We start from the raw sequence: 288,358 nt of genomic DNA, 5'->3' as shown, positions 1-288,358 counted from the left end.
ATGACACCAAAAGCACACACCATATAAGAAAAAAGTGATAAATTGAGCTGCATCAAAATGAAAAGCTTTTGTGTTTCAAAAGACACCCTTAAGAAGATGAAAAGAGAAGACATGTACTGGGAGAAAATATTTGCCAATCATATATTTGGTAAGGGATCTGTATCCAGAGTACGTAAAGAACTCTTACAACTCAATAATTAGAAGACAAAAACCCCAGTTTAAAAACAGACAAAATTGACTAGACATCACCAAAGAAAATATACAAATGGCTAATAAGCGCAGGAAAAATGTCAACATCATTAGTCATTAGGGAAATGCAAATCAAAACCACAATGAGATAGCATTATACACCCACTAGAATGGCTATAATCAAAAAGACAATGACAAGTTTGGCAAGCATGTGACACACTGGAACCCTCATACATTGCTGGTGGGCATGTAAAATGGGGCAGCCATCTTGAAAAACAGCGTGGCAGTTTCTTCAAGAGCTAAACATAAACTTACCATACACCCCAGCAATCTCATTCTTAGGTACCTATTCAAGAGACATGAAAACATTTGTCCACACAAAGACGTGTACATGAATGCTCGTAGCAGCATCATTCGTAAGAGCCCCCAAACTCAAAACAATCCAAATGTCCATCAATCGGTGAATGGATGAACCAAGTGTATATCCTTACGATGGGACTGTATTCAGCAATGGAAAGGAAGGAACTACTCAGACACCTCGGATGAACCTCAAAAACACCACACAAAGTGACAGAAGCCGGAAGCAAAAGACTACACATTTTACAATTTCATTTACATGAAATGTCCCAAAAAGGCAGATTTATAGAAACAGAAAGCAGATGGGTGGTTATCATGGGCTGGGGGTGGGAACAGGGACTGACCAAAGATGGTGGAATTACCAGGGTGATGAAATGGTTCTAAAACTGGATTAAGGTGATGATTGTAAAACTCTCTATATTTACTAAACAACATTGAATTGTAGACTTAAATAAGCAAGTTTTATGGTATTTAAAGCTGTAAAAAAAAAAAAAAAAGTCAATGTCCTGGCAGAGGGTTGGACTGGATAAAACTCACCTTCAACCCACCCCCTTGTCAACTTGATTCCTCAGTTTCTACAAGACCGACATACCAGACTGTGCAGGCAAATGCCCAATTTCTTTACTGAAAAGTTAGGGTAAGGGCAGTTTCAGAAGGAGAATTACAAGGCTCAAGGAGAAAGGTTAAGGTTTAAAGATTTTGAAACTTCCTTCAATCTCGCAAGAGATCACAGCCACGTCTTCTGAGCGCCCCCTGCTCCCAAGCGCTGTTCCTCCCTGCGCCCTCCCTGCATCCTTAAGCAGCTGCCAGACCTCATCCTCAGGGGGTTATTCCAGCTCTGGGTGGGACCAGGTCTCTGGGCTCATGGGTGAGGCTCATGCACCTTCCAACTCTGGTGCCTTTAATCTCCCATGAGAGCTGGGGCTTGCAACTTTCTTTACCAGTTGACCATTGTAGGAACACCAGTTCCCAGAGGGGATTTCTCCTGGAGACAGGCAGAGATACCACATGTATCCAGTCCTTCTGTCTGAGGCACCAACTGGCTCCCAGAGTCTTTGGATCACTCCCCCAACCTCCACACAGACTGAGAAGATGTTTATTTCTTTCCCACTCTTCCTGGGGACCTGCGGGTCTCACCACCTTGATTACAACCAGCCAGCATACACCAGCAGGAGGCTGCCAGAAGAGCATGCATCCGGGGCTGGAGTCCAAGGGTGCTTGATGGAGGAGGCCAGAGGATAAGGCTAGACAGGGGAGATTGTCATGTGGGGTGCATTTCCCCAGAACACAGGATTTAACTTCCTTACCAGAACACCACGTGATGGTACAAACTTGCTACTTCGGATGGTTCCAGAAGTGTGGGGAAAAACCAATGCCCACACTGAAGTTGAAATGCCAGGATTGCCACAGCAGTCAGTACAAGAAAGGATTGAAAGGCTCAGAGACGTCTGTTGGATTGGATGCGGTGTGTAAGGTCAGAAGACACACAGGTGATTAGGTTACATACGAAGCCCTGGAAGATAAGTCATTTATCAAGGCCATGAGCTAGTGAGAGGAGCGCCAGCAATCATTATGACATTCCTTGGGCATCCCCCCTCTGTAGGCCAGGGCTGATGTTAGAAGATGAATTTACAGCACTTGTTTCCCTGATAGCAATGGCGACGCAAGCCATCAGAAGCCAGGGTGATGCAGCTGTGATAAACAACAGGGTGAGAGTGGCAGCCAAGGGGCTCAGAAGGGGTGGGCGTGCAAGCTGAAACAGATGCATCGTCATGACAGCCCCACTCAGCGGCGGCCTCAAATATCAGTGATGAGGGAAAACCCTCCCAACGGGCAGGGTTCGAGTGGTGCCTCTGGTCATTCACTTTTGCGACCTAAAGTTAGGATATATAGTCTCAGGTCAATGGCAAAGACCTTGGCAGGCTGTTGAGGGACTTGTAAAGAGGCAGATTGGAAGATCTGGGACGAGGAAGTCTGCAAAAGAAACACGTAGGTGAGTAGACGGGAGTGGACACAAGAGGTGAAGCTCTTTTTATCATATGGCCCACCACCAAAGAAGCACTAAACAACCCAATGGCTTGGCCAGCTGACATCAGCAAGACTCCTCATCAGCTCCCTCAGTGCCGACATGAGGGACACATGAGCCGAGGGGATGTGGGGGCCACGCACGGTCCCAAAAGCATGGGTTTCCACTCAGCAAGGCTGATCTAGCTACTGCCACCACTGCCCAGGCCTGGGAAGGGCAAGGTGACTAGGAGTCTAACCCCTCAGGGACGAGGGTCCTACAGCCAGATAAGTCCTTGAGACCAACAAAGGGGCTGGCTGGAGGGGCAGGGAATCTAAAGTCGACAGTAGAGGAAGGAGATGCGATTATGCGTGTGAGTTAGTGGCCCTGAGATGAGCTGTAGGGTCAGGTTCAGTAGCTCCACTAACCTTTCTCTTCCAAGTTTCCAGCAGGAAGAGAGTGCCCCCTGGATCCTAGAGGAGCAGCTCCCAGAACATGTATGAAGACATAGATCCAGAGGTGCCAGGGGTGGACAGAGGTGAGCACCGTGATGAGGAACTGAGGAACCCATATTCCTCAACAAGGGGGCTTTTGTCCCGACGGCTGGGAGCCCTGTTGGCAGTCAACCTGCAGCTCTCGCTGTGGGGAGTCCCCGAAGCCAAGGTCACATGCTCTCCCGCGTGCCCCGCATGCCATGACCGCTCCCTGCAGGAGTCCAAAAGGCTAGCTGTCTCAGCCCAGCTCAGGTTGACAACAAAGGCCACTCTAGTTCCAAAGCTCACCGTGGAGCCCACCCAGGCAGTCCTCGCACCCACACCTTGGCTCCTCCCTCTGCCCAGTCCTGCTTCCATCCCCTTCCATAGGTTTCTATTCTTTTGTATATAAAGGTATTTCAATGCAGTCGTTAATCACATGCCCAAACATTGTTTTATAACTACATATAATAATATAATTCTCCTTCCACTTCAAAACCCACATTTCCATCCAAAGGTCACAGCTCTACCCATCTCCATGCCCACACCAACCAGTTTCCCCGGCAAAACTTTCTAGGTCGAGACTTCCCTGGTGGTGCAGTGGTTAAGAATCCGCCTGCCAGTGCAAGGAACACGGGTTCAAGCCCTGGTCCGGGAAGATCCCACATGCTGAGGAGCAATGAAGCGTGTGCGCCACAACTACTGAGCCTGTGCTCTAGAGCCCGCAAGCCACAACTACTGAGCCTGCGTGCTACAATTACTGAAGACTACGCCCCTTCTCCGCAACAAGAGAAGCCACCACAATGAGAAGCCCACGCACCGCAACGAAGAGTAGCCCCTGCTCGCCGCAACTAGAGAAAGCCCGCGCACAGCAACAAAGACCCAACGCAGCCAAAAATAAATTTTAAAAATAAAAATAAATAAATTTATTTTTTTAAAAATCCTTTCTATGTCTTGGCAATTTACAACAAGATGGCTGCCATTTTTGTGAGCAATGCTTTGTACCAGGCATTTCTCACGCATCCTCTCATTTGATCCTTAGCACAGCTATGAGGTCATTCCTATGTCTTTTCCATTTCTGATGAGGGAACCGGAGCTCAGAAGGTTCAGTTGCTCACTCAAAGTCACATCTCTAGTGAGCAGTGGGACCAGTCTGATTCCCGAGCCACTGCATGCCCACACCACGTTTCCAGTTACCACACAAAAGGAGAAGACTTGCTCGGTGCTCCCAGAGGACAGGAGGAGGACCAATGGGTGGACATTTTGCAGGGAGGCATATCTCAGGTAAGGAAAATGAGGAACGCTAGCAAGGGAATATTCAAAAGAGAGTTGGGATTTTTTGAGAAGTAGTGAGAGCCCTATCTCTGGGGATATCCAGGCTTCTACCAGGACTAAGAGAAATGTTCATTTGGGCAATCAGAAAGGCCCCAGCCAACTCTCAGAAGAATGGATTCTCTGATTCCATAAATGACACGAATCTCCTAGCACGGAGCTGACTTGAAGTTACCAACTGACAGTGATTTGAGGATCAGCGGGGTCTTGACCAGCACAGAAGTCCTTCAACTGCAGTGAGGCCTGCCTTGGCTTGTGGAACACTGCCCACTGCCGGGGGTGACTCTCACTGCCCCAAAAGCAGGACGCTCAACTGAATGACGGCTGGAGGTCCCTCCACAGTCCCGGTGCCCTTGACTGCATCCTACCAGGTGTTTAATGGATGCTCTAGATGTGTGTGGTGATGAATGCCAATCAGCCTCAGAGGGCAAAACTTATGGAGATGCAGATGGAGATATACCAACTACAGCTCCTACTGTCTCGTGATCTCTTCCCATTCCTAAAACGTGTGTCTTGAAGCCTTGTGTGTGCGTTACCTGCACATGCAACAGCCTCAGATTCTGAGCATGACTCCTTCCTCTGATATCCTCCTTGGTAACCCCTTGGCTTTGGGATTCCCAGACTGGAGAGTAGCATTCTTCCTCTGATGCAGTGACCTCTCTATCAGCACCCACCCCAGCCAGAAAACCTGGACGTTGGAGAAATTCAGAGTAGTTCCTCATCGAGAAAAGTGCAATCCTCAACTCAGTTCACCTATCCTTCAGTCACCGCTTTAGATCCAAGTGAAGCTGAAGGAATATCAGCTCTCCAACAACAAATGGGATTCTTTGAGGTTTAATATTCTTACTTAGAACTCATTCATTCATTTAACAGATATGTATTGAGCCAGAACCTATAATAGGCTTGTGTTAGTCCATTCAGGCTGCTATAACAAAATACCAGAGACTGGGGGTTTAGAAACAACAAAGAATTATTTCTCCCAGGTCTGGATGCAGGAAGTCCAGGATCATGGCACCAGCATGGTCAGGTTTTGCTGAAGAGACCCACTTCCTGGTTCATAGCCAGTGCCTTCTCCCTGTATTCTCACACAGGGGAAGGGACTAGTGATCTCTCTGGGGCTTCTTTTATAAGGGCACTAATCCCATGATGGGGCTCCACCCTCATGAACTAAGCACCTTCCAAAAGCCCCACCTCCCAATACCATACCATCCAGGGTTAGAATTTCAACAAGTGAATTTGGGAGGGACAAAAACATTCAGATCAGAGCAAGGCTCTAAGACAGGCAAGTGTTTTCTGTTAAAGACCAGATAGTAAATATTTTAGGCTCTGCAGGCTAGCCGGTCTCTGTCACAACTACTTGACTCTGGTGGTATAGTGCAAAAGCGGCCACAGACAATGTGGAAACAGACTGGCATGGCTACAGCCCAATAAAACTTTATTTACAAAAACACACAGCAGTCCAGCTTGGCCCACAGGCCTTAGTTTGCCAACCCCTGCTCTAAGAGTACAAAGAAGAATAGATGTGTCTACGTGTATGTAGGAGGAGGTGGGGTTTCTTCAAGTCTTCTGAAATTTTGTGAAACTAGAAAAACAAACCTTGATCTCAACTCACTTTGACATGCCACAGCAAACCAAGGCAAGCACTGAAGGACTTCTGACCTCCAGCTCTTGACAGCACTAAAGAGCCCTGGGACAGGAGACCTGGGTTTGCATCTCACCAGTGCACACACCACTTCCAGGATCCTTGGTTTCCTCTTCAATAAATTGAGAATATTGATGCTTATATGAATCAAGGGATTAGATGAGGATCAGATGAGATAATAAATGGGAAAGTGCTCCAAAAATTATAAAAAGCTATGGAAATAGAAGGTATTTTCAATATTATCTCCCAACCTGATGCAAAGGTTGAGATTTGGTCCCAGTCCTGCCACTGATTAGCTGTGATTCTCTGGGAAGGTCACCTCTCCTCTCTCCACCTTGGTTTCCTCATCACTGAGATGCTCAAAGGGTATGACTGAAGTGTTTTGTTGAAAATGTGTATTTTTATCTTGTCTTAATGTCATTATTAAATAATAATCATTATTATCATCATTTTATACCATTATCATCATCTTTGTTTTTATCTGGGAGCTCGCTAGATATTTTTGTTGCCATGGCATATACTTGGCTGCCAAAGCCACTTTCCCCCTTTCACTTTGAAATAGGCCCTTGTTATTGCTCCAGCCCAGAACGAGGACCCTCCCCTAGGCTCCCAATAGGTCATTTGCTCACCTCTGTCATAGCTCTCAAAACTATGTGCAGTAATTGTCTGTCTGTCTCTCTGTCTGTGTATCTCTTCGCTAGACTGTGAGCAACTTGCTAAGAGGCAGGGAACCATGTCTAATTTATCTCGTATCCCAGCACCTGCCACGGTGTCCTGTGCATGGTAAGTTCTGCTGGGTTCATCTTACAAGAATCTTTGGATCTGCCCGGCCATGATTTTTGGCTCAATGTTGCTGCTGACCCTCCAAGAAGATGGCCTGCCACCAACTGCATGCGTGAGGGCCACAGAGAGGAAATGCCCACCTTCCTTGCCAGTTTCATGGCAGGACCATGTTGCCAAGGTGTGTCTACCTAGCCCCTGTGTGGCCTAAGCCAGTTCTCCAGATCGCCCTCAAGAGCAAGCCAACAGTGCCTCACCTCCCCCTCCTGCAGCATCCCCTCCCCTCCTGCTCTTGAGCATCTCTGTTCCTGCAGATGCACCTGGAGGCACCCTCAGGGCCCACAGGTCTGCAGGCTTCAGGTTCACGCTGTGACGGCCGCTGCTGCCCTCATGACATAGACCTTCCCCAGCGGCTGCTGGAGGAGCCGGGCAGTGCTTCCCGTAAGAGCAGAAGGTGTATCATCCAGGAGGCAAAATATCACCATTGGGGAAACACAGTCAGCGATCAGGTCTTCTCCTTCCCCAGGACAATCATGCAAGGTTGCCGTAGTTCACAGGCCTCGAGAAGTCATCCTGCAAAGACAAGCCATCAGCTGTACGTGGTTGAAGCTCAGTGCCTCCGTCCACTCGGGTGGCTATAATAGGGCACCACAGACCAGTGGCTTATAAGCAACAGAAATTTCTTTCTTATAGCACTTGACTCTGTTGACCACCCCCTCCACCCCCACGTCCTTGTCTCCAGGACGTGCTCCCTCCCAATTCCCCTGGCCAACCCTCCTCTACCTCTTCTCTAGATGCACTTCCTGTGCCCCAGCTCAGAACAGGTGTTCACCAGAACCCCACCTTCAGCCCACTGCCCCTCTTGCTCTTCCCAGTCACCTGAAGGGGTGTGCCGTCTCGTTCCCACAGTGACACCCCCCATCCTTTGCTGATGACTCTCAAATCTATGCCTGTCCTCCAAGTGTCAATCTGTATCCAGCTGTCTGCCGAGTGTCCCAAAAGTCCCTCAGCATCACCACGTCTAGAAAACATGCTGCTGCCCTTTCCCCTCTCTATCCCAGTTGGTGGTACTTCCACTGCTCAGCCCAAACCCAAGACCTGGGAGTCACCTGGAAGTCCCTCCCCCACTTCCAAACACTCAGCCGTCCTACCGACTCTTCTCCCCACAAAATTCTTAAACCTGCCCGCTTTGTTCTACACGATGACTCGCTGCCCTTGGGTGGAACCTGTCGTCTCTGACCTGAATCCTTGCTGCAGGTTCCTCACTGGTATCTCCTAGATCTGTAGCTCTAAGGGGCAGAGACGAACGGCTCCACACTGCAGCCACAGGGAACTTCCCGGAACTTGAATCATTTTGTCCCTTCCCTAAAACTCTTCAGGGATGCCTCTTCACCCTTTGTGACCTGTCCCTTGTCAACCCAATCATCTTCCGCTCCTATCAGCCCAGACTCAGACTAGTTAGCACCAAGCATCTTCTATTTTCCTGCACACACACCCCACACAGTTTGACCTCCAGCTCTTTGCCTGTGCTGGTCCTCCTTCCTCTTATGGCTTTTCTACTATCCTTCACCTAACTCTGCCATCTTCCAAAACTCAGACATCATCTCCTCTAGAAAGTCTTCCCCAAGCACCTGTTGGCTATGTCCTACACCGCCTTGACCTTGAGACCCTGGGCAAGTGGGGGAGACACCCATCTCACAGGACCGACGAGTAACACCAGGGTACTTGTCACAGAGCTGGCCTGAAGTCAACCTCCACAGCCGGAATCCTCCCCTGCCCTGTCCCAGCCCTCATGGCCTTGGGCTGCTTCCTTGTCAAACCAGGAGCCCCCATTGTCCAGTGCCTGAGCCTGTGCAGTACCTGACACAGAGGACAGGCTGAGAAAACGTCTGCTGAACTGAGGGAAGAGTTGAGGAATGGAAGAAAAGGCAGGAAGCACCCATCGGCTGACGGGGGCCTGTGGGGTAACCGTCCATGTGCTGGGCCCCGCCTGCTCTGTCACCAGTTACCTGGTGGCCTTGGTCAGATGATACCAACTCTCTTAAGGTTCTCTTGTCTTTAAAACGGGGGTATTAATAATACGGCCACCTCCACGGGTAGGTTGTACCCAGTGGGGCGCCAGGGCCCAGGGTCAATCAGCATGAACCTGGGGCAGGTGGGCTACGGACCACCCTGTCCGGCCCCTGGCCCACTTCCTCCCGATGCTATGGGAGCCCGGGGGCACACACGTGCTGCACACTTGTTTCCTTGGAAAGCAGGCATCGTTTTGTCCAGGCTGTTGCCCGTGGGTCCTTGTGGACAACCTGCCAAGCTGGGGGAGGCAAGTTGGAGGGAGCTGGTATGGGGTCCTCGCCACCCACCTGCCTGCACCAGGGGTGTATGGCCCACACCCACCCAGCTGCCTCCCCTCTCTGCTCCCTTCCATTCCTCTTTCCTTTCCTCTTTCCCCTTCTGTCTCCTCTCCCTCCTCTTGTTCCTCACCTCCTCTTCCCTCCACCCCTTTCTGCTTCCTCTCCTCTCTGACATGTCTCTTGGTCTCTCCTCTGTCTCGTTTCTGTTTTTCTTCTCTCTCTCTTTCTCTCTTGTTTCTTTTCTCTACTTTCTCTCTCCTCTGTGGCCGTCTCTTATTCATCAGACACCCGCCTTTCTTTTTTTTTTTTAATTTATTTACTTATTTATTTATTTATTGCTGTGTTTCTGTGCGAGGGCTTTCTCTAGTTGCAGCAAGCGGGGGCCACTCTTCATCGCGGTGCGCGGGCCTCTCACTATCGCGGCCTCTCTTGCTGCGGAGCACAGGCTCCGGACGCGCAGGCTCAGTGGCCATGGCTCACGGGCTTGGTTCCTCCGTGGCATGTGGGATCTTCCCAGACCAGGGCCCGAACCTGCGTCCCCTGCATTGGCACGTGGACTCTCAACCACTGCGCCACCATGGAAGCCCCACCCACCTTTCTTGACTCTCTGTCCTGTGCAAAGAATTTTTCCCCTGCTGCCTCCAGGCAACGTTGATGGAGAAGAATGAATTTTTCATTTGCTTTCCCATTATTCTGCTCCTTTACCTAAGAAAGTGGAACTCAGGTCCCTCTGTTTGTGACTAGAGATATGAGACACCTTGATCTCTGAGTTTTGTTTTGTCATTTCCCATAAAAGCAAACCCCACTCAGAAAGTCAGGCGCCAGGCCCAAGGCATCAGAGTGGCAAGCCTGTCAGCACGTCAGGTGGACTCTGCCCTGTTGGTGGTCAAGGATATTGGGGGGCCCCCTTTGGCTTCAGTCCCTAGCAGGAGGGTAGGAACCTGTTAGAAAGCTTTCTCCAAGTTTCCAAGGATGTAGGTGCTGGAAGTTATGTTTCTAGCCAAGGGCACCAGCTGTGCACATGCGTGCTCGTGCGCGTGCGCGCGCGCAAACACACACACACACACACACACACACACTGAAGGGAGATCTGTGCAGGATTCACCTGCCTCCCTGAAAAATTTATTGAATATTTACTTGATCAGGGTCTTGAGTCATTGGAACCAGGGAAAACAGACTTTGCCCAATGAGGTTTCCTTCCTCGTTCTAGTTTCAAAAGAGAAACTGAGTCAGGATCGGCTCACTTGGATTTGTTTTCTGTTTACTGTGAAGATGTCATGTCCTTCCCTGCTTCTCACTTCCCATAAGGCGACCGGGTTCAGTGAGACTGGATCAACCGTCCAAGGGTCAGATGGGAGCACCACGGGGATACTCAGTGCCACCCTGAAAAAAAACGATGATTGTCCTCATCACACCCCAACTCCATTTCATCCTCCAGGTCTCAGCTGCAGTGGCCTCTCCAGTAAGAAGCTGTGCTTACCACTCTATGCAAACAATGCAGTTTTCCCTATTAGTCTCTAGCACAGTCTCTGATTTGTTTCTTTCTTACACCTGCATCGACTGGACTTGTTTTGCTTGTGTATTATTTGTTGATGGCCAGTCTCCCCCCATACAACACAAGCTCCATTAGGGCATAGAACTTGCTGCTGGCTCAGCGCCTGGCACATGGTAGGTGGCCAGTTAGTATCTGTCGAATGAATGAATGGATGGATGGATGAATGAATGAATGGGATCATCTTATCCATGCTCCTGATGTCATCAGTGATGACACTGAGGCCCCAGGGGAAAAAACAGTTTGCCCAAGACTGCCCAGCCAGTGGGGCTCCAATCACTCCCAGCGCCCTCCCCCGACCCCAGGTCTCCCTTTCTAGGTTGGTCTCCCCTTAACCAAGGTCCTTCCACAGGAACTTCATACCCACCCACCTGCCATCCGCTTAAGGCAGGCCCATATTTCCTTTGGAGTAATAATTAAAATAACATATTCACCAGCTGGTTTTTTTTCCCCTAGATTTAATCTGCTCAGGCTCTGATTTGCATATTAAAAGCACTAATTAGCCCCTCCGAGTGCTTGAGCACGGAGAGTGCGGGAACTGGTCACATCGTCCCTGAAGACTCATCCCCGGTGCTCTGGGCTGGGATTCGGATGGCGGCCGAGCCCTGGGCAGGGAGGAGCCTTTGTGTCCCCGCGTTTGGGGACTGGAGTGCTGCCCGGTTTCATCCTGTGGCTCTTCTTCCCTTTGAAGTGTCGTGTTTGATCTTTGATCTAGTCTGTGAGTCTCTGCTGTAGCACCTTTGGAATGTGCATTTGAGCCGCTCCTGGCCGCACCAGGTGAGGCTCAGGGCCCCCCGAAGGTGGGCGGCCTTGGAGCAGTGGTCCCCCAAGGTGAGCCCCAAGTCCATCACGGCGGGCTGTCCTCCTTCCTAGTGAGGATAAGAAGGGGCAATTCCAGCGCGCCGGGCCCTTTAAATTGTTCCTTTATTGGAACGATACAAAGGAATAGCTCACTGCTGTTGTTATTATTTCCTTAAAAATAAAATCGGGGCGATGTGTGTGAGGGGAGCACGAGGGGGGCCGTCCATAAAAGCTGTCAGCCCATGAAGTGGGATTCTGAGTGTACCTCCAGCAGACTGCAGGCCCAGAGGTAGCGTTCAGTGGCCCCCCAAAGACGGCTCCGAGTTTGCCCCGCTCCCCCTGGGCTGAGATGTTAGATGAGGACCTGCCTGCTCCGCGCATGGCTCAGGGAAGGAAACCGAGGCCTCAGGAGCCGACAGAGGCCAGCCAGGAACCTGGCTGGGGAGCCGGTCCCTGAATTTCAGAAATTCCACCTGGCACGCCACATGCTGCACCCCCAGACCCTGGGTTTTCACAGCAAACAGCCCCTCCCAGGAAGGCCCGGGAGCCTGCGCGGGCTGGGCCGCAGCAGAGAGAGCCAGATGGCGGCTGTGTGAGCACCAGGGGGCAGGCCAAAAACCGTAAAAGGGAAGAACTCGTTGGCAAGAGAGTTTCTTTCATTCCCTCCCCCAGCTCGGCTCGGGGTGGGCTCCAGCTCTGAGGGATTCAGGGGAGAGTGGGCGGCCGGGCCCAGCCCTGATCAGAGCACAAGGCCGGCCAGCAGGAGGCAGGCCCAGAGCCAGGCCGACCTCCCAGGCTGCCTCAAGGCCCCTGTCTGTGGGTCTTCCCCTCCCCTCCCCTCCCCTCCCAGAGCCAGAACACCGGCACCTCTTCCGGGCCATCTTGAGACGCAGAGCCCTTCCCGGTCCATTCCTGTACTTGCTGCAGATTTGCTGGTTGGGCATCTCGCCTGCACCAGACAGCAGGATGGATGGAAGATTGAGAAGGCGTCTGGGAGGGTGAGACATGTGGCCTTGACTCTCTCTGCAGCCAGATCTGTTGCCCGGAGGAAGCAGCCTCACTAGAGACACTGGCTTGGCTTTGAAAGGAAAGCGTCGGAAGCTCGGGGAGGAAGCTTCAAAGTCAAGTGTGTATCTTACAGTCAACAAAGACCCTGGGGAAGGGAAAGGGAGGAGACAGCGTTCGCAGTGCTCTGTGGACAGAAGACTATCCCTTAAGAATCCCTCTTGACTTTGGTGGGAGGAATCACCAGAAACTTAAGGAAACGTGGAGTCAACTGAAAAGTTTTGTATCTTTCAGTCCAGACAAGAATCATGGGGACGAGAAAGGGCCAGCAAACCACGGCAGCCTGAGGTTTATGGGGCAGAAAAACGGGGGAGCTGGAGTGCTCCGAGCCAGCCGGGCCTGCATGGAAGCCACAGAGGGCTGGACCTGGGGGAGACGGGGCCAGGGTCGGATGGCCTGAAAGAGAGGTGACCGTGCTGGGCCACTGGGGCCACCAAGGTGGTGGAGAAGTTCCCCGAGGTCTCAGGATGGAAGGCTGCAGGGAGGAGTAGGGGGTGTAAAGGGAAGGGGAAAGGATGCCCAGCAGGTGAAAGAATTTGGGGTTCTCTTTGGGCCTCATAGAGCACAGGCTTGGCTCGGGAAAGTGTCAGATATTTCCAGCCTTCAATAACGAGGTCCACGGGGCAGTGGGAGGAACTGTCACCCTTGCAGGCGGGAGCACAGGTCCATCTAGAATGCCAAGTAGAAGGCAGAGTGGAGGAGGGGCTTTGCAGGACCCCCGCAGGGACTGGAGAGCTGGTCCCGCAGACCACACACCCCACAGGGACAACAGGCAGGGGGTGGTGATGGAGGGGCCGGCGACTTGATTTAGCTCGGCGTGTGGTCCACGGGCATCCTGTTCCCAAGGAGAAGTGGCAACCCCTCCCTCCGTCCAGGATCCCTGTGTCAGGAAAACAGAAGGCACAGGAGAAAGTGCCCATCAGAAAAGGTGATGGAGTGGGTGAAGACTAACATTGAATGAAGAGGACATTCAATGTCGGTCCAAGTCTGGAAACTCCGGGACCACAACTTAGAAAGTCCTAAATTCCACCATGTGTTCTGGGGGCTATTTTCCAGGAATGGTGGGTTTTCCCTCAGGGAATAGAATCTTTCCAATGGGGGAGCAGGGAACCCAAGTCAACTGGTTGCTGAGAAATTGCCCCCAGTTGCATTTCAGGCCCACAGACGGGCAATCCCGGCAACTGGCATAGAAGCTGATGGCAGGGCGCTTGCTCACGTCTGTGTTCTCTGAACATGGTTATCTCCTCCCAGGTACACCAGCTGGAAAAAGCTGCTCTCTGTGACCAAAGATCTAGACTGCCACCCAAAAGGGGGTCACTATGGGGCTCTGAGGGCACTGTTTTGACTTGAGGAACATGGTCAGCAGGGGCCATCAGAGGTGGTCAGCTGCTTCTGCTGCGGGCTCCTCTGGGCTCTCAGATCTGGTTGTTAATTAATCAGTGCACAGCTGGGGGGTGTCCTGAAGAGGCGTGAAGGAACTGTACAGAGGTGGAGTGTCAGGTATTGCCTTCCCCTTGGACTTGCAGTTGGAGAAAGCTGAGTTGAGGAAGGAGATTCACCCCTCATTTGACCCTGAGGATGTACATGGGGTGATGGCGGGGTTTCATCAGTTGGGATAGAAACAAGGGGACCCAGGCTCAAACAGATGCCCAGACGAGCACATTTTAGCAAGAACTGGTTAAACATGAAGACAGTGTGGACAGGAGAGAGACGTTTTATGTGTATCATGATTTTAATTTCTCCAAAATGATCTTAAAAAACAAGAGACTGGTAAACTTGTCTAACTTTTAAACAGAAGAGAGCTTTTTTGTTTTGTTTTGTTTTGTTTTTGCGGTACGCGGGCCTCTCACTGTTGTGGCCTCTCCGTTGCGGAGCACAGGCTCCAGACACGCAGGCTCAGCGGCCATGGCTCACGGGCCCAGCCGCTCCTTGGCATGTGGGATCTTCCCAGACCAGGGCACAAACCCGTGTCCCCTGCATCGGCAGGCGGACTCTCAACCACTGTGCCACCAGGGGAGCCCACAGAAGAGAGTTTTAAATACACACTGCTATGTGTAAAATAGGTAACCAACAAGGTCCTCCTGTATAGCACAGGGAACTATATTCAATATTATGTAATAACCTCTAAGGGAAAAGAATCGGAAAAAGAATATATATATATATATATATATATATATATATATATATATATATATATATAACTGAGTCGCTGTGCTGCACACTTCAAACTTATATGATAATGTAAATCAACTATACTTCAATTAAAATTGTTTTAAATAAATAAATTAAAATTAAACATTTTAAAGAGGGTTTTAAGTGCCACATTTGCACGTTGGGCTGCTATGTTGGTGTTCCGTGCTGTGAATTGTGTTTTGTTTGGACCCTCCTATTGGAGCAGTGATGACATCATTGCCTGCTGTAGGTGATGTGACCATGTCTGGTGGGGTTGTCTGGAGATGACACTGGACAGAGCTGAGGTGGGAAACAGACTTGGGGGGTGGTCTGAGCTGGTGTCTCGCGTGGCCATGGATCAATGTGTGATGGACACAGCCGGGTGTGTTCCAGGAGCTTCTGGGGCAGTTCATGAAAGTCCCTGAGAGGCTGAATTTCACATCTAACTTGGATCCAGGAGGGTTTTAAGGGGCTACAGGAAAGTTAGAAATTGACCTTCCAAGATGCGTCTTCTCTGAGATTCCCCTAATTTCTCCCCCACGAGGTGCCTAGTCACACTCCTGGCTGACCACGTGCCCAGCTCATGCAGGGAGCATTGGTCCTTCCGAGGGAGTGCTACCAGGCATCATTAGCTCATTCTCAGAAGGGCTAAAGAACTCCCTGGAGAAGAAAGGCTTAGAAATACGTGGAACAGAGCCACACTCATGAAAACCCTCCCCCATCAGGCCTCTCCTCACCTCAGTGGGTTGGAAGGAATGATGGGCTATAAAAACTGCTCTGCCTTTTTCATTCTCTTCCCTGTTGGATGGCTGGTCCGTGGAGAGGCTGTCAGGCTGACAGCTGTTCTCACTAAGAAGGGACCTTGGCCCTAAGGGGAAGCTGGGATAGTAAAGAGCAGAGGAATCAAGTTGCTGGTGGCTTGTGGGGGGGCAAGCAGGTGACTTGCTCAGGGTCACACGAGTTGATGCAGCCCGCCTTCCATCAAGAGGTAGTCTGTTGGTCAAAGCAAGTCACGAGGCCAACCAAGATACAAGAGGTGGGGGGACTGCAAACTAGCGTGGCTGTGTTTTCGCACCCACCACATACACACTCCACAGCACAGCAATTCCATTTCTCAGTGTACACCCTCAAGAGACTCTTATGCAAACTGATAGGTACGAGAATGTTCACTACAGCATCGTTTGTTATGGCTAAATTGAAAATGAAAACGCTAATCATTGGGAGAATCTAGAGAAGAGAAAATGGCATGTTCATGCATTGGAAAACTATACAGCAATTTATAAGATGAACTAAGTCTCTATTTACAACGGGATGAATCAAAGAGTATGTGGATTGGGAAAGAAACAACTTGTAGAATTGAATGTATAGTATCATACGATTTTAAGGAAATATTTTAAATACAAAAGTAATACCATATAATATTTACATACAATGCATACGTTTATGTAGATATAGCATGAAATTGAAGGGATATGCATTAATTAGATGAGATTTGGTGGCTATGAGGAGTAGAATGGGTGTGGAGGCAGGACTGTGACTGGACCAGTGATGATGCTGCCTCTCTAACTGAGGAGAAGAATGAGTGGGTAGATAGGTCTAATTTATACACTTGGCATCCAACCCTGAGCAATTTCAGACTAAAACTATACTCTTGGCAAGAGGGAGCCATGAAGGAGGAAGATAAAGGGGGAAGCGGGCTAAGAGGGATTTGTAGAAAGTTGAAGAAATGGTAGCATCATGCATTGAGGTCATGCATTCCCGCCTTGCATGGGAACACGCCTGCACACAGAATATGAACACTGAGCTCTTTGCTTTATCTTTCAATTGTTATCCTTTTCTGTTCATTCTTGCAATGTACACTCTTTGTCAGAAAGGCCACAGGCCATTGCTATGGTCTAGATAGAGTTGGTGTTGGTCATCCGTTATGGGCTAAGCAGCTAATACTGTTACCCACGTGGGTGGCTGTAGTTCAGTGGATCAGCATTTGTTCATTGACTCCTCCAGTGAACATTTATTGAGTCCCTTTTATGAGTCTGGTGCTATACAAGGCACTAGGGACACACCAGTGACCCAACCACCATGGCTCCTGCCACCACAGATCTTACAATGGAACAGTCTCACTCAGTGAGAAGTTGCTCTTGACGTTCCGATCCTCCCCTGAATTACCCACTCTGCTGTGGTCTTCTGGTTTCTTCCACCTTCCCCTCCTGAACAGAGTAAATACCCCCAGGCCCTGGGCTCCCCACTGCCAGCCGTCCTCACCTCCCCCAAGGCGGGCTCTGGAGCGCTCAGTGCTTCGGTCCTGGCTCCAGACACAGCTGTGATCGGTGGTCCTAAGTGGCAGCGCATTGGTAACCAGGGGCGCCCTGCAGCCCCACCCACAGTGCACACAGCCAGGTCTCCAGGGACCACTTACACCACACCCAAGGCTGCTGTTCAGGCCTCCCCCATCCCCGCTCCCCATCTGAACACTGCTCATTTGTCCTGAGGCACCATCACTCACACCTGCCCTTCTCGCAGCTCTCTGGCTACACCTCCTCAGATCCTGTGCAGACTCCTCTTCCCAGGTCTCAACTGCTTCCTTCCCCCATCACTGACTTCCCATCTCAGTTCTCAGCCACTCCCTGGGTGTCCTTGCCCACGCTCCTCCACGGTCACGGGTAATGGCCCATGTAATTCCAATCCAGGTACCTCCTGGAGGTCCAGACCCATGGAGAGGATGGGAATTTTCCACCTGGATGTCCCACAGGCACCCCTGCAGCCTCTGCATGCCCACAGGTGAACTCCTCTCTCCCAAACGCCTGCTCCTCCCTTGCCTGTGTGCCCACCATCCACCACCCAAAACGGAAAAGGGGAGTCATCCTGGACTCCCTCCTTCTGGCGCCTCACGTGGAAAGAGTGGCCAGATCTTGTTCATTCGACTTCTTAAACATCTGCTCATACGTCACCTCCTCTCCACCTCTTCTTTGAAGCTCAAGACTTCTCATCTCTTATCTGGACCACTGAGGTTTTATCCATGTGGTTTCCTGGGCCCAGGTGCCCACACTGTAGCTGATGGCCTGGTTGTACTTCTCCCGACAAGCGCGGACCATTCCACCGACATCGACTCGGTCTAACGCATCTGCCCTGTGCTGGGTGCTGGGGAACTGTTATGAACAAACACGATCCTTCTTTCAAGAAGCTCAATACCTCATGGTAACAGCAGGGAAAGAGTGAATTACCATACACATTACAAACTATGGGAGATAGCAAATGACACAGTGGGAGCACCCAGGGCCCCTTGACGGGGTCTTGCGGACCTTGTGAGACGTTTTGGAGGGACTGACGGCTGAGATGAGTGAGGTCCTTCTCATTGTCACAGGCTGAAGTCCAAACTCTCCAGTAGGTCTGTAAGACCCTTTGTGAGCTGGTCCCTGGCTCCCACAGCCTCATTCTCACCTCCTCCCACACGCACACACACGCGCGCACACAGACACACGTCAAGCATGCCCAACCACCACGCGGCAGCGGGTGGGGTCCGTCTCCCTGTCATCTGGCCCCGGTACAACATCTCGCATCAAGGATCGTGTCAATCTGTGAGCTTGCAAATCGGCACTTAGCTCGCGTGCCAAAGTCCACAGTCCTACGTTTCGGTGGCAGAAAGACATTGCTGAAAATAATTGTGCCTGGCAGCGCTGGGCCGGTTCCAGAAGGCGGCCGGTGCACCAGCGCACTCGGAATCTTTGGTTGCTCTACACAACAGCCAGCTGCCTCCATACCCTGCCCAATTAATCTGGAATGAGCTGGACTGTGAAGACGTGCCCTCACAGCAAACTGCTCCTGAAAGAAGGACCCCAAGGCCGTCTCCTGGCCCCGCCCCTCTCCCGCCTCTCCCCCTGCCATTGCTCACCCGAGGGCTCTGCTGCTGCCAGCCCCCCACAGGTAGATGGGACCAGGTTGTGGCAGGAAGCGACAGCCGCACTGGCGAGCTGGCAGCAGAGACCCCTGCACTACCAGCCATTAGCCACTGACTCCATTCCCGCTGGCTCCAGCAGGCGATGATTACAAATTCCTGCTCGCTGCCCCTCCCGGGAAGGAGCCCATGCACCGAGCCCTTTCCTGGAAGTGACTCTGGCCCATTTCATGTGGTTGAAACTCCGAAGGCATTTCTGAGGCCTGGCATCTGCCGGCAGGGACCTGTTTCCCCATCTTGGCGCTCCCCGAAGAACCAGAAAGATGAGGCCAAAAAGGGAAAAAAAACACACCTGAGTACCTGTCGGGTGCTGCCCCTATAGTTCCCTCCAGGCAACCTTCTGAGAAGGGCTCTGTCCCTCTTCACTCCTGTTAACATGCAAAACGGAAGCTCAGAGAGGGTGAGGGCAGTGTGGGAGGCAGCCCAGCTGGTGGGTGAGCTCAGGCGAGGGCTCCTGACTCCATCATCGCTCTGCCCACCCCCTTTTCCCATGGGCGGGGCAGGGCCATGCAGACCAGACATCCCTGTCCAACTAGGTCTACAGCGATGGCAGTGTTCAGAGGCCCATTCCTCCTTCCTCTCCTTCCCCCTTTTCTTGGCCCCATTCCTCCCGAGATCTCAAGGGTCCCCTTCCACGTCATCCCAGTTCCTGCCTCCCTCTCCCCCTCCATTTCTGGCTATTCGTGGAGCTCAGAGAACTCCTGACTCCAGAAAGGGCACCCAGGGTGGTGGCGGGAAACATCCCAGAGCTTGCAACGGAGTCATCCTTAAGAAATAAGTGACCCACGAGACCATTCACGTTGTGCTCCTCCCGGGAACTCGGAAACTTCCGTGAGCTCTCAGCCCGGCGAGCTGCCTTGAGGTGGGCTTTGGGGGGCAGGTTGTTCTTTTTCTTCTTTCTTTTTCCTTTTCCCTCCACCCTCTCCACACAGAGTAAGCCGCCAAGTGCCTGCACCCGGCGTCGCCTCCTCTACGCCCACCGGATGCTTTAAGTTGCAACCTCGGTCCCCAGTTCTTCCTTCCAGCACCTTCTCCCCTCGCTATGTCACCCCATCCTGCTCCCAGCCCATGCACCCACCCCTGCCTCCATCACTTCCGAGAGACAGAACCTGTCTTCTGGGTCCCACCTTGACCAAGAGAGATACCCAATTTTCTCCTCCCACCAGCACCCAAAGTTGTGTTATTTTCCGGACCGTGCGTGGACCGGGAACAGGAGATGTGCAGGAAAGGAGGCAGAGGAAGAAGGGAATGGGATACTGGCTCGTCCAGCATCAAGACATGCTGCAAGACAACCAGCATCAAAGTCAAGCACGGCTTCAAGTAGGGATTGAGTCTATCAGCTGGGCTTCTGGCGGCCTCGTCAGCCATCCAAGACCCGCAGGGGCTGGCCCATTTCAGGCCGCTCTGGCACGAGGTCTCTCCACTCACGCAGAAAGTCACTCCAACAATTAAGCTCGGGTCCCTTTGTTCCCTCCCCTTCCTCTCTCTCTCTCTCCCTCTCTCTCTCTGCTTCCCGCGAACGCCACGTCCCACTGTGCGGGGTACCGCAGGCACCCTCCCCATCAGGCCGTTTCGCAGTGGTACTGCAGAGCCGTGGAGAGGAGCTAATTGGATTTGTTGTCACCTCCCGAAGCTGCCAGGAGCTCACGTCTGCTCTGGTTACAGATGAAGACATCACGGTGACAGGCTCAGAGACAGCTCAGCTGGTATCCCAAGGCCACTAATAGAGCCATGTTGATTTAATGTCCGAGTGGAGAGGTGCAGACAAGCTGTTCAAGTTTTCCCTTCCAAACAAAGCAGGGATATACCATCCGTCATCTGTGGATCAGTAAATAAGCAACCATGTGCCTCCAGGAGCTCTTAACCATCGCCACAAAAGAATGACAAACTATTTTAAACGGGGAGACGGGACTTTGAAACCAAGCATCCCTCTGGTTTATGCTGCCCTCAGGGAGCCCGGCTGATTCCACCAAACATAAATTTTACTTAACTATGTGATTATGAATGAATCCTATTAGCCTTAAAATCGCCCGCTCGGTAAAGGCATGCCCCGGTGTGTGTGGTCTCTGGTGTGTGTGGGGGCAGGTGGAGAGGCACCGGTGAAGATGAGACCTATTTGCTTTCAGTGAAGTCATCTGTCTGTTCAATAGAGTGAGCACCTACTATGTGCCGGGCACTGGGTTGGGTGGGGGAATGGGATACAGTACCCGCACTGGGAGGGGTAGATGGACACATTGACAGGCACCCGCAGCCCAGAGCAATAGGTATGTGGAGACAATAAAAGCAGGGCGGCAAGGAGAGGACTGAAGGGGAAACGCCGCTCCCTTTGAGTGTCTGGAATGAGCTCCCAGGAGGAGAGGCATTGAAGCCCAAGGTCCACTTTCAGAGGAGGTGGGGGGCAGGGAGATTCACCGCAACTCTCTTCATTCTGGGCAGCTGGGGTCTATAACAGAGTTACCTGGGGTGACCATTCCCCTCTGTTGTCAGGCTGGTCCAGTGGACCAGGGATGGGCAGTCATTTTCTCCAGCCCTCTGGTCATCCATGGTCCCCTTGGGCCTGCAGATGGATGGGGCCCACAGAGTGAGGAAGGAGGGGTGATGTGACACCTGAGGTCTGAGAATTGTGGGAGGGGGGTTCTGTGAGGGGTCAGTTCTTGGAGCTCAGACAGTCCACCCAGCACATCAGCCCCGATCATGGGCTGGGGCCGGTCCCCTGCCTTCCCATAGCTTCTGAGCACCCACATGACACCCCTCAAAGGAGTTCTCCCAGACGGGGCACATGCCAGGCTACTGACCACCCATGGACCATTCTCAGTTATGCGGCCCAAGCAGGAGGGTCTTGAAAATGTAAGTCAGAGTGAACGATGGCCAGTTGGACATCACCCTCGGGCCCAGGCATCCGAATGTCCAGCCCCTAGCCACTCTCCCTGTCCCTGTCCCACGCTCTCTAGGCCTTCACTTCAGGGGCCCACCTGCCACTCCCTTCTTCAGCCCTGATCCCTAATGGCCCAGCAGAGACAGGGTTAGAAGGGGGTCCCACAACTCAACAGAAGGGAGCCCTCAGGGCCACTCCAAACTGGAGAACCATCTAAAGCCCATCATGGGAAGGGATCCACCCCAAACCAAGGAAGAAAACCCTTGCAGAGGACCTTTATGTAATCGTAGACCATGGAGTACAGCGCCCCCATCTTGACAAAGACCTCCCACTCCCTCAGCTGAATCGTCCCCCACTCCCAACCATCCCGAAGTTATAGAAAAGTGGACAGAAATCCACACACCCCCAGCCTGCAGCTTGAAAGGAAACTGATCTGAAGGATTCTGGGAAAGGAGACAGGGCATCACCCACGCACCCCCAGGTATTTCCCCAAGTGCATTTGAATGCAGCCCACGAGGCCTGGGCAGAGCTGCCCCAGTGGAGGAAATCTGACAATATTAACATGGCACCCATGCAGCAATCCTCAGGGGAAAGTGATCGAAAAGGAGAGAAAGACAGAAAAACAAAGATCCTGGCCTACAAGGAAACATAATTCTGGAAAGAGAAGGAGGTTCCTCATTATTGAACAGCTAATGAGCATGATAACTCAATAAAACAAAAGAAGAAAGAAGTACGGTGGAAGCATCAGTGGCAGGGAGTGGATTCATTTAAATATAGAACTAAAATTCAACAGCTGTGGTTTTAGAAGAGACTTAGTATCATGAAATAGCAGAACTAGGGACTAGGGATGGAGGAGGTGTGGTGGTCAGTCTCAGAGCTGAGAGGCCAGTGGATGGTGGCTGAAATGGAAGCATAGAGGGCCTGGCCATTAGGCAAAAGGAGTGAAAGATGTGCATTTATTCTGGTTTCAGGAACCTCACCTAAATGATGGTAAGAGAACAAAACAGCTAAAAATACGTAAGAACAAAGAAAGCAGGGCTGACTACCCAGCCGATGAGAGAGGTCAACAAAATTTTGGAAGATGGACGGTTGATGGGTCAGTGGTAAGTGACTTAACACACTAGAGAACTAAAATTTAATTGATTTCAAGGGGTGGGGAGGAGGGTGGGCAACAAGAAGTAAGCAAGGTCCCTCAAAGAAGCCCAGCCAGACCCAGGAGCCAGAAGGACCAAGGACGAACTGAAGACTGGAGGCTAAGATGGGTCTAAAGACAGAGGACGGGTGGAAAGTCAGAGCGAGGACAGCAAGCCCACCAGCTGTCCCAGTCACCTGGGCCTGAGGGCTTTCCCGGATGTAGGGCTTATGATGTTAAAACCAAGATGGTCCCAGGCAAACCAGCTATCCTTCCCCACACCCATCCTGTGCACCTTTGAAATTGCCCCTCCTACCACCAGGAGAAGACTGGAATAAAGTTTACTTTGTGGTAAAAATGAACAAGGATGTGGTTCAACAACCTCAGGCACAGTGAACACCCTACTGGAAATAGGGGGTTAAGAGAAAGCTTGCCTGGAGAATATGATGGGACACGTGGCGCCCTGTCCTCACTCGGTTCAGTCCCTGCCTGTCCTCCACGCACAGCCCCAGCCCCAGCAGGAGACTTGGAGATTCCCCTTTGAGGACAGCGTCCAAGAGGGAAAATCTACAGATCCTGACAGTTGGGAACCTGCCAAAAAAATGACCAGATCGTCATCCAGTCATCCTCTATGAGAAACGTCAGCGCACAGGCCCCGCCCCTGCACCCAGAGCTTCCACTCAGCTTTTTAGTGCCTCACTCTTAACTACGGATGGACAGCCAAGGATCACCACGCATGATCACCGGAACTGGAGAAAAGCCTTTGATACAAAAGTTAGAAAAAGAAAAAAAGTTATAAGGAAACAGCAACAGAAATCATAAAAAATACCACATCTGATAAATAAGACTGGATGCTAACAAAACAACAAAAGGAACAACCAGAGGGGAAGAAAAGGACCTAAGCAATTAAAAACATGGCTGAAAAGCAGAAATTAACACACCATTGTAAAGCAATTATACCCCAATAAAGATGTTAAAAAAATTTTAATTAAATAATAATAAAAATTTTTAAAAAAGAAAATCAACTATACTTTAAAATGAAATAAAAATTAAATTAACAAAATAAATAAATAAAATAAATAAAAACATGGCTGAAGAAATTTTAACTTCGATAGACAGTTCAGAGGGCAAAGTTGAGGAAACCTCAAAAACAGAAGCAAGACAGGGAATAATATTCAATATCCCAGGATAAAGCATAATGGAAAAGAATATGGAAAAGAATGTATATGTATAACTGAGTCACTTTGCTGTAAGCAGAAATTAATCACAACATTGTGAATCAACTATCCTTCAATAAAATAAAATAAACATAAGCAAGAAAAGCAAAGAGATGCAGTCACAGCACAAATTCAACATGCCAGAGTGGTAACAGTAGCTATCTGTTACTCTCTTCTTTGTCATTTTGTGTGTTTTCCAAATTTCCCACAATAGACACTTATCAGTTTTATAGTCAGAAAATAATATATATATAAAAAGACATAGTCAAAATCCTGTGACCATACAATAGGCAGCATGTCGGGGGCTTGGGGCAGGGGTGCTGGGCTGGGCTGGGGAGGGAGGCTCCCCTCATTCTTCACGGGCACCCAGATCCCTGGGCAGCAGGGGAGGAGTTCCAGAACCCTCCCAGCCGGGCGCCCAGTGGCTCAGGGCCTGGCAGGACTGGGCCTGCAGGAGGCTGGGGAGGGGGGCGGCCAGTTGGACAGGCACGGAAAGGGGAGAAAGAGCTTGGATTTAGATGAGATGGGTCATTTTGCTTCACGTCCACAAAGGACCAAACAAGAGGAGTGCCAGAGAAACACCTGGGAGCAGCCAAAGTGGGGAGAAGTAGGTAGCGGTCCCTCGGTGTAAACGAGGAGGATGGTGGCATCTCTCCCCTTCGCTCACCAAGACCTCAGCCCGTGCTTTCACTCAGCAGAGCTGAAGCAAACAGCTTCTCTGTGCCGGGCCCTTGCTAACACCAGACACACACTCATGGACAAGGCTGGGCCCCCAAAGCAGACACGTGGGCCAGAACTCGTTCTAAGGCCCCTGGTGCCCTGACTCCACAGGGACAGCGGCGGGGGGTGGGGGGGTCCACGGTGGGAGAGGAGGGGGCTCCAGGTCCTCGAATAATCCCTTTAGGTGAGAAAGTGTTTTGGAAAAGAGCACAGAGGTAGAGGACAGCAATGACGGTGGCGATTGCGCGTCATGGTGCCTGTGAGGAAGACAGTGCAGTGACCTTCCCCCGCACCCACACCGATCACACATCATCGCCTCCACGCTCCCCAGGGGGAAACTGAGGCTCAGAGAATCAGGCAAGTTGCCCTGGGCCGCCCAGCCGCACAATGCAGACTCCGCCCCCCACCCCACCCTGGGCAGCCTCATTCCACCTGCCAGGCTCCACGCCTCCCCGACGTGTTGCCCAGAGAACCTTACAAGTTACTGACAGAGGCAACATGGTGGGGACTGCAGAGGTCAGTCTAGAGACACGTGCCCCTCTCGGCCTCTGCTCTGCACATCCCCCTCCAAGAAAGGCCGTGGACACGACATTTCAGGCTGGCCCTGGAAGGGCACGAGGCAGTTGGGTCATTGCCTCCAATGTGGCTTCTGATGTAGGACTGAGCGAGGGGCAGGGGAGGAGAAAGAGGGATCTCATTTTTAGTTCAGAGGAGGCTTTGCCCAGCACAGGGACGGGTATGTGGGCCACCTTCTGGGGGTCCTCCCGGGATCATTGGCACCTGTGGAGGCACTGACCCCACCATTGCTGGTTTCAAGGCCTCAGTAAGGGAATAGAAACATCCATCCATCCATCCACCCTGCACAGGGGTATCGACCACCTCTCAGAGTCACCTGTGCCAGGTGTGAGGACAGAGGTGGACACCACGGCACTGGCCCCCGCCCCACGGAGATGACCTACGAGGGGGACAGGGCCTGAAGTGAATCGTTGCTCTTGTGATAAGGGCTTTAAAGGACAAACACAAAAGAATTCTGGTCTGCGGGTGTCAGGGAAGGATGCCCAGAGGAAGTGATGATGACAGTGCAACTCACAGAATAGGCAGTGTAAGAACAGCCAGCAGGGGTGGGCAAAGAGGGGAGACTGTTCCAGGCGGAGGGAAGGGGACATGCTAAGGTCCTGGGGTGGAGAGAGGAGCTGGGGAAGAAGGAAAGGAGCTGAGCAGACATGTGGATGCGGCCGAGAGGGAAGGAGCAGGAGACCATCCGCATCCCCACGCACCAGCCCTGGCAGCTCTGCACAGCTTTGGGCTTTTAACAGACCGGGGTTTGGAGTCAGGAGCTGGGTTCACCAAGGGATGCTGCTAAGTCCATTTTCATCTCTCTGGGTCTTGATGTCCTTGTGTGTTGAACGGACAAGTGCACAATAGCTCTTTGTACCCTGCAGATGAGTCTCTGAACCCAGGAGATGAGCTGTCATCCCTGGCAGAGGAAACCCAACCTCCCTCCTGCGGGGAGGAGATGGGCCTGCAGCAGGGAGGGAGCACCGGAAGGTGCCAGAGGACTGCGGAGGGGCCCAAGCACAGCTCGGGTCCTGGCTCTGCCTCTACTGGTTCATTTCTCTCAGCCTCGGGCCCCTCATCTGGAAAATGGGGGCAATGACACCTACCCGCAGGGTGTCATTAGAACTGGTTCTGAAGAAGAAGAAGTATTGGCCACAGTGTCTAGCACTGCTTCCGCCAGGCCTGCAGCGCGATGAAGGTGTGAGGAGCAGTGGGGAAGTGCACGCTTTAGATCCTCGGGGGGAGGAGTGGCCGCAGATGTGAGGGCTGGGCAGCGCCATCTCCCCGGCGGCCCACGGGTCCCCAGCAGCCGGAGGACCACTGCTCCTCGTGTTTTCCACCAGGAAAATGGCTACAACGACAGCACATCCCAGAACCACATCCTAGTCTATCCCTGAAAAGACAATCTCTGAGTGAGAAAGTTTGCGAGACCGAGTGACCCTTGCTCTGACCCCTGAGTCTCAGCCCTGGCCCTTGGGGATCTCTGAGGCTGCCTCCCCCTGCCCACCACAGGGGACACGGGGAGACCCAGCGCCTTCCAGAGCTTCCCCGATCACACCTGAATCTGGCCGTAACTTCCTCCAAAGCTTAGCTAACCACTGAGGGAGGACAGCAGGGAACAAACACAGAAGCCGAGAGGCAGGAATCGGGTCCACCTGACACAGTGCAGGGTCCTGACCCCGGGAGAGCCAGCTACCCTGCCCCCTGCCCCCCAGGAGCCTCGCCTGGGTGGTATTCCAGAGTCCTAGCTGACCTCACACCCAGGCTGCAAAGCTCCGTGTCCCCCGGAGCTGACAGCCTGTGGGAGGTGGGAGCCACCACAGGGGGCCTCACTATCACAGGGCAGTGCTGTGACAGCCGGGCACAGAGAGCTGCTGGGGAGCAGACAGCACTTGGCCCAGCCCGGAGGGTCGAGGCTCCCTGGAGGAGGGCATGCTGAGCAGAGTCTTTGGAAATGGGTGAGCACGAACGATAAAGAAGAAGCTTTGGAGCAGCCTTATGGAAACAGAGCAGCCCGGACCTCAGAGGCTGCTTAAAGCAGAGCTGTCTGTTCATCTGACAAATATTTGTCATGTTGCTACTACGTGCCAAGCACCAGTTTAAATGTTGGGGAATGCATGTCCATAGGCAGATGAATGGGTAAAGAAGATGTGGTATATGTATATATACAGTGGAATATTACTCAGCCATAAAAAGGAATGAAATAATGCCATTTGCAGCAACATGGAGGGACCTAGAGATTATCATACTAAGTGAAGTAAGTCGGGCAGAGAAAGACAAATATCATAGGATATCGCTTATATGTGGAATCTAAAAAAATGGTACAGGGCTTCCCTGGTGGCGCAGTGGTTGAGAGTCTGCCTGCCGATGCAGGGGACACGGGTTTGTGCCCTGGTCCGGGAAGATCCCACATGCCACGGAGCGGCTGGGCCCGTGAGCCATGGCCGCTGAGCCTGCGCGTCCGGAGCCTGTGCTGCACAACGGGAGAGGCCACAATGGTGAGAGGCCCGCATAGTGCAAAAATAAATAAATAAATAAATGGTACAAATGAACTTATTTGCGAAAGAGAAATAGACTCACAGACATAGAAAACAAACTTATGGTTACCAAAGGTGAAGGGGGGGTGATAAATTAGGAGTTTGGGATTAACAGACACACACTACTATATATAAAATAGGTAACCAACAAGGACCTACTATATAGCACAAGGAACTATACTCAATATTTTGTAATAACCTATAAGGGAAAAGAATCTGAAAAGGAATATATATATTTATATATATATATAATATATATATATATAGCTGAATCATTTTACTGTACACTTGAAACTAGCACAACATTGCAAATCAACTACACTTCAATTAAAAAAAGTTGGGGAGACATGGTATGTTAGGGTTCTCCAGAGAAGCCGAAGCAATAGGAGTTAGAAAGATATAGCTATAGATATAGGTATAGATATATAAGATATAAGGAATTGGCTCATGTGATTATGAAGGCTAACAAGTCCCATGATCTGTCATCTGCAGCAGGAGACCCAGGAAAGCCAGTGGTGTAATTCCTAGAACTGGGGGGTGGATGGTATAAGTCCCAATTGAGGGTAGGAGAAGACAGATGTCCCAGCTTCTCAGGCAGAGAGAGTGAACTCCCCCTCCCTGCATGGTATCTATGTAGTAGATACAAGCACTATGGAGAACAATATGGAGTTCTTTAGTCAAAAGTCTAAAAATAGAACTACCATGTATGACCCAGCAATCCCACTCCTGGGCATATACCCAGAGAAAACCATAATTCAAAAAGATACATGCACCCCAATGTTCACTGCAGCACTATTTACAAGAGCCAGGACATGGAAACAACCTAAACGTCCATCAACAGAGGAATGGATAAAGAAGATGTGGTACATATGTACAATGGAATATTACTCAGCCATAAAAAGGAACAAAATTGTGCCATTTGCAGAGACATGGATGGACCTGGAGATTGTCATACAGAGTGAAGTAAGTCAGAAAGAGAAAAACAAATATCGTGTAATATCACTTACATGTGGAATCTTGAAAAATGGTACAGATGAACTTATCTGCAAAGCAGAAACAGAGACACAAATGTAGAGAAAAAACATATGGATACCAAGGTGGGGAAGGGGGTTGGGATGAATTGGGAGATTGGGATTGACATATATACACTACTATGTATAAAATAGATAACTAATGAGAACAGACTGTAGAGCACAGGGAACTCTATTCAGTGCTCTGTGGTGACCTAAATGGGAAGGAAATCTAAAAAAGAGGGGATATATGTATACGTGTAACTGACTCACTTTGCTGTACAGCAGAAACTAACACAGCATTATAAAGCAGCTATACTCCAATAACAATTAATTTAAAAAACAAAAACAGCCATGGTCATTTCTTTTTCTCATGAATATGCAATTTCATGAGAAAAAGCTTGTCCTTGCCCCACGTGGTGTCAGCTGGGGCAGCTGGACAGGGGCGCTGAAGAGTTCCCTTCCAAGATGTCTCACTCATGTGTTGGCTACAGTTCTGCGCTACAGGTCTGAGTTCCCTTCCATGTGGGCCTTTCCAGAGGCTGCTCAGGCTTTCTCCCAGCATGGTGGCTGGGTTCCAAGGATGAGTGTCCCATGAAAACCAGGCTGCATCACCTGTGATACGATCTGCCCTCAGAAAGAGTGTCTTTTCCACCATAGTCCAAAGTTCTCCCAAATTTAAGAAGAGGGGAAAAAGACCCCACCTCTCAATGAGAGGAGTGTCAGGGCAGCACCATAAGAAGAACATGGGGGGGCTTCCCTGGTGGCGCAGTGGTTGAGAGTCTGCCTGCCGATGCAGGGGACACGGGTTCGTGTCCCGGGTCCGGGAAGATCCCACATGCCGGGAGCGGCTGGGCCCGTGAGCCATGGCCGCTGAGCCTGTGCGTCCAGAGCCTGTGCTCCTCAACGGGAGAGGCCACAACAGTGAGAGGCCCGCGTACCGCAAAAAAAGAACATGGGGGATGGGATTAGGGGTCATGGTCAGCTTGGGAAAATCCTCACCATGGCAAGGAGTTTGGGTTTCACTGAACACATGACAGCTCAGTGTGGGTGGGCGACATGACGTGATCACATCTGGAGAGGATCACGTGAGGGGCTGAGCAGAAGCAGTTCAGGGGTTATAGCCATAGTCCAGCTGGGGCATGATGGCGGATTTGTCCCCATGCAAGCAAAGAAAGGGGGGTTGGTTTACAGGCATGCACAGTGACTAGGCTCTGTGACAGGTCAAGGTGGGCCATGTGTGGCCTGCTCGGGGGTCAGGACTGCGGCCGTGGGGACCTGCTGAGGGATTTTAAGCAAGGAAGTAATACGACCAGGACTGTGAGCTTTTTTTTTTTTTTTTTTTGCAGTACACGGGCCTCTCACTGTTGTGGCCTCTCCGGTTGCGGAGCACAGGCTCCGGACGCGCAGGCTCAGCGGCCATGGCTCACGGGCCCAGCCGCTCTGCAGCATGTGGGATCTTCCCGGACCGGGGCACGAACCCGTGTCCCCTGCATCGGCAGGCGGACTCTCAACCACTGCGCCACCAGGGAAGCCCCATGGACTTTTTTTTCTTAAATAAATTTATTTATTATTATTTATTCTGGCTGCATTGGGTCTTCATTGCTGTGCACGGGCTTTCTCTAGTTGCGGCGAGCGGGGGCTACTCTTCTTTGTGGTGCACGGGCTTCTCATTGCAGTGGCTTCTCTTGTTGCAGAACACGGTCTCTAGGTGTGTGGGCTTCATTAGTTGCGGCACACGGGCTCAGTAGTTGTGGCTCGCGGGCTGTAGAGCGCAGGCTCAGTAGTTGTGGTGCACGGGCTTAGTTGCTCCACGGCTTGAGGGATCTTCCCGGACCAGGGCTTGAACCCATGTCCCCTGCACTGGCAGGCAGACTCTTAACCACTGTGCCACCAGCGAAGTCCCCAGGACTGTGTTTTAAAGGGAGCCCTTGGAGAATACTGGATCTGGGACAACACTCAGTCTGGCCTGTGTAGAAATGGCCTAGAGAACCAAGTTCTGAGCCGCCTCATTCAGCAGCCTCAGTAAACTCACCAAATGCCGATGGACCACCTCTGTTTCAAGTCCTAAGTCTGCCCTGGGGACTATGAATTCACAGAGCTTTTAGATTTTATCACCTTCTTGCCTCTCTGGGACACGTCTGCTGCTTCTGCCTGCCCAGCATCCATTCCCTCTTTGTATCAGTCAGCCTTTACTGAGTGGTGCTGTAGTAACAAATGATCCCCAGACAGATCTCACGGACTTACAATGGCAAACGTTTATTTCTCGGCTGCATTTCACGTAGGCTTCAGGTTAACGGGAGCTCTGTTCTAGCGTCTTCTTTAGTTTTGGATACAGCCTCTATGTGTGACAGCACCTCCTAGTGGCAGAGGGAGAAGATGAAGGGGGCTGGCGGAAACCTTAATGTTAAATCTCTTAAAGCTTCCACTCCGACATGGCACACATCACCTCTGCTTGCATGCCATTGAGCAGAGCAAGTCCCTCGCCAAGCTCAAGGTCAGTGGGGAGGGGAGGTACACTGCAAGCCAGGTGGCTTGGGAGGGAGTGGGTGTATAATCCTCTGATAGGAAAGGAGAATGAAGACAATCTACCACCCAGCCCATCTGGTAGCCCCTTTGCCATAGATGTTGGTTCAAAGATGGGCACATGGCCCAAGCCAGGCTGAGTCAACAAGATTCATTTCTAAGCCTTCCGCTGGGGCTGAAGGGAAAGGGAAGCACTTATTCTCATTGACACTTCTGAGAAGGCGGATGTGAGCCTGGAGCTTCCCACAGCCAGCCTGGTGCTACGTGGGGACAGCCTGCCTGAGGATGGAGCCCTCCAGGAGACAGCAGGAGCAAGGCCAAGTCCCAGCAACATCACTTGGGCCCCCAAAGCCAGTTGCGGAGGAGGATACCCTTGGCCCGTTTGGTCACAAGAATCTGCCCAAGCCGTTTGAGCTGGGTTTCTGTCACTTGCCACCACGAGTCCTGACAAATACGACAACCGAATCAGACCCTCTCTGACCATCACAGCTGAACTTCCTTGAAGGTGTACTTTGCTTTTTTAACTAGACATAAAGTCCTTAAGGAGAGAAACGCATAGCACATATTTTCAATCACCCCGAGTATCTAATACACCTCTAAGTACACATCTGGGGGAGAAGCATTTGTGGAGCATTCACTCTGTGCCAGGCATTGTGCTAGGTGCTGTTACATGTCATACATCATCCGAACTTTTGAGGAACCCCATCAGGTAAATATTACTGTCAAGATTCAAAATGATTAAACTCTCTGTCCAAGTTGCACCCAAGTCAGTAACAGAGCCGGAGCTGGAGCCCACATTTGCCCCTGCTGTTGGCAGGTTTGTCTCCCAGAGCTTCCAGACTGCCTCCCAGGGCTCCAACTCAGGGTTCTGACTGTCATTAAAGTGGATGTGTCACTCCTTTCAAGCCAACCTGCTTGTGACCAGATGCAGTGAGACGGCCAGCCAGGGCCGGGTCTGGACTCTGTGGACAGCAGGGGAGGCTCTTTGCCTTGGCTCAAAACCCCAGGGTTCCCATGCTGACGTCCAGCCCAGCCTTGCCCCTGACCACAGCCCAGTGGGCCTGTAAAGAGGTCGAAGGCCGTACCCACTCCATCTACCACCTCCAAAACCAGCGTATCTCTGGGCCAGCCTTTCGCATCTCTTCCCATAGGCCTTGCAGGCCAAACACCACCCGCCAAAATTCCAAGCCTGTGCCATGACCCCAGCTGAGCCCAAGCTGCCCCAAGCCCTCTGCCTTCCTCGAATGCCTTGTCTCCAGCACCCGGGCCTCCTACCCTGAGATTATTAAATATAACCCCCATTTGCAGGAAATATGCAAAAACTGTTTATCTTTGGAAACTAAAATATATGAAACTGAGTCATCAGGCAAATTATATGCATCAGTAAGTGATAAATGTTCAGGGCCAGCAATCCTGAAATAGCGCATGAAAGCCCTTTTCTACTCCTCTTTCTGCCTACGGAGCACTTTCGAGCAAAGTTCATCCCTGGCAGTACAAAGTCAAGCCCCATGGAGCCTCTCCCGTCGGTCCTGCCCGCTCAGGGGGTGCTGGGGGCCCCAGGGCAGGGAAACACCACGGGCCACTGTCACGGCCCCTCTCTCCGCTCCAGTGCAAGACTGTTGCGACATCTCTTCACTCCAGATACCACCCCCAAGGTTTGGCAGCTTGGAGCTAAAAGGAAGTCCAGTAAACGTTACTTTCCCGAACATTCTCTCAATACGACAGCCACCAATGGCAACTCCTCAGCCAGGACAGCCAGAGAAGGGCCCTGGCAAAGCAGGAGGTCAGAGCACCCCAGTGCCCCTCTTCACGAGGCCCTCAGAGGGACCACAGCTCCTGGCGGCTCCCCCCTCTCGTAGGAGGTCCCTGCTCATCCCCAACCCCTCCCCCACCGACACGCACACCCGCTGCCTCCTTCCCCTCCCCCACCGCTCCTGACCAAGTGGGGTCCCTGCAGATAAAACCTGAAGCTCTGGGCCACAATGGACTGGACGGCAGGAGATCCAAATTCTAGTCCTGCTTTCCCCCAACTCACCGTGTGATCTTAGACCTCCTCTGAGCCTCTTTCCACATCTGTAATCCAAGAGTCTCTGGTCTAAAGCCCCTGTTGGCCCATCATTGACTTTCTCATTCTAAGCAGCTGCTTTGGGATAATCCAGCCACTACAGACACTCATGCATTCACTCAACAAACACCAGTGGAGCACCTCCTGTTTGCCAGGCACTGCGCTAGGCCTTGGGGCGCTGGAGCAACGGAGACAAGGTCCGTCCCAGGAGCTGCTAGCAGTCTGGGTCCTGAAGCGCTCCCTGGGTAAGATGCCTGCTGAACCCGGAATCAACACGCTGCCCTTTATCCCGCACTGGGTCTCAGCTCCATCCCATAACCTTTATGTGAGGGCCTTCTGTGTGGAGAGGTAGTAATTTCAGTTGAGCACCATGGTTAAAAGCTCCAGCAGGGAGTTCCCTGTTAGTCTAGTGGCTAGGATTCTGGGCTTTCAGTGCAGTGGCCCGGATTCAATCCCTGGTCGGGAACTGAGATCCCAAAAGCTCTGTGCGGCCAAGAAAAAAAAAGAAAGCTCTAGCAGAAATGAGCTCCAATTCAGGTGCCCCCACTTACATTTTTTCACTTCGGTTTTTTAGCCTAAAATGTAAATGATATGGAACAATCTTACGGGGCACCTCGGGGATTCCAGGAGATCTAGGGTAGTAGTTGGCACAGAGTAAGCACTGTCATTACTAAAGGGAGTGCCCCTGCCCACAGCAGCACTGGCCACGCTGAGCTCCTGAAGCCGCGCGATGCATGGCTTCCTCCAGCTCAGGTGTGGCTTCAATTTCCCTCTCTGCTGTCAGGGCCCAGGATGATCTCTGCTGTCCCCTGCTGTCCTCCACCCCTCTCTCCTGGTTTGGGTTCTGGCCGTACCACCATGGAGCGGTCTGTCCTTGGCCTGTCATCCTCATCTGAAACGTGGAGCTGATGCCACACCTACCCTGTTCAGGGCTGCCGTGGGGACCAAATGTGACAGCGTCCATGGAACCTGTCGTTCCTGTGAAGGTTTCGTGCCTCAGAGTTAGTCTTCCATAAAAGCAGAAAGTCACTCTTCCTGTGCAGGATCCACTGGGAGGCTTTGGGCTGCAAGTAACGGAAACACGGACTCAAAGAAGTTTAAACAATAAAGAGGTTCATTGCGCCACATACAAAGGACCCTGAGGTGGCGTGGACTTCAGATGTGCAAAGTCAGCTGCCCAGCCTCGTCGTCAAGGGGAGTGGGAACCTCGTACCAATCACAGCTCACAAAGCCGAGGCCAGGTGGAGGAGGATGGACCCTGAAGAAATCAGACCCGAGCCACAGGGGAGGAGGAATGGATTCACAGCGAGCTCAGGAGTGTCTGCCACGCCAGCTCACACACGAGCTTTGAGCGTGAATGCTTTCGTCTACGTGCAAAGCATTCTCAGCATTTCCTAAGGAAATTGAGGAAATGAGTAACAAGAATTGGTAAGGCCTTGACTGGGAAAGACACACAATCCTGTCCTTGGTGATTTCCTCCCGGGAGCCACGGGCTCACACGGCTCAGGACGAAGCAGCCTTGGGCGGATTTACTGGCCGCTCCGCCACGTCTCCAGTAGAACTCTTGGTCTGGCCAGTTGTTGTTCTGGCAAATGCCTAAGCTTTATGAATCTCCCTCCTCCAGCCCGGGGATTACAACTCACTGGGGAAGCGTAGGGAGGGCGCCGGGAAGGCAAGTCCTGGTCCCGCCAGGCCGTTCAGGACCCTCCCCACCCCCCGCACTCCTGACCTGCTTCTGCTCTGATCTATCCCCAGCAACGCCCTCCTGGCCCCTGGCCCTGACTGTGGCCCGCGCTCCGGCCCCTCTCAGAATGGAACTTGCACAGGCCTCACTGGAATTGCAGCCTCCGCTAGAGGGACTGGTTCCCCGTGGCTGGGCTCCCAGGGCCGCACTGCCTAGGCAGGTACAGGTTCTGCCTTGGCCTCAGGAAACCCAACCAGCCCCCGCCCCTGCCTCGCCCCCATTAACCAGGGCAGTCCTGGTGCCACTGCCATGGGCCCCAGCAACCTCCAGCGAAGACCCCAGTTCTGCAACTAGCACCCAGCAAACACTCTGGGAGGCTCTAGGGCTAGCACCCAGCAAGGGCCTGGTGCGTGTTGGTTGTCATGGTGACAGAAGCAGCAGTATCCCCCGAGGGCATATGGGGACCACAGTCGAGGTGTGCTCCTGAAAGGACCAGCTCAGGCATCAGTCCCAGAGGTGAACGAGAGGCTGGAAGTGAGGCCGAGTCAGGAGCAAGGAGGGAGGCTGGTGCGGGGAGGTCAGGTCCCCGGGCTGTCTTGGCTTCAGACCATCAGATGACATAAGTGCCCTATACGTGACTGCACATTCCAGCGTTGCAGTGGTGGCCGGCTGGTACTCTGTGGTCCCCTCTCCTCCAGAAGTAGCCCCCGAAGCAGGGGCTAACCCTGCGTGGCCACATCTCTGGTGCCCACCGCACTCCCAAGCGGCTGGGCCAGAGTGTGCCCCCCAGGATTTGGAAACCGAACCATGACTGTGTGAAGACTTGGGGCGGGGGCACTGTAGTGCGTCAAGTAAGGGCCAGCTCAGGTGATGGCCACCACCTCCTGCTGGCCAGGTCCCCGCGCCGCCCTGCTTCCCGTCCTTCCTGAGCCAGCACCTCCTCCGATTCCGCAGAACTCCCCCTTCCCGCAGTAAAGTCTCCTTTGTTGGATAAGACAGTCAGAGCACATGTCTGTTGGTTGTGCCCCCAAAGAATCTGAACGAATACAGTGGCGTCAGCCACATCCTCCCTCTACAGGCGTGGAAACTGAGGCCCCAGAGGTCATGTGACTTGCCGAGGTGGCCCGGGGAGCGAACGGTGGGTCTGGGAGAAGCCAGGCTGCATAGCATCACCCCTCACTCCAGAACATTCTGTAATACATCGGACTTGGCGCCTTACGTCAGCCCCCTTGGCCCTGGCTCCAGATGGGTCCTCACTCCAGGCCCACGGACACTGCTGAAGGAAGGAAGGTCCTGGTCTGGCTCGGAGCCAAGCCGTGAGAGGAGATGGAAGGAGAAACTTCCCATCACCCCCCCGCCCCCTCCCCACAAGCCTGCCCAAGAGCCCTGGCTCTCAGAGCTATTGTGGAAAGGCCCTCCACCTGCCAACACACCTCCAGCTCTGACAACTTCCTGAGGATGAGGAAAGTTGCAACACTTCCCAGGTAAAGAATCTGTGCAGAAGCAAAGGGGGGAAAATGGCTGTGGTGTGTTTACTGCTCCCGTAGCTGGAAGGAGCGATTCTGCTCTCGGTAGTACATAAACACTTGGCAAAGTTGGGTTTTGCATGGTTTGCTGAACTCCTGAACACAGATGTCCCATTTGTGTTTCATTAGTACATCCGCCGCTCTGCGGCTTTCGACCTCTGCACCAGGCAATAATTACCTGGCTCGGGCCCATCCCTTCACCAGCTGGCTGGGGACTTGCTCTGCCCGACCAGGGCTGTGTCTGCTGTCAGCCCTTTCCAGGCAACTGGACAGCTCCGTCAAGGGGATGTCTCAGCTGAGCCCGCGTTAGCCTGGGGTGGGGGAGGTGCGTAGACTTGAGCAGATGCTTCCAGAAGGAAAAGAGCCTTCCAGAGCCCAGCCACCCTTGGGGAGGCTGGAGGAGGGAGGGAGGGAGGGCGAGAAGCGGGAGGAGGGAAGGGTGGAGGGGAGGAAGCGGGGCAGGGCGGGTGGGGGGAGAGAGAAGGCTGGATGGGGAGGAGAAAGGGGAGGGAGGGGAGGTGGGTGGGGACCGGTCCCTGCTGGGGGAGGTCTCATCCCTGAGCTGGGCGCACTCGGGCGGGTCTGGCAGGGCCCAGCCTGGATCCCAGCTTCGCATCATCTGGCTCCAGCCAATGGGCTCGGGCGGCCTCTCAGTCCCAGGGCAGTGCACATGCAGGGGAGCTCCTGGCAGGGTGTCGGCTGATTTCAAGAGCAGCCCTGGCAAAACGCAGGGCTTTCACCCACAGCTGACAAACCCGAGTGTGGGTGAAGGGGATCAGGGCAGCCCACGCCCTCCCCACACGCGTCCCTACCCAGGCTGCACTCCTGGGGCTTCAGACAGACAGTGGGAACGACGCCCAGAAGGAAGGAATTGGGTCTGGACCCTGAGGCACAAGCATGCAGTGGTCCCCAGGCCCCAGCTTGCTGCCTGTGAAATTCTGAAATTCAGCCCCCCTCCCTTGTCTAGAACCCTTCCATGGCCCTGAGCCCAAACTGGAGTTTCCAGCTTTGTGAGAAGCTCCCCCAAACCTCCATCTGCCCCTGGTATAAATTTTCAACTTCATCTTTCATTTATCTGCACCGAGGTTTGGGGATCTGGACATTCAAATCAAGAGTAAGTCTAACATAGAGAACAGACTTGTGGTTGCCAACGTGGGGGGGGGGGGAGGGGAGAGGGGAGGGATGGACTGGGAGGTTGGGATTAGCAGATGCAAACTATTATACAGAGAATGGATAAACAACAAGGTCCTACCGTATAGAAGAGGGAACTATATTCAGTATCTTGTGATAAAACCATGATGGAAAAGAAATGAAATGAATAAAAGTGTATATATGTATAACTGAATCATTTTGCTGTGCAGCAGAAATGAACACAACAACATAAATTAACTATACTTCAATAAAATAACTTTTTTTAAAAAAAAAGAGTAAGTCTAAGATGGGACCGGGAGGGACTCAGTCAGAAAGCTATCACCTTTTGGATGGAGGACCCTACAGGGAAGGGAGGGAAGTGAAACCAGAAGGGAGGGCCAGCCTTTATTAAGTGCCTACTGCATGCCCCGTGCCAAGCCCTATGAATCATGAACGTATTTAATCTTCCCAGCAACCTGAGAGAAAGCTGTTCTCTCACCTGGCTGATGAGAAGACCGTGCCTCAAAGAAGTAAGTTGTTCCCAGAGTGGAGCTGGAATTCAAACTCAGGTACGGGGCAGCGTGGGCTCAAAGTTGCACAGGACCTGGGGGAAAGCAGAGTGAATGGTTACAATTTTGTGAAACTGCTGTTGTCAGTGATCCTGAAACATTTCTCAGGTGACTAGCACTTGCAGAAGTCAACTGCACAGTGCCTTTCATTACAAACTTACAACCTATAAAACGGGTCCTTAGTTAGACTGCTGGGGTTGGTTTGGGGTTGTTTTGGTGAATGTATAGAAGTGTATTTATATCCACAAATTCGTGGTTGCACTTGTCATCTTGCTGGCCTTAATACAAATTTCCCCATAAGTTCTTATCCACAAACCTTCCCTCCAGGAGACTTTCAAGCACAAAAGCGTCACCACCAAGGAGAGGGGAGAAAAGCAGTGACACAGCTAAAGATGACGAAGTTCATCTTTCGGCGCCAGTCCCCGTGTAAGTTAGCCTGGACGCCCTGAGTTAGGAGGGGGTTAGGGGGGCCTCTGGGCTTGGCAGCGGGGGTCCGTTAGCGATGCCTACCCGGGACATGCAAAGAGAGAGAGGCAGCTTTCTGGGCAGGTATTAATCCCTGGAAAAGCAGAGACGAACCGAAATGATGGCCCTCCAGCTGCAAAACTGAGCACTAGTTTGGGGGCTACGACAGACTCAAACGCCCTCAGCTGCAAAGAGCCTGCCGCCCCAAAGAGCCCTTTGGATCGGAGGTGCCCTGTTAGCTGGGGAGGCCCCCGGCCATAGACGAGCAATGACCAGGGCATGTTAAGGCAAAGGGGTCCGCCTTGGACAGCCAGGGAGCTGGCATCACCTCTGTGACTGGAGGTCAGCCAGCCCAGCTGCCCTAGGCAAGTGAGCTCAGCCCCAAGCCCTGGCTGAGGAAGAGCCACACCCACCTCTGTCCCCATCTGCCCGGTCTGAGGGTCACCTCACACGGGCTGCCTTTGCTCGTCTGGCGTCCATCAATGCTTCCCCTGAATCTCCACGAGAAAACACTCACGAGAGGCCCCTGTGTGTGCGAGAGATTCACCTGGAGTCAGGGGGCTGCAGGGCGTCCCATCGCAGCGATGAAACGGCTAGAGGTCCTATGGTGGCCTCACTGTGTGCTCCCGGCCCCACCGTCCTCCCAGGGCTGGATCAGCGTGAGGCAAGCCAGTCACTCACCTTGGGTGCAGAATTTAAGAGCGCGCCAGAAATCAAGATAAATAATGTTTTAATGCAAAGAGTAATGGGAAAGAGTCCATGATGAATAAAACATCCACATTTTAAAGAGACAGGATCATTCTTAATGATTTTTCCTTTGCCTCTGTCTCTAATACGGCTCTGCACAGTTGAAGCTGTATTTAAAATGTTGATATTTTGTTCATTGTGGGTTTTTTTTTTTTTCAGTAATTTCGAGTTTTTTAATGTGGCATTAAGACACTATTTTTCTCGATTACTGAGACTTGGGGCGCCCCCTTCCTTCTGCCCCCTGGGGCCGGGGCCTCTCCTGCCCTGGTCCCCCGGCTCCCCGCAAGTTTCTCCTTCCCAGCTTATTCGCCCCTCTGCCTCTGCTCCCCGCCTCGAAGGAACACTGACAATTTCTTCCTTTCATTTTGTTAGGGCCACTCAACTCTTTCCATCTCTATCCCCAGACCCAGCCCTCCATCTCCCAAGACCTGAAACTTTGAAATTACTCTTAGCAAAGGACGGCCGATTCAGACAGAGGGGCAGAGAGCAATACGCAAGGATGGGGATAAATACAAGAGAGGATTTTCTGCAGACGTGAGGTCCCCTCACTCACACAGAGGGCTGTTCCCCCTAGTTATTCTAATGGCGGGAGAGCCCCGCGGAAGCCAGGAAGCTGCAAAGGTAAGCTGTCCGAAGAACTGTGAAGATAGAAATCAGTGGCCACCCAACATGTTAATCAACTATACTCCAATATAAAATAAAAATTAAAAAAGAAAAAATCAGTGGCCACTAGTGTAGAAAAGACGTGGAGTCCGGTTTGCATGACTATTGTGTGCGCTGGGAAGGGGAGGTCTTTTTTTTTTTTTTAAACATCTTTATTGGAGTATAATTGCTTTACAATATAGTGTTAGCTTCTGCTGTATAACAAAGTGAATCAGCTATACGTATACATATATCCCCATATCCCCTCCCTCTTGAGCCTCCCTCCCACCCTCCCCATCCCACCCCTCTAGGTGGTCACAAAGCATCGAGCTCATCGGGGAAGCCCGTCCTCTCTCAAGGACCCGACATTCAGCAGCTCTCCTTGGCATCTGAGGGGGTGCACATACCCTCTGGGCAGGACACCGCAGGGTCCAAGGCTGGTCTGGAGGAGAAGGGGGATGATTGACCCATTCTTGCCTCTCCCTCTGATGCTCGGAGAGTCCCCCATGGCTCCCACAGCCCCTCTGCTTTTCCTGCTCCATCCTCAGTGTCTGGGGCAGCCGAGAACACTAAGGAAGGGTCCCCGTGCCCATACTTCTGCAACTTGGGCTGCAGAGACCAAGAGAAATCAGGAGGCCCCGCCTGGAACGGGGAGGATGCAAGCTGGGCCAGGAATGGTACGAAGGCCTGCTTGGGCCTGAAGAAGAACCAGTGGGATCAAAGCCTCAACAGAGTCAGGCCGGTGTCCTGGGAGGCATCGCCCACCAGTGCACCTGGCAAGCAAAAGTAGAGACGGTGAACACACTGCGTGTACTAGGCACACGGACGTCTCAGCCTGGGGCATCACCAGTCCTAGTTTGTAGCGGAGGGAGCTGAATGCAACGCAGCCAGAGGAACCCAGGCTCAAGAAGCTCCCTGGCCAGCTACCCAGGGAGCGGGACAAGAAGCTAGGGCGGCGGTGGGGGGGGGGGGGGTCCAAGTGTGCTGTGCATGCACAGACCATACTCCAGCGAGGTGGGCAAGCAGGAGGTCAGAAGAGCCCCGAGGAGATAGGGAGGAGGGAAGAGGGAGGAGGGAGGCCACGCTCTGGGAAGGAAGGAGGGGGCCTTCTCCAGCGCTTGGGAAAGGGCTTTACAGACTGCAGGGCTGGGGTGGTGTCTTGTCCCTGCTACTTACTAGCTGTGTGACCTTGGCCAAGTCACTCTACCTGCTTGCCCCTGTTTCCTCATCTGCAAAATGAAGACTGTGGTGCTGCTCACCTCAGGTTGTGGTGACCATTCATGGTTCAAACTGTACAGTGCTTAGGACAGTGGCCGGCACACAGTGAGGGCTCTATGTGCTGACTGTATTTAGTAGCATTATGGACACATACCAAAGGCTGTTTTTATTATATTTAATTCATATTATGCATTGTTGTTTAAGCCACCCAGCCTGTGGCACTTTGTTATAGCAGCTCAAAGTAACTAAGACACACGTCTTCCAAGTCCGTGCCTGATTTTTATACCCCAGTAGTCAAAGAACCACTCCCGAGGAAGAGCTAATGGAGAGACAGAAGAGCAAGCGCCAAGTAACATTTTCTAGGAACATGTGAGTTCTGCTTCTGATCCAAATTAGTTACTATGCCTCAGCAAAGGGGCTTCCCCAGCGGTCCAGTGGTTAACACTCCACTTTCCAATACAGGGGCCACGGGTTCGATTCCTGGTCAGGGAGCTAAGGTCCCATATGCCACCGGGTATGGCCAAAACTTAAAAAAAAAAAATTCTCTTCATTATTCAGAATGGGATTAATGCAGCCCATCTTCTAGGACTGTTGGAAGGGTTAAGGAAATGTACATGAACTGCTAGGAATTTTCAGAAACCAAATAATGTGCCCCAGGTTACACGGTGTAACCTGGGGTAGGACCAAAACCCCGGCTTCCCTGTTCCCAGCCCCGTGTCTGTCCACTAGGCCACGCTGCTCTTTGTGGTCTGACACCCTGTCACTTCTTTAATCCACTAGGGCAAAAGTCACAGACTGGTGGTCCAAGAGACAGTTCGTCTTTATAGCAGTTAAATTCTTTTTATTTTGTTGCTGGTTTTTTTAAGATTTTTTTTTTTTTTTTTTGCGGTACGCGGGCCTCTCACTGTTGTGGCCTCTCCCGTTGCAGAGCACGGGCTCTGGACGCGCAGGCTCAGCGGCCAGGGCTCACGGGCCCAGCCGCTCCGCGGCATGTGGGATCTTCCCAGACCAGGGCACGAACCCACGTCCCCTGCATCGGCAGGCGGACTCTCAACCACTGCACCACCAGGGAAGCCCCCAAGATTTATTTTTATTAATTTATTTTTTTGGTCGTACCGCATGGCATGTGGCATATCAGTTCCCTGACCAGGGATCGAACCCACGTCCCCTGCAGTGGAAGCGCGAAATCTTGACCACTGCACCGCCATGGAAGTCCCCGTTTTTTTAAAAAATAGGAAATTTCACACAAAAACATGGATTTCCACCTTCCCTTGAGAAATCATTAGCTGTACAAATGCTGGGCCTGGTTCCTGCATGGTGACAATGGACCAGCCTGAGAGGTAGCTGTCCCCCCAGGGCAGGTTATGGGCCCTGTTTTGCCACGCCCCACCCCCCAACAAATACCAGACTGTTTCTTCCATTTCCTTTCCCTTCTGGTCCCTTGAGCATCAGGGCACAGGAACATGTAGCCTTTTGGAGGGAAAACCCCTTGCTGCCTAGAGGAAGACCTCGCAACACCACAGCCAATGAAAATTGAAAAGCATCCCTTAAAACACGTCCGCAGTGATTAGCAGGCTGGAGACATGATTTATGAAGAAGGATGAACACAGGAAATGTGCCGAGCTTGGCTAAACAGTGACGTGGGCAGAGAGGCTCCGATCACGGGCCTCGGGAAGGAGCTGAGTCATTAGCAGAGACTGAGGGCGCAACTCAGGGAAGCAGAAACGGAGCCATGGAAATTTTCAGTTGAATTATCAGGAAACTACCCCTAGAATCGTGAAAGCCTGGGCAGAGGGAGGAGTCGATGTGGAGAGGGAAGGGAAATGCCTTTCCTGTTTCTGGCTTCAAAGGAAGACACCAGATAATTCAACGGACACAGAGGAAGCAGCTCTCCTGCAGAGAAGCTCTGTGGACTGGAGGAAGTGGCCCCAGGAAGGGTGATCAGGCTTCAGTCTTCAACACCCAAAGAAAGTGGCACTGGGGCCTGGCCTGCCTCAGCATCGGGGGTTGTTATCAAAGTCTGGCCATGGGATCCTGGTTTTGGAAGACTAGTCTGTAGGAGCTTTAGTCAAGACTCTTCAGGTGCAACAAAAACCCAATTCAAACTGGTTTATGTGAAAAGGAAAATTGTCGCCTCCCGTAAATGATAATTTCAGAGGTAGCACTGCTTCAGGAATGGCTGAATCCAGGGCTTCAACTGATATCATCAGGACCTGGTCTCTCTCCATCTTCTAACTCTGCTTTCTTCTACGTTGGCTTCATTCTCAGGCAGATTCTCCCCCATGGTGGTGAGTTGGGGACCACCAGCTCCTGGCTCACATCCTGGAGACCTCAGGGAAAAGAAAGCACGCCTCTTTCCCATGAATTCCAGCAGACATCCCCAGATCAACTCTTATGGAACCAATTTTGGATCGCGTGCCCATCCCCATTGTAACCAACCAGATTCATCTGGGGGTGTGAGGCAGTGATTGGCCATCCAGCACTCTGGGCCCACCCATGGCACTGGGGTTGGAGTGGGGTTGACACTCTGGGATCTGGAGAGAGCAGCACTGAGTCTGGCCCAGGTCTCACAGTGGACCCTGCGTGCCCCGCCAGCCAATGAGGCTGGGACAGTCAACATCCTGGTCGCTTGGTAAGGGCTGCCTTGGGGTGTGGGTGAAGCTGTACCTCGAAAAACTCAGTGCCCACAGCCTACAGTGGCCTGGAGAAGGTGGGGTGCAAGGGCCCCAGGGCATCTACATCCGGAAGGGTGAGAGGGCACATCCAGGTACCCACAGTGCCCCCTGCCCCACCCCAGAGAGCTCTCAGTCACAGCCTCAGAAAGGATGAGCCCCCTTCTCCTGCCCAAGGACTGTCTTGGGTTCTAGCCAGCAAGGTAAGGGCAGCTGGATGGGGAAACTGGCCTGGGCTTCTGGAAAAGGTTGTCCTTGCTGATTTAAAAAAAAAAAAAAAATTGATACAATGGTCCCTTTTCCACCTTTGGACTTCATCACTCTTCATCATGTCTGGATGGTGTGGCTGGACCTGGGCAGCTGACGTGCCCCACGAGGGGAGGCAGCCTGAGGTTGAGCTGTGGTGCTGAGGTTGCCCAGCGAGGGAAGTCGCTGAATTAGCAAACCTGGAGCTGCCGTCTCCGGAAGTCCTGCCACGTGACACAGACAGCGTCCTCGTTTTTGAAACTCACTGAGCTGGGCTTTCTGGTACCTGCAGCTGGAAGCAGCCCACCTAGACAAGGACTAAAGGATGGCAGCTCTGCTCAGAGCAGGAAGGGATGCGGCATGCTGAGTGCCCGGGGCCTGGCAGTAGCTGGGGGCCCAGGCCTCACCTTGCACCCCTCAGTTTCAGCTGCAACAAACTACTTTTTCCATCACTTCTAGGCCCCAAAGGGAAAATTTTTTTCCTAAGTAATGTTCTTACTCTGGTTTAAATAAGCCCCCCTCGAAAAGGGAACCCTTCTACCCTGTTGCTGGGAATGCAAATCGGTGCTGCTACTATGGAGAACAGTACGGAGGTTCCTTAAAAATCTAAAATAGAGTTACCATCTGATCCAGCAACCCCACTCCTGGGTATACATCTGGAGAAAAACATGGCTCAAAAGGATGCATTCACCCCAATATTCACTGCAGCACTATTTACAATAGCCAAGAAGCTATCTGTCGATGGGCATTTAGGAAGCAACCTAAATGCCCATCGACAGATGAATGGATAAAGAAGATGTGGTACATATATACAATGGAATATCACTCAGTCATTAAAAAGAATGAAATAATGCCATTTGCAGCAACATGGATGGACCTGGAGATTATCATACTAAGTGAAGTAAGTCAGACAGAAAAAGACAAATACCACACGATATCACTTATATGTGGAATCTTAAAAAAAAATGATACAAATGAACTTATTTACAAAACAGAAACAGACTCACAGTCTTCGAAAACAAACTTATGGTTACCAAAGGGGAAAGGTGGGGGGAAGGGATAAATTGGGGGTTTGGGATTAACAGATACACACTACTGTATTTAAAATAGATAACCAGCAAGGACCTACTGCATAGCACAGGGAACTCTGCTCAGTATTCTGTAATAACCTAAATGGGAAAAGAATTTGAAAAACAATAGATACATGTATATGTATAACTGAATCACTTTGCTGTACACCTAAAACTAACACAACATTGTAAATCAACTATACTCCAATATAAAATAAAACGTTAAAAAAAAAAAAAGCTACCCTTAAAAAAGCCAGGGATATTTTCTTTGTACACGGTCAAAATAGAAAACTCCCCACCGTCCATCAATGAGGGTAATTAAATTCATTGAACTCCAGCCATGTGATGGCTGTGTGTGCAGCCGCTAGATTGGTGCTGACAAACGGTGCTTAAAGACACAAGAGATGCTTTGTATATACCATTAAAAGGGAGAAAAAATATACAAAACCATAGGTACGGTATGATCCCAATTTCATACGTATATATTGGTTCATAGTTTTTTAATATATACACACAGAGATAAAAAGACTGGAAGAAATACAACAATGTTTAGCCCTGGGTGGTGGAATTTGGGGGAATACTTATTTTCAACTTTATATTTCTACATAGTTTCACATTTTCTACAATGAGCCTATATTAGGATGGTAACCTGAAAACCACAGTGAATATTAAAATAAAGCACTTGACAGCACTTGAGAAAGTGCCGGAAGGAGAGACAAGAAGTTTTTTCATGTTTTCTGCAAGGTCCAGGGCTCCAAGCGCCCACAGAGGCCACGTCAGGCCAGAGCTGACCATTCGTACAGCCCAGTGAGCACAAGGCTCACCCTGCTGATGATACAGGAGAAAAAAGTCACAGGCTGAGATTCCTGGGCCCAGGAAGCCCCCCAGAGTGTGCAGAAGTAGCCTTCCCTCCCTCTGCGTCCACTCACCTCCATCAATTCCACCTCCCACCAGATCTCGGGAGTTTCCTCCCCAAGACAAAGAGGCAGCCAAGACCCCGGAAGAGCGCTGGTATTGAAGCCAACCCCACGCAGGCGACTCCCTGAGAGCCCCTCAGACTCAGGGAGTTTGGCACGTGGGAGGTTAATTCTCTTATCAAAACTGTACAAAATCCTAATTTTGCAGAGTGGCAATTTGGGGGAAAAAAACCCAGCAATGGGAAAATGTTGGTTATGCAGCACTAGACGTTCAGTTCTCAGGGGATCAATTATAAAAACACTCATTCAGCTATTTCTATTCAAATGAACACCTGAAGAGGAGGCCTCAATGGTTTTAAAAGTGTGTGGATATTACTGGATAAATGTTAGTCCAATAAAAGAGATCATCATCTGCTATTTGTGTACATTTAAGTTGACACCAAAAAGATCTTTGTGGAGGATCGCTGCGGCTGCTTCTTTTCCTGCATGCATCTTTTAATCTCCTACTCCCTTAACACTTTAGGGACTGAAGAAAACAGACCAAATGCGGCTGGGTCATGGGTTTGGGTGGGTTTTTTTCCTCCTTCTTCTTCCCCCAAGATTAAAGGGACCAGGGTGCTGCGACGGCCATACCTGAAGTGGGGAGCTGAGGTCCGTCACACTGATGAATATGCAATGTCCTGCTCGGAGGCACAGTCACCATCTCTAATAAGAATTCACGAGCCTGTGTTTGAAAACAGACATTTGCATTTGCCCTGCGGTCACAGTACATGGACCATTTTTATTCAAAAATTTATTTTTCTTCTTTTTTTAAGGCCTGGAAATATTCCTTGCCCTCACTCCCCACCAACACACGCGTCCTTCGTTCTGTGTTCCCTTTAAACAGAAATTAAGAGAAGGGAGCCCAGAGACCCCGCAGCCCCTTCCCCTGAAGCTGCCGGACCTGGGGGAGGGCTCCAGCTCCCAGGAAGGGACCCCCTAAAGCCTGATTCCAGCAGATATACATACATTTTTCACGTCCAGCACGTTTCTCAGGCCGGAATGAAATGCAGAATTAAAAGGAAGGGGAGCAAAACAAATGGGGAGGGATTTGGGGGTTCAACCAGCCCCCCTATGAGAAGTCAGGGTGGGATTCTCTGGCCGCGCCTGGGTACCCGACCGTGTCCAGTGGTGGCTGGTATTTCACAGCCAGTGCAGGACAGGATGACCAGGGCGCTGTGGTTTCTGAGTTAAAAGTCCCTGGAAAAACAGCACCCAGCGGGTTGTTTTTGAAAACCGGACTTTTAAAAGGGGGTCTTTTTCATCCAGATCCATTAACTTGTTGGCAGTATCTGACAGGGGGCGGATGCCACCGCTTGGGCACAAGGAGCCAGCCTGAACACCCCGTCGCTCTCTGGGTCTCTCCTCCCTTGCTGCTTCCTCGGCGAAGGGAAAGGCGCTTGGCCTCCAAGGCGACCCCGGCCCCGTCCGCGCCGGTCGCGTGGCTGCGACCCCCGAGGCGACCCCGACCATCCGCGCCGACTGCATGGACGCGGCAGCGTGCGGCCTCCCGCGGACCGAGCGCTGGTCCCGCCCGGCACCCCCTCTCGAATCAGCGTCCCGGCCGGTCCTCGGCGGACCCCCGCCGCGCCCCCCTCCTTCCTGCGATGTCGGCCGAGGTCAAGGGCTGGACCCAGGAACACCGAGCTTTGCGCCTTCCCCCTCACTGCGGGCGCTCGGAGCCGTGGGCTCGCCGTGTGAGCGCGGCGCCTCCGCGGGGCCCGGACTGTGCGGGATCATCGGTCCTGTCTCCGCTCCACCCAGGGGCGCGGCCGGGGACAGGGCGGCGGGGGAGGATGGGCGCCGCGCGGTTCTGGGCCGAGCCCGCTGGCCGGAGAGGGCAGGTTCCTTTGTGGGCCGGCCTGGGGCCCGCCAGCCGAGCCCCCATTTCAGGGCTAACAGTGACACCTGCAGTTTAACCCGCCACATGTCACGCCGCGGGACAGCCTCCCGGGAGAGGCTGGGCCTCCGGGCTCCACCGCATCGCCCACCTGGGGCCAAAGGGGCCAGGGTGGCCAGGGATCCCCAGGGAGGGGGCCAGGCGACTCAGCCCTCTGGGCCCGATGAAGGATCCAGGGAGGCGGGGGCCCCACCTGCTGCCCCCGGTCTGCAGCTGGGAGCCTCCAGAACCAAGGACCTGGCTGGGCTGCTCCGCGGGCCACCAGCTTGGGCCAGACGAGCCCAGGGGTCCTTACTGGGAGGAGGCGGGGCTGTGCAGCGCTTCCTCACCCGCTCCCTGGTCCTCCCGGACCCCACTCAGCGAGGGAGACGACCAAGTCCAATGCCCTCATTTTACAGATCAGGAGACAGGACCACAGAGCGGAAGCAGCTTGCTCACGGTCGCCCAGGACTGCCACGGGCCCCTTCCTGGCATGGCCATCATGGGGAAGTGCAACTCAACTTTTCCATAGAGGGTCCCCTCTCCGCCACAGTCCACCCTCACACCCGCAGGTGCGCGCGCGCGCGCGCACACACACACACACACACACACACACACACACACACACACACACAGTGTGAGGGCAGCAGGTCAAAGCTGAGCTCTTCTCTGAATTCAGTGCCAGATCCTGAGGCTGGTTTCAACAGCATCAGGCCTACTTCCTCCCGTTAGCTAGTTCACAGAAGTCTGAGAGCCAGGGCTCAGGGAGGTGGGAATGAAGATGAACCGACAAGAAGATTTCTTTATAACTCTGCTCAGTGTTCTGCTGATTGCTAGCGCAGTAGCAGATGTGGTATGCCTAATGATGCAAAGACGAGAAGCAGCCCCTAATCCCTAAATGAACTTATCTCTAAATATATACAGGGGAGGCTATATAAACTCCATTGAGCCCCTCTGCTGTCCCTTCCGGCTACCCGAATTGAGGAGTGACAGGAGGGAGAGGGCGCCTAGGAGAGAGCTGGCAGGGGCACGAGAAGGGCAGGGAGGGGAGGGTGGCCACCCACCACGCGCACCCCCTCGGTCACGTGACCAAGCCGGCCGGGCAGACAGGCAGCCCAACTTCCTCCCCATTCCGGCAGCGGGATCTGAGGGCCTTCCTCTCCAGGAGCCTACAGTGCCAGCCCTGCACCAACCGGCACTCTCTCCATGTAGCTGCTTCCCATTAAAGGTACCGAAACAACCCCCTCAGATTGGCTTTTCTTCCCAGTCTTGGTCTCTGCAAAATACTTCTGTGGCAAAAATCAGCAAGGTTTTCAAACTGCATTTTTGATAAAGGAGGTTAAAAGGGCATCAGCCCTGGGCCTTCTGTACTGTGTGCAGGCTCTGGGCCGGGGCCAAGGAGGGCCCAGCGGCCAGCAGGGACAGATATGAGTCCCAAGTGCAGGTGTGTGCCAGAGGTAGACCACTGGGCTCTGGGAACACAGACTGGATGGACTCTGCATCCTCCTCTCTGCCCCGGGCCCTGCAGGAGTGCCAGGGAGAGGGCAGAAGAAACAGCCAGTGCAAAGGCTCCAAGGCAAGAGAGGCCTGGCCTGGTTCGGAGCTGGCAGGTAAGTCTGGAGAATGGAGGGCGGGGGAGACAGGGAGCCTGGGAGCAGCCAGGGTAGGGCCTCCAATGCCAGGAAAGGAGCTTGATCTTTATCCTGCAGGAGGTGAAGGGGATCCTCGGTTCCCTCAGGTTGCTGCTGACAAAGGCTCTTGCTGCCTTGCTGAGTGGGTGGGCAGGAGGGTGGATCCCACAAGTCCCAGAGATCTCAAGACCCCAGTCAAGCCACTTCAAATAGCTGTTTAGCCCAGATGGCCTGCTCATCTTGAAGGAAACCCAAAGAAGCACAAAGACACACAGTGGAACAGAGAGTGAAATCACACTCCGCCCAGCCCCTAGCCAAAGGAGAGCTTATGCATATGCAATGTGGGCCCACTCGGAAAGCTTTCCATTAGCCGCGTGGAGAAGCCGAGGCCGGGCCAGGGAATCTATATTTCACCTTACGTTGCACACAGCTGGGTTCAGACTGGCACCAGTGCTAATATGCAAAAAAGGCAGTATCTGTATTCATCAGGACTCTCCCTGAGAAGCCAGGAGGGGCTGGGCTTCTCTTGCAGAGCCAGCAAACAAAGAGAGGTGGGTGGGGCATGCCAGGGGGGGTCAGGCTGGCAGGCTTGAGCCAGGAGGGTCAGAGGCCACTGGAACGGCAGGAGAGACCAAGTCTTTGTCAAATCACAGATTTCAGGGGGGAAAAACATTCTTGATCAAACTGGAGACTTAGAACCCAAAGGAGCTTGGAGCTGGAAGCACCTCCAGGAACCCCCTGTCAATTGGCCTCATTTTATTGATGGAAAAATTGAGGCCCAGAGAGAAGAAATAATTTTCTGAGAGACACACAGCCAGTTGTGATTTTTCTTTTTTCGGTTAATATGCAAATACTGTTGTGTTTAATTTTTGTTCATATAGACAAAGAAGATCCAGGAGATGCTTCGAAGGTCAGTCCTCTCCAGGCCATGCTAATATTCTGCTAAGCACTGTGCGGAGAAAGAAAGAGCTGAAGGTATGATCCTTGCCTTCAAGATGCGTACATACTGTTGAGAATAAAAAGCCCAGCTCCTGTGCAGAACACTTAGCAAACAAGAAAAAGCAAACTGTAATAAGAACTTAAAGTATGGGGCTGTCTGCGGCCTCGGAAAACGTCGTACGAGGTACACACGGACGATCTATGGACCACCAGCCTGCTCGCAGGAGTCCCCTGGGTCGGCATCGCATCAGAGGGTGCGGTTCGAACGTATCCTCCAACTTGTACGTTTTTTTCACTTCACTCTGAGCCCACTCTTGACTCCCCTTCCCAAAACCCCTTCTTTAGGGTTTTCTGGGAGAAATGTAAAAACCTCACCAGTCTGTATAGAGGGAGGGAGAGAATGCGTCTCAGTTTGGATTTCTTGATGAAATATTAATTATCTGTGGTGTTAATCTTCAAAGTCAGATTCAAATTGCACACCTTCCTGGAATCCTTCCTTAACTCCATACCTGTCAGCATTTATATATGTATTTACAAGAAAGATTAAGTCAGGCACGGTCTCGTGACTTGACATTTTTCAGTGTATATTGGGTTGGTCCGGTAGAACTGAAATGTTTTCCAAAAGTAAAACCTTGTCTTCCATTGTCATACCTCCTTGATCTCAAGGAGTTGAATGGGAGAGGAATAAGCTAAGATAAAGGTATGTCCCTCAAAACACTAAGAAAAGACGCAGCCCCAATGGTTCAAAGTGTGCATTTCTTAAAAAGTCGGTGCTTTGTGACCACCAAGAGGGGTGGGATAGGGAGGGTGGGGGGGAAAGAGACGCAAGAGGGAAGAGATATGGGGACATATGTGTACGTATAACTGATTCACTTTGTTATAAAGCAGAAACTAACACACCATTGTAAAGCAAGTATACTCCAATAAAGAAGTTAAAAAAAAAAAAAGTCAACTGAGGCTAAAAGGCAGCCTTCCTTCCCTCCCCCGGCACAATTAGCAAATCGATTAGCAAAGCAGCTGTCTATGCTAGACTTAGGCATCTTACAAGCTGGACACCTCTTATCTGAACTAGTTTCCTAATCTGTAAAATGCAGTTGACAGGGCCTACTTCACAAGCTCTTTGTGAAGAGTACAGGGGATCAGGTAGGTGACATTTAACCGGGGACACATGAAGCCTGCTGAAGTTAAAGGCATCTAGGATAATCTGGTTCGAGCTGTGAAAACAGATATACAAGCATGTCCACAAATTCGTACCCACGAATGATCCGCAAGGTAGCCACGAAGAGCCTTGCTAGGCACCTGAAGAGGCAGGGCGCAGCCCCGGTGATGGGTGTGTGACGTTCCTCCCAGGGTTCGGAAGCCTTTTCCGCGCACTGCTTGGTTCAGAGATTTAGGGCTGAGTTCCAGAGGAACAGTGTCAGCTAGCCAGACGACCAGATAAATAGGCTTTCACTGGTAGCCTAGATCGCCTGCCCTCCTTCCTGAGCCTCCCCTTTTTTAATGCCAACTCCTTTTGTGATGATCGCAGGGATTACTCTAAAATCAGCCCGTGCTCCTCAGAAGGACAGACAGTTAGGGCTGAATGGGAATCTAGCCTTGCTCTCTCTTGAATGCTCTTAGCATCCATTTAAAGAAATGGGAATTAGGGCAGTGATATCATATTCATTTTTTTATTACAATGACTCATAAGCCAAGATTGGGGTTTTTGGAAATCACTTAAGTTACAGCTTGAGTTCCTTTACCAGCACTGGGCCAGAGCTATGCCACATTTTCTCTGGCCATTCTCAGGAATCTGCTTAGCCCCTGTCATTTTACTCTGCAAGACCTGCCACAGCCAGGGAGGTGATGACCTGGAAGACTTTGGGTAACCAGCAATTAGTCCTAATCCAAGGAAAGGGTTTGACAGTGACCCCTGAGATCTACAAGGACCTTCTAGTTCCAACCCACATCCCCATTAGCTGGGCTCCCTGTCATGGTTTATTCAGTAAATGACAACAAGATTTGTCATGCGAGAGTCTCTTCCCAGTAAGGGGGAGAGACCACAGGCAGAAACAGCTCCTGCCTTGAGGAACCCCCTTGGCCATCAGGGTCCTCTCTTCAGTGTCTGTCTGCTTAGGGCTGGTCAGAGGGTCTGAACTCCCACGTGACTGCTTTCTGGCTGGTGCTCTTGAACAAGTCACTGAATCTCTCTGAATTCTTAGGTTCCAGGCAACAACACTACTCCCACAGGGCTGTTTTGAGAACTGAGTGAGAGATGCAGAGAGTGCCAAACAGGACCTGGTACACAGTCAGGGGCCCCTGTCCTCCAATCCATCGCCCTAAACATTCCCGTCATAGCGATTGGCTCCATCATCTAGAAGCTGTGGGACCCTGGACAAGCAGGGAACTGCTCTGGGCCTCAGTTTCATCAGCTATAAAATGGGAACCATAACATTTATCTGCTTAAAGGATTGTTGATTCAATGAGATAATCCATGTAGGACATTTAGCACAGCACCTACTACATCAAGTCTTAATAAATGTTAGCTGGTGCATGCTCCCTCACCCCACCCCCGGGACATCAGAGCTCCTCGGAGCAGGAATTGGTCAATCCTTCATTCCCTGAACTTATACTGGCAAGCATCTACCACACGTCGTGGGCTGTGGCTCTAGGTGTGTATCAAGACACGGCCCCAGCTTTCAAAGAGCTCAGCTCCCAGGAGGGGTGAAAAGGCAACAAGGCAGATGCTAAGAGACGGATTGCTTCAGGAGTGGAGGGGTCTAACCCAGCCTGAGGGATCCAAAGACTTCTCGGAGAAGGTGATGTCTAAGCCACAACCTGCAGGAGTGAAAGCCAGCCAAGCCCAAAGGGCATGGAGAGTGGCCGGTCAGGAGGGGGCCTGCTCTACTGCCCACATCTGACCCACCCAGAGCTCGCGCCAGCACCTGGGGCTTGGGAAGTGCTGACAGAGTGATGCCCCAGCCTGCTGCACAGTCAGTGCCCTCCTCACATCTGGCTCATGGCCTCTCCCCCCGAGGAGCAAGTGGGTAGCTGTGGTCCTGCACCGCTGGGTGTGCCAGGCCAGGCTGCTCCAGAAAAGCCTCACAGACCCCTGGGGAGCTGCTCACACACCCAGGTCCTCAGGTCCCCAGTCAGAGATGCGGGTCAGGGCCTCAAGCTGTGCTGCAGAGTGGCTTGGGTTTTGGAACCAAGGTTCAGGGCGAGGCTGTCCAGGGGTCAAGCAGCAGGGGCCGTGAGGTGTGTGTCACGCCTCGGGCCACACGCCCCTGGCCTCTTTCTAGCAAAGGTCCCCAAAGATCTGTCCTCATTTCTCCTCTCCATGCCTCCCCCTCGGCGCCCCCCACCCTCAGATTTCCCTTCCCAGCTGAGAGATGTTTATTGCTGGCTACTACCCTCCCCTCCAGCCTTCAGTGGAGGCTGCAATTAGTAGCAGCAGACAGACAGCCGCGTCAGGAGGACGGCACTGCCCCAAATCCTGTTGGGCTGTCTTCGCCAGTGTCTCCCACTTGGGTCACGAGGTGCCTTGGGACTGGAGTGCCCTTTGGTCAAACTGTAGCATCTCCCGTCAGTGGTGGTAGCAATGCCTCCCACCTCCCCTCCACGACTTGGGGGCACTGAGAGCGATCCAGCCTTGACTGCTGACTGCTGGGTGGATGGGCGCTGGAGTCCTGAGGGCAGCCGGCAGCGCAGCAGGAAGCGGGGGGAGCAGCGAGCCCGGGCCGCACCAGGCCGTGGGCTGTGACTGGGAGGTGGCAGTGAAGGCAAGTAGGGGTGGCTGCGTTATCAATGAACATACGCAGAGCCGTTTCCAGCCTTAATGAAGACTCACAGATATTCGGCTTAGCAAAGCTGAGCCCCCACAGTGACGGATGTCAGGGACTAAAAGGCTTTCTGGGGGAGGACCCTGCAGAGACGTGGGCCGCTGTCTTCCTAGGTCCCGTCACGGCACCCACACAAGTGTCGGAAGGAAAAGGGCACACTGCTCACGGCCTCGGCTGGCCTCAGTGACGTACCTCAAGCCCCGTGAACTTGCTTCAGGGCCCACAGCAGCCATGAGAAAAGCGCCACTAGCACAGACCTGGGTGTCGTAGCCAAGTGGCCGAGGCAAGGGGCAGGATGGCCGCGCTGGAGGGGGTGACCCAGCGCACGGAACGAACCAGTGTCCAGCTGCAGGTGCCATGGCTCCGTGCTGAGCCCCAGCGCACGGAATGAACCACGTTTTCAGTCAGGACCACGGGATTTGGAAGAGCTCCTTCGTGGGGTTGGAAGGATCGTATGAGGTGGGGTCGACAGAGCACCTCCTGCAAGCCTGGCACTCAAAAAGGTTGGTGTTATTCCATCTTACAGGGCAGGGTGGTCTGTCCCCAAACCCCCAGATCAGGGAGGAAGAGAGGGCAGGGGAAACCTGAGACTACTAAGTAGTCGTCACAGACTATGGGTGAACAAGAGCGAGATGAAGGGCTCCAACCTGGATCTGGAACGAACTGAGGAGCAAGGGCAAGGGCAGGACAGCGAGAGGGTCCGAGATGTCCCATTGCAGGCTGGGCACTGGCAAAGGACGGTTTCTCCTGGCCTCCCGCTGACCCTAAGCGCAACACAAGCACAGAGCGAGTGCCTGGAAGCAGGGTCTGATGCAAGGTCGAGAGGGGCTGAACCCGCCTTTTTCATTCGGTTTGTGCTCCACGCACCACCACCCCCGCCCCACCCATCCCCACTGTAACCCACCAAGAGCTGGGCCACGTCATGGTCACGTTCACAACACAGGTGCGACATCTCTTTCTGGTTACCCTACCATGACTGCTTCCCAGCCACGCCACACACAAACCCCGCCGCGCCTTCCCGTCAGTGCCTCCGCCTGGAACGCTGTCCCCTGCCCCCGCCAACCCCTTCTGGCCCTCTGTTATCACACCGTGACACACCTGGGCACTTCTCTCTCAGCCCCAGCTCCTGTGCATCCAACTTCACAAAACTCTGCCGCCTTCCTGCTCCACTGAAGTCACCAAACTCCCTGTTGCTTCAGAGAAGTGTTGCCCCCTCTCACCATGCACCTGGCTGCCGCTGCCTCACTGGAAGCCTGTCTGCTATAAAAGAGAGCTCCTGCCCTTTTGGAAGCACTGGGTTCTTCTTCTTCAGAGCCTTCTAGTGGTCTGTAATTCATCTGTTTTGTGGGCCATCCTTACTCCCTGTGAACTATAAGCTTTCCTAAGGACAGCGGCTATTGCCAGTTGCGTTGACCGTGGACACCCAGGGCCTCTACACAACTGCTGAGTGAATGAGCCAGTGTCTCAAAACAGAAAGGGACTGGGCTTTGGAAACAGACAGGTTCAACCCATTACTGACTCCACATAGAGCTGTCACTGCTGCTAAGGGTGGTGACACCGAGTGCCCAGCACAATGCTAACACTCAGTCTCAGCTCCCGGGCCCTGCTTGCCTGACTCGCTCTCACTGCGACAGCACCCAGCTGGGTAGGATCAGTGACCACTGGTTAAGTGAATGAACATTCTGAGGCACAACTGTATGCATCAGAATTACACTACTGCACCATAAAAATAAGAGGCGGGTAGAATCGGGGGGAAAGACCTGGCTAAATTAAGACTTTCTGAACTTGCTTGTTCTAACCATCTGATGGGGTGTTCATTTCAGCATAAAGCCAGTCATCACAGCAAACCACCAGAATTCTATCCTCTCCCTAAGAATTTCAGGGAGGACTTCCCTGGTGGTGCAGTGGTTAAGAGTCCGCCTGCCAATGCAGGGGACATGGGTTCCAGCCCTGGTCTGGGAAGACCCCACGTGCCGCGGAGCAACTAAGCTCGTGCGCCACAACTACTGAGCCTGTGCTCTAGAACCCACGAGCCACAACTACTGAGCCCACGCGCCTAGAGCCCGTGCTCCACAAGAAAGGACACCGCAATGAGAAGCCCACACACCGCAACAGAGTAGCCCCCGCTCGCCGCGACTAGAGAAAGTCTGCACGCAGCAATGAAGACCCAACGCAGCCAAACATACATACATACATACATAAATTTATTTTTATAAAAAAGAATTTCAGGAAGTCTCTGACCACCACACAGCCTGTTCCCCTCTCATCTACCCCTCCTGGGTCCAGACCACCACGTTTCTCCAAGGCCACACTCCAAAGGGTGGTTCATTAGGACACAAGGTATTCTTGGGTTCTTCACTACACCTACTCAACAGCCATGACAATTTGTACGGAAAATGCTTATGACATAAAACTGCTTAGCTAGTATCGTGTTAAAAAAAAACAAAAAGGGCATGAGAGACAACATATATGAAGAGATCTTAAAAACTAACTTTAAGAGGCAAGATTATGGATAATTTTTATTTTCTTCTTTATAGTGTTTTGCATTTTTCAAGTATTACAGTGAATATGTATTCCTATTATAACCAGAAAAAAATCAACGAATTCTAGGTAGCATAAAATGTGCCTAAAATCAATTCACCTAATAACGAATTTGCCAAATGACATATTCACCCACAATCCACATTGTAAATAATAACGAATGACAGTCATGGCATTTTATACACAATATAATGGACAAAGCCTTCCCTACAAAAAATTTGTTTTCAGATACCAATTTGTATTTTTACCTCTTTTTTTTAACATTAAGTATGGTTTTAATTTAATTCCTCTAAGGGCACGTCTGCCTTATTTTTATGTTTTTAACAACAACTTATCAAATGAGTATCTTCAGACATGATACAATAGTTACAGCACCTCCTGAGCAAGCTCTAAGGTCACTGTTGATGTTTTTATTCTACTCTGAAGCAGTTTAAAAATTTTTAGCACTTCTTGTAGGTACTATTCTGTCTTAATTGGCTAAAAAAGAAAAATATTTATAAGAAATCATCTTAATATGGAAAATTAACATTTTTTTAAAAAAATCCTAATTTAAGACAAACCAATTGTTAAGAGAATTGGGTGTGAATAGATCAGTTCACCCAAACTAGCCAGAGCCTGATCCTCCCCAGCACTAATAAACACACATTCATTTCCTCTAGAGTCTTTGAAGTTCATCTCCCACTGCAGCCTGTCTTTGCAGATTTCCATCCCTCTCACCTTCAGTAGGCCAGCTGCAGGGGCATCCAAATAGCAGAAATGCATTTGAGCTGTTCTGAAACTAGAAGCTTATGCAAAAAAAGAGCTAATAACCCTGGCCTTCCCTAATGATACCCAAAGAAATACACTAAAAAGCAACATTGTCGAGCGGGAAAACACGAGGTCATGTTTCAGGATTAAGTCCTTAGAATAAAGCAGGTTGGAATCCCAACTGACTGACCGTGGGCAATGTGTTTCACAGACTAAGCCTGTTCTCCTCATCTGTAAACGGTGGCGCCATTAGCTATGTCAGGAACAACCTCATAGTTTGCTCTAACAATTAGACCTACTGCTTTGACACCATTCACTGTCAGAAATTTTTCCCAGGTCCATTTGCTGTGTCTGAACCCTCAGCCAGGAGCAGGCAGGCATGCTCTGTGTCCTCTGAAGCTGTGTGCTGCATCTCTCTTGGCACTAAGGCAGAGGAAAGTCTTCCGATGAAGAGGCCAATCTGCCCCCACCCCACAAAAATCTAAAAGAAGAAAAGAAAAAGGGCTTTACCTGACTCAACTTTTTTCTCCCTACCTTGGTCCTGCCCAAATTTCACATCAGGAAAACAACTCTGGGAATTAGGAGCGGTGGTTTTCCAGATATTCCTTTGCCGACTACAACTGGCCTTTGTGCCTGCCCTCTAACAAATTCAAATTAGGTTTAACAAAACACTTAAAAATCTGTGATTCGCTAAACGTGTTATTTACTTGTTAATCCACATTGAATTCCAAAAAGAAATAAAAGACATAAAGAGTTATGTTTTACTCAGAAACTGAAAAGAAAGCTTTAAAGAACTTGCACAGGGTCACCAGGCTCTGGTGGACAGGATAGGATTAGTACTTCCTGAAGGCCTGGGCTTTTTGTTAACTGGTGACAGTATTTGGCTGAAATAATAATTTACCAAAAAAATCCAGCCTCAGGTTGATCTGACACAAAGTTTAAACTTTAATAGAATCTCAAATATTCAACCTCTTTCCAGTGTTAGATTCCCTAAGTCCTACCTTGGATCAAAGCTCAAACTGCCAGAGACCATTTCGGCTATAACCCAACGAAGAACTAAAACTGTCAAAACTTTAAGGCCAGTGAGTGTTCAGGGTGAAAGTCTCATGTTAAAGGAAGTACAGATTGGTCAGAATCTGCTTCTGAAGGTAACGGTAAGATGACTGCAGATCAAGGAAATCACTATGAGCCCAATCTAAAATTTTAAATACTGCCCAGCAATGGAGATGATGAAATATGGACTCCTCCATCAACAGAAATGGATAAGCCTGTCACAGATACAATGAACTAGATGTCTCATTAGGTTCCTTCTAATTTTGAGATTTTATGAACATGTTTTTTAAAAATTTTAAGCCTTATGATAGATACACATACACATACTTCCAATCCAACCATGTTTGCAGAGGCAAGGACCATACTTGCAAAATTAACCTTTTCAAAAATTTTCATTGTCAAGAAACTAAAGTGTCCACATTTGGGTCATTTATTTAACAAGACAAAGGCCACAATAATACAGTAGTTTCCTTAAAAGAGAACGCTGTCCAAGACAGTCTCATATTCAAGAAAAATAAAGTAGAATACATGTAACCTAGAATGGTTTAAAACAACCATAGGCAGAATCTCTATCTTTAAAGCAGTGTTTATTAGAGAGTGCCAAAAATTCTTGTGGACTATCAGGGAGACCACACAAAACAGAGAACAGCTTAACCGAATGCCAGTCACCCAAGCTTACTAGCAGTGATAGATGAAAAATATATACAATGATAGTCATTATGACCATGATACGTACGTAACACCCCGTGACCAGTACTTACTGCAGCCAATGCTTATTCTCGAGGCCGTCAGACTTGACTCCCGTAAGACTCTAAGGAGACCGCTCAACTTAGGCTTTCTGTAAGAACTGTAATATTTTCTAAATAAAACTTAACTTTACTAAACCAAATCAGAATGAATTATGAGTGCTTTTAAGAATGTGCAAAAATAATTATTTTACAGTTGGGAAATGTGTCATACTCGCAAATGTATTTGTCCTGAGCATTCCACAAACTAGATAAAAACGGCAATGTGAGACCAAGCTTAAATTACAGAGCTGTAGCGGCCTAGAGTACACTAGCGCTCCTTCTAACAGTCCTGGCACAGGGTCCAGGCATGGCCGGCTCTCTGCTGGGGGCGGCTTTCTCGACTGTGAAGGCAGATCGTGCCCTCTGTCACTCTCGGGGAGCAGTTCTGCCCAACTGTCTCCTTTCCACAACTTTATCATCAATCTCTTTATTAACAGCTCCGCTGCAGTCAGAAAACGCAAACAAGGAGCAATTTTCATGCCAGACTTCTGGAAAGCGCACAGCGCCAGGTCCCACACAGTGTGAAAGCGTGTAGGGGCTGTTCTGCCGAGGGAGAGACAGCCTCCACGAGGAACAAGCACAAGGCTGGGACATTTTACATTCTTATACTAAAACACATCTACCCACTTTCTTACGCCTAAAATCTGAAAAGAACCCAAATATTCACACGTGTGTGTGCGTGGCGACTGGAGAGGGGCACAGCAGTGGAACAAGATCATTTTACTCTCCAGAGATGACTGTATTATTTTGCATTTCCATAAAATGTATCATATCCCCTGAAAATATCTTTAAGGACTATATGACATTAGAAAACATACAAGGCTGCGATAAATGTCTGCAATGACCTGAAACCCATAAAACTGAAATTTTGAATTATTCAAAATACATATTTTCGGATTGAAATCTGTTGGTCAAAAAATAGCATCTTACAAAATAATGAAAGGAAATGGCTTCTAAAAAGCTTGCAAAGAATTTGTAAGGGACTTAAATATTTTTTTAATTGGGTCATAATCACATGACTAATATGAAATTTAAAACATCCAAGTGAAGTAAAAACTGAGTATACTGTCTAGATAGTTCCAAATACTGAGATGCACGGTACTTAGAGTGATACTTTATCATTGCAACTGTTAATTACATTACACTCAGCCCAAGACTTAAACCCACCATAGGGCAGAATTTACCTTTAATGGGTTTCCCTTTAATCTGTTTTGTATTTCAATCTATTGATGTGATTGTTTGAAAAATATTCCGTATCTATAAGTAAAACAAATTTTTATGTTTTTCAAGATTCTGATACTATACAACTGAATTTACACTGTTCTAAATAATGCATTTTGCTGTAGTGCGTCTTAGGTAAACTATCTGAGGGCTGTGATGTCTGTGCTCAGGTGGAAAAGGACCTGCTATGATCAAAGTGGTAGTGTTAAGTTGAAGGCCAGGGTCAATCAGCTCTGGGGCTTCTAGACCTCAGGTTATTCTACAATGTGAAACAAAACCAACACACCCTTAGGCTTTCCCTGGTCAATGCTGGAACCCATAAGATGGACTGTGGAGGGTTTAGCATAAATCCATTCTCCCCACTAAAAAACAAAAACAACACTTAAACAAAAACTCTAAGCTGGGTGGCAAGGAGGAGACTATTTTTGATTAAAGGCATTATCCTTTACCTTAGAAATATCATAGCAAAAACTATAAAGCTTTGATTGGAGCACACACACAGACTGTTCTGTTCTTCATTTCACCTACTAGTGAAATTTAAAGATACTCAAAACAGGAAAAAAGTGTCTTATTTACATTATGTTAAAGTAAGAATATTTTCAACATTAACATTTTAAATATCAGGTGGTTAAACTCTATAAACCCTAAACAATACTATGCCCTTTGTAGATATGATTTTTAGCTATCTGAAAACGTGAAGTATTTAAAAAGGTGATAACTGGAGAATAAAGTACAATTACAGTCACAACCCTTCACGAAACAATGTGAGCTTTCTGAAATGTAAACTTGAGTACAGCCTCAATTCTACCCTTTCAAGGAAAGTCCTGTGAACTGGGAGGCGGTGAGGAAAGGAACAATGCACTTAAAGTTCAATCCTTTTCAACAAATATGTGTATGGTTAGATCAGCTGCAATGATGTTCCCAGAACATTAAGACAAAAGCATGTCTCTAAGGAAGAAAAGCAGAAGTTTAAATGACTTCCCAAGTATATGAAATCACTTCTAGAATTAAGTACATACGATCACTTCCAAAATACATGGCTCAGAAATATTGATGCCATCTTTCTTGGCGCCAATAAAGCTATATAAAATGTCACAAGAATTTTTAAACTGATGAGTACGGAGAAAGGATGAATAAACTGATTCTACAAATGAGAAACATATCACACAGAATTAAACAGACCACTTCTCTCTATATGACTGAAGGTCATGTTTATTATAGAACACGCTTAGTATTTCACTTGCCAAGTTCAGGTCTGCACTGAGACAGCATCCATTTGTGAGTTTGGTTTGAAGAAAAGCTAACAGAAAAGAAACAGAGTGGAGAATTTTTTTAAAAAAGCAAAACATACAATTCAGGCTAAAAGGTGACTAACTTTCCTTGTACTATTCTTTTATTAGAATTAAAATAGGCAAAAGTATAACCGAAGGATTGTTCAATGCCATTTTAGGTAAACAGTTTATCTTTTTGTTTGAATGCACTGAAGTGCACTAACAGTTAATATTTTCAGGGCTTGGTCTACGAGTTTGTGTGTGTTAATGATTTATCCTTTCATATATCAATTACTATTTGGAGCTGCTGATCATTTATCGCCACCTTGAGTGCAGCCAGAATTAATACTACGCAGAGCTCTAAAACATTTTCTGTGTGGAGAAAAAAAGAGGTGTTAATTAGAAAAATACAAACTTTATTCCAGAATATACCCAAAGCCACAAAACACAACTTTCAATTATCATTTTACTAATTCAGCAAGAACCATGAAATGCCAAAAGTCTATGTGGGTGATAGAACTCAGAAAGCTGTGATATTCATCCCCATGTTTAGGTGTCTGTCAAAGTAGAGGAAGTATGGCAAGCTCTATCCTGTAGGTGTTAACAATGGCATCGAGGGTAATTTTTACAATATTTTCCCTCTTACTGAATAGTCCCAAAAGTTAAGTGTTATTTTAATAAAAGGTTATTCTGCATTGCTGTCATATATTTTTACATATACTAAAGGTATTAGAATTTGGAATTTCAGGAATGAAAATATGCACAATTGCATGTCCCTTGAAATAACCTAACATAAGGAGGTCCATCCCTCCATTCAAAGCATTTAAGATAACCATACTCAAAAGCTGGCCATCACATGCATACAGAGCAGTTCATTCCTAACCCTGCTAACCCACAGTTAAGTATGTTGACCATTTAAGGGTTTAAGAAATGTAGAATCTGATTTGCGTTTAGTAAAATGAGAAACAGAGGATCCTAAATTCACTGAAAAACAACAGTGCCACCTGCTGACATTGGAGATAAAGCACCAACTGCTTTGAAAACCACCAGCTCTGAAAAGGAAGCATATCAACAGTACACTGTCTACATGCATGGAATAAATACAAAGAAAAGATACAGTGTCTATATAAACAGAATAAATATTTTGAAGAGTGGGTCAGTTAAAAGTTAATTATCAAGTACTACATTCATGTTTCCCTCCCTAATGATCAATTATATGAAAAACAAATACCTGATTATGTGAGATATCAATTAACACTAGGCTGCTGCTAACGGCACAATTAACCAGATATAGATCTTTTCTAAATGTAACCAAAGTAAATTCTTTCGCAAATCTTCACTTAGAGCTATAACTTACAAGTAGAAATAATAATATCACTGAAAAAACCAAAAACAGTCAAAAGAAACCAGCCAACTGTGGGATTGTGCTGTTTTTTTTTTTTTATTGTGTTTTCAATGGAGAAATACATCATCTGTTTACAAAATAGCTCTTGAAAAATACAAGGAGTACAGATACTATAAAACAAAGCAAACTCCAGTCATGAGACACTACGTACATCATGCGAAAGCAACAGTCTGATCTCCAAGTTATGAAAACTAGAATTAAAAAGTCACTACACAGAAAAGGTCCAAGTTCCCAGCTTGGCAAAACTTGGGTTCAGTTACATGAAACATTTAATAAACTGAATTCTTTTTCCCCAATGTGTAAACAAAATGACAAGACTAAATCTGTGCCTGGCAATTTCAATCTAACTCTGAAGCTACACAGAACACACAGACACCTTGTAGACTTCACCTGTTAGTCTGACCATCTTTTCTTCTTAGGTGGTAGGAGGAAGGGCAAGGTGACTGTGCAGAGCAAAGATGTGGGAAGTAGAAATACTGTATACTAGACATTACAAAGTATGGTGAAAAGAAAGCCTCAATTAATGCATAGCCTAAGGGGGAAAAGACTACACTCCAACTTCGGAAAATTAATTTAGAAGGATAGGGGAAGAGTTTAAGTAATTGCAGTTTAACATGAAAAATGCACGTGTGATAGAATGGAGCACAATGGAGGATTCATAAAACATGCTCATCAGAAAAATCTGTTAGGTTTGCTTTGTCCAGATTAAGAAAGAATAACTAAGCTTATCAACATCTGGCATCCCTCATATCCTGTAAAGATGAATGCTCTGCTGCTTAATTATGTGGAATTATTTATTGATAGGATAAAACAAAACGAAAAAAGGAGTAGAGAGCTGACTAGATGTCAAGTGCTTGCTAGAAATGATTTTTAAATGTTTCTACATGTAAAATTTACTGACAAATTTTGGTCAACCATTTAAAAATAAAAATTTGTTTAAAATTCTTGGAGAAAATGCCTTTTTGCCCACGTGTTTAAAATTGAAAATCAACTTTACTATGGTCAGGAGTTCTGTGGAGTGTACAAAATTCCTCATATTTAGAGATCAAATGGCCGTCCAAGATAGATATCATGTTTCACAGGCATTATTTTTAGTCACCCTAAAATTTCAGCCATGGGACCAAAATTTAGTGTTCTGTGCCATGTGGCCACAGGGTCACTGGTTTCACACCATGGCTTAAGAAAATACTGGCATTTTGTTTTTTATGAAAGAAGTCCTACCTTATGCATACAAGCAGAAAGGGGAAAAGAAAAAGAATGGGGAGGGAGCGAAACCTTTGTTTCAAAGACAAGATACTGAAGGCAAAAGAATACGGAGCTTTAACAAGCTCAAAGAAAAATATTCGTTGGCTGATCGCTGATTTGTATGCACTCTAAACAATTCTATAAATAAAACCAATATAGCATTTCTTAATCATGACCCCCATCAAAACGAAGTATCTCCTAATTATTCTTTCAATGTCAAATATATACCCTAGAGTCGACATTTCATTTTTAAAGGTTACAGCTACCTCATAGATGTACTCTTATCCTTTCTCTGAAGTATAACAGTACACCACTGCACAGTGGCATCCAATTTGAAGACTAATGGTAAAGGAAATTCTTCAGGAAAAAGTGAAAATCCATCAAGCTGAAAATCTAAAATTAGTTCTACTTTCTAATAAAAAAAAATACATAAAAGTGCATCATCACAATAAGGAATTCTTATGCCAGTTTGTATTGCAAATTTTCCAAACAATGCAGCAAACATAAACCCAGTCCAGATGTCAATTATGAATACAAATATAGCTTGAGGTTTTTTTTTTTTTTTAAAGGCAGTAATTTTTTGAAATAGTTAATGTAACTGTTGCTAACACAATAATAATAGTACTCCTGGCTTCACATACTAACCTGGACTTCCGATCAAGTGCTGATTAGCCCAGTAAGGGAGGTCACAAAAAAAACCTAAATCCATTTTCAGTCGTGTCTAGTCTTGTACCCTCCATTCTCCTTTCTTAGCATTTGAAGACAACAGGTTGGCAGATATTGTTTATGGACCCCTGAGGTTGTTTCTACCGATTCAATCTCAGTTTTATTGAATTCTTGATAACAGGAATAGGATTTGCAGGGAGAGCAGGGATATCAGAAAGGTCTGTACTGGATGTTTTCTGAGAATAAAAGCAAAGAACACAACATTGTTCAAAGTACTATAACTTAACAATGAGATTTACTTCCCACTGCTTTACTTCCTAAGAAATAGATAGGACCTTAACATAACTATTAAAAATTTAAAGAAAAACACTCCAAAATGTTTTCAAAATGGAGTGTAAATAAACATGCCTATTACTATGAAATTGTTTGTTCTAACACTTGTAGAAATTTTCAAGTAAGTAGCAATATTTTAGTAATATTTTAGCAATATACAAAAACTAATTTCAAATACAGCTTTAATAAACACACTCCTCCAACAACCACCTATAATATACTTATTAAGTTCATGTTAAGTTACGTTTACTTGTAATAACACTAACAGCTGTAATATTAACTGGCATCGGAGCACCCCCATGTGGGAGAATACTTAAAGTTCACCTTACACACAGGAGCAGCAGTAGCAGTTAACAGTAGGGAATGTATTATTTTCTGACCCTGTAAATTAAAAATTAAATCTACACAACTGAGCAATAATTTGATTATTCAAAGTTTAGGGAGGTTTTATTATGTTAAAAACAATTAAATCACAAAGCCTTCTTTAACATCCAAAAACATAGAGATGGTATTTTTAAGTGTTTTATTATGGAAAATTCCAAACATACACAAAAATAAGAGCATTATATAACGAACATCTATGTATTCATTATCCAACTTCATCAACTGTCAAATCAAAGCCAATCCACAGTCCTCACACCTTCACTCCCAGATTATTCTGAAGCAAATCCCAGAGATCCTATCATTTCATCTGTAAATATTTCAAGTTTATCTCAAAACAAGGATTCACCGTTAGACACAGTCACAATATTATAATCACCTCCCCAGAAATAAATATGACCCTTATATCACCAAATATAGGGATGTATTTTTTAAAAACTTTTTAAATCAATATAATCATTCCTTTTATATTATATAACTGGGTGATTTTTCTCTCAATGGCTCTAGGGATCTTTTCATTAGAAAGAAAATTCTAATTCCTTATAAAAATATCTAAAAGGCAAACACCCACGGGTACGAATCATGATAGTGATGAAGTCAATAAGACAAACTATGAAAATAGTTCCCTAGAGATTAATGTGGCAAACCAAAAGGCATGCAATTATAACCACAGAACTTAAGTTTGACAAACAAGTTTGTCCATGTATCAGTATCAAGCACAACACTTCCTAATGTTGTTGGGAGTTACTCCACCCCACAAAATTTTTATTTGGTAAAGGCTATGAAAATAAAAGACATTTCAGAAAGTAGTCATAATATTTATATCACTAGGGACTATGAATGTTAACAGCCAGCAAAAACATGTTGTAAAATGATCACATTAAAATAACTCTGAACCACAAAGCAGCACAGTATCACTGTATCATCAGTTCAGCAGCATCACTGGGCGGCAGCTGTCATCTCAGTTATTTTGTAGAGGTTAACCAGTCTAATGTCTACTTAAAGAAAATATTTCCTTTATGTCAGAGTTTGACCTAGACTTTGGAGTGTATTTAATTTGAAAGGATTCAAGAAGAAAACAATTATTTCACAAACAAAGTGAAGGTTCACAAATCAATGAAAAAAGTCCAGGTGCCTACTGTATGCAAGGGACTGTCACAAGTAGAATTTCTAGGACAAATGAAAAAATAATTTTAAAGAACTATGGATTACACTAAATTAATCATTGAAAATCGGAGGTAAAAAGTGAGGCAGAAGCACATTTTGAAAATTAAAAGGTATTTTTTTAAAAATCCATGAAGAATGGTTTTAAGTTCTAACTTAAATTTCACTCTCTGACCTATGAACAAAACCTCTACGTGAAGACTACACATTGTGCAGTGACAATTTAAATGATCTGCAATATCAAACAGCATGTAAGGGCAGGAGTTAGCATCCTGACAGTGCGGAAGAACGGTTCCATCATATCCAGTGCTCTACCTCTGAATACAATAAATACATCTGCAGGCTGGCAATTACTTTCACAAAGATAACTTTATTCAGCTTCTGGATATGCTCATTTTAATTCATTATACAGCACTAATCTTAACAACATTTATAAAATTCTCCTTGCTTTTTTGCACTTAGTACCTGAGAGGCCAACAGGGAAGCCGCTGTCTGAATGGTTTCTGATTGAGTTGTACTTGTCTCTGTATCAAGTTGTTCCTGTGAGACAAAGAGGACGGGGGAGGAAAGAGACTTAAAAAAGGATAAAAGAACATAACTGGGTTTGGTGGCTAATAAAAAAGACAAATGGGAAGACAGGACGGATCAAGAGAAAGATGTGACTACATTACAAAATCATCTATCATCGTCAAAGGGTTAATCATCAAAAAAAGCCTTGTAGGTTACTTAACCATTTCAGATACACATAAATGTCTATCTGCCTACTTAAACCTTATAAGGCATGGTCAAAATATCTCATGACTTTTCCAACCAACTCCAACTTGGACATTGTAAACAAGCACTAATTAAAGACACGTACATGCATATTATAAAACGTTGCCCAGACAATAATTAACAGAATATAAACCCAAGCTCAGCTTTAGCTATGTGAAAAAAATAAAACTCATTCAGTATTATTAAATAAAACTACCCAGAAGCACAAAAACGGCTCCCAGGCCTTTAATTAAAAGTAGAAAATGTCTCTAAAACATTCCTCCTTCCTTTTGGTTTCTCTTGCCCTTCTCAATAACCAATGCACTGATTCTACTCTAAAAATCATCAGAAAATACAGGGTGAACTGTTGTCATTCCACTGCTCTAACCTTTTTTAAAGCAGTGCCCAAAAATAATACATACACACACACACACAAATGAAAATAAACATACAAAAATTTGAATTTCTATAAAACTATATAATAATAATACAATGAAATATCAAATTTCTCCTATGAAATTGAAAAGGGTAAACAGTGTACTAGAAATGGAAGACTGCAGTCTCTCTGAAGCACAACTTAGCAATACATATTAAGTTTTAAAAGCATCTATTTGTCCCAGTAATTCCTCTTTCATTAATTTATCCTAATAAAATAAACATAAATGGATGGCAGGTATTTAGCTACAGCCAACATTACAGTAGAAAAGGGCAACTTCCTTTTTTAACAGAAACAACTGCTAACAATAGGGAACTGGTTGAATAAAATATGGTAACAGCCTTAAGACAGCATTCCATGCAGCTATTAGTAATATTTGTCGATTATTCAATGGCATGAACAATTTTTCTTGGTTTACAGAGTGAATAAAGATTTGAAAGCAAAACGCACTGGTATATATATGCACACACAAAATCTATAAAGACACCAAAAGAATACTTGCTAAAATATCTATCATGGAAATCAGGATAATTTGGGGAAAGGAGGAAGATTTCCAGTTTTTCTACAACAAGGACAAAAAAGTTAGAAGTCTTCAGTACATTTCAGTTTCCGAAAAAATGACGTTCAAAGTCTAATACGTTGGCTAAACCAATCTTTCCTACCCCATTTACCTTGATTCAAGCCCCTTGCGCCACAGCTTCTAGCCAGAACTGTGTGCCAAAAACTGGTTCTCTAAATATACCACACTCTTACCCCAATAGTGAGATGAACTTCTCATCCTGTCCTACCCCAAATCCTCTGTATCCTTCAAGGACTACCCCAAATCCTATGTCTTCCTTCTATGAAGCCTTTACTAATTCTGCTTTACTAATTCTCACCACCCCCACCATCCTCAATTACTTTTTCTCTGATAACGTAATTAACCACTTCTACCCCTTATCTTCTCTACTTAAATATAAGTTCCATTGAAAACAGGAACATCTCACTCATCACTCTATTCCATTTGGTATCCACCAGATAACCCCGCATCTAGTAGGACCTCATACACTTGAGGAATTAAATTTCAGTGCTACAAATTAACACTAAAAAGGGACAAACACTTCTCTAAAAACAATACTGAAAACCTAAAACCTATAGAACGAAATACAGTGCAATGTTATAGACATCTCTGTACTCTTAATTGTGTATGTATTCCAAGGCTAAATTAGTATACCTTTGTTTCTGTTTTATCATGTCCACTCAAAGCAAGACAGTTAGCATCTTCACTTGTTTCATCCTGTTTTTAAAAAAAAAAGCTTTATTCTCTAAAATGAAAATTTAGATTATTTGCCAATCAATGCTTTAATTTATAAAATTTTTTTAAAGTATAAAAATAATTAACCTGTAAGATCGATCAAGTATGTCCTTAAAATAGGTTACTGGTTCACTTAAATTTTTTTTTTCATTTTAACCAATTTGGCTTCAGTTTCTACCAAAATTTTAAAAAAGAACACGAGGAAAACTGTTATTGTTGATCACCACCACCTGAAGTATATTCCCCAAACCACTAAGTTCATAAAATATTTTTTGTAAGGAAGAGAAAAAAAAGAGTTCCTTAATCAAACAACTTAGGAACTTGGAATACTATCACCCCCTTTCTGGGAGATTCACACACATTAGCACATAAAAGGTTCTGAGAAGTTCTAGAAAGAATCTTTTAACTTTCCTAAACTTAACCACAGAATCCCCCTGGCTTAGTATGTCTTATTAACATCCTGAAGGAGGTCTGAAAAATGTTCTCCTCAGGTCTTATTTTTTTGATTTATTATAATGCTATTTAAAACAAACAACATATTTTTTTGGTAAAGAGGGAAAATGGGAAACCAAAAATGGTTATACTTTCCCATTCCTGCAGTGACTTGCAATAAACATCACTTTCTTAAGAAAAACAATTTCGGCACTAATTTCTCTGCTCTCTTTACTAGGTAGAACTAAAATTTAATTTTAAATGTGGCTTTAAAACAAGACATAGAAACCACGGCTAACCTACAAGGTAGAAAAGATTTAACACCAATATCAACCAATTCCCATAAGAACTTTATTTGTATCCTGCAAACATACAAACTTAAAAAATAGTAACGTAAGTTACAACTGGGCAAATTTCAATACCGACTGGATATGTGACACTATGGAATCATTATTAATATCGGTACATATACTGATCGGTGTATACATACACCGATCAGTATATGTACCGATATATATATCACACACAAATATATATGGTGATAATATACTGTAGATGTGTTTTTGAAATATTTATGGTTGAAATGACATGCCTGGGATTTGCTTCATAACAATGGGAAAGGGAGTAGATTTACAGATGAAAGAAGACTGGCCTTGAGTTGTTAACCATTAAAGCTAAGTGATGTAAATATAACTTGTTCATTACAATTTTGTACATGTTTGAAATATTCCATAACTTTAAATATATATATATACATATAACATCATTTAGCCATATAATTCAGGTGACAAGGCACACTTTTTTTCTATTTTTATTTTACATTTCTACCATCTATATGTATTTGAAAAGCTTTAGTATGTGATAAAAATTAAGTAGAACTAAAGTACTTGACAATACCTGAAACTCTCCTACCTGTATACATGTTAGTATATTATTAATTGAGTAGGACCAGTGTTTCTTTCTGGTTTACTAGAATTTCTAATACCAAATACTCATTAACGGAGAATGAACGACCCAGTAGGAGACCTTCAAAATCAGAATATTTGTAATAATCTTCTTCAACTTTAGCACCATGAGATTTAGGCCTGGGTTCTAATCCTGGCTCTGACTTTAATTAGCTTTGTAAACAGGAAAGCTATTGAACCTCCAGTTCTTCTGGGAAAGGAGATTAGTCTATGAGATAACCTAAAGTCCTAAGATCCCTTACATATCTTGAAATGCTATTTTTGTTAGTCAACTCCATGGAGCTGCCATAAGCAGGACTCAAACTGTGAGAAAATACATAGCACAGAAGATTGCTGGGGGCAGGGGGCGGGGAGTGATGAACCTATATTTTTAAAGATACTTAAGAAACATGAATCAAGGATTTTAATTTACTTACAGATTTGAATAAAAACTATTAAAAAAAAAAAAGCAATGACATAATCAGGGACATTTGAGCCCTGACTAGATATTTGATATTAATGAATTGTTCACTTTTTTAGGTGGGTTTACTTTGTTTATACTTTTCTCTTTGTAATTATTATCTTTTAGGTACACGATTTTAAAAATACTAAGGAAATGATATGACTGAAGTCTGGATTTTGCATCTACATAATGCAAGTACAGGGGAAATGGAAAGGAAAAATAATTAAGGGTATAGTGGCTGAATTCACTATACCTGAAATTGCATGATGGGTACATGGGTACATGAAATGATTCTCTTGTGTATATTTAAATTTTTCTGTACTAAGTTAAAAACTCCTATATTCCTATTGCCTCTCTAAACTAAACATGAAACATGAGTGTTTTCTACCAAGGTAAGTGCTAACGAAATTATAAGCATTGTACTGATATATATTGGAACTCTCACAGGGTAAGGAATGAAGCCATTAACATTAAGGAAACAGAATGACAGGTATCTAGAGTTATGCTTACATATACCTTACTAAGGCAAAAAGAAACGTGAATTCTGAAATGCTCTGACAACTCCCAACAAATATCAATAAACAGAAAGTGGCATTACACCAAAACTACATTCTTAGGTTGCTGTACAACACAATCATGTAGAATGGGGGCTTTTAATAAAAGATTACTAGGCCTGGAGAGTCTGATTCAGTGTATCTGGAGGAGGCCCTAAAATCTGTATTTTATAAAACAAAAACAAGGGCTTCCCTGGTGGCGCAGTGGTTGAGAATCCGCCTGCCAATGCAGGAGACATGGGTTCGTGCCCCGGTCGGGGAAGATCCCACATGCCGCGGAGCGGCTGGGCCTGTGAGCCACGGCCGCTGGGCCTGCGCGTCCGGAGCCTGTGCTCCGCAACGGGAGAGGCCACAACAGTGAGAGGCCCGCATACCGCAAAAAACAAAAAGCAAAAACAAAAACAAAAGAGAAACAAAACAACAAACCCTGAAAAACTAATTCTGATGTACAACTGAGGTTGAAAATCACTGCCTTAAGAGATAATTACAGAGACAAATGTATTTCAGAATACATGGTGTAAGATATGATATACTATGCCCATTTTTCATTTGCATTTAGCATCATCAGAGTGACAAAATTCATTAAATTATTCATGTGTAGTTAACAGTGACTGTTTCCAAAAAATCTAAAACAAAAGGATTCAGAATAAGCTAGGAGTAATACTTATAAAGACAATAATCTTTCACTATTAAAAATCAAACCACTGCATAAGATACCTAGTTTTTTCCACCATTCTAAAGAAACCTTCATGTAATGCACAAATTCCTAAATAAAAAATTATCAACCAAAAATCACAACAAAATTGGTGTTTTTTGGGCTATCATCTCTTGGACAATGGTGAAAGTTTAATTAATAGAAAAACACAATGAGAGTGACTCCAGGGAACAATGAAAGTGTGTTATAAGGCTACTTCTATTTTAACACAAACATCAAAATCAGTGTACACTTTTAATGGTTTTCCTAAAACTATCTGAGACTTTGACAAGGTAAACCAGCCACTATAAAAAGTGGAAGTATTGTTAGAAAATTTCCTGAAGGGCTGGAGGACACAATCATTCAAGGTACCAAAACTAATCTGACTTCGCAGCTTATGGTCAGTCATTCAATAAGAATTCCCTGAGAACCTCTCATATTCAGTGACCCTGTAATATCAAGTACAGTGTAGAGGCTCCAAAACTCCACCTGGATCAAAGAAGCAGAAAACTGTGTCCAAAGGGGCCACCAAAGAATTGGTACACATGAAACATACAGTTATGAGAGAAAAATAAATTAAGATGAGATGTAAATCCATGCTAAGTTGTGTTACAGCCTAGACATGCTACAGAAATTTAAACAAGAAACACAGCTTTATGAAAGAGTTAGACACTGAAAAGAGTAGAAAAGGGTGAAAAGAACTCTGGCACTAAAGTACTACCTAAAAATAATCTAAAAGCTTTCCTCCATGCTGCCTCTCAACTTGGGCTCACAAAGGTTTTCTTCCACTGGATTTTAAAACAGGTAAGGTGGTATTCCCATGGCTAACTAACATATAGATACCTCTTCTGTTTTGGTTTTCTTGGGACTCTCCTCTTTATGAGGTGAGGATGTCCTCTTGACTCCTACTATAGGATTAGGTGTCTTTGTTGCTGCATTTCCTGAAGGTCTTGGTGGTGGGTTTACCAGACGTGTTGAAGAAACAACTCTGGAGACCGTAGGCTTTGGTGGTGACGAAATGGCTGGTTGTGTGGCAGTTTGAGGAATGCTTTCACTCGATGTACCTAAGTAGTAAGTACATAAATACATAAAAGTTAAATCATATCAACATCAAGTTAGAAGTAAAGCTTTTTTATTTTATTCATAAGTTTACAGGTAAATAATAAAATGGTATTAAAAAACTGAACTCAAGCTACTTAACTAACGAAGCCATCTTTCAAAATGAAGGCTAAAACCAAATATAATGCAAGTATTTTCAAATCTGTCAATCTCCTTACCCCCTGAGCTTTCACTGGAATTTACTTGTGGCACAGAAACTTCAGTAGCCTGTATGTTGGTCACAGATGCTGCTGTTACAGCTGGAGCAGGACTGTTTCTGCTAAAAATGGGGAAAGAATTAAAAAGTGAAAAAAGCAAAGAGAGGCATAAAAATCAATAATAAAATGTAGTATGTGCGGGAGTTATTCTCTAAAGTAAATGATTCTTTAGTTTTACTTCTCATACGTATATATACATCAGTAACTAACTTTATTTCATAAAATATAATCAACAATCAAAAACACAGAAACATTCTAAAGCAGTGCTAGTCAAGAGAACTTCCTATAACTATGACCTATATACCTACGCTACCCAATATGGTGGCCACTATATAGATGCAGCTACTCTACACTTGAAACAGAACTAGTGGGAAATGGAATGTTTAATTTCATTTAATATGAATTAAGTTTAAACTGCCGCATGTGGCTAGTGACTAACGTATTTGACAGAACAGCTAAAAAAAAATCTGTTTTTATTTGACTTGGGGTAACTGACTTAAATGATTTGGGGTATAAGAAAATACGATCAAAATCTGTAAAGAAGAAAATGGTCTGAGAATTAGAAATAAGTTTCTGCATACAAAACGTAAAGGTTCATGAAACCCTAAAAGCCCATCCAGTGGCCCATATAAACAACAAAGGATCTCAAAACCCAATCCCTCCTTCAATGTTCTGGATCCCACTCACTCCTGTCATCTCAGGAAACTCAAATCACCCCTCCTTCACTGTCCTATCCATTCAACTTTTCTGTCTCAAATAAATCCTATACATTAGCGTTTAAATAATCTCATTTTTATTATCTCCTGAAAGAAAAAAGCGAAAAGTCCTCTGTGGTTATTCAGTCTCCTTCAACTACAGCTTATTCAACTCCCAACTGTTGAATGATGATGCCATGAAAAGGTGGGCAAAGCTAGACGACTTAGATTTTTGGTGCATACATGACATTCACAAAGCCCCACAGAGCTTTGGAGCTCACTGGTATATGGAAGTAAATGAGGTCAAGAGAGTGGGTGATGCCACACCCCCAATAATACAAAGAAGGCATAAAGGACTAACGAGAGAGCCCCGAAAGGCACAAATATCTAACAATTAAACAGAAAAGAAGAACTGGTCAGAGAACAACCACAGATTCAGGAGAAAACCTGAAATAGCAAAGCGGCTAGTACATAATAAATACTCAGTATTTGTTGAGCAAATACACATCTATTTTACATTCATGTGCACAAACTCTAAAGTACAGAAAGGCTTTTATATAACTCCCAAAATTCTTGTTAAAATTTTTGCTTCGCTCAAAAAAAAGATGATGAAACCATTAAAAATAAAAACCTGGAAGCTAATGCTGTACAAATGAAGAACTGTTTCAAAACTACAAGAGTTAGGGGCCACGCTGATGCCTAAAGTCCTCGGGTCACATATGACTGGTCTAAAAACATATCACACATTCAAAGTCCAAGAGAATAAAACTAAATTCATCATCTACTGCACCTCGGCATGTTCTATTTCATACGAATCCAAAGATTCATCCCAACCTTCATCTTTGCCATTGGTTATACTTTAACAATCCAATTTTTAAAACTGCTTTTTTCAAAACATTAAAATATAACATGCATTCATAAAAGTGTTCATGGTTTAAGTATCGACTCATTGAACAAAGGGATGGGCATAACCGTCACAATTTAAAATAATAGCAGTACCACCAGAATCTATAATAAACAGCTCCCTTTGAAAATACAGTAGTATATCCATTAAAAAATAAATCTGCAATGATAACACTATAAGGATTTATGGAAGTTAAATATGGCTTTTTGTGTTTTAATTTTTGCCAACACAGGCCATGTTTTTCTTTTGAAATAAAAATGTTTAGCTGCTTTAAATGTTCCTAAAAAGACACTTAATTCTTCAAAAGAAATTTCCACTAAAACCAGCCCACATAAATCTCACCTTCTTTAGAAGACCCCTAATATTTTTCATAGATATTTTCCCCCTGCTACACAGGTAATAAGCATCTCCAGGACAGAAACGTGATCTTGTCCCTCTTGTCTGGTTCTCCTTAGCACACCATACAGTTCACCACAGGCAGTAGGTATTTCAACATATGAAACTGGAGGGGTTATTTAAACAGTCACTCCACTTCCTTTCCCTTTTTCCTTACCCCTGAGAGCTGCCAGAACTGTTCAATGGACTGGTCTTCATAGCACTGGTAGGTGAAGGCACAGACATGCTGTTATCACTGTCCATAGACAAGTCGAGGCTGCTGTCATTCAGAGGTGTCAACCTGACACCTTCCGTTGAATGCTGCAATTAATAAAATATTTAATCAAATATACCTTTATTTTATCTAGACCTTTTAAAACATAAACATCTTTTACTTAACTGATAAATGATTTCTACTAAAGAGCACAAATCAATATGTTTATGATAATCAGAAGTGTCATGCTGACTATAAAAGGTGAAGAGCTGGGACACACATACTTCCTGACTTCTAAGGATGCTCAACTTAACTACAGTTCTTCAGTGGGAGAAAAAGCGAGAAAAAAATGCTATAATAAACCTGCACACTGAATGTAAAATACACTGCAAATTAAAAAGCACTTTAATATGAAAACACATGTATCTTAAATCAGAGGACTATTAATACATACACACACTCACATATATATTAGAAAAAAAGTCAATGGTAAAACACGATAGTAACAATGAGTACCTCTGGCCAGTCGGATTAGAAGTAACTTTTTGTTTATAGATTTCAAATTGTTTTACAATGAAGATAAAAATGTATAATTTCTAAAAAAACTATCACGTAGGTACAATTTAGTGCCACTCCTAGCTATTTGTATGAGTCTCTCAAAAGCAAGAGATTTCCAGTGCTCTATCTGCAACTTAGGATTTTAACATGGTACATTTAATAGTGTTAACTATCCTGTTAGAACAAAAGCAAAACTAATTTTCTGAAAACTAAACTTCATGACCACATATAAATCCTAATGTTGGTCCTGCTTCTTAAAAATCAAAGCACTCAAAAACAGCTACATGGTGCAGGAAAAACCAAAAGCTAAAAAACTATAAATGGTGCTATGGGATAAAAGTTGATTTCTAAATTGACCAAAGTTTCTGTTTTTGCAATCAATGCTATTATAACGTCAAATTGATCTCTTCAGCTTTTTCAGAACACTTTTAGTTTCAAGTGTTCGCTTACCTACAAAAACATTTTAATGGAAATAATTTGCATTATTAATAAAAACCCATACCCCATATGTGTGTGTGTGTGTGTGTGTGCGTGCATGTATACACCCACACTCCAATTCCCCAAATGACAAGATAATCTAAATCTTTGAGTTAGCACTACAGAGACACCACCTGTGTACATAAATCAATATTAATCAAATGGGGAAGATGAGATTTGGGAGAAGGGAGAGGAGAGAAAGGAATGCCTTTCGTCTATGAAGTCAGCTGTAAAACCAGTTTTCTTAATATTGTAAAATAAGCATCTTTCCTATGCAAAAAGCTACCACTCTCTCTCCCCACCAGACAAAAAATTTGTTCAGTGAGTAAATTATACTCCATTTCACACAGTTACCTGCCTGACCAGGTGATCAAAAAATAACCTGTGAAGTAACAAGCCAGTGTTGGGGATGATCAGTGAACATGAAGGTTTTAACTGGTTGGTCTGAACACATAACCTTCAAGCTGCTTTGCTTTGCCTCTGTGTCTATATCAAGTTTGGCACAAGAGACTTCAATGCCACAAAATCATAAATATTCTATCAAACTTTCTAATAAAGACAAACAAAGACAGAACATACTACAGAGAAATAAACACACATTCTTTGCATGCAGACTTAGGTCCAATTCACATCTCATAGTACATGACCCTGGGCAAATGTTTGAATCACTCTGTTTCTTCTATAATAGAGACAATAGCTACAGGTTACTGTATCATTAAATATAGAATACCCATCTTCTTTACTGGTACAGTGCTTTGCAAATAGCAGTTAATAAAAGGAAACTATTAATAAGAGTGCAAAGAAAAGAGCATTTAGTGTGTGCCAGGCACCCATCTAAACTACCTCTTACAGGCACTGGCTCATTTTAACCTAACAAAATACATAACGAGGTAGGTAAAATTAGAATTGTGATTTTAAGGCAAATCAAGAACATGATATTTGTAATACAACTTGCCAAAGTCTCACAGCTAGGATGCAATGGAACCTGAACCTGAACCAGGTAGTCTACTGCAAAATCCTTGCCCTTGATTTAGCTACTTTTGTATCATAATATATTCTATGTTTTAAGAAACAAAACATTATGAAGTTATATTAACTTCATTCCTCTCCTCCCAATCCCAGCCCCAGATAATGAACCATCATCACAGAATGCAGCAGTTTTCATGCTCTAATGCATACTTGTATTTCATATTCTATCTTAAAAGATATATTGTAAACTTTATATAAAAGTATCAAATGATATATATTTATCTGTACTTTTTTTTTTTTTTTTTTCGCGGTACGCGGGCCTCTCACTGTTGTGGCCTCTCCCGTTGCGGAGCAACAGGCTTTGGACGCGCAGGCTCATCGGCCATGGCTCACAGGCCTAGCCACTCCACGGCATGTGGGAACTTCCCGGACTGGGGCACAAACCCGTGTCCCCTGCATCGGCAGGCGGACTCTCAACCACTTCGCCACCAGGGAAGCCCTATCTGTACTTTTTAACCCAATACATTCATATATGTATCTCTAACTCATGTATTTTCACTGATCTAAGTATTCCATTTTAAGAATAAGCCACTTTTTCAGGTTCAAGCCCTGGTCCGGGAAGATCCCACATGCCACGGAGCAACTAAGCCCATACGCCACAACTACTGAGCCTGCACTCCAGAGCCCGTGAGCCACAACTCCTGAAGCCCAGGCTCCTAGAGCCCGTGCTCTGCAACAAGAGAAGCCACAGCAATGAGAAGCCCGTGCACCGCAACAAAGAGCAGCCCCTGCTCACCACAACTAGAGAAAGCCCACGCAGAGCAACAAAGACCCAATGCAGCCAAAAATAAATAAATAAAAGAAATAATTTTTTAAAGTTATAAAGAATAAGCCACTTTTGAAACCACTTAAAGTAAAAATATTATTTTTATTATTTATTTCTGCACTAAAATTTCAATACAATTTCAAATTTAAAAGTCCAAATAAGAAAATCATGGCTAATAAGTTATACAACAGGAAGCATCAACACCAGAACATCATACTTGAGGTTACCACTGTCAGTGATCTTATAGCCAATAACTTTTAATTTTTAAATAATATACGTGTATAATCCTTATGAAACTAAAATGATTTTCATTTAAAAAGTCACACAACTTACTTGATCCACATATTACCTAATTTAACTCTCTTTACCTTTAAAAGGAAAGGAAATTACATACTGATGTGGGCTATTAAATGGATACCAATAAGAGACATTGAAAAGAGAATATAAATATATATAAATTAAGGATATGAAGCATTGCCACTAATCTGAAGTCTGAAGGAAGTGTGTGCAAGAAACCTGATTAGGAGCAAGGTTTCACATAATGGAATTTCTCCATGTAATAGGTTTTCAAAATGCTGTGATCTATTTCAAATATGACTTATTAACTCAGCCTAAATTCTGAAATATTGATAGGCTGGATACATAAAACATTATGTTAGTAATGCTTTTTAAAGTACTTTCTCAATTTACCTTTTTCTTTTTCTGAAGCACATGATTAGGCAGTAGTTGATGGAGTTGCTTTCTTCTTACATGCATTGCAGCAATTTTCATGTCAACCTCAAACATCTTGCTGTTTATTGCTTGCCTATAAACTGTACAATTAGGAAATTGTTACAAGAAATAGAAACATCTTCATAAAGGCAGTTAAACTAACCCAGGAGAAGCTATTCTAAAGTATGGATCCGTTTTCCATCAATATTGCCTATCTATAAAATTATCAGGTCAAAACCTATCTCACAAGTGTCTCTTACCACAAGGTGTACATAACGAATAAGAACACATAGTATATTAATTCTTCCAGTGTAAAAACTCTTGAAGTAATAAAAGAGTTAACTCCTTAAGAAATGACAGAACTGGAGGGCTTCCCTGGTGGCGCAGTGGCTGAGAGTCCGCCTGCCAATGCAGGGAACACGGGTTCGTGCCCCAGTCCGGGAAGATCCCACATGCCGCGGAGTGGCTGGGCCCGTGAGCCATGGCCGCTGAGCCTGTGCGTCCAGAGCCTGTGCTCCGCAATGGCAGAGGCCACAACAGTGAGAGGCCCGCGTACCAAAAAAAAAAAAAAAAAAAGAAATGACAGAACTGGACAAAAGGGGTTTCTTAAATTCATACTTATTTATGCTACCAGTATAATTTAAAATTCTAGCTCGAGTATGTAACAACCACAGCAAAACAACAAAGTGGAAAATTTCATTCACTCAGTCATAAAACGATTTACTGGGCACCTATACTGTATCACATGTTCTAGACGTGGGGGATATAGCAGGAAATAAGAGATCAAAAACTTCAGAGTCCACATTCTAGGGGAGAAACACAACAGAAAAAAAGGTAAAATATATTTCATATCAGATCGGTGATAAGAGCTATGGAGAAAAAATTTGAGTAGGGAAGACGACAGGAAGCTCAGCCTGGAAACTGAGATTACAATTGAGTGAAGACTCAAATTAAAGTGAGTAAATAAACTGTGAGTACCTGGTGGAATCTACTCTAGGAAGAGCAAACATCAAGGGCAAAAGGTCCCAAGCATGCCTGGGATGTTTGAGGAGCAACAAAAAGGCCACGGGGAGAAGGGAAAGTAGAAGATCCATAATCCCTTATCTGCAGTTGTAAAATCCCAAAAGCTCCCCAAAATAGAAGTTTTTCCTAAGACTGGCACCAAACCTCAACTGGCAACAAACCCTGATTTGAACTATTTGTAGCTATTTAATCTCTCTACCTATACCTTATGTAAATATCTTACAGAAATGTTACGGCCTTTGACTACCAAATGTCACTCCAGACCCCACTGGGAATATTATTTACTAACTTTGTTACCTTACTGGCCTCAAGACATATGGATAAAGGATTCTGAACTTATTAAGTTTTATATATGTCTATATATTTCTTATTATCAATATAAGAAATGAGGTCAGAGACATAATAAGACGACTAGATCCCATAAAGGCTTGCAAACCACAGTAAAGATCTGGACTGATCCAGAGTGAGATGGGTAGCCATTATAGGTTTTAAGCAGGTGAGACATGATTTGGCTTAATGTCATTTTGGATGCTGACTAAGAATAGCTGAAGGCAGAACAAGAAAACTAAATGACAGTAATCCAAAAGACCAGTGATAAGTGGCTTGGACTAGGGGTATAAACAGCAATTGGTAGCAGAAATCTCAACATACTCTGAAAGTAGGGACAGGAGGATTTTTTAATAGATTAATACCAAGTATGGGGAAAACAGGATTCAAGGAAGACTGTAAGACTTCTAGCTTGAGCAACTACAAGGACACAGCTGTCACTGCCTGAGATCAAAAAGATTTGAAGAGAAGCTAGAGGAGACCGGGAGTAAGAACTTTGAGTTTTCAACATGTTAAATATGTTTTATTAGAAAATCCCACAAAGTATTCCATTAAAATGTTTCAAGATACAGGGCAACTAAATATTTCCTTCCCCAAATATCTGAAAGTTGCTTTAAAATCTTGATGGTTCATTAGCACAATCTTTGATAAGCAGTTCAACTAGGTATAATGTCCAAAACAAATTTTCTAGTCTAAATATCTCTACATGATTTGTTAGTTCATAAATAGTTTAAGTTGACATCAGAATTTTTACTTTGGAAAAAACCGCTACTCTGGTGTTCAGCAAGTGGAGTTTTCACACTCCAAATCACATCTTATAAAATCTGTATAAGTGCTTTTGTTGTCATAATGGTTAAGGGCTACTACATGATAGGGACACTAAATATCCTTGAACGTGGACAGTTCTTTGCAATGCGCTGTACCACGTCCTACTTACATTCCTAAAGATGAAAAACCTACTTTATCAATTATTTGAATAAGAACTCAACTCAATTTTACATAAAAACAAAGTATTTTTAAGCTGAATTTTCTAGGAAAATTCATGTCACCAATGGCAATGCTGCTGATGGTCTCTGAATCATAACAGGTAACACCTGTATCATAGGAATTCAGCTACCACACTGCTAGTGATTCTACATATGGCTGCAATTACCTACTTAGGTATGTCTTCTAGTCACTGTACCTAAGCATTTACATACTGAAATACATTCTTTTCCTTTTATTTCTCCTTTACATTTAGTGTATGATACTGACATTTTTAAAAAATGTACCGATTTTTGTCTCTCCTTCTCCAAGGAGGTAAAAAAACTTTTACTGTTACGTCTGAATGTCCTTAGGTGAAGACTCCTTATTGTGGACAGGTGAGAAAAACACATACTAAAATTTTTTTAAATGGAAAGGAGAGATGTCCGAAAGAAAAAATAATTAGTCCCTAAAGAAGACGCACATTCATCGTTGTCGCTAAGTACATTCACCATTCCCTTGAAAATTTGCGTATCTACATAGAGTCTTAGCTTCTGTCAACTATACCCACCATCTGGTCTTTAGTTAAAACATACTACCTTGTATCTCAGGGTACAGGTCAATCCAAAATGAAGCCTTCATCATTGTATTTCCCACCCATGAATTAACATTTGAGTCTATAAATGACATAGAGGATAAATTTTCTCATGTCACCAGAAGTTTAGCTTCACAAATTTCTAAGGTTCAAGATTATTAAGGCAATCAGACACAGATTCAGTCTTTTAAGACAATCAAATATTCAGGTGGTTTCTAATTTCATAAGTAATCGTGGGCAAATTAAAGTGGTTCAACCATTTAACTTTAGGTCTACCATGAGAGGAAAAAAATCATTTATATATTAGACATGACTGAAACTAATAACTAATCCAAAAATATTAAGGTAATTTTGATGATCATTGTAAAATATTCCCAAGTAATTTTAACAGTTATTGCAAATTCCACTATGGTACACATGAAGACAAATTCAAATATGCAAGTACATGTTTTGATTATCTAAGTAGAGATATACCTGTATCTGTGAAAGACTGAATATCGTAGGTGAGATCAACACTGAGATTTTCAGAGTTTTCTGTTTTTTTAAACACTAACCCAATCACCCACATCGTGCGAAATTCTTCCCTGTAAAATAAGAAGCGTATTACTATAGTTTATCAGGATTTCATGAAAACAGTTATCAATGTGGTTGACAACCTGAGATACATGGAAATACTCAGAAGACAAATATATAAACAAACTAAGTTCTAAACCAAACTGCATCAAAACTCAAATTCCTCCTCCATACCTGCCCTCTATATTCCTATTGCTATATAAAAAACTGGAGTCCTAGGACAAATATACTCTTCATTATCTATGTACTGACAGCCAATATTCTTAATGATAATCCTAAGTACCAAAGGCACTGCAAAGAAAAATTATGTTCATACTAATGAATGACATGTTTTACAAAAATTTGAAACAAAGTAGTGTAGATATAAAAATTTAACTAGACCTTAACATACATTCCTTAAACTTTTAAACTCAAATGAAAAGGCCATATGTACAGAAATCTGACCGCAGCATAATAATAATGGGTGATTCAGCTACTTTTCAACATTTAATGATATATCTACTGAATGGATCAGTCTTTTAATAATTAAGATCGCAGCAACAAAAAAATTTATAAAAAGCTCAAATGCCAACTCTTTTACATGAATGCAAAAGGAAATAATCTGTAGAATCAGAGAAATAGCTATTCTATTACAGCACAATCTTAAATGATCCATTCACTAATATTGTTCAATCTTTAATGCTACTGCATTTTTTTGAAAAAGCTCACTATTAAAACTCCCCTCACCCTCTAAATAAAACCAAGTGGTTATAGGCAAAGTAGAATTTCATATAGGTAATAACACAGCAACAATCAAACCAGAAATTGACCTACAAAAAGATCCTTAAAAGAATAAGGCAAGGCAGCTTTTAATAACATATCTTCTCAATGTTCCAGAACCTATCACAAATCAAATTTTTGCAAGGTCATATCAAAGCATGTTTTCTTTTTCAAAAAATTAAGATAAAAAGCAAAGATCGATGTTTGATATAGCAGCTATCCTGAAAACCACTCTACAAAAAAGGGGACGTGTGTTCAGAAATGCTAAAGTGCAGACCTACAGAATCTGAACTCAAATTAGTTAATAGGCACCTCATCATTACAACTTATTTCAGGGGTGATTTTTTGCAAAAAAACAGTGTTTCTCTTCAGTGTTTCTGATCAGGAAACCCTAAACCATAAATTTCAACTTGGTCTGACCCATATGTAATCAACAGAATAGTAACGAGTTAATAAAAATTGCCTATAAAACTTCCATGAGCAAAAGTTGAAAAGGGGATGAGGAAACTGGATTAAATTAGAGGACTGCTTACTTGTCAGGATTTTCTTTGGGTGCTGGAAATGACTGGGGATTCACATGAGCCAGTGTAATAAATTCATTCTTCTCCAAACTTCCAACCAGGATTCGGATTTTTGATTCCACCAAGCCCACCCTGAACAAATGTCACTCATTATTAATGAAAATTCTGGTTAATTTTAAAAATAAAATAAAATGCAGAAAATCAAGTATGTTTGTGTAAAGCTGTAATATGAAGATCATAAAACACACATATAAGGGCAGTTCAACTGTCTAAACTCCCATAGATAAAATGAAAGCCTTATGTTCTACCCCAAAAATGAAGTGAAAACTGCTGGAAGAAGAGAATCAAGCCACATTTCAAGCCAGGAAGGTTACAAAAGACAACCCCACAAATATTTAAAGAAAAAAATCAGTAAACTAAAACAAAGCACTTTAAATATACAGTTAAGAAATAATACATGGATCTCTATAAGGCAAAGAAAAACAATTGTACATATGGATCTCCAAATTCCTACACTTCCATTACAAGTAGTAAAGCTCCATTTATGAACAAAACCAAATGTGCTGTTTTAAGGACTTCCACCTCCTACTGTGTGCTGTGGCTATCTGATTCATTCTGAAGTTTTGTTTTTGTTGTTTTTTGTTTTGTAAAATCTAATCTTATACTCACCATTCTAGGCGTTGTTTTTCAGTTGGTGCACTTGCTAGAAGTACAATATAATGCCTTTGAAGATAAAGACAACATGCTATTTATTTCATTTAAGTGCTTTGTGCTGGATATTAACACCATAATGTAATAAGCTTTTTGACAGTTACAGATCAATTTAGCAAGAGAGAACTGCAATCTCAGTTTGCACATAAAATCATAAATGCTAAATTCCACAAGTTTCTAACTACTGGCAAGTTTAATTCTTCTGAAAAAGATAGTAATTTTATGAATAATTACCCAAAAAGAAGCTTAATTCAAAAACGATGACTAAATATCAACTGATAACTTGGTTCAATGATTCTGGTGGAGTGCTTTTTCTATAAAGAGCTACCTCACTAAAATATAACCTATTAAAGCAAAATTGCTTTGATGGAAATAAAGCACCAAGGCTTTAGCCACAAAAACAGGGTCACTAAATATACACACATCAGTAACTTAAAAAATAGTATCAAACACATCATGCTTTTTAATTCAAAGGTAGCAAAAATTAAACTGAATACTTGTTAGGCCTCATGATTTTTTTCAAGCAACAGTATGAGTTTCTATAACAAAGATGCAGACATCATTAATGTGAGAGCAACAAAGAAATGTGATTTCTATGCAGAATCCAATTCCATTCAAATTAGAGCAAAATCAAGTTTTCATTTCAGAAAAACACCATCATGACTGACTATTTTAAATCTTTTTGAAACAAACTATTTACAACTGAAGAATTTCGTAAGACTAAAAAAAAAAAGTCCAATCCAACATACTTTTCTACAAAATCCATTTTAGAAGTGATAGAAATCAAACTTCTCACCAGAAACTTTACCTCAAAAAGCAAACTGATAGTAGGTGGAAAAGTCAGAATTATGACTAAGAATTTTAAATTAACTTCAAGTATTTATAAACTTAAGGTAACAGAGGTAATATACATAAATATGAAAACACGTAGACAGAAAAGTAAATGTGCAGTCCAAATCCATACAGACCAACCAATACTTCGTTTCCTTTACCAGTTTAATCTGTTCAGCAATTATTTAGAGCAAACCAAATATACAGAACAAACACAGCCCAAATAAATAAAAGTTAATAAAAGCACTAAAAGCTCATGCATTTTACATATACAGAAAACGCTCTTGGGGCCCTAAACTCTCTTATAAATCAAACAAAATCCTAATAAGCTCAGTAACCTGATTTCCAGTTCCCTGGGAGTTTGAAAATGGACAACAGATTTTAAAAGGGGGGGGCGGAGAGGGGATGGAGAAAAAACTCTGACTAAAGTATAACAACTTATAAGAGGATAAGACAAAGTATAAAAAGCAGGCATGCACACAAAAACTCAAAACAGCAAAGCTGTCTGGGTTCACCTAATATGAGGACAAAACTCAAGTCTCTAAATCACTCTTTTAGAGAAATGGATACTCTTAATGACCACCTGAGTCTTGAACAAAAACTTAAATGATATATAATGTTCTCTACTTATGCAAAATATAAAATCCATTTGAACATAATCTTGTTGGTAATTCAAAGTTTAAAGTTTTAAAGCTTAGAGTTCAACTTTGGTTCTTACTGAAATCCAGTGGAAAGGGGGGGGTGTCTACTCTGCACATCGTTTATGATAAAGGCACCTGTTTAAATAAAGCTCAAAGTTTTAAACAGTTTAGCAAGTATGTATGTGAAGTCAAATGTCCTTCACTCAGCCAAATTTAAGCAAATGTGAAATGAGACAAAATACAGTAATCATGTTTAATAGAAATAACCTGTCATTAATTCTTAAGTTACCTATCAGAGCACAGAGACCAAGCAGAAATAGGTCTAAATTTAGACTATTTTGTTGCTGCTCCAAAAAACGCCATCCCCTACTTTACAGTGCCACTATCATGCTTCAGGTACTCAAATGCCTTCATGAAACACTGAAGCCAATTAAATAATGATTAACTTTCCCCAAAATTTAAGGATTATCAGTTTCCAATAAAAAACATTTAACTATAAAAATGTACCACAGTTGAATTAAAACCTCTTTAAAAGCTTCTAAAAACACTTAATTTAGTTGCTATTATTACCTCACAAATATTTACTCCAAAAAAGCATTTTGTAAGTAGTTTTCCTGGCCATTTCATCACATTAATATTTTTCCCTGGGTAGGTAACAGCTCAGATATGTGCACCGAAAATCTAATTATCTTAGACAAAAATCCTTGCAATTCCATCTTCAAGTAACTCAGGTCCAAGAATTACAGTTCACTATTTTTAAAGCCTTTAAAACATTATGAGGCTAAATTATTCTATACATACATACTCCTTGAAATTATAAATTATTAATCCTATTCCTGAGAACATTTGGCTTTTTTCCCTAATACCTTTGCTTCCTCGTTTCCTAAGGAAATGGAACATCTGAAATAAGTATTCGCGTTTCCTACGTCAATAATGATTTATTTTACTGCTGGTTACTTACTTATGTGAGCTTGAATATATTAAAGGTAAAACATGAAAAATATTTTCTTAGAACTATAAAATTTCACAAGGCAGTGTTCTCCCTTCTTCACAAGAACACTGATATCTTCTGAAACATGGTCTGCTTTCTAAGACAACTGAAATTTCCTTCACGGATTCTTCCCTTCCAAGAAAGGCAGGCAGGTATACTATATGACTTAAAATATTTCACATAACAAACACAATACTTTCAGGATATACTTGAAATAAGCTTAACCAACTCTGACTCAAGGCAAAACTAAGGATTTCAGTTCAGTTGTACAGCTAATCTTTGGGGTAATTCATATGTTAAAAGAAAAATTCAAATCTGGGAATACTTGAGTATAATGATAGCAATCACTAATTCTTTAACAGGAAAAATTTTTGAAGTAAGTTAAAAACATAAGTAGAATTTGGTATAGGTAAAATTAGCTCATTGTTGTCACGTTTTCAAATCCTTTTTCGCAGGAGTCACAGCTGAAATTTAAATTTTCCTGATATAATTTCCTCTATTTGTTGCTACATCCTCATATCTAATTATGTTTAAAGTTGTTTTTAACAACCTAAAATAATTTGATTGTTTCAAGAGAATTCAGTAAAGACAGTAATCTATAAATCTTTTCATCAGCCAACTGAAGACCTTATAGGTACTATTTGGCATAGACTGAAGGACAGCCTAAAAGTTTCAAAAGAAAGATTTAAGCAAGCTTTAAAAAAAAAAAAAAAAACTTCCAAGTTCTAGTTAATACAAATTTATTCAAATAGATGACATTATCAAGGTTTCTTCAATTTCAACACTAGTCTTTCTTAAAGTGAAAGAAACCAGTTAAGTGGGTACTTAGAAGAACTTCATTCTACCCACCTCTTACTCCTACAAGAAAGTGAGACAGGAAAAATTATCTAGCTTCATCTTGGATTCTCAGGGATTAAGAGATGCTGGCACTTTTCTATGAGACCAATTTCTTTATTCTCCTTACAAGTAATCATGTACTCTTTCATGATGTAGTTTTTAAAGCATCAGAATATGTATTTATTAGTTTAAAAGTTCAAAGGTACTTCCTCAACAGTGGTTAAAATAAAAAACAATGGAAAATTATCTGCCAAATGGAAAAGCACAACTTATGGGGAATAAGTAATAAACAAGAACATTCAATGTTATGCTATTTAAATTTTTACTGACAATGCAGTGCTCCCAGAACACAACAATTAAGCTGGCTCCATTATTGCTTTTTCATGCAAAAGATACAGAAACAAAACACAGAGACATCATGAAGGTCATCATTCTTGTTTTTAATTGGGGAAATAGCATAGAGCAATCTTGCTTAGATTATTACAAAACACAATCCAACACAAGATCAAATGGTCAGGAAAATTTCAAGCATTAAAGAAAAAAAATTTTTTTAAGTGGGACTTTGGCAAGTTTTCAGCTCAGGGCAAATAAAAGTGCAAGTCCATTTTTTTAAAAGTAAGATTTATTATAACTTACAGTTTTCATCAAAACCAACACAATCAGGCTATTAACCTGTACTACGGTATTAAACCATTATACTAAAACCATTAGTAAAAAAATATTACACCCACTGAGATTCCATGAAAATTATCTGTAGAAATATTTGAAGGGGATTTATTAACATTAGGGGGAAATGGTAGGCCAATCATGTGCTATAACTACTGAAAACATTTTACTGACTACATACACTGACATTTTATTAGCTTTGCCTATGTTATAGAGAATCTTAATGATAAATAAGTTTCCAGAACTGGCTGAAAATACTTACTTAACAGACACCATTAACTACAGATTTTAACAGTTCACTCCTTTGCCAAGGTATACAGATTTAGAGTTTTGGGGATGACTAACAAGCCTTCAGAACTGATGTTGCTACAAGTGTAGAAATTCGGTTACATCAGGCAGCAAAACTGTATGGACTACACTTTACCTTGATAAAGAAATAATAAGGGGTTTACTAAAAACAGTATGCCCTTTGTGACAGGAAGAAAACTTGTATAGAAGATGTTTAAAGGAAAATTCAAGACTACATTAGTCTAGCAAAAAGAGATGTCACGTATGCTACCATTAAACCATTACTTAAGAGAGCAACATGTCCGACATGCCTTAAAATACATACTTGTACTTTTGAAAGAAGTTTGGAGCTTCAAAAAGTTTGGACCACTCTGCCTTACTCAGCAAAATTTCATCTGTGATAGCAAGACCTAAATTAAAAACATATTAAAATGTTTGCATGCTTCAGTCTAAGAATCTATAATTTTAAAGATCTTAAATATACCACATGCATTCACTATATTCCTAAAATCATAATTTTAACATAGCAAGTTTAGTCTATGACTCTAGAGCATACAGATTCTTACATACACTCTTTTCAAAAAACCTGGAGGGTTCCTTTCAGATCCAGTTTTCTGGCAAATTGCCATTACTCTAAAATGCCATGCTCATAGAATGACTCTCTCCTAAAACTGAAGCACTGGAGTTACCCAAGAAAGAAAACTTTCCTATAAGCTTTGCTTCCTGCCTTTCTAAAAAACAAGTTTCCCATAAAAGGATAGCGACATCTTCCCATGAAGAGCCCCTGTAGACTACAGAAAAGAACTTTACACTTCTGAGTTTGACGCTGGCAGTCATACAGCTGATTCTATTTCCTTGACTTGTGTCAAATTAAACAATCCAGTTCTAGCTACTCCCCTTAAAGACCATTTAGCAATAGCTACTCCTTCAAATTAGCAGTACTACTGGGATTCAGAAGTTTAGAGGTTATTCCAAAACAGTAGGCAGTTTGGTCAAAATCCTGCTCAAAGCTCTTTTCAAGTATACTGCCTGCTAAAAGCCTCTCATGTCACCCACTAGAGAGAAACTATGACATCATTTAAAATTTCACATGGCAATAGTATGGAACTAAACCATAAAGGCCCAGCTAAGGATACAATTTTCAATTTTGGTTAATCTTCCAATATATAATCAAATATAAATTGCTTAAAAGAAATTAAACTGAGTTTTCCAAGTTAATTTTCAAATATAATCTGTAATCAATAAATAAACACCAAAATCCACTTCGGTGAATGCTTTCTCCAATTTAATTGAATACCCGACTACGGGGTGTACAATGGTATGTAAATCCTTTGTGTATAAAGGAGAGCATAAGGATAAACACTTACCTTGTTTAAACTCCTCAACCATGACCATCCGTGTTGAAACGGACACATTGTACGTGGAGTTCTGTTGTGGGTATGCTGGTGTAATTATAGGCATAAGATGGTACCTATCACTGGGGTTTACCTACATACAACAACAGCCAATCAGTTTCTTCAAGTACATATGCAACAGATACTTGGACTTTTTACCCCTTGTTAAACTGAACCAATGATTAAATTTTATTTCATTTCACAGCTGGAGTTGAGAAAGAAAAACCATGTAAAGAGACACTGTTTTTACAGGAATTCTTTACAGAATCTGTGATTTGGTCTAATGTTTTGTTTCAATCATTTGGGCATGACTGTTTTGGCAATCTTACTAGAAATAGTGTGCCTGTCAAGCAAAAAAAGGTTCTAATTGGGCATCTACTGATGTTTAGTTTTTCTTTTTTCTACAACAGAAATAGGGATGTACACACAATTACACTTTTGAGAAATGTCATAGTATGTTCTGTGTAAAACGAATTTTAAACTTAGTTTTTAATATACCCTTAATTTATCAGGAGTAGAAGCTTATTAACACATGGTAAAACTACTTTATCCATGTTGGTATCATTTTAAGGTATAATGAAATGATTAATAACTATTAATTTTAATCTGTATACTAATGATAAAAGTGGCATATTTCCACAGAGGAAACTGTAAATTCACATCCCTCCAAAATTAAATGTCTTGAGCTTCGGAAAACTTAAAAATTCACAGCTTGATGTCATTAACAAAGCTTAAAACTGACAAAATTTTTGATGTTGTAATAAAATAGCAAATTAATGTAGAAAAATAGAATTTTATAAACCTAGAAAGCCTTATTCAAACCTAAATTTATTTTATCAATTAATAAAGTGCATGTAAAACATTTAAACTGAGTAAGCAGTAAAGGTCGTAACTTCCAAAGAAGCAGAATGGAAGCTCCTCTTCAGCCCAACCATGCTTTTGTAATCTGAATTAACCAAACCAATTTTTACAATTACATCACAGTAATTAAAGTGATATTGCTTAGAAGTTATCTGCCACGGTTAAACATTAAGCAACAGTTTTCCTACAATAACCCAATTTTAACAGAATATTTAGATCAAACAAAAAAAAATACAGGGATTTTTAGTATCCTTTTATTTTTTCTTTTAAGCACAAATGCCCACACAACTTTGACTTACAAGGTAGTTCTATATAGAATAAATTAAAATTAGTGATCTTGATATTATAAACTATGTACAATTAAATGTAGTTTACAGGGTACATAATTATGCTTCTCACATCAGAGGAAAATTATAGTTGAGATTAAAAAGAAAGTGTAATACGAACATGTCCACTCATACGTAACAGGATGGGAAGTCTCCCTGAAGTTTATGCAGATGATTTTTACTTGTTATTGCACAGTGTGAATTTGTAGGGGAAAAAATAATACACTAACCCTTGGGTCCCATACAGGCAAATTAAGATTGCATTCTTCAGGCTGTTTCAATAGGACTGGATTTGGCCATTCCCTGTTTAAAAAGATTGTAGCACTTGATAAGACTATTGGATATTACCATCTACACGTATTTTGTTAAACATACAGCATTTGTGAATGTGATCCTTCTTCATTCATTTTGCACTCTTGGTATATATAATCTTTTATTCCTTTATTCCTTTCTGTCGACGTTAGACTACTTGAATTACATTTCCTCTATGAAAGTAACTTAAACCATTTGGTAGCTTTCTCAGACTGAAGTCAAATATCTTCTCTGCCTCGCAGAGAAGAACTGATAAAGCACTATTCAAATTTAAAAGTACTATTCCGAGACATCTGATGTGTTCACCGCAAACTTGAACAGGATAAAATCTCCCTTGAAAAGACAAAGATCCTGTCTTTAATTCATTATAGGCAAAGGAGCATGAATAATTATAAAAATTGATTAGGAAAATTTTTCTCTATCTCAAGACAAAGGTTATTAATGTGAATATGTGTAATGATGTGAACACACTGTTTTCAAGATATGTTTTGTGAGTTAGCTACTTCAGTCCTTTATAGAAGAGATTAAAAACTGGAAAACATTTGCCATCTTTAGTATCAAGGTTAGCTTCTTAAATATATTATTTGCCATGTATGTGTAGCATTAAGAGAAATTCTGACATTTTTCTCATCAAACCTGGTTATATATAATTAAGTGCTATCAAATCCATAATTACAGAATGTGTATTGAAAAGTGTGGCACAGTTCTAAATTATAAATTGTCTCCAATAACTCTAATTTTTATAAAATAACTAAAACTCTTTTTTCAGAGGGAGGAGGTACAGAGGTTGGCACAAATAGGGAAGACAAATCTTTCAGATCAATTTGATTAAAAACCAAGAACTCTAACCTTTTGGGCCAAAGCAACTAATGTGAAATAGCAATCTTTTATATTACTTAAAAGAAATAATGGTTGACAAATGTGACCAGGCTGAAATGAAGGAGAGCATTAAAAAAAAATCTCTCCTGGGTTAATGACTAATCTCAAAGGGATGCTCAATTGCTTTCCAAGCACTTACAGTTATCCTTAAAAGCTTTATATACATTTACATCCTTAACATTCTACCAAAGATAAATGGGCAGCTGAAAGCAAAAAACCACCACAGGAAATTAATGGTCTATAGATCTAGAAGAATTCAAAGAGTAAATTAAAAGAGGTGGTATATATAAAGCTTTATCCAAAGTAACTGATATCCCAACCTACCAACTCATTGGATTTTAGCAGACATTATAGCTAAAATTCAGTTTATTTAGAGAGTAAGTTTACGCATGGAAGTACAAACAGCACCTGCCTTGCTATCCCGGGAAAGCTAGGGAAAAGGAATGGAATTTAGGTTTGCCATTTTATACACAACATGATCTCCCCAAGGCTACCTATACTGCTACATCATGAACTAAAATTTGAATCTGAGACCAGCTGCAGAAATGTCATAGAAATAAGACTAAACTTCAGTGTCTACAATCAATTTTATTTTAATATAATCTAAACACATACCATTTAGAAAATACCAAGAAAAATTTATGTACAAGAGTTGATGCTATTGCATTTGGATAAAGCTGGCAAGTTCTTGCTACTAGCATAGCCCAGGAAACACCACCGAGGAAACCTAATATATTGGAATAGATGTTGTGGCCTGTTGATAAGGGAAAAGCAAAAAGAAAAGTTAGTGTTGAACAAAAGCTTAAACATTTTTAATAAGCTAGCCAACAAATTCGGAACTCACGTTTGGCCCACAGTTTGATAGCTCTCAGGGTTAACCTGAAGTTGTCAATGTTTGGTACTAGATGTAAAATTTCATCGGTTACCCTGCAACCTGATTAATAGGAGTAAAGAAAAAAAAAACAGAACATTAAATTATCAAAAGTTTAATGATAATATTTCTTTTAAATTTTCTGAGACTAATGTCAAATTAAATAAAAATTTACTTTGTAAAATCAGTAATGTTAATAAAGAGGCAAATAAAAAATATAAAACTTTTACCTTCTATCACAAACACTACTCTAAAACCAAATAATCTGAACTGTAATCTGCTTTATTTCAAAAACTTTCAACCCATAATTAAAATGTGCTCCAGTTCAGAGATGGTGAATAGGGCTTGATCCATTTAAGTTTCCAGGAATTGTTCTTCAAGAGCATATTAACAAAACAATGCTAAAATAAGTGTTCAAATGTAACCCTTTTAAAAGCACAACAGCTGAAAATGTTACAAAGGTTATCAGGATCAAAATTAATAGAGTTACAAGGTGAAACCTGAGCCACTAGCAATAGAGTACAAACGTCAGACAGTATTTAAACATCCCAGGAAGAAAAGAAATAATAATGCAAGATACCAATGATTTAACAAATTACTAAATGCTCCACTGCAGTCTAACTATTAAGCAAAAAGTTCATTTTATTTGACTCACTATGGATAAACAATATGGCCATTAAAAGCTTCATTATGAAGCTTGAGTTAAAAACTATTTCATATTTGACCAAAACTGCTACTATGCAAAAGGAAGTAGGTTTTTACATACCGTTAAGACTTCTTATGCATCTTATATCTAAATTTTTAAGCAGACTGTCATCTCTTAAGTCCAAGTCTTCTGGAATAGTCTGCAGTGCTAATCTTGCAAACAAAATATCAATCTAAAACAAAAACAAAACAAAACATTCCATGTCTGCCTATTTTTAAGGCATTTCTTTAAAAAAGAAAACACTATTAACTCCTTAAGACCAGGATCTTCTCATCAGCTGTTAACATGACAACACCTCCAAAAGTTCAAACAAAATTCTTACCACAGGTATTTTAACCAGATGTTAAAACATGGTAATACTAAATAAACAGAACTTGTATAAATAGCTACTTGTCATTTTAATCATACTAAGTTTGCTAAATGCAGATATACTGGATTATTTAAAACTAACTGTTTAGTTCTCCACCTATATGAACTGTGAATTATATCCTAAAAGGTGCTCAAATATAAGGCCAATATAGTTATATGTAGCCCAAATATACCTGTCAGTAAAAAGGGAACTTCTTATATTTAAGAACTTATGTATCTATAATATTCCAGTCTGTTTCTCCAACTTAGTTTTGACTAAATAGAAACAAAACAAAAACTGGCTAATTTTGAAGACTTATAGAATGCAACTGACAAAATTGTTTTTTTCCTTTTTTTCAAGGAAAGGCTGGGGGCAAAAGAAATTTGGCACACATTCGGTAATTATTCCTGAGGGTCTGATTTCATGGTTCCAACCTTTGAATGCTGCTAGAGAAACAAGCCTTTTATAAGATCACTTTAGAAATCAGTATTTTATATTTGCAAACGAAGCAACTGACAAAGGATTAATAAAATATAAATAAAATATACAAGCAGCTCATGCAGCTCAATATTAAAAAAACTGTACAGCTACATGTAAAAGAATGAAATTAGAACACTCCCTAACACCATACACAAAAATAAACTCAAAATGGATTAAAGACCTAAATGTAAGGCCAGACACTATCAAACTCTTAGAGGAAAGCATAGGCAGAACACTCCATGACATAAATCACAGCAAGATCCTTTTTGACCCACCTCCTAGAGAAATGGAAACAAAAACAAAAATAAACAAATGGGACCTAATGAGACTTAAAGGCTTTTGCACAGCAAAGGAAACCATAAACAAGAGGAAAAGACAACCCTCAGAATGGGAGAAAATATTTGCAAATGAAGCAACTGACAAAGGATTAATCTCCAAAATATACAAGCAGCTCATGCAGCTCAATATCAAAAAAACAAACAACCCAATCCAAAAACGGGCAGAAGACCTAAACAGACATTTCTCCAAAGAAGATATACAGATCACTAATCATTAGAAAAAGGGAAATCAAAACCACAATGAGATATCACCTCACACTGGTCAGAATGGCCATCATCAACAAATCTACAAACAATAAATGCTGGAGAGGGTGTGGAGAAAAGGGAACCCTCTTGCACTGTTGGTGGGAATGTAAACTGATACAGCCACTATGGAGAACAGTATGGAGGTTCCTTAAAAAACTAAAAATAGAACTACCATACGACCCAGCAATCCCACTACTGGGCATACACCCTGAGAAAACCATAATTCAAAAAGAGTCATGTACCAAAATGTTCATTGCAGCTCTATTCACAATAGCCAGGACATGGAAGCAACCTAAGTGTCCATCAACGGATGAATGGATAAAGAAGATGTGGCACATATGTACAATGGAATATTACTCAGCCATAAAAAGAAATGAAATTGAGTTATTTGTAGCGAGGCGGATGGACCCAGAGTCGGTCATACAGAGTGAAGTAAGTCAGAGAGAGAAAAACACTGTATGCTAACACATATATATGGGGAAAAAAAGGTTCTGAAGAACCTAGGGGCAGGATAGGAACAAAGATGCAGACGTAGAGAATGAACTTGAGGATACCTGGAGGGGGAAGGGTAACCTGAGACGAAGTGAGAGAGTGGCATGGACATATATACACTACCAAATGTAAAACAGATATCTAGTGGGAAGGAGCCGCATAGCACAGGGAGATCAACCGGGTGCTTTGTGACCACCTAGAGGGGTGGGATAGGGAGGGTGGGAGGGAGACACAAGAGGGAGGAGATAGGGGGATATATGTATATGTATAGCTGACTCACTTTGTTATACAGCAGAAACTAACACACCATTGTAAAGCAATTATACTCCAATAAAGACGATAAAAAAAATCTGTATTTTAAGAGCTTGCTGTGAAAAAATCATTTAAACGTGCACCTACAAGACAGGAAAAGATTGTACATTTACACAAATAAGTACCTGTGGTATAGCCTAAATTTTCCAATGATACACATTCCAAAATCCAGCATCGCTCCTAATTTAGACAGAAATAAAGACTATATGCTCACAGGAAAAAAAAAAAAAAAAAAACCCAGGTAACTCAAAAAGCAACTCAGTAATAACAAGCACATTAAATATTTCTAGTAACCATTTGACTTTTATCTCCATCCTGAAAAGTTTACACAATTGAGTTGGTTCTCCACCCCAAAAAATCTCCCCTTTGTTGGTTAATGTTCTTTTCGGGAATAAAAGGCATCACCTACATTATGGTTGTTTTATATTTATTTAAACACTGACAGTAAATCAAAGCTGCCTGAACTTGATAATCCTTTACTAAATTTAACATTTTATGTCTACTTATTAAGATTACTCATATTTCATACAAGATAGAGTTGGGCACCTTATGCAACAATTATAGAAACCACTTTTTTTTGCAGAACAATGAAGTATTATTCTTCCATTTCTGAAATTTTATAACCGTCATTATTACTATGAGTGACTTTCCAGCACCATTATGTATGGCAGAAGTAACATAAATAACTAAAGTTGCTTCAGGGTCAGCTTTGTTACAACTACTTTCATTACACACATTGAAAACATCAAAGAGAACTGCACATCATCTCAAGAACCTGAACTCAGAGCTTCCCTGGTGGTGGCATGGTGGTTAAGAATCAGCCTGCCAAAAAAAAGAATCCGCCTGCCAATGCAGGGGACGCGGGTTCAAGCCCCTCGTCCGGGAAGATCCCACATGCCGCAGAGCAACTAAGTCCGTGTGCCACAACTACTGAGCCCGCATGCCCCAACTACTGAGCCTGTATGCCACAACTACTAAAGCCTGCGTGTGGAGCCCGTGCTCCACAACAAGAGAAGCCACTGCACCGCAACGAAGAGTAGCCCCTGCTTGCCACAACTAGAGAAAGCCCGCGCGCAGCAACAAAGACCCAAAGCAGCCAAAAATAAAAACAAATAAATAAATAAATAAATTTATAAATAAATTTAAAAAAAAGAATCTGAGCTCATATATCCTTCCCTATCAGAAAATATTTCAGCATACATGACATCAGGTCACAATTTTCTCTCAACTCTTAAATATTTAATTTAAATGAAGCCAAAGTTCCACTTGCAAAAATATAGTTATATTACCTTAAGGAGACTAAAAGCATATAAAATCTGCCTATGGAAAAACTATCAATTACGCTGTTCTGTAGCAGCCACTTCACAGTCAGTACATTTCTGTCTATATTTTAACTCCTGGTTTCACTAGGCTCTTTTTTAAAAGAGACTACAAAGAATAGGCTGTCACTTCCATTTCAAAAAAAACTTAATTCGTATTAATATCATACCAACTCACCAATTATAAACCTTTGAAATAAATCAAATTTTTAACCTACACCTATCAAAATAACACACAGTAAGAACTGTCTATTTGAACCTTACCTCTATCCCATCAAAACACAGTTTGATAACTGGTACAAATGCCTCTTCAACAGCCTGTGGGAAAATTTAAAAATCAGTGTCTCTGAAAGTATACCTTAGGGCTACACTAGCTTTAGTGCTCTTAAATGAATGCAGTACTGACATAGCTTAAACATAATTTACCACAACACCTGACACAGACTAGGTTCTCAGTAAACAGGTTTAAGACTCGAGAATCCTAAGTCACACAAGCCTAGGTTCAAATTCTTGATCTCTGCCACTCGGATATGTGACGGTGGCCAAGTTGCTTACTATTTACTTTGTTTGCCTCACTTCCTACTCTGTACGTGAGATTACAGATTTATGATTTTAGACTGCTGTAAAGAATAAAATGCAAGCATACACATTAAGCTTAAAAGGGTCTGGCAAATTGCAAGAGTTCAATAAATTAATGGCTATACCATAAAACTCACTCAATTGACTAAACTGATTTTTATAACTCCTCCCCTTTCACTCTGAACATTTACGCACTCTTAAATCTTTTACTTCTTCCTGTAATTTCAACTTATCATAGAACGAGGTGAAAAAGTCACTTCGATCAACATGTCTTGGTGCAACACACAACGCATCAATATCGGCACCTAAAAAAAAAAATTAAGCCCATCAACCACTAGTTACCATTACAAGAAAATTATTTTGCATCTTATCATGGCAGTATTTGATGTTGAAAACCTGTTAATGTTACACTGATGAGCCTCTAAATGCACCCCTCTCCTTAAAAATAAAATTACCTGTCAGTATAAGAAAAACATGACCCTAATCGATGGGATATACTTTTTCCTGCAGCATCTTCTATTTGTAGTGGCCCAGGTGAACTGGGAGTCAAAGGAAGGTGACTCAGATAGGAACTCTTATGGTAAGAGAGGCAATTATGCAAGAATACACCCAACATCTTGGTGTCCTTAGTCACAGCCATGTTCATTAGTGAAACAAAAAAATACAGTTATCATTTATACATTGTGACTGGTGCTTCCAGGCTCCTACCTGCACCTAAATGGGACCTATGCACTTCAAGAAGGACCAATGGCAAGAATCCAAAGAGGCAGACCATGGTAAGAACAGTTGTTATTAATTTAGTGCTTGACAGGAGGCCAGCACTGAGTACATAGGGAGAGCACAAAAAAGATGATTAAAATCAATAACTGGGATCATAAAAAGAAGAGATCAATATGGAATCTGGTCAACATAATCATTTTCCTAAAAGACTCAATACCTGAGGCACTAACTCTGAAGGCTGTTTATCTGGCATATTCATGAAGGGGGAGAAGGGCATACAGTTCACAGGACACATCAAAAGCAAATGTACTACTTCCAGCACAGAGTAGTGGGAGATGGGGAGAAGGAATAATGCCACAACAGAGAGAACCAGAGACTGGCAGATACTTTTAACAGAGGCTAGTGGCTAATGGTTGAAGAGTACAGCCTCAGACTGCCAGAGTTAGAATCCTAGCTCTGCCAGGAGATGGCTGGGAGCAACTGTTCAAGCTGTATTGCCTTTTTAAGTCTCAGACTCCTCTATTTGTTACATAAGAATAAATAAGATTATGAAGACCAAAAGATTACTAACTATGCTCAGTAAAAAAGAAAGAGTTCAATAATATTCTCTGCCATGATAACATTCTTATTGTATATTTATTTACACAGGGGAGAAAAACTACAAATGTAACTAAGAAAGTATTATTAGTGATTGTTACTGTGTTGCAGATACACATTTTTTTGGTTTGTTTTTTCCTTAACTATATTTCACGACTATAATACAGATTTTTTTCAAGCTTTAATTCATTTTTCTTCTGATTTCCAGAAGAAGATATCATTATTTTAATATCATTTTCTTCTGATATTCTTCAGGTAGCGGAAATGATATAGAGCAGCACTGTCCAAAATGACTCCCCAAGGGGAAAAGTGTACTTCATGCGCACTTTCCAGTACGGTAGCCACTAACCATATGTGATTATTTAACAATGAAAATGTGGCTACTACTACTGAGAAACTGAATTTTTTATTTTACTTAATACTGCACTGGAGGGCACAGGTATGAAAGGTATCATTTTATATCTTTCTTCTTTTACCAAATTTAGGCTCCCTGAAGTCATCTCTTCCATGCAAACCGAAGCTGTATAATACACTGCAAGTAACTGAGATGGATGTGTCATTATAATTTTTAAAAAATTAAAGAAGTATTCCTTCTCAAGATAATTAAAACAATATAAACAATATTTACCTTTTGTATGTACTCCTAATCTGTAAGATCCAAATGTAAATATTTTTCCACCAACATTTTCAATTACAGATTGTGGAAGATTCTGTTGAAGCAAACAAAAAATAGTTATTTTGCCAGTGGAGCACAAAGGTAACTATTTCAAATAACACTACATTTTAAAAAAAAAAAACCTGGTAAGATTTCTATGCGAATTTATACAGAGGGTAAACAAACTATAAGCTCTACAAAATACCAGGCCTTCATAGATCAACCTAACTTGAAATTTAAGCAATTTTCAACTTTCAATTAGTGTTAGAATTTTGCCACATTTTTGGAAACTGCTACAAAGACTGTGGTAGAGGAAATCATGTGATTCCACAGAAGCAATGTTAGAATCAGAAATTTTATTCATGATAAGGTGCTGCATAAATCATGAATGTTAGAATATAACAAAAACACATTCTGATTGCTTAAAAGACTGTATTCAGTGATTATACCAAATATGTTGCAGTACATTAGACTATAATTTTACTGTATCAAAAGTGACTTTAAGGCCAATAAGGCTACGTTTAATAGTTTAGTAGGCTTTAGTGGGATGATTTTGAGCAGAACTAAACTTATTGATGATTTCTTAGAGTAAAAACACCAGGAATGAGGAGAAAGGAAAGCACTTAAAAATCATCTTTCTGACCCTGGTATGACTATAAAGTACTATGGAGAATACGTTTAACCACCCTTGGTGGTAAGGATAATGTCTGTCCACAAAAAAAAAAACACCAAATCTTAATGTGTGCTAGATCAATGTTTCTCTTTACTTTCTAATTCCTCAGTAAAGTCTTACTCAGTAGCAGAACATTAAAAGAGACCACTCTTCCCCACCACCCTCCCAAAGTGACATAAATTGTTACTTCATATTCCAACAACCCTAAAAATAAATTGTAAAAGGCTCAGGGGATTCCCTTGTTTTTTAAGGGCACACTTAATCATCACTTATAGAAAACAGGCAATCTAAATGTGTAGTATTACATTTTTTAAAAGGAGACACCACCATCTCTTCCTATGTTTAGATATTTTAAAAACCACTTGTACAGCTGGCTTGGTTATTTAAGTTAAGCCAGCAAGGTGTGTACAGAAATATGCCTACAAAGGAAGATAGGAAAAAACTACCTGAGAACAATGTTCTGTGGACATCTCTAGTAAAATACAAATCTTTCGGATAAGCGCTCTCCAGGAGAACTGTCCAATACAGTAGGCACTAGCTATATTTCACTACCACTTGAAATGTAGCTAGGGTGGCTGAGGAGCTGAATGTTTAATTTTAGTTAATTTAAACTGAAATGGCCAAGTGTGGCTGGTGGCTACTGTATTAGACATTAGTATGTTTATAGCTATTACAGTTGTAATCCAGAAATTAAGATTTATTAATTAACATCACAGAAGAACTTTTCAATTGCAAATCTTTTTTAAGTCTCAGGATATTAGATGGCAAACAAATCAAACAACTTAAATAAAATTCATATTGTATATAAATTTTCCCCAAAATATTATAAATTAATTGTAACTATACATCAAAAACCAGTGGTTCTTAGGACTTTCCTGGTGGTGCAGTGGTTAAGATTCCATGCTTCCACTGTAGGGGGTGCGGGTTCAATCCCTGGTCAGGGAACTAAGATCCCACATGCCACCCCCAGAAAAATCAGTGGTTTGCTACTGATTTAACTGGAGATATTTTTGGTTGTCACAATCTGGGGAGAGCAGACAGGCAGTGCATCTAGTTGGAAGAGTGCTGCTTAACAGCTTCCAGGACAGTCCCTAAAAAAGAAATATGTGAGGAATTCCCTGGTGGTCCAGTGGTTAGGACTCCACACTTTCACTGCAGAGGACGCGAGTTCAATTCCCTGGTCAGGGAACTTAAGATCCCACAAGCCGCGCGGCGTGGCCAGAAATGAAAAAAATACGTGGTCCCAAAATATCAATAGTGTCAACATCAAGACATCCTGTATCAGGTCTTAAAACCAAGCAGCTGAGGAAGAAATTCTCCCTAGGAAAACAGATATCAAAGATCAAACTTGTAGGGCTTCTCTGGTGGCGCAGTGGTTGAGAGTCCGCGTGCCGATTCGGGGGACACGGGTTCGTGCCCCAGTCCGGGAGGATCCCGCATGCCGCGGAACGGCTGGGCCCGTGAGCCATGGCCGCTGAGCCTGCACGTCCGGAGCCTGTGCTCCGCAACGGGAGAGGCCACAGCAGTGAGAGGCCCGCGTACCGCAAAAAAAAAAAAAAAAAAAAAAAAAAAAAAGATCAAACTTGTAAAGCCCCTAAAGTCCCACTCTCTAACCAATTTACTACCTCCAGAGTTAGGCTACAGAGAAAAGAACACTGACAAATTTGATTAGGAATGAGCATTAATTTCATTAATCCAAATAATTTTTCTTACCCTCAAGAAAACCAGCAGGAAGAACTGTATCAAGAGTTACCAGATAGGGCTTCCTTGGTGGCGCAGAGGTTACGAATCCGCCTGCCAATGCAGGGGACACGGGTTCGAGCCCTGGTCCAGGAAGATTCCACATGCCGCGGAGCAACTAAGCCCGTGTGCCACAACTACTGAGCCTGCGCTCTAGAGTCCGCGAGCCACAACTGCTGAAGCCCGCACACCTAGAGCCCGTGCTCCGCAACAAGAGAAGCCACCGCAATGAGAAGCCCACGCACCGCAAGGAAGAGTAGCCCCCGCTCGCCGCAACTACGGAAAACCCACACGCAGCAACAAAGACCCAACACAGCCAATTAATTAATTAATTATTAAAAATAGAATTACCGGTTAAAGAAACTAACCAGGCACTCAATTACTGAAACAAAACTATCAATGAGACAGTACTCGTTTCACATTAAATAAATCTAAGTTCTGGCCTTATAACAGTTTTCAACTTAAATGTCTAAGAAAAAGTCATTAAAAACAAAGCTGTGTTTCCTATGCAAGATTAAAGAATCACTAAGTTCAATAAATGGACATCCTTTGCTCAGCTCAAAAAGAAATCCTTTTCAAAATATCATTTTTATAAAATTCTATCAATGACAAACATGTAGTATACATGGAGTCCCCAGTTTAGAATATTTTGGCTGCTGAAGTTTTAATCAGTTGCTTTGAAATATATATACACTGCTTTAAGAAAACAGTATTATAAATTTGACTAAAGCCAGAAGACTTTAACTTACTTTTCTTCTACCTTGATACCTTCTCTCAGGTTTTCTTATACCTTTGGTTTTCTCCTACCTTGATACCTTCTCTCAGGTTTTCTTCTACCTCTGGTTCTCTTACTATCAATTTTTCAGCTGTATTATAGACTAAATATGCATTTTGTACTATCCTGGAAAAATGACCACTATTTACAGAGTTTTTAAAAAATGGCTTCTAAACACAACTTTACGAATACATTTCCAGAGAACAAACATATGGACACCAAGGGGAGAAAGTGGCTGGGGTGGGGGTGAATTGGGAGATTGGGATTGACATATATACACTAATAAGTATAAAATACATAACTAATAAGAACCTGCTGTATAAAAAAATAAATAAAATAAAATTCAAAAAAACCACAAAAAACTACATTTCCTTTACCAGAAGCCTATTCATGGATTCAACAGTTGTATGATATTCTTTTAAAAAGTTATTAGAAACTCAAAGAATATTATTATAAAAAACTGAATAGATAATTCAGTTTGAGTCTAACATCTGAAGGCCTAAAAAATGCTCATCGTTGCAGAATTCCTTAAAAGGTAACAAGATTCTCAAATACTTAATAAACATGTTTAATACATTTTTTTTCCTAAGTGAAGCAAACGTTTTATCGAAATCAATTGTCAAATCACAATTTATCCAAATGACAATGCTACATTGTTCTTAAAAGAGTGGGCACAAATATGGCACAGACACAATCCAGCATCTATCAAAATACCATCTGTAAAGAACCTGACTTATTTCGTGCTGTGCGTGAATGTGGTCCAGCATATAAGGTAGACTCAAAACCAGTCAATTTTTTTTTCTTGATAACATGAAAAACATTTCACTACTCTGCCTCAAAATTAAGCACACTCATCTGTCTGTAACAACCGTGTTTAATACATTTTTTAAAGCACCTTTTGTGGGAAACATTATTTCTGTAAAGCGTGTAAGTAATTACTGAGCTTTGAAGTGTTACAACCAAAAGTATTTATAAAATCACTGAATTCAGGGCTTCCCTGGTGGCGCAGTGGTTGGGGGTCCGCCTGCCGATGCAGGGGGCGCAGGTTCGTGCCCTGGTCCGGGAGGATCCCACATGCCGCGGAGCGGCTGGGCCCGTGAACCGTGGGCGCTGGGCCTGCGTGTCCGGAGCCTGTGCTCCGCGACGGGAGAGGCCACAGTGGTGGGGGGCCCGTGTACCGCAAAAAAAAAAAACAAACAAAAACAAAAACAAAATCACTGAATTCAGTTCAGTTTTTCCTGCTTTCAAAATAGCTAGGTACCGGGACCTTCCTGGCGGTCCAGTGGTTAAGACTCTGCCCAATGCAGAGGACTCGAGTTTGATCCCTGGCTGGGGGACTAAGATCCCACATGCTGCACGGTATGGCCAAAAATAACCCCCAAAAAAGCTACATACCAAATACAAATTCTGCTGTCAACAGTCTAAAACACCTTCCGCATTCAAGACTCTAAATACTTATATAAGACAATTGCTGCGTTCAGCTGGCAAATTACTTCCTAGACAATTAAGTCACCTTACCTTGATTTCACTGATTTCTCGTATCCACTCTTTTACCAGGTTATTTAATTTTCCCAAAATTAAAATCCTGTTGATAGAGCAAATATCAATCAAGTATCAAGTTGTTTGTTATTCTAGATCACTACTAATTAAAATGAAAAAGCTTTAATAGGTGGCTTCCTAAATTTTAACCAGTCTTTAAGTTATCAGAAAAGAAGTTTATAGTATTAGCTATATGTAAGCACTGTTACACTGGGTGAGGCATTCCTCTAGCTTAGCAAGGCATTCCCCTTTCTCCTGACAATGCTGTAATACTATACTAACCAAAAGTATCACAAATCAAAATTAAGGGAATAGAACTTTATATAGACGAAAAGTTTTTTCTAGTTATCACTCTTGTTTGAAACAGACATATATTGGGGAGAATAATTCTGACTTGCTGAGTTCCTCAAAACTAGTTTATGATGTTAATAAAAAATTGTAACTTAAAAAAAGATATACATATACACTAATATGTATAAAATGAATAACTAATAAGAACCTGCTGTATAAAAAATAAAATAAAATAAAATTCAAAAAAAGAAAGATATATACACACACTGACCTGCGCTGCAGTTCCTCTTCCTCTTCAAAAACGCCAAAAGGCTTCAGAGTCTCAATTAGTTTCTGGGTAAGTAGGCAGTCAGTCTCCTTGGGGGCTGCTAAGCTGATGGGAGAGGTAATGCCATAGTGCTTCTGTGGCGGCTGTGTTTGCTGTGATCCCTGCGTTGTAACTGGACTGCAAACAGAACTGGATAAAATTACTGTCAAAAAATTTCTACAATTTAAAACTAATCAGATGACTAGAAAAAAATGCTTTAGTAAAATGCATTTCTAAACATAGTTGGTTCCCTGCCTTACCCCAAAAAACTTTCAATACATTTTGTTCGTTTTAAAACAAAAAGTAACACAAAAATTAAGTGATGAAAACATTAGTTCTCCTCCCACTCCAAGGATTTTAACTTTGTCACTATCTAAATATCTAAATAAACTATAAATAAGAATCCAGATCAGGGAATTCCCTGGTGGCAAAGTGGTTAAGAATCCACCTGCCAACGCAGGGGACACAGGTTGAGTCCTGGTCCGGGAAGATCCCACATGCTGAGAAGCAATTAAGGCCGTGCGCCACAACTACTGAAGCCCACATGCCTAGAGCCTGTGCTCCGCAGCAAGAGAAGCCACTGCAATGAGAAGCCTGCGCACCACAACGAAGAGTAGCCCCCGCTTGCCACAACTAGAGAAAACCCACACGCAGCAACAAAGACCCAATGCAGACCCAAAAAAAAAAAAAATCCAGATCAAATAAATTGCTAGAGAAAATGCAATCTAGGATATAGTGGACTTCTTAGAAATTTTACTTACTCCTTACTTCTTGAAAAGGAGCCAAAGTCTATTAAATTGTTATTTCTAAAGAGATGAGGATATATATAAAAACACTATTTTACCAATACAACAGACTCCCCAAATGGAATTTCACATCTGACTTGCAATGAATAAAACTCTAGATAATGAGGCAAATAACATAAACATAACTTGGAGGGGAAGAACTATATTCACACTAAGCTTGTTACAGAATTTTTGGTAAGAGATTTACACTTCAACAATGACTAATCAAAAGTTTTTCTGTTTTAAGAGCAATTCCTGATTTTTACAACCAATAGGGTTTTAACTGGTGAAAAGGTATGGCATGCTCTAAAGAAAGGTTTTAGGAAATTAATCTGACTCAATTATTTTTTGGTGAAACCAATTCTTGTTTTCTTTTTCTCCCTTTTTAAATCAATGGACAGGGACTCTAAAGATAAGCAGCACAATTATTAACTAAAAACTACCTGGTCAAATAACATACAGAACCAGGTAAGGACTAAGGAAGAAGCTAACATCTGAATCAGTTATTTGCCCCAAATTCTGTTCCTTAAGAAATAATTTATACACACACACACCTACTTTTTTTCAAGTTCTAAATATATATATATATATATATATATATACTTTTAATTAAAGTGCAATAATCTACTAAAGCAATAAGATGCCAGAATCCCATGGCAGGTAAGTCCCATTATGTATTTACTACCTATCCCTGGGTTCTGGTTTATACTATGACTGCAGGACTACGTTTTATATTGTCTTCTGATACCAACAGAAAACCTAAGAATGCCAGGAAGCCCATAGTGTTTGTTACTAATTAGTCACTAGGCTGTATAGCATTTAATCAATGCTTCCTAAACTAGTTATACATTGTCTCAATTTTAATTCAGATTTTATAGTAACATTTGCTGAATAAATGAGTCGGATTTATTATCTCTTACAGCAATTAACTTATGTCTCATCACTTCCTCCTACTACTTTAAATTGCACAGCTATACAAGGCTATGGTGTTAATTCAGAGCTGTGGATCCACATGAGCACCAAGCATCCTCAAAGACTAAATATCTTAATGTTCTATTTTTCAAATTTATGTAGCATCTCCCATGATTAGAATATACAAATTAACATTAAGTGTAAATGCATTCATAATATCTTGGTTAATACATATTTTCGTCAATCAACAAATAGTTATCATCAGGTTCCACCAAGCTGACACCAGAAAGGTGGCCCTCAAAACTGCCTACCATTTCTTCACACCACGCTCTAATAGATTCCAGATAAATTATGTATTAAGTTTAAAAAAATACACTTAACACATATCTTAGTATAATTATATTTTCTTGCATTGTTCATTGCTTCATGTGAGTTTCTCCAAGTAAACTATAGCCCTTCATGACCACCCCAGGATTATGAATACTTTTTATAAATGATTTTAACATAAGTAGAGCCAGATATGAAAACAAGTGTAAAATCCTTTCTAGCTAGACTTGGTTCATGCAAGGAGAGCTTTCAGGTCAAATGTAAATTGAATTCATGTTTTCCTACCTTAAAATAATAAACCTCTATTGGATTGTTTTGTTTTGAGCAAACATCTGCATTCTTTTCCTTTCTGAAGGGGCTAAATTCATTACCAGTTGAGTTTGGATGATCACCAAAATGACTGCCCATTCTCTGTGGGGTTAAGCTTTCTTGCAGATTCCCATTTTTTCTTTCTCAAATATTCAGGTTCTTCATTGTCATACAAAAATCAATGCTTGGCAAGATCCTTGTCTACTTCACCTGTATTACCAGAATATTGGATATAGACTCAGATTTCTTTCTTTTTTAAAAAAATCAATTTATTTATTTATTTTTGGCTGCATTGGGTCTTTGTTGCTGTGTGTGGGCTTTCTCTAGCTGCGGTAAGCAGGGTCTACTCTTCGTTGCGGTGCGCGGGCTTCTCATTGCCGTGGTTTCTCTTGTTGCAGAGCACAGGCTCTAGGCGCACAGGCTTCAGCAGTTGTGGCACAAGGGCTCAGTAGTTGTGGCTCACAGGCTCTAGAGTGCAGGCTCAGTAGTTGTGGCGCACGGGCTTAGTTGCTCCACGGCATGTGGGGTCTTCCCGGACCAGGGCTCGAACCCGTGTCCCCTGCACTGGCCACCAGGGAAGTCCTAGACTCAGATTTCTAAATTCACACCAAGTTTGTCTACTTTAATTTGAAAAAAAAAAAATTGATGTCTACATTAGTTTCCACATGAACATTTTGATGGGGAAACAAATCATACTCCGGTTGTAAATGTTTATTTATTCAAAATGTAGTCACATCATATAAAACCACATTTACTTGTCCCATCTAATTCAAAACAGAACATTATAGGGGGACGTTCCTGGTGGTCCAGTGGTTGAGAATCCGTCTTGCAATGCAGGGGACGCCAGTTCGATCCCTGGTGGGGGGAACTAAGATCCCACATGCCTCAGGGCAACTAAGCCTGCACACCGCAACTACTGAGCGCACGTGCCACAACTAATGAGCCCACATGCCACGACTACAGAGAAGCCCATGAGCTGCAAGGAAAGATCCCGCCTGCCGCAACTAAAAAAAAAAAAAAAAAAAGAGAGAAAGAACATATGTATCACATATCTCTGTATGTATACATATCTAATACAAATTACATATAGAACATATACTAATTCAAGAACACATATGAAAAGAAATAAAAGTAAATCACAACCAAATAAAAGGAAAGAAACAAATACATGTTTTGAAAGGTACAAGATACCTGTGTCTCCAATAGAAATGGCTTAATCTTACGCTAAGTGGCTAGCCTAGGAATTCTAGGCTGCCAGATGCTCTGAATGTCCAAAATGTAGAAATATTAGCTATGATTGAGCTTTAAATGGAAGAAGTCAAAATTTTCCATTTAATTTTTAATATTAGAAATTAAGTAGAGTGATAAAACAATTTAAGGATCTTTTTGTTGCTGTTCTGTTTCTAACAAAACAAATATACACACTCCAATATCAGGTAATGTGAAGGACTCTGCTTTACAGACTTTCTCCTGGAACTATACACCAGACAGCTAGCTATCAATCCCAAGAATGCAAAGCTCTCCCTCAAATTTTTGAACACATGAGACACCTGCCCATGTCCGTCACTTTCTAGAGACATTTTTACCAGTATTTAGTTTTCTTCAGACATGATTTTAAAAATAACTTCTACAATGATATAAAACAATGAGAAAAAAACTAGATACGGAGCCACAGTATTTGTGATCCACTGAAATTTCTTTCTGGTTTTCAATTTAAATATCAAGAACAGCTGTGCTTTTCCTGAGTAACTGGCTCATTTTCATCTCATGAACATATCTGTACTTACCTTTAGGCTACTGCCTGAATTCTTAGAGCAAAACTGGTGGCCATCCAGCAAGTTCTCTACAAAAATCCAAAAATCACTGTACTTCTGTAAGAACTGTTTTAGTACCCTAATTTCTTGCTGTTTTATATCTCTATCCTGATCCTCCCTTGTCATCCACCTTTAATGCAAACACCGTGCTAGTTTTAAAATGTGACTAAAGCACTCTTAAAAGTCTCAGTCCTTTCTAGGTCAGAGCAAGATATAAATACCTATACATACAGTACATATACGAATCTTGCCCCCCTCCAAAATTACAAAAGACAGCCAAACACTCTTCCCCCCACCCCACTTTTTTGGGAGTAAGGAGGGAGAAACGAAGAGGGCACAATACTAAATATTTTCAGAATTCTTCTCTCTCTTAGAACATAAGGCATTTTCTTTATAATATTTAAAATAATTTTCATCAAGGCAAAGCTTACCCAGGACATATACCCACCTTTCCTTTTTTATTATTATTTTTAATTTCAACAACATTCTATATAACAAATCCATTCCAACTACACTTGTTCTGCCTCTTGGCATCTTGGTCCCACTCTTTCTACTCCCCTGCTATGCCAAACTACCATTCATACTGCTACCAAGTGTTACCTTCCTAACACACAGCTTCCTTAAAAACCCACATGACTTCTGGTACTGGCATTCAAAACTGTCCACAAAAACTGCTCTCAACCCAGAAGCAATCTGAAAAGAGACAAAGCAGGCCTGATTTCACTTCTACTAGTTATACCACTCTGGTTTCACTTCTGCCACTAGTTATGTGATTCTTGTTAAGTTGTAACTCTATGGATTTACCTTAGAATTTATTATATCTCTTCTCTACTTTGGATGGCAAACTAGAAATTTAAATACTATAACATGTTTATGACATGAAAGTCCAGTTCCCAAACACAGAAAGTTTTTAAACCAATACTCAAAAGAAAGGTCCATCCTTTCCTCATGCTAGGCTAAGACCTAACTCTAATTAGTATAAATATTTTGGTACTCAGAAATGGCAACATTTTTGTGAAACTGGCATATGACTGTAGGCTGCTTATTTTGGCCAGATACTTGTTTCAAAAGTTTAGGCATCCAATTTAACCAATACATGTGCTCTGAAATATCAAGAACCACTTTGATTACAGTAACTATAAAGCTAACTCAAATAGTGCAAGTTCCTATGATTTGTAAACTATAGTTTAGTAGCCCTACATTCAAATAGTCGAAGTATGATCAATCTTTGGATGTATCATATTGACGACCACTTCAAGTCAGTGAGGAAAGTTAAGGAATACTCAAATGAAAGACCTATATTAGTACCTGTTTTCACTAAGTGAATGAAATCCAAAGAGGACTTTCACTTTTACGAAAAAAAGGCAAAAAGCAAAAGCACTCTTCGTTTGTTTTGCAAGCGGTTTCAGAGGCAGCGTACGCCCTGAGTAGCAAGAGCGACACTAACAAGCTTCTTCCCCAGGATATACGTATACTCAGCATCAAACTACCATAGCCTGGAACTGTGTCTGTGAGCAGCAATGCTTTATCTCAATTTATTCTATGCATCTGTTAGCAAGATGTGTATAAGGTAGTTGCTTCTTCATTTTATGCCGTTTTGGCTTACAAAAACTTTCACAGGACCTTTCTACTTTTGGATAGGGAGGGAAACCTGTATTCTTAATATGTTCTTAAATCAACTTTTAAAAGTTTCACTGCAAATCAAGGAAGCACATTAAGACGATCACTTTTTCTGTCAGACTGGAGAAAAACAAAGCTGATGTACATCTGGTAAAAAATGAAAGACTTATTATAAACCTCCAAAAATGAGCACTCTTAGCCATCACAAAGGATGGGAACATGGTATATCATTTTAAAAAGCAATCTGGCAATATTCATCAAATTTTTTTTAAAGCTTATGTCTAGCAACTTCATCTCTAGCAATCTCTTACAGAAACACTAGGACACAAGGACTCAAACTGAAGGTCCTGATGTTGGAAGACATAGCCTCTTTAATTTACAACACATTTTTAGTATATTAAATGTGTACATTAAAGCACAAATTTCTACTGCTCCTGGGGTACGAATACAATGGCTTAGAAGACAGGCCAAATACGGGCCCAAAATCCTGTTCAGCAACAATAAGCTTGAAATGAACAATGTCTACCCCAGCATTATACTTTATAGAGGGAGCATGCTTGGTATTTGTAAATAAATACCTCTCTTGACCCTACAGATTCTGGAATTTGACCCTTATTATAGGAATAATACAAAAGATACCCAAGGCTGTTCACTGGAGCACTGTATACAATGCACCAACAAACTGGAAACCACCTAAATATCCATTAATATGATATAGGACTGGCGAATTACAGTACATTCTTACAACTTAATACTATGCTATATAAAAAGAATGAGGTGGTTATCCCATGTAGTAGCATGGAAACATGGCCACAATATGTCAGGTGAAAGAAGTTGTAGAATATAATTATGATAATAGCTAATATTTACTGAAACCTCAACATATTCCAGTTAGTGTGGCAAGCACTTTACATTATTCCTGACTATTCCAACGACTCTATTCACTGGGTCAGGATATGATCTCAGGCATCTGACTATAATCATAAGCCTCTATACATCTTTCACAACATACAGTCTTGTACCTTTAAAAGTTATTTGTGTATTATGTCTATACATGCATAGAAACACACGAAGCAAAACTGATTGTTGGAAGAATTCCATCTTCTAGGATTTTGTTTCCATTTGTTAAAGTACTTTTAAAGATAAATATTAATGAAGTCATACAAAAGTTGAAAATCATCTAATTCTACTATTCACCATTAAGCTTGTGATAGTAAAGAGACTAAAACCACCCCCTAAAATCATTCCCCAACAGCAAGGGACAGCAAACAAATGTTCAATTTAAATCAATAATTAGCTTTTTTGATTATTAGCTTTGTAGTTTATGCTAATCAAAATGTTATTTTAAAGAACTGAAAAACCTTAAAATGGATTTTTCAGTGTAACGCTTTGTGATTAGAAAATTAAATACAAAGCAAATCATGATTTACAGCTCTAGAAAACTGGTAAAGCACCAAAGCTATCTATCAAACTTCATCAATCCAATTTTCCTAAAAGCACCTTTTCCTCATTTAAGGTATTTTTCCCAGAAAGTATTTTATTAGGCTGAAATTTACTGAACTAGGATCCTAAATATGTATGAAAGACAATGCTAAAATCAGGAATACAAAAATAGTCTCTAACCTCAGTGACAATCTCAAATTTGGTCTGGGATTCAGATCTTTAAAGAACAGATCAGTGCAAAGTAAAAGCTTAAAATAAACATTACAGAAACAAAGAATCAAGGATATACCAAAGGAAAAGGTTAAGGAGGTATGCACTCTAAATGACTTGCAGAAGGGGAAAGGAGCAGTCTCTGCAGATGACTAACACACAAAGGAAAGGACAACAAATCACCAATGGTGTTTTCTGAAATAGTTAATATTTAACGACTTTCTTCCCAATTTAAACAAAGCTCATGCTACTGATGAATCTCTGCCTCCTCACATTGGGCATACGGAATTGGTGGCACGTAGTACTAAAAGGGTCAATTGCCTCAAAATATATAGATCCTAGCCAACAGAAAACACTGTCATTTCTTGCTAGTTTTAGTCAGTGAAGTTAAAACTGAAAGCTTAACTTACTTGATATTCTTCTTTAGAAGTAATCAGATAAATCACAGTAACACTTAATGGGTACATCCCAGGTGGTCCAGTAGTTAAGAATCCATCTTGCAATGCAGGGGATGCCGGTTCAATCCCTGGTCCGGGAACTAAGAACCCACATGCCACAGAGCAGCCAAGCCCACGCTCAGCAACTACTGAGCCCATGCACTGCAACTACTGAGCCCGCACGCCACAACTACAGAGCCCACGCACCACAACTAGAGAGAAGCCTGCGCACCGCAACAAAGAGACGGCGCACAGCAACAAAAGATCCCACATGCCACAACTAAGACCCAACACAGCCAAAAAATAAATATTTTTTTAAAAACCACAGTATGTAATTTGCTGTTCAAAGGCCTTAACCTTAAACGTAATGTGCCCATTCAAATTAAGCAGGAAAAAAGGACATTGAACAGAATAGGAATATGGGATCTCTCTAAAGTATCTGAATATGCATTAAATATTAATTCTTACCAGAAATAATACAATCTCCTCTTTCACAAGAAGTTTAACACATATTTAAATTTTACCTGTAGCTTAGACAAGACAACGTATTTGCTCACTAAGACATTATTCTAAGGATGGCTAATTCACCTGCCATCCTGTGTAACTGGTACTAAACATAGTTAGAACCTAACTATAGTCTTAAAATATGTATTCCAGGTGGATCATCCAGCCAATATTTAGTCAGCAGCAGAGGCTCAAGAATAGATGAAGCAATAGTTTACGCTCAAGGGGAATAAATTATGATGAATCCCAACGCCAAACTTTGGAAATAAAAGGTTGATTATACAGAGAAAGGGTACTTGTTACTGAATTGTAACAATGGCCAGGTTATTTTTCCTTCCTTCCTAAGGGCACTTCCAACTGTCCCTCTGCCCTCTCTCCAAGAGGGGCTAGAAGCAAAAACAAAAAACAGCCAAACCACAGCATTCCTGCATCAGTATTTGTCAAGCACAATTTGAAAATGAAAGAAATGTAACTAGAGAATCTAAAAAGTACAAAAATGTATCAGAAAATAATAGTCAAAAATATATTAAATCATAGTATTATAAACAGGAAATGCAATTTAGATGTTTCTGATAACCAAAATGACAGGAACACTATTCTTAAATAAAAACTTATTTAAAACTATAAAGACTACTGTAAAATGCAAGAAGCTGGTTTCTGAACGAAATATAGAGGGAACAGAAATGTGAGACAATTCTGTGACAGAAGAGGAATAAAAATATCAAATTTAAACTCCTACATTTTTTTCTTCCGCAAATCCTTAAATTTTCAAGTGAGAATGCTATAAAATTCTGCAGACCTGCAATCCAACGACTAAAAAACAACTATCTTCCACACAACTTGATCTTGAAAATTAAGTATACTTAAGACATACAAACAGACTCCCATTGAGCTGATGAAACATAGTTCTCAACAAGATACACAGTAAATGGCACAGTACTAGAATGAGAATGAAACATGGAACCCAGAGTTGAATTCGGCTGCAGTCTATAACTTAGCACCCTTAAGACCTTAGAGTGACGACTTTGAGCCTCACTTTACAAGAACTAATATCTCCTGCAATGGTGCTGTTTTATGAATCACAGACTCAGATTGTACACTTATTTAAAAGCTGCTGAATAATCAGAACGATGAACATACCAAATAAAAGACATGCCTCTTCCACCAACCAAAAATGAAAAATAGCTGGGACTCCAACTGGCCTCATTTTGCCAGAGAGTAGCTTTTATAAACCTGCCTAGATGCAGCTCAAGGTGAAATTTAATTGTAATGTTAACTTGAAGTAGCTTAGTTACCAAGAAATGGAATATTCTGATGAATCAAAAGTTATATGTTTTCAAGCCAGAAGGCTTTGGGGGGTTGAGGGAGGGGGTGTCAGGGAGTGGGAACTGACTTACAAATTCACTCAAATCCAATTATCTTCCCTCCCAACTTCTCCATCAAAAAGCATGAACCGACAACATGCTTAAAGTAAAATACCACATTTCAAAACCATAACTTTTATTAAGCAGCAAGAAATTCATTACAAAATCTCTACATCTTAAAATCTGAGAATCAAAATCTCTCAGTTAGAAGTTACCTTTCAAAGGTTATCTAATACATTGTTTTTCATTGACAACAAAAAATATCTTTAAATCATGTGTGTGTCCATTCCTCCAGACCATTCAAAAACCACCAGAGATGCTGCACAGACACCACCACTGGAAACAGCGCAGCTTGGGGCAGCTGTCAGTTGTTACTATACATCAGTTTCTCGAACTTTTGGGTCTTAGGACCCTTTCACAACTCTTAAAATTTATTGAGGACTCCAATGACCTTTTGTTTATATGGATTATGTCTGCCATTATTTACTACATTAGAAATTACAACAGGGAAATTTTTGTACAGTAACAAGAAATCTATTACATGTTAACATAAATGACTTTTTTAAAAATAACTGGTTTCCAAAACAAAAAACTTAGTGAGAAGAACAGCACTATTTTACATTTTTGCAGATCTCTTAACTCTGGCTTAATCAAAAATAGCTGGTTCCCGGGCTTCCCTGGTGGCGCAGTGGTTGAGAGTCCGCCTGTCGATGCAGGGGACGCGGGTTCGAGCCCTGGTCCGGGAAGATCCCACATGCCGCGGAGTGGCTGCGCCCGTGAGCCATGGCCGCTGAGCCTGCGCGTCCGGAGCCTGTGCTCCGCAACGGGAGAGGCCACAACAGTGAGAAGCCCGTGTACCGCAAAAAAAAAAAAAAAAAAAAAAAAAAAAAAGCTGGTTCCCACATCTGCTTCTGCATGCAATCCCTTTTGATAAGTTGTTTTGGTAGATGCACAGGAATAAAACCTGGCATTACACCATTATAACTAGAAAACAGTGTTCTAATAGCCTTTTCAAATAACTTTGGATATTCTTCTTTGATATTACACCAAAATGCCGCAAGTGGTAATTTCTTAGAGACTAGTTACAGTATGAAAGCAGAAACTACAGCAATAAACCCTTTGCACTCTTGCATTAAAATCGACTGGTCCACCTTGCACTTTAAATGTACCTTTACCCATGCATGATTTTATTACATCATGATTGGTGGTTTGGAAAATGTGGGTTCACTTAAGATACGCATATCTTCCAAATGTTGGCACATTATTATACAAAATCAAAAAAAGTTCACTAATATCACCATCGATCAAATCAGAAACATTTTTAATTACTGGGAGGCTGTCAAGCTCACAATGACAGAAACAAGCATTCTAAAATTCTAATTTTTGCTTGAAAGCTCAAATTTTATCACTGGCCACAAACACTGTCAGTTGTTCTTAAAGAGACAGGCTCCATTTTTCAAGTAAATGCTAAGTAGTCAAGTATGAACATCATAGTTCATCAATTGTTCTTTCAGGTAAAAACAGAGCTCAATGAGAAAAGCACTAGCTTAGCTCACAAATCAATCATACATGTGCTCTTCGCAAAACAACCATCCTACTTTTTAGCATACAGCTTTAAGTGTACTTCCCATTTTATCACAACATACTCAAAAAACTCAAGGGTCAAGACTTAATAAAATTAACATTTTTTACTGCTTCATCAAGGACTTTTTTTCCAAACTGTGTGTGTTTGTGTGCATGTGTGTAGTGAAGTAATACAATGACAACTAGTAGAATACAGTGCCTCTGCCTTGATTCTTCCTAAAGCATCACTACCCACCACTGCTTTTGCACCACTGGTGCAAATGTCAACAGACTAAAAAGACATAACATCTCAACATTATGAAAAGTTTGGATTTTATGTACTCCCTAAAAGGATCTCAAGGACCCCTGACATCCAGGCTTCTACAAATCACACTCTGAGAACCACTGCTACAGGATATTACTACCCACCAAAAGGTCTCAGTTCTACCTCTTATCACTACATGAAACTACTCCAATTCCCTCTTTTTTTGTGACAACCCCAAAAATATGGAAGAAAAGCTATTGTCTCCCCCAAGTCTTGCTAAATATCTCTTCCAATAACATTCTACAAATGTGCCATGAATGCTAAGTCACTGATAATGTTTACTCCCCTTAAAGTCTTTTTTATTACCAGTGTGATAACTAGAACTGAGCTGATGCAAATAATGATCTGACCAGCACAGAGTAAGGCAGAAACTGGAATATAGTTCTCATACAGGTCTTATACACTGTATTAATGCAGTAGTTGTCAACAAGATGTTGGCCCCCAAGGTACATCTGGCAATATCTGGACACACTTTTGATTTTCATTACCAGGACATGGGGGGTGGGACTCCCACAATCTAGTAGGTAGAAGTCAGGCATGCTGTTAAACACCCTGCAATACACAGGACAGAATTATCAGCCTAAAATGTGAATAGTACCACCATGAGAAATCTGGTATTAACAGATCCTAAGACTACCAAAATTTTGGAAGCTTAATCACCATGGCTCTTAAACCATACCAGCTTTTCAAAACTATATATGCAATTACATATGCTTTTGGACAATATATGGAGACCTGCTCACAATGTTTTCTAACGACGTAACTTCAGTAATCTGTTTTGATTTCATCCATTCTGACAATTTACCTATACCTTAACCCCCCCACCCACACACACAGACTTAACAGCCACACCAAACAGGAAAGTGGAAGTCAAACACAATACAGTCTGGAAATCACAATTCAAAACATCAAAGAAATAAAATTAATGACACCAGAACATGAAAAACAAAGAAAGCAAACTAATGAGAAAAAAGGCCTACTTAACTAGGCAGTCTATGGTCTTTTAGTTTACTTTAAAAGGACTATAGTACACATAGGGTTAACAGTAAGAGAAAAGCTAATGAAAAACTGGCCATATTGTTCACATTTCAAGAAACACACTAGAAAGACAATATCCGTGTGTGAGACTCTGCTGCCTTCACTTTGTCTTCCATTTTAAACATCTGCACTAACTTCCAAAGAATGGGAAGCACTTAGGTCTTTAAAGGAAAGGTATACCTCCCTTCCTCAAAGCATGCTGGGAAAAAGCAGGTATAAAAGAACTTTTAATTTCTAAAAAGACATAAATTATTTCTTCATTAAAGCCCTTTAAGGCATACATTTCCTATTACTGATCAATTTTTAATACTGACATGATTATCAGAAACAGCAATAAAATGTGAGCTAACACAAAGAAGTCACATGGCATTACTGCAAACATTTAGGTTTACTTTAATTGCTGCTGAATTGAAAAATGCCACAAAAATCTTGCTTAGACTCGGTTCTCCTAGTAACCCTTTTCATTGTTCCATAAAAGTATGATTCAATTAACAGGGACCTTGCATCTTATAAGATTTTAGGTCTGCTATATTTAATTAAAATTAACAAATATCCTCATTACAGAAATACTATGTTGATAGGCCTCTTAACAAAATGACTAGAGTGGGTGAGAAGGAAGGAGCATGAAATTCCTTTTTAAAATATCGTGTAAAATGGGACAGATGTCTTTAAAGCCTGTTTCAAACTTAGAGCCTCACCTGTAAACAGAGACATACACACATATACACATACATAATTAAAACAGTAAAACTATAATCAGTGATATTTGCAGAAAAGGTGTTTTTACTTAAAAAAAAATAAAATAAGCGTAAGGTGACCGTTAGAAACCCCAAAATCTTTATTCTGCGTTCAAGTAAAACTTCAAGGGTCAATTACACGCTTCGGGGCTACAAAGAGAACTCGGCCCCCCATCTCTCACCCTTGAATCTTCAAAAATGGAAGAAATGCAGTCTCACGATTTAGGCCTCTACTCTGCTGTATACACGCAGAAAAAAAGGCTGTAATCTTTCGATCAACAATGAGTTCTCAAGTTACATCCCATTCTTTGAGAGAGAAAAGAAAAGGAAAACTTCTTTAAAATACCCAACAAGGGGAAAAAAGTATAAGATACAGGCCTAGTGAGATTAGAAGGCACAGATGGACTACAATAAGACAAAGTCTACCATCAGAAGAACAGAAAGTATCACTGCACATGGAAAGACGGAAGCAAGATGAAATCCGGCGACCCTATCGAAACAAAACCGGGAGAGCAACACGTAACGCAACGCCTTTCGACGGGGGGCACCCGGGAAAGTGCCCCTCTCCTGGCAGCCGAAAGGCTGGAGGAAACGGAGGCGGGGGGAGGGGATGTTCGAACAGCTGGACTCGACGCTCAAAACTGGGCTTTTAACTCGCGCTCAGGCAGGCTGGGACGCGGAAGTGGGTTAACACTGGCGTACGAAGTGGGCATCTAAGAAACGTGAGGGAGAGCTAGGCCGGGAACAGAAGCAGCGAAACGAGCCCGAGAGGCGCCGGGGGACGAGCCCGAACCCCGTGTGCAGACCCCGCGAGGAGCAGGGCCTTCCTCCCCGGCAGCTAGGCACCGGGTTCCCCCCCCCCCTTTCTTTTATCGGACGAGGCGGAGGAGCGGGAGCAGTAAGGTTAGAAGCTCCTCCGGCCCTTCCGGAAGGGGAAGGCCCCCGGCCCGACAGCCGCCGAAGCCAGGAAGGGGTGGGGGGAAGCGGGAACCGAACACAAGGGGAAGTGCGGCGGCGAGTGGGAGAGGAAACAGGAAGAGCCCCAGTCCCGCCCGCCTCCCCTCGGGGCGAGGGCCCGGCTCGCGCGCCCCCCTCCCCCCTCCCCTCCCCCGACGCCCCCAAGGCCCCGCCGGCGTGCGAGAGAAAACAGAATACAAATCACTTACAACGGCATCGTCTCCGGCGCCGGCACCGCCCAGTCACTTCCCCCCCGCAACCGCCGCCGCTGCCGCCCTGGGCATGATCCACTGAGGCGGGAGGGAGGGGGGGGGCCTGCCTCAGCCCTGGGTCCAACCCCACTCCCGCACCCGCTCCCGCCGCTTTAGGCGCTTCTCCTCCTTCCCCTTCGTCCTAACATGGCGCCCGAGCGCTACCACAGCAACGTTCTAGAACCGCTGACGCCGCTACCCACGCTATGCGTGCGCCTGCGCAGCAGCCGCCCGGCCCGCCGCGAAGCCTCACGGGAAGGGTAGTTCGTGCGCCGGCAGGCGCTCCGGCGGCTTCCGCCGCAGTTGTGTCGGGCTTCCGCGGCACACGTAGCGGGTATGGGAGGTATCCGATTGGGAGGCTCTGGGCTCGGGGGTGTCCCTCCTGCCGGGCCGCTCTTGTCGCCGATGGGGGCGATGCAGCCCGGACGGCGCGAGGAAGGCCCCGGAGAGGGGCCGCTTCCGGTGCATTGTGAGGTCCCGCCGTTCTCTCCGCCCGAGGTCGCGGCGGCTGCGCTTCCCCTCGGACCGCGTCGGTGGAGGCGCTTGGAGGGGACCGAGGCGCCCACGCGTGACCCGGGCGCTGGGCTCAGCACGGGGACACTGGGTTGTAACAGGTTACTCAACCTCTTATTTTTTGCAAAGTGAGAGTAATGCCTGCTTCCTAGGGTAGTGGCGCCTATTTAATGTGATAATGCAATAAGGGTGCTTGGCACTGCGGGGGACAGAGGGCGCAGAGACGTCACTAGGACTCCCGCCTTACCCGCTAAACTCGGTTTCCCCGGCACGGAGCTTTGGAGTTGTTCTGTCCACTGAGGTGTACACAGGCGCTCAGGAAATATCTGTTGAATGAATAAATTTGCTGGATAGGATTGTGATGACAGCAGATTCGAGAACAGGAGCTAAATTTATTTCTAACAGTTGGTGCACTGGAACTCACTGTAAAGCTGTCATTCAGTAGAAACGTAGGTGGCAGTAAGCCTTGGGATAATAGCAAAGGCCGTTTCGCCCATAGTTTCCCTGAGGTTGTGTTTTGCAACCCCTTCTCTCCGTGGGGTGGGACCTGGGAGTTACCTGCACACCTCCAGCAAAAGTTGAATAAAGAATACCTGAGACTGATTTGACTCTGATATTCTTTCCCTCTTCGAATATGGAACGCGTTCCAAAGTGTCACACAGAAGATTAATGGAGGGAAAGGGGGGCATCACATATGGGAAAGTTAAAGTTCTAAATTCTTTAAATATGCACTTGTAACTCTTCAGGAAATTTGACAAAAGATTTCCATTTTTTCACAGAAAGTCTAGTGGGACTAGCGTTCTAGGACTAATGAGGGGCTCAGTGGGAAAAGCACAGGATCCAAACCCGCATTGTCCAATAAGGTAGCCATTTGTCACATGCGGCTTGCCGGCACTTGAAATGAGGCTCGTTCATTTAAGATGTAAGTTCAAATCACGCGCACATTTCAGAGATCTTACTATGAACAAAAGAATGAAATACCTCACTGACAATTTTTTTATATTGTGTTTTGGATATAGTGCATTAAAGAAAATGTGAAAATTTCAACTGTTCCTTTTTACTTTTTAAAATGTGGCTACTAGAAAAATTTTAATTATGTATGTGCCCATCATTTCTACGGAACAGCAATGATCTGGAGACAGACTTGTATTTGATTCTCAATTCTACTTATTCCCTTACCCTCTTGTGGCTTTAGGTGGGGGCCCAGCAATAGACCTGTCAAAATTTTTGAAAATCTGAGGTCCAGTGGAATCAAAAAAATATTAAAGCTATGGTCTTAAAAATTGCTCATAAAGATAGGCACTGATGATTGTCAAATACTAACACTGTCCCACTTAGATTCTGTGGGGTGGGAGCAGATAAACACTTGAAGAGGTAAGGGAATTATAGATTGTAATAAGAACCATGAATAAAATAAATCAGATGATAAAATTACGGGGCAGTTCAACTTTAGATACGGTGGTCAAACTAGGCCTCTCAGAGGAGCTGATCTTTGACCTGAGACCTGAAGCCTTTCTGAGAGATTTGGATTTTATCTTTTTGTGAATGGGGAAGACATTGGAAGTTTTAAAACGGGAAGATTACATTGATATTTGTGGGAAGATAAAAGGGTAGGGAATCAATTTGAACTTCCCAGACAGGAACTTCCCTGGTGGCGCAGTGGTTAAGAATCTGACTGCCAATGCAGGGGACACGGTTTGAGCCCTGATCCAGGAAGATTCCCACATACCGCGGAGCAACTATACCCTTACGCCACAACTACTGAAGCCGGCGCACTCTAGAGCCCGTGCTCTGCAACAAGAGAAGCCACCGCAACAAAGGGTAGCCCACACACTGCAACGAAGAGTAGCCCCCGCTCTCCACAACTAGAGAAAGCCCGCATGCAACAACGAAGACCCAACGCAGCCAAAAATAAATAAAATAAAATTTTTTAAAAAATATGCTGTGAACTGCCAGATGTTTTGAAGTTGGAGGAAAGATGAGGTGGCTCTTGCCATATTCAGGTAAGAGATGATGAAGCTTGAAATAAAAAAGAAGGGACCAATTTGAGAGAGATTTAGGCAATGTGGTTAATCCTAGTTTCAAGAGGGGAGGGGAGGAAGAAGACAAAGATGATTACGAAGGTTCTGGCCGGGGTGGGGGGGGGGATTAAATGAAATAGGAAACAAGAGGATAACGGGGCACGGGGATGAGGTTGTGAGAGTGGTTTGATATGGGTTGATTCTGAAGTGCTTGTGGGACCTTCCGAAAAGTCTCTGAGGCTATTGAAAACATACTCCAGGAGCTGAGGAGAGAAGTCAGGGCTGGAAACAGAGATTCTAAACTCCGAAAGCAACTTGCTCATATTTCGGAATCCCGTTTCAGTTCTGGAAGGGCCTTACATACACCTGGCCACTACAATCTGACCCAACTCCTGTTTCACAAATGCGTAACGAGCTAGGTGGTCACAAATCCCCAACGTTTAGAACCCAATTAAGGATACAATTTGAGCCAAGGAAAGTGGAGAGTGAAATAAAGCCAGTTACCAGTGTTTTGGTTAAGACAATATCCACGTGTGGTAGCCTTGCCGTACATGTTCTTAGAGTCCCTGCCCACTCCCTCCAGCTGCTGCTGAGGCTGCTTTATAGCTGCAGACTTTGCCCTGCCCCAGGGCCTGCTTTCCACCAGCAGCTAAGAGAAGGGGCAGATGTTTTCTACTGATGTCTGAAGTATTCACATTGCATTTTCCACACAACAATGTCATAAATGGTGGGAAGATTTCTAGACTGGGTCTCTTAGGACCACAGTGCATGCAAATCACAAAAATGCACAGAAAATGTTTTTGAATCTCTTCACATATTGGGAACTACCTGGATTGTTTCAGTGTCATTTAGGAGGTGATCGTTGGAGATACTGTATTATACGGAGATTTTTATCCGAATAATAAACTATAATGACTCATTTGGCTACTAATGGTGCATACTTTTTAAAAATTTCAATCAGGGACTTCCCTCGTGGTCCAGTGGTTAAGATTCTGTGCGTCCACTGCAGCGGGGGTGGGTTTGATCCCTGGTGGGGGAACTAAGATCCCGCATGCTGTCTGGTGTGGCCAAAAAAAAAGGAAAAAAAATTCCAATCAAAAAGCAGACTTATGAGTCACTAAAGTCAAAATAATAACATAAGCACTTCCATCTAATAGTTCTGTACTCATGAGCTGTCTTTTTATTAAATTCTCATTCCTCTTTTAGATGTTGATGTTTTGAAGAACATGTCTTCTATCATTTGCATGTAAGGAAGTGTTACCAAAAGCTTGGCCTCTCTGTATACCGGTGCCAAATCAAATCCTGGAGACAGAGTTTTGGGTGAAGTAGAAAAGAATAGCTTTATTGCTTTGCCAGGCAAAGGGGGACACACCAGGCTTCTGCCTCGAAAAGCTATGTGTCCCAACCCCAGAGGGTTTGATAAAGGGTTTATCTGACAAGATTCGAGCGTGAGCATGGCTTGCACTCCCTTAATCTCGTGTCAGGTGGTCTTCTCTTAATCTTTTGTGGTTTTTTTTTTTTGTTGGCTGCATTGGGTCTTTGTTGCTATGTGCGGACTTTCTCTAGTTGTGTTGCGGTGGCTTCTCTTGTTGCGGAGGACGGGCTCTAGGCACGCTGGCTTCAGTAGCTGCAGCACACGGGCTCAGCAGTTGTGGCTCGCGGGCTCTAGAGCGCAGGCTCAGCAGTTGTGGCTCGCGGGCTCTAGAGCGCAGGCTCAGCAGTTGTGGCTCACGGGCTCTAGAGTGCAGGCTCAGCAGTTGTGGCGCAATGGCTTAGTTGCTCCGCAGCATGTGGGATCTTCCCGGACCAGGGCTCGAACCCGTGTCCCTTGCCTTGGCAGGCAGATTCTTACCACTGCGCCAGGAGGGAAGTCCCTTGTCTCTTAATCTTGATGAGCTTCTCTGGTCCCTTTAATCTTGCCTCAGGTGGTTTCTCGGCTGCTCCTTCCTTGATTAGCAACTGTTCAAATCTGCCCTTTGGAAGAACTCAGGGAAGGTCACGGAGGCTGGAGTCTTGCCTGTAAGAAATGGTGGACAAAAGGAGGCCTCCGTGCCCAGGCCTCACTCGCTTTCAGTACCTGGGAGCCCTCTCTGCCTGCAGGCAGAGAGCACTGGGGGATGTCTTGCCTGCCATACCAATTAAACTGACTTTGTGCCACTCCCAAATACACTCTAAATAAAGAATTTGAATGGTGTTTTGATTAACTTCCTTTTTTTTTAATATAAAGTACTCCAAACAAATTTTATGGGTATTCAACTGGTATTTTTCTTTCCTGAAGTGGATCTAAGGAACTCTATGAACAAATCCATATTTTAAGGAAGAGTTTCTGGGTTTGTTATTTTTTTAACTTTAAGGAAACATAGTATACTTTAGTATTTTTTAAGGTAGAGTACCAACTCCTTTTTAAAAGATTATTAAAGTACGACTTATACAGTAAAGTTTACAAATACTAAGGCATCTGTACTTGTTCCCCATCTCTGTAGCACTCCCTACTTAGTGGAATGAAGTTTTATCCAGGTACACGCCAATGTAATTATCACTTAAATCAAGATGTAGAAAACGTCCAGTCTCCCAGCAGGCTTCCTCCCAGTGGATAACCCTCTATTGCCACCAACACCACCATTACCTGTTAATCACTCTTCTGACTAGTCCACTATGGACTAGTCGTATCTGGTTTTCAACTTCAGATACAGTATTTACCCTTGTATCTAACTTCCTTCACTCAACATTTCATCTGTAAGATTCTTCATGTTGTCAGAGGTAAGAGTCACTCTTTTTCATTTCAATGTGGTACTCTATACTACGATGATACATCTTTCTCCTATTGTAGATACCACAGCATGTCTTTCTCCTATTCATGGACATTTTGGTTGTTTCTAGTTTGGGGCTTTTGTGAGTAATGCTGCTCTGAACATTTTTGTACGTGTCTTTTTGAAGATACAAGCAGTCTTGGGTATATACCCAGGAATGGAATTGCTGGGTCATGTGTATACCCATATTTGACTTTATTAAGTCCTCCCAAATGGTTTTCAAAGTGAGAGCACCAATCTATATTCCACTCTATAGGTGGGTTCCAGTTGCTCCACATCCTCATCAACACTTGGTGTTATCAGTTCATTTAATTTTGGCCAAAGAGTAGTATCATAACGGAATCTTATTGTAGTTTTCATTTGTATTTCTCTGATGATTAATGACTTTCAGCCTTTTTCAATATGCTGATTGATCATTTGGATATTCCCTTTCATGGAGTGGATACTCAAGTCTTCTGCCTACCTTTAAATTGAGTTTTCAGTCTTATTGACTTGTAGGAGTTTTTAACATATTCTGAGTACAAGACCTCTGTCATTTGTATGTATTGCAAATATCTTCCCCATTCTGAGGCTTGTCTTTTCACTCTTAATGTTGTCTTGAGAAATCTTTGCCCACTCCAGGGTTACGAAGAATTCCTCTTATGTTTTATTCTATTCTAGAAGCTTTATTATTCTGGCTTTCACATTTTGGTCTAAGATCCATCTCAAAGTAATTTTATATACGCTGTGAGGTAGAGGTCAAGGTGTTTTTATTTGGGGGGGGTTGTTTATTTGTTTTTAATATATAGATCTCCTAATGACCTGCAGAATTTATTGACAAGACCATACTTTCCCCATTGAATTGCAATAGGGCCTGTGTTGTAAGTCAAGTGATTGTAAATATGTGGATCTGTTTCTGGACTCCTTATTCTGTTCGATTGATCTATGTGTCTGTCTTAATTACTGTAGCTTTATAATAAATCTTAATATTTAGAGTGAAGTCTTCCAGGTTTGCTGTTCCTCAAAACTGTCTAGACTATTCTATATTCTAGGTCCTTTGCATTACCATATATATTTCAGAAACAGATGATCAATTTCTACCAAAAAGAGAGAGAGAGAGGGAGGGAGGGAGGGAGGAAGGAAGGAAGGAAGGAACACACTGGGATTTTGATTGGGACTGCATTGACTCTACAGATCATTTTGGAGAAAAATTGAAGTATTAAAACTATTGAGCTTTCGGGGCTTCCCTGGTGGCGCAGTGGTTGAGAGTCCGCCTGCCGATGCAGGGGACACGGGTTCGTGCCCCGGTCCGGGAGGATCCCACATGCTGCGGAGCAGCTGGGCCCTTGTGAGCCACGGCTGCTGAGCCTGCGCGTCCGGAGCCTGTGCTCCGCAACGGGAGAGGCCACAACAGTGAGAGGCCCGCGTACCGCAAAAAATATATATATATATATATTGAGCTTTACAAGCCATTAACAGTATATCTCGGGACTTCCCTGGTGGTCCAGTGGTTAAGAATCCGCCTTCCAATGCAGGGGACGCAGGTTCGATCCCTGGTCAGGGAACTAAGATCCCACATGCTGTGGGGCAAATAAGGCCCAGCACCACAACTACGAAGCCCTTGCGTTCTGGAGCCCGTGCACCACAACTAGAGAGAAGCCCACGTACTGCAACAAAAGACCCTGCATGCCACAACGAAGATCCCACGTGCTGCAATTAAGACCTGACGCAGCCACGTAAATAAATAAATATTTTTAAAAAAACAGTGTATCACTCCATTTATTTCACTTTTAATTACTATCAGCAGTGTTTTTAAATTTTCAATGTAGAGGACTTATACATCTTTCTTAGCTTGTCCCTAGCTATGTTATTGTAAATGATACCAGCTCTTTATAAGTAATATAGGAATATGCTTATCTAAAATGTAGGTATATATAATGATGTCTATCAAAATTACAGGTATATAGGACATACTGTACAGCACAGGGAATTATACTCAGTATTCTGTAATAACCTATAGGGAGAAGAATCTGAAAAAAAAATAGATATATATGTATGTATAACTGAATCACTTTACTGTACACCCGAAACTAACACAACATTGTAAATAAACTATACTTCAATTTAAAAAAATTACAGGTATATACAGAGGAGGCTTAGCAGTGACAAGCTGGCCTACTCAGATTTGGGGGGGGAGGCAGGAATTGACTTCAGAGAGCCTAATTATAAAATGACACAATGGATCAAACCAGAAATATGAAAAGTCACCTTAAAGAAAGTAAATGCCTCCTAACCTACAAAGACCTGGGAGAGTGAATATATTAATATATCTGAAACAAGAACATGTCAAGGGGAGTCACAGGGGTAAACATCATCGCTGCCCATCCAAACGACGTCTGGGAAAGCGCATCTTGTCGGCAAGGACTAGAGCAGCTTGGCCGGCACGGCAGGCATGGATCTATCAAGCCAGCCTGCACTCATGCCTTGTCTTGGTTTTGCATTCACCAAGCACTTCTGATCATTTGGCTTCTGCTATAACCTGCTTCCAAGAAGAGAATGTACTGCTGAAGCGGGTGCCAGTCTCAGCTCACTCAACTATGTTTCTCATTGTAAATAAATTGGTACTCTGTCTTCTCTGCTGGTCTCTTAGGAGATTTGTTAAGACATGTCAGCGTCTCAGGGTCCTATCTATCCTTAAACGCTACTGAGATCACTCTTCTAAACTTGCATGGCTGAGGGCCAGACTCCATAGTGAATTCACCAAAATTGATGCCACTTAGTGAAGCATCTTGGTGACCCTCAGAGTTACTTAAGTGTTCTGTCACAGCCATATAGAAATGTAAATAGACTACGGACTTTGTTGAATAACTAGAGATTTGATTTAGTTATAAAAAACATAGCTGTGTAGCAAAATTTCAGCTAAACAGCTTCATGCACTGATATTTATCGTACCTCTACCATGTGCTATGCAATTTTTTAGTCTGTAGAGAGACAGAAAAACAAAACAAAATCCCTGCCTCCGTGGAGGCTACATTTTAGTGAGGGATATAGACAATAAGTACATGGGCATATAAAATGATGTCAAGTGTCAGCAGAGAAAAGGAACAGCGTGGGATGTCATTGGGAGGACAATCTGGGGGGCCTCTCTGAGGAGGTGATATTTGAGCTGAGCCGCGGATGAAGTGAGGGTGAGCTATGTGGATATGTGGGAGCCAAGTTTTCCAGGCCGAGGCCCCAACACGGAGTGCACTTGGCAATGAGGATTTTAGTGAGGGGGCAATGAGGTCACGAGGGGTCAGACTGTATCAGGCCTCGAAGGCCCAGGTCAGGACTTTGCCTCCCCATCCGTGTGAGATCGGAAGGCACTGGGGGGGCTTTAAGCAGATCTGACTTGTGTTTTAACAAGATTCCCCTGTTGGGATGTTGAAAGAAGTCACAGAAAGGAGCAGGCCAGGACAGTAATGTTGGAGGGGTAAGAAGCAGACAGACTTCGGATATGTTTTGAAAGTTGGGCCAATGTGACGCACTGATGCATGGAATATGGGGTAAGAGAATAAGAAAAGAACCAGGGATGCCTCCACAGTTTAGGGCCTGAGCGGCTGGAAGGATGGAGTTGCCAATACCTGAGATTGGAAATTGTGGGAGCAGCAGGTGAGGGGAAGGAAGACAGGGATCTGCAGCTAGACTGGCTATGCTAAAGTTCGAGGGGCTGTTAGACGTTCAGGTGAGGGGAAGAGAGGGTTTCAGGAGGAAATGATCAAATGTGTCAGATGATCGGAGAGGGCAAGGAAGATGAGGACTGAGAACTAACAATTAGGTTTGGAAATGTGGACGTCACTGGTAACCTGGCTGTAAGGAGGACAGGAATTTTGGGCCCGTGGTTGGAGGAAGATGTGGAGGTCTAGGAGGGATTTTTCATTTGAGTTGGGTTTTTGTCTTGTCTTGTTTTGACGTATGGGAGTTAGTAGGAGAATAAGTTTGAAGCTAAGGGCGATGATCCAGAGGAGAGGGAAAACTCAAGCTGTGGGAGAGAAGGGAGGATTACAGGAGAAGAATTGGACTATGTGAGAAGCGGTGGGATTCAGGGCACAGGTTGATCTTAGGTGGGAGCACAGACCGTTCTCTGCAGCAGAAGGGAAGGCAGGGGTAGGTTTGCAGTGGGAGGATGTAGAAGTTCTCTTTCGGTTGCTTGGGTTTTCTCAGTGAACTGAGAAGCAAGGTCACCAGATGTAACCACACTGAAGGCCTGAAAATGTAACTATTATAAAGACCAGTGATTTCAAACTGTCCAAAAGGTATTCTCTTTAGTTACTTAGTGTTTTCGATTAAAATAAGGATCAAAAATAGTGCAGTGAAGTAAAGGAAAAATAGCTAAATTGACTTCATCAAAATTTAAAGTTTTTGTGCATTAAAGGGCATTATCAAGAGAGTGAAAAGACAAGCCACAGAATGGGAGGAAATATTTGCCAATCACATATCTGATAAGGGTCTTCTATCCAGAATATATAAAGAACTCTTACAATTCAGTAACAAAAAGGCAACCCAAATAAAAAGTGAGCAAAGGACTCGAGTATAGATTTCTCCAAAGAAGATACACAACTGGTCAGCCAGCACATGAAAAGATGCTTAGTTACAACGTGGTACTGCTACACACCCACTCGTCTGGTGGTTCCCCATACAGAATTACCGTATGATGATATTTCCACTCCTAGGTTTCTACCGAAAATTGACAACAGGGGTTCAAACAGGAAGCTGTACTCAAATGTTCATAGCCGCTCTATTCACAACAGCCAAAAGGTGGAAACAACTTAACTGTCCATCAACACGTGAATGATTAAACGAAATATGGTCTATCTGTACAGTGGAATATTTTTCAGCCATAAAAAGGAATGAAGTACTGATAGATGCTACAACATGAATGAACTTTGAAAACATGCTAAGTGAAAGAAGGCCACAAATTGCATGATTGCATTTATATAAAATATCCCAATTAGACAAATCCATAGAGACAGGAAGCAGATTAGTGTTTGCTAGGAGCTTGAGGGGAGCGGATAATGGGGACTGACTGATTAATGGGTACAGGGCTTCCAACTGGGGTGATGGAAAAGTTCTGGAGCTAGATGGTGGTGATGAGTGGACAGTATCATGAATGTACTTAGTGCCACCGAACTGTACACCTTAACATGGTTGCAATGGTAAATTTATGTTGTGTGTATTTTGCCACACACAAAAAGAGTGCAGTTATATTCAGATTTCATTATTTAAAGAAATGAAATATATATGCCATTAAGATCAACCTAAACTGATTTCTCATCCAGTGTCATTCTGGGAATTATAGGATTTTTAGAGCTGAAAAGGCCATAGTGGTAAAGTTAGTTGGTTAAAAATATTTAGCAACTTTCTAATTATCGCAGATATGAAAAATTATTCATCTTGTTACATGAGTCTTTCTACCAAGCAGTTTAGAATTCTCTCTGACTCATAGGTTGGGTGCTGACCTTGAACTCAAAAAGCAACCTTGCAGAAAACAAACATGTCTGACTTACTGTGACTCAAAAAGCATAAACTGTTCTAATTTATTTCCGTTTCTAACACCACTAGTATTGGGGACATAACAAATCACATAAATTCATTAGCTTACATGTTAGAATAATACATAGTCTGATTTTCTTCATGCTATAAATTAAATTACTATAAACATTAGTGTACAGAATACTCAGACAAAGAATGAAATATTAAATCAATATTTATCCCATGAGCTATGCACAGATACTTTAACAATTTACCTCTCAAAATATGGTTTTAATGAAGTAGTGACTCGTTGCCATAGAGCTTTTTATAATGAATCTACTTAATAAAATATTTGTTTGCAGGGAGAAAAAAAGAATTTCCCCAAAACCAGAAAATCATTTTTTAAAGAAATTTTTCAAATTACAATGTTAAAGTCATCTCCAGCTCTGTAAAAGTATATGACATGAGATCTTTAAAATTTCACTGCATTTCAGGATTGTTCTTGAAAAGATACTCTGCCTGTAATTGAGAAAAAAGAAAAAAAAGTCAACAATTTAGAATGTACTATTAATTTAGAATTAATAGTACATTAATTTGTACTATTAATGTTTACAATTTAAAAATGAAAGTGCACAAATTTTTTCTTTGAAATGAGTAACAAAAATCTTATTATAAAATGTGATGAAGGTGTCAGAGGCTATTTCCCAAATAACCAGACACACAATTTCTCTGTCTCAACTGGCTTTTCATTTAGATTTGGGTATATTTTATTTTCAAATTGATATTAAAAAAAAGCCTTCAATCTCTTACCAGAAAATCAACAGGATCATCGGGTCTGATCTTACAACACTCATTCAGACCTTGCATAAGCGTTGGCATGACGTGGGTCATTAAATAGTTTCTCAAGGGAATAGACTGGGCCTCCAGTAATTCTTTTTCTTCTCTTTTAACTTCCTCTAGTCGTTTACTCTACAAATAGAACATTTGGGGGTGCAATAAATAGATGGAAAAAGAAGAACGGTTTCATACGACTCACCCCAGAGTGCACTAGAAGTAGATACTGCTATAAATGTTCATCATGTTATGATAAAGATGGTATTTCCAATTGACAGGGAAAATATGTAAGTGGTGTTTTAACAACTGCCTAGTCATATAGAAAATAATAAACTGGACCCCTACTTCACTTCTTTTTTTCTTTTTTCCAGCATGATTTATCTTTATTAATCACCCCTTTTGTTCACTTTCTTTTCTTTTTCAACATCTTTATTGGAGTATAATTGCTTTACAATGGTGTGTTAGTTTCTGCTTTATAACAAAGTGAATCAGTTATACATATACATATGTTCCCATATCTCTTCCCTCTTGTGTCTCCCTCCCTCCCACCCTCCCTATCCCACCCCTCTAGGTGGTCACAAAGCACCAAGCTGATCTCCCTGTGCTATGCAGCTGCTTCCCACTAGCTATCTATTTTACCTTTGGTAGTGTATATATGTCCATGCCACTCTCTCACTTTGTCACAGCTTACCCTTCCCCCCCCATATCCTCAAGTCCATTCTCTAGTATGTTCACTTTCTTAATTACTTAGGCAATCCAAATCCCTCTAGGACAGGCAAAAAGATGATGCTGATGATATGATGATGATGATGGTGATGATGATAATGATGATGATGATCCTACCTCACTTCTTAAACCAAAATAATTTCTAGCTGCCCAGATGAAGCAAAGTGAGAGAAAGAGAGAAAGAGAGAAAGAAAGAAAGAAAGAGAGAAAGAAAGGGAGGAAGGAAGAAAGAAGGAAAGAAAGAGGAAGGAAGGAAGGAAGGAAGGAAGGAAGGAAGGAAGGATCACAGAATCATAGAAGTGCTAATAGGGACTTCCCTGGTGGCCCAGTGGTTAAGAATCCACCTGCCAATGCAGGGGACATGGGTTCGAGCCCTGGTTGGGGAAGATCCCACATGCCGCAGAGAAACTAAGCCTGCACGCCACAACTACTGAAGCCCGCGCACTCTAGAGCCTGTGCTCTGCAACAAGAGAGGAGCCACAGCAATGAGAAGCCCGCGCACCTCAATGAGGAGTAGCCCCCGCTCGCCGCAACTAGAGAAAGCCTGCGCGCAGCAACGAAGACCCAACGCAGCCAAAAAAAAATAAAAAAAGTGCTAGTAGAAACTCTCGAAGGTATTGATCTGGTGGACTTGTGTTATGCTCAGCATACAGCCCCCCTCTCTCAGGACTAATAATTCCAGATTTCCTTTGAGAAATCTCCCTTCTCAGCCTAGTGGATTGGGTGGGACTTAAGCCCATCAGTCCGGCCCACTCCTGGCCATGGACATTAGTTAAATGTGCAGCCAAAAGACAAGAAACAAGATAAAGATATAAAATACATTTACTGCCTTAGGTAGAATAAATGCAAAGAGGGAAATCTATTTTTTTTGTTTTTGTGTTTTTTTGGCATGCAGGATCTTAGTTCCCCCACTAGGGAATTGAACCTGTGTCCCCTGCATCGGGAAACGAGGAGCCTTCACCATGGGGCCTCCAGGGAAGTCCCAAGAGGGAAATTTAAAAGTATAGAAAGGGATAGGACGTGTTATGCAGTGGGGCGGGTGCTGAAATTTTAAATATGGTGTCCAGGAAAGGCCTCATTAGAAAGATGACTTTTAGCAAAGACTTGAAGCAAGGGAAGAAGTTAATCACACAGATGGAACTTTATTTAAATGCACGGAGATGTCAGAGGCAGCCAGGTCACAGAGGACCTTGGGGGCCATGGTAAGGAGTTTGGACTTTCATCGAACAGCGATGAACAGCCTGTGAAGCGTTTAAACAGAGAATGGACGTGCTGAATCTGTATCTTTCTTTTTTTTTGGCCCCGCCAAGAGGCATGTGGGATCTCCCCCGATGAGGGATGGAACCTGTGCCCCCTGCATTGGGAGCATGGAGTCTTAACCACTGGACTGCCAGGGAAGTCCAGATCTGTATTTTATTTTTTGTTTTTTTTAAATAAATTTATTTAATTATTTATTTATTTTTGACTGCATTGGGTCTTTCTAGCTGCGGCGAGCGGGGGCTACTCTTTGTGGCAGTGCGCCATTTTCTCACTGCAGTGGCTTCTCTCGTTGCGGAGCATGGGCTCTAGGCGTGCAGGCTCAGTAGTTGTGGTGCACGGGCTTAGTTGCTCCGTGGCATGTGGGATCTTCCCGGACCAGGGCTCAAACCCGTGTCCCCTGCGTTGGCAGGCGGATTCTTGACCACTGCACCACCAGGGAAGCCTAGATCTGTATTTTAGAAGGATCACCTGGCAGCAGCAGGGAAACAGACTGGAGATGGAGGGTGGAGCTGGGGAGACCTGCCAGAAGGCATCACATCATTCTGGCACCCTGGTCAGGAGAAGGGAGCCCTGCAGGTGGATGTGAGTGCTGTTTTAGGAGGCAGAATTGATAAGACTCAGTGATTTGGAGAAGAAGGGTAGAATGAGGCTGACCACCCAAGTTGGATGGGTAAATGGAGGAAAACCAGATGAAATCACCAGGTTGACAGGCAGCAAATGGCACACTTACAACGATGTGTATTGTTAATGCTATGTCAATGGCTAGCTGTTATTATCCTTGTTATTTACCCTAAGCAAAAGACCGGGGCATCTTTTAAAAAATGGTACATATGAAAGAAATTTTAAAAAAAGAAAAAAAAATGGTACATGTGACAAAACAAACAAAAACAAAAAAACAACAAAAATTTGTTTGGGGTATTTCCGAGACATTTCTCTATTAGCCGGATGGGAAGCGCGAGAGGCCGGAATGGTCTTGCCAGCCCCCAGCCCCCATCCCCCACCCACTCCCCCGCCCCGACGCGTGTGCACACACTCACCCACTCCTCCCAGCGAGCGATCTTCTCTGCCATCTCCGCAGCCTCCTTGTGCTGTCGCTCTGCCTCCTCCATGGCCTCCTTGGCCAGCCGTTCCTCAGCAGCCCGCCGCTCCTCTTCTGCCTTTTCTTCATCCGTTAAACCATAATTGCGAGGCTCCCCAATCTCTTTGATGAGCTGTTTGATAGCAAGTCTGTTCTGAGCGTCTTCGAGTTTTCCTACATCTTTAAAAACCAGAAGAGAGGAAGAGAGCAATACAGACATTTATAATCTGGTCCTGGGGCTTCCCTGGGGGTGCAGAGGTTAAGAATCCGCCTACCAGTGCTGGGGACACGGGTTCGAGCTATGATCCGGGAAGATCCCACATGCCGCGGAGCAACTAAGCCCGTGCGCCACAACTACTGAGCCCACGTGCTGCAACCACTGAAGCCCACGTGCCTAAAGCCTGTGCTCTGCAACAAGAGAAGCCACCAATGAGAAGCCCGCGCACTGCAACTAGAGAAAGCCCGTGTGCAGCAAGGAAGACCCAATGCAGCCAAAAATAAATTTAAAAAAATATATAATCTGGTCCTGCCTGCAATCTATTCTGAATCCATTTTTGGGAAAATTCTATTAGTATAATCTTGTGATGGTAGATTGCGTAAATTACCATATGAGTGTTTCCTTTTCTAGTTACCAGCACAGTTTAGAATTTCTGGTCTCACTGGCAAATATCAGACTGGTCTCTGGGGGTCACAGGGAGCAAGACTGGGGCTCAGGTCTGAGCTGTGACGGTCACCGCTGATTTGAATGGATGGATGGGCGTGTGGACCTCCTCAAAAGGAATGAGTTCTCCACCCCGGGAAGCATTCAAGCAGAGACTGGGGCACTTCACTTGGGGGTTTCCACAGAAGGAAGTCCTGTACTTGGAGGCTGGGCTGGGTGACCTCCAGGTTTCTTTTGTTTTCTGTTTCTGAGAATCAATGATTCTGGGACACTTTTTTTTTTTTTTTAATTTATTTTGGCCGCTTTGGGTCTTCATTGCTGCACATGGGCTTTTCTCTAGTTGCAGCGAGCTGGGGCTACTCTTCGTTGCGGTGCGCAGGCTTCTCATTGCGTTAGCTTCTCTTGTTGCCGAGCACGGGCTCTAGGTGCGAGGGCTTCAGTAGTTGTGGCTCATGGGCTCTAGAGCACAGGCTCAGTAGTTGTAGCGCACGGGCTTAGCTGCTCCGCGGCATGTGTGATCTTCCCGGACCAGGGATCGAACCATGTTCCCTGCATTGGCAGACGGATTCTTAAGCACTGCACCACCAGGGAAGTCCTGATTCTGGGATTATTATTTTATTTTATTTTATTTTAATTTTTTGGCCGCACCACCCGGCATGCGGGATCTTAGTTCCCGGACAAGACCAGGGATCGAACCCATGCCCCCTGCAGTGGAAACACGGAGTCTTAACCACTGGATCACCAGGCAAATCCCTAGGATACATTTCCAATTCATAAAAAATTAACTGTTTCAGTTAGCCTACTCGAATAGAAAAAAGTCCAAACTCCAGAATATGTGACTAATGTCAATATTAAGACCAAAAGAAGGAGAAGGAAAAGGAGGGGGGAGGGCAGGGGAGGAGTGGAGGAGCTCTAAGCCTCCCAGGACTCCAGGATCCAGATGCTGTCTCAGCTGGTTCTGGGGGATGAAGAGAGGCCTCGGGAGATCCCAAAGATCAGCCTGGCTGCTAAGCTTCCACCAGGCTAGCAGTTTCTCACCAAACCCAAAGAAGAGGTGTCAAGACCCAGAAAATCAGAAAGGAAGTTCAGGGGCCCATCAAGCCAAGGGGAGGAGAAACAGCTACAGCAGATTGGATTTGGAGGCAGTGACGATGATGGCGGAGGTGAGGCTGATGAGAGATCATATTCACTGGCTGCTTGCTGGGTGCTCAGCCCTGAGTTAAGTGTTTACGGGAAACAGGAGGAATACGATGAAGAGCTATTTGATTTCTGAGTAGCTAAGGGGCCAGCTGGCTGGTCTTAAAGGCCAGGAGCGGCTCTGTGAAGAGCACCAGTGTCCTGCAATGCTAGGGGGACAGGACGCTGCCCCCAAGGACACTGGGGAAATGGCCCAAAGCAGCTGGCAGCAAACCACATATCTTTGAAGTGCCCTTTAAAAAATGCCAATTTGGGGGCTTCCCTGGTGGCGCAGTGGTTGAGAGTCCGCCTGCCGATGCAGGGGACACGGGTTCGTGCCCCAGTCCGGGAAGATCCCACATGCCGCAGAGCGGCTGGGCCCGTGAGCCATGGCCGCTGAGCCTGCGCGTCCGGAGACTGTGCTCCGCAACAGGAGAGGCCACAGCAGTGAGAGGCCCACGTACCGCAAAAAAAAAAAAAAAAGCCAATTTGGTAAAAAATTAAAAATAAATTAAAAAATGCCAATTTGGTATTCAACTTCATAATATATCCGCATGTTTTCATATGACAATAACACCCGCCACACCACCAAATCCTCAAGTAGACAACTCCTCTGTCTTATCCTGTGACTTCCCAGGCCCCGGGCACACGGTTACACTGACCCGCCCTCCCCCAGCCCTATGAAAGCGTGCACGCAGTTGGCCGGGGGTCCTGACACCGGGCAGCCCTGCTCCACTTGCAGTTTATCCTTGAGTTTATTTTGTACCAATATGTATCGGATAGATTTCAAGTTCGTCAAAGTAGTTGAGGACAGTCTCATCTTCAGTGTTCCTGTCCCGGTAGCTGCTCAGAGCCCGGAGGAACTGGCCCTGGCTGTAGTGGGTCCCCGCCACGATGCTCTCGGGGAGATTCATCACCCGCTCCTTGAGGAACTCATCTGAGGCATCCAGCGAACAAACGAATTCTGGAGAGAAGGAGAAGCTCGTGAGTTAACACCGTGACTGCGGAGCTTGCAAGCATGTGCTGGTGGACGGGCCACTGCTCGACCGAATGTCTGGTTACCAGGTGGGATCTCCTGTCACGGCAAAGGGCCTGACAAGTTGGCCGCCTTGCTGCCTCTCATGGAGGACAGATGCATGCCAATCACCCATGCTTCCAGAGACCACACTGTGAAGCCCAATCAGTGGGCATTTTGTGAGATCTATTATTTTTCTTTCCCTTCCTTCCTCCCTTCCCTTCTGCTTTCCTTCCTTCCTTCTTCTTTTTATTTTAAATAAAAACAGCAGAAATTGTAAATGCAAATCTCTAATAACCCTATGATACCTGTCATCATCTTGTCACTTTTCCAGTACAATATCACAGGCTCCCAAAGAGACTCAAGGCTATAAGGGAAATACCTTCATGGCTGATTCGCCAACTTAATAAAAATAGAGACTCCCCTGGGATTTTAATTTTCCATGAGTTGAGCTCTTCCCTCACTTCATGCCATGGGCTATGAAACATCTATGGTCAGTAAAACATGGCCAACGCTTATCGAATATTTGATACACGGATCATATTAATGACAGTGATCATTTCACCCACCTGCAATTTTCTTTTAAACTGTAAGAGCAGCTGTTTCTCCAGTGCCTAGCACAAATTCAGTGGATATTTGTGGAGTGAATGAATGAATGAGTGAATAATTAAAGTGTAGATCTGTGTAACAAGCTTTCTAGGCGAGTTACTGTTCTCAGCTGTTCTCAGCAGGACCAGAGTACCCTGGCGCCCAGATCAGTAACCAGGTGTATCGAAAATAACTTGCTGCCTATAAGAGCCTGGCAAAGCTTGGGACTGATTTAATTTTTATTCTAAAATTGGATTGGTTTGCCACATAAAAATGCCATTCTCACTTAACTGCATTCTAATAAGCTTTCTTGAGTGGGTGAGAAAAATAAGTGTATCGGGTAGAGTCCATAGTGTGGTGCTGACCAGGGGGCGTGGAACATGTGTGAACTTCATCTGCTTCGTGTGAAAGCAAATAGTGAAAACAAAGGCTGAGGACAGAGCTTACGGAATAAGATCCTATAAACTCATGACCATTGTCTGATATGACCACTCTTCTGACCTATTTTACTTTAATTTCAATGCTCATCCTTCACCATTTGATTTGCACGAGTAGCTATATTTTTCAAAAGAAAGGAGACATCTGGAGCCCCACATGCTGGTACAGTACTTAAATTGAAATTATGTCAATAAATTCACCAGAAATTGAATCTATTTAAGCTCTATGATCTAAGACATGTAGATCAAAACTTAATAATTCTGTTCATAATCTAAGCATTTCATGATGTAGTACTATATCTTTTTTTCCAGTGATTGGGGGGGATGAAGATTCTAGTTAATAAAATATTGCAAATAATAAGTGATATACTTGGCTTCTAATTTTCAGAGTTTTAATATGATGAAATATATTTCCCACTAGATGATATATTTTTTAAAGTCCTTTCTCTTTTGTGATTCAGAAAGAACTTCAAGATTTTGCAGTGTCTCAAGATAATGATTCAGGACATCTACTGTCCTTGAACTGGCTGACTGTAGATACAAGGAATGGATTTCTGCTGGTGAGATTGTATACGACAAAGAGGTCTATCTGGAGCCATGTGAAAAATCTATGTCTTAACACATTTTTCCATATTCATCACATAGGTATAGCTTTCAACTTGTCTCCTTCAACTAACAGATCTGAAAAGAATCAAAATGGATATACGCTAACAGTGATAAAATGCAATGATTTATCAATGAGAGATAATACCACCTAGGACTGAATTACTGTACAATCAAATGTTTCATCATTCAAATCAAGCACTGATGCTGATATTAAGCATGCTTTTTATTTTCTGTATCTTATGATGTTTTTGCTTACAGACCTAGGGAGAGAATGCCCCTCCCAGGGCTACCTCTGAAGATAGTAAACAATTCATTTGAAATGAGAGCACGCCTCACATATGCGAGCCAACCACGCCCTTTATATAACTCAGATAACAAACCAATATTTCTCCTGCCTTAACTCATCCCAGGGCCAGGACCAGGCAACTAGAGACCAAAGCCCACTGCAACTACTCACACTAGTCAATCCTCTAAAAAAGCTGTTTACTCTGCCCTGCTTTGCCTTTCCCATGGAAACCCCAAGAAAGGCTGTGTCCTCGACTTTCCCCTCCTCCTGACCAAGCCTGGTGCTTCCCCACGTGGCCCTGCATGGTTGCCACACTTCCTTCTCTGGGGAAATGTGAGTAATAACTTCTTCTTTCAATGGCATTAGCCTCACGTGTCTCAGTCACTGCCACAAACTAAAATCCCGCAGCACAAATGAGACAATGATCTGATTTCTTTCAGGAAGATAGAAAATAATGACAATTTCTAGAAAGAGGCTAATTGAAAAGAACAGACTAAACATTCCAAAGAGATTACATCTTAGACATGTTTGGACCGCATCCGACAGAGAGGGCAGCCCAGGGGATCAGGACTAAGAATAATGCACCATTTTACCTCCTGCGTTTCCATTTTCTTATCTTAGGGAGGGGTTTCATTCATTCTGGTTTTTGGAGGCAGTGGCATGAGAAGACCTGAGTTTGAATCCAAGCCCTGCCGTTTACCAGCGAAGCTGACTTGCATTAGTCTCTGGGCTTCAGGCTCTGGATCAAGTAAACATGGGAGTAATTCCTACCTCACAGGCTCGTGGAAAGGCTCAATAAGCTCCCATCTTGTGTGGTGCCTGGTGCATGACAGATGTTGGGTTGGGGTGAATTTTATCCAGCTGCCTCAGGGGGAACGGGAGGATTTACTACGGGGTTTGCAATGAATGACTGTCGCCCAGAAGTGATCAGCTCTCATAAACTGGACAGACCTGGTTATTTAGACTAATCAACTTTACTTTTTAACTTTTTCTGAGGCAAACACATAAATTAATAGGAAACCTAAGACGGCCCATTCCTCCGGCATTTCATGTTCCTGCCTCAGGCAAATGGTAAATATCCATCCCTGAGGATGACTGCTCTCTGATGGTCTCTGCTTCCAGAAGCTTCATCACAAGCTGTGCCTGGACCAGGGGCAGGAGAGGATTACAGCTGTGAACCGACTCTCCTGGGGACTTTGACACGGTGAGCAAGCAGGCCCTTCCGAGTCACAGCCTTAGGCTAAGTTCCTGAAAATAGCTGTTCTTGTATTTACCATATGATCAAAACTTGATTAAACCTCATGCAAACTGATAAAAAAAGAAAAAAAACCTTTAAAGTTCATGGCAAAGTCACAAGAAATGCCTGCTCAGCAAATCCTTTTTTGTGGAATAAGTTGTTTATATTTCTCTTTCAAGGGTATGTTGTGAAAGCTCTGTGTAAATATGTAATAGGATAAACTTGCTGTGGAGTTAGGGAACCAAGCAGCTTTTTCCTGCCCAGCCTCAATTCTGGATTCTTTTTTTTTTTTTTCTGTACGTGGGCCTCTCACTGCTGTGGCCTCTCCCGTTGCGGAGCACAGGCTCCGGACGCGCAGGCTCAGCGGCCATGACTCACGGGCCCAGCCGCTCCGCGGCATGTGGGATCTTCCCGGACCGGGGCACGAACCCGTGTCCCCTGCATCGGCAGGCGGACTCTCAACCACTGCGCCACCAGGGAAGCCCCAGTTCTGGATTCTGAATGTCCTCCAGAAAAGATTATGGCGTGGCTAGCACCTGAAGCAGAACAGAAAGGAGGGGCAGTGATCTAGTCCCTGGGGGTCTTGCCAACTGACTCAGAAGCCAAGACACTGTACAGCACAGGGAATAGAGCCAATATTTTATAATAACTACAAATGGAGTATAATCTTTAAAACTTGTGAATGACTATGTTGTACACCTGAAACTTATATAATATTGTAAATTAACTATACCTCAATTTTTTTTAAATACAGAAAAAAAAAAAGTCAGGGCACCAACAGATTGGCTAATCTTTTGCTCTCTTACAGGAAGGAACAGCAGAAATGAATGCTCTCAAAGGGACTGCTGTCCATTTGAGAATTTTAATATCCCTGATATTTACCCCCAGTGAATTCTTTAGCTTGGAAGTTTGATTTTAAGTGTATCATTTCACTTTGTTCCTAAAACAAACAAACAAAAGGTATTTTATTCACATCAAAAGGATTGTTTTGGTACAAAAGAGATATCAAATGGCATTCCTTTAAATATGACCTTGGAGAAGTCTTTTAAACTTACCAGGTATGATTAATTTATCACAGGGAAACCTTTTGCCTCTGGCTTCTTCCTCTTCCTCTTCCTCTTCTTCTGGTAAAACAAAATATACATTGTCAAGTTTATTACATATTATTACTAAGGATTGTGCAAAAAAATTTAAATACTTTGGGACTTCCCTGGTGGTCCAGTGGTTAAGACTCCACACTCCCAATGCAGGGGGCCTGGGTCGATCTCTGGTTGGAGAACTAGATCTTGCATGCATGCCGCAACTAAGAAGTCCGCATGCTGCAACTAAGAACGGCCCCAGCCAATAAATAAATAAATAAAATTATTTTTAAAATAATTAAATATTTTAACTAGTAGTCACTAATGAAAACTAGCCATAACTAGGAAAGCCTGCATTTTAGGTATAGTCGCTCCGATTTTTTTGTTTATTTTAATTGTGACTACTGTTACTCTGAACAATAAAGCTGTGACTTATTTGAATGTAAACATTCAAAATAAAGGTAACACCCACACTTACGGTTGAACAGGTCTTTGGCTTGATCATAGGTCTTTGGGAATCCATCCAAAATGTAACCTTGATTCTTGCAAGGCATGGATTTTAGCTTTTCTCTTATAAATCTAATTATATATTCATCTTCTAGTCGACCTAATAAAAAGAAAAAAAATATTACTGTGCAGTCACATTCTACATAACTAAATTGAGTTATTTGTAGGGAGGTGGATGGGCCTAGAGTCTGTCATACGGAGTGAAGTAAGTCAGAAGGAGAAAAACAAATACCATATGCTAACACATATATACGGAATCTAAAAAAAAAAAAACGTTCATGAAGAACCTAGGGGCAAGACGGGAAAAAAGATGCAGACCTACTTGAGAATGGACTTGAGGATATGGGGAGGGGGAAGGGTAAGCTGTGACAAAGTGAGAGAGTGGCATGGACATATATACACTACCAAACGTGAAATAGCTAGCTAGTGGGAAGCAGTCGCATAGCACAGGGAGATCAGCTCGGTGCTTTGTGACCACCTAGAGGGGTGGGATAGGGAGGGTGGGAGGGAAGGAGACGCAAGAGGGAAGAGACATGGGGACATATGTATATGTATAACTGATTCACTTTGTTATAAAGCAGAAACTAACACACCATTGTAAAGCAATTATACTCCAATAAAGATGTTAAAAAAAATTTAAAAAGTAAAGTGATCTCAAAAATTCTTGTGTAGTCAAAATTACTATTGAAAATCTCTTATTTTTGCATTAAAGTGAAAAATATGTGGTTTTGTATTTTGAGCACAACACATGAACTCTCATGCCCAATAAAGTAGGAGAACCCAGTGAGCCTGTCTGCAGGAAAGAACAGAATCGGATGCTTATGTCTGCGCTTCCAGAATGTTCTTCCGTGGTCACAACTTTTGGTTGAAGTTGAATGAGGAGTAATTGGAGGAATCCAGGGTGTTCTCACTTGCCAGCAGGATTTACTCAATTCTGTTTTGATATATGCTTCTATAACCTTAATACGTGATAATAAATGCTTCTGTTGTGAGAATTCGGTGGGATAGTATTCATGCGTGCTGATGCCACATGATTTATTTTTATTTTTTATTTTGGCTGCACCGCACGGCTTGTGGGATCTTAGTTCCCTGACCAGGGATCTAACCATGGCCCTCAGGCAGTGAAACCCCAGAGTCCTAATCACTGGACCGTCAGGGAATTCCCTACACACAATTTATTAATAGTAGGTGCCCAATAAATATTTGCTACATTTGAATAAGAATCAACCTTGATCTTGACCCTTAAAGGCACTGTTCTCTTTAAGGCTGCAGAAAGGAGCGTGGCCCCCTCTTCCCTGCCTTTTCCAGTGGGCATTGCAGACCTTCACCCCACTGGACAGTTCCCTCTCCAGCCATGGGCACAGGGTTCCTGCAGTTGCTTGGAGGAGTTTGTTCTAAAACTATCACAGTGTTTCCAAGACAATATGATGTAACTCCTCCAAAATATTCATCTATCATGTAATTGTTGAACAGCTATCATTCCCAAGACACAGCCCTGCCCTTACATGGCTTAGTGTATACATTACAGCAATACAAGCTTGACGAGTTTGAGAAATTGATCTCCAAAGCTCTTTCTAGGGTAGCACTATACTTTCAGTTTATTGGTGGGTCTACAATATAAAATAATTTGGGGTCTCTTTTTATTACTCTGTTAATGACAGTAAAATGATCTCATTAAAACACCTCTCCTTTCTTCTACCTTTCATTGCCACACGAATCATTAGGCAGTAACTGATTCAGAAAATAACTGTGTCTTTCAGAAATTTAAATATTATGGCAGAGACAAAAAAAATAATCAAAGGTGTTATTTAACATAATGAAATTCCTCAAAATGATTTGATGTTACTTCTCAGGAAGGTTCAAAATGCTGTAAAGAAATAAAGTCACATTCTTTTCTTGTTTTTTTTTTTTCCGCCACGCAGTGCATGCGAGATCTTAGTTCCCCAACCAGGAATCAAACCCATGCCCCCTGCAGTGGAAGTGCAGAGTCCTAACCACTGGACCTCCAGGGAAGTCCCTAAACCCACATTTTAAAAATGTCAAGGGGGGACTTCCCTGGTTGTCCAGTGGTTAAGAATCCGGCTTCCAATGCAAGGGATTCAGGTTCAATCCCTGGTCTGGGAACTAAGCTCCCACATGCCATGGGGCAACTGAGCCCGCACCCCACAACTAGAGAGCCTGTGTGCCGCAACTACTGAGCCCATGCGCTCTGGAGCCCATGTGCCGCAACTACTGAGCCCTACTGAGGGATACACTAATATCAAAAGACAATTTTTATTTAAACATTCTATCTTCAATTTTCAAAAGCTTCGTTGGTAAGGAAAGGCACATACTCGGAAATCTAGCTTTGGCCCCCTCCAAGGCATCCTTTGGTTTATTTCAGGCAGTGAGCTTTGCCGTTCATTTGTTTGTTTTAGAAATAAGTGTTCATTACGCCAGAAGGGAGCTTGAGCGGCAGTTTATGATAACTATGGAATGTGAGTACGCAAAGGGCCAAGCCCAAGCGCCTTTTTCCAGAGAACTGTGACCTCCTGGAGATACACTCGTGATCTTGGCCGGTGGCGTTGAGCATCTCGGAAGGGGATGGTCACTTCCGTTTTAAAGTGAACGAGCACAGCCCTGCTGGATGGCCTTTAAAACACCACACTGCTTCTTCTTCTTTTTTTTAAATGTTAAGTCTGCCTTTCAAATAACAGTAATGTTTAAAATGCTAATATTAATGCATATTCATAATTACTAAAACTTAGTTTAAAAACAGATAGCTGCAACCAGGGTTTTTAAAATAATCCACACACAGTAGAGACACGATGCTATCGACATAAAAGTTGATACATTCACATACATCCCCCTCCCCAACTTTTCATTTTCAAACTCACAGAAAAGTTGAAAGACTGGTTCAATGATCACCTGGAATCCCACCAACCAGTGGGATTCCGTGCATTCTAGTGCATTCACCGAGTCCCTAGTTTAGCTGAATGGTCAGGGGCCGACGGGAGTGGAATCATGAATAGAAGAGGATACGGAGGTGTCTCACTGTGGGATTGTGAGATCTGTCCTGCTGGACTCCTTAGAATCACATGATGACACATTGGTTCACGGGAGGGAGAAGTGTGCTAACCTCTGCGTCCTCGTTCTGTGAAATTTCTACATAGGTTAATGCCATGGGTTCACAGGTGTTATTTTGTTTAAACATGACCGGGGTCCGTGTTTCTAGTTTCAGGTAAATATGAATAGGAAGGAGTTTGGGACAAACTTGAAGAAAAAAAGTACTTTCCTAAGGTTAAAGGGGACTGACTGCACCATCGCCATCTTGTAGGAAGTGGGTGGGAGGGCATACTGACAGTAGGCAGGTTTGTCTCCTTCCCCGTTCCCCTCTGAAGACAGAGGCTGCTGACCCAGTTTGGCCTCTCTTGCATCTGCGGGAAGAACAGACTCTGCTGCCAAGGACAGGCCCTTCTTGAACTTGGGTGACGCAGTGACTGCTCTCAGCCATAATTCTTGTTCTGTGTGGTCACCTCCCTGGACGTGAAAAGAGCCCAGTCAGTACTTCACGTCATCCTGTTACACGAAGTCCTTGGACAAGACTTTTGGGTCCTTGCAGAGACCAGTTATATGTTCCTGTCAGTAAATGCTGTCCCGTGTTTGTTTCTGGCCCTACGCCCCAGGCTTACAGCGTATGTACACGTGGCCATGTTCACCTGTGGATTCCTAAAACTCCCAGTCCCCTGCCCTTTCGTGTGGCCTTGCTAGACTTCCTTCCACAGGTGTCCTCACAATGGAGTGTCTTATTTTGTTTTTTCCCCTCTCCCAAAAGGTAGGAGCCAGGATGCTATTAAACTCTAAAACCAAGATAGTGATTCCCCAGTGTCACAGGCGAGGCAGGGGCAGTGTCATATCTCAAAGTGTTGATCTGCGTTTTCTGCGTACCTTTTCCTCTGGGCCATTGATCTGGGATTCCAAATTCCACATCCTCCTGGCCCAGCCCACACAAAAGCAGAAACCCAGACTCAGATGATGAGCTGGTTTAAGTGAATGCTCAGTGTATGCAGACAAAAACATTTTCTCCACTCCATAAACTAGATTGGAGTGGCCTGGGGGAAGGAGAGGAAAAGGGGTAAACAGGACTTCAGAGGAGGGTGTGAAGGGATTACTCCTGACGAAGAGCAGCTGGGTCTAAGACTACGCCTTGAGGGACAAAGGGTGGGGTGCCAGAAGACCCGAGAGGGGAGGGCAGTCCAGAGCGGGGGGGGCCCCAGGGGAATGCAGTGGCGGTCCTCAGGGGGAGGGCCAGTTTGTACCTCTGTCCTTCTTCCCTGACCCCGACTGGCCCCAGCTCAACCCTGGAGGATCAGAGACAGCCACCAGCAAGATGGGAAAAGTAAGAGGCAGGAAACCAGATGTGCTTGATAGGATGGGAGGGGGGGAAATTCTCCACTGAGTCAGAGTCCAAACTTGCTTACACGTTGGACTGGTTTATAGCCAATGCCAGTATTACCAGTTTGATGGAGGTTCTCAACTATCTAGCTGTAAAAATGAAATGGTTTTATTTTTCTCATAACTGCTGCTGACTGCTTTCCTGATGGGTGGCAAGCTCCCTTAAAGACATCTCAGTTCAAAACTTAGTTTGTGATTGGAATGGACTTCTGAAAGCATGAATAAACAGAGAGCCCACTTACTTATTATCTAAGAGCTGCAGTGGGACCAGCCTGAAATTCCATCCAAGGGTGGGGAAAGAATGAGTCCGGAGCTTGAGTTTAAAGGGACACCTCACTGGGATGCAGTGTTCAACAAACTGGTTCAAATTACCCCGTGGGCAAGAATATTTTTCTATTTATTTGTATTTCTTCCTGAATGAATTAATTATTGGTCCAAGTTATTCATCCATTTTTTTCTCTTCGGGGTTTCATGATTTTCTAATTAGTTTGCCGGAGCGTTTTATGCATGAAGGCTATTAACTCTTTGTCATATTGGTGGCAAATACTTTTTCCTGATTTGCCCTTTGCCTTTTAATTAATGTTTTTTGATGCTTTATAAATATTTATGACTACACATTTGATTGTTTTAAAACTTAGGTAATTCTTTCCCATCGTATAACCAATAGTCAACAAAATGTTAATGGGGGGGGGTTCCCTGGTGGCGCAGTGGTTGAGAGTCCGCCTGCCGATGCAGGGGACGCGGGTTCATGCCCCGGTCCGGGAAGATCCCACATGCCGCAGAGCGGCTGGGCCCGTGAGTCATGGCCGCTGAGCCTGCGCGTCCGGAGCCTGTGCTCCGCAACGGGAGAGGCCACAGCAGTGAGAGGCCCGCGTACCGCAAAAAAATATATATATTAATGGGGATTTTTTCCCCCAGGGTTGAGATAGTGAATGATTTTGTGTGTGTGTGTGTGTGTGTGTGTGTGTGTGTGTGTGTGTGTGGTTGTTATAATTTCTGTACTTTACTTTTAATAGCAAACAAGTAGTTTTTTATAACAAGGAAATCAATCCCACCGTTACAAAAGCAGTGCAGCCGTGTGCTGTGCGGTTACCTGCGTTGTGCTCCAGGCTTTCCTTGATGCCATCCAAGAACTCCTGAGCATCCTCCACGGTCTCCACTTCCTCCTCCTCTTCACCTTCTTCTTCTCCTCCTTCCCCTACATGCTTAGGTGTAATGATCGCCTCCTACATACCACAGGGATATTCAAATCAGATGATGCCCTGCGTTGATTGGCTGCTATAAATCATCTGGCGAGTGATCCTGGAAAAGGCTGGTACCCAAACAGGGGAGGTGCTCAAGGACAGCTGTGCAAAAGTGGTCAGGATGCGTCTATCTATCTACGAAGACAGATAAGAGCCTCGGGGGGGTTTCTTACTCTATTTTAGGAGAATAATCTATTTCTGTGCTAACGCCAGAACTACTTAAGAATCAACACTTTTCTAGGAATTCCCTGGCGGTCCAGTGGTTAGGACTCCGAGCTTCCACTGCAGGGGGCCCAGGTTGGATCCCTGGTTGGGGAACTAATCCTAATCCTGCAAGCTGCATGATGTAGCCCAAAAACAAACAAACAAAAAAGAATCAACACTTTTCCAAGTATCAGGTTGGATCTTACTTGGGGGACACACATTTTGTAGAAATCAAGACTTTTAATAATCATCTTTGGAAATGTACCTCAGCACCTACCATTCCCAATAAAATGATAAAAAGCAGCTATTTAGGGAGAAGGAGGGACAGCAGAGCACAGAGACTTTTCAGGGCAGGGAAAACTACTCTGTATGATACTATAATGGTGGACACATTTCATTAGACATTTGTCCAAACCCATAGAATGTACAACAGCAAGAGTGAACCCTAATGTCTGCTACGGACTTTAGGTGATATGGTACGTGAATATAAGTTCACTGATGTAACAAATGTGCCACTCTGGTGGGGTTTAATGATAATGGGGGAGGCTGCCTGTGCAAGGGGTAAGGGATGTAGGGGAAATCTCTGTACCTTCCTCTCAACTTTGCTGTGAACCTAAAACTGCACTAAGAAAATAGTCTTTTTTTTTTTAAGCTGTTGATAAATGGTCTGATAATACCCTGAGAAACATACATCAAGAATAAAAAAAACCTGGGTATATATCCGAAAAAAACAAAAACTCTAATTCAAAAAGATATGTGCACCCCAAAGTTCATAGCAGCATTATTTACAGTAGCCAAAATATGGAAGCAGACTAACTGTCCATCAACAGATAAATGGATAAACAAGATATGGTGTGTATATGTATATATACATATACACACACGCATACACATACATACAATGGAATACTACTTAGCCATAAAAATGAATGAAATGTTGCCATTTGCAGCAACATGGATGGACTTGGAGGGCATTATGCTAAGTGAAATAAGCCAGGCAGAGAAAGACAAACACTGTGTGACGTCACTTATATGTGGCATCTAAAAATACAACTAGTGGGGCTTCCCTGGTGGCGCAGTGGTTGAGAGTCCGCCTGCCGATGCAGGGGACGCGGGTTCGTGCCCCGGTCCGGGAAGCTCCCACATGCCGCAGAGCGGCTGGGCCCGTGAGCCATGGCCGCTGAGCTTGTGCGTCCGGAGCCTGTGCTCCGCAGCGGGAGGGGCCACAAAAGTGAGAGGCCCGCGTACCGGAAAAAAAAAAAAAAAAAAACTAGTGCATATAACAAAAAGGAAGCAGACTCACAGATGTAGAGAACAAACTGGTGGTTACTGGTGAGGAGACGGAAGGGGAAATGGGCTAGGTAGGGGGCAGGGCATTAAGAGGTACAAACTATTAGGTATAAAATAAACTACAATAAGGATATATTGTACAACATGGGGAATGTAGACAAAGCATTTTAATAACTATAAATGGAGTATAAGCTTTAAAAATTGTGAATCACTACACTGTACAACTGTAAGTTATATAATATTGTACATCAACTATACTTCAATTAAAAAAAAAAGAATAAAGAAACAAATGAAAATGTTCCAGTCAATAGAGAGAATGCAAGATATATTTTGAGCAATAGCTGGAGAAAGACTAAATTTTAAGGGCGACCCATGAAAGACGCTTCCAGAGGAAAACCATGTGGGTTTCTGTGTTTTCATAATGGAGCCAACAACAAAATCCAATTAAAATAACAAATCTCTTTGTAGGATATGCCATGGAAAATTAGTGATTTCTTAATTATGAGTAAGACAAAGCATTTTTAAAATATAAAAATTCACAGTAAAGTAGTTAAAAGTGTTACCAGTTTTGCTATGGCTTCGGAAATGACATCCTTCAGTTTAATGTGATGCAGTTTGTAGTATTTGGACAACACTTCAGCGATGCTGGATTTTCCCACCGCAGGAGGACCAAGAATGCAAATCTTGATGGGCTAAAAGAGGAGAATACGCGTCATACAGGGAGCTCTGAACCATCTGTAGCTAGACAGTGTTCTTTATTTCAAGGGTCGCGGCCCTTTTAAGTCTCGGGATCCTGCAGGCTGACTCTCACTCCTCCATCAAGACCCCAGAGTCACTTCCTCCTGGTGTTTAATGAGCATCCACTACGTGCCCTGAGCTGGGCACGGGGCACACGACACTCAGCAGGATGTGAACCAAGTACTCAAGCATCACATGCTACCAGTTTCATCTTTGTGGTGCTACTCCTGTAAAGACAGCAGAGAAATAGAATTTCTGGTCCACTATACAGGGTGCTTAATTTACTGCCTGATGAACATTGTTTCTGGACTAAACTTGGTCTTTAATTAAACTTTTCTTTTTAAAAACAGTTAACTAAAAAAAAAATAGGGCTTCCCTGGTGGCACAGTGGTTGAGAGTCCGCCTGCCAATGCAGGGGACACGGGTTCGTGCCCCGGTCCAGGAAGATCCCACATGCCGTGGAGCGGCTGGGCCCGTGAGCCATGGCCGCTGAGCCTGCGCGTCCGGAGCCTGTGCTCCGCAACGGGAGAGGCCACAACAGTGAGGGGCCCGCATAACGCAAAAAAATAAATAAATAAAAATTTAAAAAATAATAATAAAAAAATAAATGAAAACAGTTAATTTATCCTAGTTTTTAAAAATACACTCATTTTTTTTACTTTTATTTTTTATTAATCTATCTTATACATATTAGTGTATATATGTCAATCCCAATCTCCCAGTTCATCCCACCACCACCACCCCACCCCTGAACCCCCCGCTTTCCTGCCCTTGGTGTCCATACGTTTGTTCTCTACATCTGAAAAATACACTCATTTTTAAAAAAAGTTTCTAGAAGCTCATCACATTCATAACTGGTGAGCAAATGTTTATTTCTAATATAAATAAAAACATCAGTGACAAATAGTCATTTCTTTCAAAATGGTCCAAACAGTTGTGAAACTAAAGCCTGGTATTTTGCAAGGCAAATTTTTTAAATTTTAAATTAAAAAAAATTTTTATTTAAATCATGCCATTGAAAAGCATTTCCATGGGCAGAGTGTCCATGTGCTTAAAGACTACATAATTTCATGCACAGAGTTGGTTATTGTTATTATTACTACTATCATTATTATTAATACTACTACTATTGTTATTATTACTATTTGTCAGATGAGGCAGCCAAGGCTGTGAAGGGAGTGAGCAGGGCTACTGCAGTGGTACTGGGTAAGGCGTGGTGGACGTGAATGACCCTGTCTGCTTAGGGACAGGCTCTCTCCGGGTGATGGCAATGACCAAGATGGAGGGCAGTGGTGGGTGGCAGCGGTCAGGAGAGCATCTCTGGAGCTGAGTCTTGATGGACAGGGCTGGGCTCCGAGATAGGCATGGTGCAGTCACCAAGGCCTGTTGTGCGGCTGTCAACTGGGCAGGTTCATGTGCCTTGTTTCATCCACACACCGAGAGCGGATCTGTCTCCTGGGGTAAGCTCACCTCATCCGGGTACAAAACCAGAATGGTAGTTTATTCAGTTATAATGAGAAGTAGGGTTGCCACTGAACTCAGAACACTCCAAGTGCACGTGTCTGGCACATTTACCCCTCAAGGCAGACACGTTTAGAAGGTAGCTTGATGAGCTTTGATCAGACCAAGGAGAGTTGGATGGATGGACTGTTGAATGGTATTAGGTCAAGGTGATTGGATGCACCTGTCTCTGCACAGGGATGACTTTGCCTTGCTAAAGGAACTGGAGTTGTGGAGGCCCTTGGCTTGAGGCTCCATCTTGCTGGATGTCACTGGTGTGGCACTGTCTACATTGTCCTTGGTCGTGTTTCCTGTTCTATGCTGCCAAGCTGACCAATGCCCCCAGGGATGGATAGACTCAGTTTAATTTTTAGATATGCTTACTCCTTCTATCATGTCCTGTCCAGTTTTGCTAATCAGGAACCGTATGGTCTCTTTAAGGTGTCTTGTCCCATCTCTACTCTGACTGGGTGTTGTTTTACGTTGACCCACAAACGACAATACTAGTCTAACCTCTCAGGTTGCTCTGTGCCTCAGGACAGCCTCCAAGTAGAGCCGTCGTGGGTGTCTCAGATGCTTAAAAGGATCATTGTTTCTTTTTTTTTTAATTTTTTAAAAAACTTTTTGGCCGTGCCACACAGCATGTGGGATCTTAGTTCTCCAGCCAGGCATCAAACCCGCGCCCCCTACAGTGGAAGCGCTGCAAGCGCAGAGTCTTAACCACTGAACCACCAGGGAAGTCTCCGATCACTTTTTTTTTTGTAAAGTGGTACATCTTTTTTTTTTTTAATTACTTACTTAAAATTTTTTTTTAATTTTTTCTTTCTAGGTTTTAAAGTGTCACATCTTTTACTGCTTCTCAACAAGGCATGCTTTGCAGGAGAATATTGTTCTTAGGATACAATGGCAATTCTACTTGCTTTTACGCAGTATTTCCATGCACGATGGCAATTCAACTATGACGGCACCTGTCACTCATAGACTATAGCTTTCGAAATGGCTTCTCCTGTCACATTTACTTTCATCTTTGGAATGCCTCCCTGGGATAAATCCAAAGATGTGGGCAAGGGATGCATTTACCTGATTTCAGAGACGGGTGTGTGGAGGCTCCCATAGTAAGGCCATTCTAGCTAAGTTGGCATCTTAGCTAATTTGAATCCCTGACTAGCTGTGAGACCTTGAAGAAATTGCTCCATCTTCTAAGCCTTGGCTTCCTCGTCTATATATGTAGATAAGAATATCTATGAAAAGTTGTGGTGATTAAAATGACTGGCAAATCCCGTGGCCAACAAGAAAAGGTCAAAGTAATCATCAGACGTCCCCACCTCCTACCTACCCTTTTCCAGATGTATACCCGGGGTGAAAAAGGCAGGCCAGTAAGGTACCAGACATTTTCCCTTATAGGGACAACTCTGTGACAGTCAGTCTGGGGCTTCCTATCATGTTCAATTCGTGTTAAGCATAACAATCATCTCTGTCAACTTAAAAATTTTTAATATTCAGTTGGCAAGTATCAATAGAATATAGAGGTAGATTTTTTTGGCCTGGGCAATAGGTCAAATTTGAAAAAGAACTTGAGGGAATTCCCTGGCGGTCCCGTGGTTAGGACTCCATGCTTTCACTGCAGGGGGCACGGGTTTGATCCCTGGTTGGGGAATTAGGATCCCGCAAGCTGCGTGGTGTGGCCAAAAAAAAAAAAAGATTGAAAAAGAACTTGAATTTAGAAATTCAGACATTTGAAAAAGTACTTTCATTGGTGTAATTACACCAAAAGTTTCGTTTACTTTGCTTAAATCAGAAGCTTACACAGGAAGTGGTTATAGTTACCAGTAATCTTCTGCTTTGCTTGTACTCTTTGAGGATACTGTTGATATTTTCCACAAATCCTGCTTGGGCGAACCATCGAATGTTAAAATTTTCCTTCACAATGAGTGTTTCCATTCTCAAATTGACGAGTAAATGGTCAATATCCTCTTGCTAAGAGATAAAGGAACATTAGAGATTTGTCCTTTTTTTTTTTTTTCCACTTGAGAGTTATAACAGACCCAAATCACTGAAGTTACTGAAGAAAAAAATATGAACACATTCACTAAAGATGGCCGTCAACTAAGGCAGCTCTAAGTTTTGACAGACCACCTGCTGTGAGACTCTGTGACCCTAAACTTCCCTCACATCTGCTCTCTTGTGACGGGCAGCATCCTGGCTGGTACAGTGATACAAGCAACTCAAAGAGTAGGGAGATACTAGAAGCCCAAGTGGAAGGTTTCCTTCTTCCTTTTTTTTTTTTTTTTTTTTTTACAAATTTTAATACTACCTATTTTTTGAGTAGTGCAATTACACGGTTCAAAATCCAAAAGAACAAAAAGTATAGGGGAAACTTATACACACTACCATATATAAAATAGATAACCAACAAGGACCTACTGTATAGTACAGGGAACTCTACTCAGTATTTTGTAATAACCTGTAAGGGAAAAGAATCTGGAAAAAAATATATATATGTATAACTGAATCACTTTGCTGTACACCTGAAACTAACAGAACACTGGAAATCAACTATACTTCAATTAAAAAGAAAAGTAGAGGGGAAAGCACTCCCTTTGGTCCCCATCACCACCCATCCAGTTCTGCTCCTCAGAGGCAACCAACGATATCAGTTCTTTCAGAAACATGTTCCAATGCACCGTTTTGTTGCAATTTATTCCTAAAAATATTATATTCCAAAACAAGCTGGAAGAATGCACTGTATGACTAAAACTGTACTTTCGGCGCTGCTGTGATGGAATCAGAAATTCAGCCTCCTGTTTGAATTTTTGAAAGAGGCCGAAGAGAGCAACACCCAGTGTTTGTCTAGCATTTTACACATCAGACAGCTTTCAAATACATTTTCTGACCACAACCTCTGAGGGTTTTCAAAAAAAGAAAAAACAGAAACCAACAGGCTCACAGAGGTGAAGAGGAAGTTGCGATAGCTAAGATGGCCAGCTGTGCAGGAGGAGGTGAAATGAACTTGGAAGCCAGGTCTTCTGACTCCAAATCCCTCAAGAACCAACACCTTTAGGACAAGAGTAGAAAAAAAGAATCTCTTATATACTAACTGTTAAGTCCTTTGTTAGGAAAGCATTTTCTTTGGGTACTTTCTGGATTTTCCCAGGGCCAGTACTTTTACTGATGCACTGTTAGAGAAACATAGAATTATTATTTGGTTGACCTGTAAGATTTCAATATAAAATTTCTCAAATGAATATAAACATAACTGAATACAAAAAAAAAAATTTGCAAAGCAACGGGGGAGAACACTGAGGGTATTCACTGGTGTATTTTTTCCACACGTGGTTAAAGAGCACAGAGATGAATAAGGCCCGATCTCTGCCCTCAGGCAGCCCCCAGCCTGAAAAGGGAGAGACAGATGCTTGTGTGTATTGTCTGATCTAGGCGTCTGGAAAAGAGGGGCTTGCCCATGGGGGAGATGGGATGGAGCCAGGAGGGTGCAGAGGAAGATGTCTGAGCTGAATCTTAAGAATTAGTGGGGGTGGCCAGGGAAAGGGCGAGAGAAGGCCGCACTGGCTGGGCCAGCTGGGCCATAAGGTGACAGGTGGCTTTAGCCAGAGCAGCCCAGATAGGAAAGGGGGCCCTCAGAGACCCAGATCTCCTGGAAGCCGCCAGTAGGTTTGGTGAACTTGACCACATGAGTACTTTGGGGAACAATTCACAGACAGATTTTAGTATCGCGGTGTGTGATTTGTGTGTGTGTGAGTCCTACAGTGGACTTTTTTTGCTCCCCTCTGTGCGTATACTGGAGATAAAAACATTGTGGTTGTAATTTCCCAATACATATACTGCAGATACAAATAGCAAGCTTGGGTTTAAGGATATTGTATTTTAGGAGTCCCCGGTCTTGTTAGCACTCCTGATTCCATAATTATAATACTTTGGCGGGGCGGGGGGTGGGTAAAATGATTTAAGAGATGCCATCCAGTCTGGCTGGGATGACATGGCTATACCTTGACAAGGTCTTCCAGAGTATGAACTGACTCGTCCACAGCCACCAGGTAATGGAACTTTGGCACGTGGTCTATGACGTTCTGTATCACTCTGCAGACCACCAGGGAACATTGCCCCCAGAGGGAATAAACAAAGGAGATGTAGTAAATAGAATTCAATGGATGCCACCCTCATGGACCAGATGCCAGGTTTGCTGATTTAGCAATTATCTTATTTTCCAACAAGGTCAGGGCTGGGATGGTGGTCCCCACTCCACAGTGAAGGAAGCTAGTGAAGAGTTAAGTGACATTTCTTGGGCTGAAGGGCTAATGGGAAGGTAGAAGGGCCGGGATTGGAAGCCAGGTCCACCTGGCTCCAGATTCGCCCCAGGTACAAGAGTAGCTGAGCCCCGACAGGACTTGCGTGGATGAAACCCGCTTACCCAGTGGCTCATTAAAGTCCCCAAACAATGCTTTGGGGAAGGTGTTTCACAAAGTAAAACACAGATTCACAGAAGCTGTGGCTCCTTAAGTCACATAGCAGGGAGTGGCTTAGATTTCCTGCCCTGGATTAATTATGAATGATGGCCAACGTGTCTGAGGGCTCAACTCCGTCAGGCCTGTGCTCTGGGCTTTCCAGGTGTTACCCCACGGAATTCTCAGAACAACCCTCTCAGGTAAGGCTATTATCATCCGCATCTCACAAATGAGAAAATCAGACCCAAAGGGGTTAAGCAACTTTCCCAAATTCACACAGCTAGTGAGGGGCAGAACAGGGATTTGAATACAGATGAAAAAATTTCCAGAGAAACAATAGTGAATGGAAAACTGTCACAAGCCTGTAGTTTCTACCTCCATCTCAGCTTCCTTTTCAGTCAAACGATAATAAAACAAACGCACCTGTCTAAATATCCATTTCATATTTGTTTTATATTAATTTCACAGAACAGTTCCTCTTGTAGCTTCTTTCTTTGTTAAATAGTTGACAGTCTTCAAGAAACTGGTTGGAAAAAAATGCTACCGCAAGGGCCCCCGAGTCCTTGTGTAATGGGAATAATTTAATTAATTTAATAATGTAAGATTCTTTCACAACTTTAAAACCTGATAATGTAATCATGTAAAATCTCTGCAGGAAAAAAGGGTCCGTGTCAGCCCTGCCGTGTCCAGTGTCAATGTCGGCTGGAGCAGATCTAGGTTTTTTTTTTTTTTTTTTTTTGCGGTACGCGGGCCTCTCACTGCTGTGGCCTCTCCCGTTGCGGAGCACGGGCTCCGAATACGCAGGCCCAGCAGCCACGGCTCACGGGCCCAGCCGCTCCGCGGCATGTGGGATCTTCCCGGACCAGGGCACGAACCCGCGTCCCCCGCATCGGCAGGCAGACTCGCAACCACTGCGCCACCGGGGAAGCCCAGATCCAGGTTTTATGTAGAGTCTGAAGCTCAGACAACTTAGGGAATCCCTCTTTGAGAACAATAATAAAAATGAAGTTTAGGATCGTGGAAGGGACCCATGCAGGGGAGGGTCTTGAAGTTTAAGCTTCATTGTTTCCCAGTAAATCTGTAAATCTGCTTGGGATTGAGACTAATTTAATAGTGGCTGGTGGATGAGAGAAAGAGGGGGGGATCTAGAAACCAGAAAGAATCTCAGAGAGGTGCTGCTCCCTCCTGTGGGGTGAGCTGAGGGGTTGACAGAATAAAGCCCCTGGAACTCGAAAGGTACAGGCGATGAACTGCAAATAAAGTGAACCCTATCTTTGAGTTAGTGTTTAAGTCAGTGTCTGCAAAGAAGGAGAAGGGGACCTGGGGATACTCTGTGAGTCTGAAAAACACGTGTTAGCATCACTTAACAATTGCCAAAAAAAAAAAGAAAAAAAGCTTCTGGTTTATAGTTCACAAATTTCTAGAATTTAAGTTGGTGGGCTGGACATATCAATCTCATCTGGGACAAAGGACCAGGTCCCCAGAACGCATATAAAGAGTTCTTTTCCCAAACTGGAAGACATGCTATTCTGCTGGTAAGGTTTCTAAAAGGTGAACTTGAACTTGCTATCAGAAGTGTGGCGCTTTTAGGTGATGGACACAATTTCATCAGATGCAAAGTGGAGATGATAAAAGTACCTTCTGCTTAGGGTCGTTGTGAAGAAGAAATACAATAATACACGTGGGGGTCTTAGCACTCGGTGAGAAACAAACACGGTAGTCAGCTAATTCTCGGGAAGTCATATATCTGGTAGAATACTTACCCTGCTAGATCAAGAACATGAATTGCTGGAATTACATTTGTTCCATCTCCAAAAACTGGTAATGCAGGGACCTCACCCGACCAAGCTAGCTAAAAGAAAGAAAAGCAAAAGCATGTTTTCCCCAGTTATGTGCGTCTGACTATTACAGCTCCCAGACAGAGCCATAGTCAGAGGCATCCAAAAAGATCTGTCTATCTGATGAAATAATAGCCTCCAGAGGTTTTGTAAATCAGTTCTGACGAGATTTAGTTGCTGATGAAATCCTATTAAGAGAAATAAAGTGCAACCTCAGGGCTGAAATACTTTTCAAGAAATCATAATGTCATCAGCTGTCTTTAGTGGTCATCTGTAGAGAAAGAAAATTCTTTAGTATGCACGGTGTCTTTAATTCTCATGAAAGTGAGAATTAAAATTTAAAATTACCCCCACTGGCTGGGGGTAATGATCGTCAGTTTGTAGATGAAATGCTTAGTGCATAAAGTATCCTCCGGGACATTACACTTCCGATGAGTCCCTTTGACTGGATTTGAACCCTGATCTTCAGAGTCCAAACCTTTGTCTTTTCCCTTCATTAAATATTTCAGTAAATAAATAGGTAGTCTGGGTACTGTTTAACTGTCATGCACTAGATGATTTTATATTGCTTTTCAAGAGTGAAAGAGGTAGGAGTGGGGGCCACAGCAGACCACTGGATCTTGTAAGATATTTTGGACTTGGGGAAACCTTTGAAGGGTTTTAAGCAGGGAAGTGACATCACTGGATTTGCTTTGGTTGCCTTGTGAAGGGATGATGAGAAGTAAGAGTTTAAATGAAGAGACGGAGGTCATGACAGGTGAGGACAAGAGAGGGTTTTTCCTAGCCTTTGGGTGGGGAGTTGGAGGCGCTGGGCTGGAGAGAAGGGAGGTGTTGGGGAGGTCGTCTCTAGAGGACCTGGGGATCTTGTGATGGATGAGATAGAGGAAGGAGTTGGCTTCTGATTGGTGCAGCTGGGTAGAAGGTGGTCCAACTGCCTGGGGCGGGGCCCTGGAGGAGCTGCGGGTATGGGGGTGATTGCTCATGTAGTTTGGGTTTGTGAAACATCCAGCTTGAGGTGATGGATCTGCAGAGTGAGGACTAAGGAGAGGCAGTCCCGCTGGAGACGGATGTTTGAGAGTCACTGGCCCCAGTCATGGGATTGAACAGCCCAACCCAGGGAAAGAGCGTAGATGGAGAAGACAAGAGGGCCCCGGGCAGAGGCCTGGAAGGCCAGCATCCGGTGGTCAGTTAGGCAAAAGGTAGCTGAGCACGGGCAAAGAGAAAGAGCTTTCTTTAGCTCATCCTCTTCAGCTGTCATATCTCTTGTATTAAAAAACCAACCAGCCAACACTTTCCTGAAACTTCTTTTGCTAGCTCCTGCCTTCTTTTTCTGCCCCATTTTACAGTAAAATCTCTCAGAATGCTCCTCTGTTCTCACCATCTCCACTTCCTCTCTTCGTGCTCCCTCCTTGAACCTACACATATCAGGCTTTTGTTCTACCCGATTCCAAAAATATCCAGGTCAGTCCTCCAGTCTCATCTTACTTGATTATCTGCCGTGTGTGATATGGTTGGTCACTATTTCGTTTTAGAAACACTTTTTTCACGTGTCTTTTTCCACACTCCCCTCTTGGTTCACTGGGAACTCCTCCTCAGCTGCCTTTCCCGACTCCCTCCCATATCCTTGTAAATCTCCAAATATAGGAGTGTCCCAGGACTCAGTCCTCAGACCTCTTCTCTTCTCCATACTCATTCTCTAGGTGATGTCATCCAGTCTTGTGGTTTTAAATTCCACCCATATGCTGGTGGCTTCCAAGGTTATAACTCTAGTCCTGACTACCTCCATAATCTCCAAACACACCTCCCACCTTCCAGTGCAACGTCCAACTTCCTCCCTGCTGAGTATCGATACTTGGATGTCAGCCATCTCAAACTCAACGTGTCTAAGCTGAGCTGAACTTCCCACTGATTGCATACCTCGCCCTAATCTGTCCCTTCCCAGTTTTCCCCATCTCAGTAAACGGCAACTTCCTACTTCTGGTTACTTGCACCAAAATCCTTAAAGTCATTTTTACTTTCTTTCTGTCACCCTTACATCCAAGCTTGGCGCCAATCCCATTGGCTTCATCTTCAAAACATCCCAAATCCCAACATCTTCAGTGTCTCCACCATTTCCACCTAGGTCTTAGGTACTACCCTGTTCTTGGCCCCCTACAGTACATTCTCAACTCAGCAGAACAGCGTTATCCTTGAAAACTTAAGACAGATTAGGCCACTTCTATGCTCAAAATAGTCTGTTTCCCAACCCACTCAGAATAAAAGCCCAAACCCTCACAATGGGCTACGAAGCTGGGATCCATCTGACTCCTCCATCACCTCTTTGACTCCATCACCCCCCATCCTCCAGCACTTTCAGCCACATTGGTCTTCTTGCTGCTCCTTAACCCAGCCAGCACGTTTCTGCCTTGGTTCTTTTTTTTTGGTACGCCGGCCTCTCACTGTTGTGGCCTCTCCCGTTGCGGAGCACAGGCTCCGGACACGCAGGCTCAGCGGCCACGGCTCACGGGCCCAGCCGCTCCACGGCATGTGGGATCTTCCCGGACCGGGGCACGAACCCGTGTCGCCTTCATCGGCAGGCGGACTCTCAACCACTGCGCCACCAGGGAAGCCCCTGCCTTGGTTCTTTGCACTTGCAGGGCCCAGTGCCTTTCCCCAGGAAGCCACTTAGCTGGCTCCCCATTGCCTTTCACTGTCTGCTCAAATGTCACATCATTAGAAAGACCTTCCTCACATGAAAAGATGCTCAACTAATTACTAGAGAAATGCAAATCAAAACTACAATGAGGTACCACCTCACACTGGTCAGAATGGCCATCACTAAAAAGTCTACATATAACAAATGCTGGAAAGCGTGTGGAGAAAAGGGAGCCCTCCTACACTGTTGGTGGGAATGTAAATGGGTGCAGCCACTATGGAGAACAGTACGGAGGTTCCTCAAAAAACTAAAACTAGAGCTGCCATATGATCCAGCAATCCTGGGCGTATATCCAGACAAAACTATTACTCAAAAAGATACATGCACCCCTGTGTTTATAGCAGCACTATTCACAATAGCCATGACGTGGAAACAACCTCAATGCCCATCGACAGATGAATGAATAAAGATGTGCGACATATATACAATGGAATACTACTCAGGCATAAAAAAGAATGAAATAATGCCATTTGCAGCAACATGGATGGACCTAGAGATGATCATACTAAGCGAAGTAAGTCGGAAAGAGAAAGACAAATACCATATGATATCACTTATGTGTGGAATCTAAAACATGACACAAATGAATTTATCTACGAAACAGAAACAGACTCACAGACATAGAGAACAGATTTGTGGTTGCCAAGGGAGAGGAGGCATGTGGGAGGGATGGAGTGGGAGTTTAGGATTAGCAAATGCAAACTATTATATGCAGAATGGATAAACAACAAGGTCCCACCGTATAGCACAGGAAACTAGATTCAATATCTGGTGATTAACCATAATGGAAAAGAATATGAAAAAGATTATCTATATATATACATATATATCTGAATCACTGTGCTGTACAGCAGAAATTGACACAACATTGTAAATCAACTATACTACAGTAAAATAAATATAAAAATAAAATAAAGTAAAAAAAGAAAGGCCTTCCTCAACCATCATATAAAGACATGTTAACCCCCAACCCTAGCCCCACATGCTCTATCTACCTTTCTCTGCTTCATTGTTTTCCAGTTTATTTTTCAACACCTGAAATACTCTGTTTACTGGCTAATTTGTTCATTAGCTATCGCTCTTCTTCTCCACCCCCTAGAATGTAAGCTCCACAAGGGCAGGGACTTTATCATGTTGTGTTCCCAGCATCTACACTGGTTTCTGGTACATGGTAGGCACTGGATCAACATTTGCCTCATGAATGAAAGGAGATCCATGTTTTTCTTTATTATTCTGAGAGTGGGAAATACAAGAAAAAGAGGTAGTTATGTTGGACATCCATATTTTCCTTAACTTTCTGCTATTAAATGGGCCTAGCCAGTACATAACCTTCGAATTGTGTAACCTTAGTGTAAAACACTTAAAAAAAAAGTTATAGTCATGGAAAAGTCATACCTTAAAAAAAGCATGTAAGATGCCTCCTTCCATTCCATACTGAAGTCCGGCAGCAACTACGTAAGTGGCAAATTTTCTGACCTATTAGATAAAATACAAGAAAAAAGCTAAATATATTATTATGAACCACGTTGAATCAGATTATTTTTAATGATTATTTTAAATGAGCACTTCAGTAAGTCTCATCACCTCTTTCAAGCTCCTAATGTACTGTTTAGGACAAAAAGAGTATCTCTTAAAAGGCAGGGAACTCAACCCCACTGACCACTATTAAAATTTAATTGGGACTCAATTAAATGAAAGCCAGACTTTATTATTGTGAAGACTTACCACCTTTAAGTGCTATGCCGGGCACCTAAAGGCAAAGGAAGATGTAAAAATCTGTCCATCCATGATGGTCTTTAATTACCGAGTGGGGGAGGGGACATACATAGAACCAAGGAATTTCGTGATGGGCCTTAATAGGAGGATATTAATAGACATGGAGTTCCCTTCATCCAGGAGGAGTAATTTAGGTGCTGGGAGAATTTGCCTCAATACTCAAACTATTTTTTACTGTCATCATGGTACTAGCAGCTACGCTGTGTAGAAACAGGCTTTTGGGCATGTTGAAAAGCTTAAGGCAGAGGTAATACTTAGGGATACCTGGGCACTGATTCTCTTCCTCTGATGCTCTCCACTCTCATAATCCAATAACCACGTGGCTTTGATGATGTTTAACTTAACGATCCAGAGAGACTCATGCAATGGTTGGTGCAATTGTTTCTGTATTGCTAATGTGAGGTCCAAGTATAAAAGGTGCAATGACCCACAGAGATCTGTTTAGGTTCCGTTAAACACTGGACTCATGAGCCGTCCCACTTGAGATTTTTAATCTTTGGTTAATTACATCGGGGATTTAATCTAACCTGAGACAGTATGATCTGTGAGCATATGTGTGCTCTGACTGGCCTCTTCTTGCTAATTCTTCATCCAATTAGAACGCTGTAGTTGGTGTCAGAAGTAGAATTATCAATACAGACACCCTCCATCACCACTGTGATTCGATTTGGGAAGGTTGGATGTTGGTAAGTTGAAGAGATAATCATGAACTGAGGATGGAACCCAAGTAGAGACCAGAAAATCCCCCCCACACACACCCTCATCCCTGATATGAGAGAACTGGGGTCTCTGAGTGAGCTTTTTGAGGAGGAACCATATCATCATAATTGATCTACATTCCTGTACATCTGGACGAGTGGATAAGAGAGGCAAGGACAAGGTGACCCAGTCCCCTGGTTTTTCCTACCTGTCCTAGGGAAAGTGATAAGTGAAAATGCCCCAAAGGATTTAAAAAGCCTATGAACTTGCCTCAAAAACTAAACTGGTCCACCTTCTTGTGTTTATAATATAGCATGTAAATGTAAATGTGATTACCGCAAATGTGGTGACAGTTGATGAACACTGGACAACCAGCCCCAGGAGGGCAGAGACCACATCTGTTTTGTTCATGGCTGTGAGGCCAGCTCTTAGCCACAGTGCCTGTTACATAGCAAGATCTTAACAGATATGAGTTAAATGATTCCTTCCAAGGTTCTACCTATTTGATGAAAAACACTAGGTTACAGAAGGGTTACTAAGATGACCAAGTTGGCCAGATCAACCTTATCTTATTAATTGTTCAGAAAAGAGTGATTAGGAAAGCTTGGGCTTAAAAAAATTTTTTTTTGAAATTAAATTTTGATCGTATAATTTAGAGCATGGGACATACTTAACGTTTTTATGATAAAATAAAGATATTAAGATGACACTATTTCTCTATTTAATTAAATTTATTTATTTATTTTGGCTGTGCCACACAGCTTGTGGGATCTTAGTTCCCAGACCAGGGGTCAAACCCGTGGCCCCTGCAATGGAAGTGCAGAGTCCTAACCACTGGACTACCAGGGAATTCCTTATTTCTCCATTTTAGACTATCATTCACATCTATTATTTTTGCATGTGTGATCATGCCTTCTCAATCAGTGAATTTGAAATAAATGATGAAGAAATCATGAATTTTCTATTTGGGGTAATGTTCAAAGTTTAATAAAATAATATAGCTGTAGGATTTGGAGTTGGAAGAAATTTAATTTTCTAGTCTAACCCCTTTATTTTACTTATTTAACTCCAAAAGTTGAATGACTTGGCTAAGGTCATAAATTAATGGGTAGAAAAGGGACTAGAATGCCTAATCCCATGTCTTTTCCTTCAAATATTTTATACTCACAGTGTTTGTATTGCCAAGTAAAAAAAAATTTTTTTAATAAAATAAAAACATTTACTAGTAGGACAGAATTTAAGGACCAAGTTCCTACTGTAATATCCTCTGAGACCACTAGGTGTCATCTTAGAACTATCATTACATATCACTATCGTAGGTCTTCCGATAATGGGAAAAAATGCAGTGGATGGAACCTCTAGGGGTTTAGGGGTTCTGTATAAATTCTACCTAACTTAAATGAGGATGATGATGATAGCACTAAATTCACAGAATTGTGAGGATTACATATGAGATATAGGAGGATTACATGAGGTGCTGTAAGTAATACACCTGGCGCAGTGCCTGGTACCTGGTAAGCAAGCCCTCAATAATTTTTAGTTGTTACTACTTATTCATCACCAGGGCATTCCTGTCATCTATTTTGATTAAAGAGAAATAAAACAATTTTATAATATATGGATTTCAAAATGATAACTTTTGCTGCAACAGAAGGCTAATAAGCTATTCTTTTTGTTTACGTGAACTTCCCAGCTAGAGGCATGTCAGTAATCAGTGACACGGATGTGTCAGGATCAACTCTACTGAATGACGGAGTTTTGGAGTCAGGAGAAAATAAGAACAAAACCCACAGGCTTTGGTATCTGATGGATCCAGGTTTGAATCCCAGCTCTGCTCTTTCCCACAGTGTCTGCATCTGTGAAATGGGAATAATTATGTATGTACACGAGACAGTTGCTGCAAGGAGTAGATCAGATGAGGCTAAGAAGCGCTCAGCACGGTGCTCAGCAAACGCTAGCTATGCGACCTTGAGCAAATTACTTAACCTCTGGAAGTTTCTGTCTCCTTGTTTGTAAGATGAAGTTTATTTTTATTTATTTATTTTGGCGGCTCGGCTTGTGGGATTTTAGTTCCCTGACCAGGGATTGAACCCAGGCCATCAGCAATGAAAGCGCTGAGTCCTAATCACTGGACCAGCAGGGAATTCCCTGTAAAATGAGGTTTATACGCACTTTTCAGAGCTGCTGTAAGAAACTAATGAGATAGAGTCTGGAAGAAGGGAAAATGTGGTTCCCTCTTCCCCATTCCCACTCTCAGCTTTTTGACTCTTCTGGACCAAGGGACTCTTTGGACCAACAGACCCCTTAGGAGGTGAGGGCTTGAGCTCTGCTGGGGACTCCATACAAGCCTTCCCTCTTAGGGGGCTGGAAAAGAACGTGGGGCAGGACCTGGGACAGTGCCTTTTGGGGGAGCCTGACGCTCGGAGCTCTGTGGGTATAAGGACGCGGGAACTAAATACAGAGGTGGGGAGCGAGCTGACATGATACACATAGAGTATGTGGAACAGTCCTGACCATGTGCATTGTAAGCTGCTTCCAAAAGAGCTTTTCTTACCCTAAAGGTTCTACTACTCGAGATTTACCTTTTTCCCTAACTTGAGAACCAGTTTTTCAGCATTTATGTGGTCCAGAAAATTAGGATGGTGTTTTCTTCTTCGATAATCCTCTTCAGTAAATGGAATCTCGGAATCACCCTATGAGAGAGAAAAGACCAGACTCCACGTGTTAGAGCTACGGAAACTGCTAAGCCCACAGATGCCAGGGAGACTATGTTCCTTTAAGCTCAAATAAAGCATTCTAAAAACTACTGCTTATTTTTATAGTGATTTAATTTTCTTGAAAATGCTTTAGCTAGCCAGATTCTATCATTTAAACTTAATTTAAACAAAATAAAATATTTAAATGTCTTCTTTTATTTTGTACAGTGACATGTTGTCACTGTGATTCCATAAAGGCATTAAAAAACCCATTTCTTGATAGTTCTTGCGATGTGTGTAGTTTCTTTTTTTTAATGTGTCTTAAAAAATGTTTTTAGTTCTTTTATTTATTTATTTATTTTTAATTAAGTAATTAATTTATTTTTGGCTGTGTTTGGTCTTCCTTGCTGCACGCGGGCTTTCTCTAGTTGTGGAGAGAGGGGGCCACTCTTCGCTGTGGTGCGCGGGCTTCTCATTGCGGTGGCTTCTCTTGTCGCAGAGCATGGGCTCTAGGTGCTCGGGCTTCAGTAGTTGTGGCGCACAGGCTTAGCTGCTCCGCGGCATGTGGGATCTTCCAGAACCAGGGTTCGATCCCGTGTCCCCTGCATTGGCAGGCGGATTCTTAACCACTGTGCCACCAGGGAAGCCCTCATTTTTTAAATCTAAATTATGTGTGTTTTTTCTCTCTTCCACATTGCCTCTGTCCCTAAAATTCATCCCACATTAATGAGAACATACCATGTGCAAGTTTCTGTCTCAGGCTTTAAAAACTGTCTTCATCGGATAAGATATCAGTTTGTGGGTTTCCTGGTGGCGCAGTGGTTAAGAATCCGCCTGCCAATGCAGGGGACACGGGTTCGTGCCCCAGTCCGGGAAGATCCCACATGCCGCGGAGCGGCTGGGCCCGCGTACTGAGCTGTTCATCACTCAGTCTCTCCACAACTCACCCTGCTGTACACTCCTCCCATGGAAGGACAATTAAATAAAAACTTCCTGGAGAATCAAAGGGAGAAACTGAGATCCATGATACAGAGTGATTTCCCCCAAATCCGTCCAGATTTAGAGGTCCTATTTGGAGTAGGATTTCTAAAATATACAGTCCAATCAGGAGCCTTTCAATCACATCACATTGGTATAAGTTAAATAACCAGCCCAAAGCATCTGAGTCCAGGGCTTACACAAAATTAACCAGAGAGGCAGAAGAAACACAAGGATGAGGACCCTGAGGTAGAACAATCATTGCAGATTTGAGAAATGGGAAGAAGGGCTGAAATGACTGGAGCCAAGCTGGGGATTGGTAGAGGAGGAGGTAGGTAATGCCAGGGGACTTCCCTGGTGGTGCAGTGTTTAAGACTCCACGCTCCCAATGCAGGGGGCCTGGGTTCGATCCCTGGTCAGGGAACTAGATCCCTCATGCCACAACTAAAGATCCCACGTGCCGCAACTAAGACCCAGCACAGCCAAATAAATATTTAAAATAAAAACCTTTTAAAAAAAAAAGGGTAGGCAATGCCAGGTTGCCAGGGTTTGTGGACCATGTAAAGGAGTTTAGATTCATTCTAGGAGCATAGAAGGGTCTTAAGCATTTTAAGCAGGACTATAACACAATGTGAATTATATTTTATTTTACTTATTTGGCTGCGTTGGGTCTTTCTCTAGTTGTGGGGAGCGGGGGCTACTCTTAGCTGCGGTGCATGGGCTTCTCACTGTGGTGGCTTCTCCCGTTGTGGAGCACGGGCTCCAGGCACGCGGGTTTCAGCAGTTGCGGTGCATGGGCTCAGTAGTTGCAGCACGCGGGCTCTAGGGAGTGCGGGCTTCAGTAGTTGTGGTGCACAGGCCTAGTCGCTCCGTGGCATGTGGGATCTGCCCAGACCAGGGAAAGAACCCGTGTCCCCTGATTTAGCAGGCAGACTCTTAACCACTGCGCCACCAGGGAAATCCCTGAATTATATTTTAACAAGATCACTTAAGCTGTTTGCTGGAGATTGGACTGGAAGGAGGCAATGGATCACTTGAATTAATTAGGATTTTTTCCCCTGGAGCTGGGGATAGAGACTTCCTTCCCTGGGTCTCGTGGGCAGCGTGGACACCTGAACAAATCAGGACTCTGATGGGAAGACAGGAGGATGGCTGTCTGACCGGAAAACAGCAGCATCTACCCCAATCTAGTATTCACTTTTCTCTTTTGAGTGGCATTATGAAGTCATGACTTTTCACAAGCTCAGCTGACTTCAGTGAACCATGAAGTATCAGTCAGGGTCCTAGCATGAAAGAAATGGCACACTCAACGTGGGTAATTTGAGGAGGGTTTAATAATAGGACTATTTACAAAGATGTGGGCAGGTATAGGGAAATCACATACCCTGGAGTCAGTAACAGGGTGCTCTGGACCGCTCGAAGGTCCCAGAGTGTAGAGGGCGCAAGCGATAATTAGGACCTGGGGGTAAGCAGCGTGGAGAGGGCTGCCTGGCAGGAGCAGTGACTTTGGTTGAAGGGCTCAGCCGGCCAGTAGCAACTGGGCAGAAAGGAGTTGGAGGGGTAATACCGTGACCTCACTCTTTTCATTTTCCCCATCCTTCACTGGCGCTTCCCACTGGCCAAACCCAATGGGAAGCAGAGGGCAAGGTTGCTTGCCAATCTGGACGCGAGGTCAGGGCTGGGTGATCACACCTGCCTCTAGAAGTGGGTACGTGATCCCAGGTCTGGCCAATCAGAGCTCTACATTTCCCTGGCCACAATGACTGCTTTAGGGTTTGGCCTGTGACCTAAGACCTGGAAAAACAGCATATTCCAGTGCTGGGTTGGGACATGGTCAAAATGGAAAAGACACTCGAAGTTCTAGGGATGTAAGCCTGGGAGCTCCTGGGGGCCAGAAGGAGGGGACAGCTTACCTGAGAATGAAGCCTACTCAGAGAGGAAAAGAAGCAGGTGAATAGAGAAAAAGAGTAGGTGATTTCTGAGAACACTCTTTAAGCCTCTAGATCCAGCTGTGCCTGAAGTCCATTATTGGACTTACCAGTTATATGAGTCAATTAATCCCCATTTCGCTTAAGTCAGTACAAGTTAGTTTATAACTGAAGGAGTGATGATGATCGATCAGGCCAGCAAAATGATCGTCCAGTCAAATGGCCAATGACTGTTTTGTAGCAGACACTTACTAGACTCTTTGAGGGATAGAACTCAACAGGAATAAAATGACTGGCCTGCTCCTTGAGATGATAGCAACCAAATGGAGTAGTAGGTGGGAGAGCTTTATAGGAAAAGGTCAGGAAACCTCTGGTCCCTGCCCTCAAAGACCTCCCAGTCCACTGAGGGAGAGATAATTAAACAAACAAACGGCCTTTGATGCAGTAAGTATGATAAATCCCTAAATATTTCCTTACTATAAATAATGTATTCCATTGAGTCTAACACGTGCATTTTTTTTTTCACATTTTAACATCTCTGAAATTAGAATGTGTCTTGTCATCCATGTTTATCACAATGTAGAGGAGCATCCGATGCTTCAGTCAAGAAGCAACGGTGCTGTCCTCGCTGGAGCCTGGGTCACCTTCAGGTCACCTTGAGCACATACTGTCATCCTTAAACTGAGTTAGGTACTATGCATTTTGGTCTAATTGCCTTTCGCAGATGTCTTTAAAAAGATTAGAGTGTGACTCAGCACTGAGATGAAAAGGTAGTTCATAGGCACAGAGGCACTGGAGCAGAGAAGCAAATGGAAATCTGGTCTCAGGGGAGAAAATAAGCAATACTAGAAGAATGACTCTGAATCCATGTTTTTTGCAAAATGATAACCATGAGCTTTATAGGAAACTACCTAGAAATAAATGACATGACTCAGGTTTTATACTAAGTTATTGTGTGAAAACAGACAGAATGCAGGTGTGATTCAGAGAAACTGGACTCTGAGTTTGAAGAAGTTTGGGGAATACTATAACCACCGTATTTTGCTTATATTTTTCCTTTTAATGTATGCACAGGAATGTATATGACAAAGATATAGGTCTAAATAAGTCTAAAAGAGAGGGCTTTCAATACATTTAAAATAAAAAGTGATAAGCATTGTTATACTTGACTAGGCGGCATTTTCTTCTAAGGGGCATGTAAAACAATGTGGCCCCTTAGAATGGAGTGTTCTTTGAGCCTGTGAACTCTGCAGTGTTTATTACGGGGTAGGGTTCAGAAGTGTAAGAATACACCATCCACTATAGAAAGTTCTCGCGTGCAGATTACAAGGAATCGGGGGTGAAATGTTGCATAAAGGAAAAGCCAGCACACTACTTACTGGGTCCAGGGGTTTGGACCGCGCCCAGGTCATCACCGTGGACACTAAAATAAACACCTTCCGCTTTTCGAAATGGCTGATTTCTTCATTCAGGGCTGTAGGGCCAAAAAGCCAAGCAGTTACTTGGATCCATTTAGAACGTGGTTTAAAATCATGTGTACTTTTAATTACCAGCGGGACTTGAAGTGACTCCTCTTTCAAGGAGTGGCTTTACCCCAGGGGGGCATCCCCTCTGATGCTGCTCCCCTCCCCATCTCTGTCCCTGGCTGCCCCCCTCCAGCTACCCGACCTCTCCTGAGCCCAGCTCAAATCTTCAGCCCCTTCCTATTTCCTGGCCTGCAGCAGTGTGCTTTCACTTTTGGGGAGGGCTCGTGATACTGATAATAGCTGACACGGATGGGAACAGTTCATGGGCTTTATCGAATTCTCACCATCGGGGGATAGATACTCTCATCTCTGTTTCTACCTTCTAAGGGAGCTGAGGCACAGTTTGCCCAGGATCACGGAGTGAGGTGGTGGTATAGAGTCCGATCCAGGAAGCCTGGTTGCCCGGCCTGTGCACCCCCTCCAGCTGCATGGAGAATGGAGTGGAGGCCCCAAATCAGAAAGCAAGGCCCTCTGTTTCTTTTTTAACCATTTAAAAAAATTAAAGTATAGCTAATTTACAATGTTGTGTTAGCTTCAGGTGTACAGAAAAGTGATTCATTTATATCTATCTATATCTATATCTAATATATTCTTTTTCAGATTCTTTTCCATTATAGGTTATTACAAGACCTTGAATATAGTTCCCTGTGCCATACAGTAAATCCTTGCTCTTTATCTAGTTTGTATATAGTAGTGTGTATATGCTAATCCCAAACTCCTAATTTATCTCCTTACCTTCTCCCCTCTGGTAACCATAAGTTTGTTCTCTATGTCTGTGAGCCTATTTCCAGTTTGTAAATAAGTTCACTTACATGATTTTCTTCCATTCCACATATAAGTGATATCATGTGATATTTGTCTTTCTCTGTCTGACTTACTTCACTTAGTATGATCATCTCTAGGTCCATCCATGTTGCTGCAAATGGCATGATTTCATTCTTTTTTATGGGCAAGGCCCTCTCACGATTTCACATAAAGCAGTGCTATTTAGCCTAAGCGCTTGCAGAAGGAAGTAATTCCCTCCCCCTCCACTCCCCCTGGCTGGGGGAGAGCAGCTTATGCGTTGGGGGCTGTGGGCTGTGTGTGGAGGGAGGGCTTTGGTAACACTCCGATGCTTGATTAGGAACCATCTGTAGAGATGGGAATTTAGAATAGTGGTGGCCTGGACCTGGGAGTGTTTGGTTTCCAAAGGGTTTGTCATTCCCCAGGAGGGCTCCCCACACATTTAAGCACTGAATCTCCTTGAATACTTTCTGGCATGTGATTCCACTAAAATATTTTTCATAATGTATAACTTTCCAGGAAAAAACAAAAACTAAAATGAGACATACTTAAATTGTCAGAGGATCTAAGCGACACAGTAGTCATGGTAAATTTTAGTCTCATGAGCTGATTTCTCGAACAAAAAGGAAAACAATAAAATACTGATATCCTGAATCTAATAAACTCATGGAATCCAACCGTAAGGTGAGAGAGTATTATTGAATTAAGTCTAGGAACACTATGTCCACAGACCTACTAGAGAGTGGACTTGAGGACACGGGGAGGGGGAAGGGTAAGCTGGGACAAAGTGAGAGAGTGGCATGGACATATATATACACTACCAGACGTGAAATAGATAGCTAGTGGGAAGCAGCCACATAGCACAGGGAGATCAGCTCGGTGCTTTGTGACCACCTAGAGGGGTGGGATAGGGAGGGAGACTCAAGAGGGAAGAGATATGGGGATATGTGTATATGTATAGCTGGTTCACTTTGTTATAAAGCAGAAACTAACACACCATTGTAAAGCAATTATACTCCAGTAAAGATTTAAAAAAAAAAAGAACACTATGTCCACATATTAATCCCAACGAAATGTTAACTTTAGTTTCTATTTTTATTCTATTAACAAAAACCGCCTCTTCAATTTAATTTTGTTCTTTACCCTTCCTGCTCTGCTGTGCCTCAGATTGGCCTATTTTGTGAACGCTTGGCACACTTAGAGGTCTTCTAACTGGGTTATCCTTTTTTATTTGTGATCATTTTAATGGGTCTAAAATGATCTGCTTGTTCACTTGTGAACGAGCAGCACATTTTATCCATATATACAAATGTTTTCTTGCATTTCTTATACTTCATTTCTTTCTCCAGTTTTGCCTTCCTTTGATAGTATCTGTGAAAGGCAAGGTAGAGGAATTCTTTTATATTAAAATATTTGAAAATAGTTCAATAAAACATCATTAAGAAGTAATACATATCCACTGTAAAAACAAAAACAGAAAACTCCCCAAATCTCAGAAAGTACATGAGGTAAAGTGAGAAAGTTCCCTCTACTATTCTCTCTATAGCCCCACCCACCCCATGTCCTCCCCACTCACCCAGTCCCCCATGACTGACCAAGGGCTATACTTTCTTACAGAAACAAACACTTTGTATCCCAAAAAAGAGGTAACACATTTAAAAGTTTTTCACCAAATAGAGAATAAAATTGTCCTAATTATTTAAAGCTCTTTATTAGAATGAAGAAGGAAGCAATACAGAACATACTCTACATTTTAAAGCTCATGAAAGGAAATGCAGTGTCAAAGTTTGAGAACTACTATCTTCCCTTGATGATTAGTGGGAGACATCTTATTAGGTGCTGAAGCTCATCTGTCATAGCAGGAGCTCAGTGGTTAATGTCTAAAGTTCATAATCGGAGGACATCAGTGCAGGCATTTTTGTGTATTAAAAGGAACAAGTGGGTTAAATGAGGTTCCTTTTTTGTTTGTTTTTGCGGTACGCGGGCCTCTCACCGCTGCGGCCTCTCCCACTGCAGAGCACAGGCTCCGGATGCACAGGCCCAGCGGACATGGTCCACGGGCCCAGCCGCTCCGCGGCATGTGGGATCCTCCCGGACCGGGACACAGATCCCCAATCACTGCACCACCAGGGAAGCCCGAGGTTCCTTTTGAACAGTAGAGATGGGATGGAAAAGAAATGCAGGGAATTGTTGCTTTTTATTCTAAATCCTACTGTGCTTTTTAACTTTCAAAACATGTCCAGGTTTTATTTCAGAAAAAAAATTAAAATGTAAAGAAAATTGTGAGTACATGATATAGAAAAAAATCAATTTCCAAAGACTGGCACAAAATAAGAACTCAGTAAACATTAGGTCTGATTATTATTTTAGGTGGTGAGATTATCTTAGAAAGTGCAATTACACATCATCTGTAAATATTTGCAAAGGGATAAACATGTGGACAGTAGGCGTTTAAAAAGCTCTGTTTCAAAAGATGACACATTGTTCATGTTATTGATTTGTCTCTTACTGAATGAAACTTAGGCCCACAGGGATAAATGAGAAATCAAACATTCTGAGCTCCTGAGGACTCCAGCACATCCACAGAGAGTACTTTTTCATCATGATTTCTCTGAATATGGTACAGACATGACTGAGGCTTCATTCCATTTCTCTGAACATGAGCCAAAATATAGCTTTGCTATTGGTCTTATTCAGGGGTTGGCAATGTACCGCCTGTTTTTGTAAATAAAGTTTTATTGGAACCCGGCCCATTCATTTACATATTGTCTATAGTTGCATTCTTGCTACAACAGCAGAGGAGTTGGCTTGAAAAGCTAAACATATTTACTATCTGGCCTTTAACAGAAAAAGTTTGCTGACGCCTGAACTCATCTGCCAAAAAGCAACATACTGAAGTGTAAAAAACACTGCAAAGTAAGGTGCTTGTGTCTTTTTGGCTGTCCTCCTAGCCTAGAATGGCAATTCAAATAAGCTGATTTGCTCTCTCCTTTGATCCGGACTTAATAAGGGGATGAATCACAAAGCACCAAATTGCTAAACTTCATCTTGTCCCTTAGAGTTCATTACCTTTTTCAATGCATTTAAAATATGAACGTGTTCTCTGCGACCCCTTCCTGACCCTTGCTATTGGGGAACGCTTGTTGAACTGAATCAAATCCTCACAGTTAGAAATAATTCCTTTTCTCCTGGGGTTTCCCGGGTGGTGCAGTGGTTAAGAATCCACCTGCCAATGCAGGGGACACAGGTTCAAGCCCTGGTCTGGGAAGATCCCACATGCTGCAGAGCGACTAAGCCCGTGCACCACAACTACTGAACCTGCACTCTAGAGCCCGCAAGGCACAACTACTGAGGCTGCACGCCACAACTACTGAAGCCCGCGTGCCTAGAGCCCGTGCTCTGCAACAAGAGAAGCCACTGCGATGAGAAGCCCGCGCACCGCAACGAAGAGCAGCCCCCGCTTGCTGCAACTAGAGAAAAGCCACCGTGCAGCAACAAAGACCCAACACAGCCAAAAATAAAAAAATTTTAAAACTAAATAATTCCTCTCCTCCTAAAGTCACATCCATCTTGTGATAGCTTTTGTGTCAACATGTCATTCTCTGCCCTGCATGAAAGTTTCTCCCGAGTCCCTTAGCTCTCTTGTGGGCCTACAAGAGCCTTGAGGGTATCTTTTTTTTCAAATTTGTCTTTGTATCTTCCCAATACGTTCAACCCCACCTCCTTAAGCCATACCTGTGGAATGAATAAAGGTTGAATTTTGAAAGTTAATGTTTCTTTTAATGATCAAAAATATTCTATTCTTTGGACACATAAATCAATGGAACAGAATAGACAGCCCAGAAATAAACCCATGCACTTATGGTCAGTTCATCTATGACAAAGGAGGCAAGAAAAGACAGTCTCTTCAATAAATGGTGTTGGGAAAACTGGACAGCTACATGTAAAAGAATGAAATTAGAACATTCTCTGACATCATATACAAAAATAAACTCAAAATGGATTAAAGACCTAAATGTAAGACCAGAAACCATAAAACTCCTAGAGGAAAACATAGGCGGAACACTCTTTGACATAAATTGTAGCAGTAGTTTTTTGGATCTCTCTCCTGAAGCAAAGGAAATAAAAGCAAAAATAAACAAATGGGACCTAATTAAATTTAAAAGCTCTTGCACAACAAAGGAAAACACTGACAAAATGAAAAGACAACCTACTGAATGGGAGAAAATATTTGCAAATGATATAAATGATAAGGGGTTAATAGCCAACATATATAAACAGCTCATACAACCCAACATCAAAAAAACAAACGACCCAGATTAAAAAATGGGCAGAAGAACTAAGTAGACATCTTTCCAAAGAAGACATACAGATGGCCAACAGGCACATGAAAAGATGCTCAACATGGCTAATCATCAGGGAGAGGCAAATCAAAACCACAGAGATACCACCTCACAACTGTCAGAATGGCCATCATCAAAAAGACAACAAATAACAAGTGTTGGCGAAGATGTGGAGAAAAGGGAACCCTTCATGCACTGTTGGTGGGAATGTACATTGGTGCAGCCATTGTGGAAAACAGTATGGCGGTTTCTCAAAAAACCAAAAACAGAACTACCATATGACCCAGCAACTCCACTCTTGGGTCTATATCTAAAAAAATGAAAACACTAATTCCAAAAGATACATGTACCCCAATGTTCCTAGCAGCATTATTTATAATTGGCAAGATATGGAAGCAACCTAAGGTCCATCAACAGATGAATGGATACAGAAAAATTGGTGAATATATATACAAGGGAATACTACTCAGCTATAAAAAAGAATGAAATTTTGCCATTTGCAACAACATGGATGGACATATTATGCCAAGTAAAATAAGTCAGACAGAGAAGGATAAATACTGTATGATATTACTAAAAAATACAACAAACTAGTGACTATAACAAAAAAGAAGCAGACTCACAGATATAGAGAACGAGCTAGTGGTTACCAGTGGGGAGAGGAAGGGGGAAGGGCTTTATGCGGTAGAGGATTAAGAGGTACAAACTATTAGGTATAAAATAAGCTACAAGGATATGATGTACAACACAGGGAACAGGCAGTATTTTATAACAACTATAAACGGAGTATAACCTTTAAACATTTTGAATCACTGTACTGTACACCTATAACTTATAATATCGTACATTAACTATATTTCAATTTAAAAAATTCTATTCTTCGGAAGCTCCTGTTGCTAAATTAATTAAACAAGGAAGCCATTAGATTGAGGTGGTCCTAATAGCTTAGCAGCATAAATAAGCAAACCCAAACCTAAGAACAGCTAATCACAAACAGTCCTAACCACTGGACCGCCAGGGAATTCCCAATATGAATTGAGTTTTGTTCATATAAACTCTTCTTTTTTTATATATATAATAAGAAACACTGTCAAATGCAGTAAACATCAACTTTATTTTTATGTATTTATTTATTTTGGCCACCCTGCACATTATGTGGGATGTGGGATCTTATTTCCCCAACCAGGGATGGAACCCATGCCCCCTGCACTGGAAGCACAAAGTCCTAACCACTGGACCACCAGGGAAGTCCCTCACATAAACTCTTACATATTTTCATATGCCTCCCTTTATGTTTTAATGCTATCCACAGGCGTATCCACTAGTCTGATTTCACTTCCTGTTTTAGGTGAATTTCAGATCAGTTCTTCCACGGTCCTAATTTGCCTAGTGTTCCTGAGATGACTCTTAGGTAAAGTAAAAAAGTCCCGTCCCTGGAGATCAAGGGTGCATCTCACTGACCAGAGACTGCCCAGATGGCTTCCTCCACTTGCTGGGGGTTCTCAGTGATGTTATAAATGATAACATCACATTCCAGCAGGTGCATGAGAAGGTCTTCTCGAGAGATAGCCTGAAAAAGAAAGTTGACAGTCATTTGTTGCAAGAAGCGCACAAAGTAACCTTAATATTTAGATGAGAGTGACAATTTCCAAATGAGATATGTTGCCTGGAGAGTCCCACAGGAAACATTCGCAGAAGGATTTTTTTATTTAAAATGAAATTTTGGCTCTCTTCTGTGTGTAGTTTTCAAGTAACAAAGTTTATGTAAATAGCCTGGAACAGATGAATAAGAAAATTGCATAATGATCTTAGGTACTATTTCTGCATGCTGTTTAAACCCCGATTCAGGAAGAAAGAATTAGAACACACTGGAAGAAAATGTGTGAGGCATTTAAAACAAACTCAAGCTCTATGCAAGATTCTTTGAGCAACTATAGATCATGAATCACTCAGAAATGCTGATAAGTGATTAATATGGATTATTTCAGAATCCTCAAAATGGAATTAATCTGGTCTCATTCGAGATGTAAGGTACCTTATTACAGTTGACAGCAGGGAGTATTTTAAAAAAAACAGAAACTTTTAATGGTTAAAAATACCAAGTTCTTATATGGGATGAAAGTAACTTTGGTGATCACTGTGTCCAAAGGAAAACACGCACACTTGGTAAATCATGATTGGAATGATTGAGGATGAAACAGACACGTTTTCAAGAGAATGGTCATCCTGACCAGATATTGAGTGACCATGATTGTGCATTCATTTGTTCCCCCAGTAAATATTTGTGGGCCCTCATTTTCACCCCAAGGGGAAAGGCAAAATAAATAATGTATGATTGTTGATATTACAGATTAGTGCGCGCGCATGCGCGCGCGCATGTGTGTGTATGTGTGTTGTTGGCAAAATTTTAACAAATAACTAGGGTCTAATGTGGACGAGGGCGCAACTAAGCACATATGAAGCCTTTGTACAAATTAGAAAAAGGAAACCTGCTCTTGGTGGAAAAATTATAAGGCACCCAGTCTGGGACACACTGTAGCCAGCAGAACACATCACTTTTCAGCTCCTACCCATGCCCATAGCTGGGCAACCTTGCGCAGTGTGCAATCTGTACAGCCCTACGTGGCAGCCCCCAATGTAGAAAGGGCTATCATAGAAGTACATTTGAGGTTTGATGGACTAGGTGAAGTATGGGACTATGGCTCATAGGAGTTGACATTTGAGCTGGGCTGAAAGGGTGAATACAAGCTCACTCAGCAGAGCCTGGGAAGTTCACGGACTAGCAGGCCATTTGCTGAGCCAGGCAAAAGCACCTTTGACAACCTGGACCAGCCTAATGTTTTTCCATCCTCCATTCTCTCTCACCTTTCATGCCACTCTTGCTTCCTCCCCTTGGCTGCCCAGAACCCAAGCTCTAGCTATACCGATGCTTTCTATTCCAAAGCACACCATACACTTTGCCAGGTGCCCCTTGTGTGTCATTTCCTTGTCCTTTTATCTGCTTGGAAAGCTCTATTCAGCCCTGGAGGTTCAGCCTCAGTCCCAGCATCACCAGTAGACCCCAAGCTCCCAAAGGAGGGCCAGCTGTGCAGAATCTCCCGATCAGAGGAGGTTAGGGGGTCTTGCTCTGTGTGGCAGGGAGGCGTCTGAAGCTCCGTTTGCCTGGCTCTATAGATAAGACTGAGAATTCATACTGCCCTGTTCAGAGCGCTCTGGACGCGGCTGTGTGCACACCTCTGTCATCATGTCACTGTCCTGCTCTGGAGTCACTAGTTGACATTGCAGAGTTCCTGCTAGGCTGTGAGCTCCGTGTTTTTCTGTGGGTCTTCAAAGTGCTCAATACTCATTCACTGAATCAAATTCAGGTATAAAGAGTGATCAGTGATGAGATCTGAAGCAACGCAGATAGCCAGGAGAATGGAAAGTAGGCATTCTTTCGAGAGCGATTAAAGACACGAGTTGAGGCCTCCCTTCCTTCAGCTGCCGCTAAGGTGCTCCGTCCTTCCAAGGAAGCTAAGGCCGCGTTGGGGCGAGGCCCTCACTTCATCTGTCCGGCAGCCCCCGCCTAGCACTGGCCCCGCACCATGGCCTCCGTCTCGGAGCTCGCCTGCATCTTCTCGGCCCTCATCCCGCATGACGATGAGGTGATGGTCACAGAGGACAAGATCTATGCTCTCATTAAAGCAGCCGGTGTAAATGTTGAACCTTTCTGGCCAGGATTGTCTGCAAAGGCTTTGGCCAAGGTCAACACACAGGGAGCCTCATCGGCAGTGCAGGGGCTGGTGGAGCTGCCCCAGCAGGAGGTCCTGCCTCCTCCACCGCTGCTGCCCCCGCTGAGGAGCAGAAAGTAGACGCAAAGAAAGAAGAATCTGAAGAGTCTGAGGATGACAGGGGCTCTGGTCTTTTTGACGAAACCTCTTTAGTAACATGTTCAATAAGAAGCTGAGCTCTTTAATTTGAGGTCAGCAAGGAGGCCCTCTGTGCTCTGGAAAAATCTGGCAGGACAGGACTTCAGACAGACATTTTCAGGAGAAATGTTTATGAACCCAATATCGTGTGTCTTCTCGTACCTAGAAAAGCACCAAAGGCATGACTGGAGAGATCTGCTCCTTGTGACTAGAACTGACCTTTTGCTGAGACGTGTACTTGCTTGCACGTGGCCCCTTCACCCAAATCACACGCGTACTGACTCCCCACACCCCAACCTCTCTGGAGCAGTTCCTCAGAGCTCTCTGAGAGGCTGTCTCCCAGGCTATAGCCCTCAGTCAACCCCAAATAAAACTGAACGCACAGCACTCGCAGTGTGTTTGTGTGTATGTGTGCGTGTGTGTGTGTATGTGTGAGTGTGCGTGTGTTTTCCAGTCTATACTGGGAAGCCAAGAGCCCACAGCAATACCAGGCTTGCAGCTGTGATGGGGGCAAGTGCGTGAGGAATGGTGGAAAGGACACTCTTGCTTGTCTACAATCATCCATCTCCTTTTCTTCTTTCCCAACAGAACCCCAATTTTGTGCAGATACGCCCCTTCTCAGCCTGTGGGAAATTAACTCCACCTTCTAGTTTAAGGGGTGGGCCTTACTGATCTCAGGGTAAGTGATTGGTTCGGGAATCAGCAAGTGACTCAACTCAAGACACTGAGATTCAAGGAGATACCTGTGGGGTGCTGCTGGAATGTTCATCCTCCTTTTTCTGAGAACTTCTGGAAGTTCTCTTCATCAGAGTGTTGCTGCGTTTGTGTGCAAAGCCCTGGAATGTTGCTGCCTTGCTGCCAACCTGAGGATGAAGTCCCTCCCAGAGGAAGACAGAGCCCAGAAAAGGGCTGGAAAAGGAGCTGCAGCCCCTGGGTCATGCCAGGCCTGAAGCAGGTGCTTCCTTGAGACCACCAGCCACGTAAGTTGATGAATTCCTTATTGGTTACTGATTTGCATTGCCTTTTTTTTTCCCTATTACTTGTAGCCCCAAACAGCCTAAACTGATAATAGACAGCAAGGCCCTTAATACAAATTAGGGCAGAGTAGTGGGGTTTTTTTTGTTTTGTTTTTTTTTGTTTTTTGTGGTACGCGGGCCTCTCACTGTTGTGGCCTCTCCCGTTGCGGAGCACAGGCTCCAGACGCGCAGGCTCAGCAGCCATGGCTCACGGGCCCAGCCGCTCCGTGGCATGTGGGATCTTCCTGGACCGGGGCGCGAACCCGTGTCCCCTGCATCAGCAGGCAGACTCTCAACCACTGCGCCACCAGGGAAGCCCCAGGGCAGAGTAGTTTTGTAGAGGAGTGTGAGAGACTTCATCCTGGGTAAATTGATATAGAAGTGCTGCAGGACATCTGGGGGAGTGGACTAGGAAGCAGTTGGATGTGCAGGTTGGTCAACAGGGCTGGAGAAGGATTTGAAAGGCGTTGGCTTGTACAGGGGAGCTGGAGCTATAGGACTGAATAAGATTTAGAAAGGATGCCTATTAGGAGAAGGGAGGGAGCTCTGAGAAAAACTGCATTTAAAGGGAAGGAGTGGATGCGTAAGGGCAGTCTGCCAGCTGCTGCTGCTGGGAAGCAGGGAAGAGAGGCCCTTGGTAATGAGGGGCTGGCTGGTGACAATGGCCAGGGCATCTCCTGTGAAGGGGTGGGGGCTGGAGAGTGCAGGAGTGAGGCCTGCAAAGGTGGCTGAGCCCTCTCTCAAGTTCAGTGGTGGCAGGGGCCATGGGCAGAGAAAGAGGCAGGGAGGTCAAAGTAAGAGTGTGTGTGTGTGTGTGTGTGTGTGTGTGTGTGTGTTTCCAGCGAGAAAGATGTGAGCATTCGTAGAGGTGGAAAGAAAGAAGCCAGTGGCGAGTGAAGATCCAGAAGAGGGTAAAAGGGGGTAAGTGGTGAAGAAAGTTCCCAAAGATGGTAGGAGGGGACTCATTCATTCATTGACAAATACTTATTGAGGGCCAGTGCTGTCCGTCACCGTGCAAGGATACACATGAGAATAAATGGGGTGCTGTCTCTACTCTCAAGGAACAGATACTAATAGTGTGACCCACAATAGACAGATAATAACAATGGAGTGAGAAAAGTGTAAGAATCTAGGCAGGTAGAGAGCTCAGAATCTAAACTGGGAGTGGGGAATCATGGAGGGCTTCCTGGAGGAGAAGACAACCCGAATTAAATCCTGAAGGATGAATAGGGCTGGTTGGAGGAGGGAAGAGGGAAGGCTATTCCAGGGTACAGCATGTGCAAAGCTGTCTCCTAGGATCTAGAGGGCTGCAGGCAGGGTGATGGGAGGAATTAGGCTGGGAGTGTCACCCTTCTTGCAGGTATTTAAGTCCTTGGATGAGGACTGTGTAGAATTTGTCATGTGAAGGCAGCAGTATTTCTCAGTAAGACAGCAATATAATGGTGTTATCCTTGAGTGGCTTATTACCCAAAGAGATGTCTCTTTCACAGATTGCGCCGGCCATGGCCCAGAGCCATGTTGGGGTGGTGCAGGGCAGAATACATTTTAAATACAGGGCAGAGAACTTTATGAGTCTGAAAGTCCAAATGAGATCCATACTTTCTAAGAATACCTCATTTAAGTTCTCTGCTGCAGGCAAGACTTGAAAGTGGAGAGACAAGGGTTGTTAATTTCCATCGCAGGAGGAAGACCTGCCCTCACCTCTCTCCTCAACTTCCCCACCTTCTCACATTGGCAGGAGAGAGGAGACAAGGAGCAAACACAGTGGCAGGGCATCGGAGCAGGGTGTGGCCCTCCCCTTCGCCCCCTCTCAGCAGTCCCTCTGGACTTACATAGTAGGTCTCCATGGCAAAGTTGGGGCAGGGGGTTTCGAGCGTGGAAAGCGTGCCCACTATCTGGAACGTGCCTTCCTTCAGGTTGGCTGAGGAGGCTTCTGGCATGGCTGATTTATCTTCATCGTGCTTTTCCTCCTCTTCGGTAATTTCTTCAAGTGAAGCCCCGACGACAGAGGTAGAGAGAAACTGCAAGCAAACAGGAATTTCCTGAATACTAAGAACAACGGAGAGTAAGGCCAGTCAATGAATGACGATTCTAAAACCTGACCTTTACTGAAGGCTTGCTAGCGGTGCCACTCATGCTTTGTACACCGGTATCTCATTGAAATTGGTTTAATTCCCGCAACGACACAGTGAAGTGTCTATTCACTATTATGACTCCCCATTTCATAGGCGAGGAACTCAGGCTCGAGAGCTTAAAAGCTCCTTAAGGGTATTATCCTTCCCTAGCACCAGGCAGAGCTGGGCTAAATTCACGATGGTCGTTTTGTCTAACAGATAGGTAGAAATGTAATGCGATCGGCTTAGGTAACTTAAATTTGCTAGTACCGCATTAACAAAAGGAGAAAGAAACAGGTGAAGTTAACTTAGGTAAAGTTTAAATTTTTAAAAATTTAGGTAACATTTTATTTAACTCAATATATCCAAAACATTATCAGTTTAACATGTCATCAATATAAACATTATTGAGATATTATATATTGTTTTCTTTTCCCATAGTAAGTGTTTGAAATTTGATGTGCATTTTACACTTACAGTGCATCTCCATTTGGACTAGACACTTTTAAACGTTCCACAGCCACATGGGACCAGTGGCTATGAATAATGAAATAGAATGAGGTTGGCAAAGTTTCCTTTTTTTGTTTTACAAAAGCTGTCTTTGTGAGTTGTTTATGCAATGTTCATGGGTTTCATATATAAAGAGAAATAATTTTAATTTATATATTAGACATATAATTTATAGTTTAAACATGTGTAAATAATCATGACGATATCACCCCTTGGGAGTAAAAACACAACAGAATGCCCCACCCCCTTTATTTTGATAAAAAAACAGTCCAAGTTAATAGACAAGGTGTCAGGTTCAATCTCTTATTGGAATCTATTTTTCCCAAGTATGCCATATATATTTTCATTTACCTCTCAAACACATATATTCAATTTATTATCCCGTTTCACAGATGAGGAGATTGAGGCCCAGCAATAAGTAATTTGCCCAAGATCGCATAGGCAGGAAGGGGTGAAGTTGGACCTTCTGATAATGACACCCCGGCTGTACAGGTGCCCCGCCCTGACACACTACCCAGAGACCAGGGGAGAAGGGGCTGTGGTGGCATTGCTCAGCTAGGCCTGAGGACAAGAGACATGGTTTCCACGTTTTTTTAGATGCTTTATATTTCTACTCCCATATTGCTTGGTGCAGACAATAGCAATTACTTGGAATTTGAGAAAGTCAAGTCCTGGTTTGTTAAGGAATAACCGGAAATTCTGTTATTGATAAGCTTTGGAAAAAATCTCTCCCAACAAAAAGTTTTATTGTAAAAATATTATGTCGTAAAAAATAATCAGAGATCAAAAGGGGATAAAGTAAAAAGTTAAAGTCTCTTCCCTCCCTCCCTCCTAATTTCAATCATGTCACGTCCCTTTTTAAGTACTCCAATGGCTATCAATGGATTTAGAACATAAACCAAATTCCTGACCAAAGCCCCACAAGATCTGGGCCTTTGGGCTTGACTCTGTTTTGCTAATTTACACAATAAATATCGATGAACTGCTGACCACGTGTGAGGCACTGTTTAGTTGCTGAGCTGGGCCACATTTTGACTTTCACAGCCCCTTTCCGCCAAAAGTATATTAAAAATGATATTTTATGACTGTATATCTATAATGACACACTATCTTTGACTGTAAAATTTAATTTGCTTCCTTCCTATTTTAAGAGAAATTATAACATTTGTGCGGGCCCCAAAGCCACATGGGTCCTGGGCATGGTGCCTGCTGTCCCCTGGAGCCCCTGGTTCACTGCAGCCTCACCACTCTGTCCTCTGCAACCTTTGCCTTTGCCGTGCCCTCTGGGAACTATTTCCTCGGGCTGGACCCTCATCTTGTGTGTGTCAGATTAAATGTCACCTTTCAAGAGAGCGCTTTCATGCAACTCTATTGAAAGCAGCTGCACTCTTCCCCAGTCCACCTCTTCTATTCTCTTTCCTTCAGAGTACTTATCACCTATTGAAATATCTTGTTTATTCTAGTAATTATTTATTGTCTGTCTCCTTCCAGAGGGGCAGGGTCTTCAAGGGTCAAAACCTTTTTTGGTCTTATTTACTGTGCCAGCCTTTTAGTAGGAGTTCATGAACGAGTGACTCCCATCCTCCAGAGGTGATAACGGTTAAGTGTCTTGTGTATCCTTTGAGACGTTTTTCTGTATTTAGGTTGTCTATCTATCTATCTGTCTTCTCTATATTTGTATCTATCTTTTTAAAAGACACAAGTAAGTTCATACTACCCCTGTCTTTTTAATGCTTTGCTATTGCATTTAGTTTTGGACTTCTCTTTCCGTCAGTTGCCTGATACAGACGAGTTGGCGGGAATGGAAAGAGAACCCGGTTAGGAGGTCGGAGACCTGGCCCTATGTCCAGGTCCTGCCCCCAACTCGCTAAGTGATCTTGGGCAAGCCCCTTTCTGCCTCGAAGCCTCAGTTTCCTCTTACTAACAGGGGAGGAACCCCGGCTGGAACGGAGATCTCCAAACACCTGGGCTTCCAGGTGGGGCGCTTGTCTAGCCTGGGTGCAGACTGGGGAGCAGGGGGCATTGGCCGTGCCCAGGACGAGGGAGGGTTCCTTAGGGGAGGCCCTGATAGCGTCCGGTGGTGCAGGCCCTCGCTGGGTTCCGGGGCTGGGGCGGGGGACTGGGAGTTGGGGGCTTGGGTTCTCCTGTCATCCACCACCGCTCACCTTCCCGATGTTTCTGCTGCTGTATGAGTCCAGCAGGTTTATAAACACCCTCTGGATCCGTTTAACTTTCTCAGTCCGGACAGCAACTTCCTCTTCTTCAGCCATGGTGGGAGCCTCGCTGGTTGCTAAGGAGAAAGCGTCCCTTTGGTTGCCAAGGAGATGGAGCCGCGGCCCTAGGACCGCGGGGCCAGGCTGCCCTCCGGGGTTGGGGCTAGGGCGCGGGGCGGGGCGTTCCCGGGGCGGGGGGCGGGGCCTCCGGTTTCCTAGGCCAGGAGGGCTCTCCCTGCCCAGGGCGCCAGGCAGGCCTGCGTCGCCGCCCGAGCCCCACTCTCCCCTGCTTCACGCCGGGGGCCCTCGGGCAGGGCGCATCCTCCGTCCCTTTCCTCTCGTTCATTCGGTAACTCCGGAAACACGTCCCAGTGTCCACCTGACACGGAGCACTAAAAATACTGATGAATCTGAGGAAAAGGTAAAACCGCAAGCCTAGGCTTCCCCTGAAATGTCAGAGCGAATTAACGTGCCCCTCTGGGGCGGTCTGACCAGGCGGGCGTGACATAATCCTCTACTGTAAAGAAGGGCTGTTACCATGGAGTTTCGGGGTCATGGTGTGGTCCCCACTGTGCTGCCAGTCGCTGCTTGGTCCACTGGGCTCAACTGGTTTAGCAGTTCCAGGGCTGGGGTGGGAGTGACTAGCAGCCATTTGTGCTGGGGATTCACCCCCATTCACAAAGGGATAGAATTCAGACTTTGCCCTTTCCAAATCAGGTTAGACACGCAGTTGCCCAGATAAACCGACAAATTAAAAGATGCCATTCGATTTGTCTTATCACAGAACCACAAAGGTCACGGTGGACTAGATATATATATATCCTGTTATCTTAGAATAGTAAATATTTTTGTGCTTTAAACATTAACTTGTTGAATGTACATATTTAACACATGGATTGACTGTGTACCTTTTTTTTTTTTTTTAAATACTGATTGCCTCAGAAATTGGAGATGGCCAGGGAGCTCCAGACAGCCTGGAGGTTCTGGGCACTCAGGCATTTGGGAGACTAGGCTTTGACTTCCAGTTCTGCAGCCATTTGTGGGAGACTGGGGCCAACCTTTTAACTTTACCCAAGCTGTTAAATTGGCTGTAAAACAGGGGTGAAACCACCAACCTAACAGGGCGGTCAGGATCAAACAAGATATACGAAAGCACCTTCTGAAGTGGTCTCCATAAGTGAAATTGCTTTTTTTCTGCAACGCTGAAGCACGCTTCTACCAATGGGAGTTTTTCATTCCTTTTTTCGTCCCCACCCCGACTCCCTTTCCTTTTATACATATGTCTCATTAAAACTTGTTTTGATAAAATAACACTTTGAAATTTTGCAGATTTAATTTGGGAACAGCTTGCTCACAGCAACATTCTTTTTTTTAGTATCAACAAGAAAGTGCTGTCAATTTAAATGTAAAAATACTCATGTAAGACCAGTACAAAACTTGATGGAGTAAGTACTCTTCAGCATTCTTTCAAAAGGTCTATTATATCAAATATTCTAGAGTTCACTAGTTGCCTCATTTCCAGATTTTCAGTTTGACCCTACTGACACGCAGTTAAGCAGGTAAGTACTTTTATTCAACCGGTCATGCTACTTTAACTCATTTTTGTTTCATTCTTGTTTACATTACTGATAACATGTAAATGAGCTAGTTACAAGGGGATGGCTTCCAGAGAATTTTGTATCATATTGGTATGTTAGGAAAGGAGATTCTATTGATCAATTCTATTATGCCAACTAAGGGATCTTTCATCTGTTATTCCTTTCCTCTTTAAAATTTTTTTTTATATTTTAGTTTTCATTGAAGTATAGTTGATTTACAATGCTGTGTTAGTTTCAGGTGTACAGCAGAGTGATTCAGTTACATATATAGGTTATTACGAGATATTGAGTCTAGTTCCCTGTTCCTCTTTCAAAATCAGCTTTCATGTAACCACAAAGTTCAGGGGGTGCTTTTATTGACACATATGGGGATGGTTGGCGGAGTCAGAAGACTTGGGTTCTGACTGTACCCTCCTGCTCACAGGTGGGCTGCTGAGCAAGTGCCGCAACCTGTCCAAGTCTCAGCTGGACACGTCACACACAAAATGAAGGGGTAAAGGGCGGAGTTCTTAAGTCAACCTGGCACATATCAGAATGTTTTCCTACCCTGTTCCCCCTTAACAATCAAACCACACATTTCATGTTTTTGAACACTGGCGAGAGAATAGTGCAGTGTTGTGATGGGGGAAGGGAATGAATGCTCAGTACCCCAGTAGCTGCTGATTAGCTGTGTGGGATGTGTAATGATTGATTCTGGACCTGGAGGAAAGGTGGGGAGCGTGTCATTGTGGGAAATGAGGTGTGCATTCTCTTCATAGTCATACTGCCGCTTCAAGGATCCTGGGAGCAGGCACAGCTCAGCACAGATTGGTGCTTTTGCTAGAAAGGGATGTTCTTCAGCTGGTTTGAACACCGTTATCTATTGCATTTCCCTTCTCTAATTAGTATATAAAAGCTAATGTAGAAAATATGAAAAAGAAAATTACTTATCTTACCACCTAGTGATAGCTACTATATTATTTCATTTTTCCTTCTGTTACATATAAGATTATTTTTCAAGATGTAGTTTTAAATCCCTTTTTTCCTGTAGTATAATTTTCTCCAATTTTAATGGCTGCATAGTTTTCCATCAGGAGGATCTGGCATAACTTAACCACTTTTTAGAGCCTTTTCAATGTTTCATTAGCGAAAATGACATCCTTGTTGTATATCTTCTGCTGAATCATGTCACTATGCTAGATTTCTAGGCTATTACCAGCACAGAAGTTATAAGCCTTGTAAAGGCTTTATTACCACTATTTTCCAGAAAGGTTTCACCAATGTATCTTCCAATAGAGTGTAACTATGCCTCTCACTAAATCTTTATTGATATCATTATATTTAAATAAGAGAAACTATTAAATTATTAGGTAAAATGGCTCAACATAGCTAAGCCTATTTTCCTTTCTTGAATTACTGGTCTGGTCGAACATCCTTCAAGTGATTACTGGACATTTGTATATTTTTCTGAGTTGATCATATTATTTGCCCCTTATTCTCATTTTTCTCTTACTGACTTATAAGAGCTACTTATTTGGAGGTCCTTTCTTTTTCTTTTGGAAGTGAAATCAAGGGTTAATTTATCTGGTTAAATTCTTTTAAAAATCTAGGTAAAATGAAGGTTTTAATGTCTAGTGGAGGTTTTGATATGTGTAGTTCTATTAATGTCTTCTCTCTCTGTTGCTCTTTCATAGTAATAAAAAGAGCAAATCACTTCACACCGAATACAGAATTCAAAAATGGAAACGGAATCTCTCGGAATCAAACATTTATCACAAAATGAACGCTTTCAATTTTTAAACATACAATCACTTTTCATACTTAACTCAAAATTAGTAAACAGAATTTTATTCAGACTTTACAAATATCCTTTACATTTAGCCTGAGATTAAGCATGAGAAAGTTCAACCTGAAGTTAGACTTCATTACCCAAACACGTCAGCATCTGAAAATAAAGCTGAGGATGAATGTTCATTTATCAAACATAATTTAAGCATTCCAGTAAACTCTGACAATGAAGAGTGACCCAAACCAAACTTTAACTTGCTCTGGTCTATATGATCTTCAGAGCCTAGAAGTACCTATTATTTAATAATGATTTTAAAAAGTCTTCAAATGACAAATTATGAAGGTGTGTCCAGATGTGGAATTTTAGTTCAACATTTCTATAGTTGCTGCTTTAGACTAGTATTAAAAAAACAACTCCCCAATCCTTATTATTCAACATGTACTTGAAAACATGTAGCAGCATGGTATAGTTTATTTTTATAAATATTAGTACCTGTAATAAAATATAAAATACAGAGTCTCCGTTTTTCAAATATTAAGTCTCTGAATGCTTCATTCATCCTTTGGTTTCAAACCCATACGATGCACTCATATGACATTGCAGATTTAGCATTCAGACAGAACACTGTACATCTGTTGGGGAAGGAGGGGTGCTGTGGGAATACCAAAGCGCTACATCATAGAAAGGAAACGTTGAAGCAAAAATACTTTCTGAATATATACTGTACATTATGTAAACAAACATTCATAATAAGAATCAACACAGGCCAAAATATTGTTTTCTAGGACATCAGAGTCTTTTTTCTTTTAAATCACACACACTGAAGATGCTTTTTGTTAGGAAAAGAATGGAGCCTGTTCCTATATTTGCTTATGTGCTTAAATATCTTGGAAACAAGTAATTGTTGCATTCATTTGCTAACGGTTTGTCCTCTTACTTGGCTGGCTGTTGCAAACAGGAATACAGTACTATTTCAGTACCTGTTCTTCACGTAATACTAGCTACGTAATATAGAATTAATTCATCTTTATCAGTCCATATTAATAATACAAATAGATTACATGAAGCAGTGAATTTCAAAATTTGTGCAGGAGAAACTAGTTGATAATTTGTTTCCAATAAGGCTAGTAGCAAAATAATTACTACAAAGTCAGTCCAAGCTAGTAGCAAACCCCTGATTTAGCAAGCTGAATCAAAGTTTGACGTTAGTTTATTTCCTATATTACTGTGCAAATCTAGAATTTCCTATGTAAGAGAGAGTGCTGGCAGCATCAAAGTCCTGCAATAAGAGAATGAAATACTGATTAGGTTTTCAGAATGCCAGAGATACTATATGAAGAAATCTGAATGTCTTAATGATGGTGTCACAGCAATGGCCTCAGGATTTCCTTAATGAATCACAAACTAAGAAAGACAATTCATTAGTCAATAAAGTTCTCAATCAAAAGCCTAAATGTGAAGCAAAAAATCATAAAGACACAAAATCAAAGATGCATTTTCTACTATGACCACCTGGAAGAATTTCAAGCTTTAGGTCAACATTGTGTACCAGCAGCAGCCTCTCTAACAGGAAAAAACTTAGTCATGACTGTCCATCCCTTTTCAACGCTTCCAGTCTTTGAAGGAGTGCATTTCCAAATGCTTCCCGGTAGGCAGGGCTAAGTGTATCCAACAAGGAGTAGACTGTTTCATGGTAGGGAGTCTGTAAATGATCGTCCACCTGGTCAAAAGCATAACCTACCACCTACAAGAGAAATGCAGTAGTGAATAAATAATCAGATTTCATCTTGGTACAGAAAGCAAAAAAACCCCCAACTTTTTACATGGGTCATTCTCTGACATTATGTGTTTCTCCATCAATAGTTAGAATACACATATTTTTAATACAACCTGTAATATTTAAGCAATTCGTAACATACAGGAACACCACCAGCAAAATGCTCTCGTTATAATTTTTTTCTCAAAATTTAAAAGGTCTGTTTTACCTACTTTTGATCCTAAAGGAATGTAAAATACAGAAAGAATTTAAAAAGCTATACAAAAATAGTATTTCATTTTCATGGTCTAAAACATACTTCCATTTATTTTGGGGTTTTTTTGGCTGCACCACACGGCATGTGGGATCTTAGTTCCCTGACCAGGGAACGAACCCGTGCGCCCTGCATTGGAAGCACGGAGTCTTAACCGCTGGACCGCCAGGGAAGTCCCCATGCTTCTATTTAATTCCACATACACTGAGGGTCTTTTTATAAAGGTACTATAATAAATAATTATACTTATTATTACTACAGTGTTATTAGTCCATATTGTTATAATTTATGTGATTTGGACTTTGTATAAAGAATTCTAAAATTTATTTGAAGTTTTAATTCTGCCTTATAATTAGTTATCTGAAATGCCACTTTCATTACTAATACATTACTTATCTGCTCAACTCTGTGATATAAAAGGGAATGTTATTCTGTGTGCTTCTCTGTGTGTTTTTTCCCCTTAAACACAGCTAAAGCTTTTTTCTTCAACAGGATTATAAGACCTATATCATGGTTCACCAGCACAGTGTAGGGCAAAATCAACTTAGGTTTTGCTGACTTCATGAAAGCTTGTGAATTCCCCACATGAACCCCACATTTCATGACATCTATTCAAGCCATAGGAGATGCAAGTTTATGCTGGAAACAGAAGCAGAGTTGTTACTGCACCACTTCGGGACCATGCTCTGTCCCAGCACTTTCTACAACATATTACAATTTTGTTTGCCCCTCTCTTATCCCCACTAGACTGTGGTCTACCTGGGGACAGGGATCATGTCTTATTCGCATGGTTTGATTTCTAATTCCTCACACAGGATAGTTACTCAGTAAATGTTAACTGAATCAGACTGAAAAAATAAATATTTGAGTACTTACATGTCAGGTTTTATAACTGATCCAGATCTTTCTGCAAACTTTATTCACATAACCATCCCCCAAATCCCTTTCAGTTTTTTTTTTTTTAAATCTCCAACTTACAGATAAAGAAGTAGGGACTCAGGTTGACTGACTCACCCAAGGTCACTCAAATTCACATGTAAGACTTCTGACTCTCATTAGAACGTTTCCTACCTCACCAGAATTAAACAGTGTCAGACAGAATTAATTTACCTGGGGTCATTTATCTCTACTTTCGATTTGCCTATTTCTATTTAACATCCACTTCTAAAGACTGCAAGTTTTTGGTACAAATTTAGGAAGGGGAGCACAAAGATTAGTTAATTCCGGGACTACTCCCAAAGCCAAGCCTCATCTGTTGGGGAACTAAGGGTAGTGACGATGCTGGCCTTGCAATCGGCTTCAATGTAAGTGATCCTCTATCAAGGGATACACAGAACACACGATCACATACATCTTAGGTAAATTGAATCTAGTGAAATAAAGAGATGTTCATGTGCTTGTTTAATGTACCACATGACATTTTTACTTGCTTAAACCCTGTGCTCTACTTTATGATACTGCGTATCTTTGGGAGAACTATCTATAGAAACAGAAAAGTCAGAGATTTTTGACCAAGACAGAAGGTTATTTATTTATTTTGGCTGTGCCGCACGGCCTGCGGGATCTTAATTCCCTGACCAGGGGTTGAACCTGGGCCCTTGGCAGTGAAAGTAAGGAGTTCTAACCACTGGACCTCCAGGGAATTCCCTCAAGTATGTTGTTTCAATAGAAGAGACATTTATAAGAGGTGGGAAAATATTCAACACAGTGGCTGCAAAACTCATCCAATGCAGAGAATGCATTATTCTGGTAAACATATTTAGCTAGAGATAAGAAATAAGTTAATCTGGGGGGTGATGGTTACAACAAAATAACTCTGCAAATCAAATCTGTTTCTTCTTTTTCAAAAAATCCAATTTTCCCATGTTGGCTGAAAGACTTTAGTATTAATAAAAATTCCTAGGGAAAAAAGCTTTCCTTAAAAAAACTCAGAAGCTACTGAGTGTCAAGTTCTCATCTAACACTCTTTCTCACTCCCTGACTCCCTGCCCTTTTTGATTAAGTGGTAAAGATGTAATTTTTTTTTTTTTCCCTAAAGAGAAAATGACTTACCCTGAGCCCGGCTTCAGTGAGCTCCAGGCAGTATCTATTCCTTTCTCTTGTTTCCACATTGATATAGGCCACATCGTCTGCACAGCGCAGGGTTTTTGAGACAAACATGGTGTTAACAGCAAAGAGAACATCATTTACAACTGCTTCAGCTTCCAGTCTCATGTCTTTCATATCTGTTCCTTCAAAGCCATTAAGCTCTGCATCTTCTTCAAATCCTGACACACTGCTCAGCTCCATGGGATTACAGTCTGTTTCCATTCTGCAAAAATCTGGATATAAAACGGCTTATAGAAAGACACTCCACATACTAATGTTTGATTAAAAGCAGTTATGCCTTACAACTGCTACTTATTGGAAAACATTAATGAGTTAACAACTTTTAGGGAAAATATTGCCTAAAACCATTTTCAGTAGTTTTTCACAGCAAAATTACAGATACCTATAGATTAAAAAACCCCCCAAAAACAAAAAACTCTTGTTCTCCACTTCTCCTCAAAAGGTTAATCCCCATATTGGTACGAATTCAGAATATCAGTTTTTAGCTATTTCAAACAATGCCAATGTAAAACTCCTAGTACCTACTTCTTTTTAAATGTATTATTATTTTTCTAGGATAGATATTTAGAACTGGAATTGCTGAGTCAAAGTATATACTCATTTTAACTTTTAATAGATACTGCTGAGTCACCCTTCAAAAAAGGCTGTACTGACTGATACTCCACCAACAGAATATGAAGGACTGTGCTCTTTTTCACCACACCCTTTCCAACCCTTTTTAACATTTGCCAACTTGAGAGGCAAAGAATGATGTCTCATTGTTTGAATATGTATATCCTTGATTAAACAACCTTTGGGTATTTATAGGATATTTTTAGTTCTAAGATCATACAGCTATTAAAAAAAACAAATAAAAATGAACTAAGTAGTCTGAAATCAAAGTTTAAGTCTTTACCTACTAAGGTACACCCTCAATAGTTCCTTTTATGACTTCTCAATTTGGGGTTTTGCCTAAGAAGCAATCTTCCCCATTCCACGATTACATTTTAAAATGCTCTAAATTATCTTTTGAATTCTCATTCTCTATATTTAACTCTTTGATCCGTCTGGAATTTATTCTGTGTAGCTTTATTTTCCAAGTGGATAGCCTATTGTCCCAACACCACTTACTGAATAACTCTTTTTACTATTTACTTGAACTGGCTCACATATTATACACTGAAAAATATTATTTCTTGTGCTAACTTGACCCAATATTACCGCCAGTCTGCTATGTAGTTCTTGCTTCTCTTCTGTGACTGGGGGAGCAGTTTTGTTAAAAATTCTAAATGTATGGATGAGAAAAGTTAATAAATGTGAGATTGCTTTGGAATGTAAAAACAGCTTTTCAGAATAAGATATACTTTCTTTTTACCTGTAGGCTTTAAAAGTAAATTAAGATTTCATTTCTCTGATATGGATTAAGCACCCATTGTCCTAAATGCAGGACGACTGTTCAACTTGTTATGAACATTTATTTGTACTGTTTGTCTATTACCTTACAAATTCCATCCCTTTTTCTAAAGTTACCAACTTGTGCCCTATCTGTGTGATGTTCAAAATCCTTTAAATTAGTGGTCCTCAATTGTGGCCAAAAACCCCACCTGAGAAACTGAATCAAAACCTCTGGGAGATTTTTCTGGGTATTTTTTCAGAGTTTCTGGGTGATTCTACTGTACAGCCAATGATCTGAATTATTAGCAAAAATCTTAAGGTGCTAGAGTTCCTATAGCTGCAAGTCATTTGCACATTATAAAAGTCAAAACTATTTGCTAAAGGCAACTTATGATAAACTATGTAAAGCTCTTTCAAAAAACTACATAGAAAACTGGTACAAATAATATAATCCTCCAATCCTATTTCAACTAATGATACGTTTTAAGGGTCCTTTATCTTGTCTCCCACAGCACTTCATAGGATTAGTCACTCACTACTAACAATACAAGTTAATTATAAATTTATCAATTATTGCTGGAGGAATTTGTCAGGTAACTGAAATCTAATATTGACTTAGTATATATGAAAGTGAAAATATTTGATTTTCTAAAAATGTCTACCTTCTCTAGAAATAATCATTATATTCCTTAATATTACACTTGGTTTTATGTATAAGAAATGAGACCATTTTATTTTTTTACAAAGTCAGTTCTGAAGATTTTGAAATGTGACTGTCTACCATAAATCTGTTAACATCCTGAATGGCAAACATCTTTATTTTGCTCAAGTAATCAAGTACCTTAACTACAGATGACAGAAATAGTAACTGTTACATGAAAAAGATGTTTATATGAGAAAGCTTTTAAAGAAAGAGCCTAATTCACTGCAACTAGGACCATAGTGATATGATAAGCCAAAGAATCCAATACTAGAATATAAGACCTCACAGGTCAGTAAAGCAGGTCATCAAACTGTGGGTAGTAGTTAGCACCAAGGGGCAAAAAAAGAGAAAGACACCTTTCCTGAGACTGTGAACTTTCAGGAGATTTTTCTCTGAAATGCTTTTGAATGATGCATTAAATAGCAGACACATCCAGAACCTCTGATGATACATAAGAATTGACAGATTTTAGTACTGAAGCATTATACAAGTTAACGTTTTAAGCTAGCATTATTTTAAGGTATTATTACAATTATCTTTTGTTGGTATGACAAGCTCTTGATTATTTATCAATACCCTTTCCCCTTCCTAACAGCACCCAGATTTTCCAAGAGGAATCATAATACCTCCCCTTCCCCTATTTTTTTTTTTTTAAGTTTTTGGCTGCACCCCATGGCATGTGGGATCTTAGTTCCCCAACCAGGGACTGAACCCACGCCTCCTGCATTGGAAGGAAGAGTCTTAACCACTGGACTGCCGGGGAAGTCCCCCCTTCCCCTATTGAGTAAAGTAACCAAGCAATTTGCATGAGATTGACCCCAATCCCAACTGAAGACTGTCCTGAACTTATCAATACACTGAATTCTTCCTAGTCATTTTATTTTTAAAATTTATTTATTCACTTATTTATGTTTTGCTGCATCAGGTTTTAGTTGCAGCACCCGTGGTCTTCATTGAGGCATGTGGGATCTTTTGTTGCAGCACGGGCTTCTCTCTAGTTGTGGCATGCGGGTTTTCTCTAGTTGTGACACGCAGGCTCCAGGGCACATGGGCTCTGTAGTTGTGGTATACGGGGTCCAGAGTGCGTGCACTCTGTAGTTTACGGCACACAGTCTCTCTCATTGAGGCACGCAAGCTCAGTAGTTGTGGCATGCGGGCTTAGTTGCCCCATGGCATGTGAGATCTCAGTTCCCTGACCAAGGATCAAACTCATGTCCCCAGCACTGGAAGGCGGATTCTTTACCACTGGACCACCAGGGAAGTCCCTTTTCTTTAATGCAGAATAGTTTACAGCACACACTTTAATGCAGAATAGTTTACAGCACACAGCCCCGGCTGTCCCTGGTAGCCATCCCAAGATGAGGGAAACTCAAGGATGATGCTGACAATGGGAAAACAGAGCCAAGAGATTCACAGAGAAATGAAGCCCGAGCCCTGACAGCTGCCCAACCTTTGCACTTTTCAGTTATTGCAGCCAATAAATTCATTATTTTACTGGCAACTGAAAGCATACTGAATTAGGAGTTACCTAAAATAAAAAGCACTCATTAATCTCGCTCTTCAACAGCTTTACACAAGAGGTTTAAAAAAAACGGAACCATGATGATATTTTTGTGTCTGTCATGTAGAAAGTGCTTAATAAAAGCTTTGTAGACTGAGTATCAACATGTGTATTAGTTTCCTATTGCTGCTGTAACACAAACTTAGTGGCTTAAAATAACATGAATTAATTTTCTTACAATTCTGGACGTGAGAAATCTAAAACCAAGGCATTAGCAAGGCTGCATTCCTTTTGGAGCCTTCAGGGGAGAATCTGTTTCCTTGCCTCTCTAGCTTCTGGAAGCCTCCCGCATTCCTTGGCTCATGGTCCCTTCTCCCTCCACCTTCAAAGCACATCACTCCACTCTGGTTCTGTGGTCACATTATCTCCTTTTTCTGACTCCTGGCACCCGCACTCTTTTATAAGGACCTTTGTGATTGATTATATTGGACCCACTTGAACATTCCAGGATAATTTCCCCATCCAAGGCCCTTAACTTGAACAAACCTGCAAAGTTCCTTTTGCCATATAAGGTACTGATAATACATTCACAGTTTCTGGGGATTAGGACATGGACGTCTTTGTGGGGGGGTCATTATTCTGCCTACCAGTATCCATAACCTATCAGCAGGGAAAGGAGTATAAAGGTAGTCAAAGAGACTTCATTTTCTGACTTTCCTTTTTGGAACAGTCATAGTTTACTTTTAAAAGGAGGTCCAGCGTACTTGTCAAGCTCACTGCCTTCTTTGGAAAGGTTCCTTAGTTACAGCTTTCATGATTTGTATTCTGTAACTCCAGCACCGTGATACAGCGAAATGAACTGGATTTGGGTGTTATAATTAAAGTCACCATTTCGAGGCTGGCAAGGGGTTTATGAATTGTCTTGAATCAAGAGCTCTGTCCAACTACCCGATTCTGGATGGTGACTGGTTCATCCAATCAGATCCTCTTTTGAGGAGTATGAACACAGAGCCAAAAAACATGAATTCAGTGTGTGATGAAAGGAGCTACAGAAGCAAAGCAGGGAGCAACTGGGTAGCCTTACCAATGGGGCACTAGAGAAGTGGTTTCTATACTTTGATTATTCATCCCAATAACCAAAAATATTTTGAGCAGATACCTCATCATATGTATATTTATTTACATATCACAATTAGCGCATCAAAACACATAAATATGAATTTAAAGAGAAGGTAAACTATGAAATATAAGCTTATTTTCTTCTTACTTCTCAATGGATTATCTTGTGTACCCAAGTGTAGAAGCCTGTAGAAGCCATTGAGGATGGGGACATATACGTCCATGTTGGTGAAGGGACAACTGCTAAAATTACTAATGAAACATTAGAGATGCTGTCAGGTTACCAGAATGGTTGACTCATCAATGTGATTCCTGTAAAAATCCCTGGATTCTTCTGTAGGCTAAACAACTTATCATTGTATGAGAAATTCTAGACCAGTAGAACTCTGTGCAATGATGGAAATGTTCTTTATCTATGCTGTCCAATACAGTGGCTACTAGGCACACGTAGCTATTAAGCACTTGAAGTTTCGCTAGAGCGACTGAGGAACTGAACTTCAAATTTTATTTAATTTTCATTCATTTAAATTTAAAAAGCTAGTGGCTACTGTATCACATAGCACAGGACTAGACCTTTGTGAATACTTGTGGATAATATAATGAACTGAGTTTATATTACTGTTGAAAACAATCAAGATATAAAGGTACTAAATTCAGCTTATTTTATATGAGTACCAAGATTTGGAAATAGGTATGTTAGAAAATCTATTTTGAATCTTAGCTAATCTATGGAGGGAAATTAACTGTCAGTGTTTCATTGGTAAAAATCAATGAATTACTTCATTTTTTTATCTTTTCAATTTAGACTCTAAGTTTATTTATCTAGCACTTTTCTAAGCATTAGAATACTAATTAAGTATGTTTACCGGTAGTTTACAGCCTAATTTGAGAAATAAGACAGGCACATGAAATACGTACACAAATATTAATGCCACGCACATGAATCATAACACAAAAAATGTATAATTAGAGAAAACAAAATGTCTTGGTCCTACTACAATCTTACCACTCAACTTGTATAAACTTGGGCTGGCCATGTAACCTCATTGGTTTTCTCACTTACAGAATAAAGGGGAATGAATGGGAAATTCTTTACTGTTCTTGAGAGCTCTGACATTCCATGATTTATGACATAATTGTTAAGTTACTATGGGGCTTGACTCATGGAACAGGTCAGTCAAAATTGGGCTTGAATGAGCACAGATGAAAAGTTATGGATAAGCAGAGAAGACTTGACAGTTGTGAAGGATTCTTCAGAGGGAACAATGCATAAACAAGGCCCAGGGTGTGGCAGGAATTGTAAGGAAACTGGACTAGGTAGTCTACTACAAGGAAAATGCTAAGAGAATAACAGATGGGAATGGCCCAATGTGACAAGGTGCTAATACCTAGACAACAGAATTTGATTTTGGTACAACAGGCTGTTTTAAGCTCTTGAGAATGGGAAGAGCAATGTCTTTATATTTAAAGTAGGTTCCTTGTAGGCAGTATATAGTTTGGTCCTGCTTTTTCATCCAATCCGATAATCTCTACCTTTTAATTGGAGTGTTTAGACCATTTACATTTAATATGATTACTATGATTATTGATATGATTACTATGATTGATGTGGTTACTATCTTGCTGTTTGTTTTCTATTTGTCCCATCTGTACTTTATTCCCTTTTCCTTATTTTTCTGCCTACTTTTGGACTGACCACTTTTTAGGATTCTTTTTTTACATCCTTTGGTGGTTTATTGACTCTTTGTTGAACGTTTTTGATGGTTGCTTTAGAGTTTATAATATACATCTTTAATTTATCACACCTTCAAGTGTTCTTATACCACTTCATGAATAATATAAGAACCTTACAAGAGTATATTATACAGTCTTTGTGCTATTTTTGTCATACATTTTACTTCTACATATGTTAGAAACTTCATAATACATGTTATTTTTGTTTCATTATTATTGTTTTTAACAGTGTTTTTTTGTTTGTTTTTTGGCTACACGTCATGGCTTGTGTCCCTGACCAGGGATTGAACCCAGGCTACAGCAGTGAAAGCCTGGAATTGTAACCACTAGGCCACCAGGGAATTCCCATTATTTTTGCTTTAAATAGCCAGTTACTTTTCAAAGAGACTTAGGTAGTAAGAAAAATGCATTTTATATTTAACCATATGGTTACTATTTCTGATGCTCCTCATTTCTTTGTGTTGATCTACATCTATAATCTGTATAATTTTTCTTCTGCCTGATGATTTCCTTAAACATTTCCTGTAGTGTAGGTCTGCTGTTGATGAATTCTTTCAGCTTTTCTATGTCTGAACAAGTCTTCCTATCACTTTCATTTTTTTTTTTATAAACTTATTTTATTTATTTATTTTTGGCTGCACTGGGTCTTTGTTGCTGTGCACAGGCTTTCCCTAGTGGCGGCAAGCAGGGGCTACTCTTCATTGCAGTACACAGGCTTCTCATTGCAGTGGCTTCTCTTGTTGCAGAGCACAGGCTCTAGGCGCATGGGCTTCAGTAGTTGTAGCACGCAGGCTCAGAAGTTGTGGCTCATGGGCTCTAGAGCGCAGGCTCAGCAGTTGTGGCACATGGGCTTAGCTGCTCCACGGCACGTGGGATCTTCCTGGACCAGGGCTCAAACCCGTGTCCCCTGCATTGGCAGGCAGATTCTTAACCACTGTGCCACCAGGGAAGCCTCACTTTCATTTTTAAAAGATATTTTTGCTGGGTATAGAATCCTAGGCTGACTTTTTTTCTTTCAAGAAAAAAATGTTTCCTTCAAGCAAAAAATCAAAGATGTTTCTCTACCGTCATCTTATTCGCAGTTTCCCGTGAGAAATGTGATGTCAGTGTTATCTTTGTTCCTCTTGGTGTAGTTTTTCTTCATGTTTCTTTTGCTTGGGGTTCATTGAGCCTCTTCCATCTGTGGGTTCATAGATTTTAGCAAATTTGGAAAAATTTTGGCCATTATTTCTTCTAACATTTGTCTCTCCTCTCTCTGGAGAGTCCAATTTCATGAATATTAGTCCAAGTGAAGTTGTCCTACCCCTATGCTCATTTTTTCACTCTTTTCCTCTTTGTGTTTCACTTTGAATAGTTTCTATTGCTATTTAAAGTTCTTTTCTAACCTTTTCTTTGCTGTATCTAATCTCTTATACTTGGATTCTTCTTTAAAAAACATATTTTTTATGTATCTACTTCATTTGCTCAATCTTTTCTCTAATTCTTTTAAACATATGGAATAATTATAATAAATGTTTTAATGTCACTGTTATTTCTGGGTTAGTTTCAATTGATAGATTTTTCTAATCGTTATGGGTTGCATACTGCTTCTTTGTATGCCTGATATTTTTTGATTGGATGCCAGACTGTGTGGATTTTACCTTTCATGGTGCTTGATATTTTTATATTCCTATAAATATTACTGAGTATTGCTCTGGGATGTAGTTAACTGGGAAAAGCTTGATCCTTTCAGGTCTTGCTTTTAGGCTTTTTAAGGCAGTATCAAAACTCATTTAGTCTCTGGTTAATTTTTTTCCCAACTACAGAGACAAAACCTTTCTGAGCACTCTACCGGATGGCCTATGAATTATGAGATTTTTCATTCTGGGTGAGAGGAACTGGAACTATCACTGGTCCTGTTTGAGCTCTGAAAATTCCTCTAATTCTTTTGGGTAGTCTCTTCCCCAGCCCTCGGGAGTTTCCTCACAACTATGTGTTGATCAGTATTCAGCTGCAGACGGGAGGGGGATCCTCTGTATTTATCCACGGCTCTAAGAAGCTCCCCTCCTTCTAGTACTCTGTCCTAGCTGCCTTGGCCTTCCTGGAATCCTAGCTTCTTATCCTCAATTCAGGTAGACTGCCAGTTCTACCTGGGTTTCTCCTCCCAAGGCCATGCCTAGAAATTCTCTCCAGGCAATAATCTGGGGCAACAGTTTGCATCTTGTCTCTCAGGGATCACTGTCCTTCACTGCCTAATGTCCAAAGTCTTAAAACCATTGTTTCATGTATTGTTGCCCACTTTTTTTGTTGTTTCAGGTGGAAGGGTAAATCTGGTCCCTGTTACTCTATCTTAGCCAGGAGTGGAAGGCTTATTAACCAGTTTTCAGCTAATTTTGGAATCTTATTTCATCAGTTTTTCTTTCATTGATTTTGGTCTCTCCTATATTATTTTGAATCAACTTCACCATCTTGTTGGTTCTTTTTGGCTGCGTTGGGTCTTCGCTGCTGTGTGTGGGCTTTCTCTAGTTGTGGCGAGCGGGGGCTACTCTTTGTTGTGGTGCATGGGCTTCTTGTTGCAGTGGCTTCTCTTGTTGTGGAGAATGGGCTCTAGGCGCACGGGCTTCAGTAGTTGCGGTGCGTGGGCTCAGTAGTTGCAGCACGTGGGCTCTAGGGTGCATGGGCTTCAGTAGTTGTGGCACGTGGGCTCAGCAGTTGTGGCTCGTGGGCTCTACAGTGCAGGATCAGTAGTTGTGTCACAAGGGCTTAGTCGCTCCTCAGTATGTGGAATCTTCCCAGACTAGGGATCGAACCCGTGTCCCCTGCACTGGCAGGCAGATTCTTAACCACTGCACCACCAGGGAAGTCCTAAGACAGTTAAAGTAACTGGCAGCTTCAGTTTCAAATGAAATGAGAGCTTTGAATTTATCTGAATTTCAAACTACTGTTTTGAAAGTAAAGATGAATAAAGTTGATTAATTCGCAACATTTAGAATTCAGGCGAAGCTAAAGCTAGTTTAAACTTTATTTTCTGTAACACATAACATTTAATGTTTTCAATAGCTCTGAGATGCTTATTTTGAAATTAAAAATTTTAAATCAGAATCATTTGCATTACAGACATACATTATTTGTAATTCAAATAAAAAGGGCTTATCTTTCCATTTGTACACTGATTTATAAAATTACTCTGCACCCCACTTTCAACAAAGACACACATACACAACCTAGTAATAACAAATCAAGCCACCAGAATTGTATTGTGCTTCAGCTGATTAAAGAGGAAGGTGATGGTGAAGAAATATATAATGTTCATTTGAGAAGTCTCTTTTTTTTAAAGATTTAATTGGCTTTATTAGGCAGTTCATGAATCAGGCAGAATCCCATCTGGCAACTAGAGCGGTACTCCTGGAGAAGTCTTTTAAACTGTAAAAAATAGGCAAGAACACTACAACCCTGTAAACAACCTTTCCTTTGAAACCAGAAATAGTAAATGAGATTCCAAGACTAAAAAATTGAATGCTTAAGAACTAAAACCAAAATAACTCCAGGAATTAGTTTTTTGTTTCTATATAACCCACTAGGTTATATAGAGGATTTGGTATTATATTTAATATAAGGTACATTCTAACCAACATAAATCAGTATCTAAAGAGATATGAAATAGAAAACCTCTTTGTTTTCCATTTAAACTCTAAATTGGCTCTCTACCAGACTCTGAGCAATATTCTGTTGCCAGCACCTTCAAAAATTGGAATACCTTATGGTTGCTTTTAGTTATTCTGGTAGATTGCATCACCTTGCAAAAAGTTTCCAAATGATTCCTTATAATATCATCCATAAATTATTTAGGAACCGCTCTTACTTCATCTGTTGGTATAATTTTTGGACTGTGTTAGTGGTCTGGGGAGAATTCATGAAACTAGTTATCAAGATATTGTTCACTGAATTCTTTATTCTCTACTTCTTAATTTAGTAGACTTTGTTTTGTTTCATCACAAATTTACAGCATTAAAGAGCTAGCAAAAGACTAGATTTGTCCTTGATGACAAAAGAACAGGCGTAGAAAGACATACACGACTGTCTGCATGTCTACAGCATGGCAAAAGAGCAGAGCCAGAATGACTTCAAGAGCAGTATACAGATGTCAAATTTACATTTTGAAAGAAAGTTCGATTTTTCAGTTGCCATTACAACAGTCAGCTGAGGGTTAGAATGTAATATCTTAATGATGATTACAGCTGACCCTTGAACAACGCAGGTTTGAGCTGCACAGGTCCACTTATGCATAGATTTTTTTCAATAGTAAATACTACAGTATTACACTATCCATGTTGATTGAATTGGCGGATGTGGAACTGCGTATATACAGGGCTGACTACAAGTTACATGTGGATTTTCAGTTTTGGGGGGGTTGGCGTCCTTAACCCCAGCGTTGTTCAAGGGTCAACTGTACTTTTATTTATATCATACATCACAGTCTGGAAAATCCTCTCAACATGAATAAGAAGTGGCCATATGGTGTGATGGTTAAAGGGATCTTTTGAACAGACTGATCGGGGCTAGAATCTCAGTTCTGCCACTTACTCTGCGACTTGAGGCAAGATATCTTAATCCCTCTAGTCACATGTTCCGCCGCCCTAAAATGAAGCCAACAAGAGCATCTATCTTAAAGGGATCCCAAGAGAACTAAATGAGTGAATATATGGAAAACGCTTAGCATGGTGCTGGGCACGCAATAAGCTCAAGAAATATTATCTGCTAATTGTTAAAAATAGAGTATTTAAATATCTTTAAAGAAGAAAGAGTAAACTCTGACCTAAGCCCTTTGACTCCAAGTTCCGTGCTCTTTACAGTATGTGGAGTGGCTGCAGCTGCGGCCTTTCACGGCTCTGAGAAGCACGAGACGCAGGAACACTATTATCTTTTTCCTGTTACCTCAGGCACAAGTCTTAGAAGGACAAAAACATCTCAGCTTTTTTTTTCTTTCACATGTTAACGTGGATTTCTTTCATGGATGATTTTTTGACATGACTCATTCAGCCTCTGGTATATAGCCTCTAACCTGTCATTTCAAATCTTTTCTAGAATTTTTTGGAAGTTGACAATGTTTGGTTGGTAATTACCTTCATCGTCCTCCCTTAATTAGTGTTAGCTGTTAACATTTTGTGATAGTACTTTGTCTTTGATAAAACACAAAACACTGTTAGGATGAGTCTGTACTCTATTTGAGCTAGAGGTATAATAATGACAGATCCCAAACCTTAACAATTTATGCCGAATTTCTCCTACGAAGCATAAAACGTACCCGGCAACACACTTAAGACTGTGAAGGGAGCATGTTTGTTTTTACAAAATCTTCTAATTTTTATGTCCCTTTTCTGATATTTGAAATTTCACACATTCTATGGACAGTCTGAATGTAATTCTGTATTCCAAAAGAAATCACTTACTTAACATTTCAACCTGAAAAGAAGTCAACTGTACTCATTCATCAAAAGTCTGGTTCAAACCTCCCAAGGTCTAGTCTAACTCCCTGCCAGATTGGATCCCAGTTTCATACCACTTTGTTTACACTCCTTTTATGGTAAGCATTATAATTATTCATAAACATGACTTATTATCTTCCAAATATATCCGGAATCCAACTGCTTTTCCCATCTTCACTTCTATCACTCTAGTCCAAGCCACTGTCATCTCTGCCTGTATTACTGCAATATCTTTCTAACTGGTCTTGCTTTTTCTCCTTTGGTCCTCTCCCCTCCACAAGTCTATTCCCAACACAGCAGTTAGCATTGATCCTGTAAACATTTTGGCCAGATTATGGCACTGCTTTCCTCAAACCCATTCACCGACTGAATAAAAAGGCAGAGTCCTTATAGTGGCCTACAAGGCCCTATATGACCCCTCCCCCCGCAAACCCCCAGCTTCTCCTCTTTCCTTCACTCCCTCCTGAGGTTCCTTGAACTCGCTAAGCACGCTCTTGCCACGGGCCTTGCGTTCTGCTGTTCCCCCTGCCCAGAAAACTCTTGCAGGTATTCACTTGCCTTGCTCCCCAGCTTTCCCTAAGTCTCTGCTAAAATGTCACCTATTAAACAAGAGAGGCCTTCCTTTATCCGCTATATAAAAGTGGCAAGGGCTTCCCTGGTGGCGCAGTGGTTGAGAGTCCGCCTGCTGATGCAGGGGACACGTGTTTGTGCCCCGTTCCGGGAAGATCCCACATGCCGCGGAGCGGCTGGGCCCGTGAGCCATGGCCGCTGAGCCTGCGCGTCCGGAGCCTGTGCTCCGCAACGGGAGAGGCCGCAACAGCGAGAGGCTCGCGTACCGCAAAAAAAAAAAAAAAAGAAAAAAAGAAAAGTGGCAAATCTCTCTGCTCTCCATTCCCTTTATATTACTTTATTTTTTTCTACAGCACTTATCACCACATGGCATATGACATGTTTGATTACTGTTTGTTTCCCCTCCCTTCAATAAAATGTAAGCACTCCATGAGGGCAGGGACTTAATCTGGTCACTGCTGTATCCCCAGTACCTAGAACAATCCCTGGCACATAGCAGGCAATCAGTAAATATTTACTGAATTAAGGAGTGACCCCTTCACTATAGAACATAAGCTCCTTGAATGCCTCTTTACCTTTTTCACATCACCAACTGTGGAGACTTTCATTCAAAGGACCCTTAACAAACATTTAAACATGCATGAAGAGCAAGGGAACTGAAGTTACCAAGAATGCTTGGGACAAGTCTACAAAGAATGAGGGGTAGCAACAATCCCAGCACCTACGTACAGTGGAAAGCACCCTGGTTCCAAAATGAAAAGGTGAAAAGGTGGAAAGGGGAACCAGAGCTTTCTCCATTTGCCAACACTTGTGGGCTGTGTTAGTATTTCTAAGGCACTGGTGAAAGTTATCAGCATACAAACAAAATCTTCTTAACCCGGTCGTCTTAATTCACTATTTTTTTTTCTTTCGACAGTTTCATTTATTAAGTAACCATGAACCTTTTTACCCACAGATAGGATAAATCAACAGTGTTGGCAAATTTAAAATCATTTACTAAATCTTACTGAACGGGGCCTTGAGGCAAACATCCCCACTTTTAAGCTCTCTTCTAATGAGGTGACAGACTCAATTATTTGGTAGAAATACCAAATAATTTAAGCAAAACCGGACGGCTAATAAAATTTACAACTTTAATTAAACTTTCTACACTCCGAATACTAGAACTGCTTAGTGACAAACTCCACAAGACTTTCCAGTAAGCTTATTACAGTTTGTTTCGTCTGACAGGTTACAAGACAAACACCCAGTCTGCTTGAGTTTTAAAAGGGTATTTCCTTTGCTTCCCCGGAATAACCAAGAAAGACAGGAGTCCAACTGGTAAAGCGGAAGTCGGGTTTAATTCACTATTCTTGATTAAACTGGATGTATCGGGACTCCGCTGGTTCCCTACGTATATCGTTTAAGTTTCCTAACAATATTTGGAGATAAGATATTACTAATGTGCTCACAGTTGGCGAAGACTCCGAGAGGGCAGCGGCCGCTTCGAGGGGGCTCGGCTAATGAGCGCCAGGGGCGGGATTCTAACCCAGGACACTTGGCTTCCGGGCCACGGAACAGCGGCACGCAGGCCTTCTCGGGGGTGGACCAAAGTTAAGGGCCGGCTCCGCCTCTGCAGGAGTTGCCTCCTAAAAGGCAGAAACACGGCTGCGCAGATTCCCAGAACCGCACAAGTACTTTGCCCAGGTTTCCGCGGGGTCAGAAGGTTCTGGTATCGATCAGAGAGAGCAGTTCTGCCTAGAAAGCTCAAGTGTCTTGGTCGCTGGCGCAGCACACGCAGGATAAATAAAGCGCTTTGGAAACTGCAAGCCTCTAGACAGACAGCGAAGCTGAAGCTCAGGAAAACAATACCTGAATGAGGCGGGCGACGAATAACTTGCTGACTATGGGCACCGGCCAATACGGGGGGTGGGCGTGGGGGGGAGAGGGATGCTCGAGAGGGGCTGCAGCCCTCCCCGTAGAGCCGGCGGCGTTCGAGCGCCCGTTTCCGGGGTCGGGGTCTAAGCTGCCTGGGACGGCCCAGGCCGGATCCGCCCCCAACCCCACCCCCTCTCAGCCCGGGCACCGGGCCGCTTCTGCCGTCGCCCCTCACGGCCCGGCCTGCAGAGCCACGTCCGGCTCAGAGGGCCCCCAGCTCGCCCTCGAACCCCCCTCGACCCCCGGCCGGCCTCTCGCCGCCGGCCCCGCGACTGCTCACCTGCGCACGCCCCGCGTCCTCCTCTCATTCCCTCCCCAGGCCTCTGGAACCGTCCCGCGGCGCCACCCCATCTCCTCCCCGCCCTCGCCCCGCCCCCTCGGAGCCGGAACTGCCCCGTTCCGGGTCCTTTTCCCCGCCTCCTTCGGCCCCCTGTGTGGCGTCACTTCCGCCTTGCCCGGCCGCGCGCTGGAGTCCGGGTCTCGCGGACGCGCCGGTAGCGTCCCGCAGTCGGGAGCGCGCCCCGTGGATGACAACAAATTCGTCGCGCAGCAGCGGTGGAGGTGTCCGCCTCAGCCCCGGCCTCAGGCCTTTCCGTCTCCCCGCGTGATCTCTTGCATCCTCTCTCTGGGCCGACTAGGACCTCCTCGGAAGCCCCCGGACTTGGGGTGACGGGGACTCCTCTGCGCCTTGTCCCCGCCAGGCCTAGCGCGAGCGGCGCGGCTCAGGTGATGGGGTCTCCCTGAGGGATTCCCGGCCCCGAGCGGGCATGGAGGGGCCTCCCCGGGCTTAGGCTTCGCCGCGGCCTGGGCTCGCAGGCCGGGACCTGAGACGCCGCTGCAGCCACAGCAGCGGCCTGGAGCCGGAGCCTGGACCCCCAGGCCGGAGCCGTCCGCAGCCCCCGCCGGCCCAGCTGCCAGCCCTCGTCATGCCTTGGCCGTTTTCGGAGTCCATCAAGAAGAGGGCCTGTCGGTACCTCCTGCAGAGGTACCTGGGCCACTTTCTGCAGGAGAAGCTGAGCCTGGAGCAGCTCAGTCTGGACCTGTACCAGGGCACCGGGTCCCTCGCCCAAGTTCCCTTGGACAAATGGGTAAGAGCTGCCGGCGGCCAGCCGGGAGGGACTCAGTCTTCTCTTTAGCGCGATTCGAACGAGTGTCATCCAAGATTGGTGACGTTCAGTCCCTCCCTGGGGATTGTTTGGCTCCAGGTGGGGCAGTACTCCGAGAAATGTGTTCAAGTGTCGTGTAATCTGTTTCTAGCAAGTTTGCTCTCCCAAATCACGTGTTCAGAAACTTAACATAGGTAATGGAGTCTACCCTGTGGGAATCAGCGGAGTCAGTGGTTTGGGCGGGGGTGGGTGTCTGTGAATCTGGCTGAAAGGGGTCCATGGAAGGAGGTGATCAGTGCTGCCCCTTTGGGGAAGGACGGGTCTCGGGGTTCTGTGCAAACAAGTCGTATTTCATGGGATGACACTCTGGAAAGATTAAGGATGAGGAGGACCTTTGGGGATGTCAGAATGCCTAGGTATTCATTTATTTACTTGGGGTTGGTTACTTGCACACCGCGGCCTCCGTACAGCGTTTGGCATCTGGAAGAAAGTTAGGCGAAGGCCTCCTCTGCCGGTTTGCCTGCTTTTGCTTGATATTGTGTGTAGAAGGCCAGTCGGTGAACGGTAGTGTGGCTCTAATGGTGATGCTTGGTTGTGCCTGTTTGCTTCACGTGACAGATCATAACAGCGGGTGTTGCAAAAGCGCTGAAGCCGCAGCGTTCAGACATTTAAAAACCTGTTTTCCGCTTGTCATCCAGAGGTTGTGAGTTGACTCGTCTTAACAGGTGCTTCACGTACAGTTGAACCTGCATCTGTATGTTTTCAGTGCATAGTATTTTACTTCATGTGTATTCAGCCTTGAGTTTGGCAAGAATGGAGTGGCTCTCCCACTTCCCCCAACTCTTATTTGTTCCACTAGAGTTTGTGGCTTACAGTTTGTGTTGGTTGTACCATTCTAAAGTATTACTATTCTGAAAACATTCCAACACGGTTTACATTTAGGAAATCATCAATATAGGTAACTTTCCTGTGGTAGCTGGGCAAAACAAAAGGAAACATTTTTTTTTCTTGATTTAAGCTGTGTAAAAAGCTTGTGAGTTTTTTTTGTTTGTTTTTCTTTTATGTAAAAGTATTTTAATAGAGTAGTGACTTCTTTAGAAACCTGAAAAACTCAAATTATGCTGACACCTTACTATGACCCTTAAATTAATTTGTACTGGTGTAAATAAGCATGTAATTTTATCAGCAAGTGGATGACCTACACTAGGGAGAGTACACAGGATAGTGGGAAAAGCCTTGGCTTGAGTAGCAAAGGACCTAGTTCCAACCCAGGCTAGCCCATGCTGCCACAGTTAGCCAAGTGACATTGGACATAGTAATTCACCCGAGTTCAGTAAACATTAATGGAGTATCCACTCCGTGCCAGGCACTGTGTCAGGGTACTGCATTGCTGTAATTCTTACCAAAGGATAAGGATTCTGATGGGTATTTTAAAATTCATTGACCCATAAGTCTATCGTTTGGGTACAGTTATGAATAGACTGTCTTTAAGGAGGAGGGTTGGATATTTATTAACAGTCTTTTTTGGGTTGAAGGACTTGGCTGCATTATTCTTTTTTAATTATTTATTTATTGAAGTGTAGTTGATTTACAATGTTGTGCGTATGCATTATTCTTTTTTTTTAAATTAATTTATTTATTTTTGGCTGCATTGGGTCTTTGTTGCTGAGCGCGGGCTTTCTCTAGTTGTGGCAAGCAGGGGCTACTCTTCGTTGTGGTGCGTGAGCTTTTCATTGCGGTGGTTTCTCTTGTTGCAGAGCATGGGCACGCAGACTCAGTAGTTGTGGCTTGCTGGCTCTAGAGCACAGGTTCAGTAGTTATGGTGCACGGGCTTAGTTGCTCCGCGGCACGTGGGATCTTCCCGGACCAGGGCTCGAACCCGTGTCCCCTGCATTGGCAGGCGGATTCTTAACCACTGTGCCACCAGGGAAGCCCCTGCATTATTCTTTAATGACTTTTCACATTAACCCTATAAGGTGGGTATTATATCTATTTTACAGATGGAGTTAAATAATTTGCCTCAAGTCACACAGCTAGCAAGTGGTATAGTGAGAATTCAAGTCTCACTCCTAAGCCTGTTATTTCTTTATTAATCACATGGCTTCAAGCCAAGGAAAGAGCAGTTAATGTAACTGAGCATTTGTTTATTTCAGGCACTGTACTAGGCACTGTTATTTACGAGGTTTTATTTAATCTTCATGGGAAATCAGAGGTGGTAATATTTCAGTTTTACAGTTTGACTTCAGGATCATTGGAAAAGTAACTTATGGTTGGACTTAATCTGAAGGTTATATTTTGTTCTGCTTCTTGAAGGTGAGGGATATGCCCAGCCAAAATGATAATGTCAAATAAAGTATCCAGTAAACATTGGCTGTTGCTGGTTTCTTTATTTCATTATAGTGTGCTGTGTTTATGACTAAGATAAATCTTGGTGTGACGTTTAGATACAACTATTTAAACTTCTGATTGCAAATTCAGTTACTTTTGACATTTGATTGAAGGACTTTCATGACAGATAAAAAGATACCTCACAAAGATTCATAGATCCAAACGGGAGAATCCTATTATTGACAACATTCCTAATGTTTCAAATCTCAGTCATCAATTATGCGCAGGATTGTGTTGAAATCGCCTGTGAGATTCCCTTCTTCCTTGATCTCAGTCAATTATTCTTGCTAATTGGGACATGTTGCATTTATATATATATATGTGTGTATATATATATATATATATATATACACATATATATATATATATATAGTTAACTTTAAAACTCCTTTTAAAAAACCGTTTTAAAGGGCTTCCCTGGTGGCGCAGTGGTTGGGAGTCCGCCTGCCGATGCAGCGGACGCGGCTTCGTGCCCCGGTCCGGGAGGATCCCGCATACCGCGGAGCCGCTGGGCCCATGGGCCATGGCCACTGGGCCTGCGCGTCTGGAGCCTGTGCTCCGCGGCGGGAGGGGCCACAACAGTGAGAGGCCCGCATACCGCAAAAAAAAAAAAAAAACTGTTTTAAGAAGACTTTAAATTTACTGAGTTAATTTTTCATGTTTTCAAACCTTTGTAACCTGTGTAGATAACGACTTAAAAAATAGTGTTTTTAACAGACATTTTTTCAGCAACAAGATCATGTAACAGTGGAAACATTTCCAAATATAATTTTTCAAAATGTCCTCTCCATAGTACAAAAATCCTTTGAAAAGCAGCTACTTTTCTCACTCATTAATAAAGTGGTATCTTTACTTTGAAAAGACAGATTAAGTGTGTTTTGTGTTTGGATTATACCTGCTAGGTAGCATGTACTACTGATAGCCATTTGTCATCACATAAAAGGTAGGCATATTTAAAATTCTAATCTTTGTGAAGAAGAAAATTACTTATTATCTTTAAATTCAACTCCTAAATGTTTGGTCATAAGAAAACCCAGGAAATCAGAAAGTTACTGTCATTTTCTGTCTCTCACAAAGATTCAGTTTAAAAGTCTGTTTTTCTTATGTAGACTGTATGCTCAAGTGTCAGTGCACTGAAATGGACCATCCAGCCAAAGGTACCACCCTTCCCACTGTGGAACTGCTAGTCTTCTGTTTGTTCCAGTCTGATGTATGGCCTGAGTGAGAGTGCAATGCCCATTTGTACATTAAGTATAGTACGACTTTTAAGTCTGTTTTGTTTGAATTCTTACGCCTGGGCTTAAACTAATAAGGATGTATTCTTTTCCTAGTTAGTCTTACGGTATCAAAAAGAAGCGTATAACGTAATGTTTGCTTTTCTTCATCCTGCCAAGCACACCTTGAATTCCTAGTAGTGCTCATCATTGTACTAGGTAGGCACTGTGGAAGGCAAAGAGCAATAATCAGCATTTACAGAGTGTTTACTTGGTACCAGGAACCATGTTGGTAGCTTTACACGTTATTTCGTTTACACTCACAGTAACCTTAAACTGGTAGTATCGCTATTTTATGGATGAGGAAATTGTGACTCAAATTAAAACCTTGTCCAAAGCCACCCAGCTAGTAAGTGACCGAGCTACTGTCTTTTAAAAGACTGTGTTTTAGAAGACTATTCTTCAAATATGTTTGCCCAGTTTTCTTTAAAAAATTTTTGAAACACTTAACATATTCCTTGTACATTTTAAAATTGACTTTAAAATGTTTTCATTATAAGTTTAAATAGTTGTAAGGATAATGTAAATACTGATATAATAAAAATATAGTTTTTTTACCCAGTAAGATCTAAATACCTGCCATTATATATTTAAATATGCTTGAACAAGGTCACCATTAATAGTTGGAAATTTAACATTGTATGTTTTCCCATTGAACTCATATGTCCGTCCAACTTCCTCTGCAAGATTTTATCGTAATTTGTATATTTTATGCTTATATCTTTTATTGATCGTGCTGTCATTTCTCTATAACAAAAACATGTAACTAAATTGAAATCGATCATACTAAAAATTTGTGTCACAATTCAACTTTCTTTTGCATTAAGTGAATATTTTCTAGTGTAACTTTTTTTTTTTTTTTTTTTTTTTGCGGTACGCGGGCCTCTCACTGCTGTGGCCTCTCCCGCTTTGGAGCACAGGCTCGGGAAGCACAGGCTCAGCGGCCACGGCTCGCGGGCCCAGCCGCTCTGCGGCATGTGGGATCTTCCCAGACTGGGGCACGAGCCCGTGTCCCCTGCATTGGCAGGCGGACTCTCAACCACTGCGCCACCAGGGAAGCCCTAGTGTAACATTTTAATTCCCATAATGATTTCTTCACTATTGATTCTTTTTTTTTGAGTTTTTTAGTGGTTGCTCTAGGGCTTTTACCATATTGATCTTATCAGTATCTCCTTCACATAATCATTGGGTTTTAAGTGAATTTTTCCCCTGGATTGTTCTGTTATTACAATGTTAAGGGCAGTTGATCAAAACAATGTAAATATATTATACATTTGAATAACTAAACATAAAAACTTATTGGAAATATATTTATTGATGTTATGGGTGTGTTTCCCCCTCTTCCCTGATTTGTTCATGTATCCCTAGATGAATATACTTACAACTAGAATTTGATAGGGTTCAGCATAAATTTCACTCTAAATTTTTAAAATAGTTATAAGCTTGAGAAACACTGCTGTCCTAAATAAGTAGATGAGAATTATAGGGATTTTGCAGTAGCAGTATCACTTAGTTCTTTGAATTTCTTTGAATGGCAATGCCAAAAATACATATAAGGTGAGGAAAGACCAGAAAACTTATTGCTGGTCCTGCCTGAAGATTTTTATATCCTAGGCAGTGCGTAAGGGAGGGTTCAGGAAGGGAAAAAGATACGCCATTTTTGGCTCAGTGGGAGAAGGGAGACTGTACAAGGGAGTACGGGAAAGGAGACCCAACATGATGCCAGTGCTTTAAGTACCCTTCTCAGGAAGGTCCATTTTAGGAAAGAATGTATTTGGAGATTGGGGATCTGGAATTTTATACCTTAAAACCATCCATGCCCATATACTCTTTAGGAAGTCTGTAGGATCACACAAACACCATTGTGAAGAAAGTCTATTAAAATAGTAACTTCCAGTGACTTCCCTGGCGGTCCAGTGGTTAAGACTGTGTGCTTCCATTGCAGGGGGCATGGGTCCCTGGCTGGGGAACTAAGATCCCGCATGCTGTGGTGCAGCAAAAAAAAAAAAATCAAAGTAGTAACCTCCAGTGATAGAACGTGAGCCAGTGTAGATCTCAGTGTTCAACGTTAGGTTTGTAGACAAAGAATTACAACATTACCCTTATGCAACATAGCATACAGGAAGCACATTACGTGTAGGCTGGCATTTAATAAATTTTTGTTATTTTAATTTAAAAAGTATATTGTCTGTCAAAAAAACCCATTTAATGATTCTACTAACTGTATTTACATCCATCTGTCTTCCTTTTGTTATAGTTAAAACTTCACTGAAATTGCTGTCAGTGGGATCACCTATACGCTAAATGTCACTAAATTCAGTGGACATTTAAAAATCTTTGACTTCTTGTTAGTTCTTGTTGCACTTGACCACTCTTTATGTTGTCTTTCCACAATTTTCTGGGGCAAGAGGCTCTTGGTTTTCTTTCTACTTCTCTGTTTGCTTTTTTGTTGTTGTTGTTTACTTTGCAGGTTCCTCTTTCTCAACCTTTTTCTTAAACGTTGGTGTTTATCAGGATTCTGTCCTAAGCCTCTTGTCTTTTTACTCTACATTAGTTCCCAAAGGCTGTCTCTGCTCACCCCTGTGGTTTCATTTACCCTCTGTGTTTATAAAGCCCTTCTGTATTATAAGCCCAGATGGCTCTCCTGAGCTCTGGACCTCCTAGACATCTCCACCTTGATGTCTGCTCAGATATTCTCTTTGGAACTGAATTCTTCATCTTCCCCTTCCCCTGTCTCAGTATATGGCACCCCTATCTAAGCCGTTGCCCAAGCCAGCAACCAGCGAGTCATTCTTCATTCCTTCTTGTCTTTACCCCTCAGGATGACAATTAATTCTACTTCCTAATATATTACAGAAATCCATCTTCCTCTAACTTGCCTCGTTGTCACTATCCTTGCCAAACCAAACTTTAGTTTCTCTTACTTATAACATCCTTTCTGCTTGAGTTTTGCTTTCCTCCAATGCATGCTGTACATGACAGCAGGAGTGGCTCACTAAAAGTTCTATCCTCATCATGGCGCCCTTGCTTAAAATCTTTCACTGGCTTCACATTGCCCTTGAGATAAATTTCAGACTCTTTAACATTAATTACAAGGCTTTTTGGATCCCATTCACCCTTATCTATGTAGCCTTATCTCTGGCTCATCACCCTGGCATGCTCGTCACCCTGGCATGCTCATCACCCTGGCATGCTACAGGAAAGCCTAAAGCAGCTTTTTCCACACCTGCCCCCCACCCCGCCCAAAACTCTTGTATCTCAAATATGTGTGCTTGTACACTCTGACGTCTGCCTTCTTTGAATCCTTCTACATGCTGTTGTCTCTCTCTGGACCACTGTGTCCAGTTAACTCCTTAGCCTTCTGGTCTCAGCTTTAAATAGCACTTCCTCAGGTGGCCTGCCTTGTATCTCTAGGTTAGGTTCTTTTACACGTTCAGATAGTACAGTGTATTTCCTCTGTCATGCAACTTATCCCACTTTAGTTAAATGCGTCTTTCGTGGTAAGCTGTTTTGTCAGCTTAGTGAGGGCCAGGAATCATCCTTATCTTGGTCTCTGCTTTCTTTATCCTTAGTGCCTGACACATGCATGAGCATATTTAGCATCTCTGAATAAGCCAACAATTTTAAGTTCTTGTTCTTGTGATTTCAAAATGCACTTTTTTTTTTGTCTTTAGTGTCTCAATGAGATCCTGGAGTCAGCAGATGCGCCTTTAGAAGTCACTGAAGGATTCATACAGTCAATTTCTCTGTCCGTTCCATGGGGCTCCTTGCTGCAGGATAATTGTGCACTGGAAGTGAAAGGGTTAGAACTGGTCTTCCGACCTAGACCTCGCCTAGGTAGGTGTATATTATGTGTTTCTGTTTGTTTCTATTTTTAATTTTCAGAGATTGGGAAAGTAACCTGATTGCGTTAAATTCAGTATTAATTTTGCATTGTATTTGTGAGATTTTCAGTAGATATAATATTAGGGCGTGGTCCACGTGGGGGGCGTGTGATTGTATCTTCAGAGTTATTTCTGTCTCTATTTACCTACAGGAACTTTAGTATATAATGATTGGTTTAATTGTTTGTTACCAATTATCTAAAGTGACTTATGCTTTTTTTTTACTTGAAGTATAGTTGATTTACAATGCACAGCATTGTACAGCAAAGTGATTGTTATACATATTTTTATGTTTATATGTATATATATTATTGTTCAAATTCTTTTCCATTATCAGTTATTACACAATACTGAATAAAAAGCGACTTATGTTTTAAAGATTCAAAGTGTTGTGCCAGAAAGCAAGGAGGTGCTCCAAGATTGATGGAGAAATGTTAAAAGGACACAGGATTGGGCTTGAAGGGGCTCCCATTGGCCAAATCTGGAAAACTTGGGCATCAAAAAGGATAATGAAAATAATGGATTATAACACACTAAATAAAAGCAACCCCTAAGTCCATGTCAATACAAATAAGTATGTAAGGGGGGCAAGGAGAAGGGAAAGCTCTTCATTGCTACTACTTAGAAACATAAAAAAAATGGTGGAATATCCCCATGTTTTCAGCCACCATAGTAAAAATTAATGGTATCAAGATCATCAATGAACGCTGATACCGTTCGGTGAAGGGTTGTTGAAAAACTGGATAGATATTTAGACAGTATCAGAATATCTCCCACTGTTTACATATTACTTGCAGAGGGAAAAAGTTTCTTTTACCGTGCAGAAAATTGACAATCACCACCATAACTGAGTGATCAAGCTTAACCTCATCAATAATGGGTTAACCTGACATCATGTGTGTCCTGATTGAGGGACTGAGAAAGACGTGATCACTTATGTATTATTCCTGCTAAAAGTGCTTAATCTGAATCAAATCACGAGGAAGCAGTCAGACAAATCCAAAATAAGGGAAATTCTGTAAACTAACTGGTTGGTACTGTTAAAAAAATGTCATGAAAGACAATGAAGGTAGAGGAACTGTTCAGATCAAAGGAGACTAAAGACACGAATAACTAATTGCAGTACATAATTCTCTTTCTCTCTCTTTCTTTCCTATGAAAGGTGTTATTGAGGCAGCTGGGGAAATTTGGGTATTGAATGTATGTATGATATTTTGTCAATGTTACGTTGCTTGGGTGTGTTAATGGTATTGAGCTTTTGCAGGAGACTGGTCCTGTTCTTAGGAGTTACATGCTGAAGTCATTAGGAGTGAGTGTTATGATGTCTGCAGTTTACCTTCAAATAGTTCAGTGAAAGTTTGAGAGTGTGTATGTAATCTTTTTTTTTTTTTTCCTGGCTGCACTGGGTCTTTGTTGCGGTGTGTGGGCTCTTCGTTGCGGTGCGCGGACTTCTCTGGGTGTGGCATGCGGGCTCCAGAGCACGCGGGCTCAGTAGTTGCGGCGTATGGACTCTCTAGGTGTGGCACGTGGGCTTAGTTGCCCCGCAGCATATGGGATCTTAGTTCCCCGACCAGGGATTGAGCCCACGTCCCCTGCATTGAAAGGTGGATTCTTAACCACTGGACCACCAGGGAAGTCTCAGTGTGTGTGTAATCTTGATGAATCTAGATGTAGGGTATGCAGGTGTTCACTGTACATCTCTTTCTTAGGACTGAAAATTTTCAGAAGAAAACTTTGGGAAGGAAAAGATTTAAAGTAGTAGCAAGTCATTGTTTACAAATATATGCGTGTGGTAGCTTTAATTACACATATGATGTTTTCTGATTTATCAAACATGTATACTGTGCTTCTTGCATGCCAGATACTGTTCTGGGTGGTTTACAAACACTATCCTCACAGTAGCTCTTTGACATAGATACTTTTAATTATCTCCATTTTGCCGAATAGGAAATTGAAGCATAAATACTAGGTTTAATAACTTGTCCAAGGTTATAGCTAATTAAATGGAAAAGATGGGATCTGGATCTAGGCAGTCTAGTTCTGGAGCCCCTATTCTTAACCACTGTGCTATGTTGTGTCTTGGATTGTCTACTGCAAAGAGTGTGTGTTTATGTATAAGCTAGTAAAGTCATGATGGTGAATCATGTTAAATTATGAACTTAAATTCTTTCAGTGACAAGTGATGTTTGTAAAGATATATTTGAAGAATTATGATCCCAAGTGCTGCCTGAAACACCGTTTAAGTTATGCTTAGTAAAATTTAGTATCTGTATTTTTAAAATTGGTAATCTATGCATGGAAATTCTTAATAATCTGGTATTTAATTAACAAGAATATTTTATATTTTAACCAAGCTGAGTAGATATAGTAATACTTTACTAAGGAAAGTCAAATATTTTACCCTTATTTTAAAAATATTTCATTAAAAGGACTTTTAATTTTAGAAGACAATAATTCTAGTAATCTCTGTCAGTTTGTTTTGAATAACATAAGGAAGTGTGGTGGAATTCTCTCATAAGGGAGGATCTGGAAAGGACTCTTCACAGTTCGTGTGTTCCTTCTCCAAGGATGCTCTTCTGTTTTATCTACATTTATAGTAACCTTCTAAAGCCTAGGTCAACTGCTATCTCTCCTTTCCTGTGAATTCCCTCAGCCAGAAGATTTAGCCTCTTCTCTTAGCTATCATAATATTTTCTGTTGACACTCAGTAGTTGGCTATTAATTCTTCTTAATTTTATCTCATTTCTTCTACTATCTTGTAGTCTCTTTGAGGGCAGAATTAATAATTATTTTATTTTTCTTTCTTTTATAGCAGGGTCAGCTAACTATGGCCTGCACACCAAATCTGGTCTGTCATCTGTTTTTGTAAATAAATTTTTATTGGAACATCACCATATATACATATTCATTCATTCATTCTCTCTGGCTGCTTTTGTACTAGAGTGAGAGAGTTGAGTAGTTGTGATAGAGACCATATGGCCCACAAAGCCTAAAATACTTACTGTCTGATCCTTTGCAGGAATTTTGTTGACCCCTGCTCTACAGTATTTTGAACAATACCACTCATATAAAATATCCATTAAATACTTGAATGAATATGTGAATTAATATTTGTCAGATATATATCATGTAATGAGAACATGTGTCTCTGGACTTTTATCTGTGATTTTTTTTTTTTTCCTTCTCAGTTATTATAAGGTGATGTTTAAATCTTAGGAGTAATTTCTAGACTATTGTATCCCTGGGTGACACCATGATGCTGAATATCTCTTGGAGGATTAAGAATTTATCTGTTTGAAATGTGTGATTTTAAGAAATGGCTTTGTTGTAACTGTGAGAAGTTATTTAGGATTAATCTATATTTTCTGCAGCAACTGGTTCTGAGCCTATGTATTGGTCAAGTTTCATGACCAGCAGTATGCAATTGGCAAAAGAATGTCTTAGCCAGAAACTAACAGATGAACAAGGAGAAGGATCCCAGCCTTTTGAAGGACTTGAAAAGTTTGCTGAAACCATTGAAACAGGTTTGGCATTATTATTTTCAAAAATTTTAGATTTTACTTAGTAGTAAGGCTTGTATAAGAAAAACTCATTTGAGTGATTTTAAAAGAATTGTTATTCTTACTTCAGAACTTTAGAATTGAGATTATTTTAAAAATTGTACAGTAAATCCCCCACATACAAACCTTCAAGTTGCGAACTTTCAAAGATGTGAACCTGCGTTCACATGTCCAATCACGTAAGTTAGTTCACGTGTCTGGTGTACATTGTCACGTGTGTGCATCCTCTTCAAGTGGCTGTGCTTTTGTGTACTTTACTGCACAGTACTATATAGAGTACAGTAATACAGTATCTTTATTTCAAGCCCAGGATGTCTGGAAGCAAGCATAAAAACAGCAGTGATGTAGCTGCTGGTACTACTACCAGACCCTGTGTGCCAGCTGTTGTGCTGGACTACTGTACTTTTCAAGGTACTGTAGTATAAGATTAAAAATGTTTTCTTTATTTTTTGTGTTTGTTTTTTTATGTATTATTTGTGTGAAAAGTATTAGAAACCTATTACAGTACAGTACTATATGGCCGATGGTGTTAGTTGGATACCTAGGCTAACTTTGTTGGACTTAGGAAAAAATTGGACTCGCTCTCGGAATGGAATTCGTTCATATGTAGGGGACTTACTGTATTCAATTAAATTTCATGTTCTTTTTTACCCTAGTTTCTCCTCTGTTTATTTTATTATGCTTGCATAATGAAGGGATTGGAATTCAACAGATAGTGTTAGTCATTGCCCAGGTTGAGATGTAACATGGGTGAGTGCTCAGCAAGGCAAAATATCTATTACAAAGCTCAAGATTTGGGGATTTTTTAAAGGAAAGAAATTCAACTTTTATTTTGTAAGTTCTTATTAAACTAATTTAGTATTTATTCCTTTCATTAGAAGTTTTTATTTAGTATACACATGGTCTCATGTTGACGGTTACCTGTTTACTCTAGTACTAAGAAGAGTAAAGGTCACTTTTATAGACACTGTCTTGAGAATTGAACATGTGCCAGAAAATTCCAAAACTGGAACTGCACTTGAAATTCGAATAGAAAGGTAAGACTTCTTATATCTGAAAGCAAATTACCCTGTTCTTTTCTTTGTAAATAATAAAATCTGACTCTCATTAGATTTCAGGATGCTTTTGGAGTTTAGAGGTGCTTGTATTAAGTTAATATATTACATTATTTCTGAGTAAAGCGCTTTTCTCCAAGTTGTGTTCAAATCCCATTATTGAAAACTGAAAGTACCAGTTGGGGTATAATTGTGTATAATATAATGCTCTGAATATTTGATTTCACAAAGCAGGTAATTCTCTTTTAGTTAATATCAAATCGAAATAATGACTATTTGAGTGGTACTAAATTTAAGGTACTCCTGTTGGAGAGTTTCAGTTTTTTCATATGAACAATGTACTATTTAGATGTGTCTCATTAATGTGATAGGCTTTTTTGCTTTGCTTTATTTGGTCTATGTGCTGCTTTAGGCTAAGACTGTTGTTTTCTTTGAAGATTCTGTGAGGGTATTTTAAGGTCAATATGTACAATAGTGATTTACTTAAAAAGATGTAAACACATCACTTTTCGTTTTCTGTGTTTGCCCACTTGGAGCACCTATAAATAGCTCTAAAACAGGGATTGATTTACATACCTACTACTGAGTGTTGTTTTGAGGTAGTAACTCTTCACCTGTGTCTTAATGCCACATGAGCTGCCAGCAGAGATAAGCAGAAAGAAGTAGGTACACCGAGCACCAAAGACACTTTGTATGTGGATCTGTTGGGGGCCTTTATTGAGTTCTGGTTTCTGTCTTTCACAAAACATAGCTATTAGTGAAACAGTTACTGTTAACAGATCTTTGAAATTAGGTTGCATTACCTTAAAATGGTATATTTAAAAAATTTCTAAAATCTCATGCATTTAGCACAACAATATTTTACTTAAGCTGAAGATGAGTCATAAGGACTCATAGAATAGTTACAGGAATTCAAGAAATGTCATGTCAGGGGCTTCCCTGGTGGCACAGTGGTTGAGAGTCCGCCTGCCGATGCAGGGGACGCGGGTTCGTTCCCTGGTCCGGGAAGATCCCATGTGCCGCGGAGCAGCTAGGCCCGCGAGCCATGGCCACTGAGCCTGCGTGTCCGGAGCCCGTGCCCCGCAACGGGAGAGGCCACAACAGTGAGAGGCCCGCGTACCGCGAAAAAAAAAAAAAAAGAAATGTCATGTCAGACTTGTGACTTGGAGCCAAATGCTGTCCCTGTTAACCAAGAGATGTTTGTGAGGGAGACAGGAGTTGTTTTCCTTGAAACTAACTTTAGGAAGTTATTAATTTTTTCCCCCAAATTTAGGAGCCTCAAAACATTACCTTGTTGGGCTTAACGTCTCTTCATGAAAATATTTACTGTAGTAAAGCATGGTAATGCTGACCCACCTTTTAGATATATTCTAAGAAGAGCTAACACTTGAAAAATTCCTTTAACTTCAACAGCGATGTGCATTTCTTATAATTGCAAGTAGGTTTTCCTAGGAGTTTTATGCAAATGCTCTTTTTGTCTTTAACTTTCAGAACCATGTACTGTGATGAAACTGCTGACGAGTCCTCAGGTATTAATGTACATCAACCCACAGCTTTTGCTCACAAGTTACTTCAGCTCTCTGGAGTGTCTCTCTTCTGGGATGAGTTTTCTGCATCAGCAAAATCTTCCCCAGTTTGTTCAACTGCACCAGCGGTAAGGAAAACAAAACAAAAAACCAAAAAACCAAGATCATAGATTTTTGAAAGGTTTACATGAGGGTTTTTAAAATTTCCTAGGATATGTAATATGTACTAATAGGTTTCCGTCTGATGTGAGAGTTAACACAAATATTCAGTAATGGGGGCATATATTTTGGAGATTTAAGAATACTCACATTTATAATTAATGCCATTTCTGCCAGTTTGCTATGTATTACTTAGATAAACACTGGATTCTGTGTCTTAGAAGGAAATGATATATTAACATCTAATACCCTTTTTATAGTAAAAACATAAAATCAAGTAATGTTCACATTTACCTTACATGCTGAATGTATTACTGAAAATGTATCTTACAAGTCATATCTTAAAGAAGTTTTATAATTAAGGAACTCTTTGTTAATCCCTTCTAAGATTGGAGAGTCCTTTTATAAATTAGTCACTCAATGATTTATCTTTTACTTTATTTCACGAATCTTATTTTCTTAATTATAGAATGTCTATTAAATTTTCTTATTATGGAACTTGAACAGAGACTGTGCTTTATTCATAAAGTCCTTTTCCATGATATGCCTTTATTAAGGTACTGTGCTGTTTCATGGTAGCTCTACAATACTGGTTTATCCATTGTCACATCATACAGTTTTCATGTCAAATATTTTATTCTTCTTAAACTGACAATTGTATTTTGCATTTCAATTTCTTTACATTAAGGTATTTTAAAGAATTGCTTTTTTTCTTATTGCCTTACTGTAGGAAGCTGAGCCAAAGCTGTCCCCTAGCTGGAGTCCCAGAATTGTTTATGAGCCACACCCACAACTAACTAGGAGTTTGCCAGAGGCAGCACCCTCTGACCCGGTGCAGATTGGAGGGCTAGTCGGTAGTTTGGGGTTGAGTCTCACATTGAAACAGAATGAGGTACTTCCTGGAGCTAAGGTAAGTATTTGTTCTATTTTCTGTAGATAAAAACAGAGGAAAGCCACAGGCATCCTTTACTCTATGCGGGGACCCACTGACTGGTTGCTGTAAATTACCCTGTGACGAGGGGGCCACGGTCTTGGAGTCAGCGTTTTTACTCTCAGCTGGCGCTTCTGTCTGTAGGTGACAGAGTTCGGGTGAAGACGGGCTTTCTGCCCATCTGCTGCAGCTCAGGATTTGAAGCTGTCTCCTATGCTTACTTTCCTCCACTTTCAGAAACATTCATTAGTTCAGATAACTGGGACTATCTTAAAGAATCTCTATCGTCATCAAATGATAAAGTTAAAGGAAGGAGAGATTGGGAAAGCAAGTTGACTGAAGGGGATGTTTAATCACATGTATGTAAAGCTATCCACCTATGTGTATTTTGAATGGAATGTCCATTTTTATAATACTTATGAAAAGAGATTGATTTTTTTCATGATGTCTCATAGCTTTTTGAAGACAGTGTAAAGACAACTGTACTCATTTCTTAGGGAACAATATTGAACAGTCTGGAGAATCAGGAAACTTGCATGTATTTAGTCAGTTAACAATGTGTCTGTCAGGTATTATTTTCAGACTCTGAAAACTAATCTTCCATATAATCTGTGTAAAATGTAGTTTGAGAAGATATCAGGGTTTATTTATTTGTATATTCACTTATCTAACTAGCTCTAGACATTTGAGTGACTACTGTATGCCAGACCCCATACAAGTTCTTGGGACAGATGCAGAGATGAATGGAATGCAATCTTTGTCTTAATAAAAGATAAAATAAGGGCATAGACATGGCTGTGGGAATGTGGAAGAGGGAGCCACTGAGTACATGTGAACATACATAGAAAGGTTTTAAGTTCAGCATATAATCAAAAAGAGATCTTCCCACTGTCCCCAGCCTTAACTCGTTGTTGATTTATGGCCTGGGATGTCAGCAGTCAGTAAGGAGGCCCCATGAAACCAGCACTCCGCGGGTCAGCTTAGCTTAAAATCCTGGCTCTGGATCTGTTAGATGGCCTTGTGCAAATCACTTAATCTTTGTGAACTGTTTTCTCATCTGTAAGACAGGAACAGTACTAAGAATTAGAGGAAATAAAAGCATCTAACACAGTGCCCCAGTACGCAAAAAAAAGTTGGTAATAATGATTATTATTATTATTGGAGAATGTATTATTTTATTAGTTAGATCATGGAAATTTCTCAAAGTCACTATGTAATTTATTTTATTTTTTGTTCTTACAATCAGAAGAAATTTGTTTTTCGCCTGGGAAAGATGCCATTTCCCAAATATAAGTATTTTCTTAATTGAATTATTTTTAAATTGTATAATGGCATAAAGATAATAGGAGTCTGTGTTAACATTAGAAATAAGAGGAGGTGAATGAAAAGTAAGGCGAGCATATTCAACTTTCCAGAATGTGATGTAGAGAACAGGGTAATTGCTTTTGTCAGAGTATACTCCAAAAGAATCAGGGTGAGAGTGGGATCGGGCTTTTATTTCTAGAAGGAAAAATGGACAGGGAGTTGGAAAAGAGAAGGGAATTCCACATGAGCCCCCTCTTTCTGCTGTGGCTCCATGCCCAGTGGAGAGTGGGCTTTGTGGAGCACAGAGGGCATTCACAGGGACACACTGTTGATAGAGAAGGTCCTTGCATGTTCTACAAAGGAGTGTGATCTGTGGGCAAACTTATGAAAGCCAACTTTATTTGCTCTTGGCTTGAATCAAGCTTTAAAGATTATGATTTGGGTCTTTTGAAATCATGATGGGAATGATTACTGTGTTACTGCTATAGATATTCTTTCTTGGAGACTGTATCTTAAGGCCTCCTCAGATACCTTAAATACTCAGAAAACTCAGAGAGACACAAAGTATGACATTGGACTTGCCAACATGGAATTTCTGAGGAGGATTTTCCCTCTTAAAACAACAGTTGTTGGCCTTATATCTTTTCATTTAGGTTGTGTGGATTAGTAGAGAGAACCTTAGGTAAAGGAATCCAAGGCTAAATGATCAGTATTCCTCTTAGTGCATTAAAATGTACTGGGATTTGTCATGATGAGTTTATAAAGAGTATTCATCTTGAGTAGTTTTCTTTCTTTTTTTTTTCAAGTTGGATATTGATGGACAGATAGACTCTATACATCTATTCCTGTCGCCAAGGCAGGTGCACTTGCTTTTGGATATGTTAGCAGCTATTGCTGGACCAGGCAAGTATAACTCTGTTATTATTTCTAATTCTTTAAACCTTTTTAGCTAAAATGTGTAGCATACAAATAGGGAATTGTATTACCATATAGGAAATGTGTGAACTTAAAGCTGTATTGTAGGGACTTCCCTGGTGGCACAGTGGTTAAGAGTCCGCCTGCCAATGCAGGGGACACAGGTTCGATCCCTGGTCTGGGAAGATCCCACAAGCACGGAGCAACTAAGCCTGTGCACCGCAACTACTGAGCCTGCGTGCTGCAACTACTGAAGCCCACGCACTCTAGGGCCTGCATGCTGAAACTACTGAGCCCGTGTGCTGCAACTATTGAAGCCCACATGCCTGGAGCCCGTGCTCCGCAACAAAAGAAGCCACTGCAATGAGAAGCCCACGCACGGCAATGAAGAGTAGCCCCTGCTCGCTGCAACTAGAGAAAGCCCGTGCCTGGCTTTCTTTCAACGAAGACCCAATGCAGCCAAAAAAGAAAAAAAAGCTGTATTGTATTGTGAATAAGAATCCTCAATAGTTAAATTTGATTGGATCTTTCAAATTGTATTATCCTGGCACAAATTGGAGTTCAGATTCTTTGTATCATATACATAACATTTTCAGAACTGACTGGCTTACTTCCTTGGTTGGGGGTAGTACTTCATACAACTGAGAAGGTGTAATTCTTAAACACATTCAATAGCACGCACTTAAAATTTTTAATGACTTATCTATCAGAGATCAGATCTTCTGATTCCTAGCTAGCTGCTTAGAGCTATTGCTTAGATCTCCAGTTAATATTAAATAGTGCTGGTTTTGCACTGACTGTGGTACTGAGTTGCCATTGATATTGGATAAGTGGGTTGGGAGAGAAATGATTAATTAACTCCAAATTTAATTACTGTTTTGCTTTCCTTTTGTATACTTGTAGAAAATTCAAGCAAAATCGGGTTAGCTAATAAAGACAGAAAAAATCGACCCATGCAGCAAGAAGATGAATATCGAATTCAGATGGAATTAAACCGGTATTATTTGAGGAAAGATTCCCTCTCTGCGGGTGTATCCTCAGAGCAAAGCTTTTATGAGACAGAAACAGCTCGTACACCTTCTAGCCGGGGTAAGCAACTCAAAAAGTTGACTTCAGAATCATACATTATCATCATAGAGCAAGGTAAACTTAATTTTGGCTGCTGTAAAATGGAGTTTAGTAATGAAAAAACTGAAGATCCAAGGTTTAAATTTATAAGTTGATCTAACCACAGCCTTACAGTGATGCACTGGCACACATGTGCTGCAGTATCCCTTTTGATTGTATAGTTTTGTTTTGTAAATCATGATTTATTCTAAGGAAAGTCAATTAAAAATGTGGATTTACACAGAAGATAAATTGGGGGTAGTTATTCATTTTGTCAAATTCTTATGTGCTCACATAATGATTTACAGTAGTTTTCTTTACATAGAAACCTTTGTCCATTAATCTTTCTATCAATTAAATGTAAATATAATCTTTACCCAGTTTACTTTGCATTTCAGAATGTGTAAGCACTAATACCACGAATAATAAGAATCAATTTAAGTATGGAATGTTGAACTAAATAAAAAATTCAAGTCTACTCAAGAAATTTTGGCCATAAGAAATTTCATTTGCATGAGGGTAAAACAGTCTCTAGAAAGAAGTAAAACATAAATAGAATTCTAAATAAAATATTCAACTCTTTTTTTTTTTAAGAAATAGCTGTATCCATATGAAACCAGAGATTGCAAGATATTTATACTATTTAAAAATCTGGATTATTTTAAAATCATATGACAGTTAATGACATTACATTATACCATGTAATGCAGCTTATCATATATTTTTTTAAAAAGTTCACCAGTGGGCTAGCTTAACCTTTTGTTAATCTATATTCAGTTGAGTTTTTACTATGACATTAATATCTTGGTTCCAAAGAAATTACCCCATTTGAAGTAACATAAAATTTAGGACATCACTAGATCTCAGATAACCTGAGGGAAGAATATGATATTAATATATATGAACTTATTTAAAGATGTGAATTGGAATTATAATAAAACTGACAAAGTTTAATTCTGTCTAGAAGAAGAAGTTTTCTTCTCCATGGCTGATATGGACATGTCTCATAGTCTCTCTTCTCTTCCACCCCTTGGGGAACCCCCAAATATGGACCTTGAGTTATCATTAACTAGTACATATACAAATACACCAGCAGGATCTCCGTTAAGTACTACTGTGGTAAAGTATTAATTAATTTTTGTTCTGTTCTTGAAAAGTTGCTTCTAAAATTTTGCACTTTATTCATGTGCTTTAAAAAAATTATTTTATAGCTTCAGCCAACTTGGGGAGATTTCCTTGATCATCATAAAGAACAGCCAGTAAGAGGGTCAGCATTACCATCCAGCCTAGTTCACCCAGCATCTTTACAGAAGACTGGTAAGTAAAAAAAAGACATTTGTTGATAGTTTCCCCTGGAATTTTTAAAAACTTAAAAATTAAAAAAAATTGTTTTTAAAAAATGCCATTCTATTCTTTTTCATAAAATTTTCTTTGGTCTGGCTATTTAACAAAATTTAGAAACAAAATGAAGCATTGTTGAACAATTCACTGTGAAGTGTTTCAGAATAGGTGCCTATTTATTGTATTCTTTGTGTATTTAAATACTTAAATATTTTTAGTAAAAAGTACACCAGAAGTTTCATATTATTATTACAGTTTAGGGGTCTCAATCAACTATCTGATTTTTGTTTCACGTTTACACTTTCCTTGAAAGAGAACCTCAAGTTTCTTTTCTGCAAAATTTGATTGAAATAGACACAGGCTTAAATGAAAATTTGAAGAGCAGCTTTTGGTTAATCTCTGACTTTTTCCAATACAGTTTTATTAATGCAAAAGTTTTGTTCATATGTTTCCTATTGTAACAATTTTTTTTTTGTACTTCAAGTATCAAGGATCTTGGATATAAAATGCAGAAAGATTAGTTTATTTTACTCATTTACTATCACTCAAAATGTGTGATCACATGTTTTTTGAGACTAAAACCTCAGGTTTAATTTTAAAATTAACACACGAGTAAATGTTTTATAATTAACACATGAGTAAATGTTTTATAATGTTTTACTATTTTGATATAATGGATTGTTTTAAGTATTAACTTTTTTATGAATATAATTTTAACACATGTATTTCAGCTCTCCCCTCTAGATCTGTTTCAGTGGATGAATCCAGGCCTGAATTTATTTTTAGACTAGCTGTGGCAACTTTTTCAATCTCTGTGCTTCACATCGATCCTTTATCTCCACCTGAAACATCATTGAACCTTAATCCATTGACACCTATGGCGATAGCTTTCTTTACTTGTATAGAAAAGATTGATCCAGCAAGATTTTCAACAGAAGATTTTAAGTCTTTCCGAGCGGTATTTGCAGACGCTTGCTCACATGATCACCTTAGGTAAACTCTTATATTTATTAATGATCCTTGAAAAAGAACCAAATGTGGACTTTTCATTTATCTACAATACCTACCTATCTCCATTTGTTTTTCCAATTCACATTTTAAATATTTGTAAATGAGTGGAGTGAGTGTGGTTTTCTTGCAGTGCTGCAAAGATGTTTACCATAGAATCTCTCATTCAGGTTATTTGCCATGTGAAACATTCAGATATAAGATCTATATAATTTGGGGTTGTCTAAATTATCTTTTCTTTAGTTCCCTGCCCTGTTCTTGTCAAGTTTCTTTGCCCACATTTTGCCTTCATTCCCCACTGACACCATTATGATCATAAAAATAGTTCTTACTGTCACAGGTTTAGTAGAGATGGCAGTGGTGGTGAGCGTAGAATGGGCTAATGCAAAGGGACTTGAAAGTGATTCATACGCTGCTGGCCATGGGGTGGGAAATGATACCAAGGCTCATCCTGAGCTTGGACGCTACATTTTCAACTTCTGCTTAAAAAAAAACAAAAAACAAAGCTGTTCAAATAGCCACTGTTCTTTTTATGGGTTGAGTCCTAATAGATGAGGAGATAATTAAGTTTATAAGTACATATAATATTGTTAATGTGCAAATACTATTCATTTTAACATGAGAGTGACCTATAAATTGTCCATTCATATGTTATTTTATGTAATGGCTTAGGCACATATATTACTATTTTTAGAGAACGCTTTGGGCTTTCATTTTAACTTTAACTTTTTTGAAGTATTAAAATTAATATACAAAGTAGTTTTTATATCTAGCAACAGAAACTCTGCAGGTTAGGACCATAATATTTATAATAAAGCTGCAAAAACGTTTTTTCTTCATATTTTTGATAAGGTTTCAAATATCTGCCAGTAGGAAATATAATAAATGCAACAAAAACTAGAGGTAGACCTTCATTTGAGTTCCACTGACTAAAGTTTTAAAAATATTGCATGATCCTTCTAGATAAGTTTAAGAAACTATGTACATATATTTTACAGATTTGAAAGATTTTATCCACTGAAGCATAAATTTTTTTTTTTTTTGCGGTACGCGGGCCTCTCACTGTTGTGGCCTCTCCCGTTACGGAGCACAGGCTCCGGACACACAGGCCCAGCGGCCATGGCTCACGGGCCCAGCCGCTCCGCGGCATGTAGGATCCTCCTGGACCGCGGCACGAACCCGTGTCTCCTGCATTGGCAGGCGGACTCTCAACCACTGCGCCACCAGGGAAGCCCTGAAGTGTAAATTTTAAAATGTAGAAGAGGGAAGGGCAGTGTTGGGAAATATATCCTTTCTTATCAGCAGATCTGATTTCTTTATCTTATGTCAGGGAATGGGGAATTTGAAGCAGTCTTTCTGGTTAATATCCTTAAGAATATTAGTTATTACTAACAATTTGAACTTGTCAGAACAGGTAGGTATTAACAGTTGTGTACTATTCTTTGACACATTGTTTAATCTAGAAATATATGGATACTCTTAAATGATGCATTTTTTTATAACAGATTTATAGGTACTGGCATCAAAGTATCCTATGAACAAAGACAAAGATCAGCTTCTAGATATTTCAGTACTGATATGTCCATAGGGCAAATGGAACTTTTGGAATGCCTGTTTCCGACTGATTTTCATTCTGTTCCTCCTCACTATACAGAGGTAAATGCTGATACTTTTCTTTTAGGATTAGTCTTTAAATGTCTTGCTTGTTAAGAATTGTGTGAACAACAATGATTTTCTTTAAAAAGGCATAGGAAGTTGTATAGGAAGAAGTTTTTTGTGGTGTTTGCATTTATATTTTGTTGAAACAGATTAAAAAAATATTTATTTGGTTGCAGCAGGTTTTAGTTGTGGCAGGCGGGCTCCTTATTTGCGGCTCCAGGGCTCCTTAGTTGTGGCACATGGGTTCCTTAGTTGCGACAGGCGGGCTCCTTAGTTGTGGCATGTGAACTCTTAGTTGCAGCATGCATGTGGGATCTAGTTCCCTGACCAGGGATGGAACCTGGGCCCCCTGCATTGGGAGTACAGAGTCTTACCCACTGCGCCACCAGTGAAGTCCTGAAACAGATTTTTAAGTGTGGCCTTTAAGGCCATTGTAAGAGTGTGTTACATTTTTAGAGTTGACTTGTTTTAGAGTCAGGTTATGGGACAAATGACTTAATTTCACTCATTTTCCAAGCACTCTTAATTTCAGAAGAATTCTATTATTCAACAAATAGTTATTGAATGCCTACTATGTGCTAAGCACTGTTCAAGATAAGTGAAATGTCTTGTGCCCATTTATCGCTAATCTGATTTTTTTCCTATCCTAAAAGCATGTCCTAGAGAAACTTTTAGAAGCTATCAAAATGACATTTTTATTGCTGTTACTTTGCCCTTGTGACTTATTTTATTTTCAAAGCGCTTTATTTGAATCCTCACATACATTTTGCAGATGTGATACTAAGTATTTCAGAAGTTAACTAATTTGTCTAAAAGTCACATTGCTAGTAAGTGACAAAACTAAAGCTTAAACCAGCCTTTCTGACTTCAAAAAGCTCTTTCCACTATTATATTAGTTCCTCTGTTAATTCACGTGATTAATTATAGCTTAATATTGTACATTTCATTTATCTTCATCTTTGTTTTTAAGCTTTTAATGTTCCATTCCAAAGAACAAACTGATTCTCACCCCCCTGTGTGTCTTCAGCTTCATTATAAGCATTCTGAGAATAAAGGACCCCAGGTAAGAGATCTTTTTGTGTGATTAGCACCTGTAAATTTTCATTTGATGTATATTTTATCACAATCACAAGGTTTTAATTTAATTTTATAGAATTGTTAGTGATCATATTAATGCTTTCTTTTTCTTTTTTTTTTTTCTTTTTAGGGTAGTCAGGCAAGACTTAGTTCTGTTCCTCAGAAGGCAGAATTACAAGTTAAGTTAAATCCAGTGTTTTGCGAGCTGGATATCAGTATTGTGGACAGGTTGAATTCTTTGCTTCAACCACAGAAGCTCACTACAGTAGAGATGATGGCATCACACATGTATACTTCATATAATAAGCATATTAGTCTGGTAAGTATTTAAAAAGTTGCAAATACACATCGTGATCATAGCTAGCTAATAGGCTTATTGGATGATTTCTGAGCTGAAGTATTCTTACTAAGTTAAATAGCATATGTTATTAAAACGGCATCATTTGTAATAATGAAAAAAGGAGGTATCTTTAATGTCTACATAGTAGACTAGCTAAATAAGTTGTGCTAATGTACTGAGTACAATTTTATGCTGCCACTTTAAATGATGGCTATAAAGAGGGTACAGCAACATGAAGAAGGCTCATGAAGAAGTATGAAGTGAAAATGTAGAATATATTATTCCACATAAACTTTTATTACAACTGTGTAAATAAAATTGTATAGAAAAAGACTGGATGGAAATATACCATTTGGTAGCATTGATTATGTAAGAGTAGTAAAATTAGATTTCCTTTTCTGTGTTTATCTGAATTTTATAAACTGACTATAATATCTTGATAAAACTTTATTCACACATATAATGAACTAGTTGAATCTCCTGTAAAATGCAGCCCATATAATATAGAATATACTCTTGAAATTGGGAACATAATTTATCATATTGTGTTATGGAGCATCACATTGTATCACTTTTACTTAGATCTGGTACCTGGAGTCTTTTCTAAGCTAATCAAGGAAGTCAGGTTTGTAAGGTGTCTGTTAGGAACTTTAGGATTAGGCACAGACAGAGACAACTTTGTCTAAAAAGAAAAGGGAAAAGATAGTTTTCTACATATTTGCCTCTCCCTTAATTAGTGGTGAGTATTCACATTAAATCAAGATTCTTTCATTTTTATTGTCAACAATTGCTATATTAAGTTCTGTGGGGCAAGTGTTTATATTTGCTGTTAGCCATAGATGTACTGGGATGATGATTTTATCTCTTGAGCAGTTTTTGCTGAGAGTGGGGGTTAGTATTAGAAAGTCAAATAAGGGAGAGAAAAAACAGGATCCAAGTCTTAGCATAAAAATGGAACTTTCTAATCTAGGTGGTTAGAGACTGATCCGCGAAATTGAGGATTGTTATCACCTACACTGTACGCTGGACTAAAGCTTCATAAGTTTTAATTCATTTTAGAGAAAAAATAGAAATAGACTTTTATCTGAAGGGCATGTTCTTTGACCCTTTTATTATAATGTGGCTTTAAGTAACTGGTGCATACGTGTTTTGGTTTCTAAGAGTCATTTGATGGCATCATACCCTTGGGTTGGATGGGAGCTCAGAGTGAGCCAATTAGGGGGGAACTCAGAGTGAGTCATTTAGGGAATATTTATTTAGAACCTGTGATGTGCCAGGCCTGGGCTTAGTCCTGGAAATACAAAGATGAGTCAGGGATGGGCCTTTGCATTTGGCATAATACATGGGATTTCACACTGAAGTCTTTAAGTAGCATGTTGGTGGATAAATCCTTCAAATTGAATGCTGGGTACTATAGTGATTTTTAACCATATTGAGATTGTTGATAAGCTAATTTACACATTATTCTTTATAGTCTGTAGTAAGATACATATACATGTATAGCACCTGTGTCTTCACTTTGGTTCAGTTTTTATTTTAATTAATTTTTTTATGTGATGATTTAACTTTTGCCAGTAGTTTTGACTTTTGTCAGTAGCTGTTGCATTACAAAATTTCATTACACTAAATTAATATGATAGTTAATATGAATTGTGTGTTAATACATTATCCTGAATGAGGAAATAGTGATTATGTATATTGTAATGTTGAATACTAGTGTCATTTATGTTTATTTGCTTAATTTAACATTTTGGCATATTTTTGTTGTTTTGTGTTTTAGCACAAAGCTTTCACTGAAGTATTTCTAGATGATTCACATAATCCTGCAAATTGTCGGATATCAGTACAAGTTGCCACGCCAGTATTAAACCTTTCTGTTCGCTTCCCAATACCTGATCTTCGCTCAGATCAAGAGAGAGGACCATGGTTTAAGAAGTCACTTCAGAAGGAGATTCTTCATTTAACATTCACAGATCTAGAATTTAAGACTGAATTCCTAGGAGGATCAACCCCTGAACAAGTTAAATTGGAACTTACCTTTAGAGAACTAGTTGGTAAGATTGACCATGCCTGTAAAAGAGCCAGACTAGAAACTAACAACTGCTACTGAAACTTACATTAAGAAAAGTATATGACAGCCCCCCAATACAATAAAATTAAAGAACATATGTTAGAAAGCAGGTGTAACAGCTTTTTTCTAATATTGTATGCAAACGTGATATCTGTCAGTTTTTGAAAAGAAACTACAATGCGTGATGATTTATTCACTTTGAGAATATAGTGCTTTAGCCTACATTTTAATACCACCTACTACTTACTTGTTGTAGGGCTAATAGTAGCCAAAATTTATTGAGTGCCACTCTATGTTTGCTGTGTGCTGAGCACTTCACACACATTATCTTGTTTCCTTTAATCATCATAGTTACGGTAGGCTTATTATTTCCAATTATTTTTATCATTTATAAGTGAGGAATCTGTCGACTTCCGAAGAGGTACGTCCCAAGGTCAATGTAGTAATAAATGGTGGAATCAAGATTCAAACCCAAGTCTGACACTAGAGCTTGAGCTTTCAACCATCATACTAATAGTGACTTTTCTTTGTAAAATCTGTTTTAAGTAACCCTCTCCTCCTCTTTCTGCTCGCCTCCTTCTCTGTAGGCTGCAGTTTTCCTTCCCTTGTTTTCTCTGAGTTTTACATATCATTAGAGGTATTTAAAATTGACTTGCCAGTTATGATTTCATGGAAAGGCCTTTAGGGGTTATCTGGAATCTTCCCTTATCTCTAGTGATAAGAAACTCATTATTCTGGTGGAAAGTCATTCTTTGTAAAATGGAATGAAAAAACATATATGGGGTTATTGTGAAGAAGTAATTCTTACAGTGCTTGGTACAAAATAGACATTTAAGAAATGTAGTTATTTCTTAAAATAACTACATTAAAAAAATCTGTTCCTAGACTAACTGCATAAACTTTTATGAAGAATAATCACTAAGTGGCACTCAGTAAGTGGTAACTACTATATTTAATATGTTATGCTTATTTATTTATTTGGCCGTGCCATGCGGGATCTTAGTTCCCTGACCAGGGATTGAACCTTGCCCCCTGCATTGGGAGAACAGAGTCTTAACCACTGGACTGCCAGGGAAGTCCCTTATATTTAATATGTTATGATTATGCACCGTACACATTAAACATTCATACCTAAGAATTTGAGTTTGAGCAGAAAAGAGCATTTAATTTAATTTATCTGCTTATCCTGTCTCCCCACGTGTACACGTGCAGCAGGAATAAATGAATACATGTTGTAGAACTTAACACTGCATTATGTCCCTGATTTAGAGGATCTTTGCTCCTCGAAGGAGGAAAGTATCTTTTCTCTTAGTGTTGGAGAAGAAGTGCATCTCCATGAATCAGTCTTGTTTTATTAGGGTCATTCCAGGAGGATAAAGGAGAACCATCCATTAATTTTTTCCACGTGACTAGTGGAGGAGATGGAGACACAGTGTCATCAGATGACTTTGACTGGCCGCGGTGAGTAAGCAAATGGACATGATACATACATTTAATGAGACTTTCCTTTCAGAAACAAGTTGCTATAGCTTTTTTGACTGACATTTTGGCTATTAAATTTAAGCTAAAAATATCCAGCCTTGATGAGAAAACCCCGAGGAAGATGGAAAAATTAAATAAAAAATATGTACTACTTTATCAGAGGTGCCTGTGAGATACTGACAGAGATGGACATATAAAATGTGTTCTCCGGCCTCAAGTTACTTAGCCTAATTAGATGGACAAAAGAATCATAACCATTCTAAAAATAGTTCATTTTTGAAAAGGGCTTTAGTACAAGTGGTATCATACAGCACCATTTGGTTAATTTTCAGATGAATTTTATAGTCAGTGATTGTTTTAGGAAAGTATTTTCAAATCTGGGGAGCTTTTACAAAGCACTGATTCTTGCGCCCCACGTTGAGATTCTGAGATAGAACCTGGGCATCAGTACAGTTTAAAAATACACCAGGTGATATGTTCATAGCAGCACTATTCACAATAGCCAAGACATGGAAACAACCTCAATGTACACTGACAGATGAATGGATAAAGAAGATGTGGAGCATATATACAATGGAATACTTCCCAGCCATAAAAAAGAATGAAATAATGCCATTTGCAGCAACATGGATGGAACTAGAGATTATCATACTAAGTGAAGTGAGTCAGAAAGAGAAGGACATACCAATGATATCATTTATATGTGGAATCTAAAATATGACACAAATGAACTTAACTAGGAAACAGAAATAGACTCACTGACATAGAGAACAGACTTGTGGTTGATAAGGGGGAGGTGGGATGGGGGAGGGATGGAATGGGAGTTTGGGATTAGCGGATGCAAACTATTATATATAGAATGAATAAGCAACAAGGGCCTACTGTATAGCACAGGGAACTATATTCAATATCCCGTGATAAACCATAGTGGAAAAGAATATGAACAAGAATATATATATATACATGTATATGTATAACTGAATCACTTTGCTGTAAATTAACACAACATTGTAAATCAACTATACTGCAATTAAAAAAATGAAACTACAGTAGGTGATACCAATGTGCAGTTGGATTTAGAGAACCACTGCTTCAGGATTTCTTGGGCAGGAGAAATCATTCTTTAAATTAGCCTGATAGTGGGCTTGGATTACTTTTTTTTTTCTCTTTTTAAAAATTTATTTATTTGTTTTTTGGCTGCGTTGGGTTTTTGTTGCTGCGCGCGGCCTTTCTCTAGATGCGGCGAGCGAGGGCTACTCTTCGTTGCGGTGCACAGGCTTCTGATTGCGGTGGCTTCTCTTGTTGTGGAGCACGGGCTGTAGGCGCGTGGCCTTCATTAGTTGCGGCACGTGGGCTCAGTAGTTGTGGCTCACGGGCTCCAGAGCACAGGCTCAGTAGTTGTGGTACACGGGCTTAGTTGCTCCACGGCATGTGGGATCTTACCAGACCAGGGCTCTGAACCCATGTCCCCTGCATTGTCAGACAAATTCTTAACCACTGTGCCACCAGGGAAGTCCCTTGGATTACATTTAAAAGAACTTAGTTTACCCAAAATAATGATCCTTTATTATATTGAAAACTGAGTTCATGAATCCTCTCTTAAGAATTAAAGTGATCTTTCTTGTGCCACTTTCTACCTGCCTTCTTTTACACCCCCGTACCCTATGTGTCTGACCTATCAGACTCCTAGGACAGGCCTGGTCGGCACACAGCTGATCATGAGCAGGAGTTTTCATCATAAGAAACGAATCTACTTCAATTAAGTAATTTGAAAGCACAGTTTACATTAGGATATCTGTAAATTAGGAAACAGTTGTTTTAGTTTATAACTAGAACCAACTGGCAATACCTTCTTAGGAAAAAGAAAGCTATTATAGATGCTACACAGCTGTTTTGTTTGAGCGTGCCATGTCTCATCATGACGGCAGGCTGGTGGGATAAAGAGGAGGCTACAAAGCCTTGTGCTAGTGACATGCTGCAGAGAATTAGGAAAGGACTGGCATTACTCTGGGGCAGAAGCTAATGTCATCAAAGGCTGTTAGCTCTTGATATTTTGAGTTTGTAGCTACAAAACACCACCAATAACACAAGTCTTTTATTATTGAAATTCCTAAAGGAAAAGATTACTTTGTTGTTGCAGTTCTGAAAATATTCTCTAATCAAACTCTCCTTCTTCCATTTGGACAATTTATATAGCATGAGGTTTCTTAGGTATGCAAGTATTTCATAATAGCCGAACAGCTGGAATGTAGAAGGATTTGGTGTAATGATAATAAATAGAATTCTTAGGTAAAATTTGCTCGCTGTTAATGAAATTTAAAAAAAAATTTTGTTTAACTGATGTATAGTTGATTTACAATACTGTGTTAGTTTCTGGTGTATGGCAAAGTGATTCAGAGATACATATATATATGTATGTGTATATGTGTATATATATATATATATATTACACATACACACACACAGACACACATATTCTTTATCATATTCTTTTCCATTATGGTTTATTACAGGATATTGAATATAGTTGCTTTTGCTATACAGTAGGATCTTGTTGTTTGTCTACTTTATATATAGTAGTGTGTATCTGCTACTCCTTATTTATCTCTCCCCCACCCCCTTACCCCTTTGGTAACCATAAATTTGTTTTCTACGTCTGTGAGTCTGTTTCTGTTTTGTAAGTAAGTTTGGTAATGAAATTTTAAAATAACCCTTTTGTTCTCAAAAGATCAGATTTTCCAGTTATCCAAGTATAAAATGTTAATGCCCTTCTTTTATTTGCTTGTTTCATCAATTCCACACTTTTAAGTTTACAGCATGCTCAGGAGTGGGTTGCATTAGATATAATTAGACTTTGTAGAGAAGTTGACGCCTATCAGTAATGATTTAATCAGCGGGCTTTCTATTAGTTTGTTTTTGTTTCTGCGGTACGCGGGCCTCTCACTGTTGTGGCCTCTCCCGTTGCGGAGCACAGGCTCCGGACGCGCAGGCTCAGCGGCCATGGCTCACGGGCCCAGCCGCTCCGCGGTATGTGGGATCTTCCCGGACCGGGGCACGAACCCGTGTCCCCTGCATCAGCAGGCGGACTCTCAACCACTGTGCCACCAGGGAAGCCCTGTATTAGTTTGTATACAAGTTAGTTTTGCAGTTTACACTTAGATCTTGATTTTTAAAATTGTCTTTGCTATCAGAATTGTACTGAAAGTAAACCCACCAGCCATGCATTCCATTTTGGAGAGAATAGCAGCTGAGGAAGCAGAAGAGAGTGATGGCCACTACCAGGAAGAAGAGGAAGGAGGCGCTCATTCCCTGAAAGACGTTTGTGATCTGAGAAGACCAGCCCCGTCTCCCTTCTCTTCTCGTAGGGTGATGTTTGAAAATGAACAGGTAAAGTAACAGTGTGAGCAAGCAACAAAGGAGTTACCCTCTATCAGATAGCTCTTAATGCTTTCTCTTTAAAAACATACTTTGTATACTGTTTTTTGCCATATTTTTAGCTCCAAGATTGAATAATATCTATTTTTTTCCCTTGGTTAAAAGTCACATGCTTATTTATTTGCCCACATACAAGTCGTATGGGTCGGGTAAGAAGATGCTACTACTGTTTTAAATATAAAATGGTTATTTGATGCTTTTTTTCTTCTTTTTTTGGCACTAAACTGTTATGTTTTAGATGGTGATGCCAGGAGACCCTGTAGAAATGACAGAGTTTCAAGATAAAGCAATCAGCAATTCTCACTATGTGCTGGAACTTACATTACCCAATATTCATATAACACTACCTAATAAAAGCTTTTATGAGAAGCTTTATAATAGGTGAGTTTAAACTCATTTAGTTGAATCTTTGGGATCGAACTTTCCTGTCTAACTGCCTCTCTACTGTCCTATCTCCTTGTTTTCCCTCTTCCTCCTTTTCTTTCCTTGTTTTAATATTACCAACTATTTCAGTGTACTTTGTATGGTGTTGATTATAGACCTATTACCGTTATGATGAGCTATTGTCATAGCAGATTTTCCTAACCAGTGTGTCTGGTAACTGGGTTTCTTGTGTGTGAGATGTATTCCCTCCATCCTAGGTTGGCTGGTTGCCCTCTGTCACCTTACCACAGAGTACTGAGAAAGTATCGCTTTGTGTATAATGACATGAAAAGAGTTGGGATATACTTGTATAGAGGGCCAAGAGATACTGGTGTAAAGTCAGAGTCCTAGAGTCTTTGTACAAGGAGCATCCCTTCTCAGAGTCTAAAAAAAAAGCATCTTGTTAGAATTAGAAACTCTAACTTATAAACTTGTCTATAAAAACTTAAATTTATTACATTTAAATACCCTTAAACATATATACCAAGAAAATATGTTGAAATAAATGGCATTCTAGAGTAGAAAGGTCATAGACTCTGAAGATCTTGGACGATTTACCTAGTCCCCGTGAGCTCCATTTCCTCACATATAAATTGGAGATGATACTTGTACAGGCCTCAGTGGGTTGTTTGGAGCATTAAATGATATAACATTTGGGAAAGTTCTGAGAACAGTGCCTGGCGAATAGTAGGTAAGAATGTTATCATTCCTACCCACTCTGGCATAGCTGAAAGGTGGTCATGTGGGTTTCTGGAAAAAGACACGTCCTTAGTGTCTGTTATTGCTAGCTTCCCACTTGTAGACAAGTCATCGAAATTTTTGTTAATCTTCAGAAACTGCAGACCGTTGTTTCTGCTGTAGATTTACTTGGTACCAAATAGGATTCGGATTTATACAGGAAACCACTGATCTCTAGACTGCTCTCCTTATTTTATAGTTGAGGGATATCTACCAAGAGCTAACGAATGTGCAAGGCTAAGACTGAGCAAAATGAAACTACTAGTTCAAGGTCCATCCCAGAGGTCAGAAGGGCTTCGTCCATTTCTTTCTCCTTATGCATTGATTGAACAGGTGGCTATTGGTTAGATTGCAACATCAGAATAGTAAAACATACCTTAAACATTCCATTTATGAATGTATGTTCATTTACCACTTCTTTTTAAAATATAGGACAGGGCCTTTTTTTGATTACAAGCCACTGGTTAGAATTTTTGCTTAATGTATACCCAGAAGGCTTTGTCTACAATGCTCAGTTTCAGTTTCTTTGAAGTGGAGTGAAAAAATAGTTTCAGAGCAGTCTGAGTGCAGAATCCTTCTAGGTTTTTAAGATTTTTTTCTCACTTCAGTGTATATACTTAAAAGTCATCAGTTAGCACAAGATTGAATTAAACTGTGCTTACAATAACATACAGCTGGGATGAGCAGATTTGGGGCCAAGCACGATTTACCCGTGGTGACTATACAAAACGTATAATTCAGCTGGTGGGAGCAGAAGTTCTCAGGTGGGCTAGGGAGTTGTCTACCAGCAGCAAGCAGGTGGCATGTGGGGGACGTCAGTCAGTATGGCAGGCAGGGTAGCTTAAATCAGGGAACTGGAGAGCATCTGCTCATCTGGGGAGCTGGTTCAGGGGTGTTGCTCACGAGAGTTTCTGTTCTCTCTTACCCTGCCCACTGCTCTGTGTCTCAGGCCCCTAGACTTATATAAATACCGCAGTGTTCCCCGGCTGTGGGTCATATAAATCATATATCTAAGTTAGCATGTGAATTCTTTGCCCTCTGTTTGGCTTGGTCTATATATACATATACATACTTTTTTCTTTTAATTTTCAGACATTCTCAGACTTATAGGTAAGTTGCAAGTACAGTACAAAGAACGTTTTTTCCCTGAACCATTTGAGAGTAAGTTGCTGACTTGATGTCCCTTCAGCTTTGAGCAGTTGAATGTGTATTTCTCACAAACAGGGACATTCTTCTATATGACCATAATTCAGCCATTAAAACAAGAAAATTAATATTATACATTAGCATCTAATCCTCAGACCCCATTCATGTTTTGCTAAATGTCTTAATAATACCCTTTATTATACATAAAATTTACAAGTATCTTTCTGAGCAGGAATTATAACCAATTCTGCCTTTACTTCATACATTTGAAATATTGGTTTATTACTTCATCAACTGGCTCTTTTCAGAAAGATAGTCTCAGGTACAGGTAGATTTTTTTTCTATGTCAAAAATCCTTTAGAATAGAATATAAAAAATATTCTACCTGGTTTTATTAAATCAGATATCTTTGAGCTTCTATAATGTTTCAAGCTCATCGGCACAGAATCATGGTGATGTGCCCTTAAACATCTTAAGTGTTTTTTCTTCTTGATATTAGAAACATCATTCAGTGTTTTATAGTATTATGGTATCAAGACTGTGTTTAGACCAAAATGTAAATAAGGAAAAATAGTAAAATCATATGAAACATATTTGCAGGTCATATACCATGAACTCCAGGTTTTATTTAAAGTAATAGTTTCTCTTTAACCTGTGAAGATAAGAGAATGGTTGGAGGGAATAAGGTAAAGAAAAATTTCCTGAGAAAATTCTTCATTTTATACTTTCACTATTTATTCATATAGGAATTTAGACTAAGATCTGGATTTAGACTCTTGTTTCTTTTTTTTCAATAAATTTATTTATTTTTGGCTGTGTTGGGTCTTCGTTGCTGTGTGCGGGCGTTTTCTAGTTGTGGCGAGCGGGAGCTACTCTTTGTTGTGGAGCTTGGGTTTCTCATTGCTGTGGCTTCTCTTGTTGCAGAGCATGGGCTCTAGGCACGCGGGCTCAGTAGTTGTGGCTCGTGGGCTTAATTGCTCCGCGGCATGTGGGATCTTCCCAGACCAGGGCTTGAACTTGTCCTCTGTATTGGCAGGCAGATTCTTAACCGCTGCGCCACCAGGGAAGTCCTAGACTCTTGTTTCTTTGTTCTGTGAGTGATGCACCCAAGAGGCAGCGAGCCAAATGAGTACCACACAGTTCTGGGCATCGCTGTCAGTGTGTCTGAGGCGAGACATGCATCTGCCCTGTGTCCCTGGTATTCTTCATCCAGTGATGCTTCCAAAAAGAGACCTTTTGGGTGGGGATTACAATCTACTGAGAGTGACAGTACTCAGTCCTCGTTTATACTTTCTAGGCCCTCAGAAGCTCAGGAATTGGCCCGGGAAGTTCCTAGACAAGTGGCTTCTCACAGGAAGGGGCCAGGGCTACATCATCGCTTGGCACCTTGATTGGTGTTCACACTAGGCTTTATGACGAGTCTGTGCTTTTGGCAGTCCTTCCATGTGAGTCATCCACTGGTCCTTTCTTCAAACCCTCAGAGCCTGCTGTGTGACAGCCACTGTGCTAGGCACATATAAAGATGACTAAGACACAAGTCTTAGTCTAGGAAAGGGAAACAAGAAAATGGAGTAGTGTTATAGGTGCAGTGATTGCATTATGCATGAGAAGGATATGCTATGGGTCCAAGCCTCACAAAGATCTTTGTAGAGAACATTGTAAAGTCTCAGTTTTCATGACAACATAGAGGTGAGTGGTGGGGGGGTGGTATCTGAGAAGTGACAAATACTTCTTTGAAAAACTAGGATGCGGTGGTGGCCTAGCTTGACAGGTATCACCCCAGTGGTCACCAGTATTGACTTGGCTGTTTGTCTGTTCCATTAGTTAGAAGGGTTTCCTCTCTTTATTCCCTGTTCTGTATGCTTCTTTATCTCATGCAAGCTTCCCAGCGAAGCTGTGCTTTCTGTGGAAGAAAGAAAAAGCAGATATCCCTAGAGAAAGTGAGTAATGGAAGAGAACTGAATTGGGAGCTGGACATAATCTGGGCTCTGGTTCCACTTCTCCCACTAATTAGCTGTGTGACCTTGGGCGGGTCACTTAACCTTTATGATGCAGTTTCTTCCAAGTGTAAAGTGAGAATAATAATTCTGCCTTGGCTTCCCCAGAGGATTGAGGGGAGTCAAATGAGACAGTGCATAATCTATTATAGTTTATAGAGTGTTCTCATAGACGTGAACAGTCCTTTTGTTCTTTATGGGTTTTATTTTTAATAAACCTCCTCCTTTAAGTGCATTTAGATGTATATAATTTGATGCATATAACACTGGTGAAACTAGGAGGATATCTAATTAGGTATCTAATTGTCCAGATTCCTTTCTCACTGCCCTGATAGCCATAGCAGTTATTTTTCCATTGAAAGAAATTCCATTTCACCATTTGGAAAATTTATTATTCATGTGATTTCTTAAAGGGATATTCTTTAGTTTGCCTTCAGTTGAAGTAGGAGTTATGTATTTATTTTTCAACTTTTGTCTTTGTAGGATCTTTAATGATTTGCTGCTCTGGGAACCAACAGCTCCTTCACCAGTAGAGACATTTGAAAATATTTCATATGGTATTGGGCTTTCAGTAGCCAGTCAACTGATTAATACCTTCAACAAAGATAGTTTTAGTCCATTGAAATCTACAGTTCACTATGGTAATATATTTTAAATTTCTTCTGAATTAAAATGCCTGGTTTATCAATAAACAAAGTAGTAACCTTTCAAATTGATGGATTTAAAAATGTTTCTTTGGTGTTTTCCATTTATAACTATATTTTATAATATCTTTTAGTAATTTACAGTATTTTCCCACTTCTAGCTATTTTTTAAGAGTTATTAAGTGTTATTTTATAGTATATTCATTGTCTGAAGTTCAATGGTAAAGAGAAAGACAGTACATTTTTATTGTCATACCAGATTCTTTGTAAAAATAAACAGGTTGTAAAATAAGTAAATATTCTTGTGATAACGTTCAAGGTTGAATGCTGTTTTGTGTTAATAAGCTGTTAGAACAGCTGTAATTGTGCAATTTATTTCTCATAGATGAGGAAAGTGGATCTGAGGAGGAGACTTTGCAGTATTTTTCCACTGTTGATCCCAATTATCGTTCTCGTAGGAAGAAAAAACTAGACTCTCAGAACAAGAACTCGCAGAGTTTTCTCTCAGTTCTTCTGAGCATTAATCATGGATTAATGGCAGTGTTTACAGATGTAAAGGTAAGGATTTACAAATCCAAAGTGATTTTTCAAGTGCATCTTATTATAAATCTAGCATGATATACGCATTCAATAGTTGAGGTAGTTCGAGGTTGTTTCAGTGACTGATGATGAAGGTCAGTTTTCTGAGGCACACCACAATGACAGCAGCTTTGGAAATTTAGCTTTCGTTGCAGATCAAAAGACAAACGTTACACGGACCTTCTTTTGGAAAACGTGCTGGTCCCACTCCTGAGGTGGTAACAGCAATTTATCTATTCCAAAGGGTGATGAAGTACCAAGGTTCATTTGGCAGAAGAGGCCCGGCCTAGTGTTTAATTATGCAGTTTTTAATACCACCATGTTGGATGGTTCAAGAATCAGACTGCTTTGCTGCAGTGTGGGAGATCCTCCTAACCTGAATCAAGGAGGAGCATCTCAAGGGTCGTTCTTACTTTTCTGTTTTTAATTAATGACTTCTCTGTTTTTTCTGATCTTCTTATTAGCAAGATAATGGAGATCTGTTGGAAAACAAGCATGGTGAATTCTGGTTAGAATTCAACAGTGGTTCGTTATTTTGTGTGACAAAATATGAAGGTTTTGATGACAAGCACTATATCTGCCTTCATTGTAGCAGTTTCAGTCTCTATCACAAAGGTAGGACAAATGTTAAATATGTGTGTTTTGTTCACTTCTGGTTAGACATGTTTAAATTTTGCTTAATAAAGAAAATCTACTGAGAACAGAATTCTTTTTTTTTTTTTTACATCTTTATTGGAGTATAATTGCTTTACAATGGTGTGTTAGTTTCTGCTTTATAACAAAGTGAATCAGTTATACATATACATATGTTCCCATATCTCTTCCCTCTTGCGTCTCCCTCCCTCCCACCCTCCCTATCCCACCCCTCTAGGTGGTCACAAAGCACCGAGCTGATCTCCCTGTGCTATGCGGCTGCTTCTCACTAGCTATCTATTTTGATAGTGTATATATGTCCATGACACTCTCTCACTTTGTCACAGCTTACCCTTCCCCCTCCCCATATCTTCAAGTCCATTCTGTAGTAGGTCTCTGTCTTTCTTCCTGTCTTAGCCCTAGATTCTTCATGACATATTTTTTTCTTAAATTCCACATATATGTGTTAGCATACAGTATTTGTCTTTCTCTTTCTGACTTACTTCACTCTGTATGACAGACTCTAGGTCCATCTACCTCATTACAAATAACTCAATTTCGTTTCTTTTTATGGCTGAGTAATATTCCATTGTATATATGTGCCACATCTTCTTTATCCATTCATCTGATGATGGACACTTAGGTTGTTTCCATCTCCTGGCTATTGTAAATAGAGCTGCAATGAACATTTTGGTACATGACTCTTTTTGAATTATGGTTTTCTCAGGGTATATGCCCAGTAGTGGGATTGCTGGGTCATATGGTAGTTCTATTTGTAGATTTTTAAGGAACCTCCATACTGTTCTCCATAGTGGCTGTACCAATTCACATTCCCACCAGCAGTGCAAGAGTGTTCCCTTTTCTCCACACCCTCTCCAGCATTTATTGTTTGTAGATTTTTTGATGATGGCCATTCTGACTGGTGTGACATGATATCTCATTGTAGTTTTGATTTGCATTTCTCTAATGATTAATGATGTTGAGCATTCTTTCGTGTGTTTGTTGGCAGTCTGTATATCTTCTTTGGAGAAATATCTATTTAGGTCTTCTGCCCATTTTAAGATTGGGTTGTTTGTTTTTTTGTTATTGAGCTGCATGAGCTGCTTGTAAATTTTGGAGATTAATCCTTTGTCAGTTGCTTCATTTGCAAATATTTTCTCCCATTCTGAGGGTTGTCTTTTGGTCTTGTTTATGGTTTCCTTTGCTGTGCAAAAGCTTTGGAGTTTCATTAGATCCCATTTGTTTATTTTTGTTTTTATTTCCATTTTTCTAGGAGGTGGGTCAAAAAGGATCTTGCTGTGATTTACGTCATAGAGTGTTCTGCCTGTGTTTTCCTCTAAGAGTTTGATAGTTTCTGGCCTTACATTTAGGTCTTTAATCCATTTTGAGCTTATTTTTGTGTATGCTATTAGGGAGTGATCTAATCTCATACTTTTATATGTACCTGTCCACTTTTTCCAGCACCACTTATTGAAGAGGCTGTCCTTTCTTCACTGTACATTCCTACCTCCTTTATCAAAGATAAGGTGACCATATGTGCGTGGGTTTATCTCTGGGCTTTCTATCCTATTCCATTGATCTGTCTTTCTGTTTTTGTGCCAGTGCCATACTGTCTTGATTACTGTAGCTTTGTAGTATAGTCTGAAGTCAGGGAGCCTGATTACTCCAGCTCCATTTTTTGTTCTCAAGATTGCTTTGGCTATTCTGGGTCTTTTGTGTTTCCATACAAATTGTGAAATTTTTTGTTCTAGTTCTGTGAAAAATGCCAGTGGTAGTTTGATAGGGATCGCATTGAATCTGTAGATTGCTTTGGGTAGTAGAGTCATTTTCACAATGTTGATTCTTCCAATCCAAGAACATGGTATATCTCTCCATCTATTTGTATCATCTTTAATTTCTTTCATCAGTGTCTTATAATTTTCTGCATACAGGTCTTTTGTGTCCTTAGGTAGGTTTATTCCTAGATATTTTATTCTTTTTGTTGCAGTGGTAAATGGGAGTGTTTCCTTGATTTCACTTTCAGAGTTTTCATCATTAGTGTATAGGAATGCCAGAGATTTCTGTGCATTAGTTTTGTATCCTGCTACTTTACCAAGTTCATTGATTAGCTCTAGTAGTTTTCTGGTAGCATCTTTAGGATTCTCTATGTATAGTATCGTGTCATCTGCAAACAGTGACAGCTTTACTTCTTCTTTTCCGATTTGGATTCCTTTTATTTCCTTTTCTTCTCTGATTGCTGTGGCTAAAACTTCCAAAACCATGTTGAGTAAGAGTGGTGAGAGTGGGCAACCTTGTCTTGTTCCTGATCTTAGTGGAAATGCCTTCAGTTTTTCACCATTGAGGATGATGTTGGCTGTGGGTTTGTCATATATGGCCTTCATTATGTTGAGGAAAGTTCCCTCTATGCCTACTTTCTGACGGGTTTTTCTTGTTTGTTTGTTTGTTTTTTTCATTATGCGGGCCTCTCACTGTTGTGGCCTCTGCCGTTGTAGAGCACAGGCTCCGGATGCGCAGTCTCAGCAGCCATGGCTCACGGGCCCAGCCGCTCCGCGGCATGTGGGATCTTCCCTGACCGGGGCCCGAACCCGTGTCCCCTGCATCGGCAGGCAGACTCTCAACTACTGCGCCACCAGGGAAGCCCATCTGCAGGGTTTTTATCATAAATGGGTGTTGAATTTTGTCGAAAACTTTCTCTGCATCTATTGAGATGATCATATGTTTTTTCTCCTTCAGTTTGTTAATATGGTGTATCATGTTGATTGATTTGCATATCTTGAAGAATCCTTGCATTCGTGGAATAAACCCCACTTAATCATGGTGTACGATTCTTTTAATGTGCTGTTGGATTCTGTTTGCTAGTATTTTGTTGAGGATTTTTGCATCTATGTTCATCAGTGATATTGGCCTGTAGTTTTCTTTCTTTGTGACATCCTTGTCTGGTTTTGCTGTCAAGGTGATGGTGGCCTCATAGAATGAGTTTGGGAGTGTTCCTCCCTCTGCTATATTTTGGAAGAGTTTGAGAAGGATAGGTGTTAGCTCTTCTCTAAATGTTTGATAGAATTTGCCTGTGAAGCCTTCTGGTCCTGGGCTTTTGCTTGTTGGAAGATTTTTAATCACAGTGTCAATTTCAGTGCTTGTGATTGGTCTGTTCATATTTTCTATTTCTTCCTGATTCAGTCTTGGCAGGTTGTGCCTTTCTAAGAATTTGTCCATTTCTTCCAGGTTGTCCATTTTATTGGCATAGAGTTGCTTGTAGTAATCTCTCATGATCTTTTGTATTTCTGCAGTGTCAGTTGTTACTTCTCCTTTTTCATTTCTAATTCCATTGATTTGAGTCTTCTCCCATTTTTCTTGATGAGTCTGGCTAATGGTTTATCAATTTTGTTTATCTTCTCAAAGAACTAGCTTTTAGTTTTATTGATCTTTGCTTTCGTTTCCTTCATTTCTTTTTCATTTATTTTTGATCTGATCTTTATGATTTCTTTCCTTCTGCTAACTTTGGGGTGTTTTTGTTCTTCTCTCTCTAATTGCTTTAGGTGCAAGGTTAGGTTGTTTATTCAAGATGTTTCCTGCTTCTTAAGATAGGGTTGTGTTGCTATAAACTTCCCTCTTAGAACTGCTTGTGCTGCATCCCATAGGTTTTGGGTCATCGTGTCTCCATTGTCATTTGTTTCTAGGTATTTTTTAATTTCCTCTTTGATTTCTTCAGTGATCACTTCGTTATTAAGTAATGTATTGTTTAGCCTCCATGTGTTTGTGTTTTTTACAGATCTTTTCCTGTAATTGATATCTAGTCTCATAGCATTGTGGTCGGAAAAGATACTTGATACAATTTCAATTTTCTTAAATTTACCAAGGCTTGATTTGTGACCCAAGATATGACCTATCCGGGAGAATGTTCCATGAGCACTTGAGAAAAATGTGTATTCTGTTGTTTTTGGATGGAATGTCCTATAAATATCAATTAAGTCCATCTTGTTTAATGTATCATTTAAAGCTTGTGTTTCCTTATTTATTTTCATTTTGGATGACCTGTCCATTGGTGAAAGTGGGGTGTTAAAGTCCCCTAGTATAATTGTGTTACTGTCGATTTCCCCTTTTATGGCTGTTAGTATTTGCCTTATGCATTGAGGTGCTCCTATGTTGGGTGCATAAATATTTACAATTGTTATATCTTCTTCTTGGATCGATCCCTTGATCATTATGTAGTTTCCTTCTTTGTCTCTTGTAATAGTCTTTATTTTAAAGTCTCTTTTGTCTGATATGAGAATTGCTACTCCAGCTTTCTTTTGGTTTCCATTTGCATGGAATATCTTTTTCTATCCCCTTACTTTCAGTCTGTATGTGTCTCTAGGTCTGAAGTGGGTCTCTTGTAGACAGCATATATATGGGTCTTGTTTTTGTATCCATTCAGCCAATCTGTGTCTTTTGGTGGGAGCATTTAGTCCATTTACATTTAAGGTAATTAGCGATATGTATGTTCCTATTCCCATTTTCTTAATTGTTTCGGGTCGTTATTGTAGGTCCTTTCCTTCTCTTGTGTTTCTTGCCTAGAGAAGTTCCTTTAGCAGTTGTTGTAGAGCTGGTTTGGTGGTGCTGAACTTCCTCAGCTTTTGCTTGTCTGTAAAGGTTTTAATTTCTCCATCAAATCTGAATGAGATCCTTGCTGGGTAGAGTAATCTTTGTTGCAGGTTTTTCTCCTTCATCACTTTAAATATGTCCTGCCAGTCCCTTCTGGCTTGCAGAGTTTCTGCTGAAAGATCAGCTGTTAACCCTATGGGGATTCCCTTGTGTGTTATTTGTTGTTTTTCCCTTGCTGCTTTTAATATGTTTTCTTTGTATTTAATTTTTGACACTTTTATTAATATGTGTCTTGGCATATTTCTCCTTGGATTTATCCTGTATGTGATTCTCTGTGCTTCCTGGACTTGATTAACTATTTCCTTTCCCATATTAGGGAAGTTTTCAACTATAATCTCTTACAATATTTTCTCAATTCCTTTCTTTTTCTCTTCTTCTGGAATCCCTATAATTCGAATGTTGGTGCATTTAATGTTGTCCCAGAGGTCTCTGAGACTGTCCTCAGTTCTTTTCATTCTTTTTTCTTTATTCTGCTCTGCAGTAGTTATTTCCACTATTTTATCTTCCAGGTCACTTATCCGTTCTTCTGCCTCAGTTATTCTGCTATTGATCCCATCTAGAGTATTTTAAATTTCATTTATTGTGTTGTTCATCGTTGCTTGTTTCATCTTTAGTTCTTCTAGGTCCTTGTTAAATGTTTCTTGCATTTTGTCTATTCTATTTCCAAGATTTTGGATCATCTTTACTATCATTATTCTGAATTCTTTTTCAGGTAGACTGCCTATTTCCTCTTCATTTGTTAGGCCTGGTGGGTTTTTACCTTGTTCCTTCATCTGCTGTGTGTTTTTCTGTGTTCTCATTTTGCTTATCTTACTGTGTTTGGGGTCTTCTTTTTGCAGGCTGCAGGTTCGTAGTTCCCGTTGTTTTTGGTGTCTGTCCCCAGTGGCTAAAGTTGGTTCAGTGGGTTGTGTAGGCTTCCTGGTGGAGGGTACTAGTGCCTGTGTTCTGGTGGAAGAGGCTGGATCTTGTCTTTCTGGTGGGCAGGTCCACGTCTGGTGGTGTGGTTTGGGGTGTGTATGGACTTATTATGATTTTAGGCAGCCTCTCTGCAAATGGGTGGGGTTGTGTTCCTGTCTTGCTAGTTGTTTGGCATAGGGTGTCCAGCACTGTAGCTTGCTGGTCGTTGAGTGAAGCTGGGTTCTGGTGTTGAGATGGAGATCTCTGGGAGATTTTCTCCATTTGATATTATGTGGAGCTGGGAGGTCTCTTGTGGACCAGTGTCCTGAAGTTGGCTCTCCCACCTCAGAGCCACAGCACTGACTCCTTGCTGCAGCACCAAGAGCCTTTCATCCACACGGCTTTCTCAGGGCCTTGGCACAAACTGTTCTTGACTTGGAATGTCTCTGCTTGGCTTTTCCCAAAGCTATCTCCTTATTTTCTTGACTTCAATTTCACCATCACCTCCTCAAAGTCATTTTCCCTGCTGCCTCCACCTCTCTACGCGGTCACCCCCATAGCCCCGAGATGTGGAACCCACAACTCACGCTTCTCTCAGGCCGGGTTCCGGTGGGGTCAGTGACAAGGCCGACGTGGCGTCCACGTATTGCTCCAGCCCCCAAACGTTGGGTGCGTGTCCTGGCTCAGCCTGCCCCCAGAGAACAGAACTCTGAACATTAGAAATTATTTTCTGTAGGGTGTTCTGATTCCACTGGCAAGGTAATAATTATTGTAAATTAGAAGTTGACTTTATGGGTTTTTTTGCAACAACTTATATTGAGATATAATTCACATACCGTGTAATTCACCCATTTAAAATATACATTTCAATGGTTTTTAGTATTCCATAGAGTTGTGTAACCATCATCATAGTCAACTTTAGAGCATTTTCATCAACCCCTCAGAAGAAGTCTGCATCTTTGAGCTATAGACCCCGAGCCCTGCAGTCCCCTCTGGCCTCAAGAAACCACTGATTTACTCTCTGTGTCTATGGATTTACATATTCTGGCTGTTTCGTATACATGGTTTCATACAATAGAAGGTCTTTAGTGATTGGCATCTTGGCATGATGTTTTCAAGGTTAATCCAAATGTATCAGTGTTTTATTCCTTTTTATTGCCAAGGAATATTCCATTTTATGGATATACCATATCTTAGTATACATTGATCAGTTGATGGGACTTTACATTCTTTATTTTCTCTTAAGTGATGTTTCCTTTTGGTAACAAATACAGAATTTGCTCTTCTTTGAGCACATTCCTTGTGTTACTTTGTGAATAGAAATGAGATATTTGCACATTCTTAATGTTTATTAGATTTTCCTATTTAAATTTAACTTTTCTAGCATTTCAGATCTCAAATTTTTTTTTTTTTTAACTTGGATAGTCACTTATACCAACATTAGTAGAGGAGAATGAATTATTAATGTCAAGCTGGTTCTTGGTCATTTTGCCTCCAGGGTATGTTATATTCAATGGAAGTACATGGATTTTTGTTTTGAGTTATAGAAGTTCGTGAATTAATTTCAAATAATCATTTTGTTATCTTGTCACCTCATTGTGGATATAGGCATAGTAGATGGAGCAATTCCTTCTACAGAAACACGACTGCCCAGTTCAACCCGACCACATTGGTTAGAACCTACTATTTATTCCTCTGAAGAAGATGGCCTCAGTCGAGCTTCTTCAGATGGTGTTGGAGGAGACACTTTGAATATGCTCTCTGTTGCAGTTAAAATATTGTCTGATAAATCAGAGTCCAATACAAAGGTGTGTGTTTTGTACTTTTATACCATTAAATACTTGCTGCTGATTTGATTACTAGTTAATAAAAATGATTGCATAAATGTAACACATTTATTTTCTTAGAAAAACTTTTCAAGTTTTGAGCCAGAGGGTTATGTAGGTGATAAATATAATTCTTCGTGTTGCTCTGTAGGAATTTCTCATTGCTGTGGGACTGAAAGGAGCCACTCTCCAGCACAGAATGCTTCCTTCCGGGTTTAGCTGGCATGAGCAGGTAAGAGAGCTGTGATGTATATTTATTGATTTATTTTTTACTTTATGTTAACATATAATACACATAGTGAAAAGTTCACAAATCATAAATATTCAGTGCTCATCGAATTTTCATGAAATAAATACTCCTATATAAAAACCACCTCTTATGTTAGGAAATAGAACATTATCACCACCCCAGAATGTAATTGATTTTTTACCTTAAAGTTTGGTCCTTAAACATCTCAAAGACAAAGTTATGTTTTATCATTAAAGGGAAGGGACCTATCGAGTGCCTGGCATAGAGGAGAATAAATGAGTGTTGACTTGCACTTGTAACTGTATATTCTTTAAGTGCCGTAATTTCGAATTATCCCCTAGGCCAACAATATACACTGAGGCATTTATAAGGGATTCTGTAATTAACTTCCAGTGTAATAACTGTATTTGGCTAATTACATTTTTTCAAAGGAAACTTTGGGTAAGAAGTTAACTCTTCTTTATATGAGAATGAAAACTAGCACACTATGATTCTTGTTCATTTTCCTTAGAAAGAGAAACCTTTTCTTTGTGCTTGGAAAATAATAAATTATTTTAAACTTGAATGCTTTCAGAAACATTCTGAAACATAAAATATATATAGAGAGAGAATGAATAGAGCAGGGGGTAGAGAGATGGTTAGTCAACTGGCTGGCTGTAAGGGAGAGATTTAGCCTAACTTTTTTATTTAGATAGAAATATAGAGTAGATGTTGGTGAGAAGGACTGGTTTTCAGACAGATCTGGGTATAAATTAAGGAACAGGAACTTCTCCCAACAGTGGATTTTATAGAAAACCAGATGGAGAGTTTTAAACAGTCTTCGGCAAAATTTGTTTTTTTCAAAAGAATTATTCCAAGCAAAGTAATGTTGAAAGTATATTATACATACTTTGTTAGTTTCATAGGATATGATTTTCCCAAGATCTCTGTAGCATTGCAATTGTTACATGGGCCTCTTCATTTCAAATTCTAGTTATGCCAATACTTTTTGAAATGAATTCCTTCAAATGATGATTTTCTTTTAACATTATGATTTTCCACTAAATGGTTTTTTTGTGAGCTATTTTATTTCATGTTGGTATTAAGGATATCATATCGAAACTTTTTTTTTCTTCTAAAGCAGGGCATTTTATATTTTTGTGATTATAGATTTTATACTTCTTGAATATTGCTGATGAACCTGTTCTGGGATACAATCCTCCAACTTCATTTACAACCTTTCATGTTCATCTCTGGAGCTGTGCACTTGATTATAGGTTAGTTCATAAATGGAGCAAAATAAAGTTTTAGTCTTTAAAATATGTACTAAGTTTTGAGGAAAAATATGTAATTCAGTAGAGTTAAGGTTCAAAATGCTCTTTAAAGGGAGTTTCTTTTCTTTTGCAGCAGACTAATGTTCTCTTGTTTCTTTGTGGTAATAGGCCTCTTTATTTGCCAATCCGATCTCTTCTTACTGTTGAAACATTCAGCATTTCAAGTAGTGTTGCCTTGGATAAATCATCTTCTACTCTCAGGTACCGTGTTAAGCCTCTCTGTCTACTAAATGCAGCTGTTCAAAACATACTGACAGAGCTTTATCTCAACCCTTTGATTAAAGTCTCAATCTTTGTTAAAAGCAACATGCTTTTACTATTAGTCATGTTCCTTTATTCAAGTTTTCAGTTTTTCTTTCTCAGATGATTCGTCCCACCTCTTCAATTCATTACTGTATTTCATTTTTAGGGAGGAAATTAATTCTTGAGATTATTGGCTAACTTTTTAAAACATTTATATGTAAACTTCCCATAATACCTGATACACTTCATTTTCCTAATTTAAACCTTGTGAATTTGGGCATCTGTTAAAATTGCTGAAAATTTAAAATTGATTTGAGCAGATGATTTAATCTCATTTATGCCATTTAAATGTTTCTAGTACTCATAAACAGTGAGTTTTAAAGAAATGTTTGGGCTTACCTGGTGGTCCAGTGGTTAAGAATCTGCCTTCCAATGCAGGGGACATGGCTTCAATCCCTGGTCAGGGAACTGGGATCCCACATGCTGTGGGGCAGCTAAGCCCACACCACAGCTAGAGAGCCCACGTGCTCTGGAGCCTGCACAGCACAACTAGAGAGAAGCCCGTGCACCGCAACAAAAGACGCCGCATTTTGCAGTTCCCGTGTGCCGCGACTAAGACCCAAAACAGCCAAAGATAGATAAAAAAATAAATAAATATTAAAAAAACAAAGAAATGTTAGGTGACATTTGTAAGTTAGAAACTGCATATGACTTTGATCATACTTATATCAGAAAGAATGGTACAGCTAAGTATATAGTGATCATGCAGCATATATTCAAGGTTAGTTTTTTAGATCTTGATTTTATCTTTTTTTTGCCCAGAATAATCTTGGATGAAGCTGCTTTACACCTGTCTGACAAGTGTAATACTGTCACTGTAAATCTGAATAGAGGTAAGAGTTAAAAAGCAAAATCTGGGATAGATGAATCCTCTTTTATTTTTTGCATCTGAATATTTTTAAGCATTTTAACTCTAGAATAATGCCAGTGAACTAAGGATCTTATCAGTCTGAATATTGTAATACCAGTTTGTAATAGCAATAACATTGGTGAAATGCATCAAATTATATATACTCTTGTTTATTTAATAGAAGGCAGATTTTGTTTCTAATTAAAAATAAAGTGAACTGTAGGATTTTTGTAGGATGAAACTATGTTTCCATTACATTATAAGTATTTGTACTACTACCTGCCATGAATTTTAAAGAAACACAAGTTTTATTAGGTGTTTGTTGGATAAGCATTTTTTGAAAGTTATACTCATATTTTATTAATTACTTAAAAAAATTTTAGATTATGTTCGTGTGATGGATATGGGGCTTTTGGAATTAACCATAACTGCAGTGAAGTCTGATTCTGATGGAGAGCAAGTAAGTTATTAAAATAAATGGATATTTTTTAAGCCCTTTTTTTAATAGAAGAGACTAAAAACATACTGAACTTACTGTAAAATTATTTTTCCACTTAATTTTAGTCAGAAATAGATAAAATATTTTAAAGTTAAGATTGAGTTATTATAAATGCATGTTTCCTGTGGCAAGACAAATTATCATATTATATTTTATTTAATGTAAACCGATGCAAACATTTTTTTCTCTTGTTTTGGTAGACATTTTTATCCTTTTTTCCGTGTCCTGTCCAGACTGAGCCGCACTTTGAATTACACTGTTCGAGTGACGTTGTCCATATTAGAACGTGCTCGGACTCTTGTGCTGCATTAATGAATCTCATTCAGTACATTGCAAGCTACGGGGACTTACATGTGGCTAACAAGGCGGACGTGAAGTCCGGAGCCCCGCAAAGAAAGATGAAGGTACAGCCGCCAGCCTCATTCATTAGAACTCACTCAACCCCTCCTCATTCCAGACATGCGAGTGACCTGTACATTGGTGAGGTCTTCTTGACAGTCATAGGGTAGAAAGGAAACTTTGAATAATCATCTATCTATTCTTACTTTCAGGGTGATGGGGTCTAGAAAGGTGATTCCGTGGACCTTTTTGGAAAACCATTCTACTGTTTGATGCTCTCAGTTTCAGAACATTAATATTCTCAACCAACATACATTTTCCCAGACTTAAGTTATTTTCATATGTCCTCAGGGAAGAAAGAAAACATTTATCATGTGAGAGTCTGTTATATGCAAGTTGTATGTAAAAATGCTATGAGAAGGTGGCAGGACTTAGTATTATTACCAGAAGACTTATTTATATGACATTATCTTTCATATTTGTTATCTACAATTCTATCCAGTTTTCAGTATACTTTCTCATATGTGATTTCCTCTTACCCAGTGCAGTTGAGAGGTTAAAGGTTATCATCTCTGTTTAGTAGATGAATAAGACCCAGAGAATTTAGGTAATTTGCCCTAATTAGTAGCAGCAACAATATGCAGGTATTTGGATTCCCAGTTCATTGCTTTCTTATGCCCCCAGCTGTCACCTCTCTGCCCTCTCATATGTCCAGATAGAACAATGTCCAGTTTGTTTAGCATTTACTTTTTATCAGTCTTTCTATTCTTCTTCATGGCCTCTTCTGTGAACAGAATTCTCAGTCCCCTTAGGTCAATGGATCCTTCAGTAAGGGTCTGACAGGCCTTGCATTATCTTTCGTTCACGCTGATCTTACACCTCATTTGTGTTACGCTTCTGTTTTTGTTTCCTTGCTCCTGCTGTATTCTCCCTGATAATGAAGTGATTTATGATTCTCTCTACTGTTTCTTCTCTTTTATTCTCCAGTTTATTAAAAGTTATTTTAAATTATCCCTTTCAAATGAGATCTTTCCATTTTAGAGTCATGCTGACATTTTATTTATTTATTTTTTTGCGGTACGCGGGCCTCTCACTGTTGTGGTCTCTCCCGTTGCGGAGCACAGGCTCCGGACGCGCAGGCTCAGCGGCATGTGGGATCCTCCCGGATGGGGCACGAACCCGCGTCCACCGCATCGGCAGGCAGACTCCCAACCACTGCACCACCAGGGAAGCCCCATGCTGACATTTTAAAAGCATGGTTTGGATTTAATGAATCCACGATTCACTAACAAAAATGGTTAAGCATCAATGTTGGAATTGAACTCCACAAATCACCTTTTAGTAGATTTCCCCTCTCACGTGTACCCCCTACTGTCTTTAGGTATCTATTTGTTCCAAGAAATGAGGCTCTGCCTACAGTGGCTTTGTCTCAGAGGGTGGTCATGGCAGCCATCAGGTTTGAGCAGATCGGACTCTTTACAGAGAGACCCCCCTCTCCCCCAGCTTCACTGCAGTGTTTTTCACCTTCCTTCTTTTCGAATGTATTACGTCTTCAAGATTCAGTTCACTGTGCCGGCTTTGAGATGATAACACATTTATTTCTATTTGCCAGTAGTTGTTGGGGTGAAAATACTAAAGACTTAAAATGAAAATGTAACACCTGCTGAGAGAATATAGAAAAATGAATGTGTTCCTGTTTTTGATGTTTTTCTGAAATGTAGTATATTTCTAGGACAAAATAAACGTTGAGTAATTTGCCTTTTAGATAATTTTCAAGTTGATTTTAATTAGGGTTTTTGGCTGTAGGTAGATTCCGCTGGTCGGTCATCCTCACGTGGTCCAGTGCTTCCTGAAGCAGATCAACAAATACTACGAGATTTGATGAGTGACGCTATGGAGGAAATTGACACACAAGAGGCTGCTGCGTCTGTAAAACCACAGTCTAATGGTGAGACAGACCAGGACTTCTTCCTGGGAGCTGTGATGTTGTAGTTGAGGCTGACATTGTTTGTGTTCTTACAGAGTCCTCAGTAAGCAGCTTACTAAGGAAAAGACAGGTCTGAGTTTTGGTGGGTATTTATTAGTCAGCTTGTGTTCATTAAATGTTTAGTAGATAAATAATACTGGCCAGAGTGTTGGGGGGCAGCGACAGATAAAGTGGAAGGCAAGGCTTACGTTCCCTGGTAGCTCGTGGTCTAGTGCAGCAAACTGGCACTGAACCAGACTGGGGCTAGTGCTTAGAACCATCCAGAGGTGATACAAGAAAACACTTCAGAATGTAGTGTACACTCTAATCACTGGTCGGAAAGGATTTGGAATCCCTTCATTAGACTTCAGTGAAAATGAGATGAGTTGGCTTTTAAAAAGTGTGTGGGACCTAGGCGTGTAGAGGGGAGAGAGAAGATAATCTTGGCAAGGTCACTAACATCAACAGAGGCCCAGAGGTGTGTATGAGCCTTAATGATCTAGTAACTCAGGCTATTAATACTGGAACAAAAGTTCCCTTCTTGTCGAAAAGAATTAGGCAGTAATGTTAGATAAGCAGGGAGGAACCAGACGGTGAGAGAGCTTTACAGCCAAGTGGAAGCATCTAAATATTTTGAAGTATCTATCTAAAAATATTTTTTTTCTAATTGGCTGAACATAGCTATTTCTATATGTTGTGAGATCTTAATTTTTAAAAATTATTTCGTAGTGTTATAGAAGTTTAGCATTCAGTGTTGCTTTCATTCTAATTTAGAATAAATTAGAGCTCAGGAAGCAAATGGGAACTTTTAGCTCCCTGTGTACTAACATTATTTGTAATAAACGTTAGCAGCTAACCTACTCATGTGGGAAAGAATGTTTAATGAATATTTACCGAGCAGCTTCAACACACAGGACTCTGTACTGTACACTGAGCACTTACAAGGATGAGTGGGTTCAAAGTACTGCCACAGGAGAATGTCTAGTCTGAGAGCCTTGCGGGCTAAGATGTCACTGCATTCATCGTAGTAGTCTTAGTTCATATCACAGGGTTTGGTTTGGATGAATGAATGGAGAAAGAATTAGTGAATCTGTGGAATTCCCTGGCAGTCCAGTGGTTAGGACTCCATGCTTCCACCACAGGGGGCATGGGTTTGATCCCCGGTGGGAGGAACTAAGATCCCGCATACTATGCAGTGTGGCCACAAAAAAAGAAAAGAAAAGAATTAGTGAATCTAATATATAATATAAATGTATAAAAAATATATGTTCACATACAGATTTGTGCACACATGCAGCCTTTTGTGAACTTCACATTGTGAGAGCTACCTGAGAACAGGTGTCCCATTTGGGTATCCAGTGCCTCCAAGGAGTCTTTTTATTGCTTGGAATCATTCCCTGGCCTAAGACATGCTTGGCAACTGTTTCCCCCACCCCTTCCCCGAGCAGAGATTTCCTATAGTTTTAGGTGAGACGCTGCCATATGTAACTATTTCCCCTCCCCTTGCCATATTGTTCAAGGAGTTTCTTCTAGAACTCCACCTACAGCACATAATTGTCAATATGAAGTTCTGGCTAAAATGGAACTCCAGTCCTCACTAACTAGCTGCTGCTGAATTCCTGAACTTCTCTGACACTAAGTAACTAAGAGGAGACTGTCTGTAACTTTATGAGTCCATCATTTACTGTTTCTTAGAAAACTTCATACTTACTAGTCTTTTTATTAGTAGTCAGAAGGTTATTGTAAGAAATAAGTGAGATACTGTTTTTTAAAAATTTTTGGCTGTGTTGGGTCTTCGTTGCTGCGTGCAGGCTTTCTCTGGTTGTGGCGAGCGGAGGCTACTCTTTGCTGCGGTGCGTGGGCTTCTCATTGCCTTGGCTTCTCTTGTGGCAGAGCACGGGCTCTAGGTGCGCGGGCTTCCTTGGTTGCAACACGCGGGCTCAGTAGTTGCGGCATGTGGGCCCTAGTGTGCATGAGCTTCAGTAGTTGCAGTGCAGGGACTCAGTAGTTGTGGCGCACAGGCTTAGTTGCTCCATGGCATGTGGGATCTTCCTGGACCACGGATTGAACCTGTGTCCCCTGCATTGGCAGGCGGATTTTTACCACTGTGCCACGAGGGAAGTCCTAAAATGCTTAATAAATGTTATTGTTGATGTTTAAAATATGCCAAAATTGCATGTTGTAATCTTTTCACCTAGGTGTTTTGGATGAAAAATCTCAAATTCAGGAGCCATGTTGTTCAGACCTCTTCCTGTTTCCTGATGAGAGTGGAAATGTGTCCCAGGAGCCTGGACCCACTTACGCCTCATTCACACACCACTTGATGAGTGATGCGGTGACAGGCGTGCCCACAGAAAATGACGACTTTTGCATTCTTTTTGCACCAAGAGCAACCATTCAGGTAATAAATTGATGATATAATTAATGTCTTAAAATAGTGTTATAAATTGAATTGACCAAAGGGCACCTGAAAAGATTCTTTAGGTTTTGTTAACTCTTTACAGTTCAGAATTACTTCCTTTTGTAATTTACTCTTGAGACTTTGTAAATGTTTGTTATACTTTACTCTTTTTATGAACATCTCTCAGAGACTCTCTACTTGCAAAGTCTCCTGCATTGTTTATTGAACTACAGAGTAAGTATGTAGTAAGATACCTCTTCAGGGTTGTGAAATTAAATGGCAGAAAGGAGTTCTGTACAGAGTTGTTAACACCAGAATTGGGAAAGATAAGATGTGATTTGTGAGAAGGCTAATGCTTGGTTAATGTATATATAATTTCCGTTTTAGAATCATGCTCACATTGAAAAAGCATGGTCTGGATTTAATGAATCCACAGTTCACTAAACAAAATGGTAAAGCATTGAATCTGTACCTTTGTATTGTCAAACGAGTAGTACAAGCCAAATCGTAGACTATAAAAAATTCTTATGGAGTGATTCACATAGAAGAGAGAGTTCATTTTATTGTTAATAAAGCAGAGTATCTTATGCGGTGATTATCGTCAGTATTTATTATTCCACTATATATTGAAATTATTAGAAAGAATGCAGAATCAAATCCCCTTGAGATGCGCACCATAATCAGTGGTTTCTACTTAAATAAGAGAGTATGTGTTACCTCTTCCTTTGTCTTAGGAGAAGGAAGAAGAGCCAGTTGTAAAAATAATGGTTGATGATGCGATTGTGATAAGAGATAATTATTTTAGTCTGCCGGTTAAGAAGACAGATACGAGCAAAGCTCCATTACACTTTCCTATTCCTGTAATTCGGTACCTGGTTAAAGAAGTCTCTCTTGTTTGGCATCTTTTTGGAGGAAAAGATTTTGGAACAGCCCCTCCTGCTTCTCCAGCTAAAAGTTATATGTAAGTTAATTTCTACATAAGTTTATTTGGCAGACCAATATACTCTCTTTGTTGTGGCGCACGGGCTTCTCTAGTTGTGGCGCGTGGGCTTAGTAGTTGTGGCACAAGGGCTTTGTTGCCCCGCAGCGTGTGGGATCTTAGTTCCCTGACCAGGGATCGAACTCGCATCCCCTGCATTGGAAGGCGGATTCTTTTTTTTTTTTTTTTTGCGGTACGCGGGCCTCTCACTGTTGTGGCCTCTCCCGTTGCGGAGCACAGGCTCCGGATGCGCAGGCTCAGCGGCCATGGCTCACGGGCCCAGCCGCTCCACAGCATGTGGGATCTTCCCGGACCGGGGCACGAACCCGTGTGCCCTGCATCGGCAGGCGGACTCTCAACCACTGCGCCACCAGGGAAGCCCATGGAAGGCGGATTCTTAACCACTGGACCACCAGACCAGTATATTCTTTTCGCTAAAAATACATAGAATTTATCTTTTTAAGAATTATTAATAAGTAATATTAAAAACTGTAATTTAAATGTTACTCTTTTAATGTTAAAGTTTTGCATTTGAAAACTTGTTTGCATTCTTTGTATTTTTTTCCTAAAATATGATGACTTAAGGCATTTCCATTCAGCAAAATTTTTCGGGTACCTACCATGTGCCAGAGCCTGTGTTAGAGGCACATTCATTAAAATGAATACGACCCAGACCCTGTCCTAAGTTCAGAAGGGAGAGAGAGTTACGTGAGCCAATGAGGGCAACGAAGTGAAGTGTGTGCATCAGGAGGTGGGGACCACGCGTGCCCCTGATTCTCTAGCACCCAGCAGGGTGCCCAGCACAGAGTGGATGCTGCTGAAGTACCTGCTAATGAGTGCATTATTCCATGGTTCTAGAAGGGAACTGGATGGAAAGATGAGGCAGAGACTAAGGGTAAACACTCTCAGTGGGGTGGGGAGGGTCAGGAAAGGCTTCACGGGGTAGGAACCTTTGGCATAGCATTGTAATGACTTTTTCTATTTAAAAGTGCTTTTAGGGCTTCCCTGGTGGCGCAGTGGCTGAGAGTCCGCCTGCCGATGCAGGGCACACGGGTTCATGCCCCGGTCCGGGAAGATCCCACATGCCGCGGAGCGGCTGGGCCCGTGAGCCATGGCCGCTGAGCCTGCGCATCCGGAGCCTGTGCTCCGCAACGGGAGAGGCCAGGACAGTGAGAGGCCCGCGTACCGCAAAAAAAAAAAAAAAAAAGTGCTTTTAAAAAAACTTATAACTTTACTATAATTCTTTTCCGTGTTAATTGGAATTTCTAGGACTTGTCCTCTGACTCTCAGGGGTTTCTGAAGTAATAAGGAACTTACACGGAGGTCTCATTTCTAAGTCTATCTTGTGATATGCACACCAACATCATAGTTAGCGTTTTCTGTAGTTTTAAATATTTAGCAAGTAGATGATTGCTGTAACGGCAGTAATAACATTTATGTTCTCAGTGTCTCCAATAGATAAAAGATGCGGTTTTGATTTATAGCAATACAGTTTGTGGCAGTGTTTTGCTAGTTCTGTGATCTTTTCTTTTTTCATCCTGTTATTTTTTCTGGTGTCATTCATTGCCTTTCTTTGACTATTCCTTTAACAAAAGGTTTTATTTTTCATTTATAGTAGTCCCCACAGCTCACCTTCTCACACACCTGCAAGACATGGACGTAATGTGGTATGTGGGGGAAAAGGAAGAAACCATGACTTTTTAATGGAAATACAATTAAGCAAGGTAATGTGACATTTTGAAAGGAAAAATCCACCGAAGTAGGAGCATTAGTGGGCGTTCTTTGGTTACTCCCTGTCCCCTCCCCCATGTGGTCTTGGGGTGTAAGAGGAAAAGTGCAGGGATCTTGTATAGAAACTCTTGCCTCTTTTTCTTTCTCAAATACTCTGAGAAAACTTAGGGTTTTTGTTTTTGTTTTCCCAGGCTACCCCTAGAGCAGTGTCTCGCAGAGTTGAACAAGCATCAGAATCCCCTTGAGGGTTTGTTAAAACACAGGTTGCTGGGCCCCAGAGTTTTTGGTTCAGTAGGTCTGAGGTAGGGCCCATGAATTTGCATTTTTAATGAGTTCCCAGGTGATTGTGATACCACTTTACCCAGGACCGTGCTTGGGGAACCACTGCACTGGAGCATGTCTCTGGGAAGGCCTGCCATTGGATAGCACACAGGTCTCAGGTCCTTTGTGAGCATCTAGAGACCAGTAGGCCAGGCTGCCAGTGCCAGTGATGCAGTTAATTCTGTCAGCTTGTCTGGGATTGTGCCACGGGTCGAATATTAGGGCGCTTATCCTAGAAACAGTGCAGTGATGACAGCTCCATATACTAAATTGTATCCTTGCGCCCTTTTGGAACTTGAACCTTGCCTCCAAGCAGTTTCATAGGTATGCAAGATAATAATTTTATGACTTATGCCTATTGAGCGTTTTGCTTGAAAAGGATAGGGATTTTACCAAGGTCAAATAAGAAATGTCAGTCAGGCTTTTCCTTGTATGGTCCTGAACACGTGGATTAATAAATAAATACGTGAACAAATGTAGGAATGTTATGCTGTTCTCTGAAAGTGGAATCGAAAGCTGAGAATTCAAAGAAAATGAGTGATGTGTTACATTTTAAAGAGAAAATCTGATTTAAATAAAATGTAGAGATTGTTCTGTGTTCTTTCTCTTCTGTAAAGGTGAAGTTTCAGCACGAGGTCTACCCCCCATGCAAACCAGAATGCGATTCTAGCCTCTTGGAACACCCGGTCTCCCGGCAGGTGTTCATCGTGCAGGATCTTGAAATTCGAGATCGTCTGGCAACATCACAGATGAATAAGTTTTTGTACCTGTATTGCAGTAAAGAAATGCCTCGAAAAGCTCATTCCAACATGGTAAGATTTAAAACTTCATATATTTTGTTGTTGTATTAGTTTCAGAAAAGTATTTTTATTATATCTAACTGCAGAAGATTTATTTTAGATTAGGGAAAATTATGGGATTTTTTTTCTCATTTTTATATGAAAATCCCTTTTAAATACGCTGCTTAAAGTTTTATGTTTTAAAAATTATTTTGCATGTTGTTTCTATAATTGCCAATATATCAATACCCGAGGAAAACCAGAAGTCCATAGTGATCTACACAAAACACTTACACAAGGAATTCCCTGGCGGTCCAGTGGTTAGGACTCCATGCACTCACTGCCGAGGGCCCTGGTTCGATCCCTGGTTGGGGAGCTAAGATCCCACAAGCCACGCGGCGTGGCCAAAAAAACAAAACACTTAACACAAAATATTTAAACGAAATTGTTGGCAGTATTCCACATTTCTAACTTTTAAATTTTATTAGAATAGAAATGATCAGCTCAGGACTTGCAGAAGAAGACGTCATAGAAGTTGTCTTTGGAGTGTGGGTCTGTGGATTAGCTCCTGGGGCTTAGCAGACTTCTTTGAGATGCGAGTACAACATTATCATTTGCGTGTTTTCCTCCAAAGAGAATTCATATCTTTCATCAGATTCTTTAAAGAGTGTGTGACCCAAAAAAGTTAGATTCAGGATTCTAAGGAAAGAGGGTAAACAGTTCCAGTTTTTGTTCTGATATACGGACTAGATATAGGATTTTTTTTCCTCTTTTTTGCTTTTCTTTTTTTTAATGAAAACAAGGTCATATTATCACTAGGGAAAAAATGTGTTTGTCTGTCTCATCTCGTAGCTGACAGTGAAAGCATTACATGTGCGCCCGGAGTCTGGCAGGTCACCACAGGAATGCTGCCTCAGAGTGTCACTAATGCCACTTCGCCTCAATATTGACCAGGTTTGTATTACAAGCATAAGGCATGGAATTATGTTTAAGTATATATCCCACATTCAGAATAAGAGATTTAATTTAGTAGAATTATGTTTATTACGATTTAACTTTTATGGAAGTTGCATAATTAAAACAGACTTCTGCTGGTAAAGAATAGGGCAAATTCATTAGCTGTTTGGAATCTGAATTATTAGTGAATAAACGTGATTAGATTTTGTCCTCCAGTTTCCTGCGCACTGTCTACGTGACACAGCGCTTAATACCTGCTTCTCATGTTCTCTGATCTTTACATACGTACTCCTAATGCAGATATACAGGTATTTTCAGAGGATGAAAGGACTCCTCGATATACACTACTGAAAGATATAGGGGATTGTAATCACAGCATCTGGAAGAGAATTCCCTGCCCTGGGCACAATGACCAATTAGTAAATTGGCACTTGAACAGGTCACAAACAAAGCAGAGATTTATGGAAAGAGGTAAAGAAATCCACTTTCCTATATCCTAGCAAGCACCCCATCAAATGATCCTGGGTTTTGCCTTCCCAGAGAGCTGTTTAAAGCGTAGTTGGTGTTTTACAAGCTTTGTTCGGTGTGTGAAGATGTGATACTTGGTAGTAGTGCAGTGTAGTGAAGAGTGTGGGTTTAGAGTCAGACCTGGGCTTAAATCTCAGTTCTCTTTTACTAACTGTGTGGCTTTTGGTAGGTAACTTAATTTCCCCAAGCCTCAGTTTCTTCACTGGTAAAATGGAAAAAGTAATAGTACATGTAGCGTCATTTTTTTTAAAATGAGGATTAAAGGAGACTGGTGTATGTAAAACATTTAGCTTGGTGCCTGGCACACACTGTTAGCGAGCAGAAGTGTTAGCTGTTATTATTAACTGAAGCATATAACAGCTACAGAAAAGTGGAGTTTTTATAATAATCTGCTTTTGAAATAACAAAACCCTCCCCTTATACCTTACATATTGGTGTGAGCTCAGGTTTGGAAGTGGAGTATATGTGGGGTGGTATTATTTGTTTGATTAAATAACATTGATTGAATAATGTCAATTCATTATTTAAATAAGTAATAGATGTATCAGGGATAATCTAAAGTAATATTTATATTGTAAACAAAATATAGGAATATCTCAGAGAAGATGTGTTGTGAAGCACAGAAGTTTAGCACAACTTTATGTTAATATTTGTAGCTTCTGAGCTGGGTCAGTCTTGCCAGTGAGTATTTTAGATTTATGTTTTCTCATTATGAGAAGAATATCTTTTGAAACCCATATTTTAATTTAATTTATCCATATTGGCCTAGTAGGAATATGATGAAGTATTTATGGGAAATTTGATCTGTGAAAATCACCAGTGTGAGCAAGAATTTGAGTGAGATTTATCTTTATGGCATGACTTTACCAGACTTATCAAGCCCAGTTTTCTTTAATAGATCTTTTCTTTAATATTGAGCTTAATTTCTTCTTTAGAACTATAAAGCATTATGATTTTAAAATGGAGGAATATTAACCTTAGCAAAAACAGTCAGAGAAATAAATGTTATGACTAAACTGAGGAGGAATGGGAAATAATTCCCCAAGGTATGGGATCGAGGGAAACAAAGCCATGCTGCAAATATAGTATGCCTTAACTAGGAATATTATGATACAAAAGAGTCCTTTCTAGTTTGTGTCTTCTAAGATTGACATACCATACCAAATGGTCATCTGAATAGAAAGCCAAATATTTGTGTTCTTTAGTTTTTCTTTTGAAAACATATCAGTTGATGAATGAGAATGCTTTGAGTAATGTTGTTCTTACCAAGCATATCTCTGACTTTATCTTCACTGGATCATAGACAGTAAGTATGAAAGCAATGTGTTGTTTTCTCTTGTTTCTAAGAAGCTGCATTGCTGTTGAAAATCGGTGCAGTTGCTTGTGAAGTGCAGCGTACCTGTAGGGCAGGCAGGACACTAGGCAGATGGAGTGATTGCCATGTAGGAGCTAAGTAGATGATGGAGGTTGTGTAACTAGGCGATTTGAGATCTGAAATCTGAAGGGGCCAGATTTCCTGGTCTGATGTTCATTTTAGTATTGAACTGCCTGGAAATCTGTGTAGGAAAATATGTTAATTCCAAATCATTTGCTGAATGCCACCCTTGTCCCAGGTCTGAAGTAGGATGCTGGGAATACAAAGAGGAAGAAACATCCCATCCTCAGAGATCTCTGTTTAGTGGGGAGACAAAGAGACAAATGACTTTAACACCCTGTGATGAAGATAGGCATGAAGATGTGTCCCACCAGAAGAGGGCTCTTAAGCCGGGCTGGGAGTTTGGAAGATGAGGGGTGAGCAGTAAAGGCTTTCTGGAGGAGGTGACAATCGAGCTGGGTCTTAAGGAATGTAAAATTATGAATTTTTGTAAAGGCATTGAGAGCCTAATTCAGGTTGTGAGATGCAATGTGAGGCCGTTGGGTAGGACAGGTGCTTGGCTGAGGTTGGAAGTGATGAACATGTAGCAGTACCAGTTGGCATGTTTGTGATTCTTTTCAGCATCACCTGAGCATGACATTGAAAGCATTTCTTTCAATACCTTAAGTCATATCACACTGTTAATATCCTTTACCATAGGACCTTAAAGCTAGAAATAACTATTTTATAGTGAAGGTTTAACAAAAATAATAAACCATATTTTTTAAAGTTAAAAATTGATTTTATTGAAGTATTATTTGCATATAATAAAATGCAGAGATTTTAGGTGTACAGTTTGAGCTTGACAAATATTTCTTGTTTTGGCTCTTAATGAATAAAGCTGCTATGAAATCTGTGTACAAGTCTTTTATGGACATAAGTTTTCAGTTTTCCTGGGTAATTATAAACCGAATGTCTGGGTCATAGAGTAGATGTGTGTTTACCATCATAAGAAGCCGCCGAATAGTTCTCCACAGTGGTTGTGCCATTGTAGGTTCCCATCGGGAACAGATGAGGGCAGCAGCTGCTTCACAGTCTGACCAAACTTGGTGTTGTCTTTTTAATTTTCGCTACCTTACTTGGTGTTCATTTTGGTTTTAATTTGGATTTCCCTGATGACTAATGATGCTGAGCATCTTTTCGTGAGCTTATTTGACATTTGTATATCTTCTTTTTTTGAAGTGTGTGTCTTTCTAGTTTTTTTTTTTTAAGTGATTTTTAAAAATTTTAGTTATTTATCTTTGGCTCTGTTGGGTCTTCGTTGCTGCGTGTGGGCTTTCTAGTTGCGGCGAGGGGAGGCTACCCTTTGTTGCCATGCGCGGGCTTCTCATTGTGGTGGCTTGTCTTGTTGGGGAACATGGGCTCTAGGCACGCGGGCTTCAGCATTTGTGGCTCACGGGCTCTAGAGCGCAGGCTCAGTAGTTGTGGCGCACGGGCTTAGTTCCTCCGCAGCACGAGGGATCTTCCTGGACCAGGGATCAACTCATGTCCTCTGCATTGGCAGGCAGATTCTTAACCACTGCACCACCAGGGAAATCCCTGTGTCTTTCTAGTTTTAGAGTTAGGTTGTTTGTCTTATTGAGTTGTAAAGAGTTCAGCATAAATACCAAAATTAAAAATTTAGAGAACATTTTGAAAAGCTGATGATTAGTATCCCTTTGTCTGTTGTTTGTAGTAAAAATGTGTAAAAACCACTGTCTCTTTAGTCTTCCCTTTTTTTTTTTTTTTTTAAATAAGGGCACATTTATACCTGGAATTTTCTCTTTGTTTTTTTTGGAGGCAAAACATTCATAGTATTAAAATATCGCCATCTGGTGGCCAAAGGATAACATTTTATATACTATTAACTGTCAACATGTAATATTTGATATATGTAAATATACACATATATAGTGATTTATAATAAATGTATGTAGTGTAAATAATATATAAATATATACTTAAATACGTATGTGTAAAGCATAATAATACAGTGAGCAATTCATGAACTTACTCCCCAACTGCAGAACCAGAATATTTCTAATACTGTTGAAACCGCCTGTTTGTTCTTCAGTCCTAGCCCTCAGTCTCCCATATGCCATGTTATCTAGAAAAATAGCTTTCTAACTTCCATCATTTATACTTCTGACAAGTGTGATCAGTAGTAGATCGGATCCTTTGGAATTGCCAGTCAGGCACTTGGTGTGCTGCCACTTACTGTGACCCTGTATTTCACTTTCACATTGCGGTTTGGTACAATATTAACGTTTTATATTAATTTAAGTTTTTTAAAATGGGAGGGAAGAGTAAGAAAGAACAGGCTCTGGTATTTAATTTTCATATTCTCCAAAATGGATTTGTCAGTCTCAGTAAGGCTTAATGAAGCTGCTAATAACGGGCAAATGTGGCTTGCATACACAGCACCAAGAACGGTCCATACCATAGAATTTCAGAAAAGACCACACTGATTGGGTGATTTTATTTATTTTCAATTTTTATTTTGAATATCATGTCTAATGAAGAAAATGTTTAAGGCAACATAACATAGTGGTAAAGGCAGAAATAAGACATTAAGAACTTTTAAGGCACATCTGAGTATCCAGTACATGCTAGCTGCTGTAATTGTTTAGTAATATCACTGCTACCAATTCAGAGTGAGAACTAATGCCAAATTAAGAATGAGACTACTATATTTCTAAGAAAACCAAAATGTACTTTGATTTAGAAATAGCAGTTTAATTTCTAACTTATCTGTCGTAATTTCTGCATCTATAAATTAATTTTCTCAGAGTTGTGAGAATTAACAAGGAAGTGTGTGTGTGTGTGTGTGTGTGTGTGTGTGTGTGTGTGTGTGTGTATGTGTGAGAGAGAGGGAGAGATTGAGAATAGGAACAATGCTTGACACAGAGTAGGGACTGAATAAATTATAGCTGTATATGAACAATGAGTGAAATATAAGACTTCAAGACACTTCGTTTCATAGTTTTAGAACCCTTTAGATATAATTACATCTTTCAATTTTAGGATGCCTTGTTCTTCCTGAAGGATTTCTTCACAAGTGTTTCCACAGAAGTAGAGCTTCTCATGGCTCCAGATCCAGAAGGTATTAAATATGTAGAGTTTGAAAAAGTCTATAACAAGTACTTGGATTGATTTTGATTGTTATGAGGCCTTTTTGAGAATGTACTTACAAATCTTTATTCTCATTTATATAAATGTGTTCTGTGCTCATTTTTGTTAAGTTGTACAAATGTAGTTTATGTAAAAGTACAGGAGTCCCCCCTTATCCTCCAGAAGTACCTTCCAGGACCCCCAGTGGCTGCCTGAAACTGCAGATAGTACCAAGCCCTAAATATACTAAGTTTTTTCTTTCTATACGTACATGCCTATGATAAAATTTAATTTATAAATTAGGCGCAGTAAGAGATTAACAACAGTAACTAGTAATAAAATAAAACGATTATAACAATATACTGTAATAAAAGGTGAGCATGATCTTTCTCTCTCTCAAAATGTCTTGTACAAATTTAATGCCTTTTCCGTCTTAACTAAGCACTTATCATGCACTGTGGCTGTAACCTTTGAGGTACGACAGCAAAATGAGTGCGAATTTCTTTTTCCTTCATCACAGTTTTACAGATTTGTTCTTACTGTAGATCTTAGCGGCCTGAGCATACAATTTTTTTTTTCCTTATTAAGTCAAGAGCTTTCACCTTTTCACTTAGAGGAAGCATGCTGCGGCTTCTCTTTGGTGTATCCGAATGGCCAGCATCGCTGTTCTTGTACTTTGGGGCCATTATTAATAAAATAAGGGTTACTTAACACAAGCACTGCAATACCCTAACAGTCGACCTGATAACTGAGATGGCCACTCAGTGACTCACTGGTGAGATATGCTGGACAAAGGGATGATTCACATTCTGGTGGGATAGAGTATGACGATGCAAGATTTCATCATGCTACTCAGAATGGTGTGCAGTTTAAAACTTAGGAATTGTTTATTTCTGGAATTTTCCATTTCATATTTTTGGACCGCAGTTGATCTTGGAAAGTGAAACTGAAGATAAGGAGGGACTACTGTAATAATTTAAAAGGTGAAAGGTTTCTCTAGCAGTAGTTGTATTTATTAAATGAAATGTAGCAAAACAAGTTAAGTGTAGATTGACTTAAATTGTTGCTTTAAAGAAGTATACCTAATTTTTCAAATGTGCACTTTCAGTTAAAAAGTCTCCTGGAGCTGACGTCACCTGCAGTTTGCCAAGGCATTTAAGCACCTCAAAGGAACCAAATCTAGTTATTTCTTTCCCTGGGCCAAAGCAGCCTTCCCCAAATGGCAGTGCCAATTCAGTGCAAGTGGTCAATGGGGAAGAAGAGAAGGACTTCTCTGCTGAAGAAGCGTCGTTTAGTGATCAGCCTGTGTTTTTTAGGTAAATCATTTAATTTTGATAACAAATGAAGTTATTTTAGAGTATGAAGGTTGTTCTTTAATGTGTTTGTGTACGGGAAATCAGGAGGTCACATCAGCGTTTCTGTGCACTGGCAAATAATCAACCGGTGTATTTATTTGTATGTGGGCCCCACCTACTTGCACGTCCCATTTTTACACATAGTAACCCTGGCTCAGGATTCATCCTCCTATTGATTCTGTAACAGGAATTTTCTCTTCCCCTTAGATTCTTCCTTCTGTTTTCCTTCACCTGTCCCTCGCTTTCCAGTCACTTATTATGGCCTGTTTGTGTGTCCTTGAGCGTGATGCTGTCCTTTTCCCTCAAACACCTCACCTTCAGCATTCCTCCCTTTTCCCTTATGGGGATTTTCTGTCTACTTTCTCTGCCCTTCTCTATCACTGTTGTGTCCTTCCTGACCCGCCGCTAACTGGCTGAGTTGGAATCATCAGGAAACCCATGTCCCTGTTGACTACAGCCAACAACTAGCTGGTTGTACATTGGAGTTTATCCTCATTTCCAGATCCATTCATTCTAACCGTTTTCTTTCTTTCCCAGCCCTTGATGGTAGGGATGGAGCCTTGGCTCTATTGGAAGGAGAGAGGTTGAAGATCGAAATCACCTGTGTTGTGAGGGACAGTTAGCTCCTTTCCCTGGTTTTCTATAGTCCTCTCTTGTTGACATCAGTGGTCCCCAAGTTCTGTCTTTCTAATTTCTGAGTTTAGAATGTGACCCAAAGTAGGCAGTATAACTGTTTTAAAGTGTTTTCATGTTTTAAATATCTTGTATATTGATGAAAATAGTTAGAAAATAGAATGTGAGAATTGGAACGATCCTGGGAGAGAGGATCCCTGGTGGCTCTGAACTTTTCTACCATAAAAGAAGAATCTCTTTTATTATTTTCCCACATTTCTTTTTTATTTAAAAATGTTTTTCTAACAAAAACATTGTGTATCTTAAGTAATAATTTGAATTCTCATTTCATATAAGCTACCAATTTGGTTTTTGTGAACACTGGATAACCAGTATAAAAGAAATTGAATTGTTATAATTCTGGCCTGAAAGCACAGAAATTTGACACTTTTTAGTCAGACTACGTAACCTCACTTACTTAGGTAAATATTTGTTTTTTTCCATTTAGACTACTTAAAATAGCTTGTAGATTTCTGTTTCTACTCTCAAAAGCTCCTAGTGTATCTAGGACCCTGGGGTGGTACTTGGTGATATAGTTCAAATTACTCACTTTACAGATGAGGAAGTTAATGCACAGAGAGGAGAGGTGACTTGCTCAAGGCCACACAGTTAGTGGCCAAGCCAGGACTAGAACAGAGGTCTTCTGAATCCCAAATCCAGTGCGTTTTACAAGTAATGGCATAATAGTCCCCTCTCCTGCAGACATTTATTCATCCCACATTTATTGAACATTTATTATATGTATGTCAGATTTTGTTCTAGGTGAACAAAGTAGAGAAAATCCCTATTTAATTGAGCTTATAGATAATAAAAATATATGATTTGGCCTATTACGTACATGCCATGGAGGAAAGAGTGAGAATGGAGGAGGCAGGTGTCGAGGGGCTGTCGCCCAGAGAACCCAGTGCAGATGAGTGTTCAGAAGATGAGGGATGACCTGGGAACCCAGACTTCTTGTAGTGATTGATATAAATACAGCACTTCCATTTTACTGTAGGTTAAATGGACTTCTGTGGGATGACTTGGGATGACTTAGTATATAACCACCGACATTAATTCTGTAGTAAAAATGTGTTTCAGCTTCCAATTTACAGTCCAACTTTTGGAAGCCAACTGCTTTTGTTTGATGTGTACCATCAATGTATAATTATAATTTCATTCAGAATTCCCAATATTTGTGTGTCAGTGTCCTATTTGCAAGCGTTAATTTCATGACTGTCCACTAAAATTCACCAATGTAGATGGCATTTAAAAATTTACGGATGAAGACATTTAGGCTCAGAGAGTTTAAGTTACTTGCCTCGACTGCATCCCATGTAACTGATAACACTAGGGTTCATGTCTAGGTCTTCTGGATCTTTCTGCTCTATCACAGAGCTAAAATGAATACCTTAGCCCTTTTTTACTTTTCGGTAATGATTATGTCATTTGGTTTAATCTTGAAAGTTGTCTTTATTAGTTCGTTCTCTGTATGAATTGAATATGTGCCAGAATAAATTTTCCTAAGATAAACATTGTTTAGTAAACTAAGAAAAGGTTTTTGTGAGAAATTTAATATATAATGAAATAAATAAGATTTATAAGATGATTAACATCTGTTTAGTTGTTACATTGCCTTAAGAAAAGGTAGAGCTAAAAGACATTCTCTTTTATTTAGGCCTTAATATATTCACATTATTTATTTTGTGGCTTTGTTTTTATTCTCCAGTTGAACAAATTCATTTATATCTAATTTCAGCTCTTAGTAATTTTGAATATAAATAACTCCCCTCCTTTCTTTATCTTTAGAGAATTTAGATTCACATCAGAAGTTCCTATTCGACTTGATTATCATGGCAAACACGTATCAATGGATCAGGTCTGGAAACTTTGCACAAATATACTCTACAAAATTATCTCATTTTTTTTTCTAGTGGACTCAATTTTTTAAAAACTTTTTTCCGTTATAGTTTGTATATGTGAAATGCAGTGTAAGATTTTAAAATTTAATTCTGCTTTTAAAGTAAATTAAGTATAATTTTACTTAAGAACCCATGAGTAAAATTTGATATAAATTGGGTCATATAAAATACATGTACTTTTTTGCTCTAAGTGTTTTACCTTTAATAGCGATTTTTTTTTTTTTTTTAATTTTAAAGGGTACGTTAGCTGGGATTTTGATTGGTCTGGCCCAGTTAAACTGCTCTGAACTAAAGCTGAAGAGGCTTTTCTATCGGCATGGGTAAGTTGATTTATTACATGAGACTTTAAGATGTAGTTACTAATGTTAGTTTACAGCAAACTAAAAATTGAGTTTTCTTAGCGAGCATACATAATTTATTTTACAGTGTTGTTTGCAGAGACCTCATTTTTAGAGGATTTTTACTGGCTAGGGACAAATTTTTATTCTGAGAGAATAGAAGTAGTTTGAAGAGAGTAGTATTTTTCAAAAAACAGCTATAGTTAGGATTTTTAAATAATTTCCCGAAGTTATAAATTAGCTTATTCAGTGAAAAGACTGGACGTTCACAAGGTAAACGGTTCTTAGTAGCTAAGAACTGTCTGGCGATTTATAGACACTGAGTTAACCCTGTGCCAAAGCTTTAGATGTTGAAGAAGTAAGAACAGTGGAAAAGCACACTTATATATACTACCTAAGCCTTATATAGAAATTATTAGCATTATAAGTGCTAAATTATTAGCACTTATATATACTGCCTAAGCCTTATATAGAAGTGATTAGCATTAGCATTAGCATTGGGTTAAATGTATGTGTATACGTAGATGTATTTATATACTTAAATTGAAAATCTATAAAATTTTGTCTTTATAATTTGTACATTTTCTTTTTTGTCTTTTTTTAAATAAACTTATTTATTTATCTATCTATTTATTTTTGGCTGCATTGGGTCTTTGTTGCTGCACCACGGGCTTTCTTTAGCTGCGGTGTGGGGGGGCCACTCTTGTTGCAGTGTGTGGGCTTCTCATTGCAGTGGCTTCTCTTGCTGTGGAGCACGGGCTCTAGGTGCGTGGGCTCAGTAGTTGTGACTCGCGGGCTCTAGAGCGCAGGCTTAGTAGTTGTGGCGCACGAGCTTCGTTGCTCCGTGGCATGTGAGATCTTCCCGGACCAGGGCTCGAACCCATGTCCCCTGCATTGGCAGGCGGATTCTTAACCACTGTGCCACCAGGGAAGCCCTCTTTTTTTGTCTTAAGTAAAAAAATTCCCCAAACTTGTCTAAACCTATAAATTTCATTTTCCTTCCTATATACTTACAGTCATTTGCTCTAGTTTGCTAGGTGTTGACAAATTATTCTCATATGCAATCACTGAATGGCTTACTGACATTAAGAAGAACCAGCTGCCAGGAATTCTGGGAGGCGTTGGGCCTATGCATTCACTAGTGCAATTAGGTGAGTGTTCTTTTTAATTAGAAGATAATTTATTTTTCCTGATCAGTGATTCTTAACTCTTTTGGGGTTATGGATGCCTTTGAGAATCTACGTGAGGATCATCTTTCTAGAAAAACCTACATGTTAGTCGTACAAAATTTTGCCTCCCATTTTAGGAGTTAAAAACCCGAGGGTTGGAATGATAGCAGAGATCTAAGCTCCAGCACGCCTCTTGATTTCTGTGTGTTGGCTGCTGTTCTAGTGCAAGGCCTGAAGGACTTGGTCTGGTTGCCAGTTGAGCAGTACCGGAAGGGCGGCCGCATCGTCAGAGGGTTTCAGAGAGGCGCTGCCTCCTTTGGCACCTCGACAGCGATGGCTGCTCTAGAACTCACGAACAGAATGGTTCAAACCATACAGGTATCTTTTCAAAGACCAGCTTGATCTATACAAAGAGGAAGAGCTGTTGTAAGCAGTTGGGTTATTTTGTTCTCAAAATGTACTGTGAAAGTGTATAAAATATTGAGAATATTTTATTTGTAATGATTTCATATCATTAACTTTTTTTTTTGATTAGCTGTCCAGTGTTAAATAAGTAGTTAAATAATAAAGCAGTGGACTACAGTGTCAAATTCGTTTGCCTCTTTCAGGTAGATTATAACTATTAAGTTAGCCAAGGATTTATTTCACCACATTTATGTGAAAAGATCATAGCTGAATGTAAAGAAGGCATTAGAGATCTAATAGTGGTCGTACTAAGGTTTGTTATATTAAGTATTAAGCTCCATTTGGCCTTATCCAGTTGTTCACAGACCATGCGTTCTTGTCTAACCTTGGTAACACGGACAGTGTTCTCAGAAGGCAGAGGAGGGGCTGAAAAATTCAGCTCAATCCAGATATGAGTTATTAGTGTACACTTTAACATTCTTGTTATAAAAGTGATACATTCTTGTAAAGAATTCAAATGCTGCAGAAGGGCCAGTCTGAGGGTGTGTGAGTCCCTCTCCTCTTCCTCTCTCCCCGTAGGAAGTGCACTGTTGGAGCTTAACCCTCCAGACTTTCTTCTGATTCACTTTTTTGTTTTCTGATTCACTTTTCACTCTCTGATAAAATGATCCAGGCGGCGGCAGAGACTGCTTATGACATGGTGTCTCCTGGTACCCTTTCTATCGAGCCCAAGAAGGTCAAAAGGTTCCCTCATCACCGCTTAGCCCACCAGCCAGTGGACCTGAGGGAAGGTGTGGCCAAGGCCTACAGTGTCGTGAAGGAGGTGAGTGGGCACCCGAGGGGACAGGCCAGAAGCAGTTTGTGTGCTTTCCTGACGTTCATCTAAAGAGCAGCGGCACTTGGGCTTTGTCCCAAAGAAACCCCTGGGGTGGACTTGGGACTGTTCTGTCGCTGGTGAGTGCAAATATCTGCATGAGGTAAGAGAGGAGGCTGTGTCCTGACCTGCAGGCTCACGAGAAGAGTAGTGATCTAGTGGGAAGACTGATCTCTTTACATACAGAAGCAAACAAGAAGCAGTAGAAACACGCTATGGACTCACCAGTGGAGTTAACATATGTTTATATTTTGCTGTATTTTCCGCAGATTTGTTTAAAAAATAAAATTTTTCAGGTTAATCACAAATGCTGACCCCATTCCCATGCCTTCACTATCCTGAAGATGGTAGATATTTTTTCTGTGCATGTTTTTTGTAGTTTCATGTAAGTATGTATTCATAAGCAAATAATTGCTTATATTTTAAAAGTTAGCATAAATGGTATCATCTGTACCATTCTGTAACTTTTGTCTTTCAAGATATATCCACATTGATATATGTAGATCTAATTTAAACTTTTATAGTATTTCACTGTATGAATATAGCATAATTTATTTATCTTCCTATTAGTGGACAGTTTCCTTTTTTAAAAAATTAATTAATTTATTTACTGCTTGTTGGCTGCGTTGGGTCGTCGTTGCTGCGCGCGGGCTTTCTCTAGTTGCGGCAAGCGGGGGCTACTCTTCATTGCGGTGCGCGGGCTTCTCACTGCAGTGGCTTCTCTTGTTGCAGACCATGGGTTCTAGGTGTGCAGGCTTCAGTAGTTAAGGCGTGTGGGCTCAGTAGTTGTGGCGCACAGACTTAGTTGCTCCATAGCATGTGGGATCTTCCTGGACCAGGGATTGAACCCATGTCCCCTGCATTGGCAGGCGGATTCTTAACCACTGCGCCACCAGGGAAGTCCCAGATTTCCTTTTTTTTCCCTGAAATACGGCTATTGGAATGTTCATATAAACGCCCCTTTGTTTGTATGTGCAAGAAGTTGTTAAGGGTGGAATTGGTGATTTGTAACTATTTGAATCTTGACACTTATTAAGCATTAACAAATTGTAATTTAGTTGCACCAGTGAATCCTGGTTCTTTATGGGTGTTGACAGGAGCATTCCTTGTCTTTTTTCTTTCTTTCTTTCTTTTTCTTATTCAAACAGAAAGTCACAAAAATTATAATCATCCTCATCAGTTCACTCAGTCCCATGTAATTAATTTGTTTTTCATCTTGATCTTTTCTTAGCACTTTTGTGAATTCATCAGTTTTCCATTAGAGTTCTGAGAATACTTATTCATTCAGTTCAGCAGTATAGTCAGTTACCAGAAACCTGTACTTGTCAGAGTCTTCTCCATGAATTCCTTGAAGGTGAAACCCTTTTATAGGAACATTTTTGCAAAAGCATCAGAGTACACCCAGAACTGTCTGTAAATGACAAAAGACTTAAAAATGACCACGGTTAAAGATTTGATGAAAGTTCATAATAATGCAATTGACAAGGAAATTTAGTTATTTCTGAGATATACATTTTAAAATAATAACTAGAATTATGACTTATAACATTATACCAGAACATATAAGATTTTTAGGAATTTCATGTAATGTCTGAAACATTAATATTAACATATTTCCATACAAATAACCCAAAGAAAGTTTAGTATTAGTTTTTTTTCCTTTTTTTAGCATTCCTTGCCTTAATCTTTTTTTTTTTTTTGACATAGGACATGAAGTTTGAGGTCATTTTACTTATGATTTGTGTGTTAAGATTTCATTAATGATATTTTTCCCTGTCATATTCTGACAGGCAGAAGTGCCTTAGGACAGTCTTTTACGTGACAAAAGAAGCCCATGTGGTCCCAAATGGTGGGGAGAAGACTGAAGTGAGGCCCCCAAGAAATGTGTTAGTGGATAAATAAAGGCAAGACCACAGATCACCTCTCTTAAAAAGAGGTTTAGTCGGGAGAATAAAGAGAGATAATTACCAGTCAGACCTGTTCCTACAGATGTCAGGATTGGGCCAGTAATCAGCAGACATGTTAGAAATCAGGTTTGTAAAAATTATCCTGGGCTTCAAGGCGTAGCAGGGGCAGTTTGCAGCAGGATATAATAGCACTTGGGTACGTAGCACCTTGCAGTTCACAAAATTCTTCCCTAACTTAATCTATGCTCATTTAAATAAAAGTATTTGTGTGCTTACTCTGTGCCAAGAGTATAGTAACCCTTAAAAGATAGGTGGTTTTCCTGACTTAGAGATGAGGAAACGGGGTCAGCAAGAATGGCTTCCCCACTGTACCATGGCGAGACGGTAGTGGAGCCTGGATCGGAACCCAGGTATTTGGGTCTAATGTTTAGTTCTCTAAAACCATCTGTGTGAAGAAGGGAGGAAGGAAGGTGAGCATGATTTGATGTGGTAGGTGTGCTTGATTAGACGGAGTCTGAATTCTGTATTAGAAAACTTTTAAAATAGACGTTCCTAGGTGGTGATAAATACTATCTCTTGGGCTTCCCTGGTGGCGCAGTGGTTAAGAATCTTCCTGCCAATGCAGGGGGCAGGGGTTCAAGCCCTGGTCCGGGAAGATCCCACATGCCATGGAGCAACTGAGCCCGCGAGCTACAACTACTGAGCCTGCGTGCCACAACTGCTGAAGCCCACGTACCTAGAGCCTGTGCTCCACAAGTGAAGCCACCGCAGTGAGAAGCCCATGCACCACAATGAAGAGTAGCCCCCGCTCACTGCAACTAGAGAAAAACCCGCACACAGCAACAAAGACCCAACGCAGCCAAAAATAAATAAAATAAATAAATTTATTAAAAAAATACTATCTCTTTTCGTATTATATGTTGGTAACTCAGAGATCAAGAGGAAACATCACATGTGTTTCACAAGATCAGGGGTTGGCAAATGATAGGTCTCAGGTCAGATCTGGCCCATGCCTATTTTTATATGGACCGTCTAGTAAGAATGATTTTTACAGTCTTAAAGGATTGTAAAAAGAAGAAAACAAGAAGGAAGAAGAAGAGTATATGACAGAGACTGTGCAGCCCGCAAATACTTACCACCTGGCCCTTTGCAGGGACAGTTTGCCGAGCCCTGCTCTGCGTGATCAGGTCTCGTGGTGGTTGGGGAGCAGTGGCGAGGGAAGTAGTAGTTGTAGGAGCTGTTCGGTGAGCACTTAGTACCTGCTGAGTTGTACCGGGCTCTTTAGGTGCAGTATTTCATTTAACTCTAACAATCACTACAGCATTTTCATTCCCCTCTTAAAGCACTTGTGTCAGGTCACACAGCTAAATGATGGAGCTGAGGTTTGAATTTGCTTGGTGGTGCTGATCACCACGTTCTGACACACTAACAGCGACTGTTTGTGGGTTAGGGAGGGGACCTGGGAGCAGGCAGGAGGAGGATGTGGGCAAATGTGTAAATTGTAAGCACCTTCACTGTGGTGACGGTTTTACTTGTTGGCTGTTATTCTGTAGATAGTTTGAAAAATAGCACTTACATTTTTTTTTTAGCTCTTCTGTAACCCCCTCCCCGCCACGGTATTACATGTTTTTTGCCTGCTGTGCTGTGTAAAAATGATACTCCCATCAGGTTGTCAAAGTGAGGGCTAGACTTTGGACTAGGACAAAGCTCCTTGATTTCCCTGGAGAGCCCAAAGTTCCTCTCGTTGTGCCTGTCACTGAAATGGTCACAGTGGAATAGTGCCTCGTGGCCCCTAAGGGATTTTGAGTTAGACAAATGGTAGAGATTTGAAAGTCATGTATGACGTTTTACCACTCTGGCTTGACCTACTCATTTACATATTCAGCTCTGAAGCTCAGCAGTCATGATTATTTTAATGTTACACAGTTAGAAGAAAGATGAAAAATGCTGCAGAAGCTTTGTTTCTAATTATTAAACATGTTCCTGCTTTATGTTCTCAGAATTTTCTCTGTTTAATCCAGTAAAATGTTCTATTTAGCCTTTTATCTTAATTGAATGTCCCACAGTTATCTCTTCTAGTATATAGCCAGTAATTTAAAACAAATTAAATTATTTTCTGGAGCTTAGTCCAATTAGGTTTTTTGTTACAGTTGAATCACAGGAGCTATCGCCATATTCATTTAGTGATTATATTTATTCAAGAAGCTTTGTTTGCTAGGTTTGATTTAACTTGAGTGATTACTGGTGCCAGAAAAGCTGCTCTTGGATTATTGACTATTTCTGTAAGCTTCCCCACGTGAAATTGTAGTTTACAATTGTAGTGTACACAACTGTCCCAATAAAATGCTAAATCATAATAATTGCATCTTACTTTCCCTTATAATTAGAATTGTCATAAAAATAATTATCCTGGCTTATCTCAAAAGTACAGGTTCTGTTTTGTTTTGTTTTTTTGTCTAGTTACAAACCTGCTGTTGATTAACTCGACTAAAGTGTGTATTATGAGAGAACTTAGAGAGTTTTCTGACCAGTGATTTACTCCCCTTCTCTCCCCTCCCCCCTTTCAGGGAATTGCAGACACGGCTCAGACCATTTACGAAACCGCAGCCCGGGAGCACGAGAGCAGAGGGGTGACTGGCGCCGTGGGCGAGGTCCTGCGCCAGATCCCTCCAGCCGTGGTGAAACCTCTGATCGTTGCCACAGAAGCAACATCCAGCGTCTTAGGTGGCATGAGAAACCAAATTAGACCAGACGTTCGGCAAGACGAGTCACAGAAATGGCGCCACGGAGAAGACTGACATTTCAGACGTGGTTCTTCATGAAGATAATGAGGGTGGAAATAAGGAACAGAGTATCCCACTGGCAGCTTCAGGGGGAACTCGTTTAATTTTATTGTGCTCATCTCAGGAACAAAACCATTTCTTAGTGAAATAATTTAGTATCAAAACAACATGCAACCAAAACCTTTTGACATTTTAGGGCTAGTTTGGTACTTGCCTGTAGGATAGAAACGTTTGGTGGCTGGTGTCAAAAGTCCATGAAGCATTTGCTGCCCAGTTAGTGGAATGTTTGCTTTTATTAAAATGACTGTACTTTTCCGTGTTACAGATAGCTGTCATTGGAAACCTCCTTTTACAGTACAGAGTGCTCAGAAACATTGGAGCACTTTGAAAGCACTGTTTACGTTGCTCTAAGGAGTTGATTTTTCTCCAGGTTTGAAGAGAATCACAGCTTCGAAACTTTCATTGAAAATGAGAGACAGAAGCCACAGGGAAAGTAAAACACATAGGATTTTCAATATAAATACCCGTGAGGAAAAAATAACCTAGTCTGTTGGATTTAGTGTTCCCGCACTCGCGAACAATGTCGTTTCCATTTGCTCAGAAGAGCCTTCTGTGGGAGTTTGAGAACGTGAATGTCGCAGACTTGTTCTGTTGTGTTGCACTTTATTGTGTGTGTGTGTCTGTGTGTGTGTGTGTGTGTGTGTGTGTGTGTGTTTAGATTAATACAAGTTATGTGCTATATTCTACGTGTAATTTATAGAGTTACACAAAATATAAAGAGGGGTAAGTCTGAAGGTTTTTGGCAAAGGAAGGTAACTCAAATGTAATAACTTTCATTCATTCTGAGTGTAAATGAAAGTGTGCATTCTATAATGAACTGGGGCCCATCTAATTGTTTATATATTCAATTTTAAGCAGGCATAGTGCAAGGTTATTAGGAATGTGTGGAAAGGGAGATTGAAAGTGGTTTTTACTCTTTTGAAATTAACCAAAAATCCTCCAAATATGCCCTAGTCAGCTATTTCGAAGTACCATTTTTACTTGGTTAACAATGTACATTTTGATAATCTGTCAGGAATGAATAAAATATTTTTATTTAAAGGTAAAATCGTTTTATGCTTCCATGAATATTTTGCTTCTCTTAGAGCATATTCATAGATGCAATACTAGAATTTATTCCAAGACCCTTGGGAACACTTTCTCAAAATTGATTTTGGTTAATATCAAGTAAATCATTACCTAGGAGTGAGAGGGAAATTGTTCTCAAGAACTCAGCCTCTAACTTTAGATTAATCTAGCAGAAAGAAAATATAGGACTTTGTATTCATCCACTGTTTAAAGTTGCACGATATACATCCTCATTTTCTAGAGTGGGGGGATGTCATCGAGGTGAATTTGGATTTCACAACTGCTTTCACTTTGGGGTTTGGAAAATGACGTTGTATCAATTTCATTCTCTAAACTTTCTAAACAAGAAAGCAAATGTAAACCAAAAATCTGAACATTTAAAATTTATAAAATGATGTTAAATAGCATTTGTTTTAATTTTGTTTTCTGTTTACTGCTGAAAAACTTAAAAGGATAGTGCTCAGAAAACCACCTGTTTAAGCATCACAGGACCGTTTATTACTCGGCCCTAGTTAGATGGAGTCCACCCAGAACGTGGTCCTGAACGCTAGCCATGGCTGTTTATTATATGAAGCTTCAGCCTGCTTCCGGGGTGCTTTCCAGGCACCCTCGCGTTGACACCAGTATTTTCCCTTATAAGGGAACATGCTGTGTGTGATATCTGTGATGATTAATCAAACTGGAAAACACTTGCTCAAATTTAAAAATATAAAATCTCTTTATTAAATATATTTTCCATACTACATCTAATTGAACTTAAATAATTAGTATAGGGAGAAATAATCATCCTCTTCTTTGTACTCTGAGTTGCAAATGGACCTGTTTTTTTTGACAAATTGGGTTTATAAGTCCCATTTAAACATATGTCTTTATAGTGTAATTTCCATGGCTCTCTGTTCTGCCCTCCTGCACCTGCTTTTAATAGAATCCATGTTTGGGAACAGAAACCTTGTGTCTCAGAAAGATTCAGTGTCAAGGGTCTAGTCATTGTCAGTTTAACCAAGATGCTCTTTACTTGAGATGTTTACATAGAGGTCCTTTCTATATTTGAATACTTAGGCATTGTTAAATATCCTTAATTTTTTCAATAGTGTCTTTTCGAACTTTTACGTCACCATGACACAGTAGAGAGTGTTGGCAGGATCCTCGAGTTGCCAGATCTGTGACTTACCAAGTGGATGCTTTTGCCAAGACATTGAGTTTCTTTGTGCCTCTGGGTCCCTCTCTGTAAATGAAGGGGTTTCTTATGACAAAGCCCAACAGAGATTTTCGGATGAGTAGAGCGTGCGTGTGTATGCATGTGAATGATGACGTGGGATGTGGCACTCCGTTGAGTCCCCCAGGCCTCTGGCACCTGGGATGGGTGGTGGTGTCGAACGAGAGCACTGGCCACATCACACCCACAGTAGCCACGGCTCCTTCAGATCTCTGATCTCTTAGAGTAACGTGTCTCTGAACGGCCATGGTGCCTTCAAGGCTGACTTCTGAATGGAGCAAACTGAGCATGTCCACGTACTGCTGGACCCCGAGGGGTCCAGGTCAGCGAGCTTGATCAGGATACGTTTGTGAGTTTGTGAGTTTCAGAACCTCACAGTGTTGCAGGAACATGTTAAGACCACTTTACGTTATACAGGCAGCAGAGGCCATGGTGACATCTCCTCTTGATTAGGGTCCCCCAGCTTCCCTTCCTGTCTGTCCACAGATTGCTGTTATTTACAGATAGAATGTCCGCCCAGCATTTGCCTTTCAGGACAGATAGGATGCAGTGTTTTTCTCTAGACATCATAGCGAAGACTTTCATTTTAGTAAAGCTTGGGTCCAATTTGGAGTCCCACTTAAGCACATATATTTAACATCAATATTTTTATAATGCAGAACTCCCTTTAAGAAAAAAAAAAAAATCTTCCCAAATAGCAATGTGCCTAAAATGAGAAAAAGACTAAAAACCAGGATTTCCTGCGACATGCTATGCGTCACTTCCCTCTCCTTTAAAAACTGTGTTTTGTAGGTTTGGTGCCTTTGTTCAGTTCCCAAACAGTCCAAACAACTACGTCTGCTCCTCAGGGGCCGCTCGCCACCCTCGGGTACTGTTGATTCAGGTTCTGTGCACCATGTGTGCTCTCACCAGAGACGGGAGACGAGAGACTGAGGGCAGAGGCAAGTTAAGCAGTTTTAAACGAGGAATCCACACTTGCACTAAGTAGTTTTAGGATTAACAATTAATTATCTTACCATGAATTTAGATCTTGTATATGTAAAAAGCTGCATGACTCAGCTTAAGAGAAATCATTTACCTTTGCCCCGCCTCAGTTTTCTCACACCTGAGTGGGGTGTAAATGAACTCTCAGCTTGTGGCAGTGTGGCAGGGCTAGTGGCCCGTGGTGAGCAGTCTGTTCCCTGTTTCCCTTCATATCCTCTTGACCTACTTAAGACACGAGAGAAAATGTCTATAAAGTTCTTCAAGCGTCGTGAAAGTAAGGGCCTGTGCAGATGCAAAGCGATACTTTGCATCTGCAAATGCATCAACTGGACATACCTATTGGTACTAAATTGAATAACTCAAATATCAATATAAACTTGTGAGTCTTAGGTTAAAAAGGAAGGTTATTTGGGTAGTATATAGATAATGAAGGAAAGAAAAATTTTTTTCCGTTACCAAGAAATCTTATTTCTGTGTCCCGGAAGGTATAGTCAGTCTTTTCATTGAGAATAACCGAGTGCTTTAATGCCAATTGAGTTTTATCTCAGAAGTTTCAGGATCATGCTAGGCATTGCTCCCTGTAGTAGACTTTACATGCACAGTGGCAAGTCAGCTAGTTTTAATCAGAAGTATTTTCCTTTCATTGTAGTGTCTGCAAATCAGAGAGAGAGAAGGCATTCTAACACACCATGATCGGCTTCTTTGGGGATGCGAAACTTGAGTTTCAACAATTCATATTTTGAAATGTCAGCAATTTTTAAAAACAGAGGTGTTAGACATTTTTGCTTCCTGTAACCAGTGTTGGCCCCTTGGTTTCAAGCATATTGCTTCATAAAAAGCACCAGATGGCTATCTGATGTATTTCAAGAGATTGTAGATGTGATGTTGGCTGACTCAGTGACATCTCTAATGCTCTGGGGGTGTTGAAATAGCAGCCCCTCCTTTAAGAAACATGTTTACTTTGCTGTTTCACATGTACTTTGTGCATATGAAATGGCAGCTTCCAATTTCTAGTTGGATTTGTCTTACGTTGTTTGTGTAGCTTGCCGGTCACACAGGACTGTTTGCTTTTTCATTGCGAAATTTGGTAGGGACGCCAATTCAGCTCTTATGTTAATCCATCCTGATTTATTTTAGACATTGAATTGATCTCACCAGAAGTAAAAAGCATATGTTGTATATGTTGACTGTCGTTGCTAAGTTTCCTAATTGAGGTAATTATGGATATGAATACTTTAAGAATACTGATGCTATATGAGTATTTTTGTGGAAATGTTAACTTGTTAGTGTGACTATTATGAATTTGAGAATATTCTTGAAGAAAATTAAAATATTTACTCTTTGGAGTTTGCTCTAAACACTATTGTCTTTCACCAAGAAATGTTCCCTGTATAAAAAGCCTGTATAAAATACTTTTTGAGGCAGAGGGCAGGTCTGTGTCAGATCCTGTTGCTGTGAAATGGTGTTCCTATGATCCTGTGCTGATAAGTACTTCTAATAGCAAACCTTGTAGCTACCTGCTGCTGACTTCTGAGATATATAGGGCATATAATGTTAGAATTTGCCACTCCTTCCCCTTTTGGGATATTAATCACTGCATTAGTTATCTTATCTCCACAATGTAGACTTGCAGCAAACACATCTTATAGTTTTGGTCTTAGGGACCTAGATAAATACTTGAAAAACCTGTTCTTTTTGGAGGAATATTATTATTTATAAAAGGAATATTTAAAAGAAATATTTATTCTTAAAGACAGTACTGTAAAATAAGTTTTGATGTGACAGATGTCATTATATGACCATCCACTGTGAGCAGTCATGGAAAAATCGTGAGTCACAACACACTTCACACATGACTCTTGTGAGAGAGGGAAGGGAACCTTTGTGAGGTGCTTGCTGTGAGCCAGGTTCTTTATATAACCCCAATAGCCCCTCTGAGGGGTGCTTGTAATAATCCCTCTTTTCCAGAGGAGGAGACTGAGGTTCAGAGAGGTCAAGGAAGTTTCTTAAGGTCCCATGGTTTGATTCCCGAAGCCCATGCTCATTCTAGGATTTTATTTTAAGAGGAACTTGTACCGTTGTCTAAATTAGTGACAACTCTTCACTAATTAGGAAACCAAGGAAGGAATTTTGCTAGAAAATGGAGATTATAGGCTCTCAGAATACTTTAGTCAGCCAAACTTGCTTATCTTGCATCTCCACCCCTCTCCCCTCTCCAGGCTGGGCTCCAGCCACAGTCGTTAAGTCTGGGAGCAGGGCTAAGTTAGATTCTCTCCACTTTAGAAATCTTACCCTTGGGGCTGGATAAGCTTTTGCTGTGGGGCTGTCCTGTGCACTGTAGGATGTTTAGCAGCGTCCTTGGCCTTACCCAGTACATGCAAGTAGCACCCCATCCCCATTTGTGTAAACCAAAAATGTCTTCAGACATGGCCAAGTGTCCCCTGGGTGGCAAATGTCCCCTGGGTGGCAAAAGCCCACTGGTGCAAACCACTGGGCCAAAAGCTCCCCTGGTGAAAATCATGTGCGGCATGGAGCGAGTACAGTGCGTAAGAGCCTCCCCACATTCCTTTCTGGAATATTCTGCCTGGTTCCTCCTTATCTCAGCTTAAAGATTACCCTTCTCAGGCCCAGCCA

At 41.8% G+C, this 288,358-nt stretch overlaps 4 protein-coding genes and 1 non-coding gene across 31 annotated transcripts; 1 reads left to right on the top strand and 4 right to left on the bottom strand.

Annotated features, from left to right (window-relative positions):
- Positions 1-63,550: 63,550 nt before the first annotated feature.
- Positions 63,551-121,205, bottom strand: PAPOLA (poly(A) polymerase alpha). Of its 17 annotated transcripts, none has more exons than XM_033419846.2 (23): positions 120,979-121,198; positions 114,255-114,382; positions 106,389-106,574; positions 105,806-105,872; positions 101,073-101,154; positions 99,323-99,432; positions 98,813-98,866; positions 95,073-95,184; positions 94,280-94,369; positions 94,051-94,189; positions 92,475-92,547; positions 91,031-91,151; positions 89,989-90,073; positions 85,368-85,421; positions 84,711-84,830; positions 83,320-83,429; positions 79,917-80,038; positions 76,361-76,503; positions 74,170-74,270; positions 73,736-73,956; positions 69,725-69,787; positions 67,788-67,862; positions 63,551-65,680 (listed from the first exon to the last, which is right to left on the bottom strand). In XM_033419846.2, exons 10-23 carry the CDS (start codon positions 94,134-94,136, stop codon positions 65,585-65,587), a joined length of 1,470 nt encoding a protein of 489 aa, XP_033275737.1. In that variant the 5' UTR covers positions 94,137-94,189; positions 94,280-94,369; positions 95,073-95,184; positions 98,813-98,866; positions 99,323-99,432; positions 101,073-101,154; positions 105,806-105,872; positions 106,389-106,574; positions 114,255-114,382; positions 120,979-121,198; the 3' UTR covers positions 63,551-65,584. The 17 variants fall into 17 exon arrangements, with proteins under 17 accessions (XP_033275737.1, XP_033275723.1, XP_033275742.1 ...); XM_033419832.2 differs by having other exon boundaries at positions 106,389-106,562; XM_033419851.2 differs by having other exon boundaries at positions 114,255-114,340.
- Positions 121,206-132,108: 10,903 nt separating this feature from the next.
- Positions 132,109-186,336, bottom strand: AK7 (adenylate kinase 7). Of its 4 annotated transcripts, XM_004262378.2 has the most exons (18): positions 186,190-186,336; positions 183,233-183,421; positions 177,938-178,046; positions 171,204-171,298; positions 166,805-166,915; positions 163,143-163,223; positions 158,978-159,066; positions 156,759-156,849; positions 155,853-155,930; positions 154,582-154,731; positions 151,080-151,208; positions 148,872-149,004; positions 143,316-143,444; positions 142,814-142,882; positions 138,356-138,553; positions 135,712-135,932; positions 132,665-132,823; positions 132,109-132,373 (listed from the first exon to the last, which is right to left on the bottom strand). In XM_004262378.2, exons 1-18 carry the CDS (start codon positions 186,292-186,294, stop codon positions 132,335-132,337), a joined length of 2,175 nt encoding a protein of 724 aa, XP_004262426.2. In that variant the 5' UTR covers positions 186,295-186,336; the 3' UTR covers positions 132,109-132,334. The 4 variants fall into 4 exon arrangements, with proteins under 4 accessions (XP_004262426.2, XP_033295519.1, XP_033296045.2 ...); XM_033439628.2 differs by lacking the exon at positions 142,814-142,882 and having other exon boundaries at positions 186,190-186,320; XM_033440154.2 differs by lacking the exon at positions 155,853-155,930 and having other exon boundaries at positions 186,190-186,320.
- A 3,231-nt stretch (positions 186,337-189,567) lies between these two features.
- GSKIP (GSK3B interacting protein) lies at positions 189,568-208,502 on the bottom strand. Of its 3 annotated transcripts, none has more exons than XM_012536721.3 (3): positions 208,406-208,502; positions 193,686-193,954; positions 189,568-191,347 (listed from the first exon to the last, which is right to left on the bottom strand). In XM_012536721.3, the coding sequence occupies exons 1-3, from the start codon at positions 208,431-208,433 to the stop codon at positions 191,186-191,188; spliced, it is 459 nt and encodes a 152-aa protein (XP_012392175.1). In that variant the 5' UTR covers positions 208,434-208,502; the 3' UTR covers positions 189,568-191,185. The 3 variants fall into 3 exon arrangements, with proteins under 3 accessions (XP_012392175.1, XP_033275643.1, XP_049561372.1); XM_033419752.2 differs by lacking the exon at positions 208,406-208,502 and adding an exon at positions 208,060-208,218; XM_049705415.1 differs by lacking the exon at positions 208,406-208,502 and adding an exon at positions 207,660-208,049.
- On the bottom strand, positions 207,421-207,547 carry LOC117200278 (small nucleolar RNA SNORA27). Its single transcript, XR_004481749.1, has one exon. It is a non-coding gene; the product is annotated as a small nucleolar RNA SNORA27 (small nucleolar RNA).
- Positions 208,489-287,070, top strand: ATG2B (autophagy related 2B). 6 transcript variants are annotated; one of them, XM_004262376.3, is made up of 42 exons: positions 208,501-209,213; positions 216,568-216,730; positions 220,149-220,301; positions 221,272-221,374; positions 222,884-223,046; positions 223,808-223,987; positions 226,120-226,216; positions 227,132-227,317; positions 228,300-228,454; positions 228,547-228,652; positions 229,408-229,669; positions 231,190-231,340; positions 232,314-232,406; positions 232,551-232,739; positions 234,541-234,814; positions 236,190-236,292; positions 239,505-239,700; positions 239,987-240,129; positions 244,536-244,693; positions 245,082-245,254; positions 245,740-245,890; positions 253,055-253,254; positions 253,424-253,504; positions 254,672-254,778; positions 254,944-255,036; positions 255,901-255,971; positions 256,372-256,448; positions 256,721-256,891; positions 258,633-258,774; positions 260,991-261,193; positions 261,928-262,154; positions 263,788-263,896; positions 264,842-265,036; positions 265,856-265,957; positions 270,906-270,984; positions 272,101-272,308; positions 274,808-274,877; positions 275,158-275,240; positions 276,288-276,409; positions 276,651-276,805; positions 277,506-277,655; positions 282,181-287,070. In XM_004262376.3, the coding sequence occupies exons 1-42, from the start codon at positions 209,052-209,054 to the stop codon at positions 282,409-282,411; spliced, it is 6,237 nt and encodes a 2,078-aa protein (XP_004262424.1). In that variant the 5' UTR covers positions 208,501-209,051; the 3' UTR covers positions 282,412-287,070. The 6 variants fall into 6 exon arrangements, 5 of the variants coding, with proteins under 5 accessions (XP_033275639.1, XP_033275604.1, XP_004262424.1 ...); XM_033419699.2 differs by having other exon boundaries at positions 256,688-256,891; XR_007475288.1 differs by lacking the exon at positions 276,651-276,805 and having other exon boundaries at positions 208,493-209,213; positions 256,688-256,891; positions 282,181-282,380.
- The last annotated feature ends 1,288 nt before the right edge of the window (positions 287,071-288,358 follow it).

This window comes from Orcinus orca, chromosome 2, assembly GCF_937001465.1.
Source record: "Orcinus orca chromosome 2, mOrcOrc1.1, whole genome shotgun sequence".
Classification (NCBI taxonomy): domain Eukaryota; kingdom Metazoa; phylum Chordata; class Mammalia; order Artiodactyla; family Delphinidae; genus Orcinus; species Orcinus orca.
Note: the sequence above shows the minus strand (reverse complement) of the source record. Positions and strands in the feature narration are given on the sequence as shown.

Coding starts and splice junctions, on each gene's coding strand:
- PAPOLA (XM_012531535.3), bottom strand. Junction 92,548..94,050: donor TTCTTGGTATTTTCTAAATG/GTATGTGTTTAG, acceptor CTTTTTAAACAG/GGAATGGCCAAATCCAGTCC. Junction 74,271..76,360: donor AGTTCTGGCAGCTCTCAGGG/GTAAGGAAAAAG, acceptor CCCCATTTTTAG/CAGAAACAGTCCTGCTCCAG.
- AK7 (XM_004262378.2), bottom strand. CDS start 186,294: ATGGCTGAAGAAGAGGAAGTTGCTGTCCGGACTGAGAAAGTTAAACGG. Junction 183,422..186,189: donor GCAGCAGAAACATCGGGAAG/GTGAGCGGTGGT, acceptor GTTTGCTTGCAG/TTTCTCTCTACCTCTGTCGT. Junction 135,933..138,355: donor AATCTATCCGATACATATTG/GTACAAAATAAA, acceptor TGGTTTTTAAAG/ATGTAGGAAAACTCGAAGAC.
- GSKIP (XM_012536721.3), bottom strand. CDS start 208,433: ATGAGAGGAGGACGCGGGGCGTGCGCAG. Junction 193,955..208,405: donor AGGACGCGGGGCGTGCGCAG/GTGAGCAGTCGC, acceptor TTTTATATCCAG/ATTTTTGCAGAATGGAAACA. Junction 191,348..193,685: donor TCACTGAAGCCGGGCTCAGG/GTAAGTCATTTT, acceptor TTTCTCTTGTAG/GTGGTAGGTTATGCTTTTGA.
- ATG2B (XM_033419699.2), top strand. CDS start 209,052: ATGCCTTGGCCGTTTTCGGAGTCCATCAAGAAGAGGGCCTGTCGGTAC. Junction 223,988..226,119: donor AGGTACTTCCTGGAGCTAAG/GTAAGTATTTGT, acceptor TTTTTTTTCAAG/TTGGATATTGATGGACAGAT. Junction 232,740..234,540: donor ATAATAAGCATATTAGTCTG/GTAAGTATTTAA, acceptor TTTGTGTTTTAG/CACAAAGCTTTCACTGAAGT.